The sequence below is a fragment of the Hoplias malabaricus genome, chromosome 7 (genome assembly GCF_029633855.1).
Source record: "Hoplias malabaricus isolate fHopMal1 chromosome 7, fHopMal1.hap1, whole genome shotgun sequence".
In the NCBI taxonomy this organism is placed as follows: Eukaryota; Metazoa; Chordata; class Actinopteri; order Characiformes; family Erythrinidae; genus Hoplias; species Hoplias malabaricus.
Genome location: NC_089806.1, coordinates 1,812,104 through 2,100,461, shown reverse-complemented (window position 1 = coordinate 2,100,461; position 288,358 = coordinate 1,812,104). Strand labels below are relative to the sequence as shown.

Sequence of the window (288,358 nt, the reverse complement as noted above, 5' to 3'; positions counted from 1 at the left end):
AGTCACCCGGAGGAAACCCACGCAGACACAGGGAGAACACACCACACTCCTCACAGACAGTCACCGGGAGGAGACCCACGCAAACACAGAGAGAACACATCACACTCCTCACAGACAGTCACCGTGAGGAGACCCACGCAAACACAGAGAGAACACATCACACTCCTCACAGACAGTCACCTGGAGCGGAACTCGAACCCACAACCTCCAGGTCCCTGGAGCTGTGACAGAGACACTTCCTGCTGCACCACCGTGCCACTCCCAGAAAACTATTCTGAATTATAAAACATCCAACACTTTTCAGCACATTGAAATGAACTCTGTCTATTCCTGAAGGTGTCAGTAACTATAAATGTCTCCAAGAAGGCTGGGAGATTAAACGTCCTGCCTCAGTGAAATGCAGAACTTTAAAGTGTGATGGTGTAAAAAATCATACCACCTCTGCCTCAAACTCCCTGGGAACATGAGTTAGTTCATCACAGCTCCACCACCCACACTCTCCTCCTCCTCCTCCAGGTCAGGGAGGGTGTGTTAATGAGCTGATGAGATGGAGCAGGTGGGTTACAGCAGGTAAAGGATAATAAGAGTATCAGGATGAACGTGCCTTCACCATGCAGACACTGTATTTAATTATTGATTCATACTGCATTAATTATTTATAGTATTTAATATTCTCATTATGAGATAACTGATAAATTAATCTCCCTTTCTCTTCTCCTCTCTCTCTCTCTCTCTGTCCTCTGTCCCTCCCTCTTCTCCCTGTCTCTCTCTCTTCCCCTTGTCTCTTACCCTCCCCCTCCCTCGCTCTCTCGCTCTCTCTCTCTCTCTCTCTCTCTCTCTCTCTCTCTCTCTCTCTCTCTGTGCTGGATCAGTGATGAGCGGAGGGTGGATGGACTCCTCAGGTTGGTCTGAGTCGGAGCTGATCTGATTCTCCGCGCTGTGGCTGAGCTTGCGGTGATTGTTGAGTCTGTATTCCGCTCGTGTTCAGAGGAAGCCCGGGATCATGGATCTGTCATTTATGGCCGCGCAGGTAAGAAACGGAGAACGCACGCGCCTTCCTTGTATTTTCTTTCGTTTTGCCGCTATTTCCTCCTTCGTTTTGCGTTTATTTTGTGTTCAGCTGCGGTTTCTAATGAGCTTCTGAGTCAGGTCTGAAGTTGATGGGGATTTTGTCAGCTGTCAATAGACATAACATCTATAATTAACTAAAAACAACATCCATAAACCTGAAAAAAAAAAAAAAACAAAAAAAAAAAACTAAAAAAAAGTCTCTCTGTCTGAAAATAACCTTTTAAAAACTTAATCTTACTCCGGTTCTATTAATTTCCATTGAGTTTAAGAGTTTTATAGGTTCTTATGTTGTTTAATTGGCAATCATTATATTAAATAAATAATAAATTATTAATTAATCCTGGATTGTTAATGAGAACAATGAGAGTATTTTACATTCATTCATGAACGTCCCATTCCTTTATTTCATCTGTATTTATCTGTATTTTAGGTTGTTTTAGCTTGAGTTTCGGGTGGGCGTGGCCAATGTATAATGGGCGTCGCTTTGACGGTCACCCCGTGACCTTACTGATCACGTGACCTCTTGAAAACCCCCTAGATGTTATAGAAAGTGTGAATACTTATCTCCGGAGTGAGGGAGTGGGATGAGTGGGAGTGGTGTTTGTGATTCAGGACTTTGAACACAATCATCTGTTCGCACCAAGGTGTATGTGGCTGAGTGCTCTCAAATCCTTGCAGCAGTGTTCATGCAGCTAGAGTAAGCCCTTCCCAGAGGAGTAGAGAGTGTCCCTGTAGTGAAGAAGAACACAAATTCTCCTGGCATTCGACTGTATGGAGGGAAGGCTGTATTTTATTATTGATCTAAGAGGACCTTCTGTGACAGTCTCTGCTCTTCTGGGAACACTTAACCCTAGAGGCCGGAACATTTCTGTGAGGATCTGATAGACCCTAGCCACATAAACCTGAGTGAGGTCAGGTGTTGATATTGGATTATGAGTTCTGGATCACAAACACCACTCCAGTTCATCCTAGAGGTGCTGGATGGTGGATGTTCATCATTCCAGGGAACACAGTCCCACTGCTCCACAGCCCAATGCTGAGGTGCTTCATACCCCTCTGTCCCACTCTGGGCATGGGGCACGGTGATCTTAGACTCATGTGCACCGGTGTTTATAGGGAAGTGAGAGCAGCTTAAAGCAGCTGAACTCCACATAGAGGATAGAGGACCAGCCAAAACATTACAGCCATGTTTCTACTCTCTCAGCTCTACTCACCACACAGGAGCACTGTGTAGTTCTAGGGTTGTGCCATATCGTATCATTCACAATAATATCATATATATATATATATATATATATATATATATATATATATATATAGTGAAATTTAGACTTGTTTACGTAATGACATCATGCTGTTGCCCATAATACGGCATATGTTCCTTTCATGAGTGCTTTAGCCACAGTGAGGTACGGTGGAAAGTGGCTCTGAGGTGGAGGAATTTGCTCCAAAATGTGGAGTGGCTTGTGGAGGTGGTTTGTTTATAAAATTGCAGACGTATAATAAACCATAGTGTTATATTAGAAATGAAAGAAGCCTTTAATATTATTTATACATATTAAATATATTTAATTCAATATAATTCATATTAATATAACATTGATTTTGATACAATACTCTGTTTTTGAAATTAACACAATGAATGTTCAGTCTTTTGTCATATCACCAGGTATATCGTTATCGCCAAAATACCCTGAAATATCATGATATTATTTTAGGGCCATATCGCCCACCCCTATCTACAACTACAGACCAGTCCATTTGTTGCTGTGCATACATTGTTTGCTCCATTTCTCTTTGTTCTTCAATGGTCAGGACCCCCACAGTGCGTGTTGTATGAGTGGATTAGATGTACTTTTCACTCTGTGAGACACTCCTCCCTTGTTGTTCCACCTTGTAGATGTAGAGTCAGAGACAGTAGCTCATCTGTCGCTGCACAGTGTGTGTCGCTCGTCCTCTAGTCCTTCATCAGTGACACAGGACGCTGTCGGCTGGATGTTTTTGGTCGGTGGACTGTTCTCGGTCCAGACACTGAGGGGTTTAAAAACTCCAGCAGCACTGCTGTGTCTGATCCACTCTACACCAGCACAACACACACTAACACACCACCACCATATCATTGCAGTTTTCTCTCTGTGAAACAAACTCATAACCAGCTGGAACATGTCTTAGGGCAGAGTGTGTACATTAGTGACCTGAGGATTCTGCTGCTGAGGTAAATTTCAAGGCTTGGCTTTGGATTCAGAATGTGTGTGTGTATGTGTGTGTGTGTGTGTGTGTAAGGGGGCAGTAGTGGAGTGTGTCATATAAGAGACCATTCCTCGTATTGAACAGGTGTAGCTTAATTATGTAAATACTGAATAATCCAGGAAACTTGTTGGTGTGAAAAGGGAAGTAGTCAACATAAATGTGTGTAATGTAACTATGTACATTGGTAGTCTCAGCCACAGAAGCTCTGCCTACAAGGTGACACAGAGCCTGATTTTTTCCAGTGTGTTAATCTGGCCTCACTGTTAGGATTCTGCCAGCTGTGTTTTGTACCTGTGCGTATACACACATCAGTTTATCATTGTGTACCGGCTCTGCTACTGAAATGTATCATAACGACTTGCGATTGGTCCTTTTGTGTGTCAGTCAAATTTGCTTCTCCTTCAGTAGTAGGCGGTTCTTGGCCTCGTTAAGCGGCAAAAGACACCAGATCCACCCTAGAGGCTCTGGTATTGCAAAACTAGTATATTAGTGAAGTGTAACCAAGGAAACTAGTGTTGTGTCACCATGGAGATGGTCATGCTGTTCTAGTTTTATTGTGTGTAATGTATCCATAGAAATTTGTGCAGCAGAACAATGGTGTGTATTTTATAAACATGGAAATTGCAATGTTGTAGCACCTGAACTTGACGAGGTATTGTCATGAAAGTCAGATTAGTGTAACAAGGGAAATGTGTGAAACATAACCATGGATATAACTGTAGAGTAACTATGAAATTGTGAGTGGTTTAACAGTACAGAAGTCACATTTCTTACTGAATTCAAAATCTCTTCCAACAACCATGTGCATAAACAACTGTATTTCATATTGTAGCAGTATTTCAAGAGTTCAAATCCTGGTCTAGTACAAGTAACAAAAGTGGTTTATATTGTTGAATCATTTACTAAAATGTAAACTAAAAAGCTAAATCTGTGATTAAATTTAGACAAAATAAAGTTTATTTTAGCAAAATAATATAACATAATAAAGACATATGTAGATTATCACGGGAAGATACAAGGAAAACAGAAACCATTTTCACCTGATGCTGTGTCCATTGTGAAATAACAAATGTCACATAATTGTTCTGATGCTCCTTGTTGCCGTTCCACGTCTGTTGTGAAATCTGATTTACTACTGGATGGTGTAAGGTCTAATGGCACAAACCTGTTAATGGCACACCATCTAAAATAAAAGAGCTCCAGAATGTCACTTCTGGTCCATTGGAAGTGGAATGGTACCTAAATAGTTTTGCTAAACTCAGAGGAGAACACTAACCTCTATTCATCAGACTCAACACGCTCAGAGGAGAACACTGACCTCTGTTCATCAGACTCAACACGCTCGGAGGAGAACACTAACCTCTGTTCATCAGACTCAACACGCTCGGAGGAGAACACTAACCTCCGTTCATCAGACTCAACACGCTCAGAGGAGAACACTAACCTCTGTTCATCAGACTCAACACACTCAGAGGAGAACACTAACCTCTGTTCATCAGACTCAACACGCTCAGAGGAGAACACTAACCTCTGTTCATCAGACTCAACACACTCAGAGGAGAACACTAACCTCTGTTCATCAGACTCAACACACTCAGAGGAGAACACTAACCTCTGTTCATCAGACTCAACACGCTCAGAGGAGAACACTGACCTCTGTTCATCAGACTCAACACGCTCGGAGGAGAACAGTAACATCTGTTCATCAGACTCAACACGCTCGGAGGAGAACACTAACCTCTGTTCATCAGACTCAACACGCTCAGAGGAGAACACTAACCTCTGTTCATCAGACTCAACACGCTCAGAGGAGAACACTGACCTCTGTTCATCAGACTCAACACGCTCAGAGGAGAACACTGACCTCTGTTCATCAGACTCAACACGCTCGGAGGAGAACACTAACCTCTGTTCATCAGACTCAACACGCTCGGAGGAGAACACTAACCTCTGTTCATCAGACTCAACACGCTCAGAGGAGAACACTAACCTCTGTTCATCAGACTCAACACGCTCAGAGGAGAACACTAACCTCTGTTCATCAGACTCAACACGCTCAGAGGAGAACACTAACCTCTGTTCATCAGACTCAACACGCTCAGAGGAGAACACTAAACTCTGTTCATCAGACTCAACACGCTCAGAGGAGAACACTGACCTCTGTTCATCAGACTCAACACGCTCAGAGGAGAACACTAATCTCTTTTCATCAGACTCAACACGCTTGGAAGAGAACACTGACCTCTGTTCATGAGACTCAACACGCTTGGAAAAGAACACTAACCTCTGACTCTGTTTAGAGCTCACCTTTGTCTTTAATTTCTCTGTACTTTGTACAAAAGCTACTATTTTTGTATTTCTACTCTGGCAGATGTAGCACTACTTTCAGAGTGTATGTAAAGGTCCTTTAACTTTAAATGTAACCATTTCTAAGTTTAGAGAAACTCCTCCGTTCTGCAGCAATGGAGCGAAACGCAGAAATTCAATTAAAGATAGAGGGATGTGGCTCTGTCTGCGGAGAGATATAAACTGGACGAACGTAATGGAAATCTCTCTCAAATAATCGGAGTCCTTATGAGCAGCAGTAAGTTACCCATCCTTCAGAGATTCATTCAGTGCTGAAGAGAAATGAAGGAGGAGTTCAGGGTGAGGAAATACCATTTCCAATCACTTACCGACCAAGAGCAGCTCATTAGGATCTGGCTCTCTGCTCAAAGGATGCTCACAACCTCGTAGAGATCACTAGTGATTCACCACTAGGACAATGTTCAGCCAAATACAACTAACTAAAAACTGATAACAGCTGATACTAAAGAAGCAGACAACAGCCACCCCATGAGCTACATTCTCTAACAAAGCTGAACAAAGACTCTTGTTCAAATTCTTATTTAACATTGAATAATATAGCAGTGAAATTACACTGTCGGACCTTCTAAATAGATTTTCTATTCCACTTTTAATGATGCATTAGTTGCATGCTGGTGCTTAATTTTCTCATTAAGTGGTATTCTCCTCCGAGCATGTTGAGTCTGATGAACAGAGTTTAGTGTTCTCCTCCAAGCGTGTTGAGTCTGATGAACAGAATTTAGTGTTCTCCTCCAAGCGTGTTGAGTCTGATGAACAGAGGTTAGTGTTCTCCTCCGAGCGTGTTGAGTCTGATGAACAGAGGTTGTTGTTCTCCTCTGAGCGTGTTGAGTCTGATGAACAGAGGTTGGTGTTCTCCTCTGAGTGTGTTGAGTCTGATGAACAGAGTTTAGTGTGCTCCTCCGAGTGTGTTGAGTCTTATGAACAGAGTTTAGTGTTCTCCTCCAAGCGTGTTGAGTCTGATGAACAGAGTTTAGTGTTCTCCTCCAAGCGTGTTGAGTCTGATGAACAGAATTTAGTGTTCTCCTCCGAGCGTGTTGAGTCTGATGAACAGAGGTTAGTGTTCTCCTCCGAGCGTGTTGAGTCTGATGAACAGAGGTTGGTGTTCTCCTCTGAGTGTGTTGAGTCTGATGAACAGAGTTTAGTGTGCTCCTCCGAGTGTGTTGAGTCTGATGAACAGAGTTTAGTGTTCTCCTCCAAGCGTGTTGAGTCTGATGAACAGAGTATAGTGTTCTCCTCCGAGCGTGTTGAGTCTGATGAACAGAGTTTAGTGTTCTCCTCCGAGCGTGTTGAGGCTGATGTTAGAGTACTGAGCTGAATTAAAAAACACTCCCCAAATCTTGGCTGAAGCTCAAACACTGACTGTTGTCCTCTTTCTGTTATAAGTTCCACAAACTGAAGTTGTGAGTCAGGTTCTGTGTGTTTTCAAGTTCAAAAATCTGTCATTTATTTGCAGCATACACAAATAGACGCCTGTGGCTCACACAGAACGTGATTCAGTCTCATTCTCGCTCATGTCCATCATTAACTGACACCATGCATCATTCTGTCCTACATACAGACAGGACTCTACAGACCCTCAGCCTCGAGCTGACCTACATCTACTGTATACTGCTGCTGGTGTCTTAAACTGTGTTTGATTGCATAGGTTCTATGAGCAATTACTAAAGTTTTATGTCTTTTACCTTACTTCTCACACAATCTCCTACCACAGTGACCTCTCACTGTCTCATATTACAGCCTTTTATCACTGTCTCACCTCACAGCTTTCCATCACAGTCTTCTCACACAATGCTGTCTTAGTCTTCTCACACAATCCTTTCTCAGTTTTCTCACACAATCATGTCTCACAGACTTTACGCACAATGCTGTCTCACAATTTTCTCACACAATCCTGTCTCACAGTCTTCTTACACAATCCTGTCTCACAGTCTTCTCACACAATGATGTCTCAGTCTTCTCACACAATCCGGTCTCACACTCTTCTCACACAATCCTGTCTCACAATCTTCCCAGACAATGCTGTCTCACAGACTTCTCACACAATTCTGTCTCACTGTCTTCTCACAATGTCCAGTCTCACAGTCTTCTGACACAATGCTGTCTCACAGTCTTCTCACACAATCCTGTCTCACACTCTTCTCACACAATCTTGTCTCAAAATCTTCCCACACAATGCTGTCTCACAGACTTCTCACACAATTCTGTCTCACTGTCTTCTTACATTATCCTGTCTCAAAGTCTTCTCACACGATGGTGTCTCACAGCCTTCTCACACAATCCTGTCTCACAGACTTCTCACACAATTCTGTCTCACTGTCTTCTTACATTATCCTGTCTCAAAGTCTTCTCACACGATGGTGTCTCACAGCCTTCTCACACAATCCTGTCTCACACTCTTCTCACACAATCTTGTCTCACAGTCTTCCCACACAATGCTGTCTCACAGACTTCTCACACAGTTATGTCTCACTGTCTTCTCACACTATCCTGTCTCACAGTCTTCTGACACAATGCTGTCTCACAGTCTTCTCACACAATCCTGTCTCACAATCTTCTCACACAATCCTCTCTCAAAGTCTTCTCACACAATGCTGTCTCACAGTCTTCTCACACAATCCTGTCTCACAATCTTCTCACACAATAATGTTTCACAGTCTTCTCACACAATCCTGTCTCACAGTCTTCTCACACAATCCTCTCTCACAATCTTCTCACACTATCCTGTCTCACAGTCTTCTCACACAATCCTGTCTCACAGTCTTCTCACACAATCCTGTCTCACACTTTTTTTGCACATGTTCTCTATCTCAGCCTTATCTCAGAGTCTCTTCTCACGCGTTCCCATACCAAAGTCTTCTCACACAATCCTGTCTCTCTGACTCCAGCTCGTTTAGACGAGGCATGAGAACCTGTCAGATTCTGGATGCTGACAGATGTGATGCTGATAATAACAGCTGCAGGTAAAACAAAAAACACCAGGCTGGGTCCTGTCCTCCTCCATCACCAATGAAGACGTGATGAGAGAGAACTGTTTATTAGAGCGGTGTAACGATTCATTACCAGAATCAATATCGCAGTTTAACTCCCTCCTAATTATGCGTTGATCCATGAATAGCAATGAAGACCAGATTGCATTAAAATTGCTAATGGTTCAGACCTTTGGCTCGGATTGAATCCATCTGAATTCAATTAGGCCTCATGATCCCGTCCACCGTTAATGACTGATTTACACTGGGTCTACTGAAATGAATGGTATTAATCAGGAGTGTATCCTTGTGTAGTACCATTGCTATGAGGAGCTGATGGCATTCAGCCATTTAAACTTTGATAAGGGTCTGGTGTGGAGTTAATGAATGCATTTCCACTGCTCCAAAGCCAGAGGGGCTTTATACCCCTGTAGCCCACACTTGACACTGGGCATGGTCTTCAAATGCTTCAAATATATAGTTATCACTGGGGCAGCTGTGGCCTAAAGGTCCACTAAGGTCACTTGTTTGAGGCCAGTGACTGGCAGTGGGGTCTCCTCCTTCAACATCCACAGCTGAGGTGTCCTTGAGCAATGCACCTACCTCCCAACTGCTCCCTGGGTGCAGGGATGTTTACCACTGTAGGTGAGGTTTGTGCTCAGTATCCTTAGTGCACAAGTGTGTGTGTGTTCATAAAGGACAGCTGACCATTAAAATACATAAAAATGAAGCTGCTTGAACAGTGGAATTAACAGATTAATTAATTGTTATCATGATTAGTATTAATGAGGGTTTTTCAGCTCAGGGTCTGTTTGTTGCTCATATGAAAGGAAAATCCTTCAGAGCAATTCTGTTTTCTTGTTTTATCTGTATTTCCTCCTGCGCTCTTTAGAGTGCATCTCACGGTGTTTACCCCAAGGCTGTGAAAAATAAAAACACGTCCAGCCGAGTTCCTCCAGTCAAGCGGAGGAAAAAGCATCCGGATGTCTCCTGCTTCCTCACGGCTTCTGGAGCTTGAGGTCAGAGGTCAGAGAATACAGAGCTTTCACACTGACGTAAACAAGTGCTTCAAAAATAAACATGTCACCCATAGAGGATCCACCTCCACTTCAGTTCAGCTCTGTTCTCACAGATCATTCCACTACATCGTCCTATACCTGCTCTCCACAAATGAGGATGAGCTCCCTAATGAGTTTGGGATTGTTAAAAAAAAAAGCTCCCTCAGAACAAGAGGAAGAACCACTGATAGAAGCCCACATACTAAAAGGGGAACCTCCCTCTGGGGGGAGAGGAAGAACCACTGATAGTGCTTTTCCACCCTTGAGGAACTGAAATGGTTCCCCTTCATTAACCTAATTTGGAATATTTTTGTCCGTTTCCACCAACATAAATTGGTTTGTGAAATAGAAAAGTTCCAGCTGAAATATGCAGAATGTTTCACAATTAGGTGTGGGAACTGGAAACAGAACCCCATTCCACAGTGTTAGAAAAGGACACGGTTGGAAGAGCAGCCAAGACTCAAAAAGAGTAATGTGTGTTAATCATAACATACACTGACAATGTTCTAGTAATCAGTGTTCTAGTAATCAGTGTTTTAGTAATCAGTGATCTAGTAATCAGTGTTTTAGTAATCAGTGATCTAATAATCAGTGATCTAGTAATCAGTGTTTTAGTAATCAGTGATCTAGTAATCAGTGTTTTAGTAATCAGTGATCTAGTAATCAGTGTTCTAGTAATCAGTGATCTAGTGATCAGTGTTTTAGTAATCAGTGATCTAGTAATCAGTGTTTTAGTAATCAGTGATCTAATAATCAGTGATCTAGTAATCAGTGTTTTAGTAATCAGTGATCTAGTAATCAGTGTTCTAGTAATCAGTGATCTAGTGATCAGTGTTTTAGTAATCAGTGATCTAGTATTCAGTGTTATGGTAATAAATGCTCTAGTAATCAGTGTTCTAGTAATTCAATGTTTTAGTAATCAGTGTTCTAGTATTTCAATGTTCTAGTAATCAGTGTTCTAGTAATTCAATGTTCTAGTAATCAGTGATCTAGTGATCAGTGTTTTAGTAATCAGTGATCTAGTATTCAGTGTTATGGTAATAAATGCTCTAGTAATCAGTGTTCTAGTAATTCAATGTTTTAGTAATCAGTGTTCTAGTAATTCAATGTTCTAGTAATCAGTGTTCTAGTAATTCAATGTTCTAGTAATCAGTGTTCTAGTAATTCAATGTTCTAGTAATCAGTGTTCTAGTAATCAAAGTTCTACAAACGGGATTCCAAAAATGTTGGGACACTAATCAAATTGTGAATAAAAACTGAATGCAATGATGTGGAGGTGTCAACATCTAATATTTTATTCAGAATAGAACACAAATCACAGATCAAAAGTTTAAACTGAGAGAATGTATCATTTTAAGGGAAAAATATGTTGTTTCAAAATTTCATGGCGTCAACAAATCCCAAAACAGTTGGGACAAGGCCATTTTTAACAACTCAACAGACGTCTGGAGACAGAGGAGACCAGTTTCTCAAGTTTAGAAATAGCCATGATGTTGTGATTGCTGCAGAATGTGGTCTGGCATTATCTTTTTGAAAAATACAGGGTCTTCCCTGAAAGAGATGACGTCTAGATGGGAGCATATGTTGTTCTAGAACCTGAACATAGTTCTCTGCATTAATGGTGCCTTTCCAGACATGCAAGCTGCCCATGCCACAAGCACTCATTCAACCCCATACCATCAGTGATGCAGGCTTCTGAACGGAGCGTCGATAACAACTTGGGTTATCCTTGTCCTCTCTGGCCCGGATGACATGGCGTCCCAGTGTTCCATAAAGAACTTCAAATCGTGACTCATCTGACCACAGAACAGTCTTCCATTTTGCCACACTCCATTTTAAAAGACCCCTGGCCCAGTGCAAACGTCTGAGCTTGTGGAGCTTGCTTAGAAATGGCTTCCTCTTTGCACTGTAGAGTTTCAGCTGGCAACGGAGGATTGCACGGTGGATTGTATTCACTAACAATGCTTTCTGGAAGTATTCCTGAGCCCATTCTGTTATTTCCTTGACAGTGGCGTTCCTGTTTGAGGTGCAGTGACATTTAAGGGCCCGGAGATCACCAGCATCCAGTAGAGTTTTACGGCCTTGACCCTTTTTATAGCTCTTTTTATACCCAATCATGTTGTCAAGTGACCTAATTAGTGTTAATCGGTCTTCCAGCTGTTCGTTATATGCTCAATTTCCTTTTTCCAGCCACTTATTGCTACTTGTCCCAACTTTTTTGGGATTTGTTGACACTGTGAAATTTTGAATCAACATATTTTTCCTTTAAAATGTTACATTTACTCAGATTAAACTTTTGATCTGTCGTCTATGTTCTATTACGAAAAAAATATTGACATTTACCATCTCCACATCATTGCATTCAGTTTTTATTCACAATTTGTTTAGTGCCTCAACTTTTTGGAATCCAGTTTGTAGTAATCAGTGTTCTCGTAATCAAAGTTGTAGTAATCAGTGTTTCAGTAGTCAAGTTCTAGTAATCAATGTTCTAGTAATTAGTGTTCTAGTAATCAAAGTTGTAGTAATTAGTGTTGTAGTAATCAAAGTTGTAGAAATCAGACACTGACCATTATTTTGTGTTTATCAGATAGTTCAGATAGAACACAGTAGAAATAGATGTAATATTTTAACTGGACTTTAGTTTTTTTAGCTTTTTCATTGACCTTTGATGCATATGTCACTTGTTTCTCCCAGTTACTGCACCACTCCATTTCATCTGCACTTTATCACTGTTTACAGCTCCTGGTGTGTGGATACTGCTTGTCCTTCAGACTGCTGGCTGTGTGTGTGTGTGTGTGTGTTTGTAAGCAGTGTCTGGACAAAGCTGAGCATCACAGAAAGAGGTTAGTGAGACAGATAGAGAGAGAGAGAGAGAGAGAGAGAGAGAGAGAGAGAGAGACAGAGAGAGAGATAGGAAATGTTTCTCTTCTTTTCTCTTCATGTCCTCAGGGTTTAGCTGAGCTGGTGGGATCTAATTCTGTGCAGATGTGCTCTTCCCTTCCACATTTCCAGTTACAGCGTCAAGTACTTTAAATTCCAGATGTGGGGGTGATTTTAATCAACTTGGACCTAATTTATTTAAATAATTAATTAATAACCCATTCATTTAGTCAATACCAGTTCAAGGTTACCCGTAATCACACAGTGCTCAGCATACTTGGAGGAGAAAACTAACTACAGTTTCTTTTACACCATATCAAGAGGAGTAAGGTGAAAACTTACTGTGTTTTCAGTTCTCTTTCAATCCACCATTTTAGGTACAGGAGTTAACATATCATTGGAGCATATGTAGAGGTTCTGTATGGAAATGCTAATGCTTAAAGCAACACTAGGTAGTATTTCACCTTAAATTTACAGCTTCAAACCCATTTAAATATTCCACTGAGCCCCTGTTGTTGCTACTGCATTGTGTTACTTTTTGAGGATTGTGGGAATCCAAGGTTATTCTGAAACCTTTAAAACTACTGATACTAGTGCCCCAGTACTAACTATATACTGAAGTGTTGAAGACCATGAACAGTGTCAAATTTGGGCTATAGTGCTGATGGTTAGGGAACTGTGCTTGTAACCGGAAAGTTGCCGGTTTGATCCCCAGAGCTGGCAGGTCCTGACTTGAGCAAGGAACCTATGCCCCAACTGCTAAGACTGGGCAGACTAGGCAGCCTGCTCCAGTCGCACCGCTACCTATTGTTCACTAATGTGTGTGTAAATGTGTGTTTCACTGCACACATTGCAGTGTGGAGAACAAATTCCTGTGTCCAAGCACAGTGGCCAATAAAGTGATTCTAATCTAAGTCTTAATCTTTAATGTGTTTAATGCACTATACACAAGGAGACAGTGTAGGTATAAATGCTGTAGGGAAACAATGGAAGCATATGTATAGAAAATGAGAGCATCTTATCGATGGAGGTGGGTATAGATTAATCATGTAATTGAATGTAGCACAACTGATGTTGTGTGACTTTGGAAATGGGTGAAATATAACCACGGATGAGCTGAATTGCAGTGTATTTATATAAACTGATGTAGTATACCCATGACAGTGGAGGTAGTCAATTAGAGACTATTTGGTTTACGTTGTTGGAAATATCATGATTTTAATGATTTTCGTTTGGGAAAATTGTATAATCAGAGATTTATATTAAAACAAAGGGATAAAAGCATGAACAAATCCAGCGGTGTCTGGACTCCTGAGCGGAGGTGTTTATTAAAGCCCTGTGGCCTTTGTGAGCAGTGAGTCTGTGTGTGATTGGTTGAGTGCACTGTGTGTGCCAGGTTAAAGGATACACTGTTATATTGGAGAGTATTATGGGATGTGTAATATGCCTCTGTGGCCAAAAAGTCTCTCAGCGCCTATTTCCAGTTAAAATATTACTCTGGGCACAAGTCAGTCATAACATCAGCCCTCCACCTACCACAGCCAATCAGAGCACACCCCAGCAGATTCACTGTAAAGTCCAGGCTGTCTCGACACTGGCTCGCCCAGCGTTGTTTCTGAAGGGCAGTTATCTGGAAACTTTACACTGGGGTTTAAAAACAGCAGTGAGGGTTTGATGGCATTCAGCCACATAAATATTAATGAGTCCAGGTACAACTCCAGTAGCTCCTTCCAAAAGTACTGGATGATAAGTGTTTGAGTGGATCAGACACAGCAGTGCTGTTGGAGTTGAGAGAGTGGAGAATAAATGGAGAAACAAGGAGGTGGTCAAAGTGGTATGGCTGATGTGTGCATGTAGTTTGAATAATTATAGAAAAAAAAACATATAATTAAATGGCATCCGGAAGCTAACCCTTCAGCACCAGAAATGGATCTCACTAGTGTGTCTACCAAATCCTCACAGCAGTGTTAATTCCAGTACTTAGTGTGATATTAATTTCTTGTTGAAGAACAGTCCGGGAGACAGTCGATGTTGTGGCTCCTCCCTCAGCCTCTGAGTGTTCTCTTAGTTAATGAGTCTGATGTTTGAAAGGTGCGTGTCCTCCGCAGATCGTCTGACCATCTTGATTTATGCTCTGATTAAAACTCTTTAGAAATTCTAAGGCTGGTCTCATTTAATATGCAAAGCTTGTCCACTCTCCCCTCATTAGTATGTAAATTAAAATTCTCTTCTCTAAGTGTTTTCTTACGACTGAAGCATGTGAAAATGCCTTTCGCCATCAGATTGAAATCAAGTGGGAATCTAGTAATGAATCACTCTGTGCTTTTTTAATCTGTTATAAACGATGCTGCATCCCACTGATGAAAAATTATTGGGGTAAAATGGGTGTTAAATGTATCGACTGATAAAAGATAATCAGTTTCTGACAGAACATTTCATTATATTAACACTTACTCTGCTCAAAGCTCTGTTCCATACACATTAACTGACTGACTGAACTTCACGTTGGGTAAAGTTGAAAGCATATTTAATACATTAGATGTATAAAAGCTTATTTTCATAATCCTACACTCTCAGAATTAAAGGTACGGTAGAGGTACTTTACTGTGTAACATACAGCAGTGGTGTTAGAGTCCAGTTGTGTTCCCTAAAGGTTCATTACATTCTCTTCTCCTGAAGGAGAGGGGTATCTCTGTAATCTTTCATTATACAACTCTGGAGAATAAAAGAACATAATAAAAGTCCTGGAAATGAAATGGAGAGTATGAATTCAACACAACTTTGAAATGAACATGTACCACTGAGGCTACCACCACAGTGACACTTTTACAGACGGTGTACTCGTGTACAATTAAAACAAAAGCCTTAGAGAAACACTGTGCTTTAAGTGTCATGTCTGTCATTGTAGTCATCTGGGTATTGCGCGGGGTCTGCTATGGGTCATTTCCTGAGTATTATATTCTGCGTTTGATCAGCTCCCCTCGACATTTCGGTGCATGTGTTACATCTGCAATTACAGAGTGTAGTGGCTTGTGTGAAATCAGGATCAGATCTGTACATCACCTGCCACTGAGGTGGTATCTAGCAATGTTGACTCTGATTATTATATATCACACTGCAGTGGATAACACATTACAGTAATTATATATTAATTAAAGACCACATTAAGTAATAAGACAGTGATAAGTAACACATAATGATGATGTAAGTCTCAATTAATCATTATGTTGTGATAGAAACAAGAATTTGATTGAATTCTAAAATAATGCTGTTATTTTTTTATTTTTAAAGGATCACTACGTAATATTTACCTTAAAATTTCATCTTCAAAATCATGGTGATGCTCCACTGTGCTGTAATAAGGAGAATTGAGCCTGTTTTTGCTTCTTTGGGTTTAGCACTGCAGAAACTGCACTATGTAATATTGGTAGGAGGGTAGGAACCTACCCCCCTCCACATTGATTTCAGTACAGTGCTATAAAATATAATTCCACTAGGGGAGCAACAAACCCAAATCTTACCTGGTGTTTCTTTAAGGATTAATTGTGACCTTACCTAACCATTGAGTAAGGCTTATTACTGTCTCAATGCTGTTAATTAATGTGCACTTGTTGTAAAATGTCACCCTGCAGTGCTCTCAGAGAAGGATAAATGACATTGCCCAGTCTCCGGTCACTCTGGACACTCACAGGGCAGTGTCAGCATGGAGAGAGGCTGCTTTGTCCTTGGTTACATCACATGATGCTAAACACAGAGGCATGTGAGTGTCTGGAGGAGTGTATGCGCATGCATTGAGTTACTCAGCTCTGTTTGTTAATGTGGGTGGGCTGACCTCAGCTGGGGCTTTATTATTCACAGCCACACAATCAAAAATGAAGCACTTCACTGACCTTTCTGAAAGGATCCCCTCACTGGCCCATGGCCCTTTCAGCACAGAGCTCTCTTTAAGTCTCAGTGGCCTCTGGTCTCAGACCAAACAACAGAAACAGGTCAATAGCTGCTGGTGTTCTGATGTGCTCACGTTTAAGGCATTGCCATTTTTTAGAAGCAAGAATGAGAAAAGGTTTTTCTGTGAATCTAGGCGTCTTTTGTCTACAGTGCATTTGATCATGTATTAATCTCATTGCAATGGAGAAAAGTATTTACTGAGGTTGTTTATTGGCTATAAACTCCTACTGTTGTGTTTACTCCAGTGGTTGTGGACTGATATCGCCAAAGAGCCTTTACTGAATTATTTTGTGGACTAACATCTCTAATTATAGAATAATTTGTGTTATATACAAACTCAATGTATAATACTTTAGTTTGTATGGGTTTTTGTTGCGGTTTTGTTTTCCATTCTTTTGTTCAGTGTTAGTTTATATGTGTAGCACTTCCCCACTCTTCAGTCTACGGGGTAATAGCTATAAATCCCAGCTCTCTCCTGTTTATTTATTGCTGCTGTTATGATACACCGCTCCAGACAGTGGTGTTATCAGAGTGGAGGTTAACTGCTGTCAGACATCTACACACACACACACACACAGAGACACAAAAACACTTAACTCTGAGAGAGCACTGTGTCTGAGCACTGTGTTATCTCCTCCAGCTGAGAGCTCTAATTATTTAATCAGTAAAGGATAAGGCATTAGCTCGTTTACAGCCGCAGAGAATCCTGTGATTTCTTCATTAATCTAATTTAATCTCATTAATTGTTCTATGAAGTACCCAAGCAGAAATATTCAGGATGTTTCCTTTCTTATTTCATGTGTTACTTCAGTTCAGTTCTTCTTTAAAATAAGAACAGATTAGGGATATCAGATTATTAAATAATGATTGTAATTAGTGGCAGTTGTTGTCTTTGCTGATGACTGAGGCCAAAGTGGAGATGCTTTAAATCAGTTCATGTATTTTCTAACAGCAGAGTGACACAATGAGCATCATGTTATGAGCATGGATATTTCTCTATTTTGTGTCTTTGTCCTGCTATGTTCCTCTATGTTGTGTCTTTATCCTTGTCACAGTTGAGGGAGGATGAGGAGGTGGACGTACACACAAGGAAGATTTATTTAAACAAAACCAAGGCAACCACAACCAACAGAAAAAAAGCAGGAGCAAGGAGGCAAGAAAACAAACAAGAACTCAGGCAACATAACTAGAACAGGAACATAACTGTGAACTGGTGGTACTGTGTAACACAGCAGACAAAGCAAACACATCTACACACACAAGAACCGACCAGGGAACACTGAAACAAAGGGACTATATATACACAGAGCACCGACAAGGAACACCTGGGAACAATAACGAGAGGGCAGGACTACAAAGGAGACTCTGATGAGAGGGCGGAGCTAAGGCGGGACTAGGGCGGAGACAGGAAGAATAAACAGAGCCATGTGCTAAATGAGCACATGGCTAGGAAAACAAACACAGGACGTGACAATCCTATCCATTTATTCTAGGATCCAGTCCTGGGTTCCTGCTCATGTCGGAATCTGTGTCCATGGTTTGGCTTCACACTTCTACTACAAAAGAGTTGTTTACGTCACACACGGAAGGAAGATTTTTTCACTAGATTGTTTTTTTGCTCGGTTGTGCTCTGTTCGTGTTTAACTTTGCTCATTGTTATACGTGATTTTTTCCTATTTGGTTATTGTATATATTCATAAATTAGTACTGTAGGGAGTTGCTGCCGTTTTTATTTGGGGAACTGGGGTTTAGTCTTTGTTTATCTGTAGCATGGGAGTAAGGTTAGCACTGTGTCTTTGTTATTGTCTTCCTGCACAGGTTAGTTAGTGTATCTAAACTAGTTAGTGTGGGGTTTGTTTGTTGTTTAGCCTGGGTCACTCCCAGTCATTTTCTGGTTCACTAATTTTAAAAAATGACCAATAATACAATACAACAATACAAGAACTGTGCCAGTTGTAGTATAATTTTGCCACCGTCAGTTAATATTGTCCTCATTTTATTTTGTGTTGCCGTCTGACCTAGACCAGGTCGCAACCGTCATCAGGATGGATATATTACTTTAAGCAAATCAGGAGCACCGCCTTAAACTGTTAAATTTAGCCATTATTTGTCACTGTACGATGAAACGTGTCTTCCACAATTAACCCATCTCTGGCAGTGAACACACACACCCACTAGTGCACTAGGGGCAGTGAACACACTGAGCGGCGGGCAGCCATCCCCGGCACACAGGGAGCTGTTGTGGACCTTCAGCCGTGGATTGAGGGAGGATGACTGTGCTGTTCCTTCACTCCCATCGCCCCCAGTTTTTCTGCATTGTGGGAATCTAACCTACAACCTTTCAGTGACCTCTTCTCTAACCATTAGGCCACAGCTGCCCTGCCACTACACAGGACTGAAATACTGACACACCAGCTACAGCCATTTACTCCTACGTACAGTTACACTACAGATTAGATCAGATACTTTTTACTCAATCAATCTAAATGGTTGGGAAAAGCCCATGTAATTGTACACTATCTTTACAACAGTCTCAGAACAATAACTATTGGATATATTCACTGTATTTAAGAGGATTTGGATTTGCAGGGCATCTCTGTTGCAGTGCTATGTATGTGTGGCTGTGTGAACAGAGTGTGATTAAGATTCTGAATGAGTACATGCTGGAGGTTTGAGGTGGTTCTCTCCAGGTTGTGTCTTGGCTCAGTGCTGAGTGTCTCTGGGACATAAACAGTTCACTCTGATGCTAAACAGCATTTAACATTTGGCTCTTTGCCACAGACAGGATGAATTAGAGCCTCTGTTTACATTATAATTTAGTGGAGCTGGATGAGATGCAGAAAAAAAGAGCAGGAAATTAAATGGTGAAAAAGCCTATAGAGAAATAAAAGCCCAGAGTAATAGAAGATATTGATAAATACACTGTCATCACTTTATGCCAAAAGTGAGAATTGATTTTTCAGAATGAACATCTGAATTCATTCATCCACCTTCTGTATGTGCTTCATCCTGGACAGGCAGCACACACTCACCAGTTTCACACACTCACCCAGTCACACTTGTGGAGAGTTTCACACACACCCCCAGTCACTCACTACTCACACCTGTGGACAGTTTCACACACACCCCCAGTCACTCACTACTCACACCTGTGGACAGTTTCACACACACACACACACTCACCCAGTCTCACACACACAAACAATGGACCATTTCATCATACAGCCATCACAGTTTACCAGAGTGTGTATGGACTGTGGGAGGAAACCAGAACACCCAGAAGAAACACACACAGACACAGGGCAGTGACATCACATGTTTCCTCAGCACATAGCTGCCTCAGGGTAATTTAAGGTGGATCATTACACTCAGATAAGGGGCTTAGGCGTACAACTGGCACAATCACAGTTAATGAATGTAACCTGTTTTACGGTTACTGTGTGGGCTTGGTCAGGGGAGAGAGTCGTCTTCGGTTAAAGACGTGAAGGAAGGACACCTGAAGGAAATGGCAGAGTGAGAGGAGAGTGTGGAGAGTGCTTTGTCTTCACAGATAAGACTGAGCATGAACACAGAAGAGCAATGAAGCTCTGTCTATCCATCCATCAGTGTCTCCCAGATGAATGTGATAATCACAGGGTCACTGCAGCCACTCTGATAAAAACACCTCAAAAACAAACTGAGGATTTAAAGGAATAGCTCTGGCAAGAAATACAAAATTACTTCTGTGTCTCCACCATTTATAATCTATGACATGTTTGGTGCGTGACCTTTGCTTTCTTACATTTACAAAGCTGTACAGAAGCGGCCTAAGGTTAATAGGCTCAAAGTGAAGAGTACAACAATGGGATATAAAGCCCCTCTGTGCTCTCAGGTGTGATGGGGCTGTTATCTGTATTTTTGGGACTAGGTTGAGTAGTGTTTCTGAGCCAGAATTACCCACTGAACACCTGGTCCTCACTAACACTTACAGATGTGTTCCACTACATCTAGAGTAAGGACTTTTCCAGAAGAGTCTAGACTGTTCCTGCAGAAAAGAGGAACTCACTCCTCAAAATAATGCCCTTCGTTTCAGTAGAAAGATTTAGGTTCTGCTGCTCTGTGAGAAAAAATAAAAAGCGTTGTGTGCTAAAGTGTTACGACAGCTGGGATTTACACCAGCTCAGAAACACTCTCTGTAAAGTTCACTGCTTTCGTCATTCTCACACACACACACACACACACACACACACACACACACACACAACAAAAACAACATAAAATAATAATAAAAACTGAATTATATTTTGGGCACACTTGGCTTCTGTTGCTATTTTTCAACACTTAAAAAAACAGCATTTCTTAATGTATCTGAGTTGGTTGCTACTGTGTTGTCAGTGTTGCTATGGTTCTCCTTGATCACTGTGTTACTAGACATGTTGCTATGGTATCCTAGTTGGTTGCTATGGGCTTAGCAGACTTTTGTTATGGCATCATCCCTCTTGATTCCAATGGTGTTGCCAGACTGTGGTTACAGTATCCCAGGTGGTTGCTATGGGGTTCCCAGACTGTCATGGTATTCCAGCTGGTTGCCTGGATGTTGCCATATTGTATTTTTGCAATACTGTTTTAGTGTGTTATCCTCAGTGAAGTTTATGGTGGTTCCACTTTTTCTGGTGTTTTATCAGTGTTTACTGTTTTGGAAGCTTTTATACATCGTCACAGTCCAGTTAAAAACATGTATCTCTGTGTTTGTGGATGTTTAGTTTAGTACGTCCTTTGAACACAGCAGCTTTCTTTCACACTTTATGATAATTTCATGAAGATTGGACAAATAAGAATGCTCCAAAATTACTCTGAATAACATCTTTTTACTTTGACTTCCATTGAAAGTTAAGAAGGTATTTTCCTTCTGTAAAGTAATTTTTTTTGGAGAAATGTTTTAAATTTGACACTTTCTGGTGGCCTCCCCAATCATTTTGAAAGAAAATTACATAATATTTTATTTCTTGAAATGTTCAATTTGTACTTGACAAAATTGACTGAAAGCACAGTTGTTAAATGCTACTGTTTCATGGAGAATTCTAATCGTATTTTTGAGCTCCGGTTTTAAAATCCTGCTGTTTATGACCCTGGTCATTTTAACTGAGCAGTAAACGAAGGTTGGAAGGTGTTGTCTGTTATGAACTGTGTAGTTTGGAAATTATAAATAAGGAATGAATGAATGTGAATTGTATTATTCAAAAATGACCAGTTTTTCAGAATATTTCTAAAGAAACCACATTAAAAAGTCATGGTTTGGAGATACGTGAGGTGTTTAGTAGGATGCAGTATTGGGAAAACGTTAGGTCAGCATTTATCCTCTTAGTCCTGTTGTTCAATTTGTGGATGTGTGATATTTAACAGCTCCTGGGGGCAGTTCACTGTAGCTGCCTGCTCTCATTAAAACTATCCCCTATCACCACCCCCTAAATGTCGCCTGGCTCGGTGGCTGGTTGCCATGGCGACAGCAGGCATGTATGAGTGAACAGAATAGATCTGAGCCAGAGGCACTGTGTGTGAGAGAGTTTCTGTGAAGATCTGTGGCAAAACCACCAAATACAGTGGAAGATACACGGGGTGTTTGATTAAATATTATACACTCTTGCCCTATACTCACTACTGCCCCCATTAACATCATTACTACCCCATCAGACTCACTACTGCCCCCATTATCATCATCAGCGTCCAATCAGACTCACTACTAACCCCTTTAACATCATTACTGCCCCATCAGACTCACTACTGCCCCCATTAACATTGTTACTGCCCCATCAAGCTCACTTTGGCCCCCTTTAACATCATTACTGCCCATCACACTCACTACTGCCCCCATTGACATTGTTACTGCCCCATCAGACTCATTGCTGACCCCTTTAACATCATTACTGCCCCATCAGGCTCACTACTACCCACATTTACATAATTACTGCCCCACCAGACTCACTAATGGCCCCATTAACATCATTACTGCCTTATCAGACTCACTACTGCCCCCATTAACATCATTACTGCCCCATCAGGCTCACTACTGCCCACATTTACATAATTACTGCCCCACCAGACTCACTAATGGCCCCATTAACATCATTACTGCCTTATCAGACTCACTACTGCCCCCATTAACATCATTACTGCCCCATCAGGCTCACTACTGCCCACATTTACATAATTACTGCCCCACCAGATTCACTAATGGCCCCATTAACATCATTACTGCCTTATCAGACTCACTACTGCCCCCATTAACATCATTACTGCCCCATAAGGCTCACTACTGCCCACATTAACATCATTACTGCCTTATCAGACTCACTACTGCCCCCATTAACATCATTACTGCCCCATAAGGCTCACTACTGCCCCCATTAACATCATTACTGCCCCATCAGGCTCACTACTGCCCACATTAACATCATTACTGCCGCATCAGACTCACTACTGCCACCATTATAATCTTTACTGCCCCATCAGACTCACTACTGCCCACATTAACATCATTACTGCCCCATCAGACTCACTACTGCCCCCATTAACATCATTACTGCCCCATCAGACTCACTACTGCCCACATTAACATCATTACTGCCCCATCAGACTCACTACTGCCCCCATTAACATCATTACTGCCCCATCAGACTCACTACTGCCCCCATTAACATCATTACTGCCCCATCAGACTCACTACTGCCCACATTAACATCATTACTGCCCCATCAGACTCACTACTGCCCACATTAACATCATTACTGCCCCATCAGACTCACTACTGCCCCCATTAACATCATTACTGCCCCATCAGACTCACTACTGCCCCCATTTACATCATTACTGCCCCATCAGACCCAGCACAATCCCATTAGACTCACCCTTAAACACAAATAATTCCCAAATAATAACATGACCGTCCAAATTTCACTCAACATGAAAACATTACTGTGAGGATTTGATGGTATTCAGCCACTTGGCTGGAGAACACAGTGTGATGGGATCTGTGTTGTTATAACCCTCTGGCCAGTGCTTGGCATTTGACCTTGTGACCTTAGAGTCATTTGCAGCTGCTCCAGAGCATAATTTCTATGAAGACTGAATACACTGATACTGAGTAGTGTGGTGTGTTTTCCTGTGTCTGCGTGGGTTTCCTCCAGGTGACTGTCTGTGAGGAGTGTGGTGTGTTCTCCCTGTGTCTGCATGGGTTTCCTCCGGGTGACTGTCTGTGAAGAGTGAGGTGTGTTCTCTTTGTGTCTGCGTGGGTTTCCTCCGGGTGACTGTCTGTGAGGAGTGTGGTGTGTTCTCTTTGTGTCTGCGTGGGTTTCCTCCGGGTGACTGTCTGTGAGGAGTGTGGTGTGTTCTCTCTGTGTCTGCATGGGTTTCCTCCGGGTGACGGTCTGTGAAGAGTGAGGTGTGTTCTCTTTGTGTCTGCGTGGGTTTCCTCCGGGTGACTGTCTATGAGGAGTGTGGTGTGTTCTCCCTGTGTCTGCGTGGGTTTCCTCCCACACTCCAAAAACACACGTTGGTAGGTGGATTAACGACTCAAAAGTGTCCGTAGGTGTGAGTGCGTGAGTGAATGTGTGAGTGTGTGTGTTGCCCTGTGAAGGACTGGCGCCCCCTCCAGGGTGCACCCAGTAATTCCAGGTAGGCTCTGGACCCACCACGACCCTGAACTGGATAAGGATGGCAGACAATGAATGAATGAATACACTGAGACAGTAAGGGCAGCTTAAAGACGTCAAGGTCCCTCAGTGTAAGGGGGTGTCTGAAAGCTTTTGGACAAGCTGTGAATTGAGTGTGTGTGAGCATTAGGCTCCCAAAGGCTCCTGAGCACTGCTGTGTTTGTCTTAAAGGCAGTGTGTGACTCACCGGCACCACTGGAGGGAACAGTAGTGTGTATAGTATAATAACGGCTGATGGTGCAGAATGTGAAAATATGATTCATCATAATCAAATATGATTCTTACTGGCGCTCATATTTCTGTGTGTGTGCTCATGCAGTAAAGCTGTGGCTCTAGATCCCAGCACAGAGTCTGTATCTCAGGTTTGGCCCAATAAACACTACTGTCTCTCCCTTCAGCTTCCTGTGACCAAAACCCCCACCCCCCTCACACACACACACACACACACACACACACACACTGCCCCCTCTTGCTGAATGACTGAAGCCTTGGACAAAGCCACACAGAACTCTTCCCTAACCTTCTCAGAGTTCACCTCCCCGTCTCAGGCTCTGTTTTGAGTGTGATCTGTGTGTGTAAATATGTGTCATTATACCACAAGTTCATTATTGATTTTTATTACACTGAGACAATGACGACATGCACTAGGGAGTGAAGGTGAGGGAAGGTGAGTCTGTCTGGTCTGATCCCACTGAAGAACCACTGCTGCACACTCTGCTGGAAGAGTTAACACTGCCCTGAGACAAAGGCCTTAGAACACACTGCACACGGTCAGAAAAAAGGCACTGTAACTTATGACTGTGCCGTATTGTTCACAATAATAATTTTTAAGCGATATAATATTGTGATAATAGTAATATTCTGACTTGTTTATGTAATGACATCGTGCAATTACACATGTAAAGAACATAGGCCATATTATGAGTAATCTAGACAAAGTATGGTGGAATGTGGCTCTGAGGCAGAGGAATTTACGCCAAAAAAGGGGAGTGACTTCAGTCATATGGAGGTGGTTTGGTTACAAAATAACCATTGTACAATAAACCACGGTACTGTGTAAAATATATTTTATTTAATATAATAAATATTAAATTGTTTATTTTGTTGCAATAGTGTTTTTTTTAATTAATAAAATGTTTTGTTCATATTGTCAAGAGTATTGTTATCGCTGAAATATCACGGTATATCATGGTATTATTTTATGTCAATATCACCTACCCCTACTGCACAGGTACATAACTCTCACTAAAAGTACAATGTATGTGGTTCTTTAAAAAGGCCCAACAGTGGTTTTAAAGTCCAGTTGTGTTCTTCTTTCCTTATAGATCTGTGTAAAATGAAAGAATGTAAGTCCTGGAGATGAAAAGAGGTGTATGAAATAAACTTAATATAAAATTATTATAGAAAATTATAATAGAATAAGGTACAAATATGTTCCCTAACTAAAGGTACCGGATATGTACCCTACCTCCTCAGTGACAGTTTCTGAGAGTGTCTATCAGCCTGTGTGCACATACTGACCACACAGACCCTTTAACTCCCCTCACACAACTGGACACACATGGTCCGCTTTGGGTCAGAAGTGACCACTGCGCACCGGGAACACCCCACAACACCATCAATGTCTCAGACTCTGATCCTGATTATTCTCCTGCCTCCAACATTAACTTTAAGAACTGATTTGACATGTATTACCCCCCCCGCCCCCCACAAGGGGGCACTGTAACCAGATCATCAGTGTTACTCACTTCACCTGGGAACTGTATTCAACTTGTGATCAAATCTGTGACAGATATCTACGTTGTGTTTCATAAACTCCTCCCTGTCTTTCCTCCTCCTCAGATCCCCGTCATGACGGGGGCGTTCATGGACTCGTCTCCAAACGACGACTACAGCACTGACCACTCTCTCTTTAACTCCTCCGCCAGCGTCCACACGGCTGCAATGACCACAGCTCACCAGCAGGAGGAGCCGCAGCCTCTGTCCCGTGACGCCATCTGGCTGTGGATCGCCATTACCGCAACCATCGGCAACATCGTGGTGGTGGGCGTGGTCTACGCCTTCACTTTCTGAACTGACCTCCGGACCAAAGACAAACTGACGGCACTGCAAGAAAATCCCTAACTAACTGAAGACACCCAGACATCCACGTGCCTGATATTTCTCATCCTGAGACTGCTGTAAGATTATGATAAGATAATTGAAACTATTTCTTGACCATTTGGGTCATTCTGAGTGAGTGTATCTCGAGAAATTGTCCAGATGAAAAAGTTAACACGAGTCAAATCAACCGCCGATTGAACGAGACCCATTCTCTGGAAGAAAAATCACTTAAAACAAGCTAAAAGACTTTAAAAAACAGAAGGAACAATGATATTATTTTCTTACAGTGATCTAGGAATGAGAAATAATAATTAGGATTACATTTGGATAATATTTAGGATACATCAAATACATTATTTCACTTGATAAAATATACTTTTTTTTCAATGTCCAAACTCCTGCAGACAGGGTACGGAGGGAATTTCCTGTAGCAGAGCCGTCCGCATTTAGGTTGAACATTTAATTTTCATTTTGAAATGGGAACATGGAAAAAGGGAAGTGGCAAATTATCTTTAAAATTAAACCATTAAAGCACACATGATGTGTTTTTTCTTTCAGAATCAAAATCATCAAATTCCTTTAATTTCTGAGTTGAAAACAACTTAAAAATTCCATCTCTAGCAAAATAAGGAATATCATTATATTGTTTTATTTCCTTGTGTTTTTATTGTGTATTAAAATCACAAATGTGATAAAGGATTGTTTCCCTTTTTCCATTTCTCCCTTTTAAAATAAACAAAGAACAAACACCTACAGACCCATAACTTAGACGTGATGTTTATTTTCCCCTTCGTTTTCTACGCAGATGAACGCCCTGAGAGTATTTTTTTTTATGCCCGTCTCCTGGCTGTATGCTCGAGAGTACAATATAGGGGAAATTGATCCAGAATTTTGTACAGATTTTTGCCTTTTGTCTGTAGTTTTGAATCTTTAAAATGTAAATAGAAAACAAGCTTGACTTTGGAGTTAGAGGTAATGAGAAGTCTCAACACTAGGGGATTTTGGTTTGGGGTGGCATGGTTATAAATGATATCTCAACACATCTTAATTTATTTCTATAGCAGATGTTGTGATTTTTATATGTGGATTTATTGGTTTCTATAACAACTCAATGAAAGTCACATACTGAATAATATAATGTAGGGAAACCTCTAATGTATAGTTCACAGTTTGTTTGGGGTCTGTTTCTTCTCTTCTAATTTTCCACACAAATCCAAATATGTGCTAATAGCACCTGCTTGCTAGAGAAAATCCAGACTACAACACACACACACACACACACACACACACGCTCTGAAACAAGTTTTTATGTCCACTGCATTCCCTCTGACCAAAAAATGAAAGGTGTTAGTCAGGGCCATGTTCCTCCTCACTACAGTAACAGCCTCTACTCTCACTTCTGGAAAATATTTACTCTGGATACTGGAACATTGCTGTGAGGATTTGTCAGCATTAGTGAGGTTAGCTGCAGATGTTAGGGGATTAGTTCTGGATCACATACCCCACTCCAACTCATTTTAAAGATACTGACAAAGAGCACAGCTCCTATGCTCCACAGACTAAAAATGTAGTGGATTTCTACCACTCAGTTCCCTACTGACCCCTAGGCAGGTCACATTTGACTCATTCTGTTAGTGCCTTTCTAAGGAGGCTGTAACAGTTCACTAACAGGTGCAGCGTAAAGAAGCTGAATAGAAATACCTGGACATGTAGTCTATAAATGAATGCTGAAGGACTGGCGCCCCCTCCAGGGTGTGTTCCCTCCTTGCGCCCAATGATTCCGGGGAGGCTCCAGACCCACCACAAAACTGAACCGGATAAGGGGTTACAGATAATGAATGAATGAGTGCTTCCTTTCTTGTTTTGTAAATGGACAAAATGTCAAGCTTGATTCTTGACCTTAAAAAGCCCTACTGAGGGATTACTGGCTGCGACAGGACCCTCTGTTACATTCTCCTTCATTCATTCTTTCTTTTGAACACCACAGAGATGATCCCCTCTGCTCAATTCTCAGCGTGACGAACATAACTGTATCTGTTTGGACGCTTCTCATCCAGAGCTCTGGGCTGGTGTTTTGATTCATTTCCCCGTGTCGCGTCTGGCGGGGTGTCGCTTTGTTCGGGTTTTGTGCCGTTCGCCAGAGAGACAATAAGCCTTGCTTTTAATGAGTTCTGGAGCGTTTCCATGGCAACTGCTCTGCCTCCTCTGCAAAAGTGGTGCTAGTTCCAGATCCCCATGAGACACACACACACACACCTGATTTGCATACACACACACACATGCGTGCGTGCACACACACAAACGAAAACCTGTTGTGGAGATCTCCATAAGCAAAAGTCAAAATTACTTTTTTAATAACAGCAAACCATCACAACAAATTCTGCTGCACATAATTCAGTCAAGTATAAAGCTCCAGGGTCCTGTGATTGTGGGTTAATACCCAACCTTGGACTGGGTGTGATTCTGTCTTGTGCCCAGTGATTCAAGACAGGTTCTGGACACACAGTAACCCCGATCAGGGTGAAGTGATTACAGAATTAATGAATGTATGGTTCTGACATGTTTATCTGATCTTATATTTGCATTCCATTTCCAGTTAAAAACACATATCTCCCAAAACAGTAACTTTACATGAGAGGGTAAAAACCATCTTCACTGTGAAGGACAGCTGCTAAGTTCAAACTAAATATCCACATGGAGATACATGTTTTTAAATTGACATTGACGTTATATGGCTCCTGGTAAAATGAATTAAATTAATTAATTAATTTAAATTAATTTTTTTTTTTTTTAATTTTTAAATTAATAAAATCTGGTGGATTTGTGACAGGAGTCATGCCCTTTGGACTTTTTTGGTTTGGATTACATAAAATGAATCCTCCTTTACCATTGTACTCACATAACAACCAGTCAGACACATTAGCTGTATTTACGAACCAAACTTTGACGAATGACATTAAACTCACTCCAGCAGTCCATATTGTCTCTGGCACTTGGCGTCAACACAATCAGTTCTTCTTCAGTTCTTGCAAACTTTTGCAGCCAAAACTCAACCAGTCAATCACTGTGGCTTCTGATGTTGCCCTGGCGACCGGTGATCTGGCTGATTAGCTGTGTTTACAAACATTAATGAGTGACACAAAGTCACTCCGCCTGTTATCTGTGGTATCAACGTGGCCAGCACTGAACTGAAACATTGGCTCTATTTAATCATTTAAAGAGAGAGAAGAGCTCATTTGTCCCATCTCTGTTGTCTCTGGTGATTTCTTGGTCAGAGCTACGGCTGGGTTCAGACGTCAGAGTGGACTCTAATATAAAAGCTACTAGAACTCTAATCATCCTGCTTATTGTTTCACTGTTGATCATCCAGGATCAAGTTGGAGTGGGAAACACCACCTGTAAATTCTGCTCTAGTTCTCTACCTGCAGTCCTCACAGGCAGAGTGCTTGCAGATTTAGTGTGGGTTTTAGACGGTATCCACTCTGTGACCCAAACACACCTAAAGCTGAGAAACTGGCTGGAGTTACAAACTTTAATGGCCAACGTTACTTCACTCCAACCACCACTCACCACCTGAAACCTAATTTAGATGGATGTGTTATTCTCCCTGTCAGAGGTGATGACATGCACTTCGTCTCTGATATTGCTATTGTATGTGTCCCCACCTTAGAGGAATACACCGGGATACTGATTTATCTGTGTTAAATTTTATACTGCACTTACCTTACAGGAAACAGACATCCTGTGGAGATGTTAGTTGTGTGGAGGATTGTGAGAGTGAAATAGACAGTTATAAATAGTTTTGCTGGATGGTGGACAGTCACATTGTTAACACGTCTGTTGCCATAGTTACAGACATTTACATTTGTACAGCAATATAATACTGAAACATTACTTCCTAAACAACACGAATGTAGCCCTTTTAACATAATTAATTTTCATGATTTTGTGAACACATTTGTCTTTTTTTTTCATTTTCAGCCAGACTGAAGTGGGTGGGATTTATTTGATTTATTTATTTATCTATGTATAAAAAACAACAATATTCATAAACATTTGGAAATGTAATTAAATTTGTAGTATATGGTTTTACCTGTTTATAAACAACTCTGATTCTTCCAAAAAGATGTATAATGTATATCCACCTTCAAACCAGAACTCTTATAAAACAAGCCCGCTTTGGTCTACTGGTAGTAGGATATTGTGAATATTACAGTATTATACAGTAGATCTAGCTGGTGAAATTCTGTGTCTTATTTTAAAGGCCTAGAATACGGTAGAGCAACTGGACTCTAGTTTGTTCTAAAAAGTGGTGCGTCTCTCAAAGATAAAATATTTATTTTGTATTATAACTTTGTTGTTCTATTAAACCACATTGAAGAGAAATGTTGTGAATGTCTGATTGTGTACAAAAACATATACACTTCCCTACTCACACACCTCTAGACAGTTTCACACACTAACTCAGTCTCTCTCACATACACACACACACACACACACACACACACACACACACACACACACACACACACACAGCTAAAATAAAGCTGCAGATATTTCTAACCCTTCTGTAATTTTCCTGGATGTCACGCCTGTTTCAACTCTGAGTGGCTGCTTTCACCACACCATTCAAAGCAGGTGTCATGTGATGCCAAGCCTTCCCACCAGAGGTCACTCTGTCCCGAGTAGTGATTCCTCCACCATCTACAGGTCATTTACACACACCTGCTCCCATTTCTCCCCTTTCAGTCTGGCTTTAGAGCTCGGTTCAGTTCCTGTTTGTTCAACTAATTAAAAAACAAAGCAGACCTGTTGCCCACCTTGTAATTTTAAACCTGAAAAGAAAATCAAATCAAGGAAATAATATAACAGAAATATTTCATATCTCTGTGTTTTCTTTGGCTGTGTTCAGCACAAATCCAGACATATTACAATTCAGGCTACTTTCCTCTGTGGTTCTGAAATAATCAACCAAACTCAGTGTAGAAATCACCACAGTTGACCCAGTCTTACTCTATTTCATCACTGTACACATGGAGGAAGTGTTCAAACATGATGTTTATGTCACAGAGAGCAGTTTGTCAGAATTAAATCTACTGAAAATACAGGCTTCTGTCCCACACTCTGAAAAATAAATGGTTCTACTTGGTGCCACTGAAGAACCACACTTCTGGTTCCATAAAGAACCCTGTTTTTATAAGGGATGTGTGAGTGTAAAGAACATTTTAAAAAGTTTAAAGGTCCATCACTTAATTTTAAGGTTCTTTACTTGTTTAAATGAATCAGAAAAAATTGCATCACACAAAGAACCTTTATTTTAAGCCTTTATTAATTAGCAGGTGATTATGTATATATAATATTCGACAGCCTCACATTCCAGTGACACGTTGAATCTAGCTACAAACTGCTGTTTTTTAAAAAATCAGGGAACTTCAGACATCCACAGTCCAAGAACCAAACATAGGTGAAGGTCTAGACACAAACCAACACCTGTATTTTATACAATGAGTGTCAGAAACAACATCTGCTGTTCGTGCAGTGTCCCACACCATCACATGCAGTTTATATAGTTTTGTCATGTCCATTATTAGGTTTTACAATGAATCCTATCATCATCTTTAATGAATACTGTGTTCTCACCTCTGCCTGTAATATATACATTTACATACAATTACAGACGCTCTTACCCAGAGGAACCCACAAAAACACTTGCCTAAGTTCTTCAGGGCTATTTCACCAGCCTTAGATGATGTTTATAATTTATATATTTATAATTTGTGTTCAAATTCTTCATTCAATAACCACAAATATCCCACTCACCAGAAAAGTCTGGGATGTGTGATTTCCACTTTTGTTACTGACCAGTTTCACTCTAAATATTTTACACCTGCAACACAGTCAAAAAATCAAATAAAATAAAATAAACTTAAGAAAACAGTATAAAATGTAGAATCTATGTAATTTACATATATAAATAATAAACACACACACACACACACTGTAAGTAACATAATGTTTTTCATCTTTATGTATGAGTAGAAAAATCACAAGTCATTTCCAATTTTTATTTTTATTTGTACCATGACAAACTGATTGTTTGATGTTTTTGATATATAACAAACTTCTCTGCCTCAGCTAAAAGTGTAACTCTGAATATTAAAACCTGTCCAAAGCCTGAAAAAGGATTTTATTTAAAAAAATTGAACAATGCTTTTTCTGTATTTGCTCCATCTTTTATATGTTTTATTGTAGATATTTTAAATAGATCGTTACCCAGTGTTCAGTCGTGACTGCAAGAGAAGAAGCAGCTCTGTGATGGATCAGTGCAGTAGTGGAGTAGGGCACAATGGAAAAAAGTGGGTAACTTTACACCAGAATTTAGGAGATACACTGTAACTCAGACTAGTTTTAGTGTGAAGGAACTCAACAGCTCCACTGTGTGACTAAGAGTGACCACTTCACTGGGGAGAAGTTCACCAGAGTAAAAAAACTTAGCGGCGTGTCTATGAAGAGTAATCAGTCCATTACTGAGCCAATAGAGTTAAGAAGAGTGTGTCTGTGAAGAGTGATCAGTCAATATCTGAGTGTCCAAATTTTAGAAGAGGAAAATGAGAACCCAGCTGAGTCTCTATGAATTGTCGGTAAGGAATCTTTGCATCCTGGTAAATACCTGTTAACATTTCTCAAAACTAAATATATCACACATGTCCTGAGCATGGTTCCTCAGTTTTGGATCAGTTTTTAAAACATAATTTATTCACTTATTGAAAACTATCATAACTGAAATCTACAGAGGATGTCCTTCAATGTCCATGTAATAATGATGGGTCTAGAGTTTGAGATATCATTTGTAGATTTTAATAATGACTACAACAGAGGAAAAAACTTTCTTAAAATTCCAGAAGTAGGACAGAGAGAAGGGGAAAAAAACAGAAATAGGTCACCTAACACACAGTTTCCAAAGACTGTTATCAATGTCAGAAACAGGTGAAAAAAGCCCAGTTAAAACACAACAAGGAAAAATAAATAAATATAAATGCATTTACATAAAATTAAAAAGAGAAAAACTAGACGTACCCATGTAGACTTGGTGGAGAAAACCGCTCTAAATTTTTGAATGAGTTTAAATTTGTGGCACAGTATGCTGTCTGAGAGTGTTTTGAAGGAAGCAGATGAGGGTAAAATGGAGACAAGTGTATGACAATAAGCAGTCGCTAGTGCAATGTTCAATATTTAATAACACAGACCTCTGATGGGTGGGTTGGGAATTAGCTGTAACATTCCATCTGAGTGTCTACAGTAGTGAGTAACCTTCAATCCTGTGATCAGCAATTGAAACATTTAGGACATTTATTAGTCAAACATTAGCAAAGAAATCTATCATGGATTAGGCTCTTTTCAAACACAGAAAAATGTTTGAAGAACTTCCTCTCTGGGTTTCAGTCCTGTTTACAGTTATTAGGCTCCTGCAAGATATTAGGGTAAGAACCACCAGGATAACATGGTGGAGGACAACCTGGATTTCCCTCTAACATCACAAATAAAACAGGGGTCCATTACCTGGAGACAGATTAAACTTAGACCCAGATCGCTGAGCAATATAAATGGAGATAAACTGAAAACAATGCAGGCCATGACTAGAAATGTGAATCTGTAATGCTTTGGATACAGATTTCACAGAAACAGGCTGACATTCCCAACAGTTAATTAGATTCCTCTAGTGTTTTCACTAAACCTGTCACTAACACTTCTGACAGCAAAGAATAAATGTGGAACATCCAGTCAATCAGGAGCCACTTCTGAAGTTCAACTCTAAAGTTTGTCATCCGTGAAGAAAATAACACATTCTGAAGGGTGTGTCTTGGCATCTATAGCTGTCAGAGCTGTAATGCCGCCACTGGATATTTGTGTGACCAGTAATGCCAGATATTCAGGCAAATACTAATTTAATAACTGCAGTTTGATATAGTCAGGAAATTAATCACACAATAAGACAAAAGCTGCTAGAATCTAACCTCCCTCCCTCTTTCTCCCCATTGACATCAGTACAGTGGTGTAAATTAAATTACACTAGGGAGTGCCCCAGGAGCCACAATTGTAACACAAGTGACAGACACAAATTGATTTGAGATTTTCTAAACGTTATGCAAATGAATTGTGACGCTGCGGCCCATTCATAGACGCGACAGTCCGAAGTCCCCAGCCTCTGCTCTCCATATGTTTTTGTGGTCAAAACCACAACTAAAAGAGACAAACAAGTGATGTTTGTCACCCCCCCCCCATGGCCAGAAACGGCACAGTGCCAGAGCCAACCATTAAAATATAGGTCACAGGACTGTAAAAATTTGTCCAATCAATGCACTCAGAAGAAACAAAATGAATGGATGTCCTGCCTGTCTAGAGCCACTCTCATCACCCCCAAGCACACATGCTGCAGATCCTTCCAAAAACACAGGCTGGATGAAGCTAGAGAGCATGCCAGTTTGAATACTGATGTAGCTTTTGGGTTTTTTGTGCACGAATCAGATGAAACATGAGACATGTAGATTATGTCTGAACATAGTTCCTTGGGCTCCTTAAGGCTTGCTTGCTCTGTCATTAACATCTAAGTGTGTAAGTATAGGCTAGTGGAGGTAGTAAAACCTTCACACGATGTCTGATGCATTTTTATCTCAGTACTCTGAAATCATGGGAGGACGCTGGTAGAGGAAGAATAAATTAATTCATTGAGTAGGAATGATGATGAATTTAACATTTTACGTTAAACACTGCAACTAAATGACACACACTGAATCCGCCCCACTCTATAGAACAACAAGGAAGTCCAGCTGTGTTTCTGAAGATCACTGGGGGAGTTTCAGGCTCTGCTTCTGCATGTTGTTCCTCTCAGTAAAATGGATTATATTTTCTTTAACCGCAGCAGTTTTATAGTCTGTGTGTTGATTATACTTTCATTTTTTTTTTGTTACAAAAAGCTGCTAAGAACAAGATGAGCTGTTCAGCCACTGTCTTCCTGCTCATTTGTTTGGTCTGCCACCATGACAGGGGCAGCTGTGGTCTTGAGGGTAGAGAAGTGAGCTTGAGGCCTGAGGGTCATTGGTTCAATTCCCAGGACCAGCAAAAGAAAATTCATTCATGGCTGAAGTGCCCTTGAGCAAGGCACCTAAACCCGAAACAGCCTTCTACTCTGGTTAAATGTGTATTCACTGCCCCTAGTGTTTGTGAAGAATTGCTCAGTTTAGGACTCTGTGTAAAAGACACCATCAAAACTTGACGTGTCTTCAATGCATTTGTTTCATCCATAAAAATCAGTGTGAATAGGCCTTTACTCACTCAGCTTTTAAAATATGATTTGTCCCAAATAGCGCCCTAGTGGTAGTCCAATTTTTGTTGATATCAAAGAGTTAATTCAAATTTCTCAGAAATGGCATATGCTGTGTGTGTATTATTTTGAAGTTGTATTTTGTCTATATAATTGCCACTAGATAAACTGTCCTCCCTGCTTTCTGCAGATTGTCTGGATGTATGATTACAGGTGAAGGCTGTTCTTCTCTGGGTTCAGCTCTGAAATCAAACCCCTCCAACCTGAGAGATCTGGATCTCACCTACAATCACCCAGGAGAATCGAGAGTGAAGCAGCTCTCTGATCTACTGGATAATCAAAATGATGCACTGGAGAAACTACTGTGAGTCACACACACACACAGAGACACACACACACAGACATACACACACACAAACACTACATTTGTGAAACTACATTGAGTTACAAACAAACAGAGTGCACACAGGGGAAAATACATTACAAAACAAACAAACATAAAAAAAGAAAAAATAGGTCTTCAAAGTCTTTCAAATAGCTGAAACATTCCACACAGTTACTTGAAAAGGAATGTTATAGTTAATAGTATTGTCATCCAGAAGATGTAGGTTTGTGTAAGATTGATATCAATATACAATCATGGGCATTCAGGACTTGCTAAGTGCATGGGTTTTCCAAGGGAGTGCTATAGCCATTTTAGGACTAGCACAGATGAAACGTGAAGCACATTTGTATACATCAACTTGTATATTTTCCCACCAATAAAGTTTCATCATCAACTGTATAATTCTAGCTAATTAAGGTGTTATGAAACATTAAAGGAAATGTAACAGCTTTAGATTTACAAGATGCAGGACAGTATGGGAAACTGAACCTGAACTGCAAAAAGAAAATAGAACTATGATGACTGGATGTTTGGTTCCCTCCAGCTAATGCTTCCGTTTCCTCCAGAGCTAATTTTATGAATAATGATTTTCTATAAATACATTCTACTGGTGATATTTTATGAGAATAGTATGCAATGGGGACTTGATTAGAGTTATAGCAATTATTTGATAAAGCAGCTTAGCTCCTCTGTCTGTTTCAGATGCATCCACCTCTACTTCAAAATGTTTACTGGGAACAGTGGTAAATTGTAATTATTGAAAAGTTTCACCAGCTTCTTAAGGAAATTAAGTGTTCACACATTACCTTTAAGAAGGGACATTAAAGAAGTCGCTGTTTTAATAAATCTACAGATGGTCCAGAAATAAAAATGTGCAAACCCCAAAAATACTTTGCATTTGTTGGACTGCCAATGGTTTAGAGAATTTTACCCTGGCATTACCTTTAGTACCATCCATGGTAAACCTGAGTGTCAGTGATAATATTGCCCAGAAAAGACACCATGTGTTTGTGAAATTTACATTGTTCTGGATTTACAATGTAATAAATCAGGTGAATAAATCAGGATATTGTCCTGTGATGGCAAATTGTCTAAGCATCTCTGTGAGCACATAATTTATTAAGGCTTGTAACAGAGTGGGTGCTAGAGTGGCCAAAAGACAATACTCTACTGTATACTCAATGCTCCCAAGTAGTTATAAAAGTGGTCTTCCACTGATTTTTTTATTTTAATAAGTTGTAGGCATTCCTGAGATCTAATCTGGCAAATAAGGCTGCTGGGAGGAGAGGATAAGATTAGTGATTTTGAAAAATGGCAGCTTTTTTTTTAACACTACTAATAAAACCTCCTCAGCTTGTGTCTGGGGATATGCCTTTGCTTTGGATAAAACATCATCAATTAAATCAATGGCACACTTGAACTTATTTGTTCAACAGTCATGGAACATAGACTAAGATTTATGTATCTTTAAACAATTTTGCTGGCAAGGAAAGGACCAAACGACTAATCCCTTCAGACCAATAAATAAACATGTTTTCCTAAAAGAGTCATGACTGTACTTTGGATGAATGAAGCAATATTGGACATAATATCATGCTTCTCCAATGCAGAAGCCTCCTTGTCCACCTGGGGAAAGATGGGAGGAATCAAAATGCATAGGCTCTTCCTCCTCGGCTGTTCAAATGCCAGTAAAGATTTGTCTTGAATGGAGAGGTTGAAAACAATTATACAGTATATGATCAGAATGAACTGCTAGGATAATTAGTGCTTCTTAGCCCTTTGTTTTGTGAGAAATTTAAGATAGAATGTTGGCTCAAATGCCTTTACGAAAGACCACAATATATGCAGGTTCATTCCACCCATGGTCTGTAGTCACAGTAGGAAATTCCAGGGTGTGATCAACACATTTTCAAGCACAATTTCCTTGCTAATTTTTTTATATTAATTCCCCACAATTTCTGCCTAGATGGGGGTGTTCAAAAATGGTATCAATAACATGTTATTGATATAATTAAGATGCTTAATTTGTGACCACCCCACAATGGACCATTCTAAGAGATCTCTCAGTCAGAAATTATAAAATTACAAGGGAAGTAAAAATGTAGAAATGTCAGTAAACCAATTACCAGGAAAAGAAAACACCATGAACAATGTAGGAGAGGTTGCAGTATAAGAATAAAAATGATCAACACATGGAATAAAAAACAAAAAAAAAAAAAAAAAAAAACAACAACAACACACAAACAGGAGAGAGGAGAAACAGTGGCAATCCTACACATAAAACACTGAGTCCATTAAATGACCTAACCACAGGTTTTTCCAGTCCGTACTCTGGATAGAGACTCTGCTTTCTCCTAGAGAGGAAGGATGATGTGATATAAAAGATGAAAAAAAGTTTACCAACATCAGCAGATTTATTTTAGGATTAAAATATTTTTAAAGGGAAATTCACTATGAATGTATACAGAAAACATCAGCAATGTCCCTTTAATTGTGACTGAAATTACTGCCTGATTCAGATGTTGCTGGCTTGGCTAATGTGTGTGTGTGTGTGTTTTAGGGCACAACCCAAAAGGAAAATTTGGATGAAACCAAGATTAAACAAAAGATACACACACTTACACACAATTAGCATCACACATACAATGCACATACATGTGAATAATAAACTATACACAAAAACATTAAAACAGATGTAAACATACACTCAAGTTTTGGCCTCTAATCTCATGTTTACTTTTGTGAATGTATGTATATGTGTTGGTGGCATGATGGCGCAGCAGGTAGTGGCGCAGTCACACAGCTCCCGGGACCTGGAGGTTGTGGGTTTGATTCCCGCTCCGGGTGACTGTCTGTGAGGAGTTGATGTGTTGTCCGCATGGGTTTCCTCCGGGTGCTCCAGTTTCCTCCCACAGTGCAAAAACACATGTTGGTAGGTGGACTGGCGATTCAAAAGTGTCTGTAGGTGTGAATGTGTGTGTGTGTCTGTGTTGCCCTGTGAAGGCCTGGCGCCCCCTCCAGGGTGTATTCCCGCCTTGAGCCCAGTGATTCCAGGTAGGCTATGGACCCAACGCGACCCTGAACTGGATAAGTGGTTACAGATAATGAATGAATGTATATGTGTTTGTGTATTTGTTTAAATGTATTTGTGTGTGTGTGTGTGTGTGTACAGATTACTGTGATCTGACTCTGGATCCAAACACAGCACACACTGTTCTCTCTCTGTCTGAGGGAAATAGGAAGGTGGAGCGTGTAAAGGAGACTCAGCCGTATCCAGATCGTCCTGAGAGATTTAATGGTGATTCTCAGGTCCAGAGTGTGGAGAGTTTAACTGGACGCTGTTACTGGGAGGTGGAGTGGAATGGTAGGACTCTTATCTCAGTGTCGTACAGAGGAATCAGGAGGAAAGAGTCGGAGCTGAGAGTAAGTTTGGATTCAATAAATTCTCCTGGAGTCTGAACTGTTCTGGGAACAGTTACTGGGTCAGACACAATAATCAGGAAACTGAGATACACCCCACCCCCTCCCACTATAACAGAGTCAGAGTGTATCTGGACTGGGGGTCTGGCTGTCACACACTCACCTGCACATTCACTGAGCTCCTCTATGCTGGATTAGAGATTTGGGACTATGACTCTTCAGTGCATCAGTGTGATACAAAATAGACTCATGCACCATGCCTTTTAGGATGAAAGCATGTACATGTGTTTATATTTGTGATATATCAGTGTAATACAGAGGATTTAGAAAGAACAGAGATGGTGCTGAGTGTGGGTTTGGTCTCAATAAAATCTGGTATCTGTGTCAGACACAATTATCAGGACACTGAGATGTTTACACCCCCCTCACTCTAACAGAATTGTAACATATCTGAACTGGGAGTAAGGCTTCCAAACATCCCCCAAGTTTGTGATAGAGCAAGGTCTAGAGGGTGAAAAAGTCCCACATTTTGTTATAGTGGGTAAACACAAAATGTTTTAAAACTAAGGAAAAATGCCTGCAGCATTAGAAAGGAGAGGGTGCCTTTCACCCCTCACGCTGACTGTTTACACTCCATGTCTGGAAGGAGTCTCTGGAGCAGCCGGACAGTTTCAGATATTCCTTCACACAGACATCAAACTACTGAGCTCCTCAGCCTGATGGAACACAGTCTCTTTAATGGAAACACTGCACTCACTTTACAAGGGAAACTTTCATCACTTTTATGCTGCTAGGTATGACTTACCTGATCAGGGGAGTGAAAATGCACACAATAGTAACTATTGATGTAGAGTTACATCTGGTCTTCCTATAACATTGTCTCACTGCACTGTGCTTATTTATAGTTAATGTATGTAAAGAAGTTCTTATTATAATGTGAATATAAAAAGTATAAAATCCATATTTACCTTTGAAGGACTTTATTGTCTGCTGCTAAACTGTTTAAAATGTAGCACCATGTCTTGGATTTACTACTGTATGATTATCTGTGGTGAGAAGGAATAACGATTATGATTTTAACTTTGTGCAGGAGAGTGTTTCTGATGTGAGCAATAAAACACTTCTCATCACCCACAGTATATATGCAATATACATAAAGTAATAAAGTACAAATAAATAAACTCCTCGGTGTCACTGCTGGACGGAGAATAGTCCACTGACCAAAAACATCCAGCCGACAGCGTCCTGTGTCACTGATGAAGGACTAGAGGACGACCGACACACTGTGCAGCGACAGATGAGCTACTGTCTCTGACTTTACATCTACAAGGTGGACCAACGAGGGAGGAGTGTCTCACAGAGTGTACAGTGAGTGGACACAGGGTTTAAAAACTCCAGCAGCACTGCTGTGTCTGATCCACTCATACCACCACATCTTACCTGCCATGTGAGTGTCTTGACCATGGAAGAACAGGTTGGAAGGGATCAAATAAAGTATGCAGAGAAAGAGATGGACTACAGTCTGTAATTGTAGATCTACAAAGTGATCCTGTATGGTCAGTGGAGCTGAGGAAATGGAACGATGGTGTAGAAACAAGGAGATGGTCATAATGTTGTGGTTAATTGGTGTGTGTGGGCTCCCTGGAATAAATTCAAAAGTCAGATTCCATTTTTCTGTTACACTATGGTAATAAACTACAACCAAAATTGTTTCTGTACCTTTAAGATAAAGTGTGTGTGAGTAGCAGTGTGGGTTAACCTCCTGCAAACTGACTAATCATAGTGCTGCTCTGTGGAACTGCAGCCAATGGGAGCACAGGGGGTGGTGCTGTGGGCAGGGACTGTGTGAGTGAGGAGCAGAAGGAGAGCTGTGAGCTGGAGATAAATCAGAAGGTGTTTTACTGAAGGTAAAGATCTGTGTAAGACTTTTCCGCACTGTTTACACTGGGTTTGAACTCACTCTCACAGAAACGGGGGACACATGTTCACTCTCTGAAAAGGAAGATGGGGAATGGGGGAAATGTGGGAGCTGCTCCACACTCAGCTCAGGAGGCTAATGCTAGCTCTTAGCTGGGACTGTGGGGTGGTCGGGTGTCCTCATACTTTTGACCTCAGACTCATTGTAAAGAACACAGTTCCACTGCTCCACTGCCCAATGCTCAGGGGTTTATACCTCTCTGGCCCACACTTAGCATTGGGCATGGGGCCCTTATCCTCAAGTGTGTCTCCTCCAAACGGAGCTATGGACCCCTGCAGTTCCAGTGTGAACTTCTGAAATGTCTCAGAGAGAGCTTCATTGTTCTCAGTCCATTCACAGCAGTTGTAGTTCCTGTGTGGTGTTCCACCGTGTGATGGACCTCCACCTTCCTTCACCTCAAGTACTTCTTTTAAAAATGAGGTCTGAGGGATCTGTCTTGACTCACAGAGGCTTTACTCGGATCTCATCACTGGGTGGGCATTTGGAGTTTTCAGGTGGGAAATGATATAAGATTTTTTTTTTCTTTCACAAATTTTAGTGATTTTGTTAAATTATGTATAGTTTAGCTTAAATGCGAATTATTTTCTTATATTTTAAATTGATTTGCTGTATGTGACACACACACACACACACACACATACACATATATATTTTTATTTTATAAACTGCTGACAATATTTCTCCCAAAATCCAAACAGTGTAAACTCTTAAAAAACTCTGATGCTGAATGAATCCCTTCAACAGCCAATGAGAATGGAGAACAGAAAGTAATGCAGTGGACACATGCACAGGCACATGCATTTGAGCTTGGAGCAATGTAGGGCAGATTAAACAGTAAAACTATGACAAACTACAATACATTACATAGAGCTGAATGCAAATGTCCTCAATCAGTATTACCTGTAGGAGAACATAGTGAGCCACAAAATACGCCATTACAGCATTTATTTCAGTTTTATTCTTATTTTCCATTCCACCTTAAATGATACTTAAATATGGCACGCGCTATGGATAGTGCCAAAATTTCTTAAACATTTATAGTGGAACATAGTCTCAAGTGTTATTCTACTAATCTCCATTTCCCTCTGCAGTATGTAGAGGCAGCGCTGACCAAGTCTCCACATTCATGACCCAAAGAAATTTTTACATATTTTTCTTTGTGGATTGACCACAAAGTGTGTTAACCAAGTGGCTTCTTTCAAACTTTGTTGAAATACACATTTAATATTTTCTTTTTTCCAGAAAAGAAAAAACTCCCTTTGGTGTCATCTGTCTTTAGTGTCCAAGACGTTCCTAACTGATCTCCACAAACACACCAGGAAACACATTCCTCTTGGTGATATCACAATGTTGAAATCAGAGGAGATTAAATGTGAGGATACAGAATGGGAAGGTTCCTGTTCTCCAGAAACGTCCTCAGTTACTCTCCACACAAACACAGCTGTTGAACACTCACAGAAAACTACAGACAAACGGAAAACCTATGACTGCTCAGATTGTGGAAAAAGTTTTAATTATCAGAGCCATCTCAGTATACACCAGCGTATTCACACAGGAGAGAAACCGTATCAGTGCTCAGACTGTGGGAAAAGGTTTAGTCACCAGAGTTCTTACCAAAATCACCTGCGTATCCACACAGGAGAGAAACCGTATTCTTGCCCAGAGTGCGGCAAGAGTTTTTCACAACAAGGCTCTCTAAAAGAACACCGGCACATTCACACCGGAGAGAGACCATATTCCTGTCCAGAGTGTGGGAAGAATTTTTCCCAACACAGTGCTCTGAAAGAACACCAACGCATTCACACAGGAGAGAAACCGTATCAGTGCTCAGAGTGTGGGAAGAGTTTTCATAAACACAGTCATCTCCAAACACACAAGCGTATTCACACTGGAGAGAAACCGTATTCATGTCCAGAATGTGGGAAGGGTTTTACTCAACTGCCACATCTCCAAACGCACCTACGCGTTCACACAGGAGAGAGACCTTATTCCTGTTCAGAATGTGGTATGAATTTTATGAGATTGAAATATCTCCAAGTCCATCAGCGCATTCACACAGGAGAGAAACCGTATCTGTGTTCAGATTGTGGGAAGAGTTTTAATCAGCTGCACCATCTCCAAAGACACCAGCGCACTCACACAGGAGAGAAACCGTATTTCTGTTCCAAGTGTGGGAAGAGCTTTAATGAACTGCGTTCTCTAAAAAAACACCAGCACATTCACACAGGAGAGAGACTGTATCAGTGCCCAGAGTGTGGGCAAAGTTTTACTGAACAGAGGAAGCTAAAGAAACATCAGTGTCTTCACCCAGATCAGAAGCAGGACACCTGCAGTGAGTGTGGGATTATCTTCAGTCATCTGGAGTCAAAGATTCATAAATGCATTAAGAAAGAGGTGGAGACTTGTTGCTGATGTCTTACTAGAGACATTTTAAGTTTTAGGTGTGACAGAGTGTTTTTTAGGGATTTAGGGATACTGGTACACATCTGTTTCTCTAAAAGAAATAAAGTAATGTGTCTTGTTTGCTGTTGTTTGTGCAGTTTTGTGCAGACTGCAGAAGCTTACAGTGCGTTGTTGAAAGATGAGGTGATGAACACAGTGGTAAAAATGACCCTGTCCTTGCTTTTTGAAATGTTGCCGTCATCAAATTCAAAATGGGCAAATGTAATTCTAAAACCATAAGCTTTCTCAATTGCAACATTTTATATTTAGGAGTAAATGATTTGCACTTGGGCGGCACGGTGGTGCAGCAGGTAGTGTCGCAGTCACACAGCTCCAGGGACCTGGAGTTCAATTCCCGCTCTGGGTGACTGTCTGTGAGGAGTTGGTGTGTTCTCCCCGTGTCCGCGTGGGTTTCCGCCGGGTGCTCCAGTTTCCTCCCATAGTCCAGAAAACACACGTTGGTAGGTGGATTGACGACTCAGAATTGTCCGTAGTGGTGAGTGTGTGTGTTGCCCTGTGAAAGACTGGCGCCCCCTCCAGGGTGTATTCCTGCCTTGTGCCCAATGATTCCAGGTAGGCTCTGGACCCACCGCGACCCTGAATTAGATAAGCGGTTACAGATAATGAATGAATGAATGATTTGCACAGTTTGTTGTTACCTACATTTTGTTCAATATATGCACATCTTTTAGAACTAAGATTGTACTTATTATTTTAGTTAGTTAGTTATTTTTGCGGTTAAATATTTCTTTGTATGTTTTTTTTTGAGATTTTATCTACAGTGCTTGAGTCAAACGATAGAGTAACCAGCTTAGTATATGGTGATGCTCTATTATTTCTTTTTAAGTTGAAACTGTGCAAATGAGCTGACTGCACTGTGATATGTGATTTTTTTTTGTTGTAAAAACTTTATTTTTACACGTTAAATATACAATTGGAATAAACTAATGTGTTCTGAGCCTGGTGATACTGGAACCTAAATCAATGCATTATCATATTTCCAAAATAAACTTAATATAACTTCCAAAAGCCATGGGGGCATAATAACTTTTTTATTAACAATGAAATCACTATGCACATGTAAAACAAAGCTACAGGAATCACTTTGAAATGTTTTAAAATTATTTTTAAAAATGCTAATATATACATGTATAAAAATGTCAAAAGCGTAATGAAAAAATACACAAAATAAATCTTTAAATACATTTACATATTTACAAATTTTGTTGGACTATGTGGTTTTGCCAATGTTTGTTATTTGTTCACCCTTAAAACAATGTTTGGGTCTACTTCAAGGGATAATTTGAGGGAGTCAGAAGACTATAATAATTCAATTGTCATGACCCTGAACTGGATAAGCGGTTACAGACAAATGGAAGATCTATTTCACTTTTTCACTTTTCCCCGAAATCTCAAACTCCACATCCAGCCTTCTTTTCATGGGCCTAGCCTGATCCCAGAAGTATAAGGCCTTTGTGAAGGACCAGCCTCCTGGCGAGACTCTCCAAGTTCAGGCCGTTGGAAGGCTGCCACTTCTGTTGCCTCCTCTGGATCATTCAGAGACACATAAAACATATCCGTTACGGCATCTGAGTGGCACATGGCCTGCATGATCCACCTCCTATTTGTGGAAGAAATGTACTTATTTTAAAACAGAAATCACAAGTTAAAAATCATCATATGCTAAACATGGCCCTTCTAGTAGCAGATGGTAAACCCTCCACTGTTACGACCCAGTCTAGGGTTGAGCCGTAACAGAATGAGGTGATGTGTTGAAATTAATATATATGAAGGGAATAACTGTAACAGATGTAAATGGTGAAACAAAAAGGACACAAACGGAAACACAGAATGAATAATGAATAGAATATATATTGTAAATGTGATATGTACAATGAAACCAAACACCAGTGAACTTCAGGATGGCCTTTAGCCGACAAAAACAACAAACAAACACCCCTCCTAACTGACCCACAGACAACTCTAACTTACCTAAGTGTAAACAAAAGGAAACAAAAGACAACACCTTACCTTCCTCCCTGTCTATCCACAAAAACACACACAAAACCCACTCCCAAAACAAACGGCAGCCAACCCTACTCTGGTGAAATATATACAGTGTTACAATAATTTACAAAAGATAGCTCTAGCATCAGTATTCAAAAGGGCAAAAACAAACTCGTAGTCTAAATAGGAATGGATCAAAGTCAAAACCAGGCAAACAGAATTCAAGATACACAATACAAATCACAGCACAAAACAAAGCTTCCTAACAGTGTACACAGAGACGTATTTATGATTCCCGCCGGGATGACGTAGACGGAAATGGTGACAGACACAACACATGGACTGGATGGTGGACCGGACTCAGGACGACGAACAAATACACGAACCGGGATATGGAATGAACTCTAGACAGAGGAACAAACAGACTGGAACAGATTGCAGAACCTATAAATTTACAGAGATAGTGAGAGAGAGAGAGAAAACACACACATACACAGCGCAGCGTAACACCACCAAAACCCATCATGCTCCACTCCTGCTGGAAATAGAGGAGTATCTTCTGGCATTGGCCAGCAGAGGCAGGGCAAAATAAAAGACCATCTCCCAGGCTTCTGGTGTTGGAGGTCCAGGAAATTAGGAATGTGGTGGATCAGGTGTACTTGTCTTTGTCCTAATGAGGTGGGTGAAGCCATAGGTCCCAGCAGACTTTTGACAAGTCACTTATGGACACAATGATAAAATAATTACTTTATGATTACAATCAATAATCCTAAGCTAACCTATAAGAAAAGAATGACCTAAATATAAAAACTTACCTCAATCACCACTTTCACCTTTTAACCTCTGTGTCGAGGACCTCGGTGAGGGTCATATTTTTCAGGACCCTGTCTGATGTCCTGTTCCTGCAATGAAGTATGAGGATGGATCCTCTGCCTGTCTCTCTGTACACAACATAAAAAAAGAAGAAAGAACAAGTCTAACACAAGTTGCTACAAAGACTAAATGATTTATTGTTTGTGAACAAACACTTACTCAATTTTTTTCTTTTCTTGTAATCTTCCTGTCTGATTAGATTTCAGGAACACAAACACTAACAAACATTTACAAACCTAGCATAAACAATATTAATTAGGGTAAGTTTTAACTCAGAATTGTTCTGTACTCAAAATGAAATTAGATATTACACAACATTTGATGTTGCCTTCCTTATAAACTGATGAGCAGAGAGAGAAAAAGCCTATCATACTGGATAGAGATGTTGAATCTTTAACCATTTACAGACACATTCGTAAACACATTAGACTGATTTCTAGTGCAAAACGACTGGAGAGCAGCAAACGGTGAGGAAATAAAAAGTGTTTTGTTGATTAGAATGCGTCCTTTAAACATAGCAGTATTTAAGATTGGTTTCACAGATTGGTTTATACTTCTATGAAGATCCACATAAGAGTCTCAGCACAGGTATTTGTAAATTGTTTGGCTAGTGTACACACTAGCAGCCATCAGGCTCATCTGCACAGCAGCAGTGGAAGATGATATAGTGGAAGTTGAACTGCATTTAAAGACCTTTTTAAGTATGAATGGGTGATAATTCATCTGTTTTAAGTTTAGAGTTTAACCACCTTAATTTAGAGATTGAAGTTGTGTTTAAAGGTGGGCTGCCCATATGAGCCCTATGTGTAACCCACACTGGTCCGATGAACTGGCCCTGGGGTTTATACACATTGATTCCATCACATCTATCAACAACACATATAGAAAAAGGTGAAATTTCTTACATTAATTTTTACCAACAATCTTGTAAAGAGAGATCTCAAAAATGTTGATTAGTTTGAAAATGTTTTCATTTAATCATTGGTTTGGTGTGTGTCCCACACAGATGAAGCAGGAGGACTTATTCTGCCTGTTTGGTTTTTCTTTTTTCACCCAGAGGGCTGTTTCTGGTGCTTTATTTTATTAATGGCAGATTTCCTCCGCTGACCATTCGCCTGGACACTGCCTCCAGATGCTGAGGGGAACTTTGTCGACATTATCTGGACACTGTATGCCAGAGTTCTTTCCAGCCTTCCCTCCAGGAGATGAACATAAGATTAAATTATGGGGGAAAAAGAGGAAATGCGGCTTGTGTGGACAAACGGAATGAAAGCGGTCAGTCTGATATGAAAATAAAACTCATATTATAAAGAGTTGGAATACACTTTTTGTCGTGCTATTTTTAAGCCATTAAATATGACCCTGCGGAGCAGTTGCACATGAGCAGCCAGTCAGTCCACCAAAGGGGTATAAATCAAAATGGATGCCATTAAATTCTCTTTATAGCTATTTTCTGTATTGTGAGGCCTTCTTAGAAGAGCAGAGGCGGAGAGTTAGAGAAAAGAAGAACACACTCCTGATGAATGATCCTTATTTCAGTAGCTGCTTCCACAGACTTCAGAATAAAGTGTGTAAAACATTAAGCATTTTTTTTTGTGTTTCAGTGTTTCCAGAGCAGGCAGAATGCCTTTGGAAGGAGCGGGGGATTAATAAGCTCCTTAATAGCATTAAAATTAAACAAGTTCCACAGATTTGACAGCTCTTCTAATCACTGTCTATGGAGCTCATCCAAAAACAGACAAAGAGCAGAAATGTTTATTAAATGTTTGGCTCATTTACCGACAGTTTCTCTGGAATGTTCCTGCGTAAAGGCTTTAAACTGGATAAACATTCACTGAAAACAGTAGATTTTCTACTGTGTGAGTGTAGTACTGTTTTAAAATAGGCAAAGTATGAGGAACTCTCTTGATCAGTGCATTTGATCAAATCAAACATTTATTTATATAGCACTTTTTACAACTGACATCACAAAGCAGCTTTACAGAATTACTATCAGAATCAAATCCCAGTGCGAGCAGCCGAAGGCGACAGTGACAATGCAAAACTCCCTGGAGGCATCAATCTAGGGGCATAATAATAGTGCACTAGATTGGATGCATCAGTGAGAGTGTTGCCAATCTGAGTCCATTTGCTTCTGACGTCAAGTGCAGAGGCTTTAGCATCGCCCCTTGTCTAAGTCTGTGCCAATCACAGTGCTCGACCAGTCAGAATGGAGAAGAAAGTGAAAACGGCTAAAAACCAGAGCTTCTGCTCCTCGCTCCTCACTGCTGTGCGCTCAGGGTCGGGGTGAACAGCGAGCGGCTCATTATCATTTAAAGGAACAGGTGCTTCTATGTTGTTTTTTCTCAGTAGCTTTCAACAGAAGCCCCCTCTCTTCCACCAACAGCTTTCATTATTCTCATAAATGATATAATTCAATCCTAAATTTGCCCTGTGGCTCTTCACTCTGTGCGTTTCTGGCTGGTTATTGATGCTGGAGATGATCCTGGACACCAGAAACACTAACACTCATTATTCAGACACCTCTTTCCCTTTTGGCCTTTGCTGAAGTGTCTTTGTGTTGGCTTTAATTAAATCTATCCATCTCTCAGTGACAGGGATGAGCTCGTAGTGCTGCAGTGTCCCTCTCTTAAGGCTGAACCACCCAAGATCCTTGGCACTGCCCCAGAATCACCACATCCAAACTCTGTTACAAAAGTATGTATGTCTGTAAAAGGAGGAAAGAGCACTTCTAAAAATGACCAATAATTCCGGGTTGTGTGGTCATTCTCTAGTGGGCGTCATGTCCAAATGAGGAGTTCCGGATCTGAGCTGGATTTTTCTTTGACAGAAATGAATGTGATTTCTAAGAGACCTCTGTAAACAAACCAGATCTGCTTCTGTTCTGTGTTCTCCACTGAATGTTACAAGCTAACACTGCCCAGAATTACCAGATGGTTAAAGGTGCTGTAGTAAATGAATTTTGATATTTTAACTCAAAGCAAAACAAAATAACTGTTCTCTTCTGTGCTCATCCAAAAATGAATGTTTTTATGCAGTGTTTTTTGGTCTAAGCCATTTTGCTTATGTGAAACAGGGACAAAACTGTGATGAAATATTCACTGAAGACTAATGCTACATGCTAGAGACTAATTTTCCTCTTAATGGACTCTAATGGACTATGGGTAGTGTAGTGAACACACACCCAGAGCAGCAGGCAGCCATTCCCAGAGAGTGGTTGGGGGTTTGGTACCTTGCTCAAGAGCATTTCTGCCATGGATGTTGAGGGAGGAGATAGTGCTTGCACAACTCCCACATTTCCTGCCAATCTGGAGACTGAACCAGATAGCTTCAAGGCCCAAGCCTAGTTCTCTACCCTTTAGGCCACAGCTGCCCAAGTTACCAGCTTATTAAGGAGTTCCATATCAATAACGCTGTATGCTACAAGCTGCAGCTAACACTAGTGTGCACTGAAATTGCACCACACTGAGAGAAAATCTACAGCTAAAACTCCCATGCGTTTAACACCCGCACAGTGTGGGGGAGTGTGGAGAGGTCTCCTGTCTTATATCATGCCTAAAACCAGTGTAGGGAGGAAAGAACACACACTGGGCACTGAGCTGTGGAGCTGTGGGACTGTGTTTTGTGGAATGATGGCGCTCCATCGAGTCGGAGTGGTGTTTGTGATTCAGAGTTACGCACGGAGCTTCAGCACCTGACCTCACTGATGTTTATCTCAGTGAATGCCCTGAAATACTCACAGTAAAGTTCCAGGAGTGTGGTATGAAGTCCCAGAAAAGTAGACAGTGTTATTGCCGTAAAGAGGAACACAGTCCTGATTAATACCCTTCATCTCTGAGGTGGATGAGCAGGGTTCCAGAAAGTTAACTGTAATGATAATGATAACAGTTGGTCATTTGACCTTCTCTATGATGAGGTTAAAGGGTCAGTGTGTGTTTATCTGGGAGACACTGTAGTATTGCGGCCTGATTTGGCGGATATTTGCAGAAATAACTGGAATAGCTGGTGTTCCTGAAAATGATGATAGCTGAAGTATTTTTCCAGGGCAAATGTTAGAATGAGGTTCAAACCTGACACAAATAATCACACTCATATTTCAATTTATTGAAATAAATTTGTGGTGAAAAGTTTAGGTTTACTTCCATATTTTTGCAGATTTTCTTGCAAAAGTCTTGATGAGCCCTGCGATGGAGTGGAGCTCTGCCTTGGGCCCAGTGATTAATGTCAGGCCCCGGGACACACCATGACCCTGAACAGGAGGAATAGATTACACAATATGAATGAATTTATAACACACTATAGCAGTGTTTTGGTCTATATTGCGTTTAAGAAGTTTGGTATGACTTTAAAATAAAACTATAATTACAAAGGTTTATAAATGGTTTAAAAGCACTGTCTATTAAATGGTTATCAATTAGAAAAACACCTTAAATTTCATTAATAATCATTTGTAACTCAGGTATAGAATGAAAACAGTGACCTCTTTTTGTCAAATAGTGAAAGAGTCAGGGTAAAGAATTTTAGTCATTTCACATGATTAAGTAAATACCACATTCTCATTAATGTATAAAAGCACACCCTGCTGGTGATGATTTCACTAAATGGTTAAACATATCAACAAATATGTGATGAAAGGTCAGTAGCCGGCAGGATAGATGTGGGTTCACTATTTGGCAAACAGCAAAATAGTGCTACCGGAATTTTTAAGGAGGAATGGAAAGTTCAAGATAAGCCAGCTCACAGTTCCTGTGCTGAGTGATGCTGGGTGTTCTGAGAAATCCACACTGACACACAGCTCATATTTCTGCACTGAATCTTCCTTTAACTCGCAGACAGGACAGAGACATAGTCCACGCTGTGTAGATGTTAAAAGAGGACAACCACAGTTTACTCATTACACCTCATCAGTAACCTGGCTCCAGATGTACAGAGGTGTTAGTCATACAAAGACAGAGAGAGAGAGTAGTGAGAGACAGAGAGAATAGTGAGTGAGAAACAGACAAAGAGAACAAGAGAGAGAGAGAAGTGAGTGAGTGTGAGAGAGAGAGAGAGAGAGAGAGAGAGAGAGAGAGAGAGAGAGGAGACAAATGTACAGAGAGTCATAGAGAGATGATGGTAGATAGGACAGAGAGAGAGAGAGAGAGAGAGAGAGAGAGAGAGAGAGAGGGGTGGGGGGAGCACGGAAGATGAGATCCAGACCCCTGGTGACGACAGCAGTGTTATCGTGTGTATAAAAATGTGTGGATCCACAGAGGTTTCCTCCACTCGACTCTGGCGTCTCATCTGGAGAGAAATTCCCTTTAACTGGAGTTTAACTTCGGCTTCACCACTGGGATATGAGAGGTACGTTTCAGACTATTAGACTGTGTTTGTCCTGTCTCTGCTTGTTATTAGACTCTATGAGGGGTGATATCACCTGTAGAACTCTTTATAACGGGTAACATAACAGTTCTGGAGCAGAAACTCTGATATAACTCCATGTATTCAGTTCCTTTACACGCTGTAATGTTCCTACAGTGTAACATCAGAGCTATGTTGTAGTGTGTTATAGTGTATCTATAAGTGCTCATACAATATTACATCATGAAACATGTAATTATACACTCTTGTTCGTAATTATAATGATGTAGAGTGCATATACATTATATACGTTACATATAACAATTAATAAACCATTCCTTAAGGTAAGTATCCCCAGTCTCAGGTCATTCCAGATCAGTAGTAATTCTATAATAATACTGTAATATTTTGGGTGTATTCACACCTGTATTACAGGTCAGTTTCTGTCAGGTGTAGACAGGTGTGTAATATTAGGGTCTTTACCCCAAACACAGGGCAAAACACTTGGTTCTAGCAGATTCAGATACTGTGTGAAAGTCAGTTGTAATTACAGACTGAAACTACAGTGAAAGGACACAGTGTTAGAGCTGTAAGCCCAGTTCAGTACATTCAGCTTTAGATTGAGTTGTGAATCTTAGTTCAGTTCAATTTTTTAATTTGTTAAATTTAACTGAAGTGTAGTTCAGTTTAACTGAGTTCATTTCAGTTTATTTTATTTCAAATCAGTTCAGTAAAATGCCAGTTTAGTTTCCCTCATGTCAGTTAAATTCAGCTTGGTTAAATTTAGCTCAGTATATTTATATTGCACTAATATACTGAACACTTTCAGAAAAAGAAAAAGAAACAGAGTAAAAGCAACACCCTGAAGTGGAACTCATCTTTCTTTGAAAATCACAGCAGATAACAATATAAAGTAGAGTTTATAACTGCGAATGAGAAAGATCTTTCTGGAAGTTGATTCCTAAACTCTGCTGTTGTCAGTCTGTTATCAACAGTGATGTGTTCACACCAGTTAGAATGTGTTTTATTGTGTTTTTATTGAATTAAATATTAAAATATAATAATTAGGGGCTTGTGACCCCCTCGTCCCTGTGAATTAAATGTTAATGAAGAGGTGTAAAAGCCCGAACACAGACACTAGCAGTAGTTCAGGATAAAATCACAGTGATGGACAAAAGTCCAGACTTCCTCTCCCCAGGAGAGTGAGTAATAACTGACCACCCCCTCAGATTCACGACATTCAGACCCTGTGTTCAGCTCAGCTTTAATCATCGTGATCATCTCTGGAACTATTAGCGCGCTCTCTGTCAGAAAGTCACACTTTCTATTCAAAATTAAACCTCTGTGTCACTCTGTGAAGTTCATGGTTCCTCCAGCTTCACCCATTTTAACCCTCCAGCATTTTATTTTCTCATTGGTCAGTTGAACCCTCCAGGAAATGTTTAGAACATTAGTTACTTTATGTTTCTCTGTTGTTTATCCAGTTTCATCATTAAATCAGGAACAGACCTCCAACATAAAAAAAACAAAACAATTGATGCCAATCATTGAAATTTGACTGTGTTCAAATTGAACCAAAAGATATAAGGAGTTGTATTAATCATATCTGTGAGTTTACATTGTTTTTACGTATTTCTTATTGGTATTACTGCAGTAAAATATGCAAATCAATCTTCCAACCAATAGGGATGTCTGCAGTGTGAACCGGCCCTGATTGTTAGAGTAGCCACTCAACAAATATACGATATGTACAAATGTTATATGTGTCTTCTGGTTTTAACTACTCTGTGGCAGTGACACACACACACACACACACACACACACACAGACACACACACAGACACAGACACACACAGACACACACAGACACAAATCCATGTGTGGATTGAAGAAGGAAACGGCTGTTTCTTCCCTCCAACCAAGTTCTTACTTTGTTTTTTTTTTTTAACAAAATAAACTGCTTTGGTAAATTTCAGCTTACAATAATTAACCTCAATTTAATGGGGACATTTTGAAGTTTATTTAACCTTTAATGAGGCAAGTCATTATTTACAGTGGCAGTCTGTCGGGCATCAGGTGACAGTTACTACTGCATTTATTGGTAGTACTTATCAGAAAACTGATTAAATATTTTGAGTGTCACGGGGGTGTGAGGAGTAGATTTTAAGGAGGCGGACACACTCGCTACAACACAGAATTTAATAAAGAGATAACATTAACGAGCAGGAAACAGGGCAAGCTAGAGATCAAACATTACAAAACACAAACGAACTAGAGGGTAAACACGAATGAGGCATGAAAGGAGTAAGAGAGACGGGCAAGAACAAGGATATAACAACTAGGAAACAGAACGAAACATAACACAAACACAATACACAATGAAACAAAGAAAGAAAGAAAATGACCGATAACAGGAAGTGAGGGAAGAGGGCTTAAATACATGAACTAACTAGACACACCTGACACAGATAACAAGGGAAACGATGAGGAGGCGGAACAAAGGCGGGGCATGAACATAAAGAAAACAAAGCCATGTGCGGAGATAGGAAAACAACAGACAGAGCCACATGGAAAAGGAAAACAAACCAGAAAGTGTCAAGATGTGACATTGAGCAATATTTGTAAACCTGTTTAAATAAGTGTTAAATAAAAAAATAACAATATAATCATAAGTTTTAAGGCATTGTACCCTGTCATTTCACCAATTATTCCTCCTCATTACCCATAGAGTACGTAAGGGACCAACTCTATGATGCACACATTGGTTCATGCAGGGTTAGGGTTAGACAGTTATGAATACTGTTTACATGTCTAACTTTATTTCTTTAATGATTTTCCAGGACTTCAATGGAGCTGAACGTGTCAGACCCCCTGGTTCTGGACAACTGTACATACACAGAAGCGTGGGAGTGGCTGACCAGCCTCCATCCGGTGTTTTTGGCACTCACTAGCATAGTCGGCACAGTGGCTAATGGCCTGGTGCTTTGTGTGTTTCTCCTGCAGCGGACTCCCTGCTCTGTCCCTGATATTTACCTGGGGAACCTGGCGTTTGCCGACCTAGTGATGGTGCTGTGTTTGCCATTCTGGGCGGTCACTATCTCTCAAGATTATGAGTGGAGCTTTGGGGAGGTGTTTTGTAAGATAATCAACATGGCTATCTCCATGAACCACATCTGTAGTGTACTGTTTCTGGTGCTAGTTAGTGTGGATCGCTACTTAGCCTTAGCTAAGCCCATGAACCCCAGCCGACTGAGACGCCCAGCTTGGGCTAAGCGCATTTGTTTGGGAATCTGGATGGTGGGAATCCTAATTAGCATTCCCTCTCTGCTTTTTCGGACGGTTAGCCGCATCCAGAGTCTTAAGGTGGAAGCTTGTATTCTGGATTACCCTCATCCCAGCTGGACGATCCAAAGAAATCTGACCAGCAACATCCTGGGCTTTGTGTTACCTTTGCCAATAATTGCCTTCTGCACCTACCACATGGTCAAGGCGCTAAAACACAGTGATGCTAAGAGACTTCCAGGCTTAAAGACTGAAAGACGAGCCACTCACCTGGTGCTAGTCGTGCTAGCCGTCTTCCTCTTCTGCTGGGCACCCTACCATGTGGTGCGCCTCCTCGACACTCTGGATTACTTCCAACTAACGTCTCCCAGTTGCCTCTTTGGACATGTCCTGGATATTAGCATCCAGCTGTCCTCATATCTAGCCTACGCCAACAGTTCTATTAACCCTTTCCTGTATGTGGTGGTGGGCAAGCACTTTAGAAGACGAGCCAAAGCCGTGTTCAGGAAGCTGCTGCGTAGTAACAGCACCGCCTATATAAATTCCACCAGCAAGTGGAGCGAAATCCGCAAAGACTCCTGTGTTGTGGAGAACAGAATCTGTTTAGACTCAACATACTTGGACAGAACTGGACTCACACTGAACATGAAGGTGCTGCCGGGATGCTGAGGACATCAGTGTTTTAAATTGATATAATGTAAAGACTTTTCAGATATCAGAACATTGTTATAGGTGTTTGACAGAATCCAGCTACTTAAACATCAGCGAGGTCCAGTACTGGTATTGGTATTGTTTTATATGCCTCTGACAGACTGCTGGCATTGAGCCTTATGACTCTGAATTGGATGGAGGTCCATCACAGCCACAGTTTCACAAGGCTGAACCTCTCACTCTCTGGGCACGGTGATAATCAGGGGTGAGATAAATGATCTCATGTTTTTTTCTGTACAGATTGTACTACGTTTTTCTTCCAAGTCCGAACCCAGACGCTGTCCGATCTGGACCTGGACGTGTAACTGATAAACTATTAAGAGCTGTTTAATTTTGAACAGAGTGTTTGTTTGAAGTGGTGTGACTCTTCTAGTCATTATGGTTCAGGTTTAGAGCTCCAGGAAACTCACAGACTAATCACGTGTTTCTGCATATCACACGTGAGGCTCCTCAGCCAATCAGATCTGTGCATTACGATAAGCGCTGTGACTCCAATGAGTGACACAGGGCAGGGCTCCAGACGCCGCTGTCCTGGGGCCAGTAAAAACAGCCAAAGGAACGAGATAAAAGTTCTTTTCGGACACTTTCGGAATGGCAGTGTTATGTAAGTTACAACCAGAAACATTAAAAATAAGGAAATAATTAGTGGTTGAAATATTCTTATAACACTGAGCATGGATCCTGTTTACAGATGAAGTTCCAGCATAAAGAGCCAATCGGATTGCTGTTAAGGGATAAAGTCCCGCCCTTCAGCAATAAGAACCAATCAGATTGCTTATGAAAAAACAGTAAACAGAAAAAAAAGTCAACTGTAACTACAAAGTCATTATGGACTTTATTTACATATGCTTTCTTTTTTTCAAAATCATTGTTTTGTTTGTAAATTTTACTTGAAATGAGAAAAGGACATTTTATTTAGAGCATTTGTAATTTATAATATTTATAAATCTCATTGAAATATATTGAAATGTAATTAAAAGGGTAATTTGATTTGAAATTTTGTCATCAACTACATAAAATGTTGCTATAACTAAAAGGCTACTTCAGTATGCAGGACATGGCACTGATCTTAAAGCAGGTTAAACATTATGTTTTTTACCTAACAGGACTTTAATGATTTTGAATTAATTACCCTTGATTTACATGCTGTTGTTCTTGACGATATATCGTGTTGCAGCGGATGTTCCTCTATGTGACTCTGACGGGGTAGCCACTGCATTGCAGTCTTTACATTGCAGTTTTTATATGTGTTTATGTGTACTGTTGAAAATATTGTTACTATAAAGCTTTATTTAATTTCTGAGTAATTTATTGTTTTGGCATTTTAAACCTAGATTGATTCTGATTCAGGTTAAAAAACTGATTGCACAGGGTAACTGTGACTTACGTTAGCACAAATTAATAAAACAGTTTCTTTACTCAGTGTCTGTTGGTGTTTAACTGCTTAACTTTTCTGATGCTTGTTCCTAAAAGTAAATGGTTCTGGTTATAGAGAGACTTCAAAATAGTGGGCAATGGATGTGAAAAGAACAAGATGTCCTCCTCTAAAAGCCCATCATTGAAAATGAGGAGAGTAAACTGTGGTGGACACACTGCTGATGCCTTAAAATTACATCTAAAATCATTGCTACACTCCACTGAGCTGTAACAGAACAGAATCTTTGTCACAGCTACTCTGGGCTCAACACGGCAGAAACTTCACTATGTAAAATTTGGAGGAGTGTAGGAACAGGTGACACCTGTGACACACTCTAAAAAGTTGTGACAGAGACACTAATCCATTTTCACCAGTCTGAATTGTTCCAGTGTGAATGGGATAGAAGGAGCCACATTGTCAGTCTCTGCAGCAAAGGGAGGTGTGGTCCCCACTGTGGGCCAAGCTTTTGTGAGACGCACGGAGGCACGGTGGCGCAGCAGGTAGTGTCGCAGTCACACAGCTCCAGGGGCCTTGAGATTGTGGGTTCGATTCCCGCTCCAGGTGACTGTCTGTGGAGTGTGTTCTCCCTGTGTCTGCGCGGGTTTCCTCCGGGTGCTCCGGTTTCCTCCCACAGTCCAAAAACACACGTTGCAGGTGGATTGGCGACTCAAAAGTGTCCGTGTCTGTGTTGCCCTGTGAAGGACTGGTGCCCCCTCCAGGGTGTATTCCCGCCTTGCGCCCAAAGATTCCAGGTAGGCTCTGGACCCACCGCGACCCTGAATTGGATAAGCGGTTACATATAATGAATGAATGAATGAATGAAGTTTACCATCTACAACACTGTGGAAGATTCAGAAGCTCAGAAGAAAGCTCAGTCTGTGTAGGGCTTTCTTTTTTAGTCCATGGTTATTTCAGCTTTTTTTAGTCACAGAGTGTGTGAGCATGACCAGCCTACGGTCCAGGTCTATCTCCTCTGGTCGTCATGAAGAGGAGAATAAGATGACAGTGACTATGGACTTTTGAGAAAGAACAAAAAAAACTCTCTCTTGTTTTGAGAGAGAACAAACGCCTGAATGAGGAACAGCATCAGTGAACATGTTAGTAATAAGAATAATAACCACAGGATGTTATTCTTTCCATGTGTGTGATGGCATTGACACACTGCTGGGATTTAGGTCCGTAAGCCATTAGCTTCCATTAGTTCACACACACACACACACACACACACACACATCCTTTAGCTTTACCAGACTATAGGAGACATTATATGCCCCTAGAGTTAATACTGTTAAGAGGCATCTGGAACCCACAGGAATGACATTACTGTGCTTTAATCAGGTTTAATTCATTTTACCATTAACCCCATTATAACATTAACATGGCGTTATCCTATAGACACCAGCGTCATCATGTTCCCAGTCGTCACACTGACTCCTCCAGGCCTGTGGTATAAGACACTCTGTACTAAACCCAATTTTAACATGGTCATCCCCGTGTTGATGACCCACTGTGTGGAGCATAAACTGCTTCATTCAGTGATGACATCATCACAAGAGCCACATTTCATACTCAAAGTGTAGAGTTAACAATAATAGATGCATTAAATGAGATGTTTCTGGATGTTGCTGAGAATATATTTGTGATAAACAAGGGTCAGGCACTTTCTGTGTCTGTGGAGTCTGCCCTGTCCACCCCGTCTCATCGTCAGATCATACACCACCCACATGAACTGGTGGGAGAGCAGTGAAGGATTACAGCCACCAGGGGGCAGGATATGACTGTTTTTATTCTGCTTCTATTGGCTCAAATTCAAAGCATGATGTAATAACTGCAATCCTGCAGCTGTTTACTGTCTCCCTGAACATGTGTATGAAGAAAACAAACACACACACACAGCTGTGTGTCGTATACACGCCGTATAACACGGAGAGATGGAAATAAACAGATCCAATATAATTTAACACATATAGAGAGACACAGTGATTAGTGAAAAATGTGTCATCTGATCATTGCACACACACACACACACACAGCAGACTGACGGGGAGCTGCAGGTGGTGACACTGACAGGACTCCAGTGTGTCAGGGTCTAGGGTGGGATACTCTCCTCGATTCCTGTGTGCACTCTCCTGGTGCAGTGTATGAGTGTGTGAGTGACTGAGTGAGTGTGTGTGATACCCTTTAAGTGAGTGAAGGCCTGTCCAGAGTGTGCTCCCTGAGAGCAAGGAGACGGCGGACCACTGTTGATCCACTGAGGGCAAAGTTGGAGGTTCACTAGTGTTTTACACAGCGTTTTCTGGGTGTAACACTGCTGATTTTAGACAAAATGCCACATTTTAGCACTTTTCCATTCACAGTCCAATTTACATTTTTTTCCTTCATTAGAATCTTTTTCATTCATTCATTCATTCATTGTCTGTAACCCTTATCCAGTTCAGGGTCGCGATGGGTCCAGAGTCTACCTGGAATCATTGGGCGCAAGGCAGGAATACACCCTGGAGGGGGCGCCAGTCCTTCACAGGGCATAGATTCTTTTTGTTATTCTTTATAAATAAGATTAGTAAATTATTTTAATCAGCACAGTGTCAACATTTTTATCATTTAATCATTTTATATCAGTCTTATACTTTATATGGTCTTATTATATCTCTCATAGTTGTTGGTAATATTTGTATTAGTTTGTTTTCCAGAATAAAAGTCTCTGTGAATGTAGAATCTGTTTGAGGATTATAAATGAGTTCTATCTGTACAGGACAGTAATCTGAGTGGTCCGATGGTGGACCAGCAGTGGTCTACAGTCAGTGGTATGCCTAATGGTTCCAGGGGGTCTTTGGTCACACAGTGGTTACAGAAGGTGGATGAATGAGTGAATTACTGTAACTATCCGGTTTGATGATCACAGTGGAAGAGCGGTGGAGTCCTGTTTATAGATGGACTGTGTGTAAACACTTGGTGTTTACACACTATAATGAACAGATTCAGGAAAATCATGAGCAGTGGACCTGAGATAACAACAACAAAACAGAGAGGTGTTCTCTGGAGAGATGGAGCTCCATCCATTTCCTCTGGGATGAGTTAGAGTGGTGCTTCTGACCCTCCATTAGCCCCTGACCTCACTGAAGATTATGTGGCTGAATGCCACCAGATCCTGACAGCAATGTAGTAGAGAGTGTTTCTGCAGTGAGGAGGAACACTCTCCTGATCACTGTCTTAAAGTTCATAGCAGATGTGTCACACTCCTGCCCTGTGTCACGCTTCCTGCTTTGATTTGTGACGTGTTTCGCTCTTCTCCTTTAGCACATGGCTCTGTTTTGTTGTGTTCCAGTCTCTGCTTTGCCCTGCCTTAGCCCCACCTTGTAATCAGTGTTATCACCTGTGTCTCCTTTGTTGCCCTGTTCTTAGGTGTTCCTTGTCTGTGCTTCTGTGTAATTATACCCCTTTGGTTTCAGTGCTCCCTTTTCTGGTCTTGTGTGTGATGTGTGTGTCCTGAAGCTGCAATAATTTAAGAAATTTAACAAGCTGCGTATTGTGCTGCATTTGAATAAGCTCTGCATTTCATGGTTAGGGTTAGACATGTCTCTTTGGCCAATCACAACACCATTTAGTACCTACTCTGCACGGTTGGAACCCGGAGTGAGCTGGGACAGAAAAACTACCTGGTTCCAGAGACCAGGGCCAGATTTGGCCAGTGGAAAAGCAAAAGAGCCGTGCCGAGTCGAGTCGTGTAGGTTCTATACAGTGGAAAAGCACCATTTGTGTGTTGTGTTCCTCTCTGAAGCTGAAGACGGACTTTCTCTCACGTGTTTGGTTCTTCTGCAGGTGAAGAACAATGAGTGGTTAGTGTGTGTCCAGTCAGTGGGGGACAGGGAGGGAGAGCAGTAAAAGCCCAGAGTAATGGATCTGAATCAATTGTAATGAGATAAATGAGAGAGAGTTAGAGGGGGGAGAGGAGGGGGTAATCTTAAGATCTCTGTAGAACCACCTCTACACAGATAACATCAGCCAAAACTTTAAAACCACCTCCTTGTTTCTCAGCTCACTGTCCTCTCAGACTCTTGCTCAGACTGTTGCTCTGCATAGTTTCTTTTGCCACTTTCAACACTCAGGACCCCCACAGAGCAGGTGTGATGTGGTGGTGGATCATTCTCAGCGCTGCAGTGACACTGACGTGGTGGTGGTGTGTTAGTGTGTGTTGTGCTGGTGTAGAGTGGATCAGACACAGCAGTGCTGCTGGAGTTTTTAAACCCTGTGTCCACTCTCTGTCCACTCTGTGAGACACTCCTCCCTCGTTGGTCCACCTTGTAGATGTAAAGTCAGAGACAGTAGCTCATCTGTCGCTGCACAGTGTGTGTCGGTCGTCCTCTAGTCCTTCATCAGTGACACAGGACGCTGTCGGCTGGATGTTTTTGGTCGGTGGACTGTTCTCAGTCCAGACACTGAGGGGTTTAAAAACTCCAGCAGCACTGCTGTGTCTGATCCACTCTACACCAGCACAACACACACTAACACACCACCACCACGTCAGTGTCACTGCAGCGCTGAGAATGATCCACCACCACATCACACCTGCTCTGTGGGGTAGTGATGTGTGGATCGATACTGAAATACAGATACCTGAGATGCCAGATTTTTATGCTCTAAAATCGATTCTCAAATCAAAATACAGATACTTTTGCTGCTTCCGTCATTTGTGGTAATGTGTATCATTAACAGGAACACAGTGGAAACTAACTAAACTATTTAGGTCTTGTCTAAAGATCTAATATGTGGTTGGAGGGAACTACATTTTCTTCAGAAGCGCTAAGCACTGTTGCTGTTGGAGTTGTTTAAATTAATAAATATGGTTATGAAATAAGTCACAAAACAAAGACATGCTTCAACAAATAGCTGCATGAGTTCAGCTCGGAGTAATAATGTGTCTCACTGAGGTAATCTCACACAGGCAACAACGCCTGAATCTATTCAGGCACAGTTTTACAGACAAGTTACAGACTAGGTGTCATTAAATTATAGCTCGGCTGTATTGTAAATGAGGCAGCTACCTCAGTATACGTCAGAGTTTTAAATAAATAAATAAATAAATGAATTACTCAGATGTCTTGTATTTTTTATGAATCTATGATTTGAAATTCACTACTTTTTTCAGATTCACCAGACACATTAGTTGTATTTGCACAAAGTATCAGTGTCGGATTGGTATCGCCAGTACCAGCCTGAATTTTTCACAGTATCAGATTGGAAAGGAAATCAGTGGTATCAAACATCACTACTGTGTGGGTCCTGAGTGTCAAAGAACATGGGAAAGGGGCAAACAAAGTATGCTGAGCAACAGATGGACTACAGTCTGTAAGTATAGAACTACAATGTGACTGGTGTGGTCAGTGGAGCTGAGAGAGTGGACAGTGAGTGTTACTCTCAAGATACAGAGTTTATGAACACGGAGGCGGTTCTAGAGGTGGAGGTCCTGGTTCTCCAGGTTTCAGTCTTCCCCAGGCAGATGTTCTCATCATTCCCTGAGATCATGGCCCACCCCCAGAGTGTGGACAGCAGTAGAGCAGTGGAGAGGACGGTAGACGCTGGGGACATGTCATGGTGAGTGTTACACCTTCAACACATAAGAACTCAGAGACACAGGGCCTGTTCTTCTCATTTACTGAGACAATAGAGAAGATAAACATATATATATATATATACATGGCCTTCATGGTTGTTTGCACTAACCAGCCAACTCCTCAAAAACCACATTACCCATAATGCTTAAGTATTCCAAACTACAACTATGAGTGAAGAAGTGGCTCAAATATTGTCCAATCTCACTGTCCTGCTCTGTTAGTTTTCTTTTTCTTTTTTATGTGCATTTGTTCTGCTCTGTTCCCACCTGAGCACCACAGCCGGGAGGGAGCAGGGGTTTCCATGGCAACGGGCAGCTGAGACAGGCTGATGGAAACTTGTGGCTGGCAAAAGATTTATTTTTTTCTCAGTTTCTCTCTCTCTGTCTCTCTCTCTCTCTCTCTCAATCTCTCCTTCTCTGTCTCTTTCTCTTTCTCATTAATTTTTCCTCTTGCTCTCTGTCTCTCTCTCTTTCTTGCTCTCTCTTTCTCTTTCTCTCTCTCTCTCTCTCTCTCTCTCTCTCTCTCTCAACCAAAACATGAACCACTTCCATTACTTTAAACAGACAAAGCGAGATACATAACAAAAGAAAATAAATATAATGAGAGAGAGAGAGAGAGAGAGATAACTCGAGGGGGAGAGAGAAAGAGAGAGAGATGGGAGAAGTGGGGAATGGAGACAGACTGAGAAACAGCAGTGACAGATGAGCTACTGTCTCTGACTTTACATCTACAAGGTGGACCGACGAGGGAGGAGTGTCTCACAGAGTGGACAGAGAGTGGACACAGGGTTTAAAAACTCCAGCAGCACTGCTGTGTCTGATCCACTCTACACCAGCACAACACACACTAACACACCACCACCACGTCAGTGTCACTGCAGCGCTGAGAATGATCCTCCACCACATCACACCTGCTCTGTGGGGGTCCTGAGGGTGTCCTGTGAGGGTCCTGAAGAATGAAAATAATAGAATAGAAGAGAAAAGAGAAACACAAGGGAAAATTTAAATTGTAAAAAAGAAAAAAGAAAGGAATAGACAATGAGAGCAAAATGGTGTGTGTGTTTACTGTGTGTATGTATGGTGTCTGTGTTTTTATGTGTGTGTGTGTGTGTGTGTGTGTGTGTGTTGTGACTGGACGCTGTGTCCCTGCTGGTGAAGGTGAAGGAGGTGCGAGTGTTACGTAATCAGGAGGAGGAGGAGGAGGAGGGGGGACATCATCACGTTCACTCTGCTGCAGGGGTCTTCAGTACCCCCCTCACACACACACACACACACACACCCTCCTCCTCCTCCTCCTCCTTCATCATCGTCCTCATCATCACTGCAGCGGCGCGAGGCACACGCCAGCGTGCAGAAGCGAGGCGCCGCATTCCGCCGATCCCCGTTCAGCGCGCTCCACTTCTGCTGATGGAGAGGAGCGCGAGCCGCGTCTGAGAAGCGTCACGCACGGTCTTGAACCTGCATTGCTCTCGGAGAACCTCGACCATGTAGAACCCGCAGGAACCCGGGGTTCTGTTCTCCGTCCCTCGTCATTATTAATATCTGTAATATTATTGATTGCTGTTTATTAATATCGACGATTATCGATGATCACTTTCTGGCAGAAAAGATGCGCGAGGGAAGAGGGAGAAGAGGCAGGGAGTCGCGCGCTCTCTCGCTCACTCTCAGGGCGTCACTGCTGTTAAGCGCGAGCCCCTTCCTACCGCATTGAGGGCTGCGTTTTGCGTTTTTTTTCCTTTACGTTTTCTGCGTTTCCTTTGTTTCTGTTGTTGTTCATCTTCGCACGCGGATCCAAAATGAAATTTCCAACGGAGAACCCGAGGAAACCTGGGAGTAACCTGGGACCCCCACCAGGTAACGCACGCGCCCCTGCACGCTCACTTTTCACATTCGATTTCTGCAGGATTTAACTCTCTCTCTCTCTCTCTCTCTCTCTCTCTCTCTCCCTGTGTGTGTGTGTGTGTGTCTATAAGTTACGCGTGGGCTCAGCGCTCCTCAGCACGCGCCACCTGGCTCACTGGGAACACGCCAGCCGTTAAGAAAAGAGCACAAAACGACACAAAGGTTTCCTGTTGCGTTTTCTGCTCGCGCGAAATCACAGACGTTTACTGCCTGCGAATGTCGCCTCGTGCACGAAACCAAAACTATTAATGCAGCGATAAAGTCGCTCGTGACCCTCACCTCCGTTACGCAGCGTTACAGCTGCCGCATGATGAGCAGCTCGAGACGTTCACGAGACCTGCGCGCGGGACTGTTCGTTTATGCAAATGAGGCGTTTCCACGCAGACCCGAGTCCGGAGTCACGGCCGTGTTTACCGCGCGTGCATACAGCAGGACGGTAATGATCGGTATTGATCATCAGAATTGATGACTATTGATTATAACTATTGCAGTCCCAATCGTTATTGATCTGCAGCCCTAATTAGTATTGATCTGCAGTAATGGTCATTGGTGATCTGCAGTCCTAATCAGTATTGATCAGTAGTATTGATTAGCATAATTGATCAGTATTAATCTGTAGTATTGATCAGCAGTGTTGATCTGCATTGTTGATAAGTATTGATCTGCAGTATTGATCAGTGTTGATCAGCAGTATTGATCAGTATCAATCTGCAGTATTGATCAGCAGTGTTGATCAGCAGTATTGATTAGCATAATTGATCAGTATCAATCTGCAGTACTGATCAGCAGTGTTTATCTGCATTGTTGATAAGTATTGATCTGCAGTATTGATCAGTATTGACCAGCAGTGTTTATCAGCATTGATTAGAAGTATTGATTAGCATAATTGGTCTGTATTAATCTGCAGTATTGATCTGCAGTATTTATAAGCTGTATTGATTTGTAGTATTGATTAGCAGTATTGATCAGTAATGCTGCATTATTTATTTACAGTATCTGCAGGCTTGGTCAGTAATGGTTATTTTGTATTTTGTATTGATCAGCACTGACCAGTTGTCCAGGTTAGTATTGGTCAGTATTGAACTTCAGAATTGGCCAATATAGGTCAATATTGATCATTTTTGATAAGTGTTGGTCAGTATTGATCATTATTGGTCAGTGTTGTTCAGTATTGATCATTATTGATAAGTGTTGGTCAGTATTGATCATTATTGATAAGTGTTGGTCAGTATTGATCATTTTTGATAAGTGTTGGTCAGTATTGATCATTATTGGTCAGTGTTGTTCAGTATTGATCATTATTGATAAGTGTTGGTCAGTATTGATCATTATTGATAAGTGTTGGTCAGTATTGATCATTTTTGATAAGTGTTGGTCAGTATTGATCATTATTGGTCAGTGTTGTTCAGTATTGATCATTATTGATAAGTGTTGGTCAGTATTGATCATTATTGATAAGTGTTGGTCAGTATTGATCATTATTGATCAGTGTTGTTCAGTATTGATCATTATCGATAAGTGTTGGTCAGTATTAGGGATGAGCTGGTTCTGGAGCAGAATGATTTAAACCTGTGGTAAACATTTAATAACAATAGCCGGTGCTTTTATTTTTTTATTTATTTATTTGTGATTGTTTTATTTTAATATTTTGTTTCCCTTCACTCTTGCAGCACTGACGCAACACAGAGCAAAGCCAGGGCTTGTGCTGCCAGTGCAACATGTTCACTTCAAAACATTTTAATACAGTGGAGTACAATAGCGACAGACATGTGTTATTCAACAGAGAGATAGAGAGAGAGAGAGAGAGAGAGAGAGAAGAGAGAGAGAGAAGGAGGGGTGTGCAGAGAAAAGCAAAGAGAAAACAGGGATTGAAAGAGGGAGGACAGACAAAGAAGAAAATTGAATAAACAGAGGGAGGGAGGGAGGGTGGGAGTTAACTGATTCAGTGTTTTACCCCCAGCTCTGCATTAAGGGTCTTAGCAGTTACAGACAATGAATAAATTAATAAACACACACTATATGTCCGTAAGTTTGTGGACACCCCCTCATACCGAGTGAGTTCAGCTGCATCTTTAAGCCGCACCCACTGCAGTGTGTTTGATCTCTGTAGAGAAAGACTGAACTGTGATGAGATGAAATGCCCTAGGGTCACCATGCTGAATGCCACGGTGATCTAGACAGATATAAAGACCCTGAAGTTAGCCGTGGAGCAGCCTCTCGAGTGGTGAATGGATGGAGGGGTGTGTGTGATCCACAACTCTCATCAACACCAGCACCTGACCTCAGTGATGTTCATGAAGCTGAATGTTATCAGAATCCGTGTTCCAGTACATCGTACCAACTCAGCTCTGCTGATTTGCTTTTCCACTAGGTAAATCTGATCCCTGAAAATCGGTGCTTTTTTCATTCTTGTGGTTCAGAGCAAGCTGAGTAGGGACTAATCCGTAGCGTGTAAACCTTGCAGAGCACTGATTGTCCAGAGAGAGTTGTCACTCTATGCAACGCAGACGACCAGCACCAACTCTCCATCTGTAAAATCTCCAGCTGCAGCAGAGATCACGTTTGTTTTTATCCGACTCACGACGGCAGCTCGTAAAATTACGCCGTGGTCTTTTGAAGAGATTCAAATGCTCCTTGGATCGGTGGCCGACGAAAGAATCCAGCGAGAGCTGGATGCTGCAACAAGGAAGGAACAAACTCTACTGATCTGTCTGAACTGATGACGGAGCTGTGTTCAGTCCCAAAAAACAACAACAATACGCCAATACACCATGAGTAAACAATGCTTAACGTTGCCGTTGTTGTGGTTTCCAAAGCCTGCTGTTCCTCATAGAGACAGTGTTTTGAGACACCACCAGGAACATTTCAGGGCAGGGGGTACTTTATAGTGGAAACCAACAAGGGACCAAACAAATAGAGCGGAGTAGAGCAGGTAGACTGCTTTGTACCACTTCTGTAATGTGAGTAACTTTAATTTGCACTGGATAAAAATGTCAGCTAAATAGCCTCCATGTAAATAAACAACTGAAGAGGGTTCTGTTCAGTTCTGTAACAGAAAGTTCAGTTTTAAACTCAGTTCAAAAGACAGGCAGAAAAACATAGTACTCCACCATACGTAGATAATTCACATTTATGATCAGCATGTGCAGGGATATGTTTACTGTTTTGTATGATAACAACTCTATCTCTGTGGTTCTTGGTTCTCCAAGGTTCTAATGGAAATGTTCTCACATATTCTAAAGAAAATGCAGTAACAGGAATAAGCCCAGGGCTTAGTTTAATGAACACCCCACCAACACGCACACACACACACACACACACACACACACACACACACACACACACACAAACACTGATAATGCCTTTCACATTAATGCGTTTCCAGACACCTCATAATGTCATTACACTCACTCTCATCCACAGCAAGGAAGTGGGTAGAGATCCATTGCAGTGGAGTGTGAGAGCTAAGTGTGTACTTATATAATCACAGTTTATCACAATGTTCACCTTTACCATGTTTTTACGATACCACCGTTGTATATAAAAATTAATAAAAAGTCAATAATAATACATTGAACATTGCATTCCCTGAGGAAAATGTAGTGATTGATTAGCTTAAGCAATCCCCAGGTTGTTAGATTATGGCCGTGGAATTCTTGGGGGTTGCTAGGATGTTGCTAGGATGTTGCTCTGACATTCCAGGTGGTTGCTAAGCTGCTCCTTTGCAGTTCCATAAGATTAGACTGTAGTCATTGATATAAATTGCAGGGGTATTTCAGGTGGCTGCTAGTCTAAACCAGTTGGTTGCAAAGGTGTTGCTTTTTGGTTTCTATGGTTTTTAAATGTGTGGATTACTGTCAGGTCATTACTGCAAGGTCGCTTTTGTATCCCAGGTGGTTGCTAGGGTGTTGCAACTAAGTTGTTGAATATAGTAATTAAAAAACAGGTGTATTACATTCACCATACAGCTTGTAAACCAGGATACAAGTGTCTTTGCTGCAAAACACTGAACAGCAGCCTCATGGAGCAGTGTGTGAATGGTTCCAACTTGTAGAGGATTTCAAGCCAACAGTGTGTGAGTGAGTTACAGCATTAGCACAAATACAAATAGTTAACTGACAAAAGATTGGTACATATTTAAAGCTAAACAAATTACAAAATGAATTCCATTGTTGCTTATATATATAAATCACAAAAGTGCTGAGAGATGAGTATTTACCAGTAATTTTTACAAGTTAACCAATGCCTTAAACAGTTATATTCTATTGTTCATCATCTGAAAATATCAGAAATGTTACACTTCACAGGAACTCAAGACTGAGGACAGAAATCAGGACAGGACCCAAGACAGGATCCCAGGAGGTGACTTCAAGAGTTGATCTAGGGCCTTTAGCAATTAGGACAAGGGCCTAAAACAGGGGTGCACAACTCCAGTCCTGGAGGGCCAGTATCCAGTAAAGTTTGGTGATTCCTTTGCTCACACACACCTGATTCAACTCATCTGTTAATTGATAGGTTTAAGGGTTGTGTTTTAGCAGAGGAATCACCAAACTTTGCTGGACACAGCCCTCCAAGACTGGAGTTGTGCACCCCTGGCCTAAAAATTGATCCCAAGAGCCAATTCTAAGAATTGATTTCAAGAATTTAGTTTTCCAAGAGTCAATAAACATTCATTCATTGTCTGTAACCCTTATCCAATTCAGGGCGGTGGTGGGTCCGGAGCACACCCCGGAGTCACTGTGCGCAAGGCGGGAACACACCACACTCCTCACACGGTGCAGGACTCGAACCCACAACCTCCAGGTCCCTGGAGCTGTGACAGAGACACTACATGCTGCACCACCATGCCACCGAGTCAATAAATAACCATTACAAAAGTTAATTAAAAAAATTCCAAGAATCAATTCCAGGTGTTGATTAGTGGCTTCCGAACAATGATTTTAAGAATCAGTTCCCATGTTGATTTACAACACTTATGGAGGACCTTAGAGATTAATGTAAAATGTGAAATAGGGCAATAATTTGGACAGGGCTCAAAAATCGATTCCAAACCAATGTTTCCAAATGGCTAAATTTGGAATGATTCCAACTCCACAGTAAATTGTTGAAGGAGGAAACATTACCATGATATTTGTAGGTTGTAGAACCCTCTTTACATGAACCAAATTGAAAACCATTATCTACAAATGGAGCAAGCTAGGAACAGTGGTGAATTCTCCCACATGATTAGGACAGGGTCCTGTTACATCTTCCCCTGAGCTAATGCAGTTTTACCTATAGTTACAGGAAGTGTCTGTCTGTCTGGAATGGAAGAATCCATTATTTTTGGATAGACTCCATGTCATAAGAGTGAGTGTATTAGTCAGGATGGTGGGCAGAAGAGTGCTGTGGTGTTTTTACACCAACACATCCCTTGTTTTCTCTGGCTCAGCTAGTGTGGTACCTTCAGCTAATGTGTTTACTGCTGAGCCTTAGTTTCAGACTTCTGGTTCTCTGCACCCTGTTTCTTAAATATTTGAAGAGAGGACGAATTTGGGCTTTGTTTCTCAGATATGCTTTTTTTTAGATTTCACATTCATCTTTCCACAGCTGTAATTTTTTTTCTTCTATTTTCCCCATTTCCTGCTTAAATTTCCTGATGTATTTTCTGTTTGTTTTTGTTTGTTTACTCAGTGGCTGTTCAGACGAACCTGGTTCCCCCAAAGAAGGTGCAGTCAGGGATGCTTCAGTCCAGCCTGGTCCATGCGAGTGTGGCGACGATGCAGAACCCAATGGGCTGCACTGTCCCACGTCTCTCTGTCTCCAGGCCGGCCAGTGTGGTGGCCAGTATGGATGCAGTGGTGGACCCCGACTCGGCGCTGGTCTCAGTGATGAAGTGGAAGACTGCTCTTGCTGTGTTCCTGGTGGTGGTGGCATACCTGGTGGCTGGAGGACTGGCATTCCGGGCTCTGGAGCAGCCCTTCGAGAGTAACCAGAAGAACACCATCACTGCAGAGAAAGCAGCGTTCCTCCACAAACATCCCTGCGTTACACCCACAGAGCTGGAGGAGCTCATTAAGGTACGGTCCATTGCATTTCTCATTTCACTGGAGGAACATAAAGTGGTATTTGGGTCCAAATTTTGAGAATCCTGTTGCTTAAGTTTGAGCAAAAACATACCAGGGCTGAGTTTCCCAAAATCTTAGAAAAAATAATATTCATAAGTGGTAGAGTGAGCAACACACTGAATACTCTCTCTCTCTCTCTCTCTGTTAAGATGATCTTAACAAGAACATGTTTTTGGGAAACTGGACCTTGAGGATCCTGAATCAAACAAAACAAAATACAAATCTGAATCAAAACAAAATTTTCTCCAAATCAAACTCAAATATCTGTAAAAATCTAACCCAAAAATTCTGCCCAAATTTGACCTGAAATTCTACACAATTTTAACACAAGTTTAAGTTCAAATTTAACATATAACACCTTTTTTTGATTTCAGGTTGGTTTAGAAAAAGAGTGCTTGGTGTTCAGGTTCTATGTTTTGTGTCCAAATAAAAAAAAAACTGACCTAAGACACATGGAATCAACACATAATTATAGATCACAGAATTACCTCCCTACACCAGAGCAGTGGTGGAAGGTTCTGGTCAGACACTGATAGTTCGTCCTCTGGGTTCTCAGGTCGGAGAAACTTTAGAACCTCATCGATCTGCTGCTCGTCTGAGCTCCTCCAGACAGCTCTCTGGAGTGAAGGAGGCTGGAGATAAAAATAAGTGTGAAGCGAGTCTGAGTAGCTGAGACAATTCAGGGAACATGAGTAGTGTGGTTAGTCTGGATTTTGGAGAAGAGGCAGTGGCCCTTATTGATCCGAGGTTTGTTCTGTGCTGAATGATGGACGAGCTGCTATGGTTGCTGTTTTTCATCTTGGTATGAATGACTGACAGTTAAAGTACTTCTGATTAGTATAATCCGCTTAATCAGCATTTCATTTGCAAATGAGACCCACGGTTTCTCTTCATGCACTTATTATCCACATAAAATACACACAGGTAGATGTCTCCCAGTGGTAGCAGTAATCCAAAACTGTCAGCAGCTCATGAGCCAATTGTTGTCCTTGTGGGCATTTATGTTCGCAAATGAGGATTTGTTTTCATTCAGCCACATAAACACTAGTGAGGTCAGGTACTGCTGTTGGATTAGCTCTGAATCACAAACACGACTCCAACTAGTCTCAAAGGTAATGTATGACACTCTATCACACCCCACAGAACACGGTTCCACAGTTCCACACACCACTGCTGGTCCAACACAACCCTTAATGACCATGGACGAGTGTTTCTAGAAGCTTTGCTTCTGACCTTGTGATAGAGGTTCAAGAAAGCTCTCCAATGCCACAGAGTGAGAAAGGAACTAGATTGTTTACCTGTGCCCCTGACAGGGAGGTTCTGGATGGATCTTGCTTGACCCTGACAGAGGTTCTAAGAGGATCTACTCAGTCCCTGAGAGAGAGAGGTTCTAGAATGTTTTCCTCTGGCCCCAAGAAAGGTTCAGGACGTTTCAGCTCTAACCCTGAGGGAAGTTCTAGAATGCTCAATCCTGACCCTGAAAGATGTTCTAGAACTTTCTGCACTGGCCCATGCAATAGAGGTTCTAACAGGTCCAATCCTGCCCATGCAAGAGAGGTTCTGGCAATAGTCAATAGTGGTTATAGAATGTTCTGCCCTGCTACTGAGAATATAACAGGTTTTTCTCTGCCTCCATGAGAGAGTTTGAAGGTTCTTTTGGTGTATTCTCCCCTGTCTGTGTGAGTGTTCATCCCACGGCCCAAAAACACATTGGTTGGTGAATTGGCGACTCAAAATATCAGTAGATATGAGAGAATATGTGTGTGCCACATATTCACTAGCGTCCACTCCAGGGTGTGTTCCTGCCTTGCGGGGAGTCTTGCTCCCAGTGATTCCGGGTAGGCATGCACCCAGTGATTCTACCCCAATTCTAAGAGAGAGATCGTAGAAGGTCCTCCCTGTTCCTGAAAGAGTGATTCTAGAATGTTCTAGCCTGCCCCTGAGAGAAAGCTTATAGAAGGCTCCCCTGTCCCTGAGAGGGAGTTATTGAAGGCTCCCCTGTCCTCAGGGGAAAGAGGTAATAGGAAGTTTTTCCCACCACTGAGAGAGGTTCTCGAAGGTTCTGCAGTGTGATGACAGAGGTTCCGGAGTGTGAGCAGTGGGGGTTATTTACTGCGCTGTGTCCTGGCTGGGTTTGACGGGGCCATTTGTCTCAGGACAGACTGGTGTTCAGGGGCTTTGAGGTTGTCAGGTTTTTATGGATGTGATCATTCTTGGCGGAGCTGCTGTGGTGGTGTGTTAGCTCTGATTGGAAATTGATCTGCTCTGTGATAGTGTCATGTTTACTCTGACAAACAGAGCCTGGAATAAAGGAAATAAATAAACACCTCTCCAGTTTCCTGAGGAATTCTCTCTGTGTGTTACATCTCTCAGAGACAGAGCTGTCCTATATTTTCAGATGGTTTTCTGGCTCTTATTTTAATCACAGTTTATCGTGTGATTTCACTTTCCTGCCTTTTACATTCTGCTCGTTTCTGCTGGTATCTGTTTATTGTTGCTGTGATTTTGACCGCTCTTCTGTCCTTATGGAAGCTGATAATTTGCCAGTATTTTTTTGTTTTTAATTCTGTCTGTTATTTTGTCCCTTTCTCAGCATTTATTCTCTAGCCTTTTGTCTGTGAGTTTGACCTTGTAATGGTTGTTATTTTTTCTTAATTTTGACTTTAAGTTTATGTTATTGTTTTGTCTGCTTTTGTGGTTATTTTTCATTTGATTTAGTCCTGTTTTCCTTGTTATTTCTTTTTTTTATTTAATTTTTTTTCTTTTCATGGCCGTTATTTTGGTTGCAGTTTCCCCAGTTGTTTTGTCTGTACGTTGGTAAAGGCCACAATTCTCTTTGATCTTTACTTACAGGTGCAAAGAGTCATATTCACCACCAAAAATAGTAAACAGTGTTAATTAAGTGATTCTTTATTATTTCTACATTGTTTTCTATAGAGTGCTGCTCATATGAGGCAAGGATTCAAACTGCTCTGTCATTCTTGTAGGAACCCATTTATGCTCCATAGTCTGGGTCACCACATGCGACGATGTCAAAGTTTTAAACATGTTTAGTACATATTCTCTGACCCATCTCAGCCAATAGGTGTCGGTGTAATGACTATATAATTTAGTCTGGAGGCATTAGTTAAGAAAATTGATCACTTGTTTTTTATTAAACCCATTTATAAAACACATTTATAATCCCACTGTGGACTTGGACCTTGTTTTGTTTTATAGTGTTTATGACCTTATTAAAGATAAAATTAGCTTTTTCTCTTGTATAATAAAGTGTTTTACATGTTGCTAATCTGTGTTCCAACAGCTCAGTGTGAAGAACAGCAGCCTGCGTGACTTTATCTCATCACTGTGGCTCACTGCGCAGTGCTGGGGGTGTGCTGTTTAGTTGTAAAAGGCAACTGATGCTGTACAGCAGTGTTTTTGCTGCATTGAGTTCAATATCCGCAGAGTTCAGAACTCGATTATTTTACAAGGAGCCAGAATCACTGGAGCATGAAAAGCCTAGAGCCAGCACAACGCACTACGCTGAAACACCAGGCTCAAAAATAGACCCCTGTCAAAGAGATCTTTCTAGATCCTCCAGAATATCTCTGTAGTTCCATCTCAAAACCTCTGTAGTGTCTCCTTTAAATTGCTACAATTCTCCCTTAATATCCCTGTAGTTCCACCTTAATATTTCCTTAGTTCCTTTTTAATATCTCTGTAGCGTCTCCTATAAGACACTATGATCAGAACCTTCTCAGGCCTAAGGCTGGACATAATAATACTGTCTGTCTCACGCTGTTTCTCCTGAGGAGCTGTAGGAGCCCCTCCACTAAGTCATCCTGAGGCTCTGAAGTCTTCCACCTTCCTCTAATTACAGTGAAGTGAAGAGGGATGTCACTCTGGGTTTGTCTCGGAGTGGAGACTCTCTCGGTTTTTCACGAACACAACACATTAATCAACACATCCATAAATAAAACAGCTGCTGTCCACTCCAGTTGAGAAAACGTAAGACTCTGTCCATATTTCAGCAGCATCTCCATTGTCAGAGATATCCACACTCTGAGATAGAGATCAATAAAGCCCTACAGGAATCAAGAGATCATTGTTCTTGTTCTGGAGGCCGTTGCTCATGTCCAGCACACTGTTGATGGTCAGATGTTTATTGATGTTAGCGCTGTAGCTTCAGCAATTTACAGCCACCCATTAAACAGAGTGAATACAGCTGCTTTGAGCTCCACATTGTCAAGCTCTCCAAGTCTTGGCTCGAGTGACCCCACTGGCAGACTCTTGGCACTGGGCATGGAGAGCTCATGCTATTGTCCAGGTGTGTCCAGAAGATTCCCATTTGAATACATATAAAGATTATACCACACTGTCCACACACTAAGAAGAGCAGCTCAAATTGTGTGCTGTAATTTTAGTGATGAAGCATTCAGCTGTTGAATTAATTATTTATAATGAACTGCAGAGACTCATTCTGTAACAGAGCAGGGCTGCCTCAGTGAACTGGACACATATAAATCACACATCTCAGAGTACAGAGGAAAAATTCTGGAACATTCGAAGGTGAAAATCAGTTTAATGCGATTACAAAGTCATTATGTATTTCTAGACAGTTGCTATGGTTTCTCAATTAGTGGGTATGGTTTTCCAGGTTGTTGCCATGGTGATGTTAGTGATGTCATTATATTTCTGGTGGTAGCTAAGCATTGGTTTTTGCTCTGGTAACTAATATTTGGTGCTCATGGTTATTGTGGTTCATCCACTGAGGAAAAATTTGGAGGTCCACTGTTTTGCTCAGTGGCTATTAAACAATTATTTTGTTTTAGACAAAATATCAAATTTTAGTACTTTTCTATTCACAGTCCAATTTACAAATTTTTCCTTCATTATTTTCTCTTGTTATTTTTTGTAAATCACATTAGTATATCATATTATTTCAGCAGTTCAGCAGTTTTAGCATAAATATTTAATACCTGATCTACTCAGTACTGTATTTCTCATAGTTGTTGATAATATTTGTATTTAGTTTATTTTCCAGAAAAAGGGTCTCTGTGACTTTAAAATCAGAGGAGATTAAAAAACAAGGGTTCAGTTTTGTACAGGAGAGTAATCAGTGAGGTCTGATAGTGGGCTAGCAGTGGCCTACAGTCGGCAGTGGGCTGACCAAGCCAGAGGACTGATATACAGTTGCTGTCCAACTAAAATGCTTATCTCCATGTTTGTGGATGTTTAGTTTGTCATTTGAAACCCAGCAGCTGTCCTTCACACCGTGTGAAATTTCATGATCAATGAACCAATACAAATGCTCCAAAATTACTTGGGTTTAAATCTTTTAACACTGGCTTCCACTGATAGAATGTATTTCCTTCTCCTGTAAAGTTACTGTTTTGGTGGATACATGTTTGTAATTGGACAGTGATGATATGCGTGCTCTCTGGGTTAGGACATTGCTAGGTGGTTAATAAATTATCCAAGGTAGTCACAAGCTTTTGAATGCAGATGCCAAGTTATACTGTGTGAACACTAAAGTGTTGCCTGTTTCTGTGCTGACCACTTCCTAGTGGTAGCTGAGTATTTTTGTGGTTAATTCGAGACTCCTCTTGATTTCTAAAGCATGACTATGCTTTGAGTGTTGCCAAGTCATAAATATGGTTTCCCAGGTGCTAAATTATAGCAATTGTGCTATAAGTTGCAATAATTTAGTAACCAGGTGTTAACTATTGTGTTTTTTTTGTTTGTTTGTTATTATATTTCTATACGTTGTAACAGTAGCTATTGTATTTCACTGTTTTAACTGTGCCATGGTTTTTAAGCCATTTCCCAGGATGTTGCTCATCAGTCCCTACAGTGTCCTAAGGTGTTGATAAATAATGAGGTTTACCAATATGGAGGCAGTAACTGTGGCTGCTGGATGTAAGACGTCTGGTTCCATTCAAAACCACTGTAAGATATTTTTGGGAAGTGTCTCTAAAATGGAGCATTTATCACCAAACCACAATCACTTACTCTGTTTAAATAACTGTCTTTTAATTAGAGAGGAAATGTTGATAAAACACTGAGGACATCCTCTTTAATTAAAATGAATGAATAAATAAAGATTTTAAATAAATAATAAAGTATAAAAAGTATCGGAGGCCAGCAGGTCCTCCACTTGTTCCTTCAGCTAATTAGCACAGCTGTGAGCTATGATTCAGCACTGCAGAGAGACAGAGAGAGAGAGAGAGAGAGAGAGAGAGAGAGAGAGAGAGAGAGAGAGAGTGTGTTATATCTCTTAGAGCTGCTGGTGACTCAGAACTTTCCCACTCTGATAGAAATAGATATTTTATTTCTGTAAATGATGACAGACTTATTCTAAACATATGAACTCTCTTACGTAATAAAAACCTTGCATCAGAACAATACAGAAAAACAGCAGCTGAGTCTGAAATAGTTCACTCATTCACTAATCACAGTACAGACTGTTCCCTGTACAACACTAAACACACACACACACACACAGAGAGAGAGAGAGAGAGAGAGAGAGAGAGAGAAACTACAGACACAATCAGACAACACTCACTCGATCCAGAAACATTCACCACTGTGGCTTTTCATTAAACACCCAGAACATTAACAGTAAATAGTGCTGTATTTGTCTAAATGTCATAAGACCTGGAGGTCAGTCGGTTTAATGATGTTTACAGCTGCAAATGGTAAAGATACATTTAAAGGTACAGCAGTGGGGTTAAAGTCCAGTTGTGTTCACTAAAGGTTCATTACAGGCTCTTCTCCAGAAGGAGAGATGAAACGGGGGGCGTATGAAATCAACACCATTTTAACATCTATAATTTATACAGAACATGGTACAGAATATATGCACATTATACACAGAGTAAGGCAAACGCATATTACTGGCAGTGGCAGGTCCTATGTACACCACTCAGACCCTCAGAACATAAATGAGTATAGTCCAATGAGTGTTTGTTCTGTTGCTTTATTCATCTTTAATAATCTGGATGACTTCAGGTCAAGGAAACATTTGACAGTAGGACATTTTATTTACATTTTTTTCCACCCAAGGACACATCAGACAAATCAATGTCCACTACATCCACACTCAGATGACAGCAGGCCTACACCCTCATGCACTGCTGCGGGACTCAAACCCACAACCTCCAGATCCCTGGAGCTTGACAGAGACACTACCTGCTGCACCACCGTGCCCCCCACTATATTACATATAATTAATATAAATAATATTAACATAACATTTATTTTTTGGGGCAATAACATGTTCTTGAAAATAATAAAAGTATTTTTTCATTGATTCGTCATATCGCCAAGGATATTGTTATCATGAAAATACCCTGAAATATCGTGATATAGTTTTTGCGCCATATCGCACAGCCCTAGTTGGGATGTGGTAGATAGTTAGGGATATGATATGAGGCTTTGCTCTGACAATGATACAATATTCACCTGTAGGTCTGTAGTTGTTCTGCAGCTGCACTGTCGTGGTTCTAGGACTTCGGTCTGAAAGTGTGAGGATTTTTGGAGGTCGTTCTCTCAGTGTGTGGCCAGATCCCGTGTCCAGATGCCACTCTGTGGCGGATTGATGACGAATTCCTTCGCCCTTGTTTACCTTCACCGTCTCTCTCACCTGAGCCATTTCCTGTCGTTTTCCACCTTCTCTCCATCTGCTCCTGGACCACCCACTGTATGCGAGAGAGGGAGAGAGGGAAGGAGAGGAAGAGAGGAGTGATCACAAGCCGTCTCAGAGTCAGACACTCATTAGTGCTGATGATTTCTCCTCCCAGGGTCACATATGGTGTATCTGGCAACCAAGCAGACCTCTGAAGTGCCGACTCCTTCGGTATTGGGCATCACGCCCATGTAAGGAGTTCCAGGTCTAGAACGTTTCCTCTGTGATATTCATTTACTTTAATTTTCAATATTTTAATAAGTACATAAGCAGTTCTGCATCTCAGTAGTGTTTTCAACCAATATGTATTCTAATGAGTTCCAAACTAAGTAGAGTTCCAGGGGTGGTTGGACGTCCATATAAGGAGTTGTGGATGTGGCTGGATGTCCATAAAATGAGTCACTGAATTGCAAACTGCTATAACATCTCTCTCTGTGTTCCGTAGCACTCTATAGATGCGTTCAGTGCAGGAGTGAGTCCTGTAGGAGATACCACTTATAACTTCAGCTACTGGGACCTGGGCAGTGCCTTCTTCTTCGCTGGGACAGTCATCACCACCATAGGTCTGTTTATTACACACCCTAATACACATGGATTTTCTCTACAGAACATGCATGGCATTATAGAAAATCAAAAGGCAGAACATATCAAATGCTGTTATTTGCTGCTAAATTTGAAATTACAGTAACATACTGTTAAAAACATTTACATGCCTCTTTTTACAGTACAAAAACAAGAAATTTCTTTCTATTGCACAGTTATCAAGTTGTAAAAAAATTAGGGTTAGGGTTAGTATTATAGTAGTTGGGTAAGGGTTAGGGTTAGTCTTAAGGTTAAGTTAAGGCTGAACTATATTTAATACACATTGCATCTATCCTGAGGCCAGTCTGTAGTTTTAATGCCCTTCTTGCTGAATGCTGTCTGGAGAGGAATCTGTTGTTTTCCTTCTCCTCTGACACTCCTATTCTACAGAAACGACAGTATGTAGGAGCAGGGAACAGGGCAGCAGGTGTATGGAAAAAAAACGTGCTCTTCCTCTTCTGTATATTCTCCATCCTTCTCTTTGTGTTCTCCTGAAGGTTATGGCAACATAGCCCCAAGTACCGAGGGAGGGAAGATCTTCTGTATCCTCTACGCCATCTTTGGCATCCCTCTGTTCGGCTTCCTGCTAGCTGGGGTCGGAGACCAGCTGGGGACCATCTTCGTCAAAACCATCGCCAGAGTAGAGAAGATGTTCCGGGTAAGAGAGAGAGAGAGAGAGACAACGGAGAAAAGCTAGACATTTTAGGTTTATTTTTTTGTACAAAATGTACTGAAATGTAACTTATCTGTATTCACTGGTTGAATTGAATTGTTTACTTTCATGCAGTTATACCTCTCGTGAATTTTTAGACATTCCACCTTAATTAAAGATGCTGTTTCTCTGCTGTGAGAAAGCCTAGCATACCGGACTGAGACACTTTGTTTTATTACCGTTTACTGACACTAGGGCTTCATAAACACATTAGACCAGTTTCCAATGCAAACCTTTAAGTTTAAATACTCACACAAATATAAATGAATCCCTCTGACTGGCAACTGCCATCCTGTCCTCTGTGATAGTTCACATTACTGGAAGGTTTGTAGCACTGGAAATGATGTGGGCCATGTAGCCAAGATTTCAAGCTTCATTCACAGTGTGATTTCCCAAGGGAGGCAGTCTAAGGAACAGCCAGGCAGACATCTGACAGCACTGGACATGACATCCCTGGTCAGTTTCTCTTGTTCAAGTAGTTAGTGACAAGAATTCCCTGTCCACATGCATTTATCAGCCGACTTTTCACACTTCAGTGGCAAAATAACCTCAAACTGATGCAAAAGTATGTCAGGTGTGTATTTGCTTAGCAATAAAAACTAGGCTGGACAGAATGGTATTGCCAAAAAATGAATGAGTGTGTTAATTAATTCATCAAAAAAGGACCAATTGCCAGATAAACATTAAACAAATCCTCTGATATGGCACTGTTTTCTGATCATAGACTTCGTCCACACTCTCAAAACTTTTTTTGTACTAAAATAAGACATTTCTTTATCATCTTTATTCATTCAAATTTGAACTGTGTATTATTACAGTGGTATTTTCCACTACCCTGATCTCAGATTGACTAGTTCTGCTTAACTAATTCTGTGTTTTAAAAAGGTCATTTTCATAGTCAAAGATTTTGTAGAACCCACATGTGACAGGTGTTTGTTGATGGGATTTGAGAATAACACTTTGAAATTCAAAGGATATTTCACTCAAGTTAGTGTCTAAAATAATGGGGCTTCTAAGAGTTTACAGCTCGGTGAACACACAATTGTACACTTTATCCACACGCAGGAGCTAATGCTGTCCACACTATGACATTAGCCAGGTCTTTAGGACCTGTTTTTCTAGGCCGTAATCCCCTGCTAACCTGCTCCCTGTGGTTTTCATCCAGAACATTAAGTGTGTTGTTGACATTAAAAATATTCAAACTCACTCCTTGCTCCTCAGGGGCACAGTAGGGGGCGATAGACTGTCTGGGATCTGGGATAAGGGCTGAAAAAAAGGCCAACTGGGCAGCAGGGTGTAAACAAACAGCAGTCCCAATGACCTCAGCAGCAGCAGGGTCCCACTCTTTGCAGCCGAGGAGCCTGTGGAGAGTGTTGATCATTAGTGCTTCATTAGGGCTGAGTGAGGGACGCCACTTTACTGAGTCACGATATGTGCTTAATCACTCTGCACCATGCTCTCTCTCACCCAGCAGGAAAATTAGTAATTAAAACAACTCGGCCAACTACAGTTTGGACACACTCCGTCGAGGTACGGTTTTTGTTGTTGTTGATTTTCGAATTAATTTTAAACACATTTTGTCCTTATAAAACAATATATAATATAAGTCCTTGTAAATCATGAAGGAAGGTCACACAGCTCGCTTTTCTCCTCCTCAGCATTGTGAAGAAAGAGGACATGTTTAACTGTGGTATTTAAAGTGGACCAGGAATCTCCCATAAAATATTATAATGAAAGTGTTTTGGTGTTTGTTGTTGTCTGCCGCTTGCTGTTGGGGCGAGACGTTCTTTTCAACCTCTCACTTATAAATGTTGTTGTGGCTGCTACTGTTTTATTGGCTGGTTGGTGTTGCTAGGTTACAGGCAAATAAGGCAAAGTTATACATACAGATTCATACTCTTCTATTCACAGTACAGTTGTTAGGATTGGTTTTCACAGAACACTTCAGCCAATCGGATTTTGAGAGTCAGTAAGCTATAAAAGAATTATATGAACCATAACTCTGATTCATAACTCATGATATGTTCTTAATTAAATGTTCACAAAATTTTGTGACATTAAACTATAGAATTGACATTGTAACAATCACCACACACACATACACACACCACACTCAAATGCTAACTAGACTAATGCATGGCAACAACTCTTAATTCTAGACTCAGTTCTGCTCCTCACTGCTGTGCGCTCAGGGTTGGGGTGAACAGTGAGCGGCTCATTATCATTTAAAGGAATAGCCACTGAAAGTGGGCATTTTGAACAGAGGAAAAGCAGGTCAAAGATGTTTCATTAAGAACCAGAACTGTGTTCCTTTTCGGAAAAAGGAGGGAATATGTCACCTTTACATTTGAGTTAAAGACATTAATGATTGACGTTGACAGATCAAGAATGTGTCTTGTCTTTTGGTATACCATTGGATGTAATAACTGAAGGTGGCCTGGAAACTAATTTTGATGTTAGTGAGAATCTCATGGTCTGTACCTAACTGCTGTTTTTCCTGGAAAATATCTGCCTTGAGCAAAACACAACAACACCACCCAGTAATATCAGACTGTTGTTTACACCTGGTTCCAGATGATTGCTCGGGACTGTAAACCTCTTCCTGATAAACATTACAGTCCAAAGCAAACTGACCACATCCTTGGCAACAAACATCTTGACTTATTATCTGAAGAGCAAGGGGTGTAATTTTAATGTTTACAGTTAGAGGGACATGTTTCCAGACACAAAAAATCATGTGAGTTGGACTTGTCCATGGACTAAATGATGGCTCCACATATGGATGCCCTCTATGGTCAGTCATGGAACCAAGATGGGTAAAGTATAGGGCCAATTCTGGACTGTACACACCCCAGAGTGTGGCTTTCGTTCCTTAAACCTGGCATAGTGGGGTGTATAAATGTTTTCCGTGGATGGGCTTTTGATGTGTCAATCATATGTTCAGTATTCAGTGATGAACTACAGCCCACCCTCAAGACAATCAGGGTCAAAACTCAAGTCACAATATGGAGATATTTTGATTATTTAATATGGGATTATGGGAGAGGTGATTAGGACCAGTCACAGTCTAGGAGAGGAGTCTCTGAATCTGCTCTCAGACGTCTGTCCAAAGGTTTTTTTGATTCAAGACAATGGTTTGACCTGAGGTGTTTTTTTTTTCTATTCTCCTCTGTAGCGTAAACACAACCAGATCAGTCAGACGAAGATCCGAGTGGGCTCCACTTTGCTCTTCATCCTGGCAGGCTGCATCGTCTTCGTCACCATCCCCGCCGTCATCTTTAAACACATCGAGGGCTGGACTGCGCTCGAGGCCATCTATTTCGTGGTCATCACCCTGACCACCGTCGGCATCGGGGACTACGTGGCAGGTATGATCATTTACCCTGAATAGTTAATGGAGCGGGTGCATACTTTCAAAAATAAACAATTAAAGACGTGAGCCAAGATGGCGGCGTGGGTAACTGCTGCGGCCCAGAGCTCCTCAAACTTTGGCAGCAACTGTATTTCACTGTTTTAACACTGTTCTGAACATTGTTTTCTCAGCGAAAATAAAAGCTATTCTATTCTACATGTTAATATATTTTATTAATTCAATAATAAATACAAATATTAACTCAAATGCTCAATCTCAGCCCAGTAGACTTCTCAGAGGCACTACAACACAACACTGTGTGTTCTGGCTTTTTTTCCTCTTAAGTTTGTTTTATACAATAACAAAAAGCCCCAGCTCTGTCCAACTCAAATTTCCTCTTATCTTCATAATATTCCAAACATGCTTCTGTGAGCTGTTTCAGGGATTTTTGCCCAAACTCCACAAAACTGGTATCAAATACATGCCAGAGATTAAAAATTAATTATTTTTATAATTTTGTTCAAATGTACCAAATAGGATTGTGGCCTAGATATACAGTAGTTGAGCATCTGTGTCAACAGGGGGTGCTATATATGCTTGACATCTGTTTCTCTGAGACTGTACATCTGATCAGACTGAAATTTTACATGCTTCACCTATCACATATACTATATGTAGGAATCCATATGTGACCTTATTGGTTGAAAAATAATCTGCCATTATCAAATCAAATTTCATGCATGCAATAGACTGAAAATGGACACATTTGTGACTAAATATGAATAGTAGATCTATGAAGGAACTTTCTGTCACTGGGTTTTGCTCCATTGGAATTGGCCAAAGGATTTGTTTCCCCCCTCTGTAGACTAGTCCAGAGATGGTAATGAGACCTGAGCTGAAGACTGAGTCTTAATTACAGCTTTACAGCATTTTTACAACCTCCTCTCAGAGCCCTGGTGTTTTATTGCCTTGGTCAATGTGGCCAGATTACATTTCTCAGTGAGAGCTACAGTGTGAGGCCTCTTCTATTTATCTTTAGTGTTCTGTTATAATTATAGTAATATATTATTATATTTATATGATTTAATTATGTGTCTAATGTCATAAATATGTCCTAGTCTACTGAGTATGCACCAAACACACAGTGACCCTGTTCAGAATAAGGCATTAAAATTTGTAAGAATGGATGGATGGATGGATGGATAGATAGATGTGTATGTTTTTATTATTTGGTGAACGACATTCATAGTTCTGTTTTCAGATTTGAGTCTAGATATAAAATCCTGTGATTAACTCAGAGTTTTGAAATTCTCAGCAGTAAAAAGTGTGTCTCATGTTTTTGGAGTTGATCAGATTTATTTAAATGTATTACACCTCAACTTTAAACTTACCCTTGAAATTGCTGAACTGTTCAGGTTTGATGTTAGACCTGCTATCTGAAATGTCACTAAGGCATGCTATAATAACAAGTGCACAGTCCATTTCTCCTCCTCACTGCTTTCTCCCCATTCACTCCTCACACATTTACAGCAGATTCACAACAAGATTTAATTAATATTTAATAAAAAATGTAATATCAGACATTTTATCATCCACTTAGCACCTTCTAGAAATCACCTGGAAAACCATGACAACTCTCTCTACTACTTGGCGTGTTGTAGCAATAAAGTGGCATATACTAAAGCCAATCCTCGGTAATCTACAGGAATGATTAATGGGACATCGTGTTCCTTGTTCATGCCTTTGTTTACTTTCATTCCGATATGAAAAATAAGACATCACACACGATAGTTAAAGCTTCAGTGACATTTCATCTGTACTTTTTCTCTGCTTTTCAGGAGGAAATAGGAAAATAGAATATTACCAATGGTACAAGCCCCTGGTGTGGTTCTGGATCCTGGTGGGTTTGGCATATTTTGCTGCTGTTCTGAGTATGATTGGAGACTGGCTCCGGGTCCTGTCCAAAAAGACTAAGGAGGAGGTAAGCACTAGCTTTAGCATACTGTTGTGAATATGATCACTGTCTCCAGGTTCAACCCAAAAAGACCATGGAGGATGTGAGCATTAGCATTCGCTTCTCATGGTGATCCTAGTAGTTGTTGAGTGTAGTTAATAATACTGCTGAATTCTGCATGGTAGACTGGGGTTTGATTCCTAGCTTGGGTAGGAACACCTTTCTGTACTAATGAGAGCTCTTGAGCAAAACTAACACTGCATTCACCTGCATCTGTGATAGAATAAAAACTTTACATCACTCTGGATAGATATTAATGCCATGAAATATTTATGTCGCTTCTGATATCCTGACTAATAGAAGAAGTGCTTAGTGCAAATCTATGTACATACAATAAAATAAACAATTCTGAATGGATCATTTTCTGTTGTGGAAGCCCACTTTTGAGTCTGCTGTGTGTAGGTTGGCAGTGTTATCCCCTACACTATCCAACATTGATTCTAATTCTAATTCTCATGTATGTTTTTGCAGGTTGGGGAGTTTAAAGCCCATGCAGCCGAGTGGAAAGCAAATGTACGGGCAGAGTTCAGGGAAACGAGGCGTCGTCTAAGCGTGGAAGTCCATGATAAATTGCAGCGAGCGGCTACGATCCGCAGTATGGAGCGCCGTCAGCTGGGTCTGGACCAAAGAGCTCACTCACTGGACATGCTCTCGCCTGAGAGAAGAGCTGCGTTCAACAGCCTGGATGCCACCAGCCTCAAAACCTCGTCGCAGGAGAGCATCGACACCAAACTGAACAACCTCCGTCTGAGGGCAGAGCCCAGCGAGCACCGGCCTAGCGACCCGCACCAAACCTCATCCGAGGACAACATCTTCAACCGCCTGAGCTCTGTCACCAAACTCACTAAGAGAACCAAGACCCGCGAGCTCAAAAAGAATATCCCTGGAGATGGACGGAGGGCCAACGGAACCATAGAGGACGATAAGAAAGAGATGGAGGAGGAGGAGCTGGAGAAGGACATCAACACCAGCCTCACAAACCTCCCTCTCTTCGTAGAGAGCCCGAAATACCAGAACGGATTCATACCGGTGCCGCTACAGACCAAAGAAGAGGATGAGGAAGAGGAGGGCAAGAAACAATTTGAGGAATTTTGCATCCAGGTGGATGCATAGACACAAAGTCTGAGGAAACATCTGAGGAACTGCTTTTCTATAATAAGTGCCTTATTTCACCTGTTCCCCAGACAGGAATCCTGATGTTTGATGTTGGTTGAACTTGTTCACTGTGTCCTGACAACTTGATTAGCAACAAAAAAGACCTGAAAGAAACTCCAGTCCCTGCTAAAGACCAGACCACTGAAATGTAAAAGCTAAGTGTTGAAGAACATTGTAGCAAACTGCAAAGTCCTTCATTACTGACCTTTATTTCTTGAAGACTTTGAGATCAGATCTTAAAGCAAAGGAAAAGACCCCCAGATTTCAATAAATATATATATCTATTCCCCCCAAAATTATCCCAGATTCCCCTAAAAATATTTCAGATGGACAGTGAGTCTCAGAAAAGAAAGGTTCTCAAACAAAACTGTTGCATGGTCCTGGATCTTCAACGTCCTTTTTGAAGTACCGTGTCCCAGTTCCGCTGTCCATTTCATGAGTTCTACTGATGAAATCTCAGGGCTTGTGGTCTGACCCTAGTCATTATGTTCTGTAAAGTCTGTCGGAATTTATGCTGCATTCACACTTGAAAATAAGAACCAATTTTACTGCTCTATGTCCATCACTCCGGTGTGATTCTGAAAGCTTAAAAGATAATGGAATGGAAGACAAAGCCATAAGGAAAAAGAAGGAAAGTTTGAAAGTATGATATATGTTCGCTTTGAACTTCAAATACAGACCAGGTTTGATGCACTTTTTAGTCGAGAATGGAGGGGTGTTCAGACGACAGATTTTTTTACTTCTCTCAAGCATAAAAACAAGCTACTTCACAAACAGGTTTAACAATTTTAGATCTCACTTTTGATTGAGCAGGTAAACATCATGAAACTCTGTAATAAATGATGGTTTGTGTGAAAATATATACATAAATAGCATATTTATTTGAATTTTCAGTTTTTACTTTTTCCCCGCAATTTTTAGTCTCCTTGAACACACACAGGGTCCCAAGCCTGTGGAAGATGAAAATGATAACCTCTGAGACTGGTGAGACTACTCCACCACTACTATTTGAACTGATATTAACACAATGCCACTGCATGCAAACTGCCTAGATCTACCACATCAGCTGACAGAGGGCAAAGCTAGTCAGCACTGTGTGCAGAGAGGATGACTAAGGCATCACCTGAATTCTAACATGAAATCTCCAGGTGTCAGGGTCTGTGCTTAGACCAATATGACTAATAATCATGGTGCTCTGCGTAATTGTCAACCACCTGCAAAAGTCCTCGTCTGAACACCTCCACAGTGGAAAACGTTTATTTGTCTGATGTGTAATCGCTTTCTAAAACCCTCCATCTCCACACTGAGCACTTTCTGACCAATCCAGAGCTTTATTTGCTTTATTTTTTATTCAAATGTTCAGCTGCGAATTTAAACCATCACAAAACGGTGAAACTGTGCTGTGCAATAGGCCTTTCTTCCGTCCGTCCAAACGTGTGTGTGTGTGTGTGTGTGTGCGTGCGTGTGTGTGTGTGTATGTGGGCTTGTGTCTGGTCTAAACGCCACTGTCTGATGTTCTTTGGTGTCTTACAGATTGTATTTAACTGAGATGTCCCTAGGGGAAACATATCAGTACCTCACTATCGCAAAAACCACAAAACCCCACCATCTGCTCGTGGTTAAACTTCTCGTCCGCAGTAGAGTTAGTGTGAATGCAGTAAAGGACTCAATGTTCGTGATGAAGACGCTTCTAAACGAAAAAATTTGTTCAAAGCATTAAAAAAAGCTACAAAGAAACATGGAAATTTAAAAAGCATGCAATTGTGCTACTATATTCTCATGGTTATGGTATTGAATGTACCAGTACATGCTTCTGAAGACTAGCGTTTGTTATAAATGTCCACATGAGATGCACTCTCTTGAAAAATCGAGTCTCACTGCATACTGTGTCTAATTACTGTTTAGTTACAGATTGAAAACATGCAATAACAGTGTAACTACTGGTAGGGCTTTCTCGGTTACAGATGGATTACAGCAGTATTACATATACACAAATATATGCTTATAGTATCGATTGTATCATTAACAGTAAACACATCATGAGTAGTTACACTGTCACAGCATATGTTGTACATGTTACTATGCAGTTATTAGAGGCCCTTATGAGAATCCATCTTTAATAACTATGTAATTACACATTACACATGCTTGCAGTAACAATGTACAGATGATGTATTCACTGTTAAAGAGGGATTACACTAGTACAGACTATGTAATTGCACTTGTATATCAAGCTTGCTTCTACATAATTACATGTAAAAATACAACTAATCTGATACATATTTACCAGCTGCACTACTGTAATCCATCATTAATCGTGTACTCCCAGTAGCTACATTGTAATTACATGTCTTAATAACTGTGTAGTTACACAGTTATTATAAAAACAATATAAAGTGGGGCCAGAATTTGTCTCCAGTGCAACTTGTGTAACCATTACATTAAATGTAGTGAGTGCCTTTTGGAAATAAATCTACTGAATGGAGTCATGTGCTTGTGTTTTTCATTCATTAACCTCACTCAGTCCACTTACCCACATGTGTTTTAGAAATGTGGGGGGAATTGGAGAACCTGGTAATAAACAATTTATAAAATGAGTTTTGTGCTGTTTTTTTAGCATGAACTAGACTCAGACACAAATGCTCTGCTGACAGTTGACGGGGTCTTTGTTACTTTCAGTGCACTAACCTGGCCTCACTGTCAGGACTCTGATTGGCTCTGTCTACCTCTGCGTATACACATTTCTGTATATTGTATTGTACAGACTCTCACTGGTCCAACATGAAAGATTGCCTCCTTCTACACGTCATGCCAAATTGTAATTGGTCCTTTTGCGTATCAGTCCATTTTTTTTCCTTGCAGTGTTAGGTGGCACAATGTGAGACTAAGCATGAGCATGAAAAACATAGTGTGTTATGGTGTCTGCAGACTTTATAATTCATTATGAGCCCTGCCATTGTAGAGATCATATTTTCTTATATATCAGAGTAACTGTAAGACATCATGTACGCCATACTGAGATATTACAGTCATGCTTCTAAAGCAGTAAAATGCAAATATATTAAAGATATGGATTAAAAGTTTACTCCTCTACGTAGGTGATCAGCATACTACTGGAACAGAATATGTGTCCAATTTTGTTGCATTACAACTTGTTTCATATATATAAACAAATCCAGTTGCCCTTTAAATAGCACGTAACCATTTTATTGGGGAAGAAATGGTCCAACATGTTTTAAAGCTAAGGCCTGTTACATTAACATTCTCCTCTAAAGTCACTCTTATGAAGAGATGCATGAGGAAACGTTTGGGTATGTCTCCTTCCTGTCTGATATATCTCCTCTCCTCTCTGCATGAGATGACCTCCTATCCATTTCTCTCTGTGTTAAAGATCTATTTACAGAGATCCTGAGAGAACAGTCACCTCCAGAGCAGTTTCCTGATCAACTTACAGCAGCTTAGATCCCGCTTTCCACTGAGAACCATCACATGCTGCTTCACGTGACCCAAAACAGAGCCCATATTAACATAACACTACTCCCCCTGCCACAGGTAACAGAACAGTCCCGGTCCCACTGCTGACACATACACGGCTGGGCTGAAAGTGGCACACTGGTGCCGGATTCACAAAAGTGTCTTACAGAAGAAACTCTTCTTAAGCGTAGTGTGTGCTAGTTTAAGTTTCGTTTTTTTCTCGTTTTAGTTTTGTAACTGGATCTATCTTCCCTGTGCTTTGGTTCCCTCTTTTGTGTCTTAAGCCTGTGCTCTGTGCTCCTGACTGTGGTTTTGGTTATTTCTCCAGATAAGTGTAGTTCTCCTTTGGCATTCCACTAGCTCCCTCTTGTGGTGATTTGTGTTTGTTCTCAGTTTTCATTTTTGAAGTATTTTGTATATTGCGTTATAATAATTCATAGTGTTTTGATGGATATTTGACACTTTATGGCACTATCTGAGAATGTCTTAAGAGTATTTTTTGGTGCCTATTAGTGAGGTCAGGTACTGATGTCAGCACTTTGAACAGTAGCACCACTCCAGATCATCCCAGTAGCATTAGACTATGGTTCTTTAATTCAGAGAACACAGGTTTCATGGGCCTCTTGTGTCCTCTGGTGGCATGGTGACCTACAGCTCATATGTAGCTGCTCCAGAGTGTTTCACTCTATTGGTCAAAGCCTTTCTGTAGAGAGTTACATAGTGGCAGGTGACTGTGTTCACTCTGTAGAGATGTCCAAATACTTTAGGACACAGACTCTGGACTCTGTTCTGGACTTTATCAGAATGACCTCCTCCTCCTGCCTCCCAGATACTACCGCTCCGATCTGGTTAAAACCTTATCAGTACAGAGCCTTAATCCTGCTTAGAGCTCTTATCTAGAACCTTAATCCGCTTAAGAACACTTATCTAGAACATTCATCCAGTTAGGAGATCTTATCTATAACATTAATAATGTGTTCTTTATGTCTGTTTCTCTCTCTCTCTCTCTCTCTCTCTCTCTCTCTCTCTCTCTCTCATACAACTGCTTACCTTCTCTCTTATTCTTCTCCTTCTATACATCTTTTTTTTCTTTCTTTCTCTAATCTCTCTTGCTTTCTTTCCCGTCTCTCAGTCATTTCTCCCAAAATTACCATGCTCTTCTGTTTCTCTGTTCTCACTCTCTGTCTGTCTCTCTCTCTGTCTCTTTATCTCTCTGTCTCCAATGAAATGCATATGAGGTGATCTTTGCTCAGACGCTGGTTCCCATGGAAACCCCCCACTGCACTGTACTGCAGAGTCTCAAGGACTATCTCTCTGTATAAATGTGTGTGTGTGTGTGTGTGTGTGTGTTTTCTCCTCACTTCAAATGACATCTTTGAGAGTGTGTGCTCAGGGCATTGTGAGAAGGCACAGAGAGAGAGAATGTTTTTTTCTTTTCCTCTGTAACCTCACACTGAACACAAACACACACACACACACACACACACACACACACACACACACACACACACAATCACACACTGATCTACAGTTACTTAATACACTGCACTATATATATAGTATGTATGTATGTATAACTTGATTCTATGGCAATTTTACAGTTCTGCACTTGATCCACAAGGGGCAGTGCATATAAACTCAAACAATTAATCAGTCGGCGTTTATTTACACTGGTGGCACTAAGAGTGATCCTCGTAAAAGGCTTTTAATTGTAAATGTACAAGCACATGAATGACACTACTGTTTAAGTTGGACTGGAAGAACCAGAATATACCTGTCACACCAGTACTTTGGAATGGAAGCAGAAGAATGTGACTGCTTGCTCGTTTAATGTGGATCAGGGGTGATGGAATATACAGGTGAGAAATGGTGAGTTAGAAAGTTGTAATGCATGTCATAAAAGCACACTGTTTATAGGTCAATAAATAGAATTTACAAATTACAAATAAACTGAGCCAACTATCAAACCTTGAGATGGAATCAGCTGAAGTTACACTAGATAATGTGATGAAAACATGATGTTCCTTTTCCTGTTTCAGAGGTGAAGTGTGTGTGTGTGTGTGTGTGTGTGTGTGTGTGATTAACACATTTAAACCTGAGATTGGATGCAAACCCTTTATATAACACCATCATCTCAGACAAATGAAACTCTCCCAAAGCTTGACACTCTTCACTCTCACATTTCACATAATGTCTTCAGAAATCACAAAGGAATGTTAAGGTGTCTAAATTACAATAAAACAGATATATTTAAATGTACAATTCTTTTATATAATACACTGAAGACGCATAGAATGAAAACAAGTTACCAGAGAATAGAAGAAAATATACAAAATGAAGTGGAATAAAAAATAAGAGAAAAAGGAAGAAGTTTGTAAATTGTAAAAAGTGAAGAAATTGAAGACAAAAACGTAAAGAAAAACAAGGTCAAACAATGGGCTGCACTTACAATACTCTTAAAATGAGGGTTCTTTAAGGGTACTTTGGTCAAAACAATGGTTCTATATAGAAATATGGACACTAAATAAAACCTTTTGCATGTTTAAATGGTTCTTTGCATTGTGAAACTGTTCCTCAGATTAATGAAAATTGTGTATGTGTATGGTCCTATACAGCACCATAGAGGTTCTTCTATTGCTATGGTGCTACTTAGAACCCACTTTTTAATGAGATTCAACATACACACACTAGATTCTGGCCAATTGCCCATGGTTACTGTCTTCATTTGGAAACTCTTCAGCCGAGAAGCTACAGCGGAGAGTGATAAACAACTCCTGCTGTCCATTAGAGGATGTACTTGACAAATAATGCTAGTGTCTGATTGGCTGCGGTTGACAGTCTGACCTGTACCCCACCCACTGATCCCTCCCACTGGTGCCACACAAACAGTTTGAGGCAAGTGGCAAAATGACAAAGTGTTGTTTGAGCAGGGAAATCCAAATGATGTAAAGTGTGTTACTGAAACACAGTGTTTTCTGTGAAGTTTGTGTGCATGTTTGTGTGTGTGTGTCTGTAAATGGGTATGGGATCTCCAGGTTTTTGTTTTTGTTTTGTGTTACTTCAGTAGAGGTTGAAAATAACAGAAATAAATAGTCTCCAGAATTTTAATATAAAAACACAAATTAGAAAGATCAATTTACTGAAATTTGAGGGCGAGTGGGTGGTCAGGGGTGCTTTAGGGGTTGGGGGTGGGGGGGGAGTGCACAGTTTTAAAGTAGACACTCTAATAGGACACATATCTAATAAGGTTGAAAAACTGTAGCATAAACTGCAGGGTGTGTATCTACAGCTGCTAAATGAATTTGTTTTTCAGGTACAGTTTGTGAGTGTTGACTGACATGTGGTTGACAGCCTGTGGGTGTTTTTTTTTTTTTTTTTTTTGTAGAATGTGGACTAACCACACAAAGTATAACCCAATCTTGTAATACTGAACAGAAATAAAAGGCACCCCAGTTGCCTGTCAGAGAATGTCTGGATTTTACTTCTCTCCATGGATTTAGTCATAATAATCCCATATTCAGTGCTTTTTCCAGGTGCTTTTCTCACTCGAGGTGTCTCCACTGTTCTTAGAGTGTTAATTAATGAAGAAGATTGCAGTGTGAGACGACAGAACTCAGGGGGAGAAAAAGTCTCTGTGAAAAGTTTCAGGTTTACTAAAGGAAAAGGAAATAAAGTATGAACCCTTATGAGGTGATCAAGTCTGAGAGGGATATTGTATATAGTTTTTACTAAATCAGTAGTGATGAAACCTTTATTTAAATTTGTCAGGATAAACATGATTAAATTCATTCATGAATCCATTACGTCTGATATTTTAATGTCAATGACCAACAGCACTGTGATTTGTGAATGTGATAGTGTGCAGGTAGACGATAAATGTGAACAACACAATCTGACTCTGATTATTATTTGTATTTGTAATGCATTGTTTTATTTTTAATAATATAATTGTCACGAATCACGGGGCGGACTGATGTAGGCGGACGCACTTGCTAAAACACAGCGATATTTAATATATCAAAATAAAGAAACGAAACTAACACAAACGGACTTTAAGGGCAAACACGAAGTTAGAAAACAACAAGAGTAGAAATTTATACAAAATGACGACAGGACTGGGAAACGAAACGAAATGACATGACGAGACTAGGAAAGAGCAAAACAACAAACCTTTACAAAACAAAGAAACAACATTACATGACTAGGAATGGTAACGGCACGACTTGGGATAGGAAACAAACAATACAAAACAGACTTAAAGTTAGGAAACACGATAACTGAAAAACAAATAACGACTGAGGAAACCAAACGAGGAACAGCAAAGACAGACTGGACTTAGAAACGAAACGAAGACATGAAAAACAATGACCGAATAAAGAGCGGAGACAGACAGACTTGAGAACGTAACAGAGACCGAAACAGGGAGGAACAAATGATAACGAGTACGAAGACAATACAAAATGAACGACAACAGGAAGTGAGGGAAGGGGACTTAAATACACAACACAGACGAGACGCACCTGGACAGATAACAAGGAGGACGGGTTATGAATTTTTGTGATCTAGATTTTAAATAAAATATATTAACATAACATAACAAAGGTTTCTATTGTATTGCTTTTTGCCATGTACAGAAGAAAAATATCCAAAAAAAAAGTTAAGAAAGTTTATTCAGAGTATTCATCAGTCAAAAGTGTTTAAATGCTTAAAGGAAAAGTCTACAATTATGGGTAATCACAGTTCTCTCTGGTTTGTTTATGTTCAGAAGCTAAGCATCTTTTAAGGTGGAACAGTGAGTTTGAGGGGAAATAACAGACTGTTGTTTGTATGTGGATAAAGTGTAACTTGTCTGTAAGCTTTTATTCAGTTTGAATTCCCACAGAAACTGATTTGTGGCACTGTCTGTAAGCTGTCTCCCAAGTGTGCAGACATTTCCACCTTAAGTGATCCAAAACAGCAAAAATATGTCAGTGTTACCGACCTATGGAGCAGGAATACAGCAATATCCTCTGTGCCTCTGTTGACAAAAACAGAGAGAGAGAAAGCCTAGCATACCGGGTCAAGAGAGTTTTCTTTTTCACTCATTTACAGACACTGGGACTTCGTAAACACATTAGACCGGTTTTTCCTGCACACACTGTCTGGAGAGCAAAAAATGGTAAGGAAGCATCTTCTGAATTTTATAAAAAGTGTTTTTTCTTTTTTTTTTTTTTACAGCCGTAAACATCATCTTTAAATGTGAAAAAGTGTAAAGGAAGAGAGATACCAACAAAAGTGAACAAGGGAAACAGTTAAAAAAGAAATATAAATCAAACCAATAGAAGTCTTCATGGCTCAGGTGAATTTCTAGGATGTTTTCAATCACACTATTTAACTTGACCTACACTAACTGACCTCTCACACTGCAATGTAATTAACTTTGCATTTGAAGCTGATCATATCAGGGAAAAGTATGAAAAATGTACTTAAAGTTTACATAAATGTACAATGTAAGCTTTTATTCAGTTTGAATTCCCACAGAAACTGATTTGTGGCACTGTCTGTAAGCTGTCTCCCAAGTGTGCAGACATTTCCACCTTAAGTGATCCAAAACAGCAAAAATATGTCAGTGTTACCGACCTATGGAGCAGGAATACAGCAATATCCTCTGTGCCTCTGTTGACAAAAACAGAGAGAGAGAAAGCCTAGCATACCGGGTCAAGAGGGTTTTCTTTTTCACTCATTTACAGACACTGGGACTTCGTAAACACATTAGACCGTTTTTTCCTGCACACACTGTCTGGAGAGCAAAAAATGGTGAGGAAGCATCTTCTGAATTTATAAAAAGTGTTTTTTCTTTTTTTTTCTTTACAGCCGTGAACATCATCTTTAAATGTGAAAAAGTGTAAAGGAAGATAGATACCAACAAAAGTGAATAAAGGAAGAGAAATATAAATCAAACCAACAGGAGTCTTCATGGCTCAGGTGAATTTCTAGGATGTTTTCAATCACACTATTTAACTTGACCTAAACTAACTGACCTCTCACACTGCAATGTAATTAACTTTGCATTTGAAGCTGATCATATCAGGGAAAAGTATGAAAAATGTACTTAAAGTTTACATAAATGTACAATATGGATTTTGTAGCATTTCATTCTATTTCTAAAAACTCCAGACCCTCAAAGAAATGAATCTGTATCATCCTTATTCCCCTGACCCTCAGGCCTTCTGCATTGTTATTGCCCTGGAATTACTTAATGATGAATATTACAGCAAAGATTTATATACACAGACCAACTATAACATTATGACCACACCCTTGGTTCTGTCATTCTCTCAGCTCCACTGTCACAGGAGCACTTTGTAGTTCTGCAATTTCAAAAAAATGCTCTGCATACTTTGTTTGCTTTTTTTCCCTGTTTTCAATGCTCAGAACCTCCACAGAGCAGGTATGATTTGGGTGGTGGGTCATTCTCAGCACTGCAGTGACACTGACATGGTGGTGGTGTGTTAGTGGGTGTTGTGCTGGTGTAGAGTGGATCAGGCACAGCAGTTAACAGCCTGCTGAATTTAGAATCAGTTCCACCTTAAGAAAACAGCAAAACTATGTCAACATTACCCATGTAGGGAGCAGAAATAGAGCAACATCCTTTTATCGTCTGCCATCTAAAGCATAGTATTATTAGTATTTTTAGTAGTAGTAGTAGTGGTAGTAATAGTTGTAATAGAAGTAATAGTATTGTTGTTGTTAGCACTGCCATTGTATAACACCATCCTTTAATTAAACAATTATAATATATTATAGATATATGATAGTTTAAATAGAGGATAGTGTTATACAGTGGCAGTTGTTATAATAAAGTAAACACATAACAATTTCAACATAAAATCATTATGAGTCATAACAGAGTCATGAATACACTTGATGGAATGGAAGAGAGAGACATAAATTTATATATTTAATAGAATATAAAGAAAAATTAAATAAAGAAAAATGATAGACGTAACAATCTTACAATCTTGTATCAATTTTTACAATTAAAGAATTAAGCACCATTTTTAAACACTTTTTATGAAGCTCATATTGATAAGCCTTTTACTCTTTGTTACTTGGTAATAGTGTTTTGTGAGCATACATTTAACTCTAATATTGTGTTATAAGTTTATTTTAATGAGATAAAATGTATTATTTATTTTACATTTACAAGTGCCACTGTTCATTATAAATCCTTTTAAATGGATAATATACTGTGCATAATTATATAATATTTATTTGATATTATATATATATATATATATATATATATATATATATATATATATATATATATATATATATATATATATATATATATATATATATATATATATAGGACAAGAGTGGCTTTGGAGTATATACTCATTTGGATAGATGATTACATGAAAAAGTGGTGGAAATGATGTGAGTTTGCAGAGTATACATAAGGCTGAAGGGAGGAGTTCAGGCATGGTCCTACTCTGGAAATAATGTTATTATCTAACTATAGTTTGCTAGCACCAACCATGCCTCTAAAAACTGAAATGTGAAGGTGAACTCATATATTTTTGTGCAGGAGTTCAGGGTGGCTTCAGAATGCGTATAAAGCAAAATGCCCCAAAATGACAAGGATGCTAGGCATTAAGTGCTATAGAATGTTTAGGTTGAGAGGTAATTTTGGCCATGGGGGTGTCCTGGATCCTGAGTAGGTAAGTAAAAGGGAGAGTTTGTGAATTCATGAATTGACTGCCTTTAACAACCTGGTGCATGACTGAGCATCATGTGCGAGGGTAGACAAATAGCATTAAGTTGAGTACCTTGAATGCCCTTTATTAATTATGATGATAACAGAAAAGGTACAGTAGAGAAGGATGGTGTGACTGGGTAGATAGAGTCTTTAAATGCCATAGTGACAAAGGGGAAGTGATTGCGGCATGTCATAGGGTCATCAGAAGTTGAATTTGGAGAGGCAGCATGTGAGAGGGGGAATTAAAAGTGTGGAAGAAATCCAGATAAGAGGTGGCCTCAAGTGCTAGGAGCACTGTGTTGGAAACTGAGAGTGGCCAAGCTGTGAAGGGTAGAGGCAGGTACAAAGATCCATAGCAGGAGAGTGTGCAAATCAAATCAAATCAAATCAAATTTATTTGTATAGCGCTTTTTACAACTGACGTTGTCACAAAGCAGCTTCACAGTTTCAAAACAGAACATTTAAATCAAAGCCCAATGCAAGCAAGCCGAAGGCGACAGTGGCAAGGAAAAACTCCCTCGAGGCTGGAGGAAGAAACCTTAGGAGGAACCAAGACTCACAAAGGGGACCCATCCTCCTCTGATCAAACTATAGATTGAATTTTAAATGATCACCAATGAAGTGTCATTATTTGAGATCTGAGTAATCTTGGTGGTTCATAGTGTGTGATGAGGTCTTGCAAGTATTCAGGGACGAGACCATATAAGGATTTATACGTGAGTAAAAGAATTTTGTAATCAATACGGAATTTAACTGGAAGCCAGTGAAGGGCCGATAAGACTGGACTGATATGATCAAATTTTCTAGTTTTAGTGAGGACCCTGGCTGCAGCATTTTGAATTAACTGGAGTTTACTCAAGTTTCTGCTGGAGCATCCTGATAAAAGTGCATTGCAATAATCTAATCTTGATGAAATAAAAGCGTGAACTAATTTTTCCGCATCTGGGAGGGATAAGGAATTTCTTAACTTAGCGAGGTTCCGAAGATGTAGGAAAGCTATTCTTGTAATGTTACCTATATGCTGATCAAATGATAGATCTGAATCAATTATAACACCCAGATTTTTAGCTAATGAGCTAGGGAGAACAGGTAAGTCAAAATTATGTATTAAATCTGATACCTTATTTATCGCAGGTTTTGGACCTAGAAGGAGAACCTCGGTTTTGTCGCTGTTTAGCAGAAGGAAATTATATGACATCCAATGCTTCACTTCTTTAACACAGTCCTCCATTTTCTTTAATGTAGGTTTGTCATCTGGTTTGGCTGATATGTATAACTGTGTGTCATCTGCATAACTGTGGAAGGTAATGCCATGCCTGCTAATAACTCTGCCCAGTGGCAGCATGTATAATATGAATAGTAAAGGTCCTAAAATGGAGCCTTGGGGAACTCCAAATCTCATTTTTGTATGAGTAGAAGAAACATTATTTATGTTTACAAACTGATAGCGATCTGTGAGGTAAGACTTAAACCATGATAGGGCTGTTCCTGTTATTCCAACCATGTTTTTTAATCTTTCTAGCAGAATAGTATGATCAATTGTATCGAAAGCTGCACTGAGGTCTAGTAGAACTAGCATGGATACACAGCCTAGATCAGAGGCTAGAAGAAGGTCGTTTGTTATCTTACCTAAAGCTGTTTCGGTGCTATGGTGTGGCCTAAAACCAGATTGAAATTTTTCATATATGTTATTCTTATGCAAGTATGACCTAAGTTGTTGGGCCACAACTTTTTCTAAGATCTTAGATATGAAGGGAAGGTTAGAGATGGGTCTGTAATTGGATAGTACACTAGGATCAAGATTTGGTTTTTTGATCAGGGGCTTAATAACTGCTAGTTTAAATGCTTTGGGTATGTGACCTAGTCTAAGGGACGAATTTATGATTGTTAAAATGGGATTGATTATGACTGGTAATACTTCTTTAAATAGTTTTGTTGGTATTGCATCAAGTGTGCAGGTCGTACAATTTGACGAGTAGATGATTTTCTCCAGTTCTAGCTGTGGTAGTGGGTCAAAGTCCTCTAATCTTTCTTCTATGTTTTGTTCTATATCATCCACACCAGATGACAGGCAGGCTGGATTTAGTAATATGGTATTTATTGTTTGTCTAATATTTTCAATCTTATTGTTAAAAAAGTCCATAAAAGCATTGCTGGTGTGAATGGCTGGGATCTGTGGATCAGTAGCTGCCCGATTGTTTGTAAAGACATACAATTGGGGCATTGCAGACATAAAGTGAGGGGTTGAGACAAAGGTACACAGTAGGAAAGAGGATGAGCTGTAAAGGATGAGGCAGGGGCCGTCACAGCCGCAAAGTGGAGTTAAATACTGAATATTGTCAAAATTAATGCTAACGTATTTTGTATGAAATTCTTAAAATTTTTATATTTATAATATGTCCAATATACATTTCTCATTCTAATATTTTTAAACATCAACTATTTATTTTGTTTAAATATGTAAGAAGGAAATATCCACTGTGTATATCTTATATTTGAGTCTTAACTAGAGTGTAGTATATGTTTAAATTACATGGCAGATTAACTCTCTCCAGTAACTGGTATTTAGCACAGAATCAGATCATAAAACACTCTCAAACTATTAAAATAAGCCTAGTTAGAAATAGCAGGACACTTCAAGGTTCCAGTTCTAGATTCAGTTCTTAAAGGGTTAATAAGGTAGAAGAGCTAAGAAATAAAGACAGAAACAGTCTTTATTTCACTGTGTTCCCTGAGAACACCCTGATTTTCTGCTCCAATCTGATTCAGACAATCTGATACCTACCTGGAGAGAGCTCTGATTGGTCCAAATGACTTTCCACTCTTTTACCTGTCCCTGCAACTCTTCCTGCTGTGCAGATGTAATCCAGTCCAACCTGGATTTAAAGAGAAAGTAAATGTGCAGCAGTGGAGTGTGTTTGAAGATCAGAACAAGAGAAAACACATTGAGGTAAATACTGCATTTAATTTAATGACCTGAGGATTACTTAAGCAAATAAATAAAGATAAGATTGACAACTGCCAAGCGGTTGAACATAATGCTGCTCACCTCCTTCAGTGGGGAATAGTTCATGGGGACGAGGAGGAAATGATGCTTCTGTGTGTACTGATAAAGGGCAGAGGCAGGGACCAGCTCATTTAGTCTGAACAGTTGCAGAAATCTTGCCCTGCACTGATTAAATGTTGGCTAAAAGAAGAGTGAAATGTAAACCCTAATGTATTTTGGAAATATGAAAAAATCTAATGTTAGACTCTGGGCTAAACAAGGTTAATTTCCACCACCACCCACAGAACATGGCCACATTTCTTCCTGAAAAACTGGATGACATACTGTTGCCCTTTACTTTCTCTTTCCTGTCTTTGCTTGCTTTTCCTTTTTGTTTTTGGTAACCAGATTATCCTTTCCTTCCAATTCGCAGAAGCATACACTGTACACATCTGCTCTGTTCACATCCGACCAGAGGGTGGGCTAATTAAAGGAGTAAGATCCGGGGTGCCCTGGCTTGAATGGACTAAAATCCATCATCCACACCGGCCTTTTGTAGATAAGATTGCCCTGGTTTAATAATGAACTAAATAAAAAAATATTTTAATATATTTGTAGGACCCCTCTCACTCACGGGCCCTTAGAATCATCCTAACCCTAACCCTAACTGAGTTTTAGATCTGTTCCAGTGAGAGCTCTCCGGTCTGTCCACAGTGATCTGCTTGTAATTCTCAGAATCGCAGTTGAAGACCTAGGAGACTCCATTCTGTCAATACAGTCCAAAGCTCTGGAACTCTATTCCTGAGGAGCTATATTTAATCTCTGAATACCTTCAAGAGTCTTGAGACATTATGTAAATCAGCATTTCTCTAGAGTCATTTAGTCACTTTAACATTGTATATTAATTTATATAATTATGAGTTTTCATTATTGTTTAACTGTTCATATTTTATTTAATGATTTTATCATTAATTCTCTAAAGATTTTGAGCTGCATTTATGCATGAAAATTGCTATACAATCTAAAATTCTTCTTCTTATTATTATTATTATTTTTTTAATAACCTTTAAATGCATTCAGAATAAAACTGGTCTTGGATTACAGTATGCAATTGCATGTAGGGTCCACTGGAGGGTGGTAAAGGGATTAATTTTTAATATGTAAATGTTTGAAGTACTGCTGATGAAAATAATTGTCTATTTCAAACCAGATTTTATGAGGAAAGTAAACATGGAAAAAGACAAAAAGATTCTTATCAATTTGAAATCAAAACACAGCAGGTTAAATACTGCTTTTTAAATTAAGACCTAAATTCTGAAATTAAGCACGAAGGATGGACTTCACATATTATGTGTGTGTATGTGTGTGTGTGTGTGTGTGTGTTTACAGTGTAAGGTTTAATCTGTAGGATAAGTCATGGACTCCACACTGATGTCTCCTGAGGAGCAGGAAGCTGAGAGGTGAGAGTCATGTTTAACTCTGATGTAGATGTGTTGAGCATGAATCTGTGGAGAAAGTGTGTAGATCATGTCTGATTTATTTTGTTCTAGACTCATCCAGGGAAAGAGATCAGACTCTCCAGAACCCAGTCATTTGTCCATGAAGAGTAATGAGTCAATGGGTGCTATAGCACACTTCAGAGAAAAACAGAGTTCTGATGTTCCCAGGTAAAAAATATCTTAGTGTCAGTGCAGTTACAGAAGGATGGTGAGAATATGCTGTTTTGTTTTTGTAACATTTCTATGAAGCCCATATTCATAAGCCTGTAACTTAGAGTAAAACAAGAAAACTAAAACAGAGCTACATAGAACCACAAGGCTAAAAACCAGGGGGTAGCTTTGGGCTAACTGTTAGAGACCAGGCTTGGTACTGGACGGTTGCCGGTTCGATCCCCAGGACTTGTGTGTGTGTGTGTGTGCACTACCACAGAGGGGTTAAATGCAGAAGGCACATTTTGTTATACAATGACAAATAATTTCATCATTATTAACTAGAGGGTAACACAGGATTAGAGTGTAAAATCCATAACTAAAACACTGAACAAGGCTAAACATTAAGCTAAGGCTAACCACAGAACTACGCACAAAGCTAAGGTAAAAACATAGGGCTAAGGCTAAACAGCTAAACACATAGAGCTAAGGGACATTTAAACCAAGACAGGAACATAAAGAACAGATGATACAAGAAAATGTGTGTAACAATGGTGGAGAACCAGGAAACTCAGAAACAGTTATTATATAGACAGCTAAAACAAGACATTTGGGAGAAATTAAGACACAAGGGAAGGCACAGGAAAAGAGGGAAGGATGATCACATGACATGGGAAACACAAGCAGGAACTAGGTGCATGTTACAATAATGCTTTGTGAGCATAGCTTTAAACTCTAATGTTATGTTTTATAAGGCTCTTATAAGTAGCTATTATTGTTATTATTATTTTTTTTACTTATACAGAAATGTCACTATTCATTATAAAGTATAAAATAAGTGATAATGAGCTGTGCATAATTATAAAAATAGAATGTTTAATCAGTTTAAAAGGCATTATAATGAATGGTGATGCTTCATGTTTATAAGTTAGAGAATAATTAAACGTAGCTTATAATAAGAGTCTTCCTTTGGCATTATTGGAGATTATAAGTATGTTTACAAAGTATTTTTACCAAGTTACAATATGTTATAGTTGCTCTTTTACATGGTGACAAATACAGGCTTTATAGGAAATGTTACCATTTTAAAATACTGAATTATGTCCAAATAGTTAATATATAAAATAGATTTCATATTATTAATATCCTACATTTAAACAAATATATTGTCTATCCTATATATATATATATTTAAACAACATAATCCCAAAACAAGGAAATATCCGTATATCATGTCTGATCTTTATTTTGCTGTAGACACAGCCAGGGAAAGAGACCAGCTTCACCAGAACCCAGTTATGTGTCCATGAAGAGTAACCAATCAAAGGGTGCTATAGTACACTTCGGAGAGGAACAGAGTTCTGAGCTTCCCAGGTAAAATATCTCAGTGCTAGTGCAGTTACAGAAGGACGACGAGAAACTGAAGCATTAGTTGAAACTATATTTATTCCTAAATTTTTTCCAGTTTTCCTCAACAGAAAATTTATGGATGATTCAAAGGCTGTGAGAGGAAATGATAAAGACTAAAACAGTTGAGTGTTGAACTGCAGACAGCTCTCAGTCCTTTGTAAATGAACTCTGCATGAAGAAGAAAATGGAGAGATTATATTTTACATTACACTCACTGACAATTAACAACCCTTTATTCACCTTGCCTTTGAGAATCTCAGTTTAAATTCCACTGTTATTCTTCTGCTGTGTTCATCTGGGCTCAGTGTTGTGTTGCAGTGAGACAGAGAGACCAGACCCCAGGCCAATACACTGTTAGGGGTCATGTCTATGGGACTCTTAACGGTGAGCATGGTTTAGTAACCTGTGCAGGGAATCTGACCCTACTTCTCTTTATCCACCTTATTAACCAGCATGTGTTAAAAGCTGAGAATCCAGTGCATCATTTATTACATATTTAATATGTCATATACAGCGTCTGGGCCTGAATTCTGAAATGAGTATGATAGAACATATGATGGAGGATTAACTGTTTGCTTCTAATTATGTTTTGTTTTCTCACAGTATCCAGAAGGAGAACACAGATCAAAGCAGAAGCAACCTGGAGCGCATACTCAAGGTTTGATCATATCATTCATCTCTTGAGTCCTTCCTCAAAATAATTGCTTTGAACTTGTTTTTTCAGCCAATTGATAACCAATAAGGGAGGGGAAGAGTTAAATGTGTTGCAAAAACAGCACTAGTGGAGAGATACAGCTACTGAGGACTAAAGCCCTATCCATAAAAATATTTCCTGGATTTGTAATTTTACAGCATTTCCCCAAATGTTTTCTGCAACAAAACACAGAACAAAATAATAGACAGTTTCAGTTGTTTGGAAGGCCAGTTGTAAAGAGAGGAAACACCTGTGCACCAGTGCAACCCAATTAACAATCAGACTCAACCTTGTCTCCTAATTACACCTACAACATCACAGCACACAGAACAAAGAGGGCCAGGAGCTTGTCATAATTATAAACACATTTTGCACAATAACAGATATTTTAACTGTATTTGTGTGAAATGATCTTTATTCATATTGTGGCATTAATGCTAAAGAAGACTTGGACAACAGAGTCTTTTTTAAAAAATGTGGCATTTTAAGTAAAAATTAGCCTTTACAAATGCACAAAAAGCCCTAGTGCGCTTGTTCAGCTACATTTCTTCCCCTCACCCTCCACTGTCATGGACCTCAACATCACAGCTTTGGACAATGATCTCTTTCTGGCTAGCCAGTGCATACACTCTCCTGCTCTTCCTCTCTCTACTGTGGACTGGTTGTCTCTGTCACTGCCACTTCTGCTAGTGCCACTTCATCTGGGTTGTCTTCCTGTCATGGGCTCTCCTGTCTGCTCTGCTCCTGCGAATTTTCACCTGCGTAACCAGCTTGTCATGGCTGGTCCATGTGCCCCAAGTAAGCTAACAGTGTGCTCAAGATACCTGGGCCTGCCTCTTCTGCTCTTCCCGAGCCTGCTCACATGCGTTCTTCCAAATCTTGATCCGTGTGCATCTTGGACTGTTGTTATACTCCAAAAGCTTTTCAGAGTATGTTGAGTTCCCTTCGCTTTCTTTTGTCTGTATTTGTCCTCAGTTGAATGTAAACATGTGTGCACATGACATCACCCACTCTGTCTTGCCCTCTCCAGAGGCCTCTTTTATAAAGGGTGCATACACACAAAAATGGGTCTGAAATGCATGAACGTAACATCTTGTGCAGAAACTGTGATAAAAAAAAATACTTTGCATAAAAATGAACATATATTTAAGAAAGGTTTGACACGTGTTGCCATTACACTTTGCGGAGAGAGTGTAAAGTCCAAATTGGGGACATCATGTGGTAAAATAGAGAATTGCAAGTAAATGTGCAAACCATCCTCATAGGTATCTATCAATACATAAAGATAAAAAAACGAATATTAAAGAAGAATTAAAATAACTTAAAAAAATGCAAAATGTAGCACCGTTTAACTCGTTTTTTTATTTCATTTAAATTATTTTATCTATTTTGTTTATCTCACTGTAATGAAATAATTTGCAAATTATTATTATTATTATTGTAAGAAATTAAACTTTATAATAAATAGACAGTAATTTGTTATCTAATAGTTGCAGGAAATTATGAGCCTAAATGTCTGTAACTTTCCCAGAGTCAAATGTCAATGTCTGTCATAATTAATTTTTTGGCACTACTAAAACCTAGCTAACAGACAAATATGGCAACAACATGTTTTGAAAGATCATGAAGATTTTTCTTTTGCAGATGATGTAGACTGGTTAATTAGTCAATTTATCACTATGTACTGCTGTAGCCACATGATGTCACTCAAGCAACTTGCATTTGTTTGTTATACCATAACTAAGGCTATTAAACAACACATTATTCCTCACCTCGACTTCTGAAACAATAGCTTCTACAACACAGTCTCCAAAGTTTCTCTTCTTTGTCTTTCAGTCCTACACTATCTATTTACACCACCATCTCGTGCAAAAATAAAAGGAGAAGCCAATATATAAATATTCATAGGTAAATGTGTGCGTTACAGAGGCAGAACATGAAGCTGGTTCACCTGCACACTTTAAAAAAAGGTTATAATTTATAAAGAGAAAACAGCATTCAGGTGTGTGTACGCACATTTTTATACATCTGAATGTTTTTGGGCGTACAATAATTTCTGGCTTTGAGCGCATGCACTTTCACTCCATAATTCACACAGAGTTTTATAAATGAGACCCCAGGTGTCATTTTGCCACCCCTGCTGCTGTTCTTTGGTCAGTGCAGCCTGTATCAGCCTCTGATGCTGGTCCTGTTACTGCAGGGCCGTTGTCATCGACTCCTGTCGACTCCTGTTTTTCAGGTCTCTTTCACCATGCCTCCTACTGTGTTTTTTAATGGTTTTAATGGTTCTCCATTTACACATTGTACAGCATTCACACTCTGTCCCACCCAATGATCAATCAAGCATTCCATCAGGAAAGGTGCTGCACAGCCTATTAGACATCAAGCTTACAGAACCTCTCTTGGCAAGCTAAAATTGTAAGTTCAGCAGCTACTTGATGAAGATATTGAGGAAAGCTGTAGCCCATGTCTTTTCTTGTTGTTTTCTTGTTTTTCTTTTAGTAAAGACAATGGATATCACTTACAGGTTGTGTGTTTATTTTCATAGTCTTAAAACTTGAAGCATTCATTTTCCCTGCCATGTTTTGCAGATGCCTTAGATAGTTTGCCTAGTTCCTTCTGGTTCTTCAAAATGGACTTAGCCAGCAGCTACTGGCAGGTTGACCTAGAAATGCACTACAGAGATGTAATATTTACAATGAAAAATTTGTGTTCAAATGTTAATGTGATGCCTATTGGATTAGCAAATGCACCCACATGGCTCGCATTTCCCAAATATAGGGTTTAGTAAAGTCAGCACAATGTCACCATCTTGCTTCTTAGCATACAAAAAGCTGCTTCACAAGTATCCCACAACAATGTCCCACAGCTCTCCTACTGACTTTTAGCAAGATTTATTTTTACATTTGCTTTGTGAACCCAAATTATCACCAGCAATACAATACAGAGCCCCATTTGACTGTTCCACCTCCTACATTTATCCAATTTTTTCTAAATCTTTTAAATCCACCAACATCTCGGAGGAAACCTTTGAATATCCAAAATGTTTAACCTTCCTGCTGTGTTAGCTTTGTGTTACTATCTCTTATGTTAAAGGGTCAGTTTTGACCCATGTATTAAATCAGCCATAAGACCCTCTAAAAACAATTAATTATCAACCAATTTGTTTCTTACCTCTTGTTTACCTTGTTAGGCTTCCTTATCCATGAAAGTATTGGTTTTTCATTTTTCATTGTTTCATATTGTAAACTGGAGATACTGTGTGCTCTACAAAACACAAACTGATTTGTCCATGCATGTCTGTCTTTCCTCGTTTTGTGAAACAGACAAAGATAGAAGCCCCTAACTGAAGCTCGAGTGGTTGTAGGAGGAACTGGCTGTAGGCTGTTGGTGTATAGTGTGTTTATGATGCCAGATTTGGCACTTGTTTTTGTTTTCTGATTTAAAATTATACCTGAGTCGAAATTGACCCTAACAACAGAAAACCCATAATTTTAACAAGAGCATTTTATAATTTAGTAAAAAGAAAAATTATTATTTTGAAATAGACGTTCCTGACAAAGAAAAAAGTCTTGATGCAATAAAAAAATTTATGGAGTACCTAAAAAAAGGGTCGGTCAAGACCCTAACACAAGAGGAAGGTTAAGGTCATTCTCTCCACACAATAAAACAAGAAACATATGATCAGTCTGCACATGAACAGGTAAATTAGCAACAGAAATATGGCAACAACTTTCTGCTTTTTCTGAGTCAAGCCAAAGGGATCCTGACACAGAATTAGTTTTAAGCATCTTGGATTTTCAGTGAATAACTGATTGGACTTGAAGTTCTGTCCATCATGACACCAAAATTATTTGTCTGAGTCTGTTTCAAGGCTCATTTGAACAACGGTTTTAAGGCTTGATATCTTAAATATATGTTGTTCTCAGTGATCCCTGATGACAGAAAGAAAACTGATTCTTTCACACATTCACAAATTTTAGCAATAACATCATCTGTTAGATACATCTCATTTTTTTTATAAATGTGAGCATATTTTAATGAAAGTGTAATCCTTTCGTAACTCGTTTACATTTAGCATCTCTTCAACAATTTTTGTATTCCTGAAGCTGGAAGAAGGAGCACCTCTTGCAATTTTTGGCACAATAAACATATATTCTGTGGCTTTTCAATGCTTTCTTTTGTTGCATCATGTGACCTCTGGGAAGCATCTTTGTATGCAATGGCAACAGAAGACTGAGAAATACATTTCCTTGTACATGTAACTTATGCTATCCACTGAACATGCTCTATGTTTCCTGGACATATGAGCAGTGAATAATGATTTCACTGTGTGTCAGGATTGCGGAGGGCGGACTGACGGAGACGGACGCACATGCTAAAACACAGTAACTTTATTAACAAAATATAACGAAACAGAGACAGAGACTTGAGCAAAAACCAAAACGAGGAAAAGCAGAAACAGACAGACTTGAAACGCAATGACGACGGAGAAAAAACAACGACAGAGGAAACAAAGCGAGGAACGGACTGGACAAAATGAGGAACAGACATACTGAAGGGAGCGATATGACTAAGACATTGGAAATGAAACAACTGAATACGAAACACTACAAAGGTGAAATGTCTGACAAGAAGAAGTGAGAGAAGGGGACTGAAATAGACACAAGGACACCTGAGACTAATAATGAAGGGGCAGGATTACAAACACTGACGAGGAGGAGGAGACACTTGCGCAGGAGACAAGACAGACCAACCCAAGACAACTAACCAACGGGTGACAGGACTCAGGACAAGACAGGAACAGACACAGGAGCTGGGGACAAGACAGGACCAGATATAGGAGACTGGACTCAGGACAGGACAGGAGACTGACAAAGTGGGGCAACAGGAGCCTGAACAAGAGACCGGACTAGGGACTGGAATGGACTAGACAAGACGGGAGTGGAAACACAAGACTTGACAGGAGACTGGGGTTGCACATTGGACAGAAACTGAGACAAGACTGAGGACGGGACAGGTGACTGGACTGGGTGCTGGGAATGGACAGGAGACCGGACAGAGCGTTAAAATGGGGATCGAGACTGGACAGGCATAGACAACGGAGAGAAGACTGGGGACAGAACGGGACTAGAAACAGAAGGTGGGACAGGAGCAGGTGACTGGACAGGGGAAAGGACTGGATTAATAACAGGGGACTGGACTGGATTAACAGGGGACTGGACAGGACTTGGCAGGGGAACAGGGACCAGGACATTTACGGGGACAGAAATGAACCCAGTGACAGGGATAGGAACAGAGACAAAGGCAGACACAGGTACAGGGATGAGAACAGAGTCCAGAACTAAGACATGAACAGACATGGGAACCAAAACAACCTGGGGGTTCCCAGGACTGGCAAAAATCTGTGGAGCTGCCCGAGAAGCCAGCCTGGGCACAATTTTAGGAATCTGCCCCAAAGTCCTAGGGGCCGACCTATGGACACGTCTTGATGCAGCCAGAGCCACAGTCACTGGTGCAGGAGCAGCCAGAGCCACAGTCACAGATGCAGAAGCGGCCGGAGCCACAGTCACGAGTGCAGAAGCGGTGGGGGACGCCACCTTCACAGGAACAGACGCGGCAGGGGACGGTGCCTTCGCAGGGAGGGACACCACCTTTCAGGAGCAGGAGAAGCTGAGGAAGCCGCCTTCTCTGGAGCAGGAGCGGTGGATGCCACCTTCTCTGGAGTAGGGGAGGCTGAGGAAGCCGCCTTCTCTGGAACACGAGCGGCCTGGGTGGCTGACAAAGTGGGGCAACAGGAGCCTGAACAAGAGACCGGACTAGGGACTGGAATGGACTAGACAAGACGGGAGTGGAAACACAAGACTTGACAGGAGACTGGGGTTGCACATTGGACAGAAACTGAGACAAGACTGAGGACGGGACAGGTGACTGGACTGGGTGCTGGGAATGGACAGGAGACCGGACAGAGCGTTAAAATGGGGATCGAGACTGGACAGGCATAGACAACGGAGAGAAGACTGGGGACAGAACGGGACTAGAAACAGAAGGTGGGACAGGAGCAGGTGACTGGACAGGGGAAAGGACTGGATTAATAACAGGGGACTGGACTGGATTAACAGGGGACTGGACAGGACTTGGCAGGGGAACAGGGACCAGGACATTTACGGGGACAGAAATGAACCCAGTGACAGGGATAGGAACAGAGACAAAGGCAGACACAGGTACAGGGATGAGAACAGAGTCCAGAACTAAGACATGAACAGACATGGGAACCAAAACAACCTGGGGGTTCCCAGGACTGGCAAAAATCTGTGGAGCTGCCCGAGAAGCCAGCCTGGGCACAATTTTAGGAATCTGCCCCAAAGTCCTAGGGGCCGACCTATGGACACGTCTTGATGCAGCCAGAGCCACAGTCACTGGTGCAGGAGCAGCCAGAGCCACAGTCACAGATGCAGAAGCGGCCGGAGCCACAGTCACGAGTGCAGAAGCGGTGGGGGACGCCACCTTCACAGGAACAGACGCGGCAGGGGACGGTGCCTTCGCAGGGAGGGACACCACCTTTCAGGAGCAGGAGAAGCTGAGGAAGCCGCCTTCTCTGGAGCAGGAGCGGTGGATGCCACCTTCTCTGGAGTAGGGGAGGCTGAGGAAGCCGCCTTCTCTGGAACACGAGCGGCCTGGGTGGCTGCCTTCTCGGGGACAGGAACGGCTGGTGCCGCCTTCATGGAGACAGGAGTGGCAGGTGCCGCCTTCACGGAGACAGGAGCGGCTGGGTTCGCCGCTTTCATGGGGACAGGAGTGGCGGGTGCCGCTTTCACGGGGACAGGAGCGGCGGGTGCCACCTTCACGGGCACAGGAGCAGCGGGTGCCGCCTTCACGGGGACAGGAGCGGCTGGGTTCGCCGCCTTCACAGGGACAGGAGCGGCTGGGTTCGCCGCCTTCACGGGGACAGGAGCGGCTGGGTTCGCCACCTTCACAAACGTGTCCAGATATGCCAAGAGGCTTGCAAGCTTCTCCTGGGTGTTAGAAGGGAAAACAGTGCCATCCTTGGGAGCAGGGGGCCCTGCAACGACCTCCACGGAGGCAGGGGGCCCTGCGATGACATCCATGGAAGCAAGAGCTTGTGCTGCTCGCAGGGCACGTGCTGGAACTGTAGAGGGTTTAGGGGGTTTGATGGGCGCACTCATGAGGGATTTCTTCAACCATGGATCCCCCAGAGGTGCGCCCCTGTTAGCTACCCTTACTCTTAACCCCCCTCCAAAAATTTCCCCGGACCTGAGGGGGTAATCCTCCAGCAAGGGTGAGACCCCAGCACGCTGCTTTCGCCGACTCTTTCTTCGATTTCTCCCGTTGGAGCAGTCTCTCGGTTCAGGAGTCAACTCTTCTGAAGTCCTCGACTCGATTAGAGTCTGGATTATAGACGCCTGGACTTCCTTTAGCTTCTGAACATAGCTGTATGTTCTAGCTACGTCCTTAAAATGGTCGGACATTCTGTCAGGATCGCAGAGGGCGGACTGACGGAGACGGACGCACACGCTAAAACACAGTAACTTTATTAACAAAATATAATGAAACAGAGACAGAGACTTGAGCAAAAACCAAAACGAGGAAAAGCAGAAACAGACAGACTTGAAACTCAATGACGACGGAGAAACAAAACAACGACAGAGGAAACAAATTGAGGAACAGACTGGACAAAATGAGGAAACAGACAAACTCAAGGGAGCGATATGACTAAGACATTGGGAATGAAACAACTGAATACAAAACACTACAAAGGTGAAATGTCCGACAAAAGGAAGCGAGAGAAGGGGACTTAAATACACACAAGGGCACCTGAGACTAATAATGATGGGGCAGGATTACAAACACTGATGAGGACACTGACAAGGAGGAGGAAAGAAGGCAGGACATAGGCGGAGACAATGACAATAACAAACAGAGCCATGTGCAAAATGAGCACATGGCTGGGACAACAGACACGACAGAACTAGGGCGTGACACTGTGAATGTAGTTTTACAGCCTGTTACTGGACATGCCACAGAGTTTTTCTGTTTGTGAATATTTTAACATATATTTATATTAAAATTAACTGTTTTATTTGTTTCAGCATTTTACTACGTATTACTGACAATTATACATTGCTTCCTTGTTTTACAATTTACATTTTTTTCTTGTCATGACTTTATAGCATTTCACTTTTAATTTCACTTTTTACATTGTATTACTGAACTAGCATAACATCGAAGCTAATCAGTGCAAAACATGCTTCAGAAAAACAAGTCAAATATGTTTTACTTATTCATCACAAAATGAAATCATTCCTCCTCAGGCAGCTGAAAAGCATGACAATGCCATCTTAGAGCTCCACTCTCAGTTTAAAAACACAGCCATGTGCTTTTGTTTATGTGATCTAAAAGTACATTTCCACTTGTTATGGTAATAATATTCCAATAAGCATTTAATGAATAATAATAACATAAAAATAACTAGGAAATGGAGCAGAAAGTGATCTCTGTGGTGAAGAATCATCTGAAGAGGTTTATGAAGCTGCTGAGTGAGGATGACCCAGCATGCTCTGAGAGAGAGGAGGAGGAGGAGGATGGGGTTAGAGACGGAGTGATAAGGATCACACTGAATGTCCTAAGGAACATGAAACACACAGACCTCGCTAACACACTGCAGACCAGTAAGACCAGGGTTGTTACCCTTCATTCACACAAATATGAAAACATTAAAGAACAAAGTCATTATGTCATTAAAAATAATGTCACTAAAATGTAGAATTAATAATACTAATTTAATTACAGTTATTAAATGAATAATGATATATTTCTCATTTTAATTTCCTGAAAACTATTTTTGTGATGTCACAAGGTGTTTGTAATGATGCTGAAACTACATTTTTACATTTAAAAATGTTTCTGTGCTAGAACTGTACCTTGTGTATATAACATGGTTAAAAGAACAGTCAAAGTTTTTAATTTAATATTTATATTATGAAGATAAAATAAATGTTTATTTTTTCCTACATTTTATCAGAAATGGCTACTTCTACTCATCGAAAGCTGAAATCAACTCTGAAGGAGAAGTTCCAGAAAATTCATGAAGGAATCTCTAATCCTGGAAGCACAGCTCTTCTGAATGAGATCTACACAGAGCTGTACATCACAGAGGGAGGGAGTGGAGAGGTCAATACTGAACATGAAGTCAGACAGATTGAGACACTGTCCAGGAGACCAGCAGCACAGGAGAAACCCATCAAATGCAGCGAGCTCTTTAAAGATAAATCCATCAGAACTGCGCTGACAAAAGGAGTGGCTGGAATTGGAAAAACAGTCTCTGTGCAGAAGTTCATTCTGGACTGGGCCGAAGGAAAAGAAAACCAGGACGTCCTCTTCATATTTCCACTTCCTTTCAGAGAGCTGAACCTGATGAAGGAGAAGAGGCTCAGTCTGATGGAGCTTCTTCATCAGTTTTTCAGAGACACACAAGAAGTAAAACCAAGAGACTATGATCTCTACAGAGTCCTGTTCATCTTTGACGGTCTGGACGAGTGTCGACTTCCTCTAGATTTCCAGAACAATGAGGTATTGAGAGATGTAACACAGTCAGCCTCAGTGGATGTGCTGCTGACAAACCTCATCAAGGGGAATCTACTTCCCTCTGCTCTCCTCTGGATCACCTCTCGACCAGCGGCAGCCAATCAGATCCCTCCTGAGTGTGTTGCCCAGGTAACAGAGGTAAGAGGCTTCAGTGATCCTCAGAAAGAGGAGTACTTCAGGAAGAGGATCAGTGACCAAAGCCTGGCCAATCAAACAATCTCCCACATCAAGTCCTCCAGAAGCCTCTACATCATGTGCTACATCCCAGTCTTCTGCTGGATCGCAGCCAAAGTTCTAGAGAAAGTTCTAGGTGGAGCAGAGGGTGGAGAGACCCCCAAGACTCTGACTCAAATGTTCACACACTTCCTGATCTTTCAGGTCAAACAAAAGCAACAAAAGTACCAGGGAACACATGAGGTTGATCCTCAGAGAACTAAAGAGATTGTCCAGGCTCTGGGACAACTGGCATATGAACAGCTGGAGAAAGGCAATCTGATCTTCTATGAGGAAGATCTGAGAAAGTGTGGCATTGATGTCAGAGAAGTGTCAGTGTACTCAGGAGTCTGTACCCAGATCTTCAGAGAGGAGTTGGGGCTGCACCTGGGGAAGGTTTTCAGCTTTGTCCACCTGAGTGTCCAGGAGTTCCTTGCTGCTTTATACAAATTTCTCACCTACTTCACTATCAACAAAAATCCATGTCCAAGTGAACATTGTAAATTTCTTTGTACCTTGGTTAAGTTCCTGAAGTTTTCAATGGACCAGGCCTTACAGAGTGAGAATGGACACCTGGATCTTTATATACGGTTCCTTTTGGGTATCTCATTGGAGTCAAATAACGCACTCTTAAAACACATACTGATTGATACAGGAATCACCCCTCCCAAACTGAAAGATGAACTAGTCTGGTACATCAAAGTGAAAATCAGGGAGAATCCCTCTCCAGAGAAAACCATTAATCTGTTGTACTGTCTGAATGAACTGAACGATCACTCTCTAGTGCAGGAAGTCCAGGAATACCTGAAAAGAGGGTATACTCTCAGTGGAGTCAGGTACTCTCCTGATCAGTGGTCAGCTGTGGCATTTGTGTTGCTGAATTCAGAAGAAGAACTAGAAGAGTTTGACCTGAGGAAATATAATCCATCAGAGGAAGGTGTTCTGAGACTGCTGCCAGTGATCAAAGCAGCCCAAAAAGCTGTGTGAGTATTTGACTCATTAAAATTTGCCACCTATCAACCAGGCACTGAATAGCAAGCAATTGCAGATTGAGTTAATGTCTTTAATAAAGGGACTAGACAAGAATCAAAGTACTTGTAACACATGCAATCATCAAAACATGAGATCAGGCACTTCTAACATTACAAACGTGTCAGGCAAAAGAGTAGTCAAATAAAGACAATAATACTATACATGGAGGAAAATTATACAAAGCTAGAAACGGCTTGGTAATGCATGCTAAAACAAACAATACTTCACAAAGAGGTGTGATGAGCACTTAAATAACCCGATACAAGTGCAAACAATCAGTACTCTAGAGAGGGATAGTGAAAAGCAGTTCTCTGATTGGTGGAAATGCTGGTGTGCCTGTCACTGAGGCTGAGAATCTAGGCCTACCACTGTGAGCACCCCTGGCAACTACTGAATGTGCAAACTGTTTAGCACCTCTAGAGAACCTCAGAGAATGGACCATGATCCCTGCAGCAAGGGATGGACAAGGGAGAGAAAAGTGATTTTGAGGATGATCACGAGGACCACGTCCTGGACTTTCGAGATATTGTGCATGAAAGTCTGCTTTCAGACCAGGATCCAAAATGTCCTTGGCCAAGATCCAGTTTCACTTCTCAGGTCTGTACTCCTCCCAGTCAACCAGGTAATGAAGTCCACTAGCCCACCTCCGAGAATGCAATAGCTCATGCATTGCATAGATAGTAGCTACTCTAAGTGCGGGTCATTCCATCCACTATCGGCGGCTAAAGTGTGGAATAAAGTGTGGTGATCAAACACTGCAGAAAATTCCTTGAAAAAAACATCATAAAATGCATTTTATATGCATGACCACATGACATTTGAATTAGTGGGTTTTTTGAATAATTGGCAAAATATACAGAGCACTGTAACAAAAACCCACAGCATTTATTAGGATTTCCATCAAACTTATCAGGTTTACTAATTGGGAATTCACTGGAAAAGGTTACCTCAGGTGGCTGGAACACTGGTTGAGAAGCTGTCTGTGGAGCTGATGAGTGTGTATTGGCACTAGCCCCACCTAAATGTAAACTTTGTAACTGTTGAGTCAAATTTTGCACACTATATAGCTTTTTCTCCCGTTGCTCTTGTTGGATCCCTTGTTATTGGGAAAAGGTGCTGAGGGTCTGTGAGAGTTGGTCACTTCGGAACTTGGAACACACTGCTTTATGTTAGCCAAATAGTTTCCAAATCTGCTGTTTACTTGGTGCAAAAGTATTTTGTTAGCTAAGCAAAATATAGCACTCAAACTAAATGCAGTTCTATGCAAACTAAAAATGCAGATCAAATGAACATCTTTAATAAAGGGACTACACAAGGATCAAAGTAATAGTAACACATGCAATTGTCAAAACAAATCAGGCATGTTAAACCTTAACACGTCAAACTGGTCAGGCAAAAGAGTAGTCAAAAACAGATGATAATACGATACATGGATGAAAACTATACTATGGTAATTCATGCTAAAACTAACAGTACATTGCAAAGAGACATACTGAGCACACCACTTAAATAACCCGATACAGGTGGGAAGTGGAAAGCAGTTCTCAGATTGGTGGAAACGCTAGTGTGTCTGTCACTATGACAAGCTATGAAACCCCATCTGGAGTTTACCCAAAAAAAAATTACTCTCAGACTGTAGGAAACAATATTCTCTGACCTGAGGAAATCATAATTATACTTAGACATCATCTAACCTGCCCAATACCAGTTAAGTTAAAGGAAAGCTAAATGGATCAAATAAAGTTTGGGACCTTAGATAACAAGATTCTTGCAAGATCCCTGAGTTGAGCCCAAACAAACATTTATGGAGAGACCTGAAAAATTTTGTTGGTCCAATAAATGTAAAGACAAATAATAAAATTCTGTTTTCACTTTGTCATTATGGGGCGTTGATTAAGGATGTGCACACATAAATGAGTAGTTGTTCAACCATTCAGGTGTCAGTATTTAAATATTGAAATCACTATATGAGTATCCAATTCCACTGGATCTTGTGAAGTAGTTCAGGAAACCTATTCAGATGTAATCGATTAAGTCAAATACTGCTGATTTTTAATGATTTGTTCACTTTTTTACAGACTTGCTGGCTGTAATCTCACTGATGCCTCTTGTGAAACCCTGAGATCAATTTTACAATCAGTAAATTCCTACCTGAAAGAGCTGGACCTCAGTAACAATGACCTGAAGGATTCAGGAGTGGAGCTGCTTTCTGCTGGACTGAAGAGTTCACATTGTAAACTGGAGACTCTCAGGTAAATCTATGTAGATTCATAACTGAATGAGTAAATAGTTTTGAAATTTTAACTCAATATATAAAAGGCAGAACTGGGTGTCTCGAGTCACAAATTTAAGGACTGGAGACTAGCACTCTAGAGACTTTTGACTAGGCATTTATGACATGAGACTTGACTTAGATTTCAGACAGATGACTCAAAATTTTTGACTTATATTTAAGTAAATATTTCCATATATATGGGTTGAGAATTTAGGGATATTTTTTCATTTTTTTATTTTTAAGATTGTGTTGAAACATGACTGGGTGATTTCTGTTTCAATGTATGCAGCATGTCAGAATGGGGGATGAGTAGGGCTCATTCCAAATGGTTTTGGGCTTCTGACTTGTTAAATTTGAATGTTAATCCCTCATTAGTATTACAATTTATAGACATGAAATTTTATTCATTCATTCATTCATTCATTCATTCATTCACTCATTCATTGTCTGTAACCGTTTATCCAATTCAAGGTTGTGGGTCTGGAGCCTACCTGGAATCACTGGGAGCAAGACAGGAACATACCCTGGAAGGGCACCAGTCCTTCACAGGGTGACACACACTCACTCATTCACTCACACCCATGGACAAAATTGAGTTGCCAATCCACCTGCCAGTGTGTGTTTTTGGACCGTGGCAGGAAACCAGAAAATCCAGAGGAAACGCACACAGACATGAGAACACATTAATTTATTAAATTACCGCAAATGCATATGAATCCATGAATTAATTTGTACTTTTTCTCATAATTAGCCTGTGTCAGTGGTGACCTTGTGAACACAGCAGCATTCAAGTTTAACAGAATAAAGTGGAGTTAAACAGAAGTTTCTTATGAGAATACACTCTGGCACCAGATCCAATTAAAACATCTTTAGCAGAGAAAGCCACACAGGAAAGGATGCGGGAAGAGTTAAGTTTACCTGGAAAATTCAATAAGATCAACTTGCACACACAGAGTGGACCACTCTACTTGAGTAAACCAGACTGTGGTTAATAAGTCCGGTGTAGCCTTTTGCCGAAACACACTTAATCTAGTTACTGCTATTTTCAAATTAAAGTTCACTCCTTTATGCAATGGTCTACTATGTAGTCCAAAAAGTAACAGATATCAGTTCATCATACTATGTAGATCTGTATTTGAATCGATTCTCCTATTGAATTTTTAATATACTGGCAGCCAAATCCAACTTTATGATTCAAAATGTACAAACTATGAAAGATCTCTGTAAAAAATAGTCAATAAGTCATCAGAATGAGTGACTGGACATAGCTGGATGAACAGTTTAAATTGTTTAAGGTTTTTGTTTTTTAATTGTTTGTGCAGGGAGAAACAGAAATTTAGCTTACATACACATAGTACAGTCTTAATATTATGACCACCTCTTTGTTACTATTATTCCTGTCTTTTGGCTCTGCTCCGCTAAACATACAGCACAGCTGTGTCTGATCCATTCATACTCACGAAACACACTAACATACCACCACCATATAAGTGGCAATGCAGCACTGAGAATGATCCATTACCCAAATCATGTCTGCTCTGTGGGGGTCCTGTCAATGGAAGAACATGATGTGAAATGGGATAGTGCATTATGCAGAGCCACAGTCAGACTACAGTCTGTAACTGTAGAACAACAACGTGCTCCTGTGAGGTCAGTGTAGCTGAGAGGATAAACAGTGAGAGTAAAAACATAGTGATGGTCATAATATGGACTGGATTAAGTTAGACTGTCTAATGTAAATGTGTAAATATACAACTATATAAAAGGCTAAATTAATTAATGTATTCACCCATTTATTGAGTATTTTCATGCAGGCAGTTCTTATGTAATTCACTTTTACATTAACAGCATTGCAATGGTTTTGACACTTTAATTTTACAGTAAGAATACTATCTAGTATTTCTTTAATCAGTAATAACTTGGGCATATTTTGTGTTTAGTTTTATTAACACAGTGTTTTAATATTGTTCAGATGAAGATTAAATTGTTTAAATTAGCGTGGCATTTATGCACTTTAATAGGAAAACAAGGACACTTTATGAGAAGTAGCTTGCTAACAGGCAAAGAAAAAATGCAAAATTTAATATTCCTTAAAGTTGAATACTAAATTCAACACTTCATGGCCATTTTCTTCTAACTGTTTAAAGGCAAAGACTGGAGTTAGAGAATCATAATTTCACATGACTCGATTTGAGACTTCCTTGACCTACCAAGGACTGTTAAGATTTAGAGTCGGCTGTGACTTGACCATGTGACTTTTTTCATACCTCTTATAAAAGTTGATTCTTCTTCATACAGAGAAGGAATCATTTGGATGGTTACAGAATTAATAATGCTATTCTGTTTCTGTTTTCTTGCATTTAGAATTCATTCAATAAGTGCATTTTATCATATGTTTCAATTTTTGGACCTTTACAGACTGGCTACCTGTAACCTCAGAGAAAAATCTTGTGAAACTCTGGGATCAGTTCTACAATCAGTAAACTCCTCCCTGAAAGAGCTGGACCTCAGTAACAATGACCTGCAAGATTCAGGAGTGGAGCTGCTCTCTGCCGGACTGAAGAGTTCACACTGTAAATTGGAGACCCTCAGGTAAATCTTTCTGTAGAAAATATATTTTTAAAGCAGGTAGTGTCACTGTCACATAGCTCCAGGATCTGGGGCTGGAGTGTCCATGTAGGTTTTCTCCCACAGCCCAAAAACACACATTGTTAGGTGGATTGGTGACTTAAAATTTTCCATATATGTCAGTGAAAATTTGAGTGTGTCTTGCCATGCAAAGGACTGGTTCTTTTCATATAAAGAGATCTCACAAAGTCTATTCTTGCCAGATTCAGTCTCTTTCAGAATGAGCCGTTTATGTGCTCTGTCACTTTTATGCAAATAAGTTGTTGCTGGCCACTTCCCACAACACTCATGCTTACACAGGTGAGGGGTGGTGCCAGGGTGGTTCTATGCAAATCTCACAATAAGGGAGCCATCCAAACAGCTCATATAAGCATATGATTTTTGATACTAAAATCTTTTAAGCTGCCTCTCAGAAAACAGATGGATTATTTTTTCCACCCTTGGAGTGTTTATAGGAGCAGCAGAGACCTAAGTGGACCCAAGAGACAAAGCATGCAAAAAGTTGGTTTGGCATATGCCCCATTTACATAGTGCCTATACCCTAAGATCCTAAGATATAGTTTTTTCATTACCACATGAAATGTACTGCTCTGCTATAACAAAATATATCAATCCTGCTTTAAAACTGAACACATTTTTCTAAATAGTGAACATCTTTAATGTGGCCAATGCCATCTGTGCAGCACCCTATGGATTCAACACTGTCATTTAAGAGGGAGAATGAAGGTGTTGAGGAGAGGGACAATTGAGTGTGTGTGTGAGACAGAGGTTCAAGAGGAGAGTGAATGGAGGTCACAGTGAATGTGAGAGTAAGTGAATGTGAAAGAGTGAGTAAAGGAGATGGGCGTAGGGTCAAGGGACTAAGAACAGATATGGTGGTAGGTCCAGGAGATATTTAATGAATAACACAATACACTAACACAGAACAGATGCAAGACTCTAAGACAACAAGAGAAACTAAACTGGCTTTAAAGACCAAACTAAAACAAAACAAAACTAATAATGCACATTATTGAACGTAAAAACACCATGTTACCATACATGATGTCAAATGATATGAAATAAAACAAAACAAAAACAGCACAAAATACCTCACTGGCTACATGCTGGGAAAAGAAATCATATTGGAGTCTTCTTAAACATTACTTTACTCAATTCTAAACTATCTTATGACTTATCTTTAACGTTTACAAGCTTTCTCTTCTGCACCTGACTGTGCCAGTTTACAGCAAACTCATTCACACCCACCAGACACAAACAGCATCTCAGCGGAAATGACAAAACAAGATGTTTCCTGTTAATTAAAAAAAAATGGTTTGGTTTATACCAGTACTGACAATGGCCCTCTTTTCCCACAGTCCCTTAGGACCAATTTGCACTTTAGCCCACCTCCAAGGCACTGGTTATAAAGCTTCATTAAGACTACATTTTCTGTTGAGTTCAATTTGGTGAAACAGTTCAGTGAAGTTCAGGACTTCTTGAGTTAGTGTGGAGAAAAGTTTGGACTTTGCTGGAAGTTTAGCAATACAGAAATGAAATTAAATGAAAATGGAGAATTGTAAAACTTCCAGCCACTGAAGTTGAAATAAGCTAGAGTCATTGTCTCAGGGCAACAGAAATTCATAGGTTTATTTGCATGGTTATTTTAGCCAATTTAGGAAACTTCAATTTAGTCCATCAAAGCTCAGTGCCATGCCCAAATTTGGCAAAGTATGAAGTGAAATAGATGGACTACAGTCTGTAATTGTAGAGATACAAAGTGCTTCTATATTTTAAGTGGTCCTGATTAAATTGACAGTGTATGTAGATACAAGGTAGGTGTTCCTTATTCTCACTATTGTTCAGTGTAGTTTATCTACTTTTCCTTTATTTCACAATATAATTTATATGTAAAACTTTTAGAAACATTTTTAATATTGTGGGCACTATTATTTATACTATTATCATAGATTTTTATTGTTCATATTATTTTATTTTATGGTAAAGTTAGATTTCTAATATTAGATTTGTTTATTTTGACATCTTCACTCAGAATTGTGGTGCAAATGGGAAAATGTTTATATTTTGTTCACTTGAGTGAACTTGTGTAAATCGTTATTAACCATATCTCCTGCAGCTCAGAATTAGAAAAAGTATTTTTAACATGTAGTAATTTAAAGTAAATTGCAAGTGTTCCATTATGCTTATTTTATTTTTGTTTATTGTGTATTATTGTTTACAGTGATTATTATTTTAAATAGAATTTGGTGACTGATGTGTTTGTACTGTACTACAGCTGGCATTGATCTGTATAAATTCAATCTGTTCCTCTCTTTCTCTTCTTTCTGCAGAATGTCTGTGTGTATGATTACAGATCAAGGCTGTTCTTCTCTGGCTTCAGCTCTGAAATCCAATCCCTCCCACCTGAGAGAACTGGATCTGACCTACAATAACCCAGGAGAATCTGGAGTGAAGCTGCTCTCTGATCTACAGCAGGATCCACTAGGTGCTCTAAAAAAACTAGAGTGAGTTACACACACAAACACACACACACACACACACACACACACACACACACACACACAAACTCGTAGTGTGAGTGATCCTCAAATACAGCTTGGGGTGTACTGCATGAGGGGGAGTTTCTGTTGTACTGAGAAGAGCTGTGGTCAACAACTGTTTTGAATAGACAGCAGAATTTACAGTGTTACATGTTCCCTCTTTAGTTGATATTAGCATTCAAATTTTTATCGATTTTAAATGATTCATGGGGGCTTTTATACTTGCATTTTTAGATGGCTTGGCTTTATCTGGATATACATATATATATATATAATACATATACATAAAATGGATGAAATGACCAGGTGTACAAGGGGTCTAAGTGATATGGGGCAAATTGAGCTTTGCTGTTTTTTTTGTGCACATTTTTTGTTTCACATCATAGTCACAATATTTGTGATTTTTTCTGATGCAGGCCAGTTTTTTCTCATCCAGGGACCACCCAGTTTGTTCTGAGATACTGTATGACCAGGCTTAATCAAGTATCATTTTTCAACTTTCACTGACAGATAATTTTCAGACACTAATAGAGAAATTACATATTGTCACGAAATGGATTTTGCTTATTTGAAAAGTGGCTTCACAGCGGTTTCAGCAGCATGGTACAATTTTTTTCAAACAAATAGTAGGTAACTCTGTCAGTAACCACTTGGCACTAATTGCATTTTGATACTTTGTTGCCCTGGCAAAGGGAATAAATATTTATATATTCATTAACTCATTTATGGGTATCAGAGGAATTACAACCTAGAAATAATAGATAATAATCAGAAAAACACATTGGACTGTCTCTCCTCTTCACATGTGTAGCTGGATTGACCAGTGAATGACCTTTTGTTTCAGATGGAGTACAATCTCAGATTAAACAATTAAACAATTACTATTATCCTTTTTCATATCATACATCAAATATTCACTCATTCAATCAGCATTTCTAACAAGATATTAAGTTCATGCTGTCCTGTAATTTTCACACTTAAAAATACAGAACTACAATGTAACTGTAGTAATGAGGGGGAGAAACTGAACCTGTGAAGGGCAATACATGATTTAGGGTAATGTGGTTATGTTTAGAGCCCAAATTTTAAGTTGATGTGGACTTTAATGATTTATTGATTTGTGTTAAAACTTTAGAACCGAACACGGAGGAATCAACAGAATGAAGCCAGGACTAAAGAAATGTAAACACACACACACACAAAAATACACCCACACACACAAAGATTTATGGAATTTAACTCATATTTATCCATCAGTAATCTACAGATAGGTTTGTCCTAAATAGAGAACATTTTTCAATAAAGCATAAGTTGAGGAAATTGTGACTTGAAAAGGATGGATGAGATAGAGGATACAGATGGTGAATTTAAGGAGTCACCAATTAAACAGGAAAGTCCCCTGCCCTGTCTCATCTATAGACACAACCCCCATCAATACAATATCCAGTACCGTAAACAGAAAAGATTCCCATCAACATATCAAACTGTATTATTCACAGACACCACTCCCATCAACACATCTCTGTATCATCCACAGACATGGCTCTTCCATCAACACACCACCCCGTATCATCCACAAACACAACTCCTCCATCGACACACCACCCCATACCATGCACAAACACAACCCCCACATAAACACACCACCTGGTATCATACAAAGACATGAGCCCCCATCGACACCACTCTGTATCATCCACAAGCACAACCCCCCCACTGACACACCACCCTGTGTCATCAACAGATGCAATCCCCCATTCAACTCACCACCGCATAGTCATCCATAGACACAACCCCCATCAACTCACCACCCTATAATCATCCATAGACACAACCCTCATCAACTCACCACCCCATATTATCCACAGACATGACTCCCCCTTCGACGCACCACCCCATGTCATAGAAAGACACAACCTACACATCAACACACCACCCCATATCATACACAAACACAACCTCCGCATCAACACACCACCCCATATCATTCATAGACACCACCCAGCATTGACACATCACCCCATATCATCCACAGACACCACCCTGTATTGACACACCACACTGTATCATCCACAGACAGGCCCACAAATTATAAATATACACATACTCAAGCAAGCACACATATGTACACACTCAAATTCACAAAGATACACAATTCACTATTTACTGTTTCACACTATTAAGCTTCTCTGTTTTTGTGTTAACAGGGTACTGTAATCTCACTCTGGATCCAAACACAGCACACTGTCTCCTCTCTCTCTCTGAGGGAAACAGGAAGGTGAAGCGGGTGAAGGAGACTCAGCTGTATCCAGATCATCCAGAGAGATTTGATCAGCGGATGCAGGTTCTAAGTGTGGAGAGTTTAACTGAACGCTGTTACTGGGAGGTGGAATGGAGCGGGGAGAAGGGGGTTGATATATCAGTATCGTACAGAGGAATCAGGAGGAAAGGAAGCAGTGTTGAGTGTGTGTTTGGACTGAATACATTCTCCTGGAGTCTGAGCTGTTTTGGGAATAGATACTGGGTCAGACACAATAATCAGAGAACTGAGATACACCCCCCCTCCCACTCTAACAGAGTCGGAGTGTATCTGGACTGGGGGTCTGGCACTCTATCCTTCTACACCATCTCACCTCACACACACACACTCACACACCTACACACAATCACCTACATATTCACTGAGCCCCTCTACGCTGGGTTTGTGGTTGGTTCTGACTCCTCAGTGCGACTGTGTGAGACAGAATAGACTCATACACAACCTCAGCTTTAGGATTAAAGATGCTAAAGCTTAAGTTTTCTTTCCTTTCCATTTTTAAAATTTATGTAAAATTGAGTGCTGTTGCCATTTTATGAATAGGTGGGTCAATAGTTGTACATGTGGTTAATACACGTTTGGCACCATAGTTATAATGTGTAGTGGAGTATGGATCGAATAAAGAAATTAAAAGTTCTGAATGAAAGACTCTCCACTCTGATAAGGATTTTTTGGAACAGAATCCCACATTCCACACACACACACACACACACACTGTCACGCACACATATGTCTACATCAAAGACTGAGCAGGACACTTTCCAGTGAGCGCCCCCCCCGTCTCCTCCAAGAATGTAGAGAAAACCAGAACCAGTTTATGACACTTTTAAGAAGGAGATCAAACAACGTTTTGGAGACCAGAATTAACGAACCTAGTTCATGGCCCTCGGCGTCAAGATGGCGACTCCTTATCTTATGCAAAATCAACAGGTGGCCCCAGAATTGACCTTGCACTGAACTCCTGCAAACCCGACTCAAACCAAACAAATAGCATGGACCAACAGTGCCCCCAAGTGGACGTTTGCAAAATCATGTTTCGCCCTGCTGCCTTCTTAATGCATAACGCACGCACCGAGTGTTTATAAACATGTTTATGCAATATGTATGAATGTTACTCTCTGTTATTCCCAAGTGAATGTCTACTAACTAATGAACTGATGTGTATTACTGTTTCAATCATGAAGGAAAATTTCTGTCTCTGATTAGGAAAATGAATTAGTTTCTAACTTCTAGCATAATATTGTAGTGGGATGTAATCGTAAAATACCCAAGATGTATATACATAGATATTTGATATTAATAATCCAGGACACTCATTGTGCTATACCACAAGTATGTATAAGTATTTTTTTACTTTCTGTGTATACGTGGGCGGCACGGTGGCGCAGCAGGTAGTGTCGCAGTCACACAGCTCCAGGGGCCTGGAGGTTGTGGGTTCGATTCCTGCTCCAGGTGACTGTCTGTGAGGAGTTGGTGTGTTCTCCCCGTGTCCGCATGGGTTTCCTCCGGGTGCTCCGGTTTCCTCCCACAGTCCAAAAACACACGTTGCAGGTGGATTGGCGACTCGAAAGTGTCCGTAGGTGTGAGTGTGTGAGTGAATGTGTGTGTCTGTGTTGCCCTGTGAAGGACTGGCGTCCCAGGGTGTATTCCTGCCTTGCGCCCAATGATTCCAGGTAGGCTCTGGACCCCCCGCGACCCTAAAATTGGATAAGCGGTTACAGATAATGGATGGATGGATGTGTATACGTGACACTCTTCCCTCTCTGAAACGTGAAACAAGTCACGTGAGCCTCAGACCCAGGATCCAATCAAAGAAAGGAGACCTCCCAAATGGGCGTGACCACGCCACATCTGAAAAGGGAGTGTCCAGCTCTAAGCTCGCTCTGTTCAGCACTCTGTTCTACACTTTCCGCTTCGCTTTGTACGCTACACTCTTTTACGCTCTTCACGTCGCCCTCTCTTCACTTCACTTGCGACACTCTACTTCTTCTTACGCCGACAAACTACTCTCCAACAGAACTTTATAAAGGACCTCACACAACGACCGAGGGACGCCTTGTACCAGTTAGCAGTGTGATACAGAAACTACAGAGTAACGTCGAGCAATTGTCAGTAATCTTTTCTTTGTTTATTTGTGTTCATGTTTGTAGCCCATCCAAGTTTAATCTTACGACTGATCAAAGCAGCTGAAACTTATTCGTGGCCAGAGTAAGAGACACTGCCGAGATAGAGGAAAATCGTAAAATAAGTATAAGCTTATTAATTCGATTTTTAGTTCTGGAGACTTCAAGGACAAGCAAACTTCTGTTCCAAAGCTTCCATATGGATGGAACATCCCACTCAGGACAGTGAGCCAGAGAAAATCCTTTCATCTGCGTCACCACGCTCTGAGCACGCCAGAGGTGGCCTGACTCGAGAGTGACCAAGTCTATGCTGACCCAGCCTGAAAAGCTCCCACGGAAGAACTGCGGGAACCAAGCGGGACTCCGCTCTCCCATAACCTCAAAGCGCCTCTGTACCCATCGAGTGGTTGAAATCAACAGAAAAGTAAGCTAAGTTTCCTCATTTCCAGAGCTGAAATTTGAATTAAATCTCTTAGTAACATAATCTTATTCAGACCATAGCAACATATCTTTTCCAAGTCATATCGCCTAGCCTATCTCTAAATTCGAACTGGTTTGACCTGCGTTGATCCCGTGAGAATTCTTATGATTGTTCTATGTTTATTAAATATTCTCTTTTCTCTTAATAAAATATTTCCATTATTTAAAATAACAGTGTGTGGAGTTTGTTCATTAAGAGTCTGAAAATCCTGAAGAACTCACGTAGCGATGACAGTATTCACTCTCCAATTACTTGTTAATGTTTTCGTCATTTAAGTCAATCATAATAATAACAATTATTATAATTAGTTAAAACGCTATTAATCAGAACGAGTTTGAATAAGGTCAAGCCGCTACAAATGCTATTGCTACAAACTGATGATAGAATTTGTAATGCTAACATTACATTTTCTGTTAAAAATATTAATACTTATTATTAAACATTATCTCTAAGCGGGGGTCATGATGTGTCCAGAGCCTACCTGGAATTATTGGGCGCAAGGCGGGAATACACCCTGGAGGGGGCACTATTCCTACTAACGCGTGTTTTTGGACACAGGAAGAACACACCAACTCCTCACAGACAGCCACCCAGCATGGGAATCGAACCCACAACCTCCAGGTCCCTGGAGCTGTGTGACTGTGACACTACCTGCTGCGCCACCGTGCCGCCCAACACACTAATTTGCTAAAAGCATGGTGGTTGGGAAATAATATTTTCCCTCATATGCAGAAGGGTTTTTTATATTACTTCACTGATGCTGGTTTCTGGGAGAACTGAAATTTGTTTGGATATTTGCTGAGTTGTCATCAGATTCTTCATTTCATCCCAAGTCACATCTTCTAAGCGGATCTTATTTTCATGGATTAGTACATAACTGGTGGCACTAGGCATTTTTTCCTCTTAAGAATTACCCTTTATCAAAGACCACACTATTGTGGCCGAGGATGGTTCACTGTGTGGGTGTTAGATTGTTGTTTGTTTATTTGCATGCTGGTGTTTTTCTTTTATGATATTTATATTAATAAAATAATATAAAAGTTGTTGCAGCTAATCTTTGCCTCTTTGTGGGTCATTTGTTCACATTTCTTGCCTCTCTGGGACTGCATCTATATTCTATAAAACCTTCATAACATTCATTCAAAACCTTCATTTGGGGTGTTTTTTTAATAACTAATTACCTAGTGGGATTTCTAGAGGTAAGGAATACTTTATGATTTGTACTGTTCTAATAAGAGATGATTTTTGTATTTTTGGGGGGTGTCCAAGGTGCATTGCTCAATGATACTTTATCAAAATGTTATGGTAATTGTTTGGTTCAATATATGAGTTTCTGCAGACTTTTGTGACATGCACTCTGTCTGGAAATTAACCCCTTACATACTTAATAAAGCTAAATATCAAATGATGGTACAGGTTTGGTGTCAATGTTAAAATTTAATCAAGACATTCAACATTTCTATTTATTTAGCAAAATCTTTAGCCAAAACACAACTGTCAGAAGAGCTTCAGCTTATATTTTGTTCAATATTCTACAGCCTCTGAAACTGCACTGGTATGAGGCAATACCAGTCTTTGGCTGATGCTTTGAAGTATTCTGCCTTATAGTAATAATTAAGTAGGGAAAACATTTCTGAGTTATAGTTGTACTTGTTTGAATTGTTTGAATCCTAGCTGCACTTCTGGTGTTGAGGAAGGCCTGAACACCAAACAATAATGCAAGTGCAAGATCCTTTTGATAAATATTACAATTCAGGCTCTTGAGAATCTGCTGATGCTACATATGTGTATATTGGGTGACAATCCCTTGACAAGTTCATGCTCAAATATATGTGTGCACCAGTACATGCAAACTCCAGAGTGAGTTCTGTGCTGTCTCTGTGAAGCAAACCCCATCTTGACCACTCTGCAGACCAGAAGACTCCCCACTCAACAGCTACCCCTCCCTCTCACTCTGCGTCTCCACAGAGACACCAGATCACAAGAACCACCTTTAAAAATGCTACCCTAAAATGTGGCCTCTGTCTCAGGACAGGTCACATGCTGGCACACAGGACATATTTTAGTGAATTGCCACTTGAAGCCTTATTTTCATCTGAATTTTTCAACTCCAAATAAGGAAAAAACCTTAACTTTCAATGTAAAAGTCAATGTAAAAATATTTTATAATTGTGCAGCATTTCTATTGATCCATTCATTGGAATTTTTAACACAACATGAAGGGCAGCTGCTCTGTTAAAAAATAAAAAAATCAACAAAAATGGTGATCCATGTTTATAATTGGAGAGCGACGATATGTCACTGATTTAGTTTCATAAAAATATTTTCCAAATATTTTCCATAAAACCATTTACTCAGTTTTAACATTTGAAATATTTGTCTTGGTTATATTTAAATGATTTGCACGTTATTGAATTCAGTTTTTACTTGCCCTATATTTATGTACTGCCACCTGGAACGTGGTACAGGGTTATCCACACACAGACCAGCAGACTGAGAAACAGATTATTTCAAAAAGCTTTGGTCTCCATAAAATCCCACTCATTTCTCCCCGCTTCCCTGTCTATGTCATCCTCCACACACACACGCACGCACACACACACACACACACACACACACACACACACACACACACTAGCACCTTACAATATGAATGCTGTTCATTTCTGGAATTTGCACAATGAAAGGACAATTGCTCTGCACATAGAGTACAACTCCATGTTATATCGATTCTGTGATACTTGTACTGTAAATGCACTGTGTTATTTATTATTACTCTATTATTTTTATCCCATGAAGAGCCCTTTTTCTGATTCAGCAATGACACACTAAAATGTCACTCTGAATGTTTGAAAGATGCCCGTGGGGAGCAAGTGTGTGTCAGTGTTGGGTTGGGTGCTGGATGGTGACAGTGATGCTGGGATTATATATTTTACCTTTATGTTAAACACTGATTCCTGAGAGAGGTAAACCTAGGCCCAGGAGTCCACTCCTAGGCCCCCAAGTCTTTCCTCTTCCAGTGTGATACTCAGGGATCATCGGACCCCAGCTGAACAGCTGCTGCTGTTCTCCAGTGTTCTCCGTCCTGTCTCTGTTACTGCTGTTGTTCCCCAGTGTTCTCCATCCTGTCTCTGTTACTGCTGCTGTTCTGCAGTGTTCTCCATCCTGTCTCTGTTATTGCCTCTGTTCTACAGTGTTCTCCGTCCTGTCTCAGTTACTGCCACTGTTCCGCAGTGTTCTCCGTCCTGTCTCGGTTACTGCCGCTGTTCTCCAGTGTTCTCCGTCCTGTCTCTGTTACTGCCGCTGTTCCCTAGTGTTCTCCATCCTGTCTCTGTTACTGCTGCTGTTCCCTAGTGTTCTCCGTCCTGTCTCTGTTACTGCCGCTGTTCTGCAGTGTTCTCCGTCCTGTCTCTGTTACTGCCGCTGTTCTGCAGTGTTCTCCATCCTGTCTCTGTTACTGCCACTGTTACCTAGTTTTCTCTGTCCTGTCTCTGTTACTGCCGCTGTTCTCCAGTGTTCTCTGTCCTGTCTCTGGCACTGCTGCTGTTCTCCATTGTCCTCCGTCCTGTCACTGTTACTGCCACTGATCTGCAGTGTTCTCCATCCTGTCTCTGGTAATGCCGCTGTTCTTCAGTGTTCTGTTTGCTGGGCTCCACATTTCTGTGTGAGAGGGCATTTCCTCTGATGATGAGACTGAGCGGTGTCTGAGATCCAGGATCAGTGACGGTCACCTTTGTGATGTGCTTCAAATCTTCACAAGCAGAACAACACCTGTCCTGAGAGCAGCACAACGTCACTGCTCCTGTTAGGAAAACTATTCAGGAGCACAACCTTAGTGTACACCACATTGTCTGAGAGAGAGAGGGGGTTAAAGAGAATCACTAAAATAAATTGTAACTGATTCTAATCAAGAATACATATTGTTTTTTTCTAATGAATAAGAAATCAAAATAAATATAAAAAGAAAGTCTGTGGCATGTGACAGCCATATTTCTAAAAGATGCCTGTTTTCACCAAATAAAAAGCATTTTAAAAAAGGCACCAATTTTTGTTTCAGTAATATGTATGTTGTTATGTCAATATTTCCAGATACTTTCTCACTATTTTGAGAAACTAATACATTTTAAGATAGTATCTGAAAATAGAGATAGTATCTTGAAATATATTACTGAAACTAAAATGGGTGCCTTTTTAATTATTATTTTCTGTGGTGAAAACAGGCTTCTATAATTTCTCGCATACCGGAAGAAAAACATGGAACCTCCTGATCTACACTGTGCAGACATTATGTACCACCACTGGATTGTGACTGTAATAGATGGAATTTACATAAGATACTAAACTAAAACATGGGCAAGTGATATTATTTTTCATTTTTGTAAACTAGTAAACAATATTTTAGATAGATTGCCTCACATTGGGCCAGTAAATATCATCCATATATTTTAATAATATATACTGAAGTATTAATATGTACACTATATCATTATCATGTAAAATGTTTATATTGTTAAACAGCTCAACATCTAGAGAATGTAAAGGAGGACGTCAGGTCCCATTCTCCAACACTGTGTTGTTTTGTTTTATCTAGAAACAAAACCCCTCTATCAGGTCGTTTATATCTCAATCAGAGTTCTGGAAATGAGTGGAAGTCACTTTAAAATATGTTTAGAATAAAAACAGGTCTGGGAGCATTGTATAGAAGGACATATCAGGAGTGTGTTTTTAATAGTAAGTAACGTCCACTAGATGGTGTTGATGGGTTAAATTCAAAATAATGATTGAAAAATTGTACTGTTCTTATATTTGTAAGAAGTGTGTAAAAAGTGCCTCCAGTTATTGTGTTATTTGAGGCGACAGAATTAATTCCTCACTGACAAAGCCATGATGACTGTAGTTTACCTGGCTTTTATTCAGTGGGTTTTATTTTCTACTCCTCTGGTGGCGTAGTGTGGAAATCTGACTTTAAAGAACAAAAACTGTCTGAATCTAGAGGCTAACTGACTCCATTTTGGGAGACAGCACTCACCCTTTATTTATTGAATTTCAGCTGCAAACTTCGGAATAGTTGTAGTTGTGCTGTAAAGGGATGCAGACCTGATCACTGCAGAAACTCTCTCTCTCTCACACATCAAATTTACCTAGAGTTATAACTCAAGCAACTAAACATGCACCCAAACAGAATAAAACTAATTCCATCTCCCTACCTTTTTCGGAGTAAACGACTGTTCACCTGTTCGGCCAGACACTGATGGATGACTGACTGACTGTCCTCCTGATACACATTTCAGACCAGCTTCCCACGCTACAGCTACTGCCACTGCCTTGGACTAGCTGCCCACCCTACATTGAAGTTTTCATGGACTCCTAACTACTATAACTACTACTACTACTACTATTATTATTATTATTATTATTGCAACCATCATCACTGCTTTCAATTTCTATTATTACAACTATGATTATATCAGTACACATAATCATAACAGCAGATTATGGGATGGCACAGTTTCCTTTTATAAATAATGTGAAGGTAGATTGAGAGCCTTGGTTCCTCCCAATTCCAGGTAGGATCAGGACCCAACGTGACCCTGAACTGGATAAGCGGTTACAGATAATGAATGAATGAATAAATGAACATTTAAAAAAAGCACATTTAGAAATAACAGGACACTTCCAGATTCCAGTTCTAGATTTAGTTCTTAAAGGGTTAATACGGTAGAAGAGCTGAGAAATAATGACAGAAACGGTCCTGATTTCACTGTGTTTCATTGTTCCCTGAAAACACACTGAGGTTCTGCTCCAATCTGGTTCAGACAGGTAGGTCAGGAGAGAGCTCTGATTGGTCTGGTAACACATGACTCCACCCCCTTTAACTATAAACACCCCTGCAGTTCTTCCTGCCCTGCAAGTGTAATCCAGTCGAAACCAGATTAAAAAAAAAAAGTAAATGTGCAGCAGTGGAATGTATGTGTGTGTGTGTGTGTGTGCGGGGGGAGTTCAGAACCAGAGAAAACACACAGAGGTAAATACTGCACTTTAACTTAATGACCTGAGGATTTCAGATATTTCTGTGTGTTGGGGTGTTTGGGTGTTGCGTGTCTGTGTGTGGTACCCCATACGTCTGCACTCTGTTCCTTATGCCCTTGCTTCCTATGCCCTTATTATCATGCAACGAAGAGTACTCAAGAGCTGTAATGGCTGTGTCTTCTGTCCCTTCTTTGGGCTTGTTACAACACAATGGTACTTTTTGTGGCTACTTTATTGTCTTTTTGAAAAATTTCTCGTATGGAGTTATTTATTCAAGTTATCCTGACAAAACTGAAGAAAGTTTAATTGGACCCAAGTCAACTATTGGGTCTGCTCATCACATGACAGTGTCTATTGATAGTTTGAATGTTACTCCATCTGAACATGGACAAAATCTATTGTGTTGTCTTGAATGAAAGGCTGTCATTTACTTTAAATGTTAATAAAATCAGGATATCTTCATTCTTTCATCTCAGAATCATAGCCATTCATACTTTACTATACTGACACAGAGCACCATATACATACATTCATCACTTCACATCTTGACTACAGCAATGCTGTCCTTACTGGTCTGACTTCTCTCACTATGTAAACAAACTACAGCTTATTAAACATGCAGCTACCTGGCTACTTACCTGCTTGCATCAACACATATCACCCATACTTTAAAACCTACACTGGTTACCTGTGTCACATGGAGTCAATTTTAAAGTGTTGCTGATCACAAATATGGTACTGGTGGTGGATTTCCTCAGACGTACAAACTCCCCTTCACCACTGAACATCCAAGGAGCAGATGCTGAGAGGGTGATCTCTTATAAGTACCTGGGTGTTCACCTAAACAATAAACTGGAATGGACAGATACTCCTAAACTTTACAGAAAAGGACAGAGCAGGCTGTACCTGCTTAGGGGGCTGAGGTCATTCGGAGTGCAGAGACCACTCCTGAGGACCTTTTTTAATGCAGTAGGCTGGGGCAGCAGTATCTCTACCACAACCAGGAGAAGACTGGACAAACTCATTTGGAAGGCCTACTCTGTCCTGGGAAGCCCCTTAGACCCAGTCCATGTGGACGGGAGAAAAGAGGATGTTAACCATGTTAACATCCATGCTGGAAAATGACTCTCACCCCACGCATGAGACTCCGACAGCACTGGGCAGTTCCTTTAGTGACTGGCTGCTTCACCCCAAGTGTGTGAAGGAACATTATCACAGGTTCTTCCTTCCTGCTTCTGTTAGTCTTTACAACCAATCACTACTTCTAGTAAGCCACTTTACAACCAATCACTACTTCTAGTAAGCCACTTTACAACCAATCCCTACTTCTAGTAAGCCACTCACATCTACACTAACACTTTACTTACATTAAGAAACATACATTAATTTGGATGATATAGGATGTGCAGTACTTAATACAATACCGTGGTATTTTATACAACATAATGTGCAATCTTGGGGCGGCACAGTGGTGCAGCAGGTAGTGTCACACAGCTCCAGGGACCTAGAGGTTGTGGGTTCAAGTCCCGCTCCGGGTGACTGTGAGGAGGTGTGTTCTTCCCGTGTCCGTGTGGGTTTCCTCCGGGTACTCTGGTTTCCTCCCATGCTCCAAAAACACATGTTGTTAGGTAGGTGGATTGGCGACTCAAAAGTGTCCGTAGGTGTGAGTGTGTCTGTGTTGCCCAGTGAAGGACTGGCGCCCCCTCCAGGGTGTGTTCCTGCCTTGCACCCAGTGATTTCAGGTAGGTTCTGGACCCACGGCGACCCTGAACTGGATAAGTGGTTACAGATAATGAATGAATGAATGTGCAATATTTCAGTCTGTCTACCAATGTGCAATATTCCATGTACAATAGTCATGTTCATTAGTTGTAAATATTCTTCAGAGTTTTTTTATATTTCTTACTTTTTTTCTTTGATACTTCATATTTTTCTTTGATACTGATAAATACTTTTTTATTACTTTGCTGTCCCTTTGCTGGTGTAACACTTTAAACTTCCCCATTGTGGGACTAATAAAGGATTGTCATATCTTATCTTATAAAGCTTTATACAACTTCTGATCTTTTAACCCCATAATGCCCATCATGCTCCCTATGCAGCTTATTTGTGGTACCAAAGACCCATCACAAGACTGAGATGATTGACAGAGAGAGTCTGAACTCTTTTACATATATTCTCAAAACTCACCCTTTCAGGGATGCAAATAATTGCTAATCTTGCCTTTATCTCAATTCCCTACTTTTACCTCGTGCTACTTACATGTTCTTATCTATTTGTGTTTTAAGTCTCTATAGTTTTGTGTGCCTATTGCTTTAAACACTTCCTTTTATCTCCATGTTTTATTGTCAAACTTATTGTTTCATTATTCACTTCCTTATATTTATTAAATTTTTATTTCTGCTTATGTTCTATATTATATATATATATATATATATATATATATATATATATATATATATATATATATATATATATTATTATATATATTATATAGAATTATAATTATTATTATGTGTGTGTGTGTGTGTGTGTATTGAACCTCAAAGATCTCAAAGACTTTTTCTCTCAAATATTGTTCACAAATTTGTCTAAATCTGTGTTAGTTTCTGACAATTTGTGCAGAACTTCTTTGGTTATTCAAACTGATTGTTGCAGCAGCTGTCTGGGTTGCTGGTCTCAGATGATCTTGGAGGTGAAGATGCTGGATGTGGAGGTCCTGGGCTGGTGAGGTTACATGTGGTCTGTGGTTGTGATGCCAGTTGGACATAATAACAAATTCTCTGAAACGCTGTTGGAGATTGCTTATGGTATAGTATTGAACATTCAATTCATGGGCAACAGCTCTGGTGGACATTGCTGCAGTCAGCAGCCAACTGCGCTCTCCCTCAAAAGTTGAGACATCTGTGGCATCGTGCTGTGTGATAAAACTGCACATTTTAGGGTGGCCTTTTATTGTGGCCAGCGTAAGTCACACTTGTAATAATCATGCTGTCTAATCAGCATCTTGATATGCCACACCTGTGAGTTGGATGGATTATCTTGTGAGGTTAATGGATGTGTACATACAAAAGGTCTAAGACCTCTGAGGTCAGCTCAGGAAAAATGGGAGCAAAAACAAAAGTGTTGTGTATATATTTTTGCTCTCTCTCTCTCTCTCTCTCTCTGAGGTGAGTTAAAATTGTAGTATATTTGAGTAAAGACATTAGGCTGATATTATTGATCAGTAATGAATGTGTAACACTGACTAAAGAACATTGGTAACTCTCAGTAAAGGTTGTAATGGTTATGATTCTACAGATGTACAACAATGTATCAGATTCTCCCCAAGTGTTGAATTAGTCTGAAATTGAAATTTATAAAATACGTATTATTATTTTATTAATAAATTTGAGTCAATGTTTTATTTTGAACAGGGAGCGGTCCAGCTGTGTGTGAACAGTAAAACATCTGTGGTGGATCTCTGGAAGAGTAACTTCTAACCAAAGTGAGTTTCTTTAAATCAGAGAATTTAACGATTAAACCCACAACTAAATGTTTCCTGTCATTGAGCATCTTATGATGTAACAAAATGCTCAATGAATAGGTGTATGAAGCTATATAACACTGTTTATTGTCATGCAATGTGCACCACTATTGTTAACAATTTTTTGCTTATTTTCCATCCAAATATATGTTCCCTAAATAACCCTCAGTTGTGGAGCTATGGACATATTTCTGTATAGACACTGGGTCTGATTGGATATAATTTTTACTTTTTTTTTTTTGATTCAGCATACAGTTTACACATAGCAACAATTTTTCTAAAGTTTTTTCCCTTTACTCCAAAGGTCCATTGTAAAGACTGCCACGCATTTTGAACATCCATCCATCCATCCATTATCTGTAACCGCTTATCCAATTCAGGGTCACGGTGGGTCCAGAGCCTACCTGGAATCATTGGGCGCAAGGCGGGAATACACCCTGGAGGGGACGCCAGTCCTTCACAGGGCAACACACACACTCACACATTCACTCACACCTACGGTCACTTTTTGAGTCACCAATCCACCTACCAACGTGTGTTTCTGGACTGTGGGAGGAAACCGGAGCACCCGGAGGAAACCCACGCAGACATGGGTAGAACACACCAACTCCTCACCGACAGTCACTCGGAGTGGGAATCGAACCCACGCATTTTGAACATTCATTCACTAGTCAACAATCAGAAATCATATGCCCCTTTCACACATGCCCAGTAATACAGAATTGTTCTGGATTTTAACCGGAGGAGCTGTATGTGTGAACGTGACCACCTGTAACATTCATCCTGGACCTTACCCAGATATTATCCTCCTATAATTAGAACCACTTTATTTTCTCTGTATTTAACCCAATCTGTGCAGTGAAACACACATTTACACACACTAGTTAACACTAGGGGGCAGTGAGCACACATGTCCTGAGCAGTGGGCAGCCCTAGCTGGGGGTTAGGTGTGCCTTGCTCAAGGGTTCTGGGGATCAATTGGGGATCAATTGGGGATCAAACCGGCAAACTTCTAGATACAAGCCCAGTTCCCTAACCAGCAGGCCACAGCTGCCTTGGTAAAGACTCCATGTGAAGTCTGAGATCACAGTTGCTGCTCTATGCCTAAAGCATGTGTTTCATGTGTGAATGACCACTCCGGGATATCTTCAGACCCGATACTCTAGAAAGTATCCGGTGTTCATGTGTGAAAGAGACACACAAAGGTGCCAAAACTAACAACCTAGCACTCAGCAACACCCTAGCAACTACTGGAGCAATCATATCATCCACCTGGTAGTACTCTTGGCAACCACCTGGATAGCCATAGCAGTCTCACCTCCCAATTTCCTAGAAATGACTTTCAGCACTCTGCTGTTGTAGATATCCTACTACAACCTATTATCCTCTCTGCTGTCCTAATTATTCAATAGATGGTTATTGATGATGTGAGGATGGACTTGATGATCAGTGTAAATGTGCAAATATTTGTCAATGCACAATGAAATGTTTCTTCTGCATTTAACCCATCTGTGGCAGTGAACACACACACACACACATAAACCCATACACTAGTGCACTAGGGGCTGTGATCACACACCCAGAGTGGCGGGCAGCCATCCGGAAGAGGACTGTGTCGTTCCTTCACATCCATTGTCCCCAGTTTTCCTGCTGATCGTGGGAGTCATACCAACAACCTTTCAATCCTTACATAGTGTGTAAAACTATATCATACAAGTCTGGGCAGGGTGAATTTCTACAGCTATCTGTGGTGGATATGGTTGTGCCCAGAAACTTGAGTGACTCCACATAGGACAACACGGATCCATTGAAGATAAGGAGGGTACAGATGGGGGTTTGTTGGAAGTCCATTACCAACTCCTTTGTTTTCTGAGTATTTAGCAGCAGGTGGTTTCTTCTACACAAGTAGTCCAGCTGCTCGACTTCCTTCCTGTAGGCAGACTCATCACCATTGGCTAAAAAAAAAAACACTACAGAATTGTCGTTGGCTAACTACAGGATTTTCACAGGTGGCTTTGAAACACAGTGATTTGTGTAGAGAGTGAAGAATAGGGGTGAGACTTTGTGGTACTCCGTGACTGAGGTTCCAGGGATTTGACATGTGGTTTCCTAGTTACACATGCCAGAGGAAGGCTGAATGTCCCTTGTGTGATCAAAAATGTAAAGTTGCACTTATTGTTAGATATTTCATATATAAAAAAATGCCTAAAAACTACAACAATAAAGATAACAAATATCAAATTAATCGAGTAGTGTGGCATGGCATTGGAGAGGAGTGCTGGTGCTACCACTCACAAGTTTAGCTGAGGAATTTAAATGTGCAAAGATGATTCACAATGTGATTTTGTCAGGATCTAAGGATGCAGTGGTAAAAGCATCAGCACCAGTCACAAAAGCAGGAAGTGGAAGCAGTGTAGGTAGATAGGAACTCATTGGAACTAAGGAATGTGATTGGACAAGTGCAATGCAGAAGAGAAGGCTTTGGGTCAGGTGATTCTTGGAAAGCATTTGGTAAGACCATTGCCAGAAAGAAGGTGAATGATGACTAATCATTTTTAATCTTTTAATTAATCATTTTAATTTGTGAGAAGGAATAGGAGGCATGATGTGCAACAGCAGTGTCACAAGAAAAACAAGACCAATTGCTTCATTGGGAGACTCTAAAGAAGTGGAAGATCACTTGTCAAGAGGTGAGGCAAGGCAAGGCAAGTTTATTTATAGAGTACCTTTCATACAAAAGCAATTCAAAGTGCTTTACAGAAGAAACAGTTAAATTAAATGCCAGAATAAAAATCATAAAAGTCCAATAAAACAATTAAAATATTGCAGTAAAGCTAATACATACAATGATTAAATGATTAAAATGATTAAAACAATTTAAAAAGATACAATAAAATAAATTAAGTGCCGTTACAGAATGAAAGTGCTGAGTATTTCAGACTGAGCTGTAAGTCTGCTCAAACATGAATGATTTAAGTTTTGATTTAAAAGTGTCTAATGTTGGGACTCTACTAATATTCTCAGTTGGCTGGTTTCATTTATTAGCAGCATAGTGGCTAAACATTGCTTCTCCATGTTTATTTTTCACCTGAGGAAGGACTGACTAGTTCCTAAAGATCTGAGAGCTCTGCTCGGCTCAAATCTCTGTTGTGGACAATGGAGGCAAGTTGTATTAAATATAACATATCATGTTATATTAAAATAATATGCAACATTTCTGGGTATTTTTGTGATAATGATATTCTTGGTGATATGACAAACTGAAAAATATTATATAAATTTCAAGAACACAATACTGCAACAAAATAAATGCTTAAATTTTATTTAAATATAAATGTAATGGTTTCTTTTGAAGGACTGGTACCGCCACCAAGAGCCCAGTGATTCTGAGTACGCTCCGGACCCACCGCGACCCTGAATTGGATAAGTGGTTACAGAAAATTAATGAATGTAATGATTTTGAAAATTCAGTAGAAACATTGCAGAAATATCTGTAAATACTTGGTTATTTTGAGTGTGCAATGTAACAAAAGGGCGGCATGGTGGCGCAGCAGGTAGTGTCGCAGTCACACAGCTCCAGGGACCTGGAGGTTGTGGGTTCGATTCCCACTCTGGGTGACTGTCTGTGAGTTTCCCCGTGGGTTTCCTCCGGGTGCTCTGGTTTCCTCCCACAGTCCAAAAACACACGTTGGTAGGTGGATTGGCGACTCAAAAGTGTCCGTAGGTATGTGTGTGTGTGTCTGTGTTGTCCTGTGAAGGACTGGTGCCATTCCTGCCTTGTGCCCAATGATTCCAGGTAGGTTCTGGACCCACCGCGCCCCTGAACTGGATAAGCGGTTACAGATAATGAATGAATGAATAATGTAACAAATAAATCTACCACTAAAGTTCAGAAAAATGAATTCATGTACAGAAACATAAAGCTTAAACAATTATGTGAAAAATACACTAAAAACTTCACAGTAAGTAAACAAATACAAAATAGATGCTAGGCTAGAGTCAGTGTGGTCTCTCTGATATCACTGACTCTTGTGACATTTTTTACTTTCCTCACACTCAGCCGGGTGCTTCTGCATGACTTTAATTTTTGCGCTTTTGTTGTTCTTATATTTTATAACCAAACCACCTTCACACAACTGAAGTTACTCTCTTTTTGGAACAAATTGTTCTACCACAGAGCCATTTTGCACTGTTCCACTGCTGTGCCTAAATTACTTACTTACAAACATACACTATTCTATGTCATTACATAAACAAACCAGAATATATCTATAATCACATTTTTTTGTGTTAAAATGTATATCGATCTTATTGCATCTGATAAGATATGGCTCAGCCCTATTGGGAGCAACTCGCAACATAATTCCAACCCCGCAAAATCTTGGACAGTGGGTAGGTGAAAACCCTAGTTGTAAATTATATACAGGGGTTGACACCATGAAGCATATTGTTTCAGCTTATAAGGTCAGTTTGTCACAGGGTCAGTATACACAGAGAAAATCAGGTGCTTAGTATATTATTGTGCTTATTGGACAACAAATGTCTAGAGGTTAAATCATTGCTGAGTTGGTGTAGTTATAAAATGGATAGGTTTGTGCATGAGGAGAATATATTCGAGAGCAGTATATAGTAGGAGGATTATATATATATTATTATATATAGAGGGGATATATTGATAAATGGGGCAAAGCACATGACTGGAAATTGTTGGTGAATGCAGGTAGTTTAAAAACAAAAACTACAGGTCCCAGAGTGCATTGCATTAACTACACTGATGCCAGGCATAGTGTTGTATGCACAGTAAATGGATAGTTTATTTCATAGAGTTAACAATTCCCTTTGAGGATGCAGTACATGGAACTTTTGAAAGGAAGAAACTGAAGTATGCAGAATTAGCTGCTGAGGTGAGAGAACACGGGTGTTAGGGGACCTGTGTTAGGAATGTGCAATATTTCAAAGGGGAAAAGGATGAGAATGATTGCAGATGCAAGAGAATTAAAGATGGTAAGGATGTGTAAACTCCACAGCAACCTCCTTTTAAAGAATCAGTAACGTTCTAGCAGATCATAGAAACAACTTAGAAACACCTAAGTGTTAAATATTTAGTAAAATCCTAGAAAGTCTACATGCTAATGATTTAGAAAACACCATTCATAGAAACCACATTTTAAAATGTTAAAAAACATAGCAAATCATAGATGTCACTTGGTAAAGATTTAGAAACACTCTCACAAATTATATCAAATACCTGGTAAAGATTCAGTAACATAGTAGCAAATCATAGCAAGCACATGGATTTTCCTTCACTGAACTCCCAGTAAGAGTGTGTTGAATAATGTTGTGTTTGGTGTTTTCAAATTTGCAGTCACACAGATAAGCTTCTCCTGAACCTAGCTGCATGTATATGAAGAGTGATTGGTTCATGGAGAACCCTCCTGGATTCATAGATGGAAGAGAGATGGTACAGACACAGTTGTGAAAAATGACTGGTCCATGAACAACCCTCCTAAACTCAGCGATGAAAGAGACTGCTGTGTGTCTATGAAAAGTGACTGGTCCATGGAGAACCCTCCTAAACTCAGCAATAGAAGAGAGCCCAGTTATGTGTCTGTGAAAAGTGACTGGTCCATGGACAACCCTCCTAAACTAAGTGATGGAAGAGAGCCCAGCTGTGTGTCTATGAAAAGTGACTGGTCCATGGACAACCCTCCTAAACTCAGCGATAGAAGAGAGCCCAGTTATGTGTCTATGAAAAGTGACTGGTCCATGGACAACCCTCCTAAACTCGGCAATGGAAGAGAGCCCAGCTGTGTGTCTATGAAAAGTGACTGGTCCATGGACAACCCTCCTAAACTCAGTGATAGAAGAGAGCCTAGCTGTGTGTCTATGAAAAGTGATTGGTCCATGGACAACCCTCCTAAACTTAGTGATAGAAGAGAGCCCAGTTATGTGTCTATGAAAAGTGACTGGTCCATGGACAACCCTCCTAAACTTGGCAATGGAAGAGAGCCCAGCTGTGTGTCTATGAAAAGTGACTGGTCCATGGACAACCCTCCTAAACTCAGCGATAGAAGAGAGCCTAGCTGTGTGTCTATGAAAAGTGATTGGTCCATGGACAACCCTCCTAAACTTAGTGATAGAAGAGAGCCCAGTTATGTGTCTATGAAAAGTGACTGGTCCATGGACAACCCTCCTAAACTCGGCTGTGAACGAAAGCCCCGCTGTGTGTCTATAAAGAGAGACCATTCCAGAAATGGAGGTGTTCTCTCTGAACAAAAGTAAGTTCAGTGTAAAACAAATTAGTAATAATAAAAAATGTTAAAACACTTTACTGCAGAGAGCAGAGCTCAATTTCCTGCACTTCAGCTCTCATCAGGCTGTTCCATTACTATATCTCTCATAACTATAACGAGTCTGATAACTAACCACTCACGGTCCATTTAACACAAGGTACCATTAACATTTAACATTACCACAAGGCTTATATTCTAAAAACATGATGATAATGATGATGATGGTGACGATGACGATGTGGTAATCTCTGTAATCCAGCACAGTGGTTGTAGAAGCTCATTAATACAGGATTTGAATATAGCATTGTGAAATTAAGAATTGTGAAGACTGCATTTCCAGGGACTGGGTAGAAGAAACTTCCTGTATTTAGGCCTAAGTAAATATTTCACAAGGCATTGTTTGCAGGTCTTATTGTTCCTTCCTGGATCTGGGCCTTGTTGTGGTTTATGTCCTCTAGGGCCATGCCATTGGTAGCTTTTAGCTCCCAGTAGGGTCACCATGGTGAAAAGGACTGAAGTTAAGATCCAGACAAAAACATACAACCCAAGAAGCACCCCTATGACCACCATAAGAGGAATAAAGTGTAGCCTGCCCAGGAGATGGTTACAGGAACCTACTCCTGGAGCCAGTCCTGGGGGTAATGTCTGATGACAAGCACCTGGTGTCCACTCAGCCCACGTAACCTGGCTGGGCTTAGCCCGAAAAGGCAACATGGGAAGATCATGTGGCCCACCACCTGCAAGATCCAGAGTAGGGATACGATGCAATGCCCATTGGGCACAGAGCGAGGGCAAAGAACCCCCTGACATCATGGAGCTTGGCAACAGAAACTGGTTCTTGGCACATGGAACATAACCTCACTGGAGTGGGGGAGGAACCAGAGCTGAAACCAACATGTCTTCTGATCTGAGGCAATATGCTGTGGACAATTGGGAAAAGAGAGGGGCTAACGTATCAACTGATCATCATCTAGTGGTGAATTGGATCAGAAGGTAGGAGGCATGGAGTCTGAATGAACCCTGTTCAAGACTTCTGATTTAGAAGCAGCTACATATGATGGGGTAAATGCGAGGTAAATGCTTTGCAGTGCCACAGCAACCCAAGGGCCCGCTGGTGGACACAGGGGGTGAGGGAAGCTGTCAAGCAGATGAAGGAATCAAGCATATTGTCTGGTGTTGGAAGAAGCACATTGAGGCATTCATTAACCTGAGAGACTTGCCTCCTGAATTATTATTCAGTAATTGTTGAATTCCATGCAAACTGATGGGCCATTTTTAGGTTATTGCAGGATATGTTGTGAAGTTAGAATCCTTCTGTAATACATTTTTATCTGGAGTTATTGATTTACAATCAGTTAAATTATATTGTGATTAAAACATATTTTCGGGACACAGCAGTTTCTATGTGTCAGTGAGATTCTTTGCTCATTTGCTGATACTAATCTTCATGTGTTTGAACTTGAACAGGCATAATTTCTCAGAAAAAGCTTTACCTACTCTGGTGGAGGGAACTGGATATCTGCAGCACGATTCTTACCCAGCAGTGGAGGATGGCATACAGAGACAAAAAACCAGCTTGAAGAACAGGTACGAGAACTTATTTGAGGGAATTGGAAGCTCAGAGAATAAAACCCTCCTGAACAGGGTTTACACTCAGCTCTACATCATTGAGGGAGATAGAGAAGGAGTGAATGTAGAACATGAGGTTTTACAGTTGGCGAAAACACCCAGGAAACACCAGCAGGATGCGCCAATCCACTGCTCAGACATATTTAAACCTCTACAAGGTCCTGATGGAGGAGTGAAGGCTGAAGATCTCAGACTCAGAGACAGAAAAGTGGATAAAGGAGCAGAAGACCAGGAGATCAGAAGTGTTCTGACTAAAGGCATCGCTGGAATTGGAAAAACTGTCTCTATGCAGAAGTTCATTCTGGACTGGGCTGAAGGAACAGCCAATCAGGAGGTAGATCTCATGTTTGTGCTTCCGTTCAGGGAGCTGAACTTGATTAAAGATGATCAGTACAGTCTTCATGGACTTCTGTGTGCCTTCCATCCTGAGCTCAGAGATATGGACCCAGAGATATATGACCAGCTCAGAACTGTGTTTATATTTGATGGTCTGGATGAAAGCAGAGTTCCACTGGACTTTAAACAGTGTGAGAAAGTGTCTGACATCACTGTGACATCATCAGTGGGTGTGTTAATGACTAACCTCATCAGAGGAGATCTGCTTCACTCTGCTCTAATCTGGATCACCACCCGACCAGCAGCAGCCAATCAGATCCCTCCTTGGTACTTCCACCGTGTGACAGAAATTCAGGGATTCACCGACCCCCAGAAGGAGGAATACTTCAGGAAGAGAATCAGGGACCAAGACCAAGCCCAGAAGATCATCTCCCACATTAAGACAGTGAGGAGCCTCCACATCATGTGCCACATTCCCGTCTTCTGCTGGATCTCAGCCACTGTTCTTCAGAGAATCATCACACAGAGTAACACAGAGATTCCTAAAACTCTGACTGAAATGTACTCACACTTCCTGCTCACTCAGACAAACACGAAGAAGGAGAAGTATGAGGAGAAAGTGGAGAAAGACCCAAAGGAACTGCTGGAGTCCAACAGAACTGAGCTCCTGAAACTAGCTGAACTGGCCTTCGCACAGCTGCTGAAGGGCAATGTGATGTTCTATGAAGAGGACCTGAGAGAGAGCAGCATTGATGTCACTGAGGCCTCAGTGTATTCTGGGATCTTCACTGAGATCTTTAGGGAGGAGTGTGTGATCCACCAGAGGAAGGTCTACTGCTTTGTTCATCTGAGTTTTCAGGAGTTCCTGGCTGCTCTCTTTGTATTTCACTCTTATGGAAAAAACGTCCTGAAACCAATGGAGTGTTTACAACCATTTTACAGAGAGTGGTCTGAGAAAGATCCTCTGGAAAATCTTCTGAAGGCAGCAGTGGATAAAGCTGTAGAGAGTAAAAATGGACACCTGGATCTGTTCCTCCGTTTCCTTATGGGAATCTCACTGAAGACCAATCAGTGTCTCCTACAGGGTCTATTGACCCAAACACACAGCATTATAGAGAAAACCACAGAGTACATCAAGAAATTAATCAAAGGAGATATTTATAATTATGATTATACATTAATCAGCACATCTATCTATACTGAGAGACTCATCAATCTGTTCCTGTGTCTGTCTGAGATGAAGGACCAGTCTCTCTCCAGAGAGATTGAGGAGTATCTAAACTCAGAGAAACACTCAGTAGTGAAGCTCTCTACTGGACAGTGTTCAGCTTTAGCCTGCATGCTTTTGACCTCAGAGGAGGAGCTGGAGGAACTGGATCTAAGTAAATACAACACATCAGAGGAGGGTTATAGGAGACTGATCCCAGCTGTGACTGTTTGCAGAAAAGCTCGGTGAGTGTTACATCTACATCAGGTCTGTAATGTTTATATTCATATTAGACATGAAAAAGTATTAAAATTTAACATTGACAGTACAGTGGCCAAAATGGGTATGGTTATCAGTATTATTTTGATATTGTACTTATACTACAATATCTTATATCTTATACTAAGGTTCATATTGGACAACACAAATAAATTGAATAGCACAAAGTGCTAAACTATGCCTAAATGAAGAATAAACACTGCATAGCATTGTTATTGTTTGCCTCATGTAAAGTTGTGAACGTCATAAAATTGAGTTAAGACTGTATTTTTTATGTAAATGTACAGGGGTTGGTCAATGAAACTGAAACACCTGTCGTTTTAGTGTGGGAGGTTTCATTGCTAAATTGGACCAGAGTGGTGGCCAATCTTCATTAATTGCACATTGCACCAGTAAGAGCAGTGTTTTAAGGTTCAATTAGCAGAGGATAAGAGCACAGTTTTGCTCAAAATATTGCAATGTATACAACCTTATGGGTGACATACCAGAGTTCAAAAGAGGACAAATTGTTGGTGCACGTCTTGCTGGCACATCTGTGACAAGACAGCAAGTCTTTGTGATGTATCAAGAGCCACAGTATCCAGGGTAATGTCAGCATACCACCAAGAAGGACGAAACACATCCAACAGGATTAACAGGATTAAGAGGAAGCTGTCTGAAAGGGATGTTCAGGTGCTGACCTGGATTGTATCCAAAAAACATAAAACCATGGCTGCTATATACATGGCCGGGCTTCTATAGCCAAACCCTTGGTCACTCATGCCAATGCCAAATGTCGGTTTCAATGGTGCAAGGAGCACAAATCTTGGGCTGTGGACAATGTGAAACGTGTATTGTTCTCTGATGAGTCCACCTTTACTGTTGTCCCCACATCTGGGAGAGTTACGGTGTGGAGAAGCCCCAAAGAAGCATACCACCCAGACCAAGGACTACCGAACATTCTGGAGGACCATGTGCATCCAATGGTTCAAACATTGTATCCTGAAGGCAGTGCTGTGTATCAGGATGACAATGCACCAATACATACAGCAAGACTGGTGAAAGATTGGTTTGATGAACATGAAAGTGAAGTTGAACATCTCCCATGGCCTGCACAGTCACCAGATCTACATATTTTTGAGCTACTTTGGGGTAGTTTTGGAGGAGCGAGTCAGGAAACGTTTTCCTCCACCAGCATCACGTAGTGACCTGGCCACTATCCTGCAAGAAGAATGGCTTAAAATCCCTCTGACCACCATGCAGGACTTGTATATGTCATTCCCAAGACGAATTGACACTGTATTGGCCGCAAAAGGAGGCCCTACACTATACTAATAAATTATTGTGGTCTAAAACCAGGTGTTTCAGTTTCATTGTCCAACCCCTGTATGTCAATTAATATATAGTAGGTTTTATATTTAACTGATAATCAGTAATCATAATTTTATAAACTTCTGTTTAGTTGTTTTTGTGGAAAACCAGTTTTGTTGCTGCCCAGCACAGGTCTATAGCCACTAAAAGGCAAGAATTTACAAAAGCAGCACCATCAGCAGGTTGGCTTACTTTTCACAGAGTCTTCAGGATCTCTGGTGCCTAGTCTTCCCCTCCTGGTTTTAAGTGTCCTTGGAGAGTGAGATCAGGAAGGAGGGCAGCACACCATAGCTCTGTGTCTATGCCTTGTTTCCCTTGAAAAACAAATGTGCGGCTGCATCTGTATATTTGTATATTTGGTTGTACAGGAGTCTTTTAAACTGTGGTAATCCACGATAAAGGAGCAATCTGTAAGATATTTACTGTACTTAGTCATACAATGTCCAGAGTGTGTGATCATAGATTAAGGAAACAGTCAAAGCTAAAACACTACTTCCTCTCACAGCATTGATGAATCAGTATATTCTAGTTCCCAGTCCGGAGCGGAGCTCCTGTGATCCTCCCCTCTGAGGTCCTTGCTGTGATCCTGCTCTCTGTCCAATCATTTTACAGTCCAGGTCTACAAACATAGTGTCTTGCAGCCATGAAATGAAGAAAGGACAGTGTAAAATGAGAGGAAATACTTGTGTTTGAAAGCTGTAGAAGCAGCAACACTACAGAACAGAACCATCCATCCATCCATTAGCTGTAACCGCTTATCCAGTTCAGGGTCACAGTGGGTCCAGAGCCTACGCAAGACGGGAATACACCCTGGAGGGGGCGCCAGTCCTTCACAGGGCAACACACACACACACACATTTATTCACACGCTCACACCTACGGACACTTTTGAGTTGCCAATCCACCTACCAACATGTGTTTTTGGACCGTGGGAGGAAACCGGAGCACCCGGAGGAAACCCATGCAGACACGGGGAGAACAAAACTCCTCACAGACAGTCACCAGAGCAGGAATCGAACCCACAACCTCAGGTCCCTGGAGCTGTGTGACTGCAACACTACCTGCTGCGCCACCGTGCTGCCCAGAACAGAACCAGAGCTGTCTGGACGGCAAATAGTAAATAGTAAATAATTTCGGAAGAAAATATGGGAATACAGATGCCAATGTGTAGATTAAAAGGAGTAAATGCCATAGGTTGTGTGTTTCACATAAAGAAGTGAGGCATAGCAACATTCGAAAGGTGTTAGGACTGTGTTTTGTGTGTTTTATTCAAATTTATATACAAATTAAAATTTTTAATACCATTGTTTGCTTGTTTTAAAGAAATTGATTTATGTGTGTTCCTCTGTGGTGTGTGTATTTTAAACAAATTAAGGAATAAGAATTGTGTTTGAAAAGGCTTGTATATTCACCTAATTAAGGTGGAATGGAGAAATCAATCTTGGTATTACACAGCATATATAAGCATTTCTCTAGTAGGTAGCAGTCTTCCCATTAACTCTGCCCCTCCCCCTGTTTCCGGCCACTGTTGTATACTGTGCAGTTCTGCTCTCTCTCTTCGCCAATTGCAGTGGGTAAAACAATAAAAAATAAGTGCACGCCTTAGTAGGGCATTTAAACATCATTCTTGCAAAAAATTACATATCTAAACAAGTATCTGTAACAATGTTGTAACTCTGCATGTACAAAATTGCATGCTGAAAACACCACATTTCCATTTTGCGATGGATATTTCTGTTTTGTAAATGTTAGCTTACTGGTTAGCTTCCTTCTCTGTGAGGGGAAAAATCTACTACCATTGTAATCCTTAAGTGTAGAGTACAGATGCCCACACAGGACAGACATAATCCTATATAATCCCATAAATTTATTTATATACTTATACTTATTTATATACTTAAGCTTATTTTAAGTCAAACAGGTCTTGGACATTAATCTACACACATGTCTCCTGAAAAATGTTTATTTGAGTGAGTAAAGTCCTTCTATTTATTTACAGTTAACTAATATTTCTGATATTTTATTTACAAGTGGCCAGAACTAGGGGTACCAACTGAGATGTTTTAGTGACATGATGTACACTTGGTTGTGTATTTTAAATGGATAAAATGGGAAATAAGATGTGTTTCAAAATATGTTTTGTTTATAAAACCTAGCTGTTTAAGGTGGATATGAGTTGAATAAGTGGAATAGGTGGAATAAGAAGCTGGAGCATAACGTAAATAAGACTCTTAAATGGACCCATTTAAGGTGGAACTAAATGCTTGTATACAAAAATTATGAATAAGAAGCAAGGATCTGCCTCTCAAATCACATTTATGGTTGAATGGAAAATAACACCAGGCTCGTCTAATCTAAAAATTTAAGGTTGATTTAGACAGTAAATTCTTGTAAATTTAGGGAAATCATGGGGGCTCTTTCCATTTTTGCCTTTCCCTTATGTAAATGTTTAGTGATATTACATACAATGTGTTTGTGTGATAAAACTGAAACACCAGAATAAAAGTTGCTTCAAAAAGTTTCAAGTGCTACAGTGCTAGCTTCAGCCCTTAACATACAATTCAACATAGAACATAGAATTCAATAAGCTCGTAATAACGCCAATAAGACTCATAAACAGACACATTTAAGGTGGAATGAAATTAATATAGGACAACAATTCAAAAAAGAGCTCTCTCCACAGATTTTCTATTGGGTTGAGGCCTGGGGACTAAGACGGCCATGAGAAGAGCTTGGTTTTGTGCCTTGGGAACCATTTTTGAGTAGATTTGGCCACATGTTTAGGGTCATTATCTTGCTGAAAGACCCAGTGATGACCCATCTTCAGCTTTCGGGCAGAGGCCACCAGATTCTGATTCAAAATGTTCTGATATTTCAATGTCCTGAGTTCATGATCCCATGTATCCTTACAAGGTTCCTAGGTCTTTTGGAGTAGAAACAGGCCCACAGCATCACTGATCATACCCCATACTTAACAGTGGGCATGATGTGTTTTTCTGCGTACTCATCCTTGGTGTTACGCAAGACCCATTTAGAGTGTTTGTTGCCAAAAAGCTCTATTTTGGTCTCATTTGACCAAATCACACTGTCCCAGTTAAAATACTAGTACCGCTTGGCAAACTCCACCCATTTACGCTTATGAGTATAATGCAGAAAAGGCTTTCTCCGTGCATGCCTCCCAAACAGCTTGTTGGTATGTAGATAGTGCCTGATGGTTGTTTGGGAGACATCATAACTCCAAGATGCTACCATTTGATTCAATTCTCTTACAGTGAGCTTTGAAGAACTTTTTACTCTGTGTGTTGGCAAGATACACTTGTGTCCTCTTCCAGGCTTTGTCACAGTTTGTCACAGTTCCAGATGTTTTGAACTTTTTGATGATTGCTCTGACTGTAGATAAGGGCATCTGCAGGTGAGTGGCTATTTTCTTGTAGCCATTGTCTGATTTATGAAGATCGACACACACCTGCTTTACTTGAATAGTGTGTTCTGTTGTGTTTCCCATGTTTAAGAGTGAGTAAGAGAAATAGGCCTCTGTGTAACGCTATATTTATACCCCAAGGAAACAGGAAGTAATGAATTACTAATTAAAGGTTCCTAGATACTTTGATCCACTTTATACACTACAGTAGAAATGACATAAATGTTTTGAATACATTTATTTCCAAGAAATTGTTAAAGGTGCCAATAATTGTGGAACAGGTCATTTTATGGGAAACAATTATTTCTTAGTCAGGATTTTATTAAAATTTTTTTCACTTGAGTTGAAGGTTGCTTTTTTCTATTTTTTTTCAGAGTGAGATTATGCTTCTGCAAAAAAAGGTTAATTTATTTTAAGGCTTTTAACATATTTTAACTAGGGGTGCCAATAATTATGGAGGTCGCTATAGACACACACACACATTTTGAAAATTATTGCCGTTGTACTAGTAATGGGAATTTCGGCTCTTTTTGGGGAGCCGGATCTTTTGGCTCTGCTCTTCATAAAGAGTCGGCTCTTTCGGCTCCTAAATGGCTCTTTGTTTTACCACTTATTTCCACTGGTACAGAACAATATTACCTACATTTAACATGACTATATGGACAAAATATTATTGTTCAATATTAAAAATAATAAATACAATGGCCAATTGTTTTTATGGCTGTTTTGTAATAATTCACTGTTTGTACTCACACATTCAATTGTATAAATAACTAGATTCTTATTTAAACACCTTAATAAAAACCACTTCTAAACTCTGAAATATAACCAATGGAACCCAAAAGGTAGGTTTTATAAAATAGCTTATTAAATTAAATAATCATCCATTTCTGGGTAATAAAATAAACAAATACTCTGCAAAGTGCAAAACAGCAGCATTCAACGGTAGTGATTAAAACCACAACTGTCAACAAACATTTAACTGATTTAACATTTTCTTCAACTATTTTTTGGAAGGCAGATTGGCATTCAGGAAAACCAAGTGTCTCAGCTTGGAGGGTTGGAGCTTGCTTGTTTTTCTCTGATTGGTTGAATGGCAAGCCTTAGAAAAAAATGGCTCGGACTTAGACGGGAACCGGCTCTCATCGTTCACTTACAAGAGCCGGCACTTTGAACTGGTTCGTTCGCGACCGACACATCACTACGTTGTACATGTTTTGTTATACACATGTTAATTTCTTTTATGTGTTTTGGGCCAACACAAAAAACAGAGGAAAAAAATCTAAATTTGATACAATTTCATGAAAAACTCCAAAAATTGCCTGGACAAAATTATTGGCACCTTTTCAAAATTGTGGGTAAATAACTTTGTTTCAAGCATGTGATGCTCATTTAAACTCACCTATGGCAAGTAACAGGTGTGGGCAATATAAAAATCTCCCCTGAAACCAGATAAAATGGAGAGAAGTTGACACAATCTTTATATTGTGTGTGCTACACTAATATGGCGTTATTTTTGTGCCACAATTCTGCACGTGCACGAATATTTCGAGGGAGCAAGAAGGTTTTTGTGCTCGTGCAGATATTTTGAGCGAGCAACAAGGTTTCTGCACACGCGCAGGGATATTGCCACGTGGATATTTTGAGCAAGCAAGGTTTCTGCCAGTCATTTTATTTTATATTCATTGAATTGGCAACATTGTAGAGTTTTTATCTGTTGTTTTTGGCCTTGTATTTACCTTGATTAACTGAGTCAGCAATGTAGCTGATGTGCTAAAAACAATGTACATAGTGTAAATTAGTGCTAGCAACAACGGTAAATGGTACTGCAACTACTGTAGAAACTACTTTATTAGTAATAGAAAGTACTGTAAATGCTATCTAAATGCTAGATAGGTAATTATCAACATACAGGGCTAGCTGATGTAATGCCTAAATCTAAATAACTTTCTAAAGGAAGCTTAATACTGCAATAAAGTTAGCTTGTGGTTAGCTATTCAGAATTCTGTTGGCTATAACTCTATAATGTAGTAATGTACACCTGCATATATTAGTGTGTATTTGATTTAACTATGCTTCACAATTTAGGTATAGCAAAAGAGTGTTTCAGTTTTTTTGCCGTAAATATTGCAAAGCAATGCATGTAGCCTTAATAATATACAGGGGAATGAAAGGAGGGTGAACTGAACCCATCTGGTCTGTGATATATTTCTGTAACTTTTTTTTGTCTTTTTCTTATAAACTCAATAGAGCTTTCCAGAGTTAAAACTTATTTGTTCAGTGTTGTTTTTTTTTTTTTGTGTGTGTGTGGGTGTGTGTGTGTGTGTGTGTGTGTGTAAAACTCAGGAGGGTTGCTCAGGTGGGTTGATTTAAACCTGCCTTCCTCCCTCTAAATGAACAGTTTTTGAACTGCAGTATTAAGCTTCCTTTAGAAAGTTATTTACTGGTTTCCGGCCTGTATGACCTTCCCACTTGGCGGTCAAGCCATCCAATCAGAAATTACCTATGTAATTTGATGTTCCTGATTGGCTGAAACTGAGGCACATTGTAATGGCTGTAAGTGTGGAGAGAGCGCGTAGGACAGGAGAGCAAGATCTGTAGGTTGTAGTGTGCATTCAAGAAACCTCCTTGCTCGCTCAAAATATCCGCGTGCGCGCAGTATCCTTCTTGCTCGTTAGAAATATCCGCGCGGTAATATCCCTGCGCGTGCGCAGAAACCTTCTTGCTCGCTCAAAAATATCCGTGCGCGTGCAGAAACCTTCTTGCTCACTCGAAATATCCGCATGCACGTGCAGAATTGTGGCACAAAAATAACACCATACACTAAGCATGGAGAACAGAAAGAGGAGAAGAGAACTGTCTGAGGACTTGAGAACCAAAATTGTGGAAAAATATCAACAATCTCAAGGTTACAAATCCATATCCAGAGATCTTGATATTCCTTTGTCCATGGTGCACAAGATAATCAAGAAGTTCACAACCCATGGCACTGTAGCTAATCTCCCTAGACTTGGACACAATAGAAAAATTGATGAAAGGTTGCAATGCAGGATAGTCTGGATGGTGCATAAGCAGCCCCAATCAAGTTCCAAAGAAATTCAAGCTGTCCTGCAGGCTCAGGGTGCATCATTGTCAGCTCAAACTATCCATCAACATTTGAATGAAATGAAACACTATGGCAGGAGACCCAGGAGGACCCCACTACTGACACTGACACATAAAAAAGCTAGAATGAAGTTTGCCAAAATGAATGTGAGTAAGCTAAAATCCTTCTGGGAAAACATCTTGTGGACAGAAAAGACCAAGATAGAGCTTTTTGGTAAAGGACATCATTCTACTCTTTACCAAAAATGGAATGAGGCCTATAAAGAACAGAACACAGTACATACACTCAAATATGGTAGAGGTTCAAAGATGTTTTGGGGTTGTTTTGCTGCCTCTGGCACTGGATGTCTTGACTGTGTGCAAGGCATCATGAAATCTAAAGATTACCAAAGGGGCTGCAATGTAGGGCCCAGTGTAAGAAATCTGGGTTTGTGTCCTAGGTCTTCCAGCAGGACAATGACCCTAAACATACTTCAGAAAGCACCCAGCATGGAAACAAAGCGGTGGTGTGTTATGAAGTGGCCAGCAATGAGTCTGGATTGTCTCCGGATGAGCCCCCATGGGGGGGGGGTGTTTGTTTGTTATTTTTGTCAGCATAAAGCCATCCTGATGTTCACAGGTGTTTGTGTAATTGAAAATATCACATCGACAATATATTCCATTCATTTTCCGTTCTGGGTTTCCATTTGTGTCCTTTTCATTCATATTTTTGTCCACATTCTTGTAGTGGAAATAATATGCACACGCTGCGGTGGCATAAGCACTACATAGCGGAGTCAAGGATAATTAATTATTATTTTATTAATAATGAATTATTTAATTCATTTTGATAAGCTCCATGTTTGGGAGCCATTAATTATTTTTATAATACTACAATCAGGAAGAATGTTATTTCTTTACAGACTCATTGGCTGTAATCTGGACTCCTGTAAATACCTGGGATCAGCTCTACAATCAGTAAACTGCCCCCTAAAAGAGCTGGACCTCAGTAACAATGACCTGCAGGATTCAGGAGTGGAACTGCTCTCTGCTGGACTGACCAGTTCACAATGTATTCTAGAGACTATCAGGTGAGGGTTCTATGAATCTCATGAATCCCAGTATTTTTTAATTGATTGATCTACATGACACAAGGAAGTAACAATTTTTAACATCAAAACAAAACAAGCTGCTTTTATTTAAAACCTGAGGACGAAGAGTGGATATTAAAATGGCCAATTTTAGCAGAACAGGGTACATATAGCGACTTTCTAAGTTTGCTTAATTATGAAAGACACTGAAGCTTATTTTATGTGTAAATGAATGCAAGAGCGAAGATTCAGCAACAAAATATCAATAAACAATGGATAAAGCAACTGGACTGGAGTGACCTTTAATTGTCTGACCACCTATCTTCTTTCACTCTGATGCAGTTTGAGTATGGCATTGACTGTAGAGGAGGGACACAGTCGAATAATATTTTATCAGTTTATTTAGTCTGAATTTGCTTGTATTTTCTATATATATATATATATATATATATATATATATATATTCTGATATTTTCTGCTATAATGTCATGTAAGTTATTATACAATTACAATAAACTATAACTGCAATGCAAATTTAATGATTGGCTATTTATAAGTGCAACAGGAAAACTGGGAATTCATTAAATCAATAATATACTGTATTATTTCTTTTCAGACTCACTGGCTGTAATCTCACCAAGGGATCCTGTACATTTCTGGGATCAGCTCTACAGTCAGTAAAATCCTCCCTGAAAGAGCTGGACCTCAGTAACAATGACATGCAGCATTCAGGACTGGAGATGTTCTGTGCTGGACTGAAGAGTTCACTCTGTAAATTGAAGATTCTCAGGTAAAATTTTCATGGTTTCTTTAGTGCGTTTTTTTCACCCACTTTAGTATATAAAAAGTACTCACTGTACTGTTAAAAATCTTTTTAGATTGAATGAATGAATATTATTATTATATTAATTTTAACCTTTATTATTTACAACGGCAGCCTTGCAAGCAGCAAGGGCTACTTGAGGAAAGCGATTAGTTAATGTGAACAATAACCTGTGCAATTCAATAGACAACAAAATGAATTCATTTAGAGGGTACATTAAAAAAATGTAGTTGCATAAGTATGCGAACCCTCTTATAACTGGGGATAGGATTGTGTTAAAAATTAAATAATCGCATTCAAACTCTTGTTAAGTATTAGTCAGTATACACCTTCTATCTATTAAAGTGATTGTTTAACCCTGTATTTAGTTCACATGTTACATGCTCACATTTAGTCGGTTATATAATAAAGCAAATGAGCTCACCAAAGAGCTCACAAAACATCAAAGGGATCTCATTGTTGAATGGTATCGGTTAAAAGAAGGGTATCAAAACATTTCCAAGGCATTAGATATACCATGAAACATAGTGAAGATGGCAAGTAAGGATAAACTACAGCACAACAGTGACGTAACCAAGAACATGATGTCCCTCCAAAACATGATGAAAACTGATCTGGGAGACTACCAAGAGGCCAACAGCAGTATTAAAGGAACTGCAGGAATTTCTGGCAAATACTGAATGCGTACAACGTTTTACAACAGTCTCCTGTATTTTTTATATGTTGGACTGTCGGGCCAGGTGGCATTTACTTACAAAGAAAAACATCTTACTTCAGTTGCATTTTACAAATTCTACATGAAGTCTGTGAAATGCATGTGAAAACTGTTATGATGGGGCCAAGACAGATTTTTTTTATTGTTATTCCAAAAGGTGTTTTTGTCACAGTGGCAGCATGGTGGCACAACTGGTAATGTCACAATCACAACTCCAGTGTTAAGAGAATATTTATTTATTTATTTATCATTACACTTATATAGTCAATCAACACTGCTCAGAACACCATTCCATTCAACACTCAATACACACACACACTGGTGAGAAGCGGCAGCAAATCATGCACAGCGTGCTCTCAACCAGGAACGACCGTCCACCTGGAGGATTGCATCAGGCAATATTATCTGTAAGGAGGTTGGTGTGTCTAACATACAATGGTGTCTCACTTTCAGTGTGTTTTATTATTGTGAATAAAATATGGGTCTTTGAGAAATAAAAAAAAATTGCATTCTGTTTTTAATTTACATTTTACAGCATCCCAACTTTTTTGGAACTGGAGTTGTAATTTAAGGACACACATATTTAGAAAATATATATTTACCCCCCTACCCCATTTGTTTGCTTTTCCCACAAATTGTACAAAATCTTACATTAAAGACAGGAAATATTACATCAGAGATACGTGGCATTTTAAACTGGGTGTGTGGGCTTTGTCCAAATTTTGTCACATTTAAAAGTGTGAAACAGGAAATTGACATATTTTGTATTTTAAGAAAGCATAACTCATGATTTCTAAACCAATAAAGACAGTCTTTTAATACGTTTATATTTCATGCCCACCTTTCTAAATTTTACTGTGTTCTGTGTGTTCTTTTACAGTCTACAGATCTGTAATATTGGCAACAATGCTTGTGGATGTTTGGGATCATCTCTACAGTCAGTCAATTCCTCCCTGAAACAATTGGACCTCAGTAACAATGACCTCGGGCTCAAGGACATGCAACTGTTACTACATTCTTGGACATTTTCATGAACTGAACCTGCCCCCCCTCCACCTTTCCCCCCTTGAACACACCTCCTACTGCTTTTGTCTATGTCACTGAAACTATCTGTGTGTATTGCTTGTGCTAAAGGTGTTGTTTTTTTCAAGATCACACACTGTGCTTCCTTAAGGCACAGTCTGTGACCTTCTGTTTTTTTTTTTACAATCACTTCCCTGTTGTAATCCAGCTGTTTTATTCTATCTGTAAGATGGCGCGGGGCACCCGCTGCAGTTGCGTCTGTTGCGCACACCCAGCCCATTTGGGTAAATGGACAGACGGAATGTAATTTCACTGCAAGTTGTACTTGTATAACTTTGTATGTGACAATAAATGCAATTCATCCATTCATTCATTCATTCATATTTAGTAGACTGGAGAAAAATATTTTAGAGATTGATTTACTGTGTATTTACTGTCGAACAATGCATAAAGAGGGCTGTGTGGGGGTGCAGCAAGTAGGGTTTCAATCACACAGCTCCAGGGTCCTGGAGGTTGTGGCTTCAAGTCCCACACCGGGTAACTGACAGTGAGGAGTTTGGTGTGTTCTCCCCGTGTCTGCGTGGGTTTCATCCGGGTGCTCCAGTTTCCTCCCACGCTCCAAAAACACACATTGGTAGATGGATTTGCGACTCAAAAGTGTCCGTAGGTGTGAGTGTGTGAGTGAATGTGTGAGTGTGTATCACCCTGTGAAGAACTGACACCCCCTCCAGGGTGTGTTCCTGCCTTGCGCCCAGTGATTCTGGGTTGGCTCCAACCCCACCGCATCCCTGAACTGGATAAGCAATTTCAGAAAATGAACAAATGAATTAACAATGCATAAAATCTACTGCACCTACTTCAAGCACTTTACTGTTGTCACCTCAGAGAAACACGGCTCAGTGGTCAACAGACTGTCTATTCTTTACTATGGGAAGCTTTTACTGAGACAAAATATTTGCTATATGGTTTTCTTGCACAAAGCATGTAGTTTGGCCACACGCTCAGCTTACCCTTCAACTAGTGTGTCACTAATTTTCAGATCTGTCTCAGGTCATGGATGAAATGTGGCGAGGCAGTGTTTTCCTATATAAGAATATAATGACCTTCCAGAAAATCTAAGAGCACTGAATGATTTTGGAACATTGAAATAAAGGTTATTACACATTTTATCTGTTTAGCTTTTAATACATTTTTCTATCATTTCATATATCATTTACTATAAGCTCGGTTAATTTGTTCATTTTATCTTTAAACCGGATTCCAAAAAAGTTGGGAAACTAAACAAATTGTGAATAAAAATGGAATGCAATGACCTGGAGATGGCAAATATCAGTATTTTATTCCTAATAGAACATAGATGACAGATCAAAAGTTTAATCTGAGTAAATGTAACACTTTAAAGGAAAAATATGTTGATTCAAAATTTCACAGTGTCAACAAATCCAAAAAAAGTTGGGACAAGTAGCAATAAGTGGCTGGAAAATGGAAATTGAGCATATAACGAACAGCTGGAAGACCAATTAACACTAATTAAGTCAATTGACAACATGATTGGGTATAAAAAGAGCTTCTCAGAGTGTCAGTGTCTCTCTGAAGCCAAGATGGTAAGAGGATCACCAATTCCACCATTGTTGCGCAGAAAGATAGTGCAGCAATACCAGAATGGTGTAAACCAGTGTAAAATAGCAAAGACATTTGAGTTATCATCATCAACTGTGCATAACATCATCAAAAGATTCAGAGAATCTGTAACAATTGCTGTGTGTAAAAGTAAAGGCCATAAAACTCTACTGGATGCTCGTGATCTCCGGGCCCTTAAACATCACTGCACCTCAAACAAGAAGGCCACTGTCAAGGAAATAACAGAATGGGCTCAGGAATACTTCCAGAAAGCATTGTGAGTGAACACAATCCACTGCGCCATCCGCTGTTGCCAGCTGAAACTCTACAGTGCAAAGAGGAAGCCATTTCTAAGCAAGCTCCACAAGCTCAGACGTTTGCACTGGGCCAAGGGTTTTTTAAAATGGAGTGTGGCAAAATGGAAGACTGTTGTGTGGTCAGATGAGTCACTATTTGAAGTTCTTTATGGAACACTGGGACGCCATGTCATCCGGACCAGAGAGGACAAGTATAACCCAAGTTGTTATCAATGCACCGTTCAGAAGCCTGCATCACTGATTATATGGGGTTGCATGAGTGCTTGTGGCATGGGCAGCTTGCATGTCTGGAAAGGCACCATTAATGCAGAGAACTATGTTCAGGTTCTAGAACAACATATGCTCCCATCTAGACGTCATCTCTTTCAGGGAAGACCCTGCATTTTTCAACAAGATAATGCCAGGAGAAGGATCCGGATACTGAAATGGCCAGCCTGCAGTCCAGATCTTTCACCTATAGAGAACATTTGGTGCATCATAAAGAGGAAGGTGCAACAAAGAAGGCCCAAGACGATTGAACAGTTAGAGGCCTGTATTAGACATGAACGGAAGAGCATTCCTATTTCTAAACTTGAGAAACTGGTCTCCTCTGTCCCCAGATGTCTGTTGAGTGTTGTAAGAAGGGGGGATGCCACACAGTGGTAAAAATTGGCCTTGTCCCAACTTTTTTGGGATTTGTTGACCCCATGAAATTTTGAAACATATTTTCCCTTAAAATGATACATTCTCTCAGTTTAAACTTTTGATCTGTGATTTGTGTTCTATTCTGAATAAAATTTTAGATGTTGGCACCTCCACATCATTGAATTCAGTTTTTATTCACAATTTGTTTAGTGTCCCAACTTTTTTGGAATCCAGTTTGTAATGTAAGGCATTTTATATGTTAATATATTTGTAAAATATATATTTTTTTCTAAATATTTTCATTCATAACATAAAATGCTTTTTATTATATAAAAACATTTGAGACAGATAAGTAATTTATATTTCAAGAAACATTACCTGATTTTTTTTGTCCCGTTACTTTAGATTTTTGTTGTTAAAAAATGTTGTGCAATTTAGCAAATATTGCAAATATAGAAATGGCCACAGCTTGGAAATTAAATTCCAAGCTATTTCTAGAGACTAGCTTGGCATTTAGCTAATATCTATAGACTAATGATAATGTAAATGTATTTATGGCAACCATATAAAATTGGCAAATGTCATTATTTTTGTTTTTCTTTCTCTAAAAGAAAAATGTAACAAAATCAACGTTTTATCACATTTAACATATATAATTTATTGTACTAAACTGATATATTGCGATGGTTTGTTACCGTAGCTGGTTATTGTCTAAACTACCGGAAACTTAATCTAATGCTTCATACATTAAACTGACATCTGCACTCGAGAAATGTATCAAACCTGCAATTCTTATTGGAATAAGAAAAATATTATTTGTCCTAAATCAATAAATTTGAAAGGTTCCATGTTGGTGGAAAATGCATACAGCTGGACAGTATACTCTCAGTCACACAGCGATAGAAGTTCACCAGAATGGCTGGAGACAGATGTTGTTTCTTTAGCATCCTCCGAAAAAAGAGGCGCTGGTGAGCCTTCTTGACCAGGCTCGAAGTGTTGGAGGTCTAGGACAGATCCTCCGATATATGTGTTCCCAAGGACTTGAAACTGGCGACACGTTCGACAGCCGTCCCACTGATATAGATGGAGTCGTGCATGCCACCTTTCTCCCTCTTGAAGTCTATGATAAGTTCCTTTGTTTTGTTGGTGTTAAGGAGCAGGTTATTGTCAGTACACCATGTGAACAGATGTTCTACATCCTCTCTGTAGGCTGTCTCATCATTGTTGCTGATGAGGTCAATCACTGTGGTGTCGTCAGCAAATTTGATCATAGAGTTTGATACATGAACAGTCTTGCAGTCATGAGTGAAGAGGGAGTAGAGAAATGGGCTTAGCACACAGCCCTGGGGCACGCCAGTGTTGAGTGTGATGGTGGAGGAGTAGGTATGGCCTGACCTAACATGCTGAGGCCTGTTGGTCAAGAAGCTTTTAATCCAATAACAGAGAGAGGAGTCAATGCCGAGATCTCCAAGTTTAGTGACTAACTGCGCTGGGATTATTGTGTTAAATGCTGAGCTAAAATCAACAAACAACATTCTAGCGTATGTGTTTTTATTATCAAGATGTGAGAGCACAGTATATAGTGCAATGGAAACAGCATCCTCTGTGCTCCTATTATTCTGGTATGTGAACTGATTTGAGTCCAGTGTAGGTGGGAGACAGACCTTTAGTTAAGCCAGAACCAGTCGCTCAAAGCACTTCATAATGATGGGTGTAAGTGCTACAGGGCGATAGTCATTCAGGCATGTCGGGTTGGAGTGTTTTGGTACAGGTATGATGGACGTGGTTTTGAAGCAAGTTGGAACAGCTGCCTGGGCAAGAGACAGATTGAAGATGTCCATAAAAACTCCAGTGAGCTGCTTCGCACATGCTTTCAGCACACGCCCGGGAACGCCATTTGGGCCAGCAGGCTTGTGTGCGTTGATCCTGCTCAGTGTATTGTAGACCTCTAGCAACATGGATTCTGTGCCTCTCCTCTCTTCTTCCAGACCCTGGGACCTTGATTCCCACAGGAAATGTAAAATTTACTTTCATCAGAGAACATAACTTTGGACCACTCAGCAGCAGTCCAGTCCTTTTTGGAAGCGAGACGTGTCTGACGCTGTCTCTCGTTCAAAGAGTGGCTTGACACAAAGAATGCGACAGCTGAAACCCATGTCTTGCATACGTCTGTGCGTGGTGGTTCTTGAAGCACTGACTCCAGCTACAGTCCAGTCTTTGTCAATCTCCCCCACATTTTAGAATGGGTTTATTTTCACAATTCTCTCCAGGGAGTGGTTATCCCTATTGCTTGTACCCTTTTTTGTACTACATCTTTTCATTCCCTTAGCCTCTCTTAATGTGCTTGGACACAGCTCTGTGAACAGCCAGCCTCTTTACAATGACCTTCTGTGTCTTTCCTGGCTTAAGGGTGTCAATGGTTGTCTTTTGGAAAACTCAAATCAGCAGTCTTCCTCATGATTATGTAGCCTACAGAACTAAATTGAGAGACCCTTTAAAAGCCTTTGCAGGGGTTTTGAGTTAATTAGCTGATTAAAGTGTGGCACCAGGTGTCTTCAATATTGAACCTTTTCACAACATTCTAATTGTCTGAGATACTGAATTTGGGGGTTTCATTAGTTGTTAGTTATAGTCATCACATTAAAAAAAAAATAAACACTTGAAGTATCAGTCTGTGTATAATGAAAGAATATAATTTAAGTTTCACTTTTTGATTGGAATTATTGAAATAAATTAAATTTTCATGATATTCTAATTTTATGACCAGCATCTGTATTTAAAATTGAAATACAGGAGACAATTGTTTTTTGTAAAATTTTAAGTAAAATGTCAGGGCCGGGCAGACTGACAGAGGTGGACGCAAGTGCAATTACAGACTTTTATTAACACAACAAGAAACCAACAGAAAACTATACTTGGATAATTAGACAGGATACTAAGACAGTAAGACTTAGACAGAGGACCAAAATATAGAGAGAACTAAACTGAGAGACAGATACAGAAAAACCTGGACTGAAAGACAGATACTTAAGACTAGAGAGAGGAGGAAATACTAACTGACCAGAGAAAGAAAGCCAAACCGAGCACAGAAAGGGAAGGAACAGACAGACCTACAAAGTGAAGAGACACTAATGTCCAATGAAGAGGCATTAAGACAAGGGGACTTAAATACACACCACAGACAATGAACACCTGGGACAGAATGAGGGCAGAACTACAAAGGAGGCACAACGAGAGGGTGGAGCTAAGGCAGGACTAGTGTGGAGACAGGAACAATAACAAACAGAGCCATGTGCTAGAGCACATGGTGGGAAAAACAGACACAGGAGAGGACCAAGGTGTGACAAATGTAATAGCAAATTTTTTCTCAACTGAAATGAATGTATTGGTTTTATTAATTTATAATTTTATGAATTTAACTTTTGATGAAATGATTTATATTATTTATTAGTACATTTGTTTATATATTTGTCTAATTATCTTTATGTGGCCAATGATTCCAGATAGGCTCTGGACCAACCGCGACCCTGAACTGGATAAGCGGCTACAGATAATGAATGAATAATTACATTTATTATGTTTTTTTTTTATTTATAGGAGATTTCATTTAATTTATTTTTATATGATTGGTCTTATATATATATATATATATATATATATATATATATATATATATATATATATATATATATATATATATATATATATATTATTATTGGAACATTATTTGAGTTATGTCATTTTAAAATGAATTGTATTTTATTAATTTTAATTAATAAGTATATACTTATATTATATAAATTCATATGTAAATATGTAAGTTACTCTGGTTTTGTCATGCCCTGGTCCTGTCTTCTGTTGTTTCCACCATGTGGTCACATAGCTCATGGCTGCTTGTTGTTGTTGTTCCTCTCTCCGCCCTTTCCCCGCCTTAGCTCCACCTTCTCATTGTGCCTCCTTTGTAATCCTGCCCTCTCGTTATCATTTAAGTTCCCTTGTCCCTGTGCCCCTTTTCAGACAGTCCACCTTTTGTTATGCTCACAAGTTGCTTTGTCTTTGCTGTTCCTCGTGCCACTTTCACTGTGTAGCCAGTGCCACTAGTATGTTCATGGGGACAATAGGGCGCTGTGCCTTTAAGAAACTCGCAGGAAAGTTGGGTAGTTGAGTCTTGCGATATTAGCTGAAGTATCGTTTGGTTCTTAATCAGAAGCATTTGATAACCAGTTTTGACAGTGTGCGACTGATTCTTTCCCGTTTAGTGGATTGGTGGATGCTCTCCATTTTTAAACATTTTCCTGTAACTAAAGCCAGGGTTACTAAGGGGAGATTTTCTTCGTTGTACTGCAGTGAGCCCGGTATGCACAGTGGAGGTTGAGTTACAGGTAATGCCATGTTTAATAGGCGGGAATGAGTAGCAATACAGTTAGGAGCAAATGCTCATAACTTTCCAGGAGTTAAGCTAAAAATTCAAATTCCCTAATACTAGAGGGCAGCATATAACACAGAACCGACCACAGGCTGAAATAAGGACAATTGGGCTGACCCTTGCTCACATACTTCACACAAATACAAGAAAAACCCAATTCCAAAAGAAAGACACTGCACACTTATTAAAGACAACTCATACAGTAAAATACACCAAACAAAATACACTTTGTGAAACAAAGAAACTCAAAACTCTTGAGAAGTCCCTATTACCTTCAACCCACTGTGCGTTCTCAAAATTATTTATTACTGCCCCTAATCCAACCTTACCCTCTGGTCAGTACACAGAAATCCCACCTTATAGGTATTTGGCACTCTATCCTCCCCGAACGTGCCCGTTTAAAATGACCCTTTCGGTCTTTTAATTAAACCAAACCCAGGGAAAGAAAACAGTACACAATTATCACTCTTCACCAAACACTTCTCCTAAAAATAAAAGATACGTTTTACTATTTATACAAAGCACCTTTAAAAGAACCCAAAGCTCAAGGAAATCTACATACCTGTGTCCATTCACTGTATAACACAGCAATACAGCTTTAGAGAGTCAATCATGTTAGTCCTCAACACAGAAGCCACTGCTAGATGCTGAAAGAAATCTTCATTCTACAGGTGAGAGTAAGTATATTCAACAGCCCAGTGAGAGTTAACATTAAAAAGCCTACTTTATATTCAAAGAAACCCCCCTCCCACTCCTTCCCGCTTATTAAACATGGCATTACCTGTAACTCAACCTCCACTGTGCATACCGGGCTCACTGCAGTACACCGAAGAAAATCTCCCCTTAGTAACCCAGGCTTGTTACAGGAAAATGTTTAAAAATGGAGAGCATCCACTAAACGGGAAAGAATCAGTCGCACACTGTCGAAGCTTGTTAACAAATGCTTCTGATTAAGAACCAAACGATACTTCAGCTAATATCGCGAGACTCAACTACCCACCTTTCCCGCAAGTTTCTTAAAGGCACAGCGACCTATTGTCCCCATGAACATACTAGTGGCACTGGCTACAACTGGTCTGTTTGTCTTGTTTCCCTTTCTGTGCTCTATTTGGCCCATTTAACTCTCTAGCCCGTCTGTCCCATTTGTCCTGTTTAGCTCTCCATGTCTAGTTCTCTGCTTAGTTCTATGTTTAGCTCTGTCTAGTTTTAGTCTGTTTAACTCTCTGTTTAGGTTTCTATTCAGTTCTGTCTGTTTAGTTATCTCACTCCAGGTTTAGTCGGTATCTATCTCTAGTTTAGGTCTCAGTTTAGTTCCCTATGTATTGTCTTTCTGTCCATATCCCTCTGCTTTCTTATCTCTTGTTCTAATAGTTTGTTATTGCATTTGCGTCTGCCTCCGTCAGTCCGCCCTTTAAACTTTAATTCATAGAACAAGTCCCCTGAAGTTTGTTAGACCATCAAACTGTAGCCATCAAAGCCACACTCAGTTGCTCTTGCACAAAGATACTATACAAATTAAATTGATTATTGCCTCTCTTCCATTTGTTTAATGTGTTTGGTTTAATTGTGGATTGTTTGTATAAATTTGACATCTCACAATATGAAATTTATTTAAAATTTCTTGAGTCAAACATATATTTAAAAAAAATTAATTGTAAAACTAAAAACCTCATGGACTTAGTTCCACATTCTTTCCTAAGTTTCCAAAGTTCACTTTTTTTTATAGAAAACACACAAAGTTATTTTGACTGTTGCCAGCCTTTTATGCAAATACAGTCAAATACAGGTGAATTTAGGAGAAAGGAACTCTGGATTGGGACACATCAATGCAATTGTGACTCAGCATTTAAAAGGTTAGACATTCTCCCCCTTCTCCACAAGGACGCATAGTTATATGCCTTATGCAACATTTAAAAACCCACCAGCCCCACAGCAGCATTTTCTCAGTCTAAACAGCTCTATTCAAAACTGCCAGTTTCAGCACCTGCCCCTTTAAAGTGATAATGAGCCACTGTTAACCCTGAGTGCACAGCAGTGAGGAGGAAAAGCTCAGGTTTTAGGTACTCTATACAAAGAGTATAGAGTTTCAAGTCATCCTGCTGAACTTGTAAACTACCCAACACCAAGCCGAGGCTCTGGCCAATGTGCATGGTGTTGTGCCAAACAGAGACTCAGTAAAACACACAGACAGAGATTGTTCCTTTCTTATTGCCTATTATTCAGCTATGGTTCACACTGAAGAACATACTGTTCTTTAGTTCCAGCTGGAACCAAATTCCAAGAACTGGAATGTGAAATATGGCTGAACTAACAACAAAGGGTGTAGTAGCTCCACCTTAAGTTCTCTCTGTGAAATGTGATTGAACTAACAGTTCCTACTCGCACATGCGCCTTTCAACATTAGGAGTAAGTCACTCAGTAAGTGAAAATGCCCCTTCTAGGCCAGGCCGGTAGGCGGTCCAGCAAAATGGCTGGGCTGTAATATTTCACAATGTAAGGCATATGTGCATGTGTTTACACATTCAAAATTGTATTATTATTATTATTATTATTATTATTATTTGTATATGTTTATTTTCAAAGATTTGCTGATTTCGATTTTGGGACACATTTTTCACTTTGTTTTTCTCATTCAGGTGTTTCAGCCCATGTTGTCCAGGGAATTACCTTGCCATTGTCTTCATTAGTTGATTATAATCTGACTGTTTGTGCTGAAATGTTACAGTATATTTCTCTATGTAAATTGCACCTGTTCCTCTCTTGCACTCTTTCTGCAGATTGTCTGGGTGTATGATATCAGATGAAGGCTGTTCTTCTCTAGCTTCAGCTCTTAAATCAAATCCCTCCCACCTGAGAAAACCGGATCTGAGCTACAATCACCCAGGAGAGTCTGGAGTGAAGCTGCTTTCTGATCTACTGCAGGATCCACACTGTGCACTGGAGAAACTACAGTGAGTTACGCACAAACACACACACACTGGTCTCTGATTTAATGCAGAAACAAAACGGAACATGCAGGCATACACACACACACACACACACACACACCAAATAATCTACACATTGACTTGCTAACACACACACTAACTTTAAAGCCTAAAGGTTACAGAACCATGCTTGGTACCGGAAGGTTGCCGGTTCGATCCGCGCGGTTGAAGTGCCCTTGAGCAAGGCACTGAACCCACAACTGTTCCCAGGGATGGTTTCCCGCCACTCTGGGTATTTGTTCACAACCCCTAGTGCACTAGTGTGTGTGTGTATGTTCACTGCCACAGATTGATTAAATGCAAAAGACACATTTTGTTATACAAAATTGCACGTTATTAATAAAATGTTTTTATGTTTAAAATCATGACCTCCTACATTAAGGCTATTATTTTCTTGCTCTTTATAATGACACTCCTAATTTTACATACAACAGAGCAACAGAAAAAAATGGTGGATTATGTGCAGGAAAAAAAAATCCAATATATATACACACACATATATATATATATATATATATATATATATATATATATATATATATATATATATATATATATATAATATCCATATATCCAATAACTTGCAGAGCACATTTAATATTGTGATGTCTGGCTTAGAGATCTGTGAACAGAACTTCACTGTTTGTGTCTACTTTAATGTTATCAAACTTTGCCTATTTTCTAATAGGCACAGGAATCCATCATTTTAGTAACTTTTTATATGTAGATGCCTTTATGACCAATACTGACTAAAAAGTAGCTTAAAAGAGAACTTGCCACTGCTCCCAAATACCTTCCCAAACAGCTTGCATAAAATGGCACAAGGGGGCTACGCCTGCGCCAAACATAATGTGTATAGTCTTGTGTAGCCCAGGTCTGGATGGAACAGAGAAATTACTTTCACGCTGACAAGCCACTAATGTTCACACTTCAAACATGTTCATTTAAGCCTAAAATTTCAAGGTTGATTCATATGTGTTTTATGAAATGTTTCACAACCATTGAACAACATTGAAATATCATCTGACATAATTTTAACTAAATTTCAACATTAAAAGCCAGCTGGGATCTTTCAAAATAAAGTCAATAAGCAAATTAAAGGCAACATTGTTGACTCTGGTTCTAAGAAAATCCACATCTTTTGTTGATCAGTGTGCTTGAGAGGAAAATATGACAGTTGTTTGTACATGGCTAAAGTTTTTCCTGACTTTTTTTTTATTCACTGTATGTATTATCACAGGAACTATTTTTTTTAAACTCAAGTTGTTTACGTTTTGTAGCACTTTCTGTCTGTGTTTACTTTTATGCATTTAGTGTGTAAAACCAGACATAAAGCCCCCCACTGCAGTGATGGGTGGAACGCTCTTATGGTCACAGCCCTAGTTTCAGGTTGATGTGGAGTTTAATGAGTTTATAAATGTGTGTGTTTGATCTTTAGAGTCCAACACGGAGGAATCAGCAGAATGAGACCAGGACTGAAGAAATGTAAGATACACACACACTACACACCAAAACATATACTAACACACACACAAACACACCCAAACAGATCCATATGGTTGTGATACAGTTCAGAGTCTCTGGGCAGGATGAGCAGTGCCCCATATTCAAACTTGTCCATACTGTCCCAGAGGAAGCAGCATTTTGTGGATGAGATTTTCTCTCAGTTTGGGCATTTTTCCATTAGTTATAGAGCGATGGAAAGGGAGATATAGAAAAAAGACAGAACAAGTGAGACACTCAGTGTGGGACAGAGAGCAAAATTAATGGGTGAGAGAAAGAGAAAGAGAGAGAGACTGAATGTAATGGTAGCCCCCGGTGAGGTGAGCTACCAGTGCGATTGAGGAATGAATCCAAGTGCTTAAACAGTAAGGGAGTAAAAAATAGACTGAATTCAATCCCACCAGAGGTGAGATTCAAACTTGTGATGCCGTGTTGATAGTGGTTTATTTTACCGCTGGGCTACAGCAACTACACTATGAGTGTCTTACTTAATTAGGGGGGAAAAAGGGCGATAACGGGCAGAAAACATAAAATGGGTGCAATGGCAGTAAACTGCAGGAGCCCACCTGTTTTTGGGAAAAAGTTTGAGCGGGAAAACAAAGGACGCCCCGTGAGACTGGCGAAAGACTGAGGAAAGAGAAAGGAACCTCTTAGCCCCAAAGACAGGAGAGAAGCAAAGAGAAGGGGAAGTGCAAAAACTCTCAGCCCTTTACCAAAATTACCAACCAGACTTTCACATTAAATGCCAAAGAAGCAGCAACTCGGGCTGCTTCTAGTGGGTCTTTATAGACCCGTCACCAGGTGCGGGGTGTTACGGCTAATTGCCCACCTGCTGCTGCCCCCTGGCGGCTGGAGTAAGGTTGGCACCCCTGTCAACACTTACACTGAAAGAGAGACAGAATATAAAGGAACATAGCAACAACAAACAAAAGCTCTGGAAATAACATACACACACAGGAAAAACTCACATACATACACATAGACACTCAAGCAAACATATATACACACTTTATTACTTGTTCTTATTCTCTTTACTTGTGAATGTCTGTGTGTTCACAGTACACAGTACACCCTGATCTATGTCTGTCTGAGGGAAACAGGAAGGTGGAGCGGGTAAGAAAGACTCAGCCGTATCCAGATCATCCGGAGAGATTTGATGGGTGGGAGCAGGTTCTGTGCATGGAGAGTTTAACTGGACATTGTTACTGGGAGGTGGAGTGGAGAGGGAGAGGGGCTGTTATATCAGTGTCATACAGAGGACTCAGGAGGAAAGGAGGCGGGCCTAATAGTGAGTTTGGAGGCAATAAATTCTCCTGGAGTTTGAACTGGTCTGAGAACAGTTACTGGGTCAGACACAATGATCAGAGAATTGAGATACACCCCTCCTCTCACAACAGAGTCGGAGTGTATCTGGACTGGGGGTCCGGCACTCTGTCCTTCTACACCATCTCACCTCACACGCACACACTCACACACTTACACACACTCACCTCCACATTCACTGAACCCCTCTACGCTGGGTTTGGGATTTATTCGGACTCCTCAGTGCATTTTTGTGAGACAGAAGAGACTCACACACACCCTCAGCTTTAGGTTTTAGACAAAGAGAGCTGTTGTTCCAGCACTGCCACTATGCTCCTGAACTCCAGACTGACCCTTATTAATGCAGTAGCTGATGACGCTGATGATGGAAAAGCCTGTACCAACCTCTTATTTGTTTATAGATCTCATTAAACACATTAATCTTACACATGAATCTATCATTAATCTTATTACACAAGCCTTTATAACAGTGGCTGTATTTATATAAACACACTTTGTAATGAAGACTGTTCTGCATTGTGAACGTTAACACGAGACCATGTTATAATGCATTCATAAGGAATAATAAACATTATGATTAGAATATTATAATACTACTTTGGAAGTATTGTTCATTATCACTGCCTATGTGTTCACAGTTGTTTTGTCCAGATAACCCCTACAATAAAGGCTTTTATTCAGTGATGAATGCAATTGATGTTCACTTTTCTAAGTGTGAAAACACAGCTCTTGAACTGTTAAAATGCTAAAGGGCTGTTTTGATGACTCAGAGTACATAGAGGCCAGTAAGCAGCACTGAGCCACAGAACTACAATGTGTTTGCCACAGAATTACCTGTGTTGTGCCAAAAAGTGACTCCCCACCAGAATCCAACTTTGCATGCACGCAAGTCATATGTGTTTAACAGCATATGGGTATAACAGATTATGTTTTAGAGCTTTTTTTTTTTTTTTTCATGTTAAGTTTGATTTTTCTTTCACACCAAATACAATAACAGCATCTAAAGCTGTAGTGAATCTAAATCTTTAGTTCATTGAACAAAAATACAGGATTTTTGCAAAACACAGGATTTTATATCAGGGACTTTAAAGAGAAATATATATTTCCTGTTTTTAAAACATAAAAAAAACAGCTTTGGTCTGGAACAGCCACTGAGAGGCAGGATTCTTATATGTATTAAGTGATTTTAATATATTTCAAATGTAATTAAATATTTTAAGTCCCTGTTAATCTCTGAATATGGACTGCACTGTAAAAAAAATGTCTGTGAATTTTACGGTGGAAAACTGTAAAACCATGACAGTAAATGACTGTAAACTCTAAAAAGGTTGAAAACAGTTTCTGTAACAGTGAAATACCGTAAATACTTTTATCAGCCAAAATACAATTTTTTACATCTCTTTACTGTAAAATATACATTATTTCACTGTTAAACACACAAACCATTAGGGACTGTACAACTGTTCAAGGACTGGGAGGAGCTGAGACTCATTAGGGAGCTCCCAGCATGCTTTGCTTCTCGATATTTTCTGTGATTTTCAGATTTTCTTTGTTTTTTCTGTCTTTAAGACTTACTGATTTTGTGTTGCATTGGGGTGATCACTGTGTGTGTTTGTGTTTCTGTGCATATTATGTCGAGATGTGTGTTGGTCAGGAAAGTTCACCATCAGCCTGTGTTCCGCGTGTGGCACTCAGGTACAGAACATTTCTTTAGTCCTTTCAGCAATATCTCCTTTTAAGGGCTGCATACAGGATGCAGTTTGGCTATATCTAAATATGGCTATATCTCAGTCTCCTTTCTCTAATTTGTCACACAATTTACATGTTAATTTTATAGCAAAACAATGTTTATTTGTTATTTTCAAGTGAATACCATGATTTTTACAGTGTATATTTGTTTTTTTAACAGAAATGTACTGTAAACAAAACAGTCCTTAAATGTAAAATTTATGATTGCCAAACCACAGCTGCCAGTATTTTACCGTAAATTTTACGGATTTTTTTTACGGTGTGGGATTAACAAAATAATATGTGCTTGTGTACTGAGTTGGTTTCTACACATTGTATAATGGTGACGTCACTTCACTGCAAAGAGAGAGGCAGACTCTTAATATAAACTGACAATTTTTAAGCTTTTGTCAAATGACTTCAAGTTTATCCTCAAATGCCTTTTACTGTATGATCCCATACACATACTATACATCCATTATATTTATGTGGTTTTTGACTATGAAGCAGTTTATCAGCACTTCAATAATTTAAAGCAGGACTCATATTTTTAGATTTTACCATCTAGTATGCTTTGATTGTGTTTTGAAATCTGTCTTGTTTATAATAAATATGCTTGATTATCTAGGTGTATTAGGTGTCTCACAGCATGAAAATAATTTTCTCAGTTACAATAAAAATTGACAAGGTCATACAATATGGTTTTCTATCATTTTGCTGAATGTATCCTTAATGACAAGCCTGTCAACTTCTGCACAACTGTGAAAGGCATGGAGGAGTTAAGGAAGGAAATAGCAACTGCTCTTTTCAGAATACGGGCTAAAATTTAACTCCCCACAAAAATCCACCCTATGTAAGCTACAGTAAAATGCATTTGAGAGTAAAATCACCAAAAAACAAACAAACAAAAAAAAATCAATTAAATACATTCCAGAAATAAGAGGGGGTATTATTTCAGCATGTGTAACATTGACACACCAAGACATTTAACATTTGTGAGGCTTTACACACCACACATAGAAAACCTGTTACATGCAACAGGTTATAAAAACAGGATAGAAAAAGACCACTGTTTAATTATACACACTTGTCTGCTGATCAGCCAGCACCATACCAGCAAAATCCTTAGTGAAGCAGCTTTTCCCAGCATTGAATTCATGCTGATCTAAACTGTTTTTAACCAGGGGTTTGAGGGTTTAATCTGTAGACTGTGCCTAAATATAGATATTTTCTTGCTTTGGTAGTGCAATGTTTTTTAATGGTCACCATAATGAAATATATGTATAACACAGCTCAGTAAGCACAGTTGATTGATTATAACCCAGCTTTTTTTGATGAACATGAGAATATTTTATATATTTTTAAAAGCTAAAATCACAGGATGTCAAACAATGATGAGAGATTCCTTTAATGGCTATACAGAAAATAAGGTTGTGTGTATCTTGTTTCAGTTTCATTGTCAAACCCCTGTAGGTTACTTAATACTGGGTACAGAGGATGGGTGTGGGCTTGCTATCCGCTCCTCCTCCAGAAGCCCCCTTTCAACTTCCTGTGTTTTTTTGACACATTTGCCTGAGCTCAAGCCATCTTCACAGTGTACACTTCACAAGCGAAGGAGGGGATCCTTTCAGCTGTGTGGCAGCAGTAACAGCTATTTTAGACCCAGGCCATGTGACTTGTCCCACACCAGCTTTGTCTTCTTCCAGGCCTGCCAAGAATTCTTCATATACTGATGATCTCAGCTAGGGTTCCCATATCCCTCATAAATAAACATCTCACTGAGAACTATAAATAAGCCTGTACGTGGATATTGTTTAAACCCAGCACAAAATATAGTTCAACCAGCCAATCAATATATGGATCACAATGTGAGCATCCAACATCGGAACATCCAATACTTCAGGGTTTCCCTTTTTTTGGATTTTACATAACTAACACCAGACCCCATGGTTCACACAGCACAAAAGATCAAAGGTTCAAAAAATATATAGAAATATATATATAGAAATAAATATATAGAAATACAAAGTTTCACCACTAAAAACATCTGTGTTTCAGTAAGTCTCAGGCAGTATATCAAGTACATTTACACTAATAAAACAACATCAACATAGTGCTAAGCACTATAAAACTCACTGTGCACATGAAATTCTGCTTGTGGCAATAGATGAGGCTTCATATGCCCTTTTCAGAGACAAAACACTCCTGAAGTAGACATTGACAACATTGTAGTGTACTCCAGAAATGCCCAACGACAATTTCAACATAAGCATTCTAGGAATTCTAAAAAATGCTGGTCTTACCCTCAACCTAAAAAATGCAATCTGCTTCAATGATCGCATTCATTTCTGGGTTATGTAATTTCAGCAGAAGGTATTAGAATAAAACAGAAAAGGTGGAAGCTGTGCAAAAACTACCAACACCCCAGATTGTGAAAGATGCCAATGATTCTTGGGCCTAGACGATTGGTACCAACGATTCATCCCACATTTTTCAGAATGGGCTGTACCATTACATGTACTAAAACGAAAAAGGGACACTGGTAAAGACTACAGTAAAAAGCTTCCTCAGTCCTGAGCAGAGATGGGCACTTGAGGTTGAGTAGCACTTAAAGGCGACATTCACGATTGTAATCACAAAACACTTTTTATAAAATTCACCATTGTCTGTTAATGAATAACAACAACATGTATTTGTCAATATTCTAGGTTTCTCTCTCTCCACTCATTGCAGTGAAATGTCATCTGTTTCTCTGATAACAGAGAGAATTACAAACATTCAAAAGCATGAACCAAGATACGGATACTGCTCTATTCCTGCTCCATGGAGCTTGAAAGATCTGTGTGTGTGTGTATTGACTTTATTTAGTTGATTTGGGACACAGCCTCTTCCTTTCTGAGTGTGATATCAGTGAGCAAAGTGTAAACAGAGCGGTGTAGTGGCTTTAGCAGGAGTTTGTTGAACAGAAGGTACTTGGTTTAATAAATAAATAAATATTTTGTGGTCTTATAATGCATTATTTTAAAGCCATTGAAATTATTAGAGAAAAATTGACCAACACAATTAAAAATACCAAGAATTGTAGTTTGTTCTATAGGATGTACTTTATATAATACAAATTGTTTTGTAAACTTATAATTAATTCATAGTTTTCAAGCTACTGAAATGTAGTGTTGTGTTGGACTACTTCAAATGCAACCAAAATTAATTCCCAACAATCCATCACCACAGGCCAGCAATGTTTAGTTTACCAATATAAAGGTATACTGTAGTATGTCATGTGGGTTGCATCAATTATTATTTGTTTTATTATTAATATTAGCTTTCTCAATGTTACAAAAAAAAAGTTAATTATTTTTTTAATTATTCTGTTTATTGGTGTTGTGGTCTTTGTGCTCAGTATATAACTCTATTAATACTGTGGGTTATTTGTAATTCTAGCAATCATTCATGCAAGCAAGAATGCAGTACAACTCTACTTGGTAGCTTATTAACATATATACAGTGAGAATCAATCAATCACACAAGTGATCATGACAGTCCAACATAATGGAGCATACAGAGCTCAGTAGTATACACCACATCCCTCTTTTCCAAGAATGAGACATGGTCCATGACTCCAGTCATCTTAACACATTAACTAAAGTGCCTTAACTCATACTCAGTCTCATTTCAATGTGTGTATTCAAGGTGTTCATCAAAGTGAGTATTCTTGAATAGACTTGGGTGTATCTTCCTCAGATGACATCTATTCCTCCTGAACATCCTACTTGCTGGAGTCTGCATGGTGTAGGAGCGTGGTACATCTCTCTGTTGTATGGCTCCCAACCTTGACGTGTCTGCATGTGTGCTGTGTCAACTGGGCTCAGCACAGGAAATGACATTGCTGATCCTGTATTCTGTCACGAACATGCTGTTGTGTGGACTGTTTCAGCACAGCAATGGAACAAGGATGTGTGCTTCTCAGGACTCTTCTCATTAACATTTGTGCAGGTGACATGTTTAGTCCTGTCACCGATGTGTTTCTCATTTTCTTCTGTGCATGTTTCATTGTCTTTATGGATGACTCAGCCAGTCCGTTCGAAGAGGGGACACCAAGGCTGGAGTGTGTGAGCTTGATCTCCCATGAAGTTGCAAAGGATTTCATTTCATAGCTGGCAAAGGGGATGTCATCGGCTCTTTGGGATTTCTGTGTCCTGTGTTGTATTTGTTTTAGCTTTTGTGCACTGCACTCCTTGGTGTGCAAAATAACATTTAGCTAAAATTTCTTTCCTGAATGTCAGGGGTATGACCATTTTCTCTCCCTTAATGATGATGTCATTTTGGATGCTGATGATGTGTGGGGGAGCATGTCTCTTTGATGTTGACCATTGTCTATCAGTCTGCATTGCTTTCTTGACAGAAAATGCACACTGTGTGTGAGGGGAGAATGTGTAGTGAGTTTCCACTGATGTACTATTTGAAATAGCATTATGCAGCAGGGGAAACCTGATTATTGATTAAAGTAAAATAACTGCTGAAAAGGCCAGTTAAAATGTTCATGCATTAAACACTGCGGTATTTAGAGCAAACTGAACTGATATTAATGTTCTTTCCTGACATTATGACTGTATATACTGTGTATTTTACAGATACATTAGATGCCATCTTTCATTATTCTTTTTCCTTGTCTAAGAAATCCACTAATCAATTTAGCAAGAATGAAAAAGATTTCAGGTTTTCACTCATTTAATTAAATTACATTTTTGAAATCATGTTAAAGGGTCATGCAGAAGCAAAGCCAGACAGAGAAAAGCATCCACTTGCAAGCTGAGTGAGACACAGGAAGGGAAAACTGAGATGGAAAATCCAGAGGAAGAGATGAAGTAAACAGACCCAGTAAGAGAGAGGGATCGAGTAGTTATTCCTTCCATAAGTTACACAGATGATTTAAGTGACAAAGACAGTGGGCCCCGGCATGTAAAGCTGAGTAGCTATCCTCTTGCACTCAAGCAATTACTAATGTTGTAATCTCTGAGATTACAAAATCCAAAATGAAGGGGCAGAGGGGGCAGTTATGGAAAGTTTTCTGGCACTAACAGAAATCAAGTCATTTGAAACACAGTCTATAACAGCTGAGCTACTGCAGCAACTTCAGGTCAATGGGTTAACAGAACGCAAACCTACAATGATGCAGCTGTTATGAGTGAGTCCACTGAGGGAGTACAAGTATATTTCAAAATACTTCATCCAGAGGCCATTTTTGTGAATTTTTATGCTGGTGAGCTTAACCTGGTATTGTGCCATACGTGTAGGGCTGTTCCAGGTGCTGAAGAGCTTTTCAGTTTTTTTTGGAAAGTGTCTATATCTTTTTCAGCATTTAGTTAAACTCCAGAAGTTCAAAGAATCTCAGTCCAAACTTGATTGACATCAGCTGAAATTTTACAGCTGTCAACCCCTAGCTGGGCATGCCAGCTACAATCCATCATTGCAGTTTTTTACACTTTCCCTGCCATTTTGGCATGTCTGTCTGCCATTGGTTCACCCATAGCTTTTTTGCATGTTCTGAACAGTGTACATGTTACTGATATTTCAGTCTCTTCTTTCTTTAACTGAAGGATTTTTCACGATCCTACAGAAAGAAATATTAGACTTGGCAAAAGCTTTTATCTGCAAACAAGCTGTATGTAATACATTGAGAGACAAATGCACAGACGTGTTTGCCCCAGTGCTATATGACAGAACCAAGGCCCTTTGCCACACTCAAAATATCCCAGATTTAGATGCCCAAAAATAGGCATAAGCAGATGAAAAATATTTTCTCATAGAAAGTACCTTAGGTTCAGGTATAGAGTTGAAAATATCTGGAACCTTGAAAATAGAGTTGCTGTTGCTTTGCTTGGACAGGATTTTTAATGAGCTTGAACTGCGATTTTCTAGAGTGGAAACAAGCCTCTTAGAAGGTGTTCAGGCAGACCTAACTCAGAAAACTTCTGTGAATCACATTTAACTCTATTTGCAAAGCACTAAAATATTGGTCTGAAAACAGAAGAGGGTTTGGTGGCCAGAAACTTTCTAGCCCTCAAAACAAAGACTGGATATCCGCCACAAGATATGTTAGTCGTGCACAACCTTCTAAAAGCAGATATGTTTCTCTCTCATTAAAGTTGCCCTAACAATACCTTTGAGCAGCTGCTCTTGTGAAAGGTCTTTTGGTGCACTGTGACAGCTGCACTACTGATTACCCAAATTTTTGGAGCCATAAGAGGCTTCACAGTCTTGCAGCCATATCAATTGAGAGCAAACCACTAGAGATGTTGAGTCACAACCGAATCATTGATCGATTTGCTACACTGAAAAGAAGATAGTCTTTGATGCTTCCAATGGCTAAGTAGTCATGTACCTTTAATTACCTTAAAAGCCCTGAATGTACACATTGCAATAATTACACATTAGTATAAACATCTCAAACATAGGGCGGCACGGTGGCTCAGCAGGTAGTGTCGCAGTCACACAGCTTCAGGGGCCTGGAGGTTGTGGGTTCGGTTCCCGCTCCGGGTGACTGTCTGTGAGGAGTTGGTGTGTTCTCCCCGTGTCTGCATGGGTTTCCTCCGGGTGCTCTGGTTTCCTCCCACAGTCCAAAAACACATGTTGGTAGGTGGATTGGCGACTCAAAAAGTGTCCGTGTCTGTGACGCTGATATATATATATATATATATAGAATGAAAGCTGATATATATAGAACGGCCATATACAGGGGTTGGACAATGAAACTGAAACACCTGGTTTTAGACCACAATAATTTATTAGTATGGTGTAGGGCCTCTTTTTGCGGCCGATACAGTGTCAATTTGTCTTGGGAATTTAGGTTTTGGGAATAAAGGTTTTACTTTAGCACTGTTTTTATATTTAGCTTCAGCTATCTGTGTTTATTTAGCTTTATAGGTTTGTCATTAGGTCTTACTGTCTGTTCATTACTTGTTTATATTTTGGGTTATTATTTGTTTTAGTTTGTTTGTTGTTTTAGTTTTGTTTGTTGTAATAAATTATCCACCCTGTGTTTACCTCTGCCTCCCCAAGGGGTTACCATGACACAGACAGCAGTAAATCCTTCCACTGCTTATCCGAGTCCGGGTCATGGGGGGAGAAGACGTCTGAGTAAAGAAACCCAGACCTCTCTCTCCCCAGCCACTGCTTCCAGCTCCTCTTGGGGGGGATACCGAGACATTCCCAGGCCAGTTGAGACATGTATTTTTTCCAGCATGTTCTTGGTCTTCCCTGGGCCCTCCTCTGCATTGGACATGCCCGGAACACCTCACCAGGAAGGCATCCAGGAGGCATCTGAACCAGATGCCCGAACCCCCTCAACTGGCTCCTCTTGACATGGAGGAGCAGCGGCTCCACTCTGAGTCTCTCCTGGATGTCTGAGCTCTTAACCCTCTCTAAGAGAGAGTCCAGACACCCTGCAGATAACTCATTTCAGCCGCTTTTACCCGCGATCTTGTTCTTTTAGTCACTACCCAAAGCTCATGACCATAGGTAAGGGTTGGGACGTAGATTGAACTGTAAATCCAGAGCTTTGCTTTTCTGCTCAGCTCTCTTCACCACATCGGACCGGCACAGAGTCCGCATTACTGCTGACACTGCACCGATCCGCCTGTCAGTCTCCTGCTCCATCTTTCCTTCACTCGTGAACAAGACCCAGAGGTATTTAAACTCCTCCACTTGTGGCAGGATCTCACTTCCAACCTGGAGAGAGTACTTTCCACTCTCCCATGGGTCCACCACCTGTGGGAGAGGTAGTATTCCAGGTCTGGTGCATTGTGGATCAGGTAGCAGCCGAGGGCAGGGACCCTGGCGTTCTGATCGGTTACTGAAACTGGCTCTTGGAACATATGACTATTAATTTTTACTCAATTTTTTCATTCAGACTGAAATATTTGTAAACTGAATAGATATGTGAATGGCCATTCAAGAAAATAAAGTTCATTTATGAAGGCATGTGTCAGAATATAAACTAAAAGTCTTATATGAATAAAAGTAAAGCCACTACATGGGTTGGTTACATTAACACACATGAATACAACCAGGTGTCACGCCCTCGTCTCGTCATGTCTGTTTTCCCCGGTCATGTGCTCTTTTAGCACATGGCTATGTTTTGTTTATGTTCTAGTCTCCGCCTTTGTTCCGCCTCCTCGTCTGTCATTTGTTAACCCGTCCTCCTCGTTATCTGTCCAGGTGTGTCTCGTTTATGTCTAGTATTTAAGCCCTCTTGTCTCACTTCCTGTTGTCAAACATTTCTCCTTTCTCCGTTGTCCTCTGTCAAGTCGGTCATGTTATCTGTCTGTCTCCTAGGCTTCCCCCATCGTCGTTTCGTTTCCTTTGTCGTTGTTCCACCTTTGTTTTGTCCCAAATCTTGTCGTGTTGTTTTCCTCCCGTTTTCTAGTCAGGTCATGTATGTTTCATAGTTTTGTCGTTTTGTGTATCTCCTGTCCCTAGTGGTTTAATATCTTAGTCTTGTTGTTTCCTTTGTAGTTTGTCTTTGTTTTGTTACCGCTGCTGCTCCACTGGGCGCAGGGCCTTCAATCACCCTGTCCCCGTGAAGGCGGCGAACCCAGCCGCTCCAGTCTCCGTGAGCGCGGCGCCCGCCTCTCCTGTCTCCGTGAGCGCGGCGCCCGCCTCTCCTGTCTCCGTGAGCGCGGCGCCCGCCTCTCCTGTCTCCGTGAGCGCGGCGCCCGCCTCTCCTGTCTCCGTGAGCGCGGCGCCTCCAGCCGCTCCTGTCTCCGTGAGCGCGGCGCCTCCAGCCGCTCCTGTCTCCATGAGCGTGACGCCTTCAGCCGCACCTGTCTCCGTGAGCGCGGCGCCTCCAGCCACTCCTGTCTCCGTGAGCGGGGCTCCAGCCGCTCCTGCCTCCGTGGACGCCATCGCAGGTCCCCCTGTCTCCGTGGACGTCATTGCATGTCCCCCTGCCTCCGTGGACATCGTCGCAGGTCCCCCTGCCTCCGTGGACATCGCCGCAGGTCCCCCTGCCTCCGTGGACGTCGTCGCAGGTCCCCCTGCCTCTGTGGACGTCGTCGCAGGTCCCCCTGCCTCCGTGGACGTCACTGCAGGGACCCCTGCCTTCGTGGATGTCTTCGCAGGGTCCCCTGCCTCCGTGGACGTCGTCGCAGGGTCCCCTGCCTCCGTGGACATCGCTGCAGGGCCTCCTGTCCCCGTGAAGGCGGCTCCCTCAGCCGCTCCTGTCCCAGTGACTGTGGCTGCGGCCGCCTCTGCCCCCGTGACTTTGGCTTCGGCCGTCTCTGCCCCCGTGACTTTGGCTTCGGCCGTCTCTGCCCCCGTGACTGTGGCTATAGCAGTTTCTGCCCCCGGTCCTCGTCTGTCATTTGTTAACCCGTCCTCCTCGTTATCTGTCCAGGTGTGTCTCGTTTATGTCTAGTATTTAAGCCCTCTTGTCTCACTTCCTGTTGTCGAACATTTCTCCTTTCCCCTTTCTCCTCTGTCAAGTCAGTCATGTTATCTGTCTGTCTCCTAGGCTTCCCCTGTCGTTGTTTTATTTCCTTTGTCGTTGTTCCACCTTTGTTTTGTCCCAAATCTTGTCGTGTTGTTTTCCTCCCGTTTTCTAGTCAGGTCATGTATGTTTCGTAGTTTTGTTGTTCTGTGTATCTCCTGTCCCTAGTGGTTTAATATCCTAGTCTTGTTGTTTCCTTTGTAGTTTGTCTTTGTTTTGTTATATCTTTTTATTTCATTAAACTCATCGTGTTTAGCAAGTGCGTCCGCCTCCGTCAGTCCGCCTTGTGATCTGTGACACCAGCCTTTAACCCTGTGGAGTCGGCCCTCTTGCCAGTGGGGTAAATCAGAACATGTGCCAAAACTCAGAGGTTTTTGTCCTAGTAACATAACAAACATACCCCCAGAAAGCTTTAAAGGTTTATTTTCAATTATTTGGAGGATGAAAAAAAATGTATTTTTACCTTGTTGTTGTAGGATACGTAACAAGAGGCTCATTCTTTGGTGATCCAGTAGGCTCTCAAGCGTGCTTTCCAATCTTTGATGAAGTCCAATTCTTTGATGAATACCTCTTTTTACTAGATATAGTTAGTAGTCCCAGTCAACACATTCAGCATATATTAATTTTCATCCCACACTAAATTTCATCGCACATTAGGTCAAATAAGGGTTTTGGTTTGCCAATTAGCCCAATATATGAAATATTAATAATTAATTCCATCTTATGAATGTTAAAGTTCATCCAAATAAATAACTTCATTTTTTACGAGTATGCTGTCTTTGTGTAGAATTTGCTCATTGAAGTAAAAAAAAAACCAAAAACTTTAACTCAGGGTCATTGCAAATGTATTGTTAAAAAACCTGTATTTGTTACCGGCTCAGCAGGTCAATCACAATAAAATTAATCAAATAAATAGCAAATAATTAATGACTAATTTTTGCTGACTCCACTACAATATACAGCAAAAGTTTCAGAGAACCTAGAGAAATCACTTTTGTGTTTGTTCTTTAGAGTTGAACTCATCAGAATGAGACCAGGCCTAAAGAAATATAAGACACACACACGCTCAGAAACACTCACAAGCTTTATATAAACACATTTGCAAACATATAAACATCTTATTATGCACACATACACACTACACCATATCATCCAGAGACACAACCCCCTTCGAATCACAGTCTGGCTAAACTAGGCTCGCCTAGTTTTTGCTCTTGTTTAAAAACGATTTGCCTATTTTCAGTTTGATGTCAGCAGTACATTGCAAAAGTTTTGGGGTGAGGACAAAAGACTGGTAAATTTGTGCAATGCTAAGATAAAAAAAGTTTAATTGGATTTAAAAAAAACATCTCAGAGAAGCAGAGTCTTTCAGAAGGAAAGAGGTGAGGGGTCCCCCATTCTGTGAAAAACTATATGGGCAAACTGAAATAATTAAAGAATGATAAAATGATAATGTTTTTCAACTTAAAATATTATATACATTGGGGATTTCATCATGTACAGCACATATCATTAAAAGTCTCAAATGATTGCCTCTGACTGTTTGTGCTTATGCACCGAACAGCAGTTCAGAGTACCATGCCTTCTTGGGGACCCTAGAGAGGGTGCTGGAGAACACTCATTCTGGGGACTCCATTGTTCTGCTGGGGGACTTCAACGCTCACGTGGATAATGCCAGTGAGACCTGGAGGGGCGTGATTGAGAGGAATGGCCCCGCTGATCTGAACCCGAGTGGTGTTCAGTTATTGGATTTCTGTGCCCGTCACAGTTTGTCCATTACGGACACCATGTTCGAGCATAAGGGTGTCCACAAGTACACCTGGCATCAGGATACCCTAGGCCGCATTTCGATGATCGAATTTATAGCAGCCATATGTTCTGGACACTCGGGTGAAGAGAGGCGCTGAGCTCTCAACTGATCACCACCTTGTGGTGAGTTGGATCAGATGGCGGGGGAGGATGCCGGACAGACCTGGCAGGCCTAAACACGTGCTGAGGGTTTGCTGGGAATGTTTGGCAGAGGAACCTGTCAGAAAGATCTTCAACTCCCACATCCGGGGGCTCCGGAGGCAGCCGAGAGGTACCGGGGAGCCAAGCGGCTCGTGGCTTCGGCTGTCGCTGAGGCAAAAACTTCAGAGGAGTTCGGTGAGAACATGGAAAATGACTTTCGGTCGGCTCCAAGAAGTTTCTGGCAAACCATCAGGCGACTCAGAAGGGGAAAGCGGTTTTCCACCAACACTGTATATGGTGGGGGTGGGGAACTGTTGACCTCGACTGGGGACGTCATTAGGCAGTGGAAGGAATACTTTGAGGATCTTCTCAGTCCCACCAGCACGTCTTCTGCAGAGGAAGCAGAGTTTGGGAACCCTGGGTGGGGGCTCGTCTATCACTGGGGCTGAGGTGGCCGAGGTGGTAGGGAAACTCCTTGGCGAAAGGGCTCCGGGACTGGATGAAGTTCGCCCCATGTTACTCAAGGCTCTGGATGTTGTGGGGCTGTCCTGGCTGACACGTCTTTGCAACATCACGTGGACATCTGGGGCAGTGCCTCTGGACTGGCAGACTGGGGTTGTGGTTCCCCTTTTTAAAAAGTGGTATTGGAGGGTGTGTTCCAACTATAGGGGGATCACACTCCTCAGCCTCCCCGGTAAGGTCTATGCGGGGGTACTGGAGAAGAGAGTCCGACTGATAGTTGAACCTCGGAAGCAGGAGGAATAATGCGAATTCTGCCCCATTCGTGGAACACAGGACCAGCTTTTTACCCTCACTAGGATCCTGGAGGGTGCATGGGAGTTTGCTCAACCAGTCTACATGTGTTTTGTGGTAGTGACCGACAGAACGAGATTGCGGGTTCAAGCGGCTGAAATGAGTTTTATCCGCAGGGTGTCTGGACTCTCCCTTAGAGACAGGGTTAGGAGCTTGGACATCCGGGAGAGACTTGGAGTGGACCTGCTGCTGCACGTCGAGAGGAGCCAGTTGAGGTGGTTCGGATGCCTCCTGGACGCCTTTCTGGTGAGGTGTTCTGGGCATGTACAACGGGGAGGAGGCCCTGGGGCAGACCAAGAACACGCTGGAGAGACTACATGTCTCGACTGGCCTGGGAACGCCTCGGTATTCCCCCGGTGGAGCTGGAGGCGGTGGCTGGGGAGAGGGAGGTCTGGGTTTCTTTGCTCCGACTGCTTCCCCCACGACCCAGATCCGGATAAGCGGTGGATAATGGATGGATGGATGGTCTCAAATGATCTGTAGAAAGTTTTAGATAAAAGGGATAATGCCCAAAACCCATAATATCTGGCTGTGGTCTTCTAGCCCTCAGACAGCACTGAATTAAACACAGACAGTTTTTAATTTGTTTTACAAATGTAGATTGCAGGAATAAAAAATGTATTCTTACTGCACCTGACAAGTTCCTATTGAAGTATATTAAAATGAAGTAGAATTTAATGTCAGTGTATAAAAAGCCTGAGCCCTCAACACCTGCTAATGAAATCAAATTATAATATTTTTGAACCATGCCCCACACAGCTATTTCTGCTCTTCTCAAAAACAGGAATCAATATGTAAGCTACAATTTATTTAGATTCTCAAGTACCAAAAATGATGTAAGGGAGAACATGTTTTGAACAGCTTTATTATTATTTGCTAATACGCAATTTTTTTTTTAATCTATGAAATAAAGGTGTTATGACATACATAAATAAAAAAACAGATAAGAAAACAATGCCTCAAAACACAGCTAACAGCAACAGCATTAAAATGTTCTTTCAATTTAATTCATACTATAATTGCATATATTTTATTCTTTTTTTTTTTTGGCAGTAAAACCATTAGCCCGAAACTTAACTACACTTGTTTCTACCCGTGTAGTGGCTCTGACCCCTGAAGCGGAGGATGAGGAGGTTGTGATGTTTCATAAAGAGCGCTATGTGAATTAGTTAGAAGTGTCGAGCAATCGTCGAAAGCGTTTAGTGCAATTCTCTTTTCCGCCAGCAGGTGTCACAAATGTTCGCTCAGACACGCGATTAGTATCGAAAACAGCCTCACCGTCCGTCAGAAGTTTTTCTCTCTCTCACCTACGGAGCTTCTAAAATCTTATGATGGAAAAATATTTAGAGAATGAATTCGTTCCATCAATTTAGTAATATGTTCCCTCAATACAGTTTGAGCAGATGTGACTTTGGCTTTATACATGCACAACAGGAGCAACCCCCCCCCCCCCCCCCACCCTTCCAGCTGAATGTTCATTCATTCATTCATTCATTATCTGTAACCGCTTATCGAGTTCAGGGTTGCGGTGTGTCCAGAGCCTACCTGGAATCATTGGGCGCAAGTCGGGAATACACCAGTATTACACCATGGGGCGCCAGTCCATCACAGGGCAACACAGAGACGAGAGATCAAAGGCTTGACCTAACGCATAGCCTCTGACTGATTTTTAAATTGAGGGAACGGAGGATGAAGGGAACGGTTTACTAAAGGTGTCGAGGTCCAGGTGAGTTTTTGAAACTTGGAATGTCTTCATAAGATTTTAGAGGCTCCATACCTTCTTAATTTTTATACTAATACAATTTTCTGATTTCATTTTCTTATTTCTCTGGCAATAAAAAAGGCTACTTCCTGAATCAGAAGCGAAAGTAAAAGAGAACAGAAGGAGAAGTGAGGCGTATATGCACGAAGAGGAAAGACGCAACTGTAGGATATGAAGCAGCGCTTATTATTACACGGTAAGGCATAGGGTGTAGAACATACGGTGTGGGGACACAGTGTAAATTATTTAGAGAACGCAGTGTAGATTTGAGAAAGGACAGGACGCAACATGTTGTCAGGTGTTAAACTAAAGTCAGAGCAGGGAGAAGATGGCGGAGACACCTTGATCAAAAGCGGGCTGTTCAAGTTTTTGTAGTTCCAGTAGTGTACTGTGCTCCTCACACACACCATGTTTAACGATTAAGTGCCGTTATCGGTGTGTTGCCAAATATCGGCCCAAACTCACTGATGATCACTGAAGCCTCTTTGAGAAGTGGTTCAATTAATCTAAAGAAACGAAAGGAGAAACGCCTTCGTTGAAGCTCGGCCCCCAGGGCATAGACCGTGCGGAGACTGTACTACGTATAAAATATATTTTAAACTATAGTGCACATTACATAACCATTCTATTTTACAAAGTACTGTGTGGAAAACACTGCGAGATAGATAGTCTACCAATAAAAAAAGACCCCAAAACAAGTGGTGGGCTACGTCTCATATTTCCATAAACACTATGTCCTTCGTAGGGTTCACTATAACTTTTCTCCACTCACATGGTACATTGTATGTTGCATTATAAAACCATTTACATTCGGTTATAAGGTTCACATCGTCATGCTGAACTAGTACACTGTTTGAGTATAATAGTCTAGGTTTTACTATCTGTGTAGTGCACTATTTAGGGAACATGGTGCTATTTGGGACTGCTGTAAACTGAGCTATGATTGTACTGAATATTCATTTCATCTCGGTTCATGCTTTCCAATGTTTGGAGGTCTTTTTAACACTTTTAAATGCCACTGTTGTGAGCAGTGAGAGAGAAAGTCTAGCATACCGGCCCAAGACATTTCTTTTATTTATAGACACTGGTGATTCATAAACCTTAGACTGGTTTCCAGCACAAACCGGCTTGAGAGCAGCACATGGAGAGGAAACATCCTCAAACCTATATAAAATGTGTTTTTACATTAAAATCTTGAACATTGCCTTTAATCTAGAACCACATGGTGCCCAAAGTACCAGTGTTTCTCTTGGACTGAGGGGTGTCCATCAGGAGTGTGTGGGGTTTTTTTTTTCATTGCAGTTACACTCTGTAGTCGTTGGGAAAGAGTTTACACTGGGTTTACACTAGGATTTGTTGCATTCACCATATTAACATTAGTAAAGTGAGGCACAAATGCTGGATGATTAGTTGTGGCAGATTATTTAAAAGTATTATTTATCTATCAATTTATTGATTTATATGGATTGATGTCTCTAATATTTCATTAATTAATCTCAGAGTCATATTTGACCCTAGTCTTAGCTTTGTTTCTCACATTAAATCTCTGACCAAGTGGAAGAGGGTCTAATTGCAGCACCAACTGAGGGCGTTTCTGTGATGCAAACACGCCCTACTGGGAACGCCCCTTGCGTGAAGCCAGTTGTGGGTGGGCTTGGGTGTTAAAGGGACAGTAACTTTGCTGAATAAACAAAGTATGGTCGGGGATTTTCAGCGCTTTTGTTACAGATATTGATGCCTGTAAGATTATCAGGGATTAGTTTAAAAAACTTTAAAACATTACAAACTTGAATTTATTTACTAATGTGCAAACACTAATGTGTTACTTCTGTATGTAACTCAACTGTGGGCGTGAACACATTAATAATGCTCTAGTGGTGGTGAACAGTGCTTAATTTGTATATCATGAGGAAACGGCACAGAGAGACTGGACTGTAATTTATTTTATATATATTTTTTAAATTATTTATTTATTTAGCCCCCTCCAGGGTGTATTCCCACCTTGCGCCCAATGATTCTAGGTAGGCTCTGGACCCACCGCGACCCTGAATTGGATAAGGGTTACAGATAATGAATGAATGAATGAATGATTTATTTATTTAAGTAATATCAGATTTTAGTGTGGAAAAACAACACTGACTGACATTTGGTAAAGTCCACACTGTGAAACACCTGTGAACAAGTGTATTAATACCTCTCAGTAAGAGCTTTTAGCGGATTAATGAGCTGCATTGTTTCTCACTAAATCTGAATTCACTGGGAGAAGAACCACTGTTTGGAGAAGTCCCACCCCGACCTATAAAGATGATTCTGATTGGTTCTGTTGAGGAGTTTGATTCTCCAGTTCACACGGTTTAGGGAGAGTGGATTTCTTTTAATGAAAGCCTGCTTTTAAGCGGCTGAACTCAATTATACACCTGCCGTTGAGAATGGTGCCAGATCCAGGTAAATAGGTTCCGAAACACATGCACTACAAATTTGACAAACTTTGAGGCGGCCCACTCATTTACAAGGACAAAGCCGCCAGCCGGGCATTTGTGAGATTTGTGAGGCCTGGCTCCAGAGGTAGGTCCCAGTAACCCTCTCCCGGGCAGGGTACACTTTTTCCCTTTTATGCTGGTCATAGGGTGCTTCTTAGATCATGTTTGTCTGGATCTTCATTCTAGAAATATTTGCTATGGAAGACCCTACTGGGAGCTCACATCTCCCGACTACATAGCCTTGGAGGTCATTAGACCACAAAAGTCCCTCCACCAAAACAAGGCTCCAATCTGGGAAGGGAGACTTTCCTCATTAATAGTTTAATTACATTATGTTAAACATGCATTTTAATATAATTTTTTCAACATATAAGTAAATTTAGATTGTCATTCAGTCAGGACGCTACTCCAGGCCCCAGGCGATTGGATTATATACAAAAGAAAATTTATAGTAGGTGAATTTGAAATGATTCGCAAAGGGTTATCAATCATTAAATGTGACATTCATGATTGTAAGTATAAAAAACCTATTTAGAAAATTCAGAAGATCTTTCCTCTCCATTAGCTGCTCGCCATCAAATCAAATCAATTGTATTTGTATATCAATTTTTACAGCTGATGTTGTCACAAAGCAGCTTCACAGAATTTCAGAAAAGAGAAAGTTTTGAGAGGAAAAGTAAAAATATAAAGAATGTAAAAATCCCCCAGGAGAGCGAGGCCAGGGGCGACAGTGGCAAGGAAAACTCCCTTAGAGATGAGGAAGAAACCTTGGGAGAAACCAAGGCTCACAAGGGGGACCTATCTGCCTCTGGTCAATCTACTGGTGATAATAGTTAGGAAACCATGAAAACTTCAGTGTAGGGGCAGCTCCAAGGCACTTGGTGGTGTCTGGAGTGTGGGCAGCTGGTCTGAAGCATGGAGCAGGAGCTCAACACTCATCCATCATAGTCCAGCCGGACAGGTGGGTGGTCATTTATTCGGAAAATGGTAGAGGGATGGAGTTAGTTTTGTTCTGTTTGGGTGAATGTAGAGCAAAGAATGTGAACATTTCCAGAGTGTGGCTAATGACTCCGGCAGATCTGACTATGACAACTTTAACTATAAGGAGAGAACCAGAAGGACACACAGACATGGGAGCATCCTGAAACACTGGCATCCCTCCTCTCCACCGTCAACAAACCTGTAGTGATCGCGTGAGGCGTCAGGACGATAGCACCAGCGTCTCAGTTTACTATAATTCCCTGTGTCCATGGACCCCCTGGATCTGCCGCCTTTATCTATGGGGGAGCATTAACTACAAAAAGATCAACTAAACCAATGAGTTTTTAGCCTAGATTTGAAGATTGCGACTGTGTCTGAGTCTCGAACATTTTCTGGAAGATCATTCCAGAGTTGGGGGGCTTTATAAGAAAAGGCTCTTCCCCCAGCTGAGGACTTCTGAATTCTGGGAACTATTAAAAGTCCAGTATTCTGTGATCTGAGTGAACATGGCGGCTCATAATAGGAAATAGTATCTTGAAGGTATTCTGGAGCAAGCCCATGTAGAGCTTTATATGTTAATAACAGAATTTTGTAATCGATACAGAATTTTACAGGCAGCCAATGAAGTGAAGATAGAACTGGACTGCTATGTTCAAATTTTCTAGTTTTAGTGAGGACCCTAGCTGCAGCATTTTGAACTAGTTGAAGTTTACTTAAATTCCTGCTGGTGCATCCTGACAGTAGTGCGTTACAGTAGTCAAGTGCTGAAGTAATAAAGGCATGTACTAATGTTTCTGCATCCTGCAGGGATAAGGCATTTGTAATCTTTGCGATGTTGTGAAGATGTACTGGTCAAATGATAAATCCGGGTCAATTATGACACCAAGATTTTTTGCTGCTGAACCAGGTTTAACTGGAAAGTAAGCGAGATTTAAAATGAAATCTGATAATTTATTTCTTGCCACTTTTGGACCCAAAAGCAGGAGAGAGAAAGCCCTGGTGTCTCAGCTCACAGAAAATGAACAATATAAACACTCCAAATGTTTAAAATCATTAAAAGAAATGAGAACATTGCTTTATTCATATAATGTACAATATCATGTACAAACAACAGTAATTTTTCTCCTAAGACATATAACAAAAATATTACATAATGTTTCCAATTCTATATTAAACAGGCAGTAATATAATTGATATTATAATCACCTCTTTCAATCTGTGATCTACATGGCCTTATTAAAACATTCAACATTTATCTCAGCATGCTGTTTTTGTTTTTCTGTTGAGCTTAAATGGGTTCTATTGACTCTGCCCTCTCTGAGCATTTTCTCATGCTGCGGTCTCTTATTTACTTTTTATATGGCTGGGTGTTTTCACTATAAAATTTTCATTTTTATAGAAACTTTTTTTCTTTTTTACAAATAAATCATTTAATTTTATTTTATTAGAATCATTTTCTGTAATGATTTTAATATTTCAGCACCAGCTCTTTTCTCAGATATTACTACATTTTACGTATGTATGCACATCTTTTTTTCTGAAACCTGGCCTATAACTTACAATTTCAAGACCCAGTAACAGAGTGCAGATTTTCTAAATAGATTCTGCTTACCTTTATGTATGCTGTGTGTCAGGCACCCACACAGAGAAGAGTGTAGTTGCTGTGGATTGGGTCTGTTTAGTATCTTGCATAACCCAGTCAGACTGTATATTGAGAGATTATTTGCTTTGTCCCTGAGAACACGTTGTATCCATGGGATTCTTAGTTTTCTCACACCTACAGTAGTCAGTAATGTTCAGCCACATTTTACAAAGGTGTAACAGAGTTCTCTCCCTGAACTCCTTCCAGAGTCTGTACTCATAACTGGGTCTGAATACGTACAGTATCCCTTCTTGTGTTCTCTTACTCAGTCTACTGTCCTGTTCACTCTGTTTAATATCCACAGGACTGAAACCCAGAGAGCAGATTCTCCAGTGTCCAGCTGTGTGTCTGTAAAGAGTGATCAGATCATGGAGGACCCTCCTAAAGTCAGCACTGGAGGAGGAGAACCCAGCTGTGTGTCTATGAAGAGTGATCAGTCCATGGAGGAACCTCATCATTTCAGTATACGAGGAGATCCCAGCTTAGTGTCTATGAAGAGTGACCAGTCCATGGATAAAGGTCTTACATTCAGTAAAGAAGGAGGAGAACCCAGCTGTGTGTCTATGAAGAGTGACTGGTCCATGGAGAAACCTCCTAGGTTCAGTACAGAAGGAGGAGAACCCAGCTGTGTGTCTATGAAGAGTGACTGGTCCATGGAGAAACCTCCTAGGTTCAGTAAAGAAGGAGGAGAACCCAATTGTGTGTCTGTGAGAAGTGACCATGAGGAGGACCCTCCTGATTTCAGCAGTGGAGCTGTCCCCTCTGATCCAGAGTGAGTTACTGTCCTTCAGTGAAACATTGATGAGTGAAAAATGAACAGATAAAGAAGGTTAGAAATCCTCTTGGTCTAAGAGCGTGAGAGGACACAGTGGAGAAAGACAGTCCAGAGCTTTGTAGATGTTCAGTCTGTGTTTAACTAAGAATCAGTTAAAGATCTATTAAATGAAACTGAAGTGGACGTGTTCCAATTCTTCTGTAACACTAGGATAAGATCATAAACACAGGGACTCTGATTCTGTAATAGCTATTGTCCTCAGTTCAGTCCTAACTGAAGATCTGATGAGAAATAAACATGAGATTAAGATGAGATTTTCAGAAACAGGAGCGCACATGATCCACTGTTTGAAGATGAACTGATGAAGGAATCAGGTGTGTTTCTGCTTGATTGGAATGAAAAGCTGCAGTAACAGCGCCTCTTTGTGGAGAAGATTAGACCCTGCTGATCTGTGCAGCTGAACTCTGTGTGTTATAACGGCAGTGGAACCTTCATTATATATCTAGGATTTCCTACAGAATATGGATCCAGAACAGTCTGAATAATTAGTAATATCTGATGATGTAATGTATTGATCAGGTTCTCCACATTATTCATCTGTGTTCTGATTCTCCACAGCGTCCAGGAGAAGACTCCTGACAGGACCAGGAAGAATATGGAGTCAATATTCAAGGTGTGTGTGTAAAACACTGGAGGTGTGTGTGTGTTCCAGTGTTGTTATTATAGGACAGTAATAAAGGCTACTGTTTATTCACTGTAGCAGTGTTATGATGGAGAGTGATGTAGAGTTTGGTGATGGACAGTGATTCTGGATTTTCTTAGAATAATAAAATATAAATCATTATCACTTCCACCCCTCAGCTCACACTGCACTGTCTGACAGACTCTGTGTTAATATTTCTATTTTAATCAGGAGCTGGAGCAGAGAGTGATCTCTGTGGTGAAGAATCATCTGAAGAGGTTTATGAAGCTGCTGAGTGAGGATTACCCAGCATGCTCTGAGAGAGAGGAGGAGGAAGAAAAGTCTGAGGGTATTGATAGAGACGGAGTGATGAAGATCACACTGAACGTCCTGAGGAGCATGAACCACACACACCTCGCTCACACACTGCAGATCAGTAAGACTTTAGGGACCTGTCTTTACTTTTTATACACTTTGATATTAATAAATCAATGCATCATGATCAAATCATAATAATAAAGCTCATCACAAGCTAATTTAAGTATCTGAACTTTGGTGATGTCTTTATAATTTGCCATATATGTATTTTGATTATGATCAAATTTGACATAAATTACAGCTCAAAGACTTTTAGGTTTAATTTGATGAATAACTGTTCATGATCACACTTTAATATCACATATTAGCGTCTATGGCTAGTCTTACCGTAAAGTAAACAATTTAACATGTTTTCTTATTGTGATTGCTTCCTCTTTTTTTAATAGAACTGGCTCCTTCTTCTCATCGAAAACTGAAATCAACTCTAAAGGAAAAGTTCCAGAAAATTAATGAAGGAGTCTCTAATCCTGGAAGCTCAGCTCTTCTGAATGAGATCTACACAGATCTGTACATCACAGAGGGAGGGAGTGGAGAGGTCAATACTGAACATGAGGTCAGACAGATTGAGACAGTGTCCCGGAGACATGCAGCACAGGAGAAACCCATCAAATGCAGCCAGCTCTTTAAAGATAAAGCCATCAGAACTGTGCTGACTAAAGGAGTTGCTGGAATTGGAAAAACAGTCTCTGTGCAGAAGTTCATTCTGGACTGGGCCGAAGGAAAAGAAAACCAGGATGTCCTCTTCATATATCCACTTCCCTTCAGAGAGCTGAACCTGATGAAGGAAAAAAGGCTCAGTCTGATGGAGCTTCTTCGTCAGTTTTTCAGAGACACAAAAGAATTAAAACCAAGAGACTATGATCTCTACAGAGTCCTGTTCATCTTTGACGGTCTGGATGAGTGTCGACTTCCTCTAGATTTCCAGAACAATGAGGGATTGTGGGATGTAACACAATCAGCCTCAGTGGATGTGCTGCTGACAAACCTCATCAAGGGGAATCTGCTTCCCTCTGCTCTCCTCTGGATCACCTCTCGACCAGCGGCAGCCAATCAGATCCCTCCTGAGTGTGTTGACCAGGTAACAGAGATACGTGGGTTCAGTGACCCTCAGATAAAGGAGTATTTCAGGAAGAGGATCAGTGACCAGAGCCTGGCCAATCAAATCATCTCCCACATCAAGTCCTCTAGAAGCCTCTACATCATGTGCCACATCCCAGTCTTCTGCTGGATCTCAGCCATGGTTCTAGAGAGAGTTTTGGGTGGGGCAGAGGGTGGAAAGTTTCCCAAGACTCTGACTCAAATGTTCACACACTTCCTGATCTTTCAGATCAAACACAAAGAACAAAAGTACCAGGGAAAACAGGAGGTTGATCTTCAGAAAACTAGAGAGAGTGTCCTGGCTCTGGGAAAACTGGCGTTCCAACAGCTGGAGAAAGGCAATCTGATCTTCTACGAGGACGACTTGAGAGAGTGTGGCATTGATGTCAGAGAAGTGTCAGTGTACTCAGGAGTCTGTACCCAGATCTTCAGAGAGGAGTTTGGGCTGCACCTGGGGAAGGTGTTCAGCTTTGTCCACCTGAGCGTACAGGAATTTCTGGCTGCTTTATACACATTTCTCTCTTTCATCAGCAGAGTTGGACCAAAACAGAGTTCCACTGGTCTCTCTGGAATCTTCAAAGCATCCACCATGTCAGAGTTCCTGAAGTGTGCAGTGGACAAGGCCTTACAGAGTGAGAATGGACACCTGGACCTTTTCCTCCGGTTTCTTCTGGGTCTCTCACTGGAGTCCAATCAGACTCTCTTACGAGGAATACTGACTCAGACAGGAATCAGATCTCACAGCAGAGAGGAGATAGTCCAGTACATCAAGGAGAAGATCAGGGAGGACCCCTCTCCAGAGAAAACCATCAATCTGTTCCACTGTCTGAATGAACTGAATGATCACTCTCTAGTGCAGGAAGTCCAAGAATACCTGGACACAGGAGGTTCTCTCAGTGGAGTCAGGTTCTCTCCTGGTCAGTGGTCAGCTGTGGCGTTTGTGTTGCTGAATTCAGAAGAAGATCTAGATGAGTTTGACTTGAGGAAATATAATCCATCAGAGGAAGGTGTTCTGAGACTGTTGCCAGTGATCAAAGCATCCAGAAAAGCTGTGTGAGTATATCATTAAAAAGTCTTTGTAAGACATTTAGATTCATTCAGATTTTATTAAATAGAATGATCTCCATTTTAGTTTGTGTAATATGCAGTTTGTCTCAAACTAGTTTTACTTATTTAAAAGTTCCATGTGCTGTGTGTACTGTTTTTACAGGCTTGCTGGTTGTAATATCACCTTAATCTCCTGTGAGGTTTTAGGATCAGTTCTAAAGTCAGTAAACTTCTCAATGAAAGAGCTGGACCTCAGTAACAATGACCTGCAGGATTCAGGAGTGGAGCTGCTCTCTTTTGGACTGAAAAATTCACTCTGTAAACTGGAGACTCTCAGGTAAAACATCTATTAGATTCAGCTTTCAGTGTGTTTAATTTTTTTCATATTTAATATACAGGTATATGTAATTTTCCAAAGTGGACCCTCAGTTTCTTACAGCATATTATTTTTGAATAATAACATGTTTCAATGTGATTCTTCCTTTCCCAGCAGGACTTCAAATTATTTAAGTCAGTGAAACTATTGAAAGAGTTTTTGTTTTAATTAATTTAAACAGATCTGTTCACCATATCCCTAAAAATTTAAGACTTGGTTAATTTACTCTGGGTTTTATTGATTCTGAACTTGGGGCAAAAGCTTTGTCATATTCATTTTGAATATTCATTCAGCCTAGAGCCATTTTTCTCAGTATTGGCCCTGGTAGTCCTCTGCCATGAATGTTGTTTTCTTAGTCCATCTCGCTCACTTCAGCTTCTGAAGGGGTTATTCCTTAGCACTTTAGTTGTGTATTGAAAGAAAAGGAATCTCTAAAAGGTGCTGGACTGTGTGGCACCAGGACCAGGATTGAGAACCACTGACCTAGATTGTCATTACTGTTATTGTGTTTTTGTATGTAATAAAAGTATATTGACTGCTCTTTGCACTGTACTTCAGCTGTGCTTTTTGTCAATAAATGTCATCTTCTACTGTTTAACTTCTTTCTGCAGATTGTCTGGGTGTATGATTACAAAAGAAGGCTTTTCTTCTCTGGCTACAGCACTGAAATCAAACCCTTTCCATCTGAGAGAACTGGATCTGACCTACAATCACCCAGGAGAGTCCGGAGTGAAGCTGTTCTCGGATCTACTGCGGAATCCACACTGTGCACTGGAGAAACTACAGTGAGTCTCACCTCCCCACCCCCGCATGGCTCTGATCTACAGTTAGAGCCACACTAGTCATATTTTCATGCATGATAGTCTGTTACTAATCCAATTAATAGCTCAATGGGAATAGAATATGTCCATGTATATAACTCAATCACAATCAAAAAGTCCAATTTCTAGCTGATTGAATGATGTGTGGGCGGCACGGTGGAGCAGCAGGTAGTGTCGCAGTCACACAGCTCCAGGGACCTGGAGGTTGTGGGTTCGATTCCCGCTCCGGGTGACTGTCTGTGAGGAGTTGGTGTGTTCTCCACGTGGATTTCCTCCGGGTGCTCCGGTTTCCTCTCACAGTCCAAAAACACACATTGCAGGTGGATTGGCGACTCAAAAGTGTTCGTAGGTGTGAGTGAATGTGTGTGTGTCTGTGTTGACCTGTAAAGGACTGGTGCCCCCTCCAGGGTGTATTCCCGCCTTGCGCCCAATGATTCCAGGTAGGCTCTGGACCCACCGTGACCCTGAATTGGATACGCGGTTACAGATAATGAATGAATGAATGATGTCGGTAATCATTTATATAATTAATTGGATAAAATAATAATCGGCATGTAAACACCTGTGTTGGCCTCACCCTGACGGAATGGTTGTTGTGTGGAAGCCTGTGAAAATGTAATCTGCCCATTTTGCATATTCATAAGTCTTTAGCACAATAGCACAATTTAGCACAATAGGTTAAAATTAAAATTCAAATGCATTGTAACTGACTGCAAATTCATATTAGTGAATACATTTTTAATTTTCATTTTGACATGTTTTTTGCATGATTATCTGAAACATGTTTAAATTGAAGTTGGGAAATACATTTCCATTTCAGTAAAGATATACTCCAAGCATTCAAATCCCAGTGTAAATGATATATCAACATAAGTTTCTGAAACTGCAAATGGAATTATTGAATTTTCATTTTGAGCTCAAACTTGTGTATAAGTGGGACGTTTAATTTCAAACTAAATTACATTTTTATATAATTTTCGATACAGTAGTGTCATGACCCCACATTTGAGTGCCATTTAAAAAATATGTAGCGTTTTTACCTATTCTATTTCATCTTGAAAAAGGAGACTATAATGTTGGATGAGATTACATATAATATAGCAGAATTAGCTAGAATTTTTTATTACAGTAGCTTGCAAAACTATTCATACCCCTTGACATTTTTCACATTTTTTCACCTTACAAGCACAAACTTAACTCTGTTTTATTGAGATTTTAAGTGATTTACTAACACAAAGTAGCACATATTTGTGAAGTGTAACAAAAATGATGCATGGTTTTCAAAATTTTAATCAAACAAAAATCTGAAAAGTGTGACGTGCAAAAGTATTCAGCCCTCTTTACTCTGATTCCCCTAAATAAACTCCAGTGCAATCAATTGCCTTCAGAAGTCACTTAATTAGTTAATAGTGTCCATCTGTGTGTAATTTAGTCTCAGTATACAGCGCCCTCCATAATTATTGGCACCCCTGGTTAAGAAGTGTTCTTTGGCTTCTAATAAATTCTTTTTTTTAATAGTATAGGATAACAATGCAAAAAAAAAAATCGAAGCTTTAATTCAACTGCCTTTATTTGGTGGGGAAAAAAATCATACATTAAGAAATAAATCTTTTGAATGAAATCATGTGTGCCACAATTATTGGCACCCCTGGTGTTAGTACTTTGTGCAACCTCCTTTTGACAATAAGACAACACTCTTCTCCTATAACTCATCACAAGAAGGGAGAATACAGAAAGAGGGATCTTCAACCATTCCTCTTTGCACAACCTCTCTAAATCATCCAGAGTCCTGTGTCTTCACTTATGCACTCACCTCTTCAGCTCACCCGACAGGTTTTCTATTGGGTTTAGGTCTGGGGACTGAGATGGCCATGAAAGGAGTTTGATTTTTGTGCACAAAAGATGGGAACTGTACCAGACCGTTGTGGTGAAGAGAGAGCTGAGCCATAAAGCAAAGCTCTCAATTTACTGGTCAGTCTACGTAGCCACTCTCACCTATGGTCATGAGCTCTTGGTAATGACCGAAAGAACGAGATTGTGGATACAAATGGCCAAAATGAGCTTTCTCCAACGGGTTGCTGGGCATACTCATTGTGATCAGGTGAGGAGCTCAGTGACTAGGGAGGAGTTTGCAGTAGAGTCGCTGCTCCTTTGCATTGAGAGGAGTCAGTTGAGGTGGTTCGGGCATCTGATGAGGATGCCTCCTGGATGCCTCCCACTGGAGGTATTCCAGACACATCCAACTGGAAGGAGGCCTCAGGGTAGACCCAGGACATGCTGGAAGGATTTTATCTCCTGACTGGCCTGGGAATGCCTGGGGATCCCCCAAGAGGAGTTGGTGAATGTTGCAAGGGACAGAGACGTCTGGGCTTCTTTGCTAGCCCTGTAGCCCTGAAATGGAAAAGCAGAAAAGAAGATGACGATGTTACATTCAATTTGCAACAACAGTACCTCTGATCTAAAGTTTGGTCTGCTTAATATAAGATCATTTTATTCTAAAGCTGTTATTGTTAATGAAATTATAAGTGATCAGAATGTTTTAAGTCTTGGATTAGACCCAGTGAATATTTCACATTAAATGAAGCCACGCTTTTAGAGTATAATTATGTACTCAACCCAAGGTTATCAGGAAAAGTAGAAGGTGTAGATGTTATCTACCGAAATAGTTTGCACATTAATCAGCAAAAGATTTGCACATTTACTTTTCTTAAAATAATTCCTGTTAGCATAACCAATCCTCTTACAAACAAGAGCCTAGATTCACTGTTTAATTTTTACAGGCCACCAGGTACCTATTTAGAATTCTTTTAAGAATTTGGTCACTTTTCGCAACCTAACAGTGGGAAATTATAAAGTAAGTGTGGGAGGCTTTAACATCCATTTCGAGAATGTAGATGATCCACTGAAAGTCAGATTTACCCAAAATTGTGTGAGTTAAAACCAGAAACTTTAAAAATAAGGGAACAATTACAGGTTGAAATTCTCATAACGCCGAACATGAATTCCAGTCCTTTAGCATAAAGAGCCAATCAGCTTGCTGTTAACAGATAAAGTCCTGCCCTCCAACAACAAGAACCAATCAAATTGCTGGTTATGTGAAGCAGTAAGTCAACTGAAACTACAAGTCATTAGGGACTTTATTAACATATGCTTTTATTTCAAACTCATTGTTTTATTTGTAAATTTTCCTTGAAATGAGAAAAGGACATTTTATTTAGAGTTATTGTTATTTATAATATTTTAAAATCTTGTTGTATATTGAAATGTAATTGAAAGTGTAATTTGATTTGAAATTCCATTGTTAGCTACATAACATGTTGCTATAAATACAAGGCTACTTAAATATGCAGGACATGTCACTGATCATAATACAGGTTATACATTTATTTCCAGACCTTGATGACTGGTTAATCAGCTGATATAACACTGTTTACTGCCGCCACTCAACTAACTTGCATTTGTGTGTGATACCATGACTGAGGACACCAAACACATTTATCCTCGAATCAACCTCTGAAACAAGAACTTCTACCTCACAGTCTCCAGAGTTTCTCTTTCATGTCTTTTTGTCCTCCATTGTCTCAACTATCTCATGCGAAAATAAATGGGGAAGCCCATATTTAAATATTCATGCGGTTATTTGCATTGACCATTTATAGGTAAATGTGGATGTTGCGGATTCAGGAGGTTTACCTGTACTCATATTGAATAATACTGTGATTTATAAAGAGAAAAAAGTGTTCAGGTGTTTTATAAATATGACTTTTTTTTCGGCACACGCTATTTTCTGCTAATTGTGCGCATGCACACTTTCACTCTAGTATCCATGCATGGATTTTTATGAGTTTTATCGATGTGGCCCTTGGACTGGTCTCATTGAAATACCAATTGCTTGGTTTAGAGCTTACCTTCTTTGCATCATAATTGATGCAACAAATTCCCTAGCCAGATGGTGGAGGCTCCAGTTATGTGCCCTCCATTTCCATTATCTTCTCCACTCCATACATTCACACAAAATCTGTAGCTCCTGCCATAACATGCAGCAGCTCTTGGACACATGAGGGGACTGATTCAACACGATTCAAGGCCTCCACAATCTATAAAGACTCTATTGTTTATAATTTGTTTGACTGGGGTAGGATGGGCCGCTTTTGTGAGTCTTTGTTCCTTCCAAGGTTTCTTCCTCCAGCTTTTTCTTGCTACTGTAACCTTTGCCTTGTTCATCTGGAGATATTAATTTAAATCTTGTTGTAAATCTCAACTTCTTTAAAGCTGCTTTCTGATACCATTAGGTTTTAAAAAGCACTAAACAAATAATTTTTTTTTTTACTGACTCTGTAGTTATACAATTACAGACTGTAGTCCATCTGTTTCCCTTACTTCTTTATTATCCCTATTTCACTGTATTCTTCAATTGTCAGAACCTCCATGGTGCAGGTTTGATTTGGATGGTGGATTATTCTCAGTGCTGCAGTGACACTGATATGGTTGTGTGTTAGTGTGTTTTACCATCAAAACCACAGAAGTGCAGCCCCATACTATAGTGATGAAGAGGGGAGGAGCTGAACCCCATGGGAGGCATCACATGACCCCAGTGTAGGGGGAATGCGCTTACAGTCACACCTCTAATTTCAGGTTGATAGTTTAATGAGTTTATAAATGTGTGTGTGTTTGATCTTTAGAGTCCAACATGGAGGAATCAGCAGAATGAGACCAGGACCAAAGAAATGTAAGATAAACACACACACGCACAAACAATACATAATTTACTTACACTAAAGCAGACACAAAAGCAATCACAATAAAAAGATAAAGAAATATAAGCATGCACATACACACCCAAACAAATGCACATAACGCAATGCAGATCTTTTACTATTTACGTTTTCTCAGTATATTTATTAGGGACAGCTTGTCAATAGAGAGCGCTAGGCTGCCACCCTCCCTAGTGGAAATATAACTTCTGTCCTCTCTAAAATAAACATATTTTTTATATAATCAATAACTATTTTTTTGAGATATGAGTATGTTACAAATGTTAAATAGTGTGTAATATATACTATATATTGACATACTTTTAATTTCTGTTCTGATTGGGCAATTTCCATTGGCTGCTCGCCATTAGACTGTGGGATTCTGGGAGCCTGTTGGGCCTCGGTTAAAGGCAGGAGCATAAACAATCAAAAACCATCTCTAAAGGAATATACATGTAATACACATCCTAAAATCTGAGGGCTCTCTCTTCTTCCCACTCCATCTTAGAAGGGAACTTTGGTGAAGAAACTACAGATCAATGAGCACAGTCCAGATAAACACATGCACACCCACAAATACAGACATGTTGATTTTCCCAAATTTCTTCAAGCAACACATTTTGTTCAATGATTTAGATTGCAACCCCACCAACACAAATTCTTAATGTTAACTACATTATAAAATGAAGTATAACTTATATTGCCCTATTTGTTTTTCAGCATCTCTCTTAACATTCAGATTTAAGGTGAACCACATTTGTCTGTTTTGCCTTGGGTTAGGGGTCTTAGATCTTGTTAGGATATAATCCCACAATGTCAACATTTTCTCATTTAAAAACTATGATAAGATTGTGATTATGATAAGTATGATGAGTTCTTGTACATGTTGATTTTGTTTTTATGTGCCTGTTCCAATTCATTTATTCAAATAATATAATTTTAATTTGCAATCCATATTTTTTGCTCCATGAGCCAACTAAGAGTCATGACCCAGGTTTCCATAGAAATAATGATTACTGTAAATAATTACAATAAACCTATACCTAACCCTAACCTCCTTAACCTCAAAAAGCAATGACGAATTTCAGTCTTCTAGATTTTCACAATAAAAAATCTCTATGTAATAATTTAACTTTGAAATTGTAGCTTAGAAATTACTGTGATGCTCCTCCTTCCTGTAATACGGCGAATATCACCTCTCTCACTGCTCTGGATCACAGGGTGGAGAACTTTCACAATAACTGCATAATGCTTCATGGCACTATTATACATGGTACATTATAATCAGGCATTTGAGAGTTACTAAGTAGTGAGCCAGAGTTTGCTAACTTTAGCTGGATTAGTCCACTTTATAGCAATAAACATTGATTATAGTAATAAGTGATTTTCTGTCATTTTGTATATGTTTGAAATGGCTAGATTACCGCCAACGTTACACTTTATGCTTTTAATAACTTGGTCTAATGTATGTTATGAGCAATATATAGCTTTTATTATGTAATCAGCATAATTTTATTAAATTACACACATTCCCAGACTCAACATTCAAATGCTTAGCAAACACAGCTGTCTAAATAGTTTGCAAACACTAGCAGTGTTTCAGCATATATAAAAATTTGTCATGATGTTATGTGCGTTCGTTTATTTTGATTATTCTGATTCTTGTTTATCAGTACAAGCATACATCAGAATATACATACACACATAACATTATCACAATACCATAAAATGTGAAGCCTTTGAATTCTACCAGGTACTAGATAAGATTACGAGGCTGGTCAAGGCTTATTTTGATGATATTCAGTTTTGTTTAGGACATGAGAATTTGTTACGTCAAGCAAGTGATTGGAAATGGGTATAAAGGCTGGATGCACCATTTCACCACTAGCGTTTTCAATGGCAATGACGGTCATAATTAGGACATCTAAGTGGGTCATTGGCGGGGAGAGTTTGCAGTATTGTTCTCTTCTCCCCCAAATTAGGGCATACAACTTGCACAGGGCAGATGCTGGATGAAGTTAAAAAACATTAGGTGGGCTAAGCTGAAATTTAAACAGAGCAAGTCAAGAAGTTTATCGATAGTTAAAGGAAAACTTGTGCAGGAAAATGTTGTAATAGAAGGGGAGCTGATCGAGTCTGTACTGGAGAGACCAGTGAATAGATTAGGTAGATGGTACACTTCAGCACTAAAAATACAGAGCAAGTTGTGGGCCTAAAGGCTGAACTGGTGAGGGCTATTAATAACATTGATAGATCATGTTTGACAGGGAAGCTGAAACTTTGTTGTCACAAAGAGTGACACAGAGTGCCAATCCATATCTGGGCTCATACTCATTCACTCACACATACAGACATTCATTCACATACTCACTCACTCACATACCAGGACATTTATTAGAGAAGCCAATTCACCTACCCTCCATGTTTTTGGACTGTGGGAGGAAACCGGAGTCCCCAGAGGAAACCCATGCAGACACGGGGAAAACATGGAATCTCCTTCATTCATTCATTCTTTATCTGCAACCGCTTATTTAAGTTCAGGGTCGTGGTGGGTTCAGAGCCTACATGGAATCATTGGGCGCAAAGGCAGGAATACACCCTGGAGGTGGTGCCAGTCCTTCACAGGGCAACACCCACACGTTCACTCACACGTCACTCCTACAGACACTTTTGAGTCATCAGTCCACCAAGCAACGTGTGTTTTGGGACAGTGGGAGGAAACCAGAGCACCTGGAGGAAACCCACGCGGACATGGGAAGAACACATCACACTCCTCACAGATAGTAACCCGGAGCGGGACTTGAACCCAGGACTTGAAGTGACTGTGACACTACCTGCTGCTCCACCATGCTGCCCTAGTAGCTGGAGGTGAGCAGCTGGTCTGGTCCGGTGTGGGCCGCAGGAGAATCTAGCAAACAATTTTCCATCAGTGGGCCACCATTTTCTCTGAAAACAGTAAAGAGAAGCAGTTGGTTTGGTTGAGTGCAGTAGAAAATCAGATGTGAATATTTTCATTAGTGTAATGACATATCTGACTGTAACAGACTGGGAGGAGGGAAATCAGAAGGAAAACAGACATTAGATCATTCTCAGACAAAGATATCCATCCACTCCAAACAAGAGAAATTGTGAGCACAGTGTCGCAGAGCACATCATCCAAGTTTACCATGATTCCCCATGTCCGTGAATTCCTGAAATGACAGCCTAGAAACTAGAAAGAGATTATTTGCCAAAAGCTAAACCGAACAAGTGTGTTTTGAGACTTACTTAAACATAGTGACTGTGTCTGCATCCCGAACACTAGCTGGAAGATTGTTTCAGAGGTAAGGGGCTTTGTAGGAGAAAGCTCCATGTTATATTAGTAAAAGAATTATGTAATCAATACAGAATTTAACTGGAAGCCAGTGAAGGGCCGATAAGACTGGGCTGATATGATTAAAATTTCTAATTCTAGTGAGGACCCTGGCTGCAGCATTTAGAATTTGCTAGAGTTTACTCAAGTTTCTGCTGGAGCATCCTGATAAAAGCGCATTGCAATAATCTAATCTTCATGTAATAAAAGTGTGAACCACTTTTTCTGCATCTGGGAGGAATAATGAATTGCTTAATTTTGGGAAGTTACGAAGATGTAGGAAAGCTGTTTTTGTAATGTTACCTATATGCTGATCGAATGATAGACCTGAATCAATTATAACACCCAGATTTTTAGCTGATGAGCTCAGAAGAACAGGGAAGTCAAAATTATGTTTTAAGTCTGAAATCTTATTTATAGCAGGTTTGGTACCTAGAAGGAGAACCTCTGGTTTGTCGGTGTATAATAGAAAGTAATTTTACAACATCCAATGCTTCAATTCTTTAACACAGTCCTCCATTTTCTTTAGTGTTGGTTTGTCATCTGGTTTGGCTGATATGTATAACTGTGCATCATCTGCGTAACTGTGCAAGGTAAAACCATGCCTCCTAATATCTCTGCCCAGTGGCAGTACGTATAATATTAATAATAAAGATCCTAAAATGGAGTCTTGGGGAATTCCAAATCTTATTTTTGTGTGAATAGTGGAGACATTATTTACTTTAACAAACTGATAGCGATCTGTGAGGTAAGACTTAAACCCTGATAGGGCCATTCCTGTTATTCCAACCATGTTTTTTAGTCTTTCTAGCAGAATAGTATGATCAATTGTATCAAAAGCTGCACTGAGGTCGAGTAGAACTAACATGGATATGCAGCCTTGAACAGAGGCTAGAAGAAAATCATTTGCTATCTTAACGAAAGCCTTTTCAGTGCTATGGTGTGGCCTAAAACCAGATTGAATTTTTTCAGATGTTATTTTTTATGCAATTATAAGCTTAATTGTTGGGCCACTACTTTTTCTAAGATCTTAGATATGAAGGGAATATTAGAGACAGGTCTGTAATTGGATAGTACACTAGGATCAAGATTTGGTTTCTTGATCAGGGGTTTATTAACTGCATTAAATGCTTTGGGTATGTGACCCAGTCTAAGGGACGAATTTATGATTGTTAAAAGGGGATTGATTATGACTGGTAATACTTCTTTAAATAGTTTTGTTGGTATTGAATCAAGTGTGCAGGTCATACAATTTGACGAGTAGATGATTTTCTCCAGTTCTAGCTGTGGTAGTGGGTCAAAGGCCTCTAGTCTTTTTTCTATGTTTTGTTCTATATCATCCACACCAGATGACAGACAGGCTGGATTTAGTAATATGGTATTTATTGTTTGTCTAATATTTTAAATCTTGTTGTTAAAAAAGTCCATAAAAGCATTGCTGGAGTGAATGGCTGGGATCTGTGGATCAGTAGCTGCCTGATAGTTTGTAAATTTAGAGATTACATTAAAGAGTGCTCTAGGATTGTCTTTATTATTTTCAATCAGTGAGGACAAATGTGCTGAACGTGCATTGATGAGTGCCCTTCTATATTCTATAAGGCTGTGCTTCCAGGTACAGTGAAATACTTCCAGTTTAGTTGCCCGCCATTTCCGCTCTAATTTTCTTACAGTTTGTTTTAAGGTGAGTGTTTCTTCATTATACAAGGGAGCGAGTTTTTTCTGTTGTTGCTTTTTATGCTGCAGTAGTGCTACACTATCTAAAATTGATCAACGTGAATTATCTAAATATTCAGTTGGTCTGTCTAGCTCCAATGGGTCTGATTTGGCCACTGACTGAGGTCAATAAATCTGTGATGTTTTCAGTAAATTTGGGGGCTGTAGATGGAGTTAGTCAGCTCTTTAGATAGTAATATCAGCATGTACATTTTTTAATGTCTAAAGTCGGTTTGTATGAAATTAGGTAGGGGTCTGAGATTGATTATGATTCAGGTAGAATATTTAGGTTTTTTATGTTAGTGCCCAGAGTCAAAACCAAGTCTAGTGTGTGATTATATTAATGTGTAGGGCCTAATACATTTTGGGTGAAACCAACAGAGTCTATGACTGATGTGAATGCCTTTTTTACTGGATCATCACTTTTTTCTAAATAAATGTTAAAGTCTCCTACAATAATTACTTTATCACAGGACACTGCTAAATTCACCAAATTAGCAGCTTATTCACCAAATTATTTTATAAATTCTGAATAGGGCCCTGGTGGTCTGAAAATATTTAATGAGGAGAGTGTGTTCTTATTAGTGGCTGGATTAGTTATGTTAATGTACATAATTTCAAAGCAATTAAAGTTGTAACCATGTTTTTGGTTAATATTTAAATTATTTTTGTAAATTTGACTTATGGTAGTGCTCCTTCAGGACCTCGCTGCTGTGGGCGGAGGGGTCATTTGTTCCCATGTGGAGACTCCTCAGGCTGCTGCAGTGCCAAGGGAAGCCACCTGGCAAGATGTCCAGGACACGAACACCTGGGAGACAGGATACATTAGCATTACTTTTAGTGCCTGAGACTTTTAAATGACTGACTATAGAGTGGACAATAATAAGAACACCACCCTGTTTAGCTCTCTGTGCTGGTGCAGGTGAGGGCCAGGAGCTGAGCAGTGAAGTGCTCACTGCAGACTCACTGCAGTAGAGGGGGGTACGACCCTGACTTCAACTGCCCACGCTGATGCTCCCAGCTCGGAGCAGGAGTAATGATGGCCGTCCCGGTTAGCTATTGCGATGAAGGAGCTGGAGTGCCGACAGCTGCATAGGAGGCGTTGCGGCCGGCCTCAAGCCTCATCTTCTCCTGCTGGAGTTCCGTCTGCTTCTCCAGGAGATGCTGAATCCAGCGCACCAGCTACTCGAATGCCGTGCTGAGCCTGGAGAGTGCTCATTCCTCCACAGTCACCATAATCAGGAGAATAGAGAATCGTTAGTTAGTAAAATGAAAACACCAACAAAAGTGGTTGTGGTGCTAACAGTGAATTTATAAAAACACTAAGTAAAAGTAACAAAGATAAGTAAGAAAATAATTAGCAGTAAATACTTTAAGTAAGCATCTAAAAAGCTTAGGAACATTACTTAACAGCAGCAAACAATCAAACTGAGCGAGCAAACTGTCAGCCGGAAGTGACAAGCCAAAATCCCCTTTGGCCTAAAAAGGGCAATCTCTGTATTCGTCAATCACCACAGTTCACAGGATATCAACACCTCTGTTACTACTGAGGAGAACTGCAACACATGTATACATAAAGATGAATCTGATGTTAGCCAGCGGATTGGTCGAGAGCATGAGAGAGTAAAACAAGTAACAGAAGAGAAGAGAATTGGGCAGAGAATAAGGGTACGTTGGCCAGGGGCAGCAGATAACTTGTATTAACTTGTTACAGAAAGAACTGAAGAGAAGGTTGGCAAGGTTGAGAAGAGCAGAGACTTTGGGATAAAAAAAGGAACATGCTAGGTCAGCTTTCTTCAGGAATCATTTTCATTTTGTGAAGACCATATGTGGTAAAGAGAAGTCTGGGAGATTTAAAAGTTGGGAAGATGGAATTAGAAGAGCATTTTAGTGGTGTATATACTGATGAGGATCGGGCAAAAGAACTGGAGCTTCCTCAAGGTATTGTACCAGTGGTTGAAATAGAGTGCCAAATGGATATTAGGACACCAAAATGGAGTGAGGTTCAAGACGTGGTGTTTTATGCAAACGCTGGTTCATCTCCAGGTCCTAATGGTGTGCCATATCAGGTGTACAAATATGCACCTGAGGTCACAAAGTTTTTGTGGAAGATTGTGGTAGTTTTGGAAGAAAGGGATCATTCCAAAAGAGTGGAGAGGGACATGGGGTATCCTTATCCCAAAGGAGAAGGATGCCATGTGTAGAACATATTTGGCATATAAATCTTATTAATGTGGAGGGTATGATTTTCTTCTTAGTGTGGTAGCATGGAGATGGTGGCATACTTGAAAATTAATAAACTAATCAAGACATCATTGCAAATAGCACAGGTTCTGGCTTTGCTCGTTGATTGGGAAATAGCAGCAGGATCTGGCACGAGATTCAGACAGTGAAAAATAGAGGTAGGGATCTAAATACTGTTTTCTTAGAATTAGCTAGTGCCTCATAACCTTAAATGGAAGGCCTTTGAATTCTACCAGGTACTAGATTATGAGGCTCATCAAGGCTTATTTTGATGATATTCAGTTTTGTTTAGGACAGGAGAATTTGTTATGTCAAGCAAGTGATTGGAAATTAGTATATTTCTATATTTCTATGGTCTTAGTCGAAAGTCCAAGTATTAAAGTCAAATCCCAAAAAGTCACATTTCTTGTTAGAAATTAATTAAATATATTCATCTCCCACTACAAGCAATACTTGTAAGCATCTTTGAGTTCTTGAAAAGTGCTATATAAACATATTATTATTATTATTATTATTATTATTATTACAAGCGCATGGCTGGAAATTGCTGGCAGATGTAGGCAAATAACTGCAGGTCGCAGAGTGTATTGTGTGACACTACACTGAGGCCAGACATTTTGTTGTGCTCTGAAAGTAAATGGGTAGTATATTTCATAGAGTTAACAATTCCATTTAAGGATGAATTATGCAGCAATTTCATCAAGCTAAAGTATTTAAATGGCCAAAGATTACCTAAATGTTGTGGCTGCAGGTAGGAAGAGAGTAGGCCCTATGTGAAGCTGTAATGTATTGGCATAGGATATTTTACATCTTATCCTGTGTAAGATTATTATTTATATTTAAATAATGTATATAAAATAAACACACACATACACACAGAAAGAAAGAGAGAACCCACTTTTCTATGTATGACCTTGGATCAGTATGTACCCGCATATATGACACCCTAGAAGTCTCCATTATTGTTTTGTAAATGCTTTTGTTAATTTACCTAAATGTTTCTAAACTAGTCTGTAATGTAAAGATTCAAATAATGTAATATAACTTATATCTGGGGCGGCACGGTGGCGCAGCAGGTAGTGTCGCAGTCACACAGCTCCAGGGGCCTGGAGGTTGTGGGTTCGTTTCCCACTCCAGGTGACTGTCTGTGAGGAGTTGGTGTGTTGTCCGCGTGGGTTTCCTCCGGGTGCTCCGGTTTCCTCCTACAGTCCAAAAACACACGCTGCAGGTGGATTGGCAACTCAAAAAAGTGTCCGTCCGTGAGTGTGTGTGTGTCTGTGTTGCTCTGTGAAGGACTGGCGCCCCCTCCAGGGTGTATTCCTGCCTTGCGCCCAATGATTCCAGGTAGGCTCTGGACCCACCGAGACCCTGAATTGGAGTTACAGATAATGAATGAATGAATGAATGAACTTATATCTGAGCACATTAGAACTGCAAATTATGCTTATTTTAAAAACTATGAATTAATGATGAGTTTTGGTGTCCTGTTAAGTTGGAAAATTATATTGGGATGACTGACAATGTGGCACAAACAGTCCCACCTAGAATATTTGTGTTTATATGTGTGTACAGGGTACTGTGATCTTCCTCTGGATCCAAACACAGCACACACTGCTCTCGTCCTGTCTGAGGGAAACAGGAAGGTGGAATGTGTGGAGACTCAGCCGTATCCAGATCATCCGGAGAGATTTGAACGGTGTCCTCAGGTTCTGAGTGTGGAGAGTTTAACTAGACGCTGTTACTGGGAGGTGGAGTGGAGTGGTAGGGCTGATATTTCAGTGTCGTGCAGAGGAATCAGGAGGAAAGGAGACAGAGATGAGAGTGGCTTTGGTTACAATAAACTTTCCTGGAGTCTCATTTGCACAGAGACCACTTACTGCATAAGACACAATAATCAGGTCACTGAGATACCTGCCCCCTTTCACTGTAACAGAGTCGGAGTGTATTTGGACTTGGGGTCCGGCACTCTGTCCTTCTACACCATCTCACCTCACACACACACACTCACACACTTACACACATTCACCTCCACATTCACTGAGCCCCTCTACGCTGGGTTTGGGGTTTATTACAATTCCTCAGTGCGTCTGTGTGTGACAGAATAGACTCACACATCTTCAGCTTTTGGATTAACATTAGTATGTGTGTGTTAGTAAATGATTGAATGAATTGACTCTGACTCTGTTTTAGTCTATTTTTTTATCTTAAACACGTTAAAAAATTGCAAGTGTCCTGTTTTTTTATTTTAATCTTACTTTAGTGGACTGTGTTATAATGCATTATAAACCCTTATTATCCCGTTATAACATTCTGCTCATTAGCATAACAGAATTGGAAGCTCTGCCCAGTGTCCCCCACCTTCCTCACAGTGTTATTTCAGCAAGAAGAGTGAAGACTTCTAACCCCCACCATCCATTTACATTTTTACTGTGTAGTAAGACATGATATTAACACACAATGACTTGCACTGTGCTGCTGTTCCTGACCCTGCTGCTGTTCCAGCATCAGCAATGTCCTCCTGAACTCCAGAATGACGGCTGTGGTCACTGCAGCTGTTTGGTTACTTTGTAATAGTAACACACACAGACCTGCATTGTGCTGCTGTTCCTGACCCTGCTGCTGTTCCAGCATCAGAAATGTCCTCCTGAACTCCAGACTGATCACTGTGGTTACTGCAGATCTTGGAGACAATGTAATAGTAACAATTCATTTCATTTGAATTCAATACAATTCATTTACAACATAAGCCTTTATAAAAGTGGCAGCATTTATGTTAATGATGTAGTGAAGGTTGTTTTGCATTGTAAATGTTAACATCAGAACTGGTTATAAAATATTCATAAGGAATTTTACACATTAATATTAAAATCTAAACTAATGCTTTAGAAATAGTGTTCATTATCACTGCATATGATCCAAAAACCTTTATCAAGTTTGTAACACCCCAACCAACAAGAAGAACAACAATAATAATAAATAATTGCATCTGTGGTAATCTGTGGTAACCAGATTGCATTAGTAAAGCAGATCTAAAACTGGAGTATCAGTATATTATAGTAAATTAACAGCATTTATCAGATGCTTTTATATACAGCAATTTACAGTTCAAATCCTGTTCCAGAGATAGACAGCTGTAGTGTTGGGAATCTTGCCCAGGCCCTTTTATAGTTGCAGCATGAAGAGGATGGTCAATAGAGGAACTCATCCTCTCCCACTGAGAACAACAAAATGGAGGAGAGAAAAGCAGAACTGCTTCATGACCACTGAGCAAAAAGAGCTGCATCAAGGACATAGCATTACAGCCTTAAGATGAGGAGCACTGAGAGATTGTAGATGAGGTGGAGAAAGATGAAAAGGCTTTTTCCGGCGTGGACCATCATCTTGCTTCACTATACGTAAGGTTGCATACCTTCTTATTGGGGCATTCAACTAAAATAACAGCAGCAATAGCACTACTGAAATAAAACTGAGAATATAATCAGGGTTGGAGACAAAACAGTGTCTGTAGGCGCCTATCATCAAGTGAATTATATTTTAAAATATACAGGTGCATTTCAATAAATTAGAATATCATCAAAAAGTACATTTATTTCAGTAATTCAATTCAAAAAGTGAAACTCACATAGATGCATTACAAACAGAGTGATCTTTTGGATTTTCATTGGCTGTGAGCCATAAACAGAAACATTAAAAGAAATAAATGCTTGAAACAGATCACTCTATAATGAGTCTATAATATTTAAGTTTCACTTTTTGAAGTGAATTACTGAAATACATTTTTGACGATTTGATGATATTCTAAATTACTGAGATGCACCTGTACATACATATTAGACTGTTGCCTGTGCATTTTATGAAGGAAGTCTTTTGTTGCCTATCTGAGGACATACTGCAAATAGTGAATGGGTCGCACTTTTCAGGGATAATCTCTGAAGCATTAAAAACTGCATTAATTAAGTCTCTTAGAGCAATTTAGACTGTATTATCCTGATTAACTACAGACCAAACTCTAATCTTCCATTTTTCTTCTAAACTTTTAGACAGACTAGAGAACTGGGTGGGGCTTTTAGTGAGAGTTCTCAGACTATTAAGTTTGTATCTGGAAGATGGAATTAACTTTATTACTATAAAAAATTATGAACCAAAACTTTCATCGTTGACATGCGGTGTTCCACAAGGATCTATTCTTGGGCCTCTACTGTTTAATCTTTACGTGTTACCACTTGGGCAATTCCTTAAAAATAATAAAATAGCCTATCATAGTAACGCAGATGATCAATTTAGCTCTGTCATCAGGGGCCTCATTTATAAAGGCTGCGTATGTGCATGAAATCTCAAACATAAACTGACTTATACATTTTATGAAATGCATTACATAAAAACTGGTGTACAGCTGCTGGTCATAAAATTAGAACATCATGAAAAAGTTGATTTATTTCAGTATTTCCATTCAAAAAGTGAAACTTGTATGTTATACTCATTCATTACACACAGACTGATATAATTTATAAGATATAAGTGTTTATTTCTTTAATTTGATGATTATAACTGACAACTAATGAAAACCCAAATTCAGTATCTCAGAAAATTTGAATATTATTTAAGACATATACAAAAAATATTTTTTATTGGGGTTTCTATGGGGTTAAGGTCAGGTGAGTTTGCTGACCAATTAAGAACAATGAGACAATGGTGCTTAAACCAGGTACTGGTAGCTTTGGCACTGTGTGCAGGTGCCAAGTCCTGTTGGAAAATGAAATCTGCATCTCCATAAAGTTGGTCAGCAGCAGGAAGCATGAAGTGCTCTAAAACTTCCTGGTAGACGGCTGCGTTGACCTTGGACCTCAGAAAACACAGCGGACCAACACCAGCAGATGACATGGCACCCCAAACCATCACTGACTGTGGAAACTTTACACTGGACCTCAAGCAACGTGGAGTCTGTGCCTCTCCACTCTTCCTCCAGACTCTGGGACTTTGATTTCCAAAGGAAATGCCAACTTTACTTTCATCAGAGAACATAACATTGCACCACTCAGCAGCAGTCCAGTCCTTTTTGTCTTTAGCCCAGGGGCGAGACTCTTCTGACGCTGTCTCTTGTGAGTGGCTTGACACAAGGAATGCGACGCTGAAACCCATGTCTTGTATACGTCTGTGTGCGGTGTTTCTTGAAGCACTGACTCCAGCTGCAGTCCAGTCTTTGTGAATCTCCCACACATTTTTGAATGGGTTTTGTTTCACAATCCTCTCCAGGGTGTGGTTATCGCTTGTACACTTTTTTGTACTACATCTTTTCCTTCACTTCACCTCTCTGTTAATGTGCTTGGACACAGCTCTGTGAACAGCCGGCCTCTTTAGCAATGACCTTTTGTGTTTTGCCCTCCTTGTGTACGGTGTCAATGGTCATCTTTTGGACAACTGTCAAGTGTAGTGGAAATAGTATGCACATGTTGCGGTGGCATACGCACTACATATCGAAGTCAATGATAATTAATTATTATTTACTTAATAATTAATTATTTAATTCATTTTGCTAAGCTCCATGTTTGGGAGCCAGCTAATATGTAGTGTCCTTACCTATCTTAATTTTAGCTTAGACAAGAAGGCCATCTTCACATATTATACAGCAGAATTAGCTATAATTAACTGTTATTAATGAATTATGCTCATTGACCCGCCATGGGTTCTTGATTCTGAAATTGAATCTGAACTAGAAGTTATAATTCCATCCAAGAAAGGTGCACACACAAACAAATAACCAAGGATTGGTTTTATCACACAACTGGTTTATTAATTGTAAAATAGAACAATGAATATTGATTAGACATTCATATAATGAAATGGATTACCGCGATACATGAGCGAACAGGGAGATTAATATATGGGGGAATTTCTCTATGATAATTATTACCCTAAGTTTTAAGAAAGGCTATTGTTTATCCCAGCAAGCATTTAGGTACCAACCCATGAGCCATGAGAGACATGAGACCATGTGACCTTACGTATCCGGAGATGGACAGGGAGCATGTCGCTGATGGTGCCTTCCGGCACGACTTCCTGGAGAATTGCAGATGCGGGCCTTGTAGGCCTTTTCTCCCGAGGCTTTCAAATGCAGCCGTCGGAGCTGGTGGCGTTCTGAAGGTCTCTGTGGGGATTCTGCATTGTCGCTGATCTGCCGCTGATCTGCCTTGAAAAAGGCTTAAAAGAGAAAACGCCCCAAGTGTCTGGAGCCTTGAAGTGAAGAGTCGAGCAGAGAAGAAAAGGGGGAAGAAGAAGCCTGTGTCGTTTGGCAACTTCCTGAGGTGCAGTATTAACACATTTATTAGTAAATAACACATTTATTAATGTAGTTCTACTACACTGGAAACATATTTAATTGAATATATATTTTTTATTCTCAACAAATAATCTCCTGTACTTCAATCAAATCCAATTACTAGATTCATGTAAATGAAATTATCCAAGCACTGGAATATAATGAAACATTATATGCATTTATATTTAGAAGCAGCCTAAATAAAAGTAGCAGCACTTAATAAATGTACACGGAAAGGTTTTATTAATTTTTTTTTTGGCAGTAAAACCATGAGCCTGAAGCTTTGCTAAATCTGACACTCATCTGAGGGTTGTTTTTACAGCTGTAGTGACTACTATTACACTGTATAATGGCTGGAGAAAGAGGCTTTGATATAGAAGCAGAGAGCATCAATCATTTGACCACAGCCAAACATACAAACAAACAAATATAAATCTTTGCACTGGGTCGAATTCCAGAACTCCCTCATTTTAGGCTTTTTTTCCCAGAATTGTTCTTTTATAATTTAGGATCCCTAATTCTGGAAATAACTCATATGAAGGGTAGTTTAATTAAAATTTTCACACTTCTATCTCTGTGACACAGGGATTTTTCGAGGCTGTAATTCTCTTTTCGGTCAGCGGGTGTCGCAAATGTCCGCTCCATGTAAACCTGTTATTCACGCTTTAATATAATTGTCTCACACCACACAGCCCCTCGTCCTCCGACAACAGCAGGTCACAGCTAAGACGGCAACGGCCGGGAGGAACTCCGTTGACTGAGAATTGTATTCTCTGCGTCCACATCTGTGTCGTATCTGGTTTTCTCTTTTCATTTATCCTGTGATCTCACCACTGAGGCCTGACCCGTGAAAGTAACCAATCACGTGATCACACTGCTTCCACCCCGCCCCTCCTGTATTTCTCATCCAATAGGATTCCGATTTGAGCTTCAGCGGGTGTGTGAGACTTACCTGATTAAAAATGACTTCATTAGGTATAAAATAGATCATTAAAAACAAAGTGATGAGACTGTTTGGAAGAGTAAAAAAGAACATAAGACTCTTTTGAAATGCAGTGAGTAAAATTTTTATATTTTTAAAAATTAAATATTTACAGATATTTAAAAACATACAGTGCCCAAATATTGTACATGTGTTGTGTTACTTACCACCACTAATGAGGAGGATAATTTTTCTTCAAATGTAGCATATTGCCTCATGCAGATTCACTGGCTGCCCCTCGACATCTGATTCAAAGACAAACTGTGTCCAGATTCATTTGGTTTAGGAGTTAGATCTGTATCCACTGCTGAATGGAGTAACAATGGACGTTACCACACAAGAGAAGTGTGTTCACTACTGGAGTTAAAATCTAACTCCAACTGTTCAGTGAAGTCTTATGTCTGTGATGTGTTTCTGTATTCAGTTTAATTCATTATCTGAAGATATCACAAGAACTCCAGCCTAGAAATAATATAATGACTGAGATAATGACTTTGGGAGTGAATGTGTGTGTGTCTGTGTTGCCCTGTGAAGGACTGGCGTCCCCTCCAGGGTGTATTCCCGCCTTGCGCCCGATGATTCCAGGTAGGCTCTGGACCACCCGCGACCCTAAATTGGATAAGCGGTTACAGATAATGGATGGATGGATAATGACTTGTGGGTTTTCATTGGCTATAAGCCATAATCATCAACATTAAAAGAAATAAACACTTGACATAGATCACTCTTATGCATCTGTATATGAGTTTCACTTTTTGAATTGGTTTACTGAAATAAATAACACAAAAAATTAACTTTTTGATGATGTTCTGATTTACTGAGCTGCACCTGTATATTCACAGGAGCATGGAAAAGGAACACAGTGATAGGACAACTTTGACACATGATCACAACAGCAGAGTTATGTGATCGTACAGTGAACTTTTGTCAATAATTTGTAGGTAGTTTGACCAGAGGAGGATAGTTCCCCCGTGTGAGCCTTGATTCCTCTCAACGTTTCTTCATTCAACTCTGAGGGAGTTTTTCCTTGACACTGTCGCCCCTGGCTTGTTCACTTGGGTGTCCTACATTCCATACAAATCCATTTACGTTCACAGACAATATGTCCCTTTCTCCTAGAGACAATGGCCTCCCCCAGTCAAAGAGGTGGGGTGATTTCAACAGGAAAAAATATTTCCTACTGTCACAACTTTCCTTCCCATAAACAGAAAGAAAAGTATCCACTGGCAGCAGATTTAAGGCCAGATTTAATGTAGATTTTTAGGTGTTAGATTTCATTACTACAGCATAGTTTGGGAAACTTGAAGCTCATGTTTTTTTTTTAAGGAAATGTGTCAGAATTTTGCCTGCCGTCTTTTTTATTTTCATTTTAGCCAGAACTGAACCACTATCAACTCCCAAGAAAACAATTAAAATTACACAATAGATTTATATTTAGGACGGTCAAACCACATTTACTTCTGAGGTGGGTGTGGAAAGGTGGAAAAATTAAAGAAGTTTACTTCCAAACACACACCACATTTACAGAGTAGAGCTGTGAGTGTTAGTTCACACGACTGAACAACACACAGTTACTTCAACAAGTGCCTACATTTTTACATTTTTATCATATGCCTTAGTACAATGGAAGTGTACACTGTTCAAACTGACCCTGAAGAAAGGGGTCTCAGTCGAGTTAATGGGATTTTACACATGAAAATAAAGACTTTGAAACAGAAAAATAGAGAAAAGAATATAAGAAACTCAAGACATGGAATAAAAGGGAACAAGTATCATCATAAGCACAGACCTGAACAGAGACCTAGAGAGATGATACACAGAGAATAAAAGACTAACAAGACTTTTCTTAGAGCCCTAAACACAGAGAGAATAACAATTGTGGACAAACACTGAGTCTGGGGACAGCTGTTATGAAAGAACACAAAACACCTGGGAGTGATTGAGACACATGGCAGAGGCGTGGCTAACAGCACGAGGACCCAAACAAAGAAATCAGATCTGGAACAAAACAGGAATCCAAAGACAAACAGAACTAGACAGGGACACACAGAGAGGTAGAGCAGACACCTGACACACAGCAGCCCCATCTCCCATCAACAGTCCTTCATTCTCATTTCTTATAAACATCACCACATTTATTACATATCAAATGACTTGAGTTTTTTTATTATTTCTGTGATTTATGGTTTAGTGGTTTACTGTATTCACATGTGTATATGATCAGTATAGTCTAGACTTCCTGTAGGTGTTTGGTGCTGAATCAGCCTCCAGGACTCTGGAGAAGTGGGACACAGTATTCAGATTCAGATTCAATTTATTGTCACATACAAAGTTATACAAGTACAACATTGCAGTGAAATGATTTTCTGTCTGTCCACTCGCCCAACAGGGGTTAGGTCTGCGCAACAGACGCGACGGCAGCAGGTGCACCGGGCCATCTGAAGGCTTAATAGTTAAAGGTTAATAACGTTCACCAGCTGCTTGTAACTTACAGACCCCAGTTCAATGTCTTTATTTGTTTTATAAATCCTTGAATGTGTCCGCTCCATCTTACACAGGAGATCTGCTCAAAGCCTCTTCCTCCAGGTCTCTGAGGTCGTCTGGTCAGCTGCTGTTGGTGTTAATATCCCCTGGATATTAGGTCTGCACCTTCTCCTCTTTTTAGAACTAGACTGAAACCTTATTTTACCCATTAGGTTTGACCCTTCTGTTTGATTTGATGATCTATGTTTCTGTGGTGAATTGTATGTACTGTGTTTACCTGTGTGTATTTAGTGTATTTATATATACAGCACTTTGTTTTTTAAATGTGCTTCATAAATAAATCACTTCTGTAGCTGTGCAAGAGTCTTGTAGATTCAGGTGTGGTGTACGATATTAATATCATTAATACACTTCCTGAAATCAAAAAACTACACTGAAAAACACAACTGAATGTGAGAAAATAACTCGTAATGAAAGGTAACAACACAATCCAGTGTAAAAAATACCCATTCATGAGTCATAGCACTGTGACACGCAGACATTTAACACCATTATAGGTTTAAATACTACCACTATCCACAGTGTGACTCTAGACCCAGGGAGAATGATATAAACACTGGGAGAGTGTGAATGTTAACACTGAGTGAGTTAAAGTATCACTGAGGGTTTACAGTGTGGTGTGTTTCAGAGCTGAAGGTAGTGCAAGTTCTGCTGAGCTCTCTGGACTGGTGCTGCTCTTGGTTGTCCTGGTCTGGTTCTGTCTTCCTGCTGCACTATTGATGATGTGGAGCGGTCTGGACGGATCTTTCTAAAGTCCACCGTCGTCTCTCTGTGTGTGTCCAGTGTTCAGAGACTGTCCTACTGCTGAATAAACCCACACCTCACCGCCCTGCGCTCTCCAGTCTGAAATAAACAGTCTGTTTAAACACAGAGTCCAGAGAAACCCGCTGTCTGTCCACAACCGGACACCAGAACAGGGCGGGGCACAGACACGCCCACACGATGACGCACAGGGCAAATGGCGCAGGGGCAAAAACAGCGATAAACGCCTGTGTTTCTGGATCAATCTCAGCGAGTACATTTTAACAGATAAACACTGTGGTTGTCATTGATTGGCTTCATTCATTACACCAGGAAACCACAACTTTACCGCGGATTATACGCTTCAGAAACTTTCAAAAATTGCGAAGGTCTGAATTTCAAAGGAATGTGAAACTTCAGAACTTCGGGGCTGTTTCGGAGCGTTGTTTTTTTACGGAGTGTTCCTGTCTTTTACATTTTAAAGTTACTCAGCTCGCTCTCTAAATCTGAGGCAGCAGATCCCCTGATGTGAACAACCAAGCCGACAGCTGCCGAGTAACCAGTCTAACCCCTCTGCTCCGGTCCTGAGGTGAGCGAAGTGTTTACTCTGGACAGAGAGGAACCGACAGAGGAACCGATTCACACACTTCGAACATTAATAAACCCTTACATCTCAGAAGAAAAGATACAGTACAGGTACATTACTGTCACTAAAGCTACAAACAGTGTAGTGTATCTTTAAAGGTACAGCAGTGGTGTTAGAGTCCAGTTGTGTTCCCTAAAGGTTCATTACATTCTCTTCTCCAGAAGGAGAGGGGGATCTCTGTAATCTTTCATTATACAACTGTGTCAAATACATAATATAATATATGTGTGACTAGACTCTCATTGCTATAAGCAATAGTTTTGAAATGCTACCATATATAAATATTTATGAAATTAAGTATGTATTATGTTTATCTGCAAGTTACCATCTGTAATGTTGTAAACTGGAGCAAACCACACATCCTGAATCCATCAGACTCACTAACACATGTTTACACATTTAACACAATACATAAAAACACATTTTGTACGTCCTAAAGCAGGGACAGCCTCACATTACACACACAGTGTATTATCTCTGTACCTGCACTGTCAGAAAAAAACAACAACCGTCACACTGGTGGTACCCTCAGTGGAACATACACTGTACCTTTAATTAGGAACAGAACTGGACCTTACTCTATTTTAACTGTAGATTTTAAAGTTGTGTTGATGTCATTCGCCCCGTTTCATCTCCAGGACTTTTATTGTGTTCTTTTATTCTCCACAGTTGTATAATGAAAGATTACAGAGATCCCCCTCTCCTTCTGGAGAAGAGAATGTAATGAATCTTTAGGGAACACAACTGGACTCTAACACCACTGCTGTACCTTTAAAGACACACTACACTGTTTGTAGCTTTAGAGACAGTACCTGTACTGTAACTTTTTTTTAGGACTGTGTATAAGGCAGTCCATTTATGCCTAATTTCCATTCTGACTCCTGCTGTTGTGTTAGTAGCATCATTTCCAAGTGAAATTTGCCTTGAAGGAGAGTTCAAAGCTAATTTGAGCAGTTGGAAGAGGGGTGGTTTACTGAGTGCTGTACGGGTCGTGTAGATACATGCCTGATGTATGAAGGAAGGCAGCAGATGTAGTTGTGTGTGTAAGGGAGAGAGAGAGCACTTTCCCTTCTGATTGAATATTTGTTTGTTGTTCCACAGTTCTCTCACTCCTGCAGATCTCAGGTGGACCCCATCTGTAGGTGTAGAAAAACAGGGACATCTGACCACCCCCCCCCCTCTCTCCCTGAACTCCCCTCAGTGTCTGTGCTCACCACTGAGTCTGAATATTTACATCATCCATTATTTCATTCCCTCAGCCTACTGTCCTGTTCACTCCGTTTAATATCCACAGGACTGAACCCCAGAGAGCAGATTCTCCAGTGTCCAGCTGCGTGTCTGTAGAGAGTGAGCAGATCATGGAGGACCCTAAAGTCAGCACTGGGGGAGGAGAACCCAGCTGTGTGTCTATGAAAAGTGACCGGTCCATGGGGAAACCTCCTACAATCAGTAAAGAAGGAGGAGAACCCAGCTGTGTGTCTATGAAGAGTGACCACTCCATGCGGATACCTATTACATTCAGTAAAGAAGGAGTAGAACCCAGCTGTGTGTCTATGAAGAGTGACCAGTCCATGGGGGAATATCCTGATTTCAGCAGTGGATCTGTCCCTTCTGATCCAGAGTGAGTTACTGTTCTTCAGTGAAACACTGATGAGTGATAAATGAACAGATAAAGAAGGTTAGAACTCTTCTTGCTCTAAGAGCGTGAGAGGAGACAGTGGAGAAAGACAGTCCAGAGCTTTGTAGAAGTTCAGTCTGTGTTTAACTAAGAATCAGTTAAAGACTTATTAAATGAAACTGAAGTGGACGTGTCGGACAGAGCTGAGGACGTTTTGTCCAGTTCTGATTTTTCTGTAACACTAGGATAAGATAATAAACACAGGGACTCTTATTCTGTAATAGCTATTGTCCTCAGTTCAGTCCTAACTGAATATCTGATGAGAACTAAACAGATGCGATTTAAGATCAGCCGTTTGAGAGGAATGGATGGAAGGACAGGAATCCAGTGGGTTTCTTCTGGACCAGAACAAAAACCTGCTAATCTGTGCACAGAAAATCTAGTGTAGTACAATGGCAGAGTGATGTCTATTAAAGCTCTAGAATTTCACACACTAGAGCACATCAGGTTCAATCTCTTATTCAGTCTATGTATTCTGTTCTTCCACAGAATCAAGAAAAAGATGCCTGGAATGAACAGAAGGACAATGGAGACACTGTTCCAGGTGTGTGTGTGTGTGTGTGTGTGTAAGTAATGTTAGAGTAGATATGTGTCACTTGATGTCTGAGTGGTATTGTTGTTATAGGACAGTAATACAAACTCTTGTGTGTCGCTCTGTTGTGTGTTCAGAGTAATGGACAGTTTGGTGATGGACGGTGACTGATGGACACTCAGCTCACACTGCACTGTCCTCACGCTATGTGTGTGTTACTGTTTATGTTTTAATCAGGAGCTGGAGCAGAGAGTGATCTCTGTGGTGAAGAATCATCTGAAGAGGTTTATGAAGCTGCTGAGTGAGGATTACCCAGCATGCTCTGAGAGAGAGGAGGAGGATGGTGTTAGAGATGGAGTGATGAAGATCACACTGAATGTCCTGAGGATCATGAACCACACACACCTCGCTAACACACTGCAGACAAGTAAGACTTAAAGACCCTGTTTTATACACATTAATAAATGGATCAATGGATCATGATAATGTAACATAAAAGACCCTGTCCATTCCTTTTCATATTTTTTTTCTGATCATGGTATTTTTGTTTATTTGTGAATGTGCTCTGACGGATCGCATGGAGAACAATGCAGTCTTTTGAAAGATGTTTAAATGAATTTTCTACAGTTCCCTTCTGTTGAATTGTGGTGGGCGGGGCTAAATCAGGGGCGGCACGGTGGCGCAGCAGGTAGTGTCGCAGTCACACAGCTCCAGGGGCCTGGAGGTTGTGGGTTCGATTCCCGCTCCGGGTGACTGTCTGTGAGGAGTTGGTGTGTTCTCCCCGTGTCCGCGTGGGTTTCCTCCGGGGGCTCCGGTTTCCTCCCACAGTCCAAAAACACACGTTTCAGGTGGATTGGCGACTCGAAAGTGTCCGTAGGTATGAGTGTGTGAGTGAATGTGTGTGTGTCTGTGTTGCCCTGTGAAGGACTGGCGTCCCCTCCAGGGTGTATTCCCGCCTTGCGCCCAATGATTCCAGGTAGGCTCTGGACCCCCCGCGACCCTAAATTGGATAAGCGGTTACAGATAATGGATGGATGGATGGATGGGGCTAAATCAGGCTTATGTGACGTTAGTGTTACGTTTATGCCATAAAGACCCCGCCTTCAGTGCAGTCAGCCTGTTACGCCCCTACTAATGGGCTTCTGGATCTAGGGTGGTAGTAGTAAGGGAAATGTAACAAAATTGCAAGTGGAAAAGAGAAGCCAGCCAAAAGCTTGAGACCAAGTTGCTCAGGGATTACAAACATTATTTAATACAAAAGATCATACCACAATGACACAACACATGACAGGTAGACAAACATTAAGAGGGAGGAACATGGACATTACCAAAGAAATGAAAATAACAAAACAAGACTAACACTTAAACTATGTCAATATACTCTATAACTATATTTTATAAAGAAAATACAAGGGGTGGTACCTGCCCTATACCTTGGTGTATCTATGCTATACGGAAACTACATGTGCACAATGTAAATGCGCGCATATCTAGCTTGTTTTCACCCTCCTAGGGAGACAGAAACAAACTGACAACCTGACAGGACTAGGACAATGGTTCAAACACAACAACATCAATATTCCCAAGGCAAAACAAAACTAAAATATAAAGTAGACATCATTAAACTAGTTTTACAGACTTCAAGTTGAATACCATATAACACACAAGACCATACAACCAGACAGAATCAAAACAATGGCCAACCAAAGAAGTGAGCCTAAAGATGGCTGCCTTCATGACTTCCTTGTGCAGCTTAAAACCTTTAAGCCCCACCCTTTTAGGAGCAGTAAGCTATTGTGGCTGGTTGGGATTGGCTGGAGCTGGAAGGGTTGCCAGGTCAATGAAGAGTGACAGTCTAGTCTACCTATGTGAATAAGGGAAAGACAGAAAACGAAAGGACCAGGAAAGAAAACAAGATAACAAACACATGCACAAAACTGTTACATATAACACAACCACAGGAGTGTCTTGGGGAATGAAGCATTGTCCACTTCTCCATCTCAGGGAAGCTCATTTGCTCCTCATCCTCATCAGGGTCTCTACCTGACTGCAGTTTGTCATCATAACCGACTTGAGTGGACAAATGCTCACAATCGATGGCGTATGGCACATTGGAGAGGTGTTCTCTTCACAGATAAATCCTGGCTTTGACTGTATGGGGCACGTGGCAGACTGTGTGTATGGCATTGTGTGGGTGAGAAGTTTACTTATGTCAGCATTGTGAATCAAGTGGCCCATGGTAGTGGTGGGATTATGGTATGGGCATGTTTATGTTATCGACAGTGATCACAGGTGCATTTTATTGATGGCATTTTGAATGCACAGAGATACTGTGATGGGATCCTGAGGCCCATTGTTGTGCCATTCATCCTGGACCATCACCTCATATATCACCCATATACTATATATGCATACACTCGGGGGTCTCATTTCAATGTTTACATTTCCTTTACTCCTAAAACAAAAGTAAATCAAAATATTTAACATTTTGTTATATGATTGTTTCTTTTTCTTTTTTTTTTTTTTAATTAGAACTGGCTCCTTCTTCTCATCAAAAGCTGAAATCAACCCTGAAGGAAAAGTTCCACAAAATTAATGAAGGAATCTCTACTCCTGGAAACTCAGCTCTTCTGAATGAGATCTACACAGATCTGTACATCACAGAGGGAGGGAGTGGAGAGGTCAATACTGAACATGAGGTCAGACAGATTGAGGCAGTGTCCAGGAGACCAGCAGCACAGGAGAAACCCATTAAATGCAGTGAGCTCTTTAAAGATAATGCCATGAGAACTGTGCTGACTAAAGGAGTGGCTGGAATTGGAAAAACAGTCTCTGTGCAGAAGTTCATTCTGGACTGGGCAGAAGGAAAAGAAAACCAGGACGTCCTCTTCATATTTCCACTTCCTTTTAGAGAGCTGAACCTGATGAAGGAGAAAAGGCTCAGTCTGATGGAGCTTCTTCATCAGTTTTTCAGAGACACAAAAGAATTAAAACCAAGAGCCTATGATCTCTACAGAGTCCTGTTCATCTTTGACGGTCTGGACGAGTGTCGACTTCCTCTAGATTTCCAGAACAATGAGGGATTGTGGGATGTAAGACAGTCAGCCTCAGTGGATGTGCTGCTGACAAACCTCATCAAGGGAAATCTGCTTCCCTCTGCTCTCCTCTGGATCACCTCTCGACCAGCGGCAGCCAATCAAATCCCTCCTGAGTGCATTGCCCATGTAACAGAGGTACGAGGGTTCCATGACCCTCAGAAAGAGGAGTACTTCAGGAAGAGGATCAGTGACCAGAGCCTGGCCAATCAAATCATCTCCCACATCAAGTCCTCCAGAAGCCTGTACATCATGTGCCACATCCCAGTCTTCTGCTGGATCTCAGCCATGGTTCTAGAGAGAGTTTTGGGTGGAGCAGAGGGTGGAGAGACCCCCAAGACTCTGACTCAAATGTTCACACATTTCCTGATCTTTCAGATCAAACACAAGGAACAAAAGTACCAGGGAAAACAGGAGGTTGATACTCAGAAAACTAGAGAGAGTGTCCTGGCTCTTGGAAAACTGGCATTCCAACAGTTGGAGAAAGGCAATCTGATCTTCTACGAGGACGACCTGAGAGAGTGTGGCATTGATGTCAGAGAAGTGTCAGTGTACTCAGGAGTCTGTACCCAGATCTTCAGAGAGGAGTTTGGGCTGCAGCTGGGGAAGGTGTTCAGCTTTGTCCACCTGAGTGTCCAGGAGTTTCTGGCTGCTTTATATGCATTTCTCTCCTTTATCAGCAAAGATGAACCAGAACAGAGTTCTACTGATCTCTCTGGGATCTTCAGAGCATCCACCATGTCAGAGTTCCTGAAGTGTGCAGTGGACAAGGCCTTACAGAGTGAGAATGGACACCTGGACCTTTTCCTCCGTTTCCTTCTGGGTCTCTCACTGGAGTCCAATCAGATTCTCTTACAAGGAATACTGACTCAGACAGGAACCAGATCTCACAACAGAGAGGAGACAGTCCAGTACATCAAGGAGAAGATCAGGGAGAACCCCTCTCCAGAGAAAACCATCAATCTGTTCCACTGTCTGAATGAACTGAACGATCACTCTCTAGTGCAGGAAGTCCAGGAATACCTGAACAGAGGACGTTTTCTCAGTGGAGTCAGCTTCTCTCCTGATCAGTGGTCAGCTGTGGCATTTGTGTTGCTGAATTCACAAGAAGAACTAGATGAGTTTGACCTGAGGAAATATAATCCATCGGAGGAAGGCGTTCTGAGACTGCTGCCAGTGATCAAAGCATCCAGAAAAGCTGTGTGAGTATTTTATTTTCTTTGCATGATATTACTTTCACTGTTTGGTTTCTGTCACACCATCCTCTCCCTCATCTGTCCCACACTCCATCTGCCATATTTCCATGAGCATGGGGACATCTGCCCTCCACACAATAGCAACAGGAGTGTCAAGCTATGTCAAGGAATATGTTGAACTTCAATACATAGTATTGCCATGGTTCCTATTTTGAATTTGTTTTATTTCAACTGCTGCTTTTGATATTAAACATTAACATCTCTACACAATTACTGATTATTCTACTCCATATTATTCTGGATTAAAAGAAAGACAGAAATATATAATTTCAAAATATTGATGTATTCAAAAGACATTGTAGTCAACATCCATGTTACTAAATAATATTTTAAAAGTTAATTAGGAAACATATTCTATACAAAAAAACATAACTGCACATACACTGTGCACTACACTCATCAGCAAATATCCATTTACTAATTAGCAACACTATCTGTGTAATTTGTAAATAAATATTTGTGATAAAACATCTTACAGCATGAGAAGGAAATACCAGGATACAACAATCCAGGGAACTTTTTCTAGATGCAAGAAGAAACACATGGACGGTGTCATCACTCCATGTCAACCATATGCTATATTTGCTTTGTTTTTACAGACTTGCTGGCTGTAATCTCACCTTAAACTCCTGTGAAACCCTGGGATCAGCTCTACAGTCAGTAAACTTCTCCCTGAAAGAGCTGGACCTCAGTAACAATGACCTACAGGATTCAGGAGTGGAGCTGCTCTCTGTTGGTCTGAAGAGTTCACTCTGTATACTGGAGACTCTCAGGTAAAACATTTTGTAGATGAACTTTAGCAACAACTTGAATGTAATTTATAAATAATGTTGTTTTATTAAGCAGTCTTGAGTGTGAGAAAAATGCCTAATAGTTTTTAGCTGATTGAAAGAAATCTTTTCAGAATTTTCCTAAAATTGATTAATAAAGGCCATTTTTTTTAGTTTTGTATTTACTGGATTCTGAGCTTTGTACAAAATATGTCTCATTTCTAACTGGGAGGGGTGTCACGAGACACGATATTGGGTTCTCGAAAACGAGATGAGAAGAGATTTTTTAATATTTTCAAGAAAACTGAAGAAAGAATGAAAAGATTGCCTTAGTCCTATATAGTGCAAACAATAATTGCAAACCTCAACCAGTCATATTAAGTCTATGATTAAAGTGCAAACAGAGACTGTCCAAAGTTTTCTTCAGATATAATAACAGAGCTAAGAGACTGGTACTGACAGAAAATGGTATTTTGTCTGCTGCAATGAAATCGCCTGTGTCTCTTTTTATTGCTATGGCGTGACTATGGAAATCAAAAGCATTTGTATGTGTTGTCTGTCCTTTTTTTCATTGTCTTTACAGGCAAGACTTACTTAAGTAAAGAGCCAGGGTGGTGATGTAAGTGTTTGTGCATAGTGTTGTATGAGCTGTGGTGTAAGGAAAATTGGTTCTTTCCAGTGATCTGGCCAGCGGGGGGCGTCCCTGTGGCTGAATATAGCAACAGAGCAACAGATAACTTCAGATTCATTATTTGTTTTTTTGTTTCTCGTGGAGTCAGATCAGAGTGAGATATAATACATGTGTTAATGTTTGTCATTTTATTTCACAAGCTGGAACAGTTCCGGTTCCTAGTTGGTAGAAAACACTCTGTCACCATTTTTTTTTCCACTGGAACCCAAAATGCAACCAGATGCATTACAAGCTATACTTCTGATGAGAGCTGCTCTGACCGCTGAACTGTCACACTCGCCACCTTTGCTACTGTGCTGCCAGATCCCTCTTAAAAGAAGTTCACACTACTGAACTGATTTTTTTCCCCCACAAGACAGGTTCAAGCTTGATGAGTAATATCATCATGTTTTGATCTCATCACACCCCAAGAAATTGGATGATTTTACTTTAGAATACTTAATTTTTTTAATTGGTTTACAGCAGTTTTCATTCAGACAATGAATGAATGATTATCTAGTTCAGGGTCACGGTGTGTCCAGAGCCTACCAGAATTACTGGTTACAAGGCAGGAACTATCCCTGGACAGGGCACTAGTCTATTGCAGTACAACAATTTTTAAACCTTTAAAACCGTAGTATTTAGTGACTATTACTGTTGCAAATTTTAATGTTTCATGTTATCATTCATGCAAGTGTTTGGTATAATGTTACCTATGTAATAGCATGTATGTCTCATTGAACAGTATCTTTACTCATACTTTGTTCAGATGAGAATTATTTCTATTTTGTAGTGTTCAATCTCCATTCCTATTTCTTTCTAACAATATCTCCTGCTGCTCAGAATAAGTTTTTTTACATGTAGTCATTAAAATAAAATAAATGTAAATTCATTTATATTTTTTGTTCTGTAACAGTACAGATTCATTTTAAACAGAGATTAGTGATGTGTGTGTGTGTGTATACTGTACTACAGCTGTTATTTCTCTGTGTAAACTACATCTCTCCCTTTCTGCAGATTATCTGGGTGTATGATTACAGATGAAGGCTGTTCATCTCTGGCCTCAGCTCTGAAATCAAACCCCACTCACTTGAGAGAACTGGATCTAAGCTACAATCACCCAGGAGAGTCCGGAGTGAAGCTGCTCTCTGATCTACTACAGGATCCACACTGTGCACTGGAGAAACTACAGTGGGTCCCCCCACCACACACACACACACACACACACACACAAAATACACATACAATAATCCGCAGCATTTCTGGGTGTTGTTGATATATGGCTTTCGCTTGGAAAACAATTGGAAAGCCAAAACTGATATAATTGCACACAACTCCACAATTCACAACCTTCAAAATTCCAACAAAATTATTTGCATCTCTTCAAAACTGTGGGTAAATAACTTTGTTTCAAGCATGTGATGCTCCTTTAAACTCACATGTGGCAAATAGCAGTTGTGGGCAATATAAAAATCACACCTGAAACCAGATAACAAGAGCCAAGAGAAACTAGGCAAGCCTTGTTTAGCCAGACTGCCATTAGCCATATAGCCATTGTCACAGAGGTTTTTCTGGCATTTCAAAAAAAGGAAATGCCCAAAATACATACACTTGTCATTGGAAGGGGAAGCTTTGGTGCAAATCATCGCATTCTGTTTTTATTTTTGTTTCACACAATGTCCCAAATTCGTTGTATTGGGGTTGTATTTAATACTGGGAAGATTTCTGGTAAGGTAATTAAATAAAGAGGCCCAACACAATTGAAGACATTCCTATGATTAAGTGATTATTTCCCAACATTTTTTCCAGTTTTCCAATTTCACCTTAAATTATGCAGGTGTCAGAATATTACTGCTGCATGCACTAGAACATTTTGCCCAGATTGGCCAATTATATTATAAACCGATGGAGGCTACTATAGTAAACAAAACATACCTAAAGGTAGTTTTGTGGATTTGAATGTGGTGCGTCATTTAGCTGCTAAGCTTTTACTTAAACCATATATTTCATCAGTAAATGCCTTTTTCAGTTCCTCCCTTCTTGAGAAAACCTGCAAAAAAAACTTTTTTATCCAGGATATCTCCAGGATATGATGCAATATTACCCCACATTTCAATTTGGAAGGGATTAATAACCTGGGGTCATTTTACTGCTAGTTGTACAGTATGTAAAAGGCTCAGGAACCTTTCCTGAAATGGGAGTGTGTATTCCGGAAAAATTACTGAAATGGTCTATTCGGATCAGATTAAAACTACTGAGATACTCTGGTAATAATTACTTTACCCCCAGGTCCCACACGTAAAATTAATTCTGTCCAATTAGGGTGTTCGGCAAAATATTTTGGCAGTAGTTCAAGAAGGCTTCAGGATGTATGAAGCCAAGCTGCATATTCCACAAATGAACGCAAGAGAAGAAAATGTTGGAGTGGAATTTAATGTCCATTAAACCCCCCCTACTGCAGTGATGAGGGGGAGGAGCTAAACCCTGCAGGGGGCATCACATGACCCCGGTGTAGGGGGAATGCGCTTATGATCACAGCCCTAGTTTCAGGTTGATGTGGAATTTAATGAGTTTATAAATGTGTGTGTTTGATCTTTAGAGTCCAACACGGAGGAATCAGCAGAATGAGACCAGGACTGAAGAAATGTAAGATTATATATATATATATATATATATATATATATATATATATATATATATATATATATATATACACACACACACATACACACTGTACACTAACACAAAAACACACACAGACACACATTATACACTAACACACACATTTAAACAAACACATATATACTAAATAAAGGTTAAATTGTTGCTAATCACTTTATATTCTCTCTCTGCTTTTGTGTTTGTGTTTGTTTGTATTGCTGTGTGTGTGTGTGTGTGTATGAACAGGGTACTGTGATCTGACTCTGGATCCAAATACAGCGAACACTGATCTCTTTCTGTCTGAGGGAAACAGGAAGGTGGAGCGTGTGAAGGAGACTCAGCCATATCCAGATCATCCGGAGCGATTTGATTATTTTCCTCAGGTTCTGAGTGTGGAGAGTTTAACTGGACGCTGTTACTGGGAGGTGGAGTGGAGCGGGGGGTGGGGGGCTTTAATTTCAGTGTCTTACAGAGGAATTGGGAGGAAAAGAGTCGGAGCTGAGAGTGAGTTTGGATCCAATGAACTCTCCTGGTGTCTGGAGTGCTTTGGGGACAGTTACTTGGTCAGACACAATAATCAGAAAACTGAGATACCTGCTCCCTCCTCTCGCTCTAACAGAGTCGGAGTGTATCTGGACTGGGGGTCCGGCGCTCTGTCCTTCTACACCATCTCACCTCACACACACACACTCACACACTTACACACACTCACCTCCACATTCACTGAGCCTCTCTACGCTGGGTTCTGGGTGGGATATCACTCTTCAGTGTGTCTGTGTGAGACAGAATAGACTCATACATACCCTCACCTTTTGTAATGACACTGACCTGTTTGTGGTAGTAGGGTATGTGTTTGTGTGTAAATCAATAGAAAGGTTTAATGACTTCACACTCTAAACCTGTCTCTATAGTTTATTTTCTTGTAAACATGTTAATCTTATGGCGACTTGCTGTTGTGGACTGTTATAATGCATTATAAATCCTTATGGAGCCTATATAATACATTCCCCTCATTAGCATAATAGAACTGAAAGCCCCGTCCAGAGACTGCCTCCTTCTTCACAGTCAGCAGGAAAAGTTAAGATCCTCAGACGCCTGCCCCCACCGTCCAGCTCCATCTTTACAGCGTAGTAACTCACTGTGAGGTAGTAAGGACCCTCTGAATAATCTTGATTGGCGAGACACCTCCGTATGGACCACTCTGGTTAGAGAATGAGATATATTTGAAATTTATTGACATAACAGAATTCTTTAGAACATGATGGGAATTACTGACAGCAAATGGCAGCAAGGAATATTGATGGCAGGCACAATCAGGAGGAGAGTATAGGACTGGTAATGGTAGTTGAGTAAGCATTTGTGGTCTGAAATCACATAAGACAATTTATCCTCTAGGATAGGCTACAGTTACAAATATATCTGCTACATCACAGTATTATTCAGATAATTAAAGACAACAACAAATACAGCCTACATAGGTCTAACTGTTGATTTTGTTTGATACAAGACTCAGAATAACACACACATTTGTACATAAACAATAAAGTTCAGGTGGAATGCTGGCCATGACTAACAGCAAACATTAGCAGTGTTCAACTCAATTTAAAATGATAGATGGATAAACCCATCATTAGGATTGATGTTAACATCATAAACATAGTCAGAACAGTTATATTAACATGAAATAGGGTTAACTTACTAATTGAGCAAGAACGTACAACGTGGCTGCTCACTCTGCTTATTGTCCTTCTTTAGCATGACCAGGCTATCAATTACATGTCCTCGCCCAGTCAAAACAGCAGGTGGAGCTAATGCACTGTGCTGCTGTTCCTGACACTGCTGAACTGTCACTGTCTTCCTGAACTCCAGACTGACTGCTGTGGTCATTGCAGCTCTTGGTGATAACGTGGACTGTTCCCTCTTCTGACACTCATTAGTCCAGTAGCTGCTGCTGGGAATGTCCTGTATACACCTCATGTCTGTTTAGAGATCTATCTCACTCAATAGCTTCAGGTTTACAAGGAATTCTGAAACCACCCTCCACCCCACCCCTGTCCTTGTTTCTGTTCTTTTTCTGCTCTTGTGCAGTGCCCACTACTGAGACACTGCAGTTTCCTCTGGAATCATTTAGTGGTTATAGCATGTTCTAACACCTTCTTAATAATCATACTCTTAGAAAACAATTATGTTGGTGGCTGTATTTACAACACCATTTCCAAAAGAATTTGGACATTGGGCAAAATGTAAATATCAACAAAATGCAATGGTGTGCAAATCATATCAATACTCTATTTAATTTGCAATAGAATATAGACAACATTTTAAATGTTGTAATTGAGAAAGGTTTATTTATTTATTTATTTACTATTTTTTATATTGCCAATTTTGAATATGATGCCAGTAACACTTTAAGTAACAGGGTTGTGTTTATCACTGTTACATCACAACATTCTTAAAGCATTTGACAACTGACGAGACCAGTCGCTGTAGTTTTGAAAGTGATATTCAGATAAATATAGTTCATATATTTAAATTTCAGATATTGTTCATTTTGAAATCTTCACACAGTGTGAAGGACAGCTGTTGTTTTCAAATGACGTAGTAAACAACTGTCAAAAATGGAGATTCATGTTTTATTTGGAGAGCAACAATATGTAATTGATTTAGCTCCATACAAAAAAATGCAATTTATCATTTGAAATATTTGCTCTATTTACAATTAAATATAGGTTAAATGATTTGCATGTTATTGCATTCTCTTTTTTATTTGTTCTTGATTTGTGTCCTGCAATCTGGAAAATGGTATAGGGCTCTTCACACACAGACCAGCAGACTGAGAAACAGCTTCTTTCCAAAAGCTGTGGTCTCCACAAAACCCCACTGGTCCACACCCACACCCCCTTTCCTGACCATGTCTCACACACACACACACACACACACACACTCTAGCACCTTGCATTTTGAACCCTGTTCATTCTGAATATTACTCTGCACACACAGGGCACAAGCCCTTGTTTTATCCATTCTGTAATTATTATGTAGAGGAATATTTATATGCTAATTGTATAAAGATGTAATCGCTGAGTGGGCAATCGGTAAGAATGCACAAGTTAGAGAACTTCTACCAATTCTGTTTATTCCGTCTTCCAATGTACATTTATTTCAACAGGTGTGTACGTGTGTGTGTGTGGGTGGTTCTCTTAACACAATATTATTGCAAAAATTACTAAGCAAAATTAGGTACTAGAATAGTGTTAGTAAATAACCTAGTAATGTTCTATATCCTTATATAGCCTATGTTAATCATTGACTTAGCATTAGCAGCTTTATTCAAAGCATAAAGAATCATTTAAAACCATGCAAAGGAACTAGATGAAGTACAGTGAACTTCTCTCAATGTCTGTTTATATTCTTAGTTTTAATGTGAGCCAAATTTCCTGAAAGGTTGCACCACTATCTTGGAATTCATTAAACCATAACTACATTACAGTGAATTTCCATCTTAAGTTCACCTCACTTGTAGCTACATGCACTGACTCTATTGTCATATACACCCACTATGACTGAGTGCTCATGGTAGGTTTGCTGAATATTATGATTATTTGCAAATTATTAGCACCATTTCTCCCATGTCCATTAATGGAAAGGAGCTGCTTTAAATATTTATTTGAATAGTGGGTCATTTTCTATAGTGTTACTTAAGGGTTTACACATTTAAACTGATTATAATCCAATACTGTGCTGAGTACAAAACAAATAATAGTCCTATAATTCTGTAATCAAATTAAATTAATGACTGTACACAGAGACCTAATGGATTTCATAGGTTTGCAGTTCACCCCATAATCAGATTACCAAAAATATATAATTAAAATATCAGGAGTGCTATGTATTTCGTTTTCACTGAAACCTAATCTTTTAAACTACAACTAGTAGAGGGTGCCTAGTTCTGTTGGAGATAAACTATGCCTTTTTTTTATCACAAAGGCTGCTTTTCCTACATTCGCCTTCCCACAAAACATCTACATCCCCCACTTGCTGGTTTACGCCAACTTGCGGGCCTCCGGCCTGCAGAGATTTGTGCTTGGAAATTTCCAGTCACTTCAATGCAATTTTTACCAGCTGGCCTCTAGGGGGCACTCCTCACACACTGTCCATATATAGTTAAATACTCTGATCTTCACAACAGTACTACTTAATGCACAGCAAATGCACTGTCACATTAAAACCAGAATTATTATTATTACTCAATTGTTCTGTATGCCCCTGATATACATACAGATCACACAATATTTATACAGGTAAACTACTTTCAATTCTGAGTTAAGCACAACTCAATCTTAGAATCACTACCCACACTTTGGGTAGTTTGACTGACTGGTCGATCACGGTGGATGCACAGGACAGCCCTGTTCTAAAGTGTAAAAGCACAGCTCTATGATCAGTGGAGCTGATAATATGTTAAAGGACTGGGTGGATGATTCAGTCGGGAAGGGGCCGTGTGCTCAGAGCCACTTCACTGCAGAGAGAGAGAGAGAGGTTCAGAAACATTCAGAAAAATGAGTACTTATCTGACTTGTCTGATAGAGGACAGGACAAAGTGGTGGGGTGGGGGGTGGTTACTGAGACTCTAAAACACAGCAGCACAGGCCAAGAAACAAGTTCAGGTGATGACTCTAAAGGAGCGGGACAGTGTATTCTTTTAAGTCACAGTAGGCAGTTCCATCAGAGTTCCTCCCAGAGACAATTGGAAGGTGTGTGTGTTTACTTATAGTAATGTGAAGTATTACCCGCTGTCCGACACCCCTGTCTGAGGATCATTACACTCTTTACTGCAGGATACTTTTACACCAGAGGGCTGTGTAATTTTAAAAAGAAAATGTTTCAGAAACACACCACATTTACAGACAACATTTTAATATACTTATGGCATGACATACTACCACGGGACAACTCAAAGTGTAGAGTATGGTACTGTTCAAAGTGGCCCTTTTAAAGTGATTTTGATGGAACAAAACATTGTAACATTTCGGAGAGTTACATGGGTGCTAACCCATTCAAAGATATATAAACAAAAAATAAGATCTTAAAATCAATTCTACAATGTACAGGAAGCCAATGAAGGGAAACCAATGTAGAGAAGCCGGTACTAGAGAAATAGGTTCTCATTTGTGTGTTCATGTTAAGAGGCAAACTGCAGCATTTAGGACCAAGTGTAACTTTGAGAAGGAGGCTTTACATTTACAACATTTAGCAGACACTCTAAACCAGAGCGACTCAAAAAATTGCTTAGTGTTCAGACAGAATGTGTATCCTAGCTGGTACAAATAGTTTAGAATCCAAACTCCCTTGGAGTTGACTAACACAAGCATAAAGGGCATTACCATAATCAAGTCTAGATTAAATAAAAGTATGTACAACCCTATCAAAATGAATCAAAGATAAAATGGGCTTGACCTTGGAATATTGCCTCAGTTGAAAATAAAAATATTGAATTTATCTATTATTCAATTTAAAATCACTATCCATTATCACTCCTAGTGGACTCACATATGGATCCAAAAACAAAGTCCCAATAGGGGGCATTAGAGAGACCACTGGATCCAAACCTATTTAATTTTCATTGACATTTAAAAAATATGTTGGTATTTAGCTTTTAATCTTCCAGACCATCAAACAATGATTTTAAAGAGTTAGAATCTCTCTGCTTCAAAGGCAGGTAAATTTGAATATTGTCTGCATAGCAGTGATACGACCCAGTCTAGGGTTGAGCCATAACAGAATGAGGTGTGTGTTATGACTGGTATATGAGAAAAGGATAACTGTAACATAAATGACAGTGTGGACCAAAAAAATCAATAATTAAAGTATATGCAGACAAAAATGACACAACCAGAAACACAGAATGGATAATAGGTAGAATATGTTGTAGATGTGATATTTACAAACACACAAACACCTGTGAACTCCAGGATGGCCTTATGCTGACAAATATAACAAACACCCCACCTAACCGACACACAGACAGCTCTAACTTACCTAAGTGAAACAAAAGGGAAACAAAAGACAATGTCTTACCTCACTCCCTAGGTATACACAAAAACAAACACAAAACCCACTCCCAAAACAAATAGCAGCCAACCCTACTATATACAGAGTGTGTATGTAAAGATTTACAAAAAGATCTATTGCATTGGAAACCAAAAAGGGCAAACTAACTCTTAGTCAATGTGGGAAACGTACAAAGTTCAAAGCCAAGAAAAACAGAATTCAATATTAACAACAGTCACAGAGTTATAAAATATAATTTAGGGCATGTATTTTGTTTTCTGTAATGGAATACATTTTAAAAGTAAGCCTCCCAAAATTGCAGGTGGGGCTCTTAACCAAGCAGCTATATTTGACGAGAATTCGACCACTGTGTATGCACATTTATTTGAATGTGTGAACAATAATGTACTGTTTTTATAATAAATTTTATCTGAGAAAATCTGAAATCTGCCCAATTGTTATTTGAAATGTTTTTGTTTCTTTTGATGGAGGTAAATGCACAAATGATAATAATGGTGAAATTAAGCTGGTTCTGTCTCAGTCGGTCTGTGTGCTCTGTGATGCTGAAGAAGCCCACTGTAGTTCAGGAGAATTCAGGTAAACATGATATATGTGCTTTTTATGTAACCAATGCTCTTACAAATGAGTTTTATCATTAAAGCACCTGTTGGATCCAAGGCAGAGGCCTATCAACTTTACATAATGAATACAGTGACAATAATGTAACAGATGATGAATATTTAGTAACCTAATATAATCATATCATTTGGAAATAATGATCAAGGGGTGTGATGTATTTGCGAAGGACAAGGAGATGCCAAGTGTCAGCCTTGTCCAAAAAAAGGGTACAAATAATGGTGGATTTTTTGAGATGTTCAGGTGTGTCTGGATGCAGGGAGTCTCAGAATTAATGCTTGTTTGGAAAGCCTTCATTTTAAATAAAGTTTGAAGCCTGTTCTCTTTTAACTTGAAACCTGCGTCCGTGAAGTCTTTTTGGAGAAATTTATTATTTTAACTAGGCAAAGGAAAACTAAGTCAGATGTTCAAGGCAGAAAACATTTTTCAACCTGGGTAATACAGAAAGAATGAAGACAAGACCAAACTAAACCAAATTAAACAAGGACAGACAGGAAACAACCGTGAACCAGGGTAGATGCACTGAAACAAAGAGACTATATATACACTGAGCATAGACAAGGAACACCTGGGACTAATAATGAGAGGGCAGGACTACAAAGGAGACACTGATGAAAGGCAGGACTAGGGCAGAGACAGGAACAATAAACAGAGCCATGTGCTAAATGAGCACATGGTGAGGAAAACAAACACAGGACGTGACAACTTAGTTTATTTTGTACTGCTTATATATATATAATATAATTTTTTTTTACTTAATTTACCTCTATAGGTTTTAATTCACTATTTAACCAAAGAAACCCATTTGTTACCTGAGCTGTTTTGTTTTATAGCACTTCCGCTTTGAGTTTACTTTCATACTGTTAGTGCTCTCCCGAATTTAGAGTAATACGCAGATAACACTGACATTGTGAAAAAGCACTTCATAGCGTTTAATTTAAATCTACCTCGTAAACTGTTGAGTTTTTTCACGTCTCTTATTCATCATTAGCCTGTTCAGTGTTTTTTTTTCCACTGAGGATCTTGAATTTTGTTATTGTCAACGATTGGTAAACTAACTGTACACAGCTGGGAGGTTTCGACTTTCATTTAAATATTGCTCTTCATTCAGTATGTTGTTCCCCTAGTAATCAATTGTGCTGTATATAGTTAGTCACAGCCACAATGGTCTCATTGGTCCTGTATTTAAAGTTTTGAATATTTGTTTTTTGTCAACTATGATGTATGGGTTTGTTAGTAATGTGGTGATTTAAAACAGCAAAAGGTTTTATTATCCAGTGCTATTAAGTATAGACTACTGAGCAATGAGTTAACTATTATAATGAAATCAAATCTAACTTATACTACTTGCAAATGTACTTAAACCTCTGTGCTTTGAGTTCTAAATACAGACAATTATTCACAAATGACAGAGGTGCCACCTGTTACATACCTGATCATTATTACTCTTTAAGATATATATATATATATATTTATATATATATATATATATATATATATATATATATATATATATATATATATATATATATATATATGTCTAAGGGGAATTGTGTAATAAATTTAGAAGACTATAGGGACAGTGACAGTGACAACTGAGAACTGGATTAATCAAAAGAAAGTGAAAAGTACATTACATCTCCTTTAACTCCATCCACAAGTACCTACAAATATGTTTTTTTTTTCATATAAATCTAATAGAATTCCCTTATGTTCATTTAGAACATCAAACTTAAATGTGGTTTGGTCACACTTGTACAGTTTGTATTAAAGTCAAGAAAACACAGATACAGTAGTTAAATTTTTTTTATTTTGAAGTCTTACTAAATTATTTGCATTCACTCACAATTAAACCAACCACTTATTCACACAATCAACTCTTCATAAAGTACATCTGTGTAGAATGGCAAAAGTTCCCTTTTCCAATGCCCAAGTCTGTAGACAACAAATAATTAACAGAAGCATACACTGAATATCAGTTTATAAAACACAGCAACACTTGTTTTGATTTCATATTTTCAACAAAATCTTCGGTTCTTAACATATTTTTGTGTTGAATTTTTTTTTTGCAACCACTGATCTGAGAAACAATCCTCAATTTTTTGCAGTTTTATGTCTCTGTGTTATAAGAAATAAAGAATACCCTAGTTTAAAGTCTACTGAAATATGATAATACTAAAATGTGCACTGAAATTGTGGAATAATAGTTTTCCACCAATGTCTTGTAAGAGGCGACACATTAGTGACAGCATTAAAATAGCTTGTCCAGCCTCTCCCATAACTGTGTTTAATAGTATGCCCTCCAGGACAAGGGACATCTCTAAAAGACATCATAGAAATATGTGGATATTGTTTTACACTTTTTAGTGAAACAAAATATAAAACATAAAATAACCATACAACCTACATTCCAATTCAACATTTTAAAACAAACCCCAGTTTTCTCATTAGTGAAGGCTACAGCACATTGAGCAACATGAATATTGAAATGCCCCATTCAGCTGTAAGAACAGTCACAATAACGACCTGGTGAATGTCAGTGGTACTTATTAACTCTCTTTTACCTTTCAGATTCAACAAGCTGAATTCTTCTGAGAGTATAAACTAACGCTATTTTAAGAAGCAACCCTGTCATCTAAGCTGAGCTAATCAAGCTCTATAAATAACTATTTTTAAATCTGGTCAGTTACACAATGACATGTGCCATATAAACTCAACTACACCGTCAGACCTTGCAGAATCACCAGTTATTTCCTCTTTACACTCGCTGACCTCTCCTGGCACCTTTCAGTTCCACATTCTAAAAAGGAATACAACTGAAATTATACAACCCCATTACAAATTCAGTTTATTGGCCAAATGTACAAACGTTTAGCTGTTTGCAATAAACCAGTCAAACAAAAATAATATAAGTAGCTTAATACAACTACTATAACAAATGAATTCTCCAAATGCAACACAACAGAGCAGAGTACAATATACAGTGTGTTTGAGGACTAAGCTGTGTGTGCATTAAAACATTTAGTTTGACTGATATGAGTGTGTGCGCCTTGCAGGTGCCTACCGAGTGTCATGTAGAGCATTTACAGAAACATACAGCATATACAACTGATAACATTAAACAACCTGAATGTACCCAGCATGGACCATTGTTTGTTTCTGATGAAAGTAGTGAAACACTTGAGTATGCGCACCACACATTTTGAATACATAAAAAGCTTGCGCCATTAGAACTGACTTTTCTGCTCGTTTACAACTTACCAATAGCTTGAGAACACCACAATCATCATCCTCCATCTGGACAGGAATGTTCTGTCAGATTTAGAAAGAATTTATAAAGAATGGTTAATACACAATGACTATATGAGGAATGAAAAAATATTGACAGGGTTTGTACTCCTATAACTTGTTTTTGATAAATATTTAGTGGCCAGGATCCAGTCGTGTTCACAATGAGCTGTAAAAGATGAAACTCTTCAGCTCTTTTGTATCATAATGTAGGGCACTGCAGACAGCACAGAACCCAGACTGAACATCAGGACAACACACAAACCTCACCAATCCCTGAAGACATGTATTTGAAGGCCAAATAAAAATGGCCTAATTTGCCAACATTAATTGCACTGACAGTCCACCCTGGCTATGATTTTCAGAACAACATCATGTAGAGTACAAATAACATTTGACATGCAGAAAGTTATGATGAATACTGAACATGTTTTTCAGAGGAACATTTCATAAGGAACACTGAAAAGTTCCAATAAGTGCTAACATTAAACCTGAAAATGGTCAAAGGATTTCTATCCCCAAAGCCACTAGGGTTAGCTGAGTCCAGCTGATAAATCAGGACCTGTGAAGTACAAATGTTGTGATGGAAATGTATGTCAGTATTTACTTTTGATTCTCAAACTCAAGCCGTGGTGACAGGGGGAATCTGGATTTTAATTTCAAACAGACACTACTCACACATACAGGGCTAATAAACGATAATCTCTGGACAGAAATATGGGTTGAAACAGATTTTTGTTAGATTGATTTCTGAATCTAGCGCTCCCTGTTTTCTTAGTACCTGCTTTACCTGTTTAAGGTAAAATAATTTCAATAAAATTTTGCCTAGAAGTGTATCACTAGCAGTGAAATGTATTATTTAAAATGACAGTGTTCACAGAATCCCACATTCTTCTTATTACAAACCACTGTTACTTTTAAAGAATACACCTGCAAGATGAAAGGTATCACTTAAGAAATAATGTTATTAATATAGACACCTCAGACACACCCACTCGATGATGCCAAGCGAAGAATCTGAACGTAACCAGGCAGAAAGAAGAAGACGATCCGTCTAGAGAGAGATTGAGAGAGAGAGAGAGAGAGAGAGAGAGAGAGAACAACGTTCAGCCATTAAACAGAGAGAGAGAGAGAGAGAGAGAGAGAGAGAGAGAGAGAGAGAGAACATCTTTCCGCCATTACGCAGAGAGTAAGAGAGAGAGAGATGTGAATTTAACGGTGGGTTGAATTTTACGCACAACACCTTTATCTTTCTTTATTCTTTATTCTTTATTCTTTATTTAGAGTCGAGCTCCAGGATTATCTTTATATTACACACACACACACACACACACACACTGTAAAACGTGATGTAGACACGCACCGCACAAGAAATCCTAGTGTAGATGGCTTGACTGCGTTTTCGCGAAGTGCAGATGGCGTGACCGCGGTGAACAATACTGTCCCACCCTGCAAACACACACACACACCATCTTCGGTGGTTTTTAGGGGGAATTGTTTTAAGGTTATGGTTATTTCCCCTTAGTTGAAGTCCGCGCAGGAGAGTTCTGTAACTTTACAACCTTCTCGTATTTTTTTTACAGAAATAACGAGGAACTTAGGGTAAACTTTCGTTTTTGTTTTGTTTTGATGTGATCCACTTTGTAGTCGGACTGGTCGTGACCCCACGTGACCTAAAATCCTACATTATCAACATTAAAGCATTATGAAGTGTGTGAGATTGAGATCCTGTGGTGAGAATAGTCTGTATAATGTAGTTAAAATGTGAGATGGATTTTCAGGGTTTAATCGGTGACTGATAGCTTTGGACTGGAGCTGTAACGGTGCTGAGAGTTTCTGTTTAGATCTTCCGGCTCTTTGGGGCTGTATCAGAGCGTTGTTGTTTTACTGAGTCTTCCTGTTATTTACATTTGAACATTTGAATCCGAGGCAGCGCATCTCCTGATCTCAACAACCGAGCACACAGCTGCGGGGGGAAATGAGAGGGACATCAGCACGTCACAGATTTACAAATCAAACCCTCTGTTACGGTTCTGAGGTGAAGTGTATTGTACGGGAGAGTGTAAAACGATTAATGTAAATAACTAGCTTATTGTTTTAGCTTGATGTATTAAAACAACGACAACTGACCCCTACTGCTGAACTCAAACTGAAAGTAAAAAAAATACGTTATGATATTTTACTTCCATTTAAACCCATTATAAGGAAACATCTTAACGAGGCTCATACTGTTATTTTTTCATGCATCATTTCAGCTTACGATCAGTAGTGACTGAGAAAATGTGGCGTTCGTGGGTCGTTGTTTGAATAAATTAAGTCACTTTAAGCTGTTTCCTTATAATGGGTTTAAAGGGGAAAAATAAAGCATAGTGTATTTTGTTGTAACTTTCTATTAGAATGACAGGTTCATTGTTTCAGCAGCAGAGAGCACTTATGATTAGTTGTAATTGAGAAAAATATGGTGCTCCCAGGTGCTTGTTTTAGTACATTAAGCTACGTTAAGCTTTTTCACCAGAGCAGAATAAGTAGGTGAGGATATACAACAAATCAAAATACATTAATGAGGACACAGTCCACCACTAAGAATAGTTTACATTAAGTGTTAAGTAACTAAACAACAAAATTGTTTTCACACTCTTCATTAGTAGTGCATTATATCTGCATTGCATCATTACAAGAGGGGGAAATCTGACCAATTCCCCCTCTTTCTATTTGAACTTCACACAGGGCCTGTGCCCATCACTGGGTCTGAATACATACAGTATCCCTTCCTGTGTTCTCTTACTCAGTCTACTGTCCTGTTCACTCTGTTTAATATCCACAGGACTGAAACCCAGAGAGCAGATTCTCCAGTGTCCAGCTGTGTGTCTGTGAAGAGTGACCAGATCATGGAGGGCCCTCCTAAAGTCAGCACTGGAGGAGAAGAATCCAGCTGTGTGTCTATGACGAGTGACCAGCCCATGGTGGAACCTCCAGCATTCAGTGAAGAAGGAGGAGAACCTAGCTGTGTGTCTGTGAAGAGTGACCAGATCGTGGAGGACCCTCCTAAAGTCAGCACTGGAGGAGAAGAACCCAGCTGTGTGTCTATGAAGTGTGAGTCTTCTATGGTGGAACCTCCTGCATTCAGTAAAGAAGGAAGAGAACCCAGCTGTGTGTCTGTGAGGAGTGACCAGATCATGGAGGACCCTCCTAAAGTCAGCATTAAAGGAGAAGAACCCAGCTGTGTGTCTATGAAGAGTGACTGTTCTATGGTGGAACCGCCTGCATTCAGTAAAGAAGGAAGAGAACCCAGCTGTGTGTCTGTGAAGAGTGACCAGATCATGGAGGACCCTCCTAAAGTCAGCACTGGAGGAGAAGGACCCAGCTGTGTGTCTATGAAGAGTGACTGTTCTATGGTGGAACCTCCTGCATTCAGTAAAGAAGGAGAAGAACCCAGCTGTGTGTCTATGAAGAGTGACTGTTCTATGGTGGAACCGCCTGCATTCAGTAAAGAAGGAAGAGAACCCAGCTGTGTGTCTGTGAAGAGTGACCAGATCATGGAGGACCCTCCTAAAGTCAGCACTGGAGGAGAAGGACCCAGCTGTGTGTCTATGAAGAGTGACTGTTCTATGGTGGAACCTCCTGCATTCAGTAAAGAAGGAGGAGAACCCAGCTGTGTGTCTGTGAGAAGTGACCAGATCATGGAGGACCCTCCTAAAGTCAGCACTGGAGAAGAAGAACCCAGCTGTGTGTCTATGAAGAGTGACCGGCCCATGGTGGAACCTCCTGCATTCAGTGAAGAAGGAGTAGAACCCAGCTGTGTGTCTGTGAGGAGTGACCAGATCATGGAGGACCCTCCTAAAATCAGTACTGGAGGAGAAGGACCCAGCTGTGTGTCTATGAAGAGTGACTGTTCTATGGTGGAACCTCCTGCATTCAGTGAAGAAGGAGGAGAACCCAGCTGTGTGTCTGTGAAGAGTGACCAGATCATGGAGGACCCTCTTAAAATCAGCACTGGAGGAGAAGAACCCAGCTGTGTGTCTATGAAGAGTGACTGTTCTATGGTGGAACCTCCTGCATTCAGTAAAGAAGGAGGAGAACCCAGCTGTGTGTCTATAAAGAGTGACTGTTCTATGGTGGAACCTCCTGCATTCAGTAAAGAAGGAGGAGAACCCAGCTGTGTGTCTACGGACAGTGACGGCTCCATGGATCATCCTTCATATTTCAGCAGTGGAGCGGTCCCCTCTGATCCAGAGTGAGTTACTGTCCTTCAGTAAAATACTGATGAGTGATAAATGAACAGATAAAAAGGTTAGAACTCCTCTTGCTCTAAGAGCGTGAGAGGACACAGTGGAGAAAGACAGTCCAGAGCTTTGTAGATGTTCAGTCTGTGTTTAACTAAGAATCAGTTAAAGATCTATTAAATGAAAGTGAAGTGGACGTGTCGGACAGAGCTGAGGACGTTTTGTCCAGTTCTGATTCTTCTGTAACACTAGGATAAGATAATAAACACAGGGACTCTTATTCTGTAATAGCTATTGTCCTCACTTCAGTCCTAACTGAAGGTCTGATGAGAACTAAACAGATGAGATTAAGATGAGATTTTCAGAAACAGGAGCGCACATGATCCACTGTTTGAAGATGAACTGATGAAGGAGGTGAATCAGGTGTGTTTCTGCTTTATTGGAATAAAAAGCTGCAGTAACAGCGCCTCTTTGTGGAGAAGATTAGACCCTGCTGATCTGTGCAGCTGAACTCTGTGTTGTAACGGCAGTGGAACCTTCATTATATATCTAGGATTTCCTACTGAATATGGATCCAGAACAGTCTGAATAATTAGTAATATCTGATGTAATGTATTGATCAGGTTCTCCACATTATTCAGTCTGTGTTCTGATTCTCCACAGAGTCCAGAAGAAGACTCCTGACAGGACCAGGAAGAAAATGGAGTCAATATTCAAGGTGTGTGTGTAAAACACTGGAGGTGTGTGTGTGTTCCAATGTTGTTATTATAGGAAAGTAATAAAGGCTACTGTTTATTCACTGTAGCAGTGTTATGATGGAGAGTGATGTAGAGTTTGGTGATGGACAGTGATTCTGGATTTTCTTAGAATAATAAAATATTAATCATTATCACTTCCACCCCTCAGCTCACACTGCACTGTCTGACAGACTCTGTGTTAATATTTCTATTTTAATCAGAAGCTGGAGCAGAGAGTGATCTCTGTGGTGAAGAATCATCTGAAGAGGTTTATGAAGCTGCTGAGTGAGGATTACCCATCATGCTCTGAGAGAGAGGAGGAGGAGGAGGAGGAGGAGGATGGTGTTAGAGACGAAGTTATGAAGATCACACTGAACGTCCTGAGGAACATGAATCACACAAACCTCGCTCACACACTTCAGAGCAGTAAGACTTCGGGGTCCTGTCCTTACTCTTTATAGACTTTAATTAGCGCTGGGTAGTGTATTTGTTCTGGTTCATTCTGTAAACCATTTAAAACTCATCCTACAGTCTGTGATTCTTACTTGTTATAATACCACAGTAGGCAACCAATGGTGCAGAACAAAATTTAACCCTGAGCACTCTAGGTACAACCTGCACCAACTCACTAACGACTCACAGTGCGTCAGAACCAACAGAAAAGGAGCTATTTTCTCTCTTTCTCTTTCTCTGAACCATGCACACACAAATTATCTCTCTCTATCTCTCATTGTGTTTTCTATAGTGCTGACATCATAAACCTAAATCAAGTATGGATATGAATCTTTTAGATTTTATTTCATGTATATACATTTATAATCACCTGTTAACATTACACTGCCTTTATGGCTAAACTAAATCTAAATTATTAATTAAGTATTTAAGATATGATTGTTTCCTCATTTTTATTAGAACTGGTTCCTCCTTCTCATCTAAAGCTAAAATCAACCCTGAAGGAAAAGTTCCAGAAAATTAATGAAGGAGTCTCTAATCCTGGAAGCTCAGCTCTTCTGAATGAGATCTACACAGATCTGTACATCACAGAGGGGGGGCGTGGAGAGGTCAATACTGAACATGAGGTCAGACAGATTGAGACAGTATCCAGGAGACCAGCAGCACAGGAGAAACCCATCAAATGCAGCCAGCTCTTTAAAGATAAAGCCATCAGAACTGTGCTGACTAAAGGAGTGGCTGGAATTGGAAAAACAGTCTCTGTGCAGAAGTTCATTCTGGACTTGGCCGAAGGAAAAGAAAACCAGGATGTCCTCTTCATATTTCCACTTCCTTTCAGAGAGCTGAACCTGATGAAGGAGAAAAGGCTCAGTCTGATGGAGCTTCTTCATCAGTTTTTCAGAGACACAAAAGAATTAAAACCAAGAGACTATGATCTCTACAGAGTCCTGTTCATCTTTGACGGCCTGGACGAGTGTCGACTTCCTCTAGATTTCCAGAACAACGAGGGATTGCGGGATGTAACACAGTCAGCCTCAGTGGATGTGCTGCTGACAAACCTCATCAAGGGAAATCTGCTTCCCTCTGCTCTCATCTGGATCACCTCTCGACCAGCAGCAGCCAATCAGATCCCTCCTGAGTGTATTGCCCAGGTAACAGAGGTACGAGGGTTCAGTGACCCTCAGAAAGAAGAGTACTTCAGGAAGAGGATCAGTGACCAGAGACTGGCCAATCAAATCATCTCCCACATCAAGTCCTCCAGAAGCCTGTACATCATGTGCCACATCCCAGTCTTCTGCTGGATCTCAGCCACGGTTCTAGAGGGAGTTTTGGGTGGAGCAGAGGGTGGAGAGACCCCCAAGACTCTGACTCAAATGTTCATATACTTCCTGATCTTTCAGATCAAACACAAAGTACAAAAGTACCAGGGAAAACAAGAGGTTGATCCTCAGAAAACTAGAGAGAGTGTCCTGGCTCTGGGAAAACTGGCGTTCCAACAGCTGGAGAAAGGCAATGTGATCTTCTACGAGGACGATCTGAGAGAGTGTGGCATTGATGTCAGAGAAGTGTCAGTGTACTCAGGAGTCTGTACCCAGATCTTCAGAGAGGAGTTTGGGCTGCACCTGGGGAAGGTGTTCAGCTTTGTCCACCTGAGTGTCCAGGAGTTTCTGGCTGCTTTATACGCATTTCTATATTTTGGCAGTACAGATGGACCACAACAGTTTTCCAGTAATCTCTCTGGGATTCTCAGAGCATCCACTATGTCAGAATTTCTGAAATCTGCAGTGAACAAGGCCTTACAGAGTGAGAATGGACACCTGGACCTTTTCCTTCGATTTCTTCTGGGTCTCTCACTGGAGTCCAATCAGACTCTCTTACTAGGAATACTGACTCAGACAGGAATCAGATCTCACAGCAGAGAGGAGACAGTCCAGTACATCAAGGAGAAGATCAGGGAGAATCCCTCTCCAGAGAAAACCATCAATTTATTCCACTGTCTGAATGAACTGAACAATCACTCTCTAGTGCAGGAAGTCCAGGAATACCTGAACAGAGGAGGTTCTCTCAGTGGAGTCAGGTTCTCTCCTGGTCAGTGGTCAGCTGTGGCATTTGTGTTGCTGAATTCAGAAGAAGAACTAGATGAGTTTGACCTGAGGAAATATAATCCATCAGAGGAAGGCTTTCTGAGACTGCTGCCAGTGATCAAAGCATCCAGAAAAGCTGTGTGAGTGTTTTATTCATATGTCTTTTAAAAGTTTTAGATTTATTGCTGATTTTTTCTCATTACTTTCACTATGACTATTCCACACTACAACTTTGTAGGAATGGGGACATCTGCCCTGTGAAGTCCCTCTCCAGAGTACTGATTATCACACATGTGCCCTGTGAAGTCCCTCTCCAGAGTACTGAACACTTGTGTTCAAGCAATTTAAAGGAATCTGTGCTTAACTTTGGTGCATAGTATTACCATAGTCTCACATTGCCAGGCTCTCCACTGAGAGCCATGGCCAAGAACCACCTACTACTGCAGGAAAATTTGAAGGAATTTGACTGACACCCAAAAGGACCAATCAGTAGTCTGCTATATTGGAATGACATCTGGAGACAGTTTTTCACGTCAGAACAGTACAAGAGCTAGTACAAAATGAAAGACAGTAGTGCGTATACATAGAGGTACAGAGAGCCAGTCAGAACACAACTGACAGAATCCGGAAAGTGAGGTCAGATTTGTGTACTGAAAATATCAGACTCTCTGTCAGCTTGTGGGTGGAGCGTCCATGGCTGAGTCTAGTGTTGCCATGGTTCCTGGAGTTTCTACTAAGCATTATATTAATTTTGTATACCATATTTTGATTTTTTGTTTCTGTGTTTTGAATTCTCTTTTAATTCCCATGGTGTTATGTCTGCCTGGTTATCAGTTTACTGGCATTTTGAGCACATGGGCACTATCATCACTCCACCTCATCATACCATCTGCTGTGTTTACTCTGTTTTTACAGACTCACTGGCTGTAATCTCACCAAGGACTCCTGTGAAACTCTGGGATCAACTCTACTGTCAGTAAACTCCTCCCTGAAAGAGCTGGACCTCAGTAACAATGACATGCAGGATTCAGGAGTGGAGCTGCTCTCTGCTGGACTGAAGAGTTCACTCTGTAAACTGGAGGCTCTCAGGTGAGTTTTCTGTAGAAGGTTTTTAATTTAACATATTATTTTTTGATGTGATACATTTGTTTTATTTAGAATTTAGTATGGATTTGTTTATTATAGATTACCAAGTCAATCTAAAAAATTTCTGTAATTTCATATGTAAATGTTAAATATATGGGCTTTATTGTATATAAACATTGCAAATAATTGTTCATACCCACACTATACACTTTACAAACATATCCCCAAAAATCCATTAACACTAGCAACAATGACAATGTTAATTATAAATCATTTCGAATTATTAAGCAATCTTGATCATGAGAAAATGTGCTTTATATGGTTTAGCTTACTGAAAGAAATCTATTCAGTATTTTTTTTTTAAGATGCATAATGAAAACCCTGCTTCTCTGAGTTTTGAAATTATCTGGATTCTGAGCCTGGTACTAAATGTTTTTCATCAGGAATGGCATGTATTTGTCTTGGAAAACTTTCTTATGCTTCATTAATCTTTAATTTCTTATGCTTCATTAATTCATTGTCTCTAAGGGCTTATCCAGTTTAGGGCCGTGGTGGGTCCGAAGCCTACCCAGAAACACTGGAATTAAGGCGGGAACACACCCTGTAGGCACCAGTCCTTCACAGTTCAACTTGCTTCATCTTCCTTTAAATCCTTCACATTTAGACACTATTTTTCTTACAAATTTTATTGTTTCATGTTATCATTCATTTATGTGTTGTTTTGTGTAAAGGTACCTGTGTAATGTATATCTCATATAATAATATCTTCATTCAGACTTGCTGTCCAGATGAGAATGATTTCTACTTTGTAATTTTAAGTCCATTATGAATGTTTTCTAACAATATCTTCTGCTGCTCAGAATAAAAAATATATGAACATTTTTAATAATAGCAAAAGACTTATGTGTAATGCATGTTGTGTTGCTGTTTGTTCTGTAACAGTATTGATCAATTTTAAAGAGTTTAGTGGTGTGTGTGTGTGTGTGTGTGTGTACTCTACTACAGCTATTTCTCTGTGTAATCTTCATCTGTTCCTCTGTTTCTCTCCTTTCTGCAGATTGTCTGGGTGTTTGATTACAGTGAGAGGCTGTTCTTCTCTGGCTTCAGCTCTGAAATCAAATCCCTCCCACCTGAGAGAACTGGATCTGAGCTACAATCACCCAGAAGAATCCGGAGTGAAGCTGCTCTCTGATCTACTGCAGGATCCACACTGGGCACTGGAGAATCTACAGTGAGTCACACACACTCACACACACACACTCACACACACTCACACACACACACACACACATGCTCACACACACACACACACACTGTTCTCCGATCTACTGCAGGATCCACAGTGTGCACTGGAGAAACTACAGTGAATCACAAACACAAACACACACACACACACACACACACACACACACACACACACACACACACACATACTGGAGAAACTATAGTGAGACTCACACACACACACTCACACACACACACACACTGTTCTCTAATCTACAGCAGGATCCTACACTGTGCACTGGAGAAACTACAGTGAGTCTTACACACAAACACACACACACACACACACACACAGAGCTTGGTGCTATTTTTACATATTACCATAGGTTACTTTCTTTAGTCATATCCACACTTTACAATGAATATCTCAACATATATGTTATTTATATGTGCTATTCATGTGTTGTTATAATGATTTATTACAGATATGCTTTTGACAGGTTGTGTGCATATTTTTGTAGGAATTATAGTTTTTTTTGTACAGTAAAAATTAAATTTAATATTTCACAGTAAATGTAATATATAATATAGTTGTGAGATTACTTTCCAATACAGTTGTGTCTATATTGATATTTTTCGTAATGCAGTTAAAAGAAAATGATTTCCAAAAGTTTAAGTCTTTTAAAACCTAATCAAAATTTCAAAAGTGAATACAAGATGGATGGTAGATGGATAAGAAATAAGAAAGCAAGTTTTTACAGCTGTCATAGATATTATAGTTATAAAATAATAACAACAACAACAACAGCAACAACAACAATAATAATAATAATAATAATTAATTTAGTTAAAATTAGTAATATTAATAAAATAATACTCAAAATAGTAATTAGATATTTTTACTACTAGAACACATATGTAAGATTGTGTTAAGATTGAGAGGTCTGATGGTCAAAGGGTTTGGTTAGTGTCCTGGATCCTCAGGATTTGAGCATAGAGGGGTCAGTGAGTCTAGGATTGAACCACCTTTAATGAACTTGTGTATGACTGAGTGCACATGAGGGATGTGTTAAATCAAACTCAAACAAACACAAAACACACTAACACACCACCTCCACACCAGTGTCACTGCAGCACTGAGAATGATCCATTACCCAAACCATACCTGCTCTGTGGGGGTCCTGACCACTGATGTGATCATGTGTGGTCAGTGGAACTGAGAGAGTTGACAGTGAGTGGACATGGTGTGTAACTGTAGAACTGTAGAACACACAACTCCTTGTTCAGATGTTAGTAATCTCCCGTCTTGACTATTGCAACACCCTTCTGACAGGTCTTCCGGCCTGTGCTGTGAGACCGCTACAGATTATCCAGAATGCTGCAGCACGCCTGGTTTTCAACCAGCCTAAAAGAGCACATGTCACGCCCCTATTAGTTGAGCTGCATTGGCTACCCTTAGCTGCTCGCATCAAATTTAAATCACTAATGATGGCCTTCCGAGTATTCACTGGCTCTGCTCCCATCTACCTCAATAGACTCTTAAAACCATATGTTAGCACCCGCCCTCTCCATTCCTAAAAGGAGCGCCTACTAACATGGCCAACACCCCATACAGGTCAGTCGAGGCTATTCTCATCTCTGGTACCACGCTGGTACCAGTAAATGTAAATGTAAATGTAGAACTACAGAGTGACCGGCACATGGACGGTGGAGCTGAGAGAGAGGACAGTGACTGGACACGGTGTGTAATTGTAGAACTACAGAGTGGCCGGTGTGTGGACGGTGGAGCTGAGAGAGAGGACAGTGAGTAGACACGGTGTGTAACTGTAGAACTACAGAGTGACCGGCATGTGGACGGTGGAGCTGAGAGAGTGGACAGTGAGTGTAAAAACAAGGAGGTGTTCATAATGTTATGACTGATGGGTGAACACAGTCCTGTAAGTTTGAGCTGTAAAACCACAGAAGTGCAGCCCCCACTGCGGTGATGAGATTTAACTTCATCACACCTGAAACCAGATAAAAAGGAGAGAAGTTGACTCACTCTGTGCATTGCATGTCTGTGTGTTCCACACTAAGCATGGAGTACAGAAGGAGGAGAAGAGAACTGTCTGAGGACTTGAGAACCGAAATTGTGGAAAAATATCAACAATCTCAAGTCTAGAAGTCCACCTCCAGAGATCTTGATGTTCCTTTGTCCATGGTGCACAACATAATCAAGAGGTTTAAAACCCATGACACTGTAGCTAATCTCCTGGACGTGGACAGAAAAGAAAAAGTGATAAAAGGTTGCAGCGCAGGAAAGTCCAGATGTTGGATAAGCGGCCCCAATCAAGTTCCAAAGAAATTCAAGGCTCTGGGGATATCAGTATAAGCTTAAAGCTATCCGTCGACATATTTATGCACATATTTATGCACACTGTGGCAGGAGACACAGGAGGACCCCACTGCTGACACAGAGCCATAAAAAAGCTAGACTGAAGTTTGCCAAAATGAACATTAGCAAGCCAAATTTCTTCTGGGAATACGCTTTGTGGACAGATGACACCTTTTGGTAAACCACACCATTCTACTCTTTACTGAAAATGGAATAAGGCCTACAAAGAAAAGCACACAGTACCTACAGTCAAATATGCTGAAGGTTCAAAAATGTTTTGGGGTTGTTCTGCCTGCCTCTGGCACTGGGCGTCTTGACTGTGTGCAAGGCATCATGCAATCTGAAGATTACCAAAGGATTTTGGATCACAATGTAGGGTCTAGTATCAGAAAGATGGGTTTGTGTCCTAGGTCATGGGTCATCCAGCAGGACAATGACCCCAAGCATACTTCAAAAAGCACCCAGAAATAGATGAAAACAATGTGCTGGAGAATTCTGAAAATCCACTAAAATCTTAAAATTGCTGTTGGGAGAAGGCACCCTTCAAATGTGAGAAACCTGGAGCGGTTTGCAAAAGAGGAGTGGTCTAGAATCAGTTGAAAGGTGTAGGAAGCTTGTTGATGGTTATAGGAAGAGATTGATTTAATTTATTTTTTTCCAAAGTGTGTGCAACTAAATTTTAATTTGAGTGTGACAATATTTTTTAATCCTTTTTGGAGTTTACCTGAAATTCTATAAATTTTGGCTTTATTTTCTCTTTTTTTTGTGTTGTTCCAGTACACACAATAGAATTAACATGTATATAACAAAACATGTATTTGCAATCATTTTCTGGGAGAAATGTCAGGGGTGCCAACACTTTTGGCCATGACTGTTTATCTTTCACACATTTAAAGAAAATTGGGACACTTACTGTAATTTGTTATATTGCTTTAATTTTTATTTATACAAAGAAAAAAATTACACAGCCACAAAAAAAATACAGCACAGCTCCCATAAAGGCACTGGGGCAAAAGATCAGACATTGCATTCCATTATAATATTTCATGGAGATGGGGCCAAGTGAGCATGGGTGCTCACTAACACACACACACACACAATTTGTCGCTTCACATATATTTAGAATGAGTTTTTTCTTATTGACCATTTAGCTCTGTTCTCTGTGCTGATTGTGAATGGTAATTATTGTGTGATTATCTCTTTAGACATTTTATTAATTTGAGGGATTTTTCTACATGTTAATGTTGACCCACAGTCACTGGACTGGTCAAACACCCACCCATGCTAAATCAGACGACTATGACCCTGGACTGTGGAGCAGCTGAACTACACTTGATAAATTTTAAGAGTGTCCTGAGTTCCCAACTGATCAAACAGTGAGATTAACAAGAGGGAAAGATGATCCAGTGGTAAACTCACCTCTGCCCAACTCTATGGAGTTTGTTACAGGCGTCAGATTCTAAATGTTTATATTTACACAGTTACAGTTACAGAGACGGACTGGTTGTGTTTTGTGTTCTTAAAGAGAATGAAAAAATCATAGATGTTGGTTTTTACTGCATTTTACACATTGTCCAGAACAGAGACACAGAGGATTCCGTGTGAGGTGATGAGGGGGAGGAGCTGAACTCCGTGGGGGAGCATCACCTGATCTCAGTGTTGGGGGAATGCGCTTATGGTCACAGCCCTAGTTTCAGGTTGATGTGGAGTTTAATGAGTTTATAAATGTGTGTGTTTGATCTTTAGAGTTCAACAGGGAGGAATAAGCAGAATGAGACCAGGACCAAAGAAATGTAATACACACACACACACACACACACACACTATACACACAAACACACACAGACACTGTACACTAACACACACACACACAATACACTAACATACACACTATACACTAACACACACACACACACACACATATACACACACAAACACACACACACACACACACACCATACACTAACATACACACTATACACTAACACACACACACGCACACAATACACTAACATACACACTATACACTAACACACACACACAAACACACCCACACACACACACACACACACACACACACTATACACTAACACAGTACACACAATAAACACACAAGCACATACACACAATACATGCTCGCTCTCTCTCTTACAAACACACACACAATTACACTAACATACAGTCACACACTAACACAATACACACACTCAGACAACAATCACAAATGAAAACATACACCCTTAAGGTAGAGCACATGTAAATACACAAACACTTTAATATTCATTGTTTATCTTCTGTGTGTGTGTGGGTGTGGGTGTGTGTGTGTACAGGGTACTGTGATTTGACTCTGGATCCAAACACAGCACACACTGCTCTCTCTCTGTCTGAGGGAAACAGGAAGGTGGAGTGGGTGGTGAAGACTCAGCTGTATCCAGATCATCCGGAGAGATTTGATGGTGTTCCTCAGGTTCTGAGTGTGGAGAGTTTAAGTGGACGTTGTTACTGGGAGGTGGAGTGGAGCGGGAGTTGGGTTTCTATCTCAGTGTCGTACAAAGGAATCAGGAGGAAAGGAGACGGAGCTGAGAGTAGGTTTGGAGCCAATAAATTCTCCTGGAGTGTGATCTGCTCTGAGAACAATTACTGTGTCAGACACAATGATCAGAAAACTGTGATACTCCCTCCCACTCGCTCTAACAGAGTCGGAGTGTATCTGGACTGGGGGTCCGGCACTCTGTCCTTCTACACCATCTCACCTCACACACACACACTCACACACTTACACACACTCACCTCCACATTTACTGAGCCCCTCTACGCTGGGTTTGGGGTTTATTATGACTCCTCAGTGCGTCTGTGTGAGACAGACAGTTTAATTCCACAGTTTAAATCCTAAAGTTGAGGGTGTGTGTGAGGAACTGACACTGAGGAAGAGTAAGTGAGAGAGAGAGTGAGAGAGAGTGAGAGAGAGAGAGAGAGAGAGAGAGAGAGACTCATCACGAAAACCACACAGACTCCTCACGGCTCCATTACACAGAATCTTCCTACCCTCAGAACAGCTCACTAGTAATCACTTGTGTGAGTGTGTTCTCTCCCAGGGATGGGTTAGATTTTCTTGTACATTTCTAAAATGATCATAAAACACTTTCACTTTCATTCGCCTTTTCATCACCCTTTCCCTCTGTGTTCACTATTAAACCACTGATTGTAAAGACACTTACAAATTACAATTAATATATTAATACAGTGAATATAGACAGACAAAGAAAACAGGAAAATCTAACAATTCTGGAACTGGGAGGTTGAATGCAAGGGAGAAAAAGTTGAGAGTTTTAAGCTGGGACCAAGACAAAGAGATTTGTGTAGAAAGAGTTTCAGAGACGGGGAGCTACTCTGGAGAAAGCCCAGTGTGTGAGACTGTGAGATTAGAAGACGGCCAGTGGGGGAGGATCTATGTGTGCGGGGTCTAAAGGGCTGAAGAAAGTCTGAGGGATAGGAAGGGGTAAGTATATTTAAGGCCTTGTACAAGATCACATAAACTATTCTGGATTTGATTATTCTGGGTTTTTTTTGTCAGTTCCTCTTTCACTTGCATTCAAACAGTAATTATGTAAGCCATAATTCAATGTTTTCTTTTTGTAAAGTCTGTTGTCTACTCAAATATGTAATCATTTGAGCTTTAAATGCTGACTGATATTTGATATTTTAATATTGGCCACGTTTTTACACGATTTTTGTTTTGTTTTGTTTTGCTTTTTAGTTTTTTTATGTACAGCCTTCAAATATATTCTAACAACAGATATGTTTTCAGAAGTTGATTTTCACACAATGAAATGTATGTACACCAACAACAAAATTCTAATAACATTAAAAAAATTACAAAACGTCACCTTAAAATTAAAAAAATTTCAATTATTGCAGTGAAATATCTTTAAAAATACAACTGTTTTCAATCTGATTTTCTTTATTCTTTAAAATAACTGATAAAATTCTTAGTCACTAATATATAATATCATTAACATTATATATAAAACATTATTAGTCGTGTGGATCTGGGAGCACAAATGGAATATGAACGTGATTCACAGGCTCAGGTTGTAGAGATAGGAATTTATGATGAGAGTAATTAATCAGGGAGCATGAAAAGTATGGCCTGGAACAGAAAACAAAACACACATTCTAGTAATTCATCTCCAAACTTGAATGCTAATCATTCAAAGGCAGTACAATAACCTTTTAATTTATCCAGTAGTGCCCTCTAGTGTCCTATTTTAGAAATATAGTAGTTCACCTCTATTATTACATACAGAGTTCTAAAACATTCGATACTCATTCAACACAGAGCTAATATTTTAATGTTGAATAACAACCTATTAATCACAAACTTAGCAATTAACCACTAAATCCACTCTAATATTACTTTAAAAACATTAGCAGAGAGAAGAATTAGTTTAAAGCAGATAAACTCTCTAATATCTCCACCAAGATAGTCCATAGATAGATTACTAATGGCTAACACTGTACTTTTACCTACTTTAAACATTAATTAACAAACTTACATTTGGTCAAATGCATACTTCACACACAAAATGTGAGTAAGGAAAAACAGTCACAAGTTATATTTGCCCCAATTTTCAGCTGTTCGTTAATGAAGTCAGCAGTCCTTAAAGATCTAGGCATCCAGAAGCGGTCTTTCCAACAATGTTCTTTATCCATTTGTTGATAGTTGCTAGTGTAAAACAAAAAGTTTATATAAAACAATTTATAATTTAAAATATAGTGTTACTGAATTAAGTTGATAGATAAGTAAAACATTTTATAGAGACTGACATTGTTTTCTAATGTCACGCCCTTGTCCTGTCGTGTCTGTTTTACCCGCCATGTGCTCTCTTAGCACATGGCTCTGTTTGTTATTGTCCATGTCTCCGCCCATGTCCCACCTTTGTTCCTCCTCCTCGTCCGTGTCTAATTTGTAGTCCTGCCCCCTCGTTATCAGTCTCAGGTGTCCTTGTGTGTATCAAAGTCCCTTTGTCTCTGTATGTTTGTCAGTTATTTGTTTCATTTCCCAGGTCATGTTGTTTAGCTCTCTAGTCTGTCTGTCCTGTTTTCTTTAGCTCTCCATGTTTAGGATTTGTCTGTCTGTCTCTGTTTCTTGTTTCATGTTGTCGTTTCTCAGTTATCTTGTTACTCAGTCTAGTCTGTCTGTCTCCACAGTTCCCTGCTGTTTCACTTTTGTCGTTTTGTTTCCTCTGTCTCTGTTTCCACTGTTATCATATTGTTTGGCTCTAGTTGTCTGTCCTGTTTGCTTTAGCTCTCTGTGTTTAGGTTTAGTCTGTCCAGCTCTCTGTATTTAAGTCTAGTCTGCTTAGCTCCCTTTGTCTGTCTCTATAAGCTCCCTGTGTGTTGCCTTTCTGTTCAAGCTTGTTTTGTTATCTTTTGTTTAAATAAATGTTTATTGTGTTTTAGCAAGTGTGTCCGACTCCACCTTCCTGACATCTAATATTAATGAAATGTAAAAACTCATATTTGACGACTGAAAAATAAAGAAATACATGGTCTATTTGAGTTACAGGTTTGTGTCTACAACATTATGAGTCGAGAGCAGACGGTGACGTGGATGCAGTATCAACCTTTATTTTTGGTGAAATACATTAATAATTACTCTTTACCAGGTTTGTAGTGTCCACACTCAGTGTGCTTTGGAAATGTTTGATTTATGAAAAATATTAGTGAAATTGGGTAATATAGTGATGACCAGCTTCATTTGTCAAGAGTGACTTATTATTTAAAACGTTTTCTCATTTCTTTTTATTAAACTGTATATGACCTTATAGCTGAAGTTATAATTTGTGTTAAGTTTAAATTGATCTATTAAAATAGAACAATGAACACTAATATTACACAGGAGCATGCAATTTAATGTGGAAGTCTTCTAGTGTACAGTTAGGAAAACAAGACACTTTAGAGTAAAGGTTTATTTCAGTTTAGACTTTCAGGACCCGTCAGGAGGGGGCAGGCTTTATAAACAGGTGACATGACTGACAGGGACAAAGAGTAAAGAGCCACTGCATCAGTTTAAAGGCTGTTAACACTTGTTCACTCTGTTCTATTTTATTTTACTGTCAAACCGCACTGATCTGATTGGTTTAAAGGTTTCTTGTTCATATTTTTTGTGTGATATGTTTATGCATGTGACAAACTTATTGAAAGTGTTATCAAGTGTTAATGCCCTTAAAATGTTGCACGCTTACACTCATTATTATATCTCTCATAGTTGTTAGTAATATTTGTATTAGTGTGTTTCCCAGAATAAAAGTCTCTGTGAATGTAAACTCTGTGTGAGGAGATTATAAATGAGTTATATCCTGTACAGGACAGTAATCTGAGTGGTCTGATGGTGGACCAGCAGTGGTCTACAGTCAGTGGTGTGACAGCATTTTTATGCCAGTGGACCGATATATGCTCGCTGTCCGGGTGGCCCAGGCTAACAGAGTATGAGCTCTTACACACACACACACACACACACACACTAAATTCAGGACATACAATAAATAACATACAAAACTAGGACCCAGTGCTGACCTTGTATCCGTGTGATGTCAGAAACTGTGAAATACCAGTCTTTAATACATGAGACTGGATCAGAGCAGTGGACAAAGTCATGTTGTCTGCTGTGATGGTAGATGATACACAAGTTTATGGGATGTGACGTATATTGTGATCTTTCACCTCGTCACCTGGAGAAAATGGCAAATATGCACCTTAATCATCTCATGTGTTTTCTGTAGATAAAAGTCCAATGTTATGATCAGATCTGTTACTATTTGTTACTCACAAAGTGTTTAGATGTTATTTAATGATAAATCACTTTGGGGACAAGTGTAGTACTTTACATTAAGTACATGTAAGTACAAGTACTTTAACCACCTGCTGAGCACCAGGAGAGGAGTAAATCCCCATTTCTCCTAAAAAAGGAGGCCTCTCCTCACTACACTTCCACAGATTCACATTTTTATACTCGACTATGGCTCAGAGGGGTCCGGCTCCGTCAGAGACACTGACTTTATAAACTAACGAAGTACAGCACACTAATGTTACAGAGTTCTCCTGGTGACTGCGCCGCTGGAGCCCTTTATACAATCACAGGGAGGAGATAAACCACGGGGTGGAATAATTCTGGATCCTAGAGTGGAGCAGAAGTATTTCTGACAGTGTGTTTAATATTAAAACAGCTCTAATGTGTAGAGTGATGTTTATTAGAATAGTTTTATTAACACGTGTTAAAATCACAGTTATAAATCTCACATTCATTCTGCAGTGTTCATCATTAACATTCTGCTCCTGACTGAATAACTAAGTGAACTAGTCCAGTGGAGGGGACACTAATACATGTGTTTGTAGAGTTAATATCACATTTAACTTACAGAACTTAGCTTTGTTTGATTCAGTTTTTACTGCTGGCAGCAAATATATATATATATATATTCCCCAGAGCTTAATGTGGGGCGGGTACAGACTTTAGTGCAGTGGGCTAGGCCTGAGTCTTTAGAGCGGACTACTTTCACATTTTTCCTCCAAAGAATATAAAAAGAATTAACCTTTATACAGTGTTCATCACCTGCTCAACAACTTCTTTATCCTTCTCTCACCTCAGAGTGAAGACTTCTGAACGTTAACATCAGAACATGTTATAATGAGTTTGTAAGGATTAATAAACACCACACACTGTTATTACTGTATTACTGTTTCAGAAGTGTTCATCACTGTGTGTGTGTGTGTGTGTGTGTGTCATCCACTGAGACCTTCATCTCACACTTTTATAACAATACATTCATTTTATGACAAAAACAAAGACAATGACAACGTAGTAGTAATAATAATGATAATAATTCTTAGTCATTGTTCTCTCTCGCTGACAGATGGCGTCAGAAAATATGAATTATAAATACTACTAATAATGATAATAATCATCTAAACATTATTGTTATTATTATTATTATTAATGAACAAACTCGTTCTTCTCTGTGGCCGCCAGGTGGCGCTACTGGGTCATTTCTGAAACCGCGGCGAATCAGGAGAGTCACAGGACGAAGAATTTAACAGAGAACAGTGAGATAAAGAAAGAGAGGGAAAAGGCGAGAGAGAGAACAGAGAGAGAGAGAGACAGAAAGAGAGAGAGAGCGAAAGAGAGATAGAAACAGAGAGAAAGAAAGAGACCGATAGAGAATGAAAATATCGGAGCAGGGCGCACTCTAAACCCGCCCTGTTCTTACAGTTGACATAAAAGTGTAATAAACATTTCCCGTTAATAATCCGCACTGTGATATCTCTTTATTAATCTGATTATATTTGGATGAAGCTCGGTGAGAATTACACACGGATCTCGTTAATCACTTTTATACTGATTACTGTTCTACATCGGTTTGTTTCTGACGTATTTTAACTTTCGTTAGATTTGATCATTAATGACATTCACAGTTTAAACAGAATTATAATTCGTTAAATCCGAATTAAACCGATAAAACCAGCCGAAAACAGATGAGAATATGACAGTAAACACAGTGCTGTATTTAATGTGATATAGACTCAGTGAATGTAATGATAATGTAACGTTATAAAAGGTGATCAGTGATAGGTTCCTGATCAAAAGTCAGACCATTTCTTCTGTGTAAAGACTTCTCAGAAAAAAAACAGATTTATTCAAATAAACTGAAAGAAAATAACGGGTGATTTCCTCTCGCTTTGTCCGTGTTGTGTGCGGCTGTAGACGTCATCATTTTTCAGAAAAGGACAAAATATAAATAAAAACGAATTAAACTATATCCACAGTTTACACTTTAAATCGCTTTATTATTAAAAAGAGCCTCTTTTATATTTCACTCTTCACATGATCAGTTATTCTTTACTAATAGTTATTACGTGAATGCTGCTGTGATTTGATTGGCTGCGTGCCCCGCCCCTCCCTGCCCTGCGCGCGCCCGGGGTCCAATAGAAGATCAGTGCGCGCGACAGAGATCAATAGCATACACTCACACAAACACTCTCTCTCTCACACACACACAGAGAGAGCTAGAGTATGAGAATCTTACAGAGTACGAGCTCTTACACACACACACACACACACACACTCACACACACACAAACTGTGCAAGAGCCGCTGGACTGAAGTGAATCTCTCTCAGATTTAACCTGAGTCTGAGTTTGAGTCTGAGTCTGAACTCCTCCTCATCACTGGGAGCTAAGTCTGAGTTCTGATCTCCTCCTCATCACTGGGAGCTGAGTCTGAGTCTGAACTCCTCATCATCAGTGGGAGATGAGTCTGAGTTCTGATCTCCTCCTCATCACTGGGAGCTGAGTCTGAGTCTGAGTCCTGATCTCCTCCTCATCACTGGGAGCTGAGTCTGAGTCTGAGTCCTGATCTCCTCCTCATCACTGGGAGCGTAGTCTGAGTCCTGATCTCCTCCTCATCACCGGGAGCTGAGTCTGAGTCTGACTCCTGATCTCCTCACCATCACTGGGAACTTAGTCTGAGTCCTGATCTCCTCCTCATCACTGGGAGCTGAGTCTGAGTCTGACTCCTGATCTCCTCACCATCACTGGGAACTTAGTCTGAGTCCTGATCTCCTCCTCATCACTGGGAGCTGAGTCTGAGTCCTGATCTCCTCCTCATCACTGGGAGCTGAGTCTGAGTCCTGATCTACTCCTCATCACTGGGAGCTGAGTCTGAGTCTGAGTCCTGATCTCCTCCTCATCACAGGGAGCTGCACATGCTGATGGCGCAGAGGGTAAGAGACTGGTGTTCACATGTCACTGAGACTACAGTAAACTTTATTAAACTCTGTTATGTCTAATAACGTGTGGCGCACTGCACTGCTGCTTCTAGCTCTTTATTAAACACAGTGTTTCTGTGTAGAACCCGTAACTGTCTCTTAAAGGGTTCTAATGGAGAACCTGTGGTCAGTGCTGCTCTAAGAAGCTTTAAAGCAGTGTTCTGTGTGTTACATAGTAAAGATCCTGTGTATAACGCCAGTTTACACAGTTTAATCATCCACAGTAAGCTACAACAGGAGGAATCATACCTGTGTGGTTCATCAGAGGGTAAAGTATTTATTACAGTCATTTTTACAGATCTGATTATTCTGTACTCTTCAGTATCCTCTTTATCGAGGTTATACATCTATAATAACACTGTACAATACAGCGCTCTATTATTATAATATCCCTAATAATAAAGGCCCTGTTTAATATAGAAGATAGGTTCTTTAACTTAAATAATACTATGTTTGTATTTATTTTAATGATACAATATTATAACATTTCTGTTCTTGTGGTTAGTGTGTGTAGTGTATGAAATTATATCTTATTATTAATCTACACGATTGTCATACTCACAGTGCCGTGTGATTACACCAAGGCCACCACTACATCTGTTTTCTTCAGTAAAAATTATATTATATTGTACTACACTATGGTGCACGGTGACGGACTGGTGCTCGGTCCAGTGTGCTCTCCCATCTGGAGCCTGGTGGTTCTGGGTCGGCTCCGGACCCACCAGGACACTGGACTGGATAAACATTTACAGACAATGAATAAACGAATGAATGTTATCTGTACATCATATACTGCACTGTTAAACCAGGCCTCCAATATAAACCCTATCAATGTTTTACAAATCTGTTTTATAACAATAGAAATGATTGTAATATGTTTTATTATAAATATTGTCTGATTAGTCAAACCCAGTCATATTCAAACCACAGTGTTTTTATAATAATGCACTAAACTACAAGGTGGAATATCATCTATTATTATGATTAAATATGTTACATCTATTTGATGTATTGTATTAGACAGATGTGTGATATTAATTTACCACGGTATAGTGCTATACTACAGTATACTATTAATGAACTGTATCACTATGGCATTACATTATATGATTCAAACCAGTTATATCATATTAATCATATTTATATTGTAAAATCCTCTAGTATATGGTATCCTAACTCTACATTATTAAATTACATATTTGCGTTATTTGCTATATTAAATATTACTTATTATTATTATTATTATATATTTCAGTACAACAGGAAATTATTCAGTTTATATTAAATTATATATTTATGTAATATTACATTTCATACTATTTAATTATACGCGCACGGGCTGTGTTTTACATTATATTATATTATATTATTTTATATTATATTATATTATATTATAAATAAAATGATAACTATGCACATTATGGTTTGTGACAAATTCTATATTAAAAGTATATTTAAATGTAGTCTAAGTTTATTTAATTTATATTTGATATTTATTTTACAACATGGTGTGTAATAAAAGCAGATTGCTTTATAATATTTTACACTCTATTATGGCGTATTATTATTTTCTACTGAGGTGTGTAATGTTATATAAAGTAAGGGATGGTAGTATAATACATAGTGCTGTATGTTATTGTTATGGTACAGTATACACATATTTCAGTGTATGATTCTCCATGTTGAATTATCAGCGCCTGATTTATATTCTCCTTGTTTACTGACAGTACGAGGATTTGGGGCAGTACGGAGGCGTGGATGGAGTTGGATTGTACACAGACCCTCATGCCCCTCGAGGTCTGGGGCATTTACACCATGCCCCACCACAGGGGCACTACGGCACACACACGCCGCATGGCATTATGGGTACCGGCATGGGTACGGGGATCAACGACTCACTGAAGAGGGACAAGGACCACATCTACGGGTCAGTTTATAAATAACCAGTAAAATACAACTGTACACATGGTGCAATGGGCAAAAGTCAGAGATGATGCTTCACTTATTTACACAGATCTGAGGAACCCGCTGTGTCAGTGTTCACTGGGAGATCTCACACAGCTGGAGGAGTGTTCAGATCTGAAGTCAGAGTGGAGCTGGATGTCTTTCAGCTTCTGAACTTCAGTCTCATTCATGTGTTTAACTTTGAATAATGACCTGTGAAAGAACTTTGAATATTTCTTCTTCATTTTTTACAATTCAGGAAAGTATTTATGTTGAGATTTTAGTTGGTGTTCTCCTCTGAGCGTGTTGAGTCTGATGAACAGAGGTTAGTGTTCTCCTCCGAGCGTGTTGAGTCTGATGAACAGAGGTTAGTGTTCTCCTCTGAGCGTGTTGAGTCTGATGAACAGAGGTTAGTGTTCTCCTCTGAGCGTGTTGAGTCTGATGAACAGAGGTTAGTGTTCTCCTCTGAGCGTGTTGAGTCTGATGAACAGAGGTCAGTGTTCACCTCTGAGCGTGTTGAGTCTGATGAACAGAGGTCAGTGTTCTCCTCCGAGCGTGTTGAGTCTGATGAACAGAGGTTAGTGTTCTCCTCTGAGCGTGTTGAGTCTGATGAACAGAGGTTAGTGTTCTCCTCCGAGCGTGTTGAGTCTGATGAACAGAGGTTAGTGTTCACCTCTGAGCGTGTTGAGTCTGATGAACAGAGGTTAGTGTTCTCCTCCGAGCGTGTTGAGTCTGATGAACAGAGGTCAGTGTTCACCTCTGAGCGTGTTGAGTCTGATGAACAGAGGTTAGTGTTCTCCTCCGAGCGTGTTGAGTCTGATGAACAGAGGTCAGTGTTCACCTCTGAGCGTGTTGAGTCTGATGAACAGAGGTTAGTGTTCTCCTCCGAGCGTGTTGAGTCTGATGAACAGAGGTTAGTGTTCTCCTCTGAGCGTGTTGAGTCTGATGAACAGAGGTTAGTGTTCTCCTCTGAGCGTGTTGAGTCTGATGAACAGAGGTTAGTGTTCTCCTCCGAGCGTGTTGAGTCTGATGAACAGAGGTTAGTGTTCTCCTCTGAGCGTGTTGAGTCTGATGAACAGAGGTTAGTGTTCTCCTCCGAGCGTGTTGAGTCTGATGAATAGAGGTTAGTGTTCTCCTCCGAGCGTGTTGAGTCTGATGAACAGAGGTTAGTGTTCTCCTCAGAATGTGCTGAGTCTGAGTTATATGATGTTTTCCTTTCGGTAGGCACCCGCTGTTCCCGCTGTTAGCCTTGGTGTTTGAGAAATGTGAGTTAGCGACGTGTACTCCTCGAGATTCAGGATCAGGAGCTGGAGGAGACGTGTGTTCATCAAACTCCTTCAATGAGGATATCACAGTCTTCGCCAAACAGGTGAAAACTTGAGACACATTTGTGCATAAAAAGTGGTTAAAATTAATTATTCAATAAAAACTTTTATATTATAATAATACTACTACTAATAATACTAATAATAATACAGGGACACACTATTAAAAATCGAATGATGTTTTTAATGATAGTAAATGCAGTATATAACTGTGGTTATATGTTTACATCTGTTCAGATACGAGCAGAGAAGCCTTTATTCACCTCTAACCCTGAGCTGGATAATCTGGTAAGAGAATTTATCTAATTTAAAACTGCTTTATCCCTATTGAATACTAACGTTAACTAACATTAACTACAACTACAACGTGAGTGTGTAGTGTTTATTGTAGCTGAAAGGGTTAAAGTTGAGTGTACTCTAATATCCACAGTGTGTATTTACAGTAGTGAGGACAGACACTAATTCAGTGTGAAATACATAAATAAGTAAGTGGTTTCTCAAGTTTGGAAACGTGAAAAATTGTCAGACAATGCTGCGAGTGCGGGGGAACAGTAAGCACAGGAGCAGCAACTTGCAGTGATTTATTTTACCATAGCACTACGTCATCACTTCCTGTTAGTATGAAATATAGCAGTGCATTATTATTGTGTTTATAAGCATTCAAAACCATAATATTAAGATTACTCTTTAGTATAAACCCTGTAATATTAATGTGTAATATGTTATTGGGGAACACACTTAATGTTAAATACAGAAGGAGAACAGGGATATGTTTATAAACTGTGTTAATTTTATTTTGAGGATAAGATAAACTTTTATTAGTTCCACAGTGGGGAAATTCACAATATTTTTAACAACACACAGCTATCAGGAATTAAACTGAGTGAAAAATGAGTCTCAGTTACGTGAGACTGAGGCATGTTTCATTTTGGAAAATGATTAAATTCACTTTATAAACATTTGATAGTTTATTTATTAGTTTTTATTTTTTCAGATGATTCAGGCCATTCAGGTGTTGCGGTTCCACCTGCTGGAGCTGGAGAAGGTGTGTACATACTACAGTTCAGATAGATTTTTGTGTGAATTTTTGATGATAAACAAAAGACGATAAACTGATGTTTTAGTGATTAATTAAATGCAGTAGATAATATACACATAAAAATAAATATGTCCTGCATGCTAATTATTTTGCATATATTTCGAATTAAATTTTAAATATGTTTGACTCTGCAAGTAAATAGCACTTTAAAATATAATCTGTAAACTCTGGACCTAAAATCGTCATTTCTCAACTCAAAATAATTATTTTGAATGCAGTAAATGTGTTTAAATTAGAATATAATTCAAAGAACCTTAAATCAACCTCTACTTTCTTTAGTGTTTTTAATTTGAACTGAATCATTCATTTTCACTAAAGGCAGTAATTCTAATATTTTAATATATTAAAACTAGCAAACTATATTTATACAAATTACTATTTATTTTTATATTGTGCCGAATGTGAGATGATGAAAGTGTGATTTTGGTCCTGAATGACCAATATATTCTCCACTGAGGCGGTCTCCCACATGCAGGTTTTTATTTTTTAAACTATGGTTTTATATAGAATCTGTTTAATGCACACATCCAGGCCACTAGGTGTCAGTATAGTGTCTGTTTCACTGTGCGAAGAAGAATCAGTGGAACGAACATTTCATGTGTTGTATTATTTTTTGTGGTTTTATTATTTTCTGTAAATAAAACTTTAGACTCTTTTTAAATCATATATAATAATGCACAAAACACCATAATAACCGCAAAAATTATATATTATCATATTATTTAATATATAAAATGTTCTGTTTAAATATTATTATAATATAATATTATAACTTAACTGCACACTTTAACACAGAGCTTAACATACTTTAATTAAAAATGAATTCTACAAATAATGTATTTACCCATATTTTACCCAAAGCAGTGTTTATGATTGTGTGTGTTCTTGCTCGGTGTTTTATAGCTTATTTCTGATTAAATCACTGTGCAGTAATCATTAACTGTGACTGATCACTGTGTGCAGGTACACGAGCTGTGTGATAACTTCTGCCACCGTTATATCAGTTGTCTGAAAGGAAAGATGCCCATCGATCTGGTTATTGACGACAGAGACGGCTGTAAATCTGACTTTGAGGAGCTCTCGGGATCAACGAATCTTGACGTGAGTAAAACGTAACTATAATTCAACCTTCAACCAAATGAATTTCTAAAGACCAGTTCATTCAACAACTGGGAAACAACAGACTTTTCAGAGCATTAACGTTTACCAAATACAGACATGGTCTTCGGTCACTTAAATGTAAAAACTATTGCATTTAGTTTTGTTTTAATAATCATTTTATTTCAAGTTTTAAATGAGTTTTAAATAATAATCCTTATCAAAATTTAGTGTGATTCATAAATAATAATAAAAAACTATTGGATTTATTTAAAAAAAATTAAAATCACTAATAAAATCAATATTAAAATCATAATTAATGTTGGACAGAGTTCATTACACTGTTTTAATTAAAGAGTGTATTATTGATGATGATGATGATGACGTTGATGATGATGAAGGTGTTGATTATGAGGGTTTTTGTGATGTTATTGATCACTGATATTAGTGAGGATATCTTGATGATACATTTCATAATTTTCATCTATGATGTCATTGTGATGATGTAATTGAAAATTTTTGTGATGTTATTGATGATGATGCAGATGATGAAGGAGCTTTCCCTGCCGCAGTAACGATGTGTGTTAGATTTGCATGTGAATGTTGTATTGTCTCTCAGCTGATGGGATTAGTGCTGTCAGAGTGTGTGAAGTGTGTGTGGTTGAGAGGGGGGTCTTTAGTGACCCATACACACACTCACAGCGGGTCTTCAGACACACACACACACACACACACACACACACACACACACACACACACACACACACACACACACAAAGAGATTTGTTCCAGCAGAATCGGTTATTGATGATGTAGGACTAAACTGTACGGAAGTGTTGTGTTTAACGCAGGACGCAGTGTCAGAGAGGTTTTAACACCACACTCCTTTACTGGATCAGTGTGAGAGCAGCAATTTGTGTTCCTCACTTTAGTCTCAGTGGTGTGTGTGTGTGGTGTTAAAGGTGTATGACACACTAAAGGTCTGATGCTGAGCTGGAAATGACTTTCTAATTGAAATTATAGTTCATTATAAACAGCACATCTCTGTGAGCAAAGCATCCAAACACTCAGTGAGTGTTTAAAAAATGCCCAAAATCATTATGAAGATAAAGTTCTGTAAAGTACATCTATCAAATTAGGATTTACTTGAGTAGAAGAAGAAGCCTGGAAATAAAAATATAAACACCTAGAGATTGTAATAGGGGAAAATTAAAATGAAAACAAAATGAACTGACAGTCTACTGGGGCTTAATTTAAATATGGATGTGAACTGGATGATAAAGGACACACACACACACACAAATACACACACACACACACACACACACACACAAATACACACACACACACACACACACACACACTCACTCACTCACTCAGGCTCTTGTTTAGCTCAGTGTTTACTGGGTGTATTGTTGGTTGGAGTTTATTCTTCTGGCCATCAGGCAAACAGCTGACGCTGAGGCTTAAAGGGTCCAGCCTGCTGTTTGTCTTCAGTCTGAGTACCTGGGAGTGTGTGTGTGTGTGTGTGTGTGTGTGTGTGTGTGGCTATAAATTAGTTTCTTCACTCAGTAATGTTCATTTATACTTAGACACCGGAGAAAGAGAATCCCAGAGAAAGAGAGAGAGAGAGAGAGTTTCTGGAATCTAAATAATACTTTGTTTTGATTAGTTTCACTCCAATTTTCATCTGGAGGAGAGTTTTGAAGAGAAACTATGGTAAACTCCTTTAAATAACAGGATTTTTTTTTTTTTATTACAGAGCTGAAGGAAAACTTTTTTAAAAAATGGTTCAACATTTTAACAGATTTTTGGAGTTTTATTTTCTCGTGTGAATGTATTCTATAAAACATAGGTTTATTGTTAAGTAAATTAGCAGATTAATAACTGTTGCCTGTGTTTTCCACGTTGTTATTATTTATTTTATCATTTTTAGCACCGTAAAGGTAAATAATATTTTATCATTGTTATAAAAGTATGCTTTAGAGATAGATTTGTTTGTTTGTTTGTTTCTTTGTTATTATCAAGAAGGACTTAAATGTGTACTAGACTACATTACCTTATGTAGTAAAAGCATGATTATATGAATTTTTGTCATGATCATAACACATGGTCTTTTCTCATACATTTACAAGAGACAGAAAAAATGTTATTTGCGTCAATGTAATTTAATGTAAATACATCTTATTGTCCTTTTTAGAGTGTTTCAGCTGATTCCTCATGAAACATTCACATATCAAAAGCTGATTACAAAAACATAGCAGTGTTTCTCAGTGACTGTAACTGACCATAGCAGGAACAAAGTGCATTTTCAAATGTGCATTAAAATTACGTCAGATATCGCTGTTATAAACAGAGCTTGAGCAGCTGGGTGTTCTAGGGGCCCCTGGGAATCAGGCTAGCGCTAACTTCCTGATATATCTGATGACTTTGTGCCTGTTCTGTTGATGTGTTCCTGCAGAACCCAGCATCATGGAGAGATCTGGATGACGTGCGGTCCACAGCGTCAGTGGGGACACCCGGGACGTCCAGTGGTCTCGCGTCTCACAGCGGGGACAACAGCAGCGAAATCGGTCAGAATTTACTCCTCAGAGATCTTTATTTCTGTAAAATCTTCTCTTCCTCATCACTGCAGCAGAGAAACCTCTCAGAGATCACCTTCCAGTCATCTTTACCCATTCCCTGTCAGGAATCTGACCGTTAACTTTACAGCTGCTGTGGATAATTAGTGTCACATCACAGTCAGTTCATCCTTAACTCAGTTTTCAGTTTGTTAAAAATGAAATTGGTTTGTTTTGTTAAATTTGACACAGGTGATAGTTCATGGAGATATTTAGGAGCTTCAGACTGTGAATCCAGTTCAGTTCATTGCTCTACGGGAAAAGATTTTACATACAGGAAAACACAGGAGTACACTGTAGAAGAATATTATAGTTTAAATAATAGCAACCACCCGGAATTCTTTCATAATTTAGTCCATGAATATAAATAACAGCATGCCACATAGAGTCCAGTGTCAGAATCCACACAATGCAAAGTGAAAGGAACAATGGGACAACCAGAGTAGAATAGAGTAGCATAGATTATAGAATAGAATGGAACAGAGTAGAATAGGACAGAGTAGAAAGCTGGTATTGCCATTTCACAGCAGCGCAGTGTGATTAAATACCTCTAGGTGTACACAGGCAGCACAGAGTGATGATTTAAGATGGTAATGTGATGTATCTGAGTGTGAAGGTGGTTGTTGTTGTTGTTGTTGTTGTTGTTGTTTTCTGTTGTTTTACACCTGCGAATGACCATAAATACAGTTCAGCAAACACAGTAAAAATTACATAATATTATATTATAATATTATATGTTCATTTATATATGTGTTAAATCATAATATAAAAGTTGTATTTGTATTATAAATAAAAAAACAATTAATTTCCATCAAACAAATAACAAATTATATTTTGTGAAACTTACGTTTGTTTACTGTAATTTCACACTTAATTTAAACTCTGTAGCTTCCCCCAGACCAGATGGGAAGCTGGGACCAAGCTCTGTTTTCTGAAAGGTTTAGTTTCCTGATCCATGTTTATTTCATATCTCCTGGAGGAAGCATGTCCACAGCTTTGTTTCATTTTGGTAGCTAATGTTCTGTTTAAATATAGCCTTAAATGCCTTATTTTCAAAACAAAGGCATCAGTGGGACACTAGAGGGGAGAAGAAGGGGAGGATGCTTAGCAAGACAAGAGAGAGAGAGAATGAGAGAAAGAGAGGATGAAAGAAAGCTTTAGAGACACTACAAGACAATACATGACAAACAAATGTAGAGATGTTTGGGCTCACTGCGGAGATTCCACACATTGTCCACTGAGTCTCACTGTAACGCTGGGCCTCACTGCGGTGCGGGTCATAGCTTCCTGCTTAACCCCCACACAACTATTTTCAAAACAACTCAAGGAGGCTTGACTGATTGACCCCTGAGATAATGTACAGGGATGGAGGGGTTCTTGTGAGGCATGAAGAGCACCATCTACAGGCCCCACTGGACACTACACTAATTTAAATGCAGATGTCAGTAGAAAAGATGGACATGATTATAGCAGAGCAGGTCACCAGCGCTGAGAAATGTATCACCGTCTCCATCACACGCCAGCTATATTTATACAGTATATACATTCAGTAGGAATGTACACTGTGTTGTTTGAGTAGCGTGTGATTACTGTGTGTGTATTGTTCGAGTAGTATGTGATTACTGTGAGTTGTTTGTGTAATGTTTGGTCACTGTGTGTGATTTAGTTTCAGTAGTGTGTGATTACTGTGTGTATAGTTTCAGTAGTGTGTGATTACTGTGTGTGATTTTGTTTCAGTAGTGTGTGATTACTGTGTTTGATTTAATTTCAGTAGTGTGTGATTACTGTGTTTGATTTAGTTTCTGTAGTGTGTGATTACTGTGTGTATAGTTTCAGTAGTGTGTGATTACTGTGTTTGATTTAGTTTCTGTAGTGTGTGATTACTGTGTGTATAGTTTTAGTAGTGTGTGATTACTGTGTTTGATTTAGTTTCTGTAGTGTGTGATAACTGTGTGTATAGTTTCAGTAGTGTGTGATTACTGTGTGTGATTTAGTTTCAGTAGTGTGCGATTACTGTGTTTGATTTAGTTTCAGTTGTGTTTGATCACTGTGTGTATAGTGCCAGTAGTGTGTGATTACTGTGTGTATAGTTTTAGTAGTGTGTGATTACTGTGTGTATGTGTTTTGAGTAGCGCATAACTACTGTGTGTGTGCTGTTCGAGTAGTGTGTGATTACTGTGTGTGTTGTTTGTGTAGCATGTGATTACTGTGTGTGTGTTTGAGTGATGTGTGATGACTGTGTGTATTGTTTGAGTAGCATGTGTTTACTGTGTGTGTGTTCTTTGAGTAGTGTGTGATTACTGTGTGCGATTTAGTTTCAGTAGTGTGTGATTACTGTGTGTATATTTTCAGTAGTGTGTGATTACTGTGTGTGTATAGTTTCAGTACATTGTGAGGAATTTTGAGTATTGATTATTAATAAAACACAATTTTATTTAAATACATTCAGTTATAATAATCTCACTTTTCAATTTCACTGTATACTACATCAGCTGGGGCACAGTTCCACTCTCACTGTATGATTTACATCTGTATTTCAGCTCAGGAATCCTGCAGGTCTATTTTGTGTGTGTGTGTATGTGTGTGTGTGTGTGTGTGTGTGATTTCATCTCTGTCGCTCTCTTTCTCTCTCTGTCTTTCTTTCTTCTCTCTTTGTGGTTGATCTTTGATGTTGCACCCCCAGTGTGTTTGACATCACTGGTGCATGTGTGTTTGTGTGTGTGTGTGTGTGTGTGTGTGTGTGTACAGGAATTCCATGTGGAGGAATGCCTGTCACAATAGAAATGTTTAAAAACAAAGGGGGGTCAGGGGAAATTCCCAGAATTCCTCAGTAACAGGGGGGACACTGTGGGAAGTGTGTGTGTATTTATTTGTAAACACAGTGGTGCTGAGGTAAATGCACACCCTGGAGTACACTGATATCTGGTGTATGATAATCCTGTGCCAAAGTGTAGTGTGTGTGTGTGTATATAATCTGCGGGGTGATGGTCTGTGTGTTAAAGAAGGAGATGCTAATGAGGCACAGATATTAAAGGCTAATAATAATAATAAAAACTGATCAAACACCAGTGTATATTCCAGGTTTTATACAGCGCTACTTCTGAAGCACAGGAACTGCCTCTTTGACCATGAATAAACATCATGATGCTGTAGCTGCTCAGAAGAAGCGGCAGAAAACAAGAGTTAGTTGTATGTCCAGTTGGTTGCTATGGATTTAGAAGTGGTTGACTTCCAGGAGATTGTGGAGATTTGTTATATTATATTATATTATATTATATTATATTATATTATATTATATTATATTATATTATTTAATCATTCATTCTTTCATTGTCTGTAAGTGCTTATCCAGCTCAGGTTGGTGGTGTGTCTGGAGCCTACCCAGAATCACTGGGCGCAAGGCAGAAACACACCCTGGAGAGGGACATCAGTCCTTCACAGGGCGACACACTTCACACTCACACACACACATTCACTCACACACTCACACCTATGGACACATTTAAGTGTGGTTTTGGAGCGTGGGAGGAACCTAGAGCACCTGGAGGAAACCTCTCCTCACAGGTGCGGGGCTCGAACCCAAAACCTCTAGGACCCTGGAGCTGTGACAGAGGCCTGCTGCGCCACCGTGCCGCCACATATTATATTATAGAGTACTATATTATAGTATATTATATTATATCCCTCAGGCAAATGCAATAAATATCTCCAGCCCCAGCAGTACAGGAGCAGAGAATACATAATCAATACACTGTAAATGTAACCATTAATGAATATAAACCTCCAAATATGTGTGTGTGTGTGTGTGTGCGTGTGTGTGTGTATGCATACATAAAATAACATGCACTATTCACACGCATACACACGGTGTAGTGGTGTACTGTATGTGTAATTATTAAGGCCATTGTCTGGTCAAGAGAGCATGTGTGTGTGTGTGTGTGTGTGTGTGTGTGTGCATGTGTTGAGTCATCTCTAACGCTGTGTGTGAGTCAGTGATAGATTGAGGTCGCTCTGAGCTCATTAGTTTAAACACAGATTTACTCTGTGATGCGTTTCCGAGTAGAGCTCTGGCTCCAGGACACACATCCATCCTCATCATCTTCATCCCCTCCATCCTCTCCATCATCTCCATCATCTTCATCTGCTCTAGAGACTCTGACAGCATCACGTCCCGCTCAGTCCTGAGAGTAGATGCTCCTCAGAGAAGAGAAAACACAACCACTGCATTTTCAGGCTTCCTTTTCATTTTCAGTAAATAAGTGAAACAGTATTAACATTAACATTTCTCACTAAACCCCCAATCAATCATCATCCCTCACTAAACCCTGACCAATCATCTTCCCTCACTAAACCCCCGACCAATATTCATCTCTCACTGAACCCCCTGACCAGTCATCAATACAGTAAAACTGTGAAACTGAGTGGTTTCATCACACAGAGAAGTGTACAGATCCGCACCTCAGCGCTCTCAGAGTCACTCACAGTACAAACTACAAATATTCTAATATCTATAGCTAGAGATGCGTGTTTCCTGAAGAACAGAGTCGTTGCGCAGCTAAGGTGGTTGCCATGGTTTTCCAAGTGGTTGCTAGGGTGTTTTTGTAAGTTAAGCAGCTGCTAAATATTTTCTGAATGCTTGAATGTTTTGCTAAGTGCATGCTATTGTTTTAGAAATGGTTGCTATTGTGTTCCATGTATTTTAACACGGTCCAGTTAAAAACATGTCTCAAAATAATAATTTTACAGAAGGAAAAACTTTCTTAATCTTCAGTGGACATCAATGTAAAAAGACTATTCAGAGCAAATTTGGAGCGTTTGTATTGGTCCAGGAGAGCACTGTTGAAGGACAGCTGCTGTGTTCAAATGATGTAGAAAACTAAACACCCACAAACACGGAGATAAACGTTTTTAATTGGACAGTGATGATTTAGATGGTTTCTCATGTAGTTGCTAATTGGAGGCTCTGGTCTTGTTTTGGTCTCAGGTAGTTGCTACATAGTTGTAATACTGTACCTGGTGGTTGGTAGGGTGTTGCTAGGTGGCAACTATGATGTCCCAAGTGGTTGCCAGGGTGATGCTTGGATAGACCAGGTTGTAGCTAAGGTTCTGCTGTGATATGCCAGGTAATTGATATGATATATCAAGCTGTTACTGCAGTAAACTGTGAGTGAAAACGGATGCTTATGTTTATAACTATTATGTGTAGGTAAACAGTGTGAATTAGATCATTTCCTGATCATTTCCTGGACTGTCCCTACCTCACTGCTGTAAATAAGGGAGAGGAGGAAAGTGAAAAGTGTGAATTCAGTAACTTACTGGACTCTCCCTTTCGGTCTGTTTTTTGGTCGTGGCCCCGGGGCACGCTGTAGATGTTCCCCCTGCAGCATAGAGTTTTAAACACACACACACACACACACACACACACACACACACACACACACACACACACACACAGCTCTGAGCCAGTTGCCAGGAAACAGTCAGAAACGATTAGCAGAGCTCAGGACTTAGCCTCAGGCTTTCCCTTCATCACACACACACACACACACACACACACACACACACACACACAGTGCATATCATACAACATAAAACACAGGTCTACTTTACTTCCCTGAATGCTCACTACCATCATCAACTCTGTTTTTTCTCTCTCTTTTCTTTATTTTTTACTCTCTGTCTCTCTTTTCTTCTTTCTTTTATTTCCTTCCTCTCCTCCTTTCCTGTCTTCCACTCTGCTCTGCTCTCTCTGTCTTTCATTCGTTTTCCGGAGCGAGTGATTGTTCTGTAAAGCGCTTCATTAATAAAAACAGCAGGCGATCAATAGAAGACTGGCCCCGAGTTGGAGTGGGCGGAGTCATTAATCACAGATATTGATCAGGGGGGAAACATGAGACCTCTCCCACTGACCACAAGGACCTGAGAGAAAGCACCCTGATCCGTGTGAACAGAGATGTTTTAATGAAACGTGTGTTTATTGATTAATGATTGATGATTGATCTGTGGTGACCGCAGTCGGGTTTTGACCATTTTACTGACCACGAGCTGAAGGTTTTCAGTCACATGTGGGGACTCATTAATCTACAGAGCCGCTCCAGTCAGTGTGAGGCCTGTATCACTGTCCTCCTCCTGAGACCCTCACTCACACTAAAGGCATTCTGTGGCTGCGCTGTGAAAGGGCCACTCCACCACATTTCAGAAGTGTCACCTGACGGCAGGGTTAAGACGGTTGAGATGTAAAACAAGAGACTGAATGCTCTGGTCTGGTGTGAGATGCTTGGTTCCAGAACATCTGACTAGAACTAGCACTTTGTAAAGGACTGTTCCTGTTAAAATTTGAAATTCCTTCCCTCAGATTTCATGTGCTTTCAATCTAAAACCTGAGCGTTCCCTCTGAGTTCAGAGAAGGCTGTGGGGTTTAAACCCAGTCCTGGACGCTGTGAGGGACAAAGACGGGATTAGTTCTGTTAATCATCATCACTCCATATAGACTCCATAGTTGGGTGCAGGTCACTGGTGGAGGGTATAAAAGACTGGCTGTTTGCTGTAGATATGGAGATGTCTGGTTCCATTCAGAAATGCTCTTCATAAAGTAGGAATTTTAGAATTTTTGGAATAGTGTTGGACTTCTCCTTTTGTAATAAAACCAGAGCACACACAGAGCTCCCTGCACCCCCCCCCCCCCACCCCACATACACACACACACACACACACACAGTCCCAATTCACCCCCACCCCCACCCAATCTGAATGTCATTATGCATTAGGTAAAATATTAATGCGTGAATATGGCTCATACACAAGGCTGTGATTGATGCGTCCCCAAAAACAAGGAGACGTGCACTGGCCGAGCGAGGAGCAGAGAGAGAGAGACCCTGTCCCGCCTCGGGGGTTTTAGGGGTGGGGGGGTAAAAGGGGGAGGGGAGGGACATATTCTCAGATGCATTATTCACACACTCCGCCTCGGGGTGAGCTTTCAAGGCATCTCTGCCCTCGGGCCATGAAAAGAGAGAGGGAAAAGGAGAGAGAGAGGGGCATGAACTGAAGAAAGAGGAAGAAGGACTAAGAAAGAAGGAAAGAAAAAGAAAAAAGAAACAGTTTGAGAAATAAATAAAGGAAGTAAAGGAGACAGGAGAGAGAAAGAATGAGAGACATCACACAGGGCAGGGGAAGAGACACAAGCAGTGTGAAGACAAGGAAGAAGGAGATGAAAAAGGAAGTACCACACAGAAAAAAGGATGAAAGGAAGGAAAGCAAAAGAGAAAAACAAGGATAGAGGATGCATAAAGAGAAGTGGGAGATGAACCAATGGTCAATAAACCCCTGACCAATCATCATCCCTCACTGAACCCCTGAGCAATCACCGTCCCACAATGAACCCCCGACCAATCATCATCCCTCACTAAACCCTGACCAATCATCATCCCTCACTAAACCCCCCTGACCAATCATCATCCCTCACTGAACCCCTGACAAATCATCATCCCTCACTAAACCCCAACCAATCAATCATCATCCCTCACTAAGCCCCCTTACCAATCATCATCACTCACTAAACCCCTCCTGATCAATCATCATCCCTCACTAAACCCCCCCAACCAATCATCATCCCTCACTTACCCCCTGACCAATCATCATCCCTCACTAAACCCCTGACCAATCATCATCCCTCACTGAACCCCCCTGACCAATCATCATCCCTCACTGAACCCCTGACAAATCATCATCCCTCACTAAACCCCAACCAATCAATCATCATCCCTCACTAAGCCCCCTTACCAATCATCATCACTCACTAAACCCCCCCCTGATCAATCATCATCCCTCACTAAACCCCCCCAACCAATCATCATCCCTCACTTACCCCCTGACCAATCATCATCCCTCACTAAACCCCTGACCAATCACCATCCCTCACAGAACCCCCAAGCAATCATCATCCCTTACTAAACCCCAACCAATCATCATCCCTCACTAAACCCCAGCCAATCATTATCCCTCACTAAACCCCCCTGACCAATTATCATCCCGCACTAAACCCCCGACCAATCATCATCCCTCACTAAACCCTGACCAATCATCATCACTCACTACCCCCAATGACCAATCATCATCCCTCACTAAACCCCAACCAAACATCATCACTCACTAAACCCCCGACCAATCATCATCCCTCACTAAACCCCAACCAATAAATCATCATCATCCCTCACTAAACCCCAACCAATAAATCATCATAATCCCTCACTAAACTCCTGACCAATCCTCTTCCCTCACTAACCCCCCATTCATTAACATTTCTCACTAAACCCCCAATCAATCATCATCCCTCACTAAACCCTGACCAATCATCTTCCCTCACTAAACCCCCGACCAATATTCATCTCTCACTGAACCCCCTGACCAGTCATCATCTCTCACTAAATCTACCAGTCAATCATCTCTCACTAAACCCTGACCAATCATCATCCCTCACTAAACCCCAGCCAATCATTATCCCTCACTAACCCCCCCACCCCCCCCCCCCCACCCCCACCCCCCGACCAATTATCATCCCTCACTAAACCCTCGACCAATCATCATCCCTCACTAATGTCAAATAAGTCAGGAGTTTGTGTCTGATTGGCTCAGCTGGTCATCTTTTTGAGCCCCAGTAAACCCAGTGTGAAGTGACCAGCTCTGACTCACACTCAGGATTCTCTGTGGAGTTACAGCAGACAGAGGTCACCCCATGGAGGAGTGGGGTGGGGGGTCACAGTGTGAGACAGGTTAAGGACCCCCAGTCTGATCATTATCCACTGAAGTTTGTGTTCCTCCAGATCAGAGTTTATTACTGAATCAGTGTCCAGCTGTGGTCATCAACTACACATCAAACACACGACTCACATCAACTTAACAACACAGAGAGAGAGACAGAGAGTGAGAGAGAGAAAACAGAGAGAGAGAGAGAGAGAGAGAGAGAACAGAGAGAGAGAGAGAGAGAGAGAGAGAGAGAGAGATAGAGAGAACAGAGAGAGAGAGAGAGTTGTAGTTGTGTAGACTCATCAAACAAACTGCACAAACCTAAAATGACTGGACACACACACACAAAGGACCCCGAAGTTACACCGCCCTGTATCACACACTGATAACTCTCTCTCTGTGTTCTCTCTCTCTCTCTCTCTCTCTCTCTCTCCCTCTCTCTCTCTGTTCTCTCTCTCTCTCTCTCTCTCTCTCTCTCTCTCTCTCTCTCTCTCTCTCTCTCTCTCTCTCTCTCTCTCTCCAGGGGACAGTTTGGAGAATAATTTGGCGTCTCCTGGAACAGATGATGATGACCCAGATAAAAAACGACAGAAGAAACGTGGAATCTTCCCAAAAGTGGCAACAAACATCATGAGAGCCTGGCTCTTCCAGCACCTCACAGTGAGAATAACCACACACACACACACACACACACACACACTCACTCACTTCACTCATTCACTTCCCATCCACTCGTTCTTTTCTCTGCACTCGTTCAGTTTGTCTCCGTGAGTATCCTGATACACTCGCACATCGCTGTAATGACTGTATCTGTGGTGACAGTTATAGTTATGAACTGTAGAAGTTAAGAAGTCGTCAGATCAGAGGATCAGAGATAACAGGACATTAATCAGGACTCATGGACCATAACCGGGGGGCCGGGTTGTGTCCGGGGGCGGGGGGGTGGGGGGTGGGGGGTCATCTACATTAATCACAGGAATGACAGTCAGTCAGGTGGACAATTCAAAACATAATTAAAGCTAACATCAGTCTCCTCAGGTCTAATCACTCAGCGGGGGCCAACCAGGGCCAGTAAGGGTTAATGCAGGCTGGAGGGAGTTAACCGTGGTACTAAATCAGGACTAGTGGACACCAACAACAGCTAGTAGTAGCAGTAACTACTGAGGGCAGTGTGGGGCTACAAAGCGCTAACAGGGGGCAACAATGAGCATGAGCCAAGGTGAGCAAGGCATAATAGGATCCAGCTTCAGCGCTGTAGGAGCCAATAAGGGCAAGTTAACACTACCAAGGGTCAGCGAAGGTTTACAGGGCCAGTGGCTGCCAGTGAGGGGGAGTAGGGCTAATGGGTTTTTATAACAGAGACCAAAGAGGGGGCTATAAGGTGTTAGCTAGACCCTGCAGGTCCAACAGTGGCTACTGGCATCAAATAAAAACTAGTGGGGGCCAAGTGTAGAGCCACTGACGTTTATCAGGGGGCCAAGAAGAGCTAGCTGGGGTCATTAGGGCTAGAGCGGGCCATCGGGGGCCAACATAAACAAACAAGGACAAGAAAGAGAACCAACACAGGCCAGCAAGGGACTGTCAGAGCCAGTGAGAGCGATTAGGGGCCAGGAGGGGCCAGAGAGGCCAGCAAAATGTAGCAGGGATCAATGAGGGCTAGTGTGGGCTATTAGGAGCTACAATGATCACCGAAAACCAATAAAGCAACAAGGTGGTTTAGGGGCTTCTAGGGACCAATGGGTCTTGTAGAGGTTAGCAGAAATTTAGCAGGGGTCAACGAGGGCTAGCAGGGGTCAGTATGGGATTAGTCAGGGATAGCGTGTTCCCGCAGGGGCCAAGAAAGGCCAGCAGGGGGCCGGCTCTGAATGATGATGTCACGCTCTCGCAGTGTGTTTGGAGAGCAGTGAGCACCACAGATACACACTGAATGACCACTGACCACTGCTGAGTGGTCTGTACACAATCATTCATATCCATCTCTCTCTCTCTCTCTCTCTCTCTCTCTCTCTTTCTCTCCCTCTCTCTCTCAGCACCCCTACCCCTCTGAAGAACAGAAGAAGCAGTTAGCGCAGGACACAGGGCTGACCATCCTACAGGTCAATAACTGGTGAGCGGTTCCTAATATATTCACTACTTTTGTTAACACAAAGGAACCACGCGCTGTTGCTCTGCATACTGTGTGTGCCCTCTTTTCACCCTCAGGACCCCCACAGAGCAGGTGTGATGTGGTGGTGGATCATTCTCAGCGCTGCAGTGACACTGACGTGGTGGTGGTGTGTTAGTGTGTGTTGTGCTGGTGTAGAGTGGATCAGACACAGCAGTGCTGCTGGAGTTTTTAAACCCTGTGTCCACTCTCTGTCCACTCTGTGAGACACTCCTCCCTCGTTGGTCCACCGTGTAGATGTAGAGTCAGAGACAGTAGCTCATCTGTCGCTGCACAGTGTGTGTCGCTCGTCCTCTAGTCCTTCATCAGTGACACAGGACGCTGTCGGCTGGATGTTTTTGGTCGGTGGACTGTTCTCAGTCCAGACTCTGAGGGGTTTAAAAACTCCAGCAGCACTGCTGTGTCTGATCCACTCTACACCAGCACAACACACACTAACACACCACCACGTCAGTGTCACTGCAGCGCTGAGAATGATCCACCACCACATCACACCTGCTCTGTGGGGGTCCTGAGCGCTGAGGAACAGGGGAAAGGGGGCTACTGTAGAAGTACACAGTGCTCCTGTGTGGTCAGTGGAGCTGAGAGAGTGGACAGTGGGTGTAGACACAGAAGGGTGTTTTAATGTTGTGCTGAGCTGTGTATACAGTGTTAATTACAGTCTGTGTTTGTGCTGTGTCAGGTTTATTAACGCACGGAGACGGATAGTGCAGCCCATGATTGACCAGTCCAACCGAGCAGGTAAGACCCCCCCACTCCCCACCCACGCGCCCTAATCCCCCTGCCCCCGCCCTGATCTCCTCCAGCACTGAGAGGACAGGAGCCCTGTTCACAGTCTTTTCCTCTGTGCTGTGTTTCTGCAGTGAGTCAGGGCGCCCCCTACAGTCCAGACGCTCAGCCCCTGGGGGGGTTTGTGTTGGATGGTCAGCAACACATGGGGCTTAGACCCGCAGGTGAGGAAACATCCATAAACACACACACACACACACTGTTAATATACACACACCATAAATACACACACATACACACACTCTTAATATAAACACACACTGTAAATATAAACACACACACACACTTTAATACACACACACTGTAAATATTAATACACACACACACACACACACACACACTGTAAATATACACACACCATAAATACACACACACACTGTAAATATAAACACACCATAATACACACCCATCATAAATACACACACACTGTAAATATAAACACACACCTTAATGCACACACACTGTAAATACACACTCACCAGAGTACACACACACACACTGTAAATACAGACTCACTGTAAATACACACTCACCATAGTACACACACACACTGTAAATACACACACACTGTAAATACACACTCACCAGAGTACACACACACACTGTAAATACACACTCACCATAGTACACACACACACCATAAATACACACACACACACACACACACACACACTTTAAATATAAACACACCATAATACACACCCATCATAAATACACACACACTGTAAATATAAATACACACCTTAATGCACACACACTGTAAATACACACTCACCAGAGTACACACACACTGTAAATACACACTCAACGTAGTACACGCACACACTGTATATATACACACACTGTAAATATAAACACACACACCATAAATACACACACACACACACACACACAGAACACATACAGTGAATATATAAAAACAGTACACAAACACACACACACACAAACCCCACCACCACCACCACCCTCCACAGGGGGCAGTGTACCTGGGTGATCAGAGTTACTCACGTCACCCTGCAGTGGTTGTAATCTTGTGGCTGATGGGGCTTCACTGTAGAGCTGGTTATTAACTCATTATCAACATAAATCTCAGTATGAAACAGTCACAGTCACATGATTTAAACACATTTCCAACAGTTCAGTTCACTTTATTTACAGCGTGTGTCAGTGAGAGCCTCACTACAGTCATCCGTCACTGCACTGATTTAATGTCAGTTTAAAACATGAACACGGACAAAGCCAGAGGTTTATGTTTGATGCCAATGTCATGTTCCTTGTTTGTTTTTTGGCCGTTTTTATTGTGATGTGATTTTGATCTTGTTCACATCAGTATCAGAGTAATACCCCATCCACTGAAATTCAGAAGCGTGTTGTGATATAGATTTGGTCTGAATCGTCCAGGCCCTCACTGCTGTTCTGTCCCTGCAGGTCCGATGGGTGGAATGGGGATGAACATGGGGATGGACGGACAGTGGCACTACATGTAACCCCCCGAACCACCCCCCACCCTCACGCTGAACCGGGTGGGTCCTCCATATTCCTCTCCTCCCTCTCCCTGTCGCTCCCTCTTTCTTCCCCCCCTCTGTGATTAGATTCTCTGGGTCATATTCCTCTTCCACCCCCCCCCCTCCCTTGCTGTCAGAGTGTGAGGAAATCAAGACGAATGTGGGCCCCGGGGCCTGAGCTTTATTTAATCCACACACTCCTCAGAAAGCAATGAGCCTCACGCTAATGACACTCACCTTGATTAATAGAGCTTTTTATATGGAAATCAGCCCCCCCCACCACACACACACACACACACATTGCTAATAACAAAGCCCCCCACCATTCAGACAATAAAGAAAGAGGGGTGTTTCCCCATCTGCTGCACAAACCCAGTGTAAATCATCTCCACTCTTTAATCCCACTGTTTTCTTATAATTGAATTATCACAGAGCCCCCCGCAGACCCCCGTCTCCGTCCTGTAACACAGTCGAAGACCATATGCTAATGAATGCACTAATGAGCCTGCCTTGTTAGCGCCGCTGCTTTACTTCGGCCCTGTGTGTCTGCACTGAGCCACCGATTCAGGAGATTTCACTCCGTCGACTTACATCACAGTAACAAAGCTCACTAGCCATAACTCAGAGACATGCTAACAATGCTAGCAGAGGAAACTAGCCATAACTCAGAGACATGCTAACAAAGCTAGCAGAGGAAACTAGCCATAACTCAGAGATATGCTAACAATGCTAGCAGAGTTGACTAGCCATAGATAAGGGATTTTCTCACTGTAATAATGGAGCTAACAATCTAACATCTAACATCTCTGTCTCCTGACTGGACGACTTTGCTGTCATGTTTGTAAAAGAATAAACTGCTGAGTAATCACTTAAATTAGTAAATATGACGAGTCCAGAGCTGGTCCAGTCAAGTCTCGACATGTGGGTATTCAACTCTGCTGCTCTCTTAGCTAATCATTTCCAAGAATCTGTTGCTAGTCAACTCCAGTATGTCGTAGCTTGTCAACTCTGCTACTTTGTTCAAGATCAACTTCAGTACTCTGTATCAAGTCTAATAGCCTACAATGTATCAGATCTAACACTCTACTCTGTATCAGGTCTAATCCACTATTCTGTATCAGATCTAACACCATACTCTGTATCAGGTCTAATCCACTACTCTGTATCAGATCTAATCCACTACTCTGTATCAGGTCTAATCCACTACTCTGTATCAGGTCTAATCCACTACTCTGTATCAGATATAATCCACTACTCTGTATCAGGTCTAATCCACTATTCTGTCTCAGCTCTAATACACTACTCTGTATCAGGTGTAATCCACTACTCTGTATCAGATCTAACACTCTACTCTGTGTCAGGTGTAATCCACTACTCTGTATCAGGTCTAATCCACTACTCTGTATCAGGTCTAATCAACTTCTCTGTATCAGATGTAATCCTATAATCCACTACTCTGTATCAGGTCTAATCCACTTCTCTGTATCAGGTCTAATCCACTACTCTGTATCAGGTCTGATCCACTACTCTGTATCAGGTCTAATCCACTACTCTGTATAAGGTCTAATCCACTTCTCTGTATCAGGTCTAATCCACTACTCTGTATCAAGTCTAATCCAATACTCTGTATCAGATCTAATCCACTACTCTGTATCAGGTCTGATCCACTACTCTGTATCATGTCTAATCCACTACTCTGTATCAGGTCTAATCCACTACTCTGTATCAGATCTAACACCCTTCTCTGTATCAGATCTAATCCACTACTCTGTATCAGGTCTAATCCACTACTCTGTATCAGATGTAATCCACTACTCTGTATCAGATGTAATCCACTACTCTGTATCAGATCTAATCCACTACTCTGTATCAGGTCTAATCCACTACTCTGTATCAGATCTAATCCACTACTCTGTATCAGGTCTAATCCACTACTCTGTATCAGGTCTAATACACTACTCTGTATCAGATCTAATACACTACTCTGTAGCAGGTCTGATCCACTACTCCGTATCAGATTTAATCCACTACTCTGTATCAGATCTAATCCACTACTCTGTATCAGATCTAACACCCTTCTTTGTATCAGATCTAATCCACTACTCCGTATCAGGTCTGATCCACTACTCTGTATCAGATCTAATCCACTACTCTGTATCAGGTCTAATCCACTACTCTGTATCAGGTCTAATACACTACTCTGTATCAGATCTAATACACTACTCTGTAGCAGGTCTGATCCACTACTCCGTATCAGATTTAATCCACTACTCTGTATCAGATCTAATCCACTACTCTGTATCAGATCTAACACCCTTCTTTGTATCAGATCTAATCCACTACTCCGTATCAGGTCTGATCCACTACTCTGTATCAGGTCTGATCCACTACTCTGTATCAGGTCTGATCCACTACTCTGTATCAGGTCTGATCCACTACTCTGTATCAGGTCTGATCCACTACTCTATATCAGGTCTGATCCACTACTCTGTATCAGGTCTGATCCACTACTCTGTATCAGGTCTGATCCACTACTCTGTATCAGGTCTGATCCACTACTCTATATCAGGTCTGACCCACTACTCCGTATCAGGTCTGATCCACTACTCTGTATCAGGTCTGATCCACTACTCTGTATCAGGTCTGATCCACTACTCTATATCAGATCTAACACTCTGTGTCTGGTCGTCATCACTGTACTGTTCTACCATGGTGAGAAACACGATGTCAACATGTGGCCAGCTGTAATCCCCAGTGAAAATGTCCAGTAGATGGTAGTGGATCTAAGGTGGAGCTGGAGCTGGAGCTGATTAGCCGTGTTCTCACCACAGTGGCGGAGTTGATGAAGTGTTGGGTGTAAGGTATTTCTCACCATTTTAGTAGAGGACTCTAGCCTCCAGATTGGCACAAAGCAATAATTAAAATAAGAGAATAAGCATTAAATCAAATCTTAAATACCGCCATTAGCCCTCAGTGCTTTACACATGAACAAACAACAACAAAAATGATGACAATAATAACAAAAACAAAAATAACACCAACTAAAACAACAACAAAAAACAACAACAAAAATAATGACAACAAAAACAGTGACAGTGAACACAGTTCTGTGCAGATACTGTTCATTTACTGAGATCTAAATATTGGGGGAAATAAATAAATACTTTTCCGTGTTCAGTAATAAAATGCAGCGCAGTGTGAGCTCCGGAAACACGTCACTTATTTTCATTGAATACATCCAGGCTGTTTTCTAATGTATTAATAATTAATACACAGCTAATAAACATTAATAATTACAATTATTCATAATCTTCCTGTTTTCTGTTGTAGGTTTCTTCACAGCAGCAGTTTGTCTGAGGATTCTCCAGAAATGACGGAGGACTCTCTCTCTCTCTCTCACACACACACACACACACACACACACACACCGGACCCCCAGCGTGGAGCTACACCCCACAGAGGACCACCAGAGGAGATTACTACAGACTGAGAGACTTGAGGAAGGAGTCACGGCCTCCACACGGTGTTTATTTCTTTATTCCTTTGTTTTTAAAAAGACTGCTTTGTTTATATTTGTTATTTATTTATTTACATCGTCTTTGACCAAAGCGCGTGGACACGTTTGATTTCTGTAGTACAACAGACGCCCGCGCGCGCGTGCACACACACACACACACACACACACACATCGGTGTCATGTGTTTTGAGCTTGATTTAATTCCA

At 40.2% G+C, this 288,358-nt stretch overlaps 11 protein-coding genes across 16 annotated transcripts; all 11 read left to right on the top strand.

Annotated features, from left to right (window-relative positions):
* Positions 1 to 888: 888 nt before the first annotated feature.
* Positions 889 to 26,844, top strand: LOC136701655 (uncharacterized protein C14orf132-like). The gene is made up of 2 exons (XM_066676296.1): positions 889 to 1,030; positions 26,071 to 26,844. The coding sequence occupies exons 1-2, from the start codon at positions 1,004 to 1,006 to the stop codon at positions 26,299 to 26,301; spliced, it is 258 nt and encodes an 85-aa protein (XP_066532393.1). The 5' UTR covers positions 889 to 1,003; the 3' UTR covers positions 26,302 to 26,844.
* Positions 26,845 to 42,783: 15,939 nt separating this feature from the next.
* LOC136701968 (zinc finger protein 135-like) lies at positions 42,784 to 44,908 on the top strand. The gene has a single exon (XM_066676774.1). The coding sequence runs from the start codon at positions 42,784 to 42,786 to the stop codon at positions 43,846 to 43,848; it is 1,065 nt and encodes a 354-aa protein (XP_066532871.1). The 3' UTR covers positions 43,849 to 44,908.
* Positions 44,909 to 52,040: 7,132 nt separating this feature from the next.
* On the top strand, positions 52,041 to 56,722 carry LOC136701633 (B2 bradykinin receptor-like). Its single transcript, XM_066676264.1, has 2 exons — positions 52,041 to 52,101; positions 54,939 to 56,722. Exon 2 carries the CDS (start codon positions 54,946 to 54,948, stop codon positions 56,047 to 56,049), a length of 1,104 nt encoding a protein of 367 aa, XP_066532361.1. The 5' UTR covers positions 52,041 to 52,101; positions 54,939 to 54,945; the 3' UTR covers positions 56,050 to 56,722.
* Positions 56,723 to 64,554: 7,832 nt separating this feature from the next.
* Positions 64,555 to 89,120, top strand: kcnk10a (potassium channel, subfamily K, member 10a). 2 transcript variants are annotated; one of them, XM_066676226.1, is made up of 7 exons: positions 64,555 to 64,973; positions 70,695 to 71,080; positions 79,243 to 79,360; positions 79,877 to 80,037; positions 83,267 to 83,459; positions 85,282 to 85,424; positions 85,929 to 89,120. In XM_066676226.1, exons 1-7 carry the CDS (start codon positions 64,916 to 64,918, stop codon positions 86,568 to 86,570), a joined length of 1,701 nt encoding a protein of 566 aa, XP_066532323.1. In that variant the 5' UTR covers positions 64,555 to 64,915; the 3' UTR covers positions 86,571 to 89,120. The 2 variants fall into 2 exon arrangements, with proteins under 2 accessions (XP_066532323.1, XP_066532324.1); XM_066676227.1 differs by lacking the exon at positions 64,555 to 64,973 and adding an exon at positions 69,729 to 69,824 and having other exon boundaries at positions 85,929 to 89,119.
* Positions 89,121 to 100,683: 11,563 nt separating this feature from the next.
* On the top strand, positions 100,684 to 128,908 carry LOC136701588 (NACHT, LRR and PYD domains-containing protein 3-like). Its single transcript, XM_066676200.1, has 12 exons — positions 100,684 to 100,780; positions 102,206 to 102,276; positions 102,367 to 102,483; positions 103,723 to 103,839; positions 104,479 to 104,533; positions 113,064 to 113,259; positions 113,613 to 115,371; positions 117,499 to 117,672; positions 120,114 to 120,287; positions 122,654 to 122,827; positions 123,999 to 124,045; positions 125,071 to 128,908. The coding sequence occupies exons 2-12, from the start codon at positions 102,233 to 102,235 to the stop codon at positions 125,610 to 125,612; spliced, it is 3,399 nt and encodes a 1,132-aa protein (XP_066532297.1). The 5' UTR covers positions 100,684 to 100,780; positions 102,206 to 102,232; the 3' UTR covers positions 125,613 to 128,908.
* Positions 128,909 to 142,833: 13,925 nt separating this feature from the next.
* On the top strand, positions 142,834 to 186,479 carry LOC136701966 (uncharacterized). The gene is made up of 18 exons (XM_066676772.1): positions 142,834 to 143,618; positions 145,101 to 147,050; positions 155,863 to 156,030; positions 156,647 to 156,820; positions 158,449 to 158,579; positions 158,821 to 158,875; positions 168,356 to 168,529; positions 170,004 to 170,077; positions 171,129 to 171,623; positions 180,694 to 180,757; positions 181,634 to 181,760; positions 181,856 to 181,982; positions 182,149 to 182,533; positions 184,171 to 184,373; positions 184,627 to 184,751; positions 184,953 to 185,197; positions 185,375 to 185,615; positions 186,471 to 186,479. The coding sequence occupies exons 1-18, from the start codon at positions 142,834 to 142,836 to the stop codon at positions 186,477 to 186,479; spliced, it is 5,532 nt and encodes a 1,843-aa protein (XP_066532869.1).
* Positions 186,480 to 193,958: 7,479 nt separating this feature from the next.
* On the top strand, positions 193,959 to 212,067 carry LOC136701601 (NLR family CARD domain-containing protein 3-like). Its single transcript, XM_066676219.1, has 6 exons — positions 193,959 to 194,127; positions 194,456 to 196,220; positions 196,378 to 196,551; positions 197,202 to 197,375; positions 202,094 to 202,140; positions 211,047 to 212,067. Exons 1-6 carry the CDS (start codon positions 193,974 to 193,976, stop codon positions 211,577 to 211,579), a joined length of 2,847 nt encoding a protein of 948 aa, XP_066532316.1. The 5' UTR covers positions 193,959 to 193,973; the 3' UTR covers positions 211,580 to 212,067.
* An 8,228-nt stretch (positions 212,068 to 220,295) lies between these two features.
* Positions 220,296 to 232,938, top strand: LOC136701596 (NLR family CARD domain-containing protein 3-like). Of its 3 annotated transcripts, XM_066676214.1 has the most exons (10): positions 220,296 to 220,646; positions 221,805 to 221,841; positions 221,998 to 222,324; positions 222,871 to 222,925; positions 223,151 to 223,340; positions 225,446 to 227,210; positions 227,864 to 228,037; positions 229,722 to 229,895; positions 231,304 to 231,350; positions 231,612 to 232,938. In XM_066676214.1, the coding sequence occupies exons 3-10, from the start codon at positions 222,062 to 222,064 to the stop codon at positions 232,154 to 232,156; spliced, it is 3,213 nt and encodes a 1,070-aa protein (XP_066532311.1). In that variant the 5' UTR covers positions 220,296 to 220,646; positions 221,805 to 221,841; positions 221,998 to 222,061; the 3' UTR covers positions 232,157 to 232,938. The 3 variants fall into 3 exon arrangements, with proteins under 3 accessions (XP_066532311.1, XP_066532312.1, XP_066532310.1); XM_066676215.1 differs by lacking the exon at positions 221,805 to 221,841; XM_066676213.1 differs by having other exon boundaries at positions 221,805 to 222,324.
* A 9,565-nt stretch (positions 232,939 to 242,503) lies between these two features.
* On the top strand, positions 242,504 to 245,294 carry LOC136701964 (uncharacterized). Its single transcript, XM_066676767.1, has 3 exons — positions 242,504 to 242,558; positions 244,165 to 245,186; positions 245,260 to 245,294. Exons 2-3 carry the CDS (start codon positions 244,229 to 244,231, stop codon positions 245,292 to 245,294), a joined length of 993 nt encoding a protein of 330 aa, XP_066532864.1. The 5' UTR covers positions 242,504 to 242,558; positions 244,165 to 244,228.
* On the top strand, positions 245,251 to 257,239 carry LOC136701594 (NLR family CARD domain-containing protein 3-like). Of its 3 annotated transcripts, none has more exons than XM_066676208.1 (8): positions 245,251 to 245,574; positions 246,227 to 246,281; positions 246,525 to 246,726; positions 247,213 to 248,977; positions 249,753 to 249,926; positions 250,981 to 251,154; positions 255,268 to 255,314; positions 255,852 to 257,239. In XM_066676208.1, the coding sequence occupies exons 1-8, from the start codon at positions 245,309 to 245,311 to the stop codon at positions 256,412 to 256,414; spliced, it is 3,246 nt and encodes a 1,081-aa protein (XP_066532305.1). In that variant the 5' UTR covers positions 245,251 to 245,308; the 3' UTR covers positions 256,415 to 257,239. The 3 variants fall into 3 exon arrangements, with proteins under 3 accessions (XP_066532305.1, XP_066532303.1, XP_066532306.1); XM_066676206.1 differs by having other exon boundaries at positions 246,522 to 246,726; XM_066676209.1 differs by lacking the exon at positions 255,268 to 255,314 and having other exon boundaries at positions 246,522 to 246,726; positions 255,852 to 255,957.
* A 5,891-nt stretch (positions 257,240 to 263,130) lies between these two features.
* meis2b (Meis homeobox 2b) lies at positions 263,131 to 288,153 on the top strand. The gene is made up of 13 exons (XM_066676262.1): positions 263,131 to 263,303; positions 265,076 to 265,275; positions 266,517 to 266,661; positions 266,855 to 266,905; positions 267,612 to 267,662; positions 268,680 to 268,817; positions 271,276 to 271,387; positions 280,701 to 280,837; positions 282,208 to 282,284; positions 283,024 to 283,082; positions 283,205 to 283,294; positions 284,559 to 284,653; positions 287,966 to 288,153. Exons 1-12 carry the CDS (start codon positions 263,286 to 263,288, stop codon positions 284,615 to 284,617), a joined length of 1,137 nt encoding a protein of 378 aa, XP_066532359.1. The 5' UTR covers positions 263,131 to 263,285; the 3' UTR covers positions 284,618 to 284,653; positions 287,966 to 288,153.
* Positions 288,154 to 288,358: the final 205 nt, after the last annotated feature.

Bases quoted from the DNA above. Each gene is read 5' to 3' on its own strand.
- LOC136701655 (XM_066676296.1), top strand. From the start codon at position 1,004: ATGGATCTGTCATTTATGGCCGCGCAG. The intron at 1,031-26,070 runs GTAAGAAACGGA...CCTCCTCCTCAG, and splicing joins TGTCATTTATGGCCGCGCAG to ATCCCCGTCATGACGGGGGC.
- LOC136701968 (XM_066676774.1), top strand. From the start codon at position 42,784: ATGTTGAAATCAGAGGAGATTAAATGTGAGGATACAGAATGGGAAGGT.
- LOC136701633 (XM_066676264.1), top strand. From the start codon at position 54,946: ATGGAGCTGAACGTGTCAGACCCCCTGGTTCTGGACAACTGTACATAC.
- kcnk10a (XM_066676226.1), top strand. From the start codon at position 64,916: ATGAAATTTCCAACGGAGAACCCGAGGAAACCTGGGAGTAACCTGGGA. The intron at 64,974-70,694 runs GTAACGCACGCG...TTGTTTACTCAG, and splicing joins TAACCTGGGACCCCCACCAG to TGGCTGTTCAGACGAACCTG. The intron at 71,081-79,242 runs GTACGGTCCATT...TGTGTTCCGTAG, and splicing joins AGCTGGAGGAGCTCATTAAG to CACTCTATAGATGCGTTCAG.
- LOC136701588 (XM_066676200.1), top strand. From the start codon at position 102,233: ATGGACTCCACACTGATGTCTCCTGAGGAGCAGGAAGCTGAGAG. The intron at 102,277-102,366 runs GTGAGAGTCATG...ATTTTGTTCTAG, and splicing joins GAGGAGCAGGAAGCTGAGAG to ACTCATCCAGGGAAAGAGAT. The intron at 103,840-104,478 runs GTAAAATATCTC...GTTTTCTCACAG, and splicing joins CAGAGTTCTGAGCTTCCCAG to TATCCAGAAGGAGAACACAG.
- LOC136701966 (XM_066676772.1), top strand. From the start codon at position 142,834: ATGAACAACCCTCCTAAACTCAGCGATGAAAGAGACTGCTGTGTGTCT. The intron at 170,078-171,128 runs AACATATACTAA...TGTGTTCACAGT, and splicing joins ACACACACACTACACACCAA to ACACAGTACACCCTGATCTA. The intron at 180,758-181,633 runs GTCAGTCTCCTG...TTTCCTTTGTAG, and splicing joins GACACTGCACCGATCCGCCT to TTTGTCTTTGTTTTGTTACC.
- LOC136701601 (XM_066676219.1), top strand. From the start codon at position 193,974: ATGAAGCTGCTGAGTGAGGATTACCCAGCATGCTCTGAGAGAGAGGAG. The intron at 197,376-202,093 runs GTGAGTCTCACC...TTTGATCTTTAG, and splicing joins TGTGCACTGGAGAAACTACA to AGTCCAACATGGAGGAATCA. The intron at 202,141-211,046 runs GTAAGATAAACA...ATGTGTGTACAG, and splicing joins GAGACCAGGACCAAAGAAAT to GGTACTGTGATCTTCCTCTG.
- LOC136701596 (XM_066676215.1), top strand. From the start codon at position 222,062: ATGGAGGACCCTAAAGTCAGCACTGGGGGAGGAGAACCCAGCTGTGTG. The intron at 222,325-222,870 runs GTGAGTTACTGT...GTTCTTCCACAG, and splicing joins TCTGTCCCTTCTGATCCAGA to AATCAAGAAAAAGATGCCTG. The intron at 227,211-227,863 runs GTGAGTATTTTA...TTGTTTTTACAG, and splicing joins AAAGCATCCAGAAAAGCTGT to ACTTGCTGGCTGTAATCTCA.
- LOC136701964 (XM_066676767.1), top strand. From the start codon at position 244,229: ATGGAGGGCCCTCCTAAAGTCAGCACTGGAGGAGAAGAATCCAGCTGT. The intron at 245,187-245,259 runs GTACTGGAGGAG...TCCTGCATTCAG, and splicing joins GGAGGACCCTCCTAAAATCA to TGAAGAAGGAGGAGAACCCA.
- LOC136701594 (XM_066676206.1), top strand. From the start codon at position 245,309: ATGGAGGACCCTCTTAAAATCAGCACTGGAGGAGAAGAACCCAGCTGT. The intron at 248,978-249,752 runs GTGAGTGTTTTA...CTGTTTTTACAG, and splicing joins AAAGCATCCAGAAAAGCTGT to ACTCACTGGCTGTAATCTCA. The intron at 249,927-250,980 runs GTGAGTTTTCTG...TCCTTTCTGCAG, and splicing joins TGTAAACTGGAGGCTCTCAG to ATTGTCTGGGTGTTTGATTA.
- meis2b (XM_066676262.1), top strand. The intron at 265,276-266,516 runs GTCAGTTTATAA...TCCTTTCGGTAG, and splicing joins GACAAGGACCACATCTACGG to GCACCCGCTGTTCCCGCTGT. The intron at 282,285-283,023 runs GTGAGCGGTTCC...GTGCTGTGTCAG, and splicing joins ATCCTACAGGTCAATAACTG to GTTTATTAACGCACGGAGAC.